Source organism: Lissotriton vulgaris, chromosome 5 (assembly GCF_964263255.1).
Source record: "Lissotriton vulgaris chromosome 5, aLisVul1.2, whole genome shotgun sequence".
Lineage (NCBI taxonomy): Eukaryota > Metazoa > Chordata > Amphibia > Caudata > Salamandridae > Lissotriton > Lissotriton vulgaris.
In genome coordinates, this window is record NC_141693.1 from 360010820 (window position 1) to 360299177 (window position 288358).

A 288358-nucleotide genomic window follows, 5' to 3' on the forward strand; every position below is an offset into this window, starting at 1 on the left:
TTTTTTATGTTCAATACACTGAGTCATAGTTGTTGCTTATTTATCTTATACAACTGACAACAATTGGCAAAGGCTATAGCCCTGACTTGCTGTAGGTGCAATGTTACTAGCTCTGTTACCGCCATCTTGTCCATTCCCTCGTCCTTTCCTCTTTTCCCTCGTTTCCCCCTTGACGATCCTTAAATGTTTCTTCCTTTTTCTGATTTGCTTTTTCTCCATACCCTTGTATCCCTCCCACCCTCCCTTGGTGTTGTGACTTCGTCCCCCTCCGACCCCTCTTAATGGAACTCTGCTCTCCTGGTTTTTTGGGTCTTGACCTGAGAAAATCTACTATTTGTATATCTTTGTATATAGAGATAACTCTAATCACTAGTATGTGCAGTAGACCTTTGTACTCTCTACCATGCCTATGTGACTCTTAGAGTATATTCATTCGTATCCCTTCCCTATGTATATAGAGATAACTCTAATCACTAGTTTATGCAGTAGACCTTTGTACTCTCTACCATGCCTATGTGACTCTTAGAGTATATTCATTCGTATCCCTTCCCTATGTATATAGATATAACTCTAATCACTAGTTTATGCAGTAGACCTTTGTACTCTCTACTATTCCTATGTGACTCTTAGAGTATATCCACTTGTATCCCTTCCCTATGTATATAGAGATAACTCTAATCACTAGTTTATTCAGTAGACCTGAGTACTATTTACCATTCCTATGTGACTCTTAGAGTATATCCATTCTTATCCCTTCCCTATGTATATGGAGATAACTCTAATCACTAGTATATGCAGTAGACCTTTATACTATCTACCATTCCTATGTGACTCTTAGAGTATATCCAGTCATATCCCTTCCCTATATATATAGAGATAACTCTAATTACTAGTATATGCAGTAGACCATTGTACTCTCTACCATTCCTATGTGACTCTTAGAGTATATTCATTCGTATCCCTTCCCTATGTATATAGAGATAACTCTAATCACTAGTTTATGCAGTAGACCTTTATACTATCTACCATTCCTATGTGACTCTTAGAGTATATCCAGTCATATCCCTTCCCTATATATATAGAGATAACTCTAATTACTAGTATATGCTGTAGGCCATTGTACTCTATAGCATTCCTATGTGACTCTTAGAGTATATCCATTTGTATCCCTTCCTTGAATGCTTCTCCTTGTGTGACTATAAATAGTACATTTGCAAACAAAATTCTGTTTGTATATTTATGTAACGCACGTAATCCTGAGTCCTTATGTATCGCAACTGGTTCTTATGTAAAGCGCTCTGACACCTTCGGGTAATGTTCGCGCTATATAAAATCACATTAAATAAAAATAAATAAATAAATAAAAATCTGTATAAAATGGCAGACGCACCTATATAGCAGTCTGGAGGCACAATATGCTAAGCACAGATTTTTAGCTTGCGTGTTTTAAGTCACGCCCTTAATTACTATGGCCACACCCCTTTGAGAGCCTCCCTATCTTTTTCATTCCACTCAAACCAAACACCCTGCATATAGGTTGCACCTTGTCACGCTTGCATCACTACACGTCAGTTTTCCTTCTTTCGATTATACATCATGCAAAACAAAGCAAAACATACCACTCTGTGTTTTTTTAATGCAAATACCCGCAGTAGAATCCGAGTCAAGTGTGCCTGTTGGACAAATATTTGTACGGCTCTCTCTTTGCCCGCAGGATGTCCGCTTGCATATTTATTGTCAGTCTGCTTCTGTTTTGCCCAGAACATCTGGCGACTGATTGCCAAAATGGGAGTCCCGCCAGTGAATTTCAGACTCCGGGCGATTACATAATTGGTGGGGCCTTCCCAATCCACAGTGGGGTGGCAGTCACGAAATCCAAACCGGAGGTCGACGTGTGCCAGAGGTAAGTGTGTTGGATTTAAAGTTTATGTGACTATTTTAATATACAGATTAGACGAGTTTTACATAACAAATAATCTATATCTTTTCCTGTTTCACATTTTCAATTATTTGTTGATTTTAGCATTTTATTTAGTTTCTGCAAAGCAATATTGACAGACTTACAGGTAAATGGGGGTCTTTCCTAGAAAAAGTAGCCTGAATGACTGCCCCAATCATAACTTTTCTTAAGAAACGTCCCAGCTTCTGAATAGGCCTGCCCACCACTTCTGGAACAATAAATGTTAAAATTAAAGCATTTTCATTCTGAACAGGTACACTTATTTAGATGTCTCTATAATATTCCAATAGGAAACATCTGTGAAGTTCCTACAGAACCTCAGAATGAAACTCAGCACCTTTAGAGGCATTACATGCTTAAAGCCGGACCCTACTTTACTCAGTCAAATATTAGGCGTTGTCCTTTGCGAAACAAACATTATGAATATGAAATATGTGTGCCTCTGTTCTGGGTCGTGCACTCTTTCCCAGTTGGATTAAAAGTTTTCGGTAATGAGATGCAACTGCCAAAAAAGCAGAGACAGTAATTGTCACAAATACACAAAAAAATTAAAGAGGAGAATTAACAGGACGGTTTGAAAGAAAAACATGATTAAACCTTTGGAATACGCTATTGTTTTTAATTTATATTGCATTGAACATATTGTTTAGAAGATTCGAATTTCAGTTTTTTTTCCAGCCAGCACATTCTTGGTCCAATTCCTGGCCTGGTGGTTTTTTAAGGCTGTTGGTTGTAACTCAGAGACAAGAACATAGTTGCATGTACTGTTAAAAAATAATGCTGAATAGATCTGAGCTGTGAGTGAACATACAGTGGATCACAGCACACGTTACAAGTAATACTACAGTAGTACTTCTTACTTACTACAAAATGCAGTTCACAAACCTACGAGTGGAAAATTCCACTTCTGTCTTTTTTATTGGGAGATCCTCACACATATAAGTTTACAACTAAGTAGTCAATGTGGAAGTGGCCAGGGGAAGTGGATGGAATATAGGGATTACATACTACTAAATGGGAGTTTAGGGAGGAGTAATGAGTAAGTTAGGGAGGGCTAAGGAAGGGTCAGACACCCGCCCACAAAATGATAAGCCTATTGCTCTTCTTAAACAGCCCTTTTAAAGTTATAACAGTGAAATATGTCCCAATAAAGTGCAGACAGGGAGTAAGTCAGGCACCACACTCAGCCAACCACTGGTACTGCAACACCCTCCATAGAAAATAATAGAACTCCATTAGAAAAATGTTAAAATAAATACCTTTATTTTGACTTAGAAAAAAAAAAATATATATATATATATTATATATATATATATATATATATATATATATATATATATATATATATATATATATATATATCCAAACACAAAGTTACTCCTACTGGACCTCTCAGGACCCATGAAGAGTGGCGCCCGTGCCCCGGAGGTGATAACCGACTATTAAGTATTCCAAAGTTCAAGTAAACCAGCGTGCTCTCACGAAAAAGGACAACAAAGATCCAAGGAACTGTCAAGGATGTTTAATCACAACGCGTTTCACCACACGGAATGGCTTGGTCACGTGACCAAGCCACTCCGTGTGGTGAAACGCGTTGTGATTAAACATCCTTGACAGTTCCTTGGATCTTTGTTATCCTTTTTCCTGAGAGCACGCTGGATTACTTGAACTTTGGAATGTATATATATATATATGCCAAACGAACTCCCAATTCCACCGCTAAAAAACGGCATCAAATCAGGACGCGGATCACACGGCAAGTTCGTATCAAAGTGCTTTATTTATCCCTTTTAGGCAAACATGACACGTTTCGTCCGGTAACCCCCGGACTTGATCACATGACATGTTGTGACCACCAAAGTGCATAAATACTGTTTCTCAAGAACATCAGCTCCTCCCCTTCCTTTGATGGGCATAGAAAAAACAGACTTTTCGTTAATTTAGTATATATGTGTATGTGTCTCAAATGGATAAAAGCAAATACATTATCTTACAAAATGTAATCTTTAAAAATGACATCATTTGCTTTAAAGAGACTTATAGTATGAAATTAATAATGGGCAAGTGGCCATATTAGCTGAGATGTTTAAATACATTTTTTGAAACCATAAGTTCAACAAATAATGGGCAAGTGCCCTAATTATACACATTATACATTATCACAATAGAGGTATATTATACATAGTCTGTTTCTTAGCCCTATCCATTAGGTAGCTGTACATAAGGAACAGTTGTTTCTTTTGATCTGTATTATACAAAAAAACGTGTTTGTGAAAATTAAAATTAAAATTGATGCTCACAGACAATAGGCATATTTAATTCATCTCACTTCTTCATTTCACATGGCAATGTAAACTAGTGCATATATACATCCATATAAATCCACTAAGCTTCCTACATATGTCATTGTATGAGTGCTAGAATGCAAGACTAGTGCAAAACAAAAATGTTATGATAATCATCTCACAAAATTGAAAATGGGTATGAGTCACATTTATATTCCCCACATATGTGCAAATAGCAAAGAACTGTAAACATTCCACCCAAAGACACCAGATAAAAACCAGTAATATATATATATATATATATATATATATATATATATATATATATATATATATATATATATATATATACATATATATATATATATATATTTATATATATATATATATATATATATATATATATATATATTTCAGCACTCCGTCATTCATCAGCATACACGCTTAGACGGAATATATATATATATATATAAAAAGAACATTTATGATACAATGTTGTACTAACTTATTTAAATTACAAATAAATGTAACATTCACTTTTTTTAAATTAGTTACATTTATTTTATTTTATTCTGTATATAATGTTTTGTAATTTTTGCAGCATAATAAATGAATATAAACATTTTACTTAGGTGCAATTTTTTAAAGAAAACAAAATATATTTTTTTCTTTACTTTGATATGTAAATGAATAAATATTGGATTCAAAATTAAGTTAATAGGGGGCGTAGCCTGTTTTATTATTGTTCTACATTAAAAAACACATTTACATTAATATTTAGCAAAACATATTATTACAATTTTTTTTTAAGTGTAATAAACATTTCTCCTATATTTTACCAGAGGGACATCTCTGACCTGGTGTGGGAGAACTCTGCCCATGTGTGAAATGTTATAATTTTAACTTTACACCTGTAAATTTAGCTCCATCCCCGGTTTCAGGGTATGGAGACATGTAAGTATACGATATGTAGTAAATGTATACCCGTAAATGGCGAATAGCTAAAAGTAGAACATTTATTAAGTATAAGAGTAAATATACACGTGTAGATTTATTCAAGTATAAAATTACCTTTGTGAATAGGCCCCAATAAGTTCTTCAGAAGATTGTTTTGACTTTGTTTTAGAAGTGACAAAATCAGGTGCCAAGGGGTATTTATAACTTGCACGCATGAGTCCCTCTGCCTCACTCACCCCAATATCCCGGGTCTTTGCGGATTTGTGTTTTTTAGACTATTGTTTATCAATATAGAATTTACCAATGATACTTTCAAAAGATGCAACCTCGATACATACAAAAAAGTCATCTGTTTGTAGAATGATTTTCTTTTCTGTAGGTAAAAAATGTCACAGACAGGTAGTGACAGCAAAAGGTGACAGTGTTCATAGACAATTTAGTGACTGAAAAGCCTGCTAAGGGTTTATTGTAGGAATTATGATTGTTAGCATTGTAGTTATGTATTGCATGCATTCAACAGAGTAATGGAAGAACTCTGTGTACAAGCCTATTTTTGTCCCCTAATTTTGTAGAATTGGTTCCTTTGATGTCCATGGGTATCACCTATTTCAAGCAATGAGGTTTGCCATTGAAGAAGTGAACAACTCTAGTGCCCTGCTCCCTGATGTCACCTTGGGCTATGAGATATTTGACACCTGTTCAGAGTCAGCAAGTGTGTTTGCAGCATTGAATATCCTTACTGAATGCACAAGGCCTTATGTGAAAATACAGAACAGCTACGTCAAATACCGACCCAAGGTCATGGCACTGATTGGTCCAGATAGCAGCACTCTCACTTCCACCACATCAAGCATCCTCAGCAACTTTCTAATGCCACAGGTGAGTGTTTGTGTGAATGGGAATACACCAGCCTGCCATACTACACAACTGCTAGTAAGTCTCACACCCTTAACACAGATTCAATTGCTGCTCTGATTACATTTGAAATATGTATTTATCTGAGTTTGTTTTATGGGTCCTCAGATTACCAAAGACACCTGTTTAATTACACAACAAAAATACAATGCAAACCATCATGCTGTGTCACAGGAATGTATATTTTTCACAGTAGGAGTTTCTGCTGAGGTGTCTTTTACAACCACACTGAGTTCTTAAATGAAGAATTAGAGTTCCTAGGAAAGCCTGTGGTCAATAAGGTTGGGAATAAAATGTTTTTGCTCATTCAGCCATAATTAACTAAGTTGTATTGGGTAGATTCTGACCTTCTATGACTTAGATTGAAGATATTCCACATATATTGTCACAAATATTAAGGTTCATGACAAGGGACTAGTGTCTACTTTGCAATATACTAGGTTGTTAGTATGTGGACTAAAGGGCAGAATTAATGGACTGCAGCTTGACATACATGTTACAGCATCAGATTCTGCACACCCTCATTCCCACAGAATATAAAAAAGCACCTGTGCCCCAAGTAGAATTTAAGTGTGCTATGCGTTCCCTAGATGTCTAGTATATATATGTTCTGCCTGGACTCTCCCATTAGCTTATCCAACCCTATTACCTGAAGATGATCTACTCAAAGCTCTGTCACCGTATGGAAGAAAACAAATAGCATTTGCACAATGTGTGTCGAGGCCTTGTGTGTGGTGTTAAAGGTGCCGTGATAATGTTCGTACTAAGTGGAATCTGTAAGCAATGTAGTTTCAGAGAAACTAATCCTGCATTGTCACACATGCAAATGTGTGTCAAAAGTCATCGCGTGAAAGAGAAGGCAACTTAGGAAACGTGTATATTGTAACAATTGCAGCGTTTCTCCCTAAGCCACACTAAGACACATGACAAGGGGGAGCAGTTAGGGGACACTATGAAGAGGTGAGATGTATTACTACAGACCTTACTGAAGGGCCTAATCTTGTTGACACAGCATTTGTAGGTCTGGCATAGAGATATACAACAAAAAAACAACATCTAGCCACTGCACTACTCTGCACCCCAAATGACACATTGAGTCACAAAAAAATATAATACCCAAGAAAGAAATAACTGAAACAGACAGGCTCACCCAAAAGATATTGGCACTATGAAGTTTCAAATTGTGCCTTCCATGGGTACTGCACAACTGTTTGCTTAACGACTGCTCCATGACTGTGACACCTGGTATTTCCACAGGCTTCTCAATTACTGTGGTACTTGACATGAGGCCAAATAACCCAGAGGTAACGATTTAACTCATTCTCAAGGAGGTTCAGGAGTGGGTGACTATTTGGGTCAGGTTGCATGTTGCTTTAACTGTGGAGGCAGCAATTTTCTATGGTGGGGACCATCTAGGGACTAGCCCATTTGTTTAGATTCTGGATGGTAAGTCTACAGGGATTTTGGTTCTTACATTAAAAAAACATATGGCACTGATAAACATCACTTCATTGTGTGAGGAGTTTGATGTCAGACAAATGTTGCTTAAGTAATGATGTTGTATTAAAAAAACAGAGGCTATGTGATAAAAAAGTGTAAGAAAATTTTTATATTCTAGAAATAGTTGTAGAATTTAGGTTATATCATTTTGCATTCAAGTCTGACACAAGATTTGCAGTTTTGGGCAGTTAGCACATATTGTTTGGGTGAGTGAAGATTTAGGGCCTCATTACAAATAAAGGTGCTATTAATTGCACCTGGTACATAACGATACCCTGGGGAATGTTATTTACCGGTTACGATAAAAAGCAACAAGTACGAGTTATTGGGGAATAACATGCAGGTTTTGGTGTATAACACACCAAAATTCGCTTGGTACAGTAAATACCAAACATATATACTCTGTTAAATTCTGGAAGGTTTCAACTTCCAAAATTAAACAAATAAAAAACAAACTCATAATTCCATCCCATACATAAACAGTGGTTAACTAAAAGGATGGAATTAACCACCCCATTTGTAAACAGGGCTTTAGCTTCTTTTTTGAGTTCAAAAATAAGTTTATTGAAAGGAATACAAGGTAATAATACAAAATAGGAACATAATATTATGAGGAAAAACAATAAGGGGAGGCGAAGGAAACGGGAAACACATGATGATTAAGTGAGAAAAAGAAAGAAAAACAATGCAATTTGAAATGAGCAATTCAAAATATAATGAATTAATCATGGGTAACAAAGGGTAAAAAAAATAAATAAATAAAGGCGTAATTAATATGCAATAGAAACAAGTGCAAGTAGAGGCATGCAATGAAACAGTTTAGCTGAACATGAGGAAGTGAAAAGGGTATCAAGGGGGTTTAGGAACCTCCTGCTGAGCAGGTCGGAGACGAAAGGAGCGGGTTGTACAATTATCTAAATACAACGTAATAGGAAGCCATAGCTCAGCACGTTTAGCTGCCAACTGTGCAGGAAAAACAAAAGCATTATCAAGTCTATGGTTGTGACAAACATTATACCACCAAGCTTTGAAAGTGATACTGGACGTAGACTTCCAGTTGATAGTAATTTGTTGAAATGCAACCGCCAATAATAAGTCAACAATGCGAAAATTGAGATCATTCTGGTCCCAACAAGGGGAGAGACTTCCCAGAAAGATTCGAGCATGGGAAAATGGAATACCAGTGGAAAAAATTACATTAATTTGAGCCCAAACTTGTAACCAGAAGGCATGTACCTCCTTGCAAAGGAGCAGCATGTGAAACAGAGTAGCATTAGGGGAAGAACATGACCAACATGTATCTGGTGTGCCAGGGAAGCGTTTGTGAAGGGTGGAAGGAGTATGTAGCAAGCGATTATAAATAAAAAATATAGATTGCGTTAGAGAAGCAGCTCTAGAAGTTTTACGAATCTTCATCCAAATCTTATCCCAAAAAGAAGTTGGCCAGGACAAGGAAAGATCACTCTCCCATTGCTCCTCCACTTTGCTTTTGAGTCTGGGAAGAGTGTGTGTATGAAAGTGTTTATATATGACAGAAGCTTTTGGAAGTGTTAGTAAAGTAGAATGAAGTTGAGTAATAGGATCAGGGGAAGAAGTAGAGGGGTGTGATTCGGGAAGTTTATTATAGACCTCCATAACTGATGCTTTGAGGAGGAGATATTGGGGAGCAGAAGAGAGGGGTAAGTCAAAGGTGGAGCGAAGAGTGTGAAAAGGCAAGAAAGTGGACTGTGAAAACAATTGTGAGATCCAGATCAAACCTTTGGCTCTCCAAGATTTGCAAAGAATAGGCTTACCTCGGAGTAGAAGGTATTTATTGTGCCAAATAGTGGAGGAGAGGAAATCAGTAACACAAACAGGAGGAGGATGATGAGAGGATAGGAGGAGTTTGAGAGTAAATTTATGTATAGGAGCAAGAATTGAGGAGGGTTTGCGGGAAAAGGAGATACATTCAGCAAAAGAGAAAGGTGAGAGAAAAAGACGCTCCACCTTAGTCCACAAAGGGCAAGGAGAATGAGGATCCTGTAGCCAGAAGGAGGATTGACGTAGCAAAAAAGCTCTATGGTAGGCCAGGAAATTCGGGAAGTTAACCCCACCTTCGGAAGCAGGGCGAGTGAGTCTGGCAAGGGACATTCTGGGTTTATTCTTGTGCCATAAAAAGGAAGATAAAACTGAATTTATTTTTTTTATAAACTTAGCTGGAATAGCGACGGGAATATTGGAGAGAGTATAGAGAACAACAGGGGAGAGCATCATTTTGATAGTATCTAAGCAACCCCACCAAGACAGGTAAAGAGGGTGCCACTTGGCCGTAAGGTCAGATAGTTTCTGGATGCACTTAGTTAGGCAAAGGGAAACAGTGTCAGGGATGGAGGGGGTAATATGTAATCCTAAATATTTAATATGAGAGGAACTCCAGGTGAAATTGGAGGCGTTGAAGTCACTTTTAAAAGTGAACTTTGTCAGAGGCAGAATTTCGCATTTATCATGGTTAAGTTTATAACCAGAAATCGGGGAATAATGCTGTACTTCTGCTAAAAAAGCGGGGATGGAAACAGTGGGGTTCGAGATAAAAAGTAAAATGTCGTCTGCATACGCAGCGAGTTTTATGGAAAGATCTTTAGTCTGAAAGCCATGAATATCAGGATTTTGATGTAGTCTGGACAAAAAGGGTTCTAGGGCCAGATTGAATAAAAAAGGTGAAAGAGGGCATCCTTGACGAACACCTCTACCAAGATCAAATTAAGGAGAAAGTTGGCCATTAGCAAAAACTGCAGCTCGTGGATGAGAGTATAATAACGAAATTAGGGAAATAAATTTAGGACCAAACCCAAACCAATTAAGAGTGTGGAAGAGGTAAGACTATTCTACCCTGTCAAACGCTTTTTCAGCGTCTAAGGCTATAGCTGCGAGGGGGTATTGGAGATGTGAAGATTTTGTTAAGATATTAAATAAGAGTCTTGTGTTATCAGTGATGTAACGTCCTTTAACAAAGCCTGATTGTTCATCACCTAGAAGGTCAGGAAGTAAATGATCTAATCTAATTGCTATGATTTAGCAAAAATGTTGTAATCAATATTAACAAGGGAGATGGGTCTGCAGTTTTTACAATACTGGACATCTTTCCCGGGTTTAGAAATTAAACAAATGTGTGCATCCAAGAAAGTGCCAGAGGAAGAACCTAATTCAGCAAAAGAGTGAAGAAGGGAATGGAGTTTTGGAATTAGTAATTTTGAAAAGTGGAGATAAAACTCAACAGTAAAACCGTCAGGGCCGGGAGCGTTGTTGAGTTTTAAACGTTGAAGGGCAGCAAGCAATTCTTTTTGTGAAACGTCAGATTCTAAGGAAGAAAGATCAAGAGGGAAAGAAGTAGGGGTTTGAATGGTAGAGAAAAAGTGAGCAAGAGATTGAGGAGAGGATTGGGTGTCTGAAGTGTATAGGGTCTCATAGAAATGAGAGAAAGTAGCAAGAATGTCAGCATCCTTATGTTGTAAGCGTGCAGCATCATCGTAAATCGATTCAATATTTACTTTATTATGCTTGACCTTTAAGTAGTTAGCAAGAATCTTCCCAGCTTTGTTCCTACCACCATAAAATTTGGCACTAGATTTAAGCAAATATAAAGAAGCATCTTCAGTAGATTTTTCATTAAATTTGATTTTGGCAGCGACCAGAGATGTCAAACTATCCGATGAATGTGAAGTGAAATAGGCGTGTTCCAATCTCTTAATGTCATGGAGGAGGTTTTTGGTAAATTGGCGAGCAGTTTTTCGTTTTTTAGCGACAAAATTAATAAGGAAGTTGCGCGCAGCTGCTTTAAAAGTATCCCAGAGAGTGTGTTTTGAAATAGGCGGGATATCATTAAAAAAGAAAAATTCATCAAAAAAGGTAGAAAAGGAATTGGAAAATTTGGGATCTAGAAGGAGGGCATTGTTAAAACGCCACCGTTTAGGACCATCAATTTTGGGTAGAACCTCAAGACTGACCACTACAGGGGCATGGTCAGAAAGCAAAAGCGGACCAATTTCTGCCGCCTGGAGCGTTTGAGTAAGTGCGTGGGATACAAAAATATAATCAAGACGTGATTGGGAACGGTGATGGGGTGAGTAAAAAGTAAACTCTTGCAAAGTCGGGTTACATAAACGCCAGAAATCAACAAGCTTATGCTGCGAAATGGCTTGAGCAAAGAGTTTGTGCGGTTTTGTGGGAATATAAGTGACATCAGACCTCCTGTCCAGAAAAGGATCAAGAGGGTGATTACAGTCTCCCGCAAGGATGAAATTGTCATCCATGAATTGGGTAATGCGGGGAGAAAATTCAGCCCAAAAAAGAGGTTCACCGTTTGTGGGGCCATAAACATTAAGGAGGGAGATTGGAACACCTCTAAGCGATAGTTTGACATAGGGCTTTAGCTTCTAATCGTCTTTTATTCTTATGTGTGAGGTGAATATGCGATGTTACATCGCATGCAGTACAAAGCATGCGATTACAACGCGGTCGTTACAACGGCTGTGTTGTTACAACGCATATCATTACATCACAAGTCATTTCTACGACTTGCTGTAGCAGGTGTGCTGGACTTAGGAATAGTATAATTTACTATTCCAACCCCAGCCTGCACAACAGTAGGGAAGGTGTTGGAATAGTAAATTATACTATACCTTAGTTTAGATTCCCCCCTACAACAAGTCGTATAAACATCTTACGTTGTAATGGTTAGCGTTGTAACAACATGGTTGTTGTAACAACTGCGTTGTAATCGCATGCGTTGTACTGCATGCGATGTAAACACTGCTTCCCGGTTGAGGTGTGAGGTAATGCAAGCATGTGAGTAGAGTTTGAGTGCTGCAGATAGTATGTACGCGTTTGTTTGTGTGTATTCTGTTCTCCTGTGTTGTAAATTACCTAGATGTGTATGCTGACTCCACTCTGTGTATATTTGTGATTGTGCATGTGATTAAGCATGAGCGAAGAGAACAGCCCATGTGTCTGGGTTGGCTGCTGGAGAGGGAGTCTTTACATATGTTAGAGTAAAAGATTTTGTTGCATATATACTGTTGCATTGTTTTATGTGCATGACTGTATAAGTCCCTATGCTGAAGGAGGTTGATTGTGGTTGTGGGCCCTGCACATGTCGCAAAGAGACAAAGATTCTGTGACACTGTGGTAATGGTATTGGTGCATGCAGTATTGCTCGGATTACTTACCAGGAATCTTTTTTACTCCAAGTGATAGTCTTCCTTGTAAAAGTCTTTACTAATGAGGCTCTAGCCTGCAATGTAGACCATCTCAGAAATTATTCTGCAAATCCTTATAAAACATGAGGGCTGAAATCACACCCCTATTAACTATTAACATAAAAGAAGGACTAACCCTTCCCACAGCCTGTTTATTACAAGCAGAAAACAATATAGGCAAATAGACCGTATAAGGAAATGGGAGGGTGGGTGGGAATGTAGGAATATGATGAGTAATAGTACAACTCGGATTAATGAAGATCACCATTAAGTAATCCAAGCATGTCTTCCTCATCCCAGTTCTTACAGGGATATCCAAGCTATCCTCCCTTATACTGTCTTATAAGAAAAGAACTAGAGGCTTAAAAAATGCAACACACAGTGTCTTTATTTTGATACAATCTTAATCCAGTACTGCTGAAAGAACCCCTGAACCAAATGCAGTAGACTGTAACCTGCCAAATGTGAGACAAATGTATTTTGGGAAGGCCCAAGTAGTCGCATTGCAAATGTCATTGAGTGAAACACCCTTATACATTGCCCAGGAAGCAGACTTAGCTCCTGTTGACTTTCTCTTTACTGAATCTAAGGCGGAGGAATCACATAAATCATAAGCAGTCAAAACACTTTGCTTAACCCACCTACTCATTATAAAATAATTTTGGTGAAGCTCCCTGTTGTAAATTCCAAAGGTTATAAATAGGAACTGGACATTTTTGTGCTCTGCTGAACGAACCTTATAGATAGATAATGCTCTATGGAGGTCTAGTAAATCAGAGAAGCATCTTTACTCGAAGAAGGCTAGGGAAAAAATCAGACAAAACAACTCTTCCTTTAAATTAAAAGAAGTAGACAGTTTTGGAAGAAAAGCTGGATGAGTTCTCAGTACTAATTTGTCTTGAAAGAACGTAAAGTATTGTTCTTCCACCAGCAAAGCCCTAATCTCCCCAAGTCTTCTAACAGACCTAATGGCAACTAGAGAAAACATTTTGATCGTTAACAATGTCAATGACACAGATTCCAGAGGTTCAAGTGGGGGACCTTGTAGAACTTTAAGGACTAACTGAAAGTCCTAGCTGGGAATGGGAGAGTGGCTCACAGGCATCCTACTTGAAAAGTTCTTGAGCAGTCTAACAATTTGGTTTCCAACCTCAAAAACTTCAGAATCCCTGAAAGCCCTAATAGCTGCCCATTGACTGCGCAGGATGGAAACAGCTAGACCTGGTAAAAACCCATCTCTTAAAAGTTCCAGGGTAAGTGCAGTAGAAAAGGTGGCAAACCATAACACCATACTTCAAACTTTTTCAAAACTCCTTGAGTATTTTTTAAGAGTGGAAGGCCATCAGGACTGCTGAATCATAGAGACCACCGCCTCAGGACACCCTTGGTTAGTTAGTCTTCAACTATCAAGCTCCAAACTACTGGTTTTGTATGGTCTAATTTCTAACGATAATGACAGTAGTGAGAATGTGCTGGCTAAAGCACATCCGCATCCTGTGTCATATAACGTGTATATTCTAACTCTAGAGAGGATATGTTGGCTAAAGCACAATATCGTCCTCCTTTCATAAAAAAGTAATGTCACGCCAACCACTGCATTCTACCCAATAAACCAGAACAGAGAGTATACACAGACTAAAGCACAGCTGTGCCTCTCATAGAACCAAGGAGAATAGGCTACATAAAACCAGTGTGCATAAATAAATATTAAAGACTATACGCTGGGAAAAACGCAGCAATACTCTAAATTATCAAAATACACCGTAAAGGAGGATGTACTGGTAAGGGCACAGCTACACCCGATAAAATAAATTACTTGAAGATGCACCGGTAACAATCCCAAACGCGTCTCCGCTTGCTGTTGCCTGTGTGAAAGGCAGAATTGCTCCCAGAACTAAAAACATCAGTATTAACAGTATAAAAACAATAAATAAAAGTTAACTTACCTTTAGGATGGTCTCACCAGAGACAAGAGAAAACATGGTGGGGAGGGGTTACTCCCTCTTTGATATTTACAGATAATGGAGGTGGGGTGTCAGCCCTCAAGTTTTAGTAGGATTTGTGGAATACAATTTGGGATGGTCTATGTTGGAAGTGGAGCAGCACAATTTAGCCTTACATGTCATAGAAATACAATTGTGTACTCGTAACTGACATTATATTCACTGTATACCGTAACTTACTTAACATGAGTGAAGCATTTAAACGTATTGATGAAATTTAAGTTAGCTGTCAAGGGAAGCAAGGGTCAATTACAACTACAAGCTTGGGAAGACCTGACAGAGGCATTGGTATTAAAGGACTCTACTGCTTTTCGGAGAGTCATAAATAAGGCCTGTTTTCATGATGCTAACAACCCCGGGCTGAGCAATAACATTCTGCAGGCGCAATGGCATGATCACTTTCAAGGGCTTTATAATTATCACCCAAGTACAGACCAGACACAGGAGCAGAACGTTGAGCAGAACATACCCCCACCTATAATTTCATTGGGCGAGGTAAAAATAGGTATTGAGGGTTTAACCAGGAACAAAGCCCCAGGCCTAGATGGGATCCCACCCGACCTTTATACAGTCAATATGGATTTATGGGCGGCCATCCTGACTAGGGTCATAAATGCAGCCGTGGACACAGTAATGCCAGCATCTTGGTCCACAGCTACGATTGTCCCCATCTTAAAAAAAGGTAACAAGGACTGTCCACAATGTTATTGTCCGATCTCTCTTATTGATGTGTCAGCAAAGGTTTTAGGGTGGGGGGTTTTAAGCCAGTTGACAGATTGGGCTGAGGAGCATCAAGTCATAACTGATGTCCAATTTGGTTTCAGGCCAGGGAAATCTACCACCAATCAATGCCTCAACCTATATCTCATTTCAGCCAAATACACAGTGGTCAATCCAGGGATGATGTATCTGGCATTTATGGATCTGACTGCGGCCTTTGACAGAGTAAATCGTGGGAAACTTTGGGCAATTATGGGCGGGCTCGGGGTGGACCCAGGGCTCATTAACATCTTAACGTCCCTACATCTGAATACTATGGCTGCGGTCAGATATAGCCAAGATGGAAAAATTACAGAAACATTTATGTGTTCCAGCGGGGTCAGACAGGGTTGTATATTAGCTCCCTTTTTGTTCACGCTATATATAAATGGTCTTGACTGCGCACTAAGTACCTTACAGGCAGACACCCCCGGGATAGGTACACATAGGATTCCTGTTCTGCTCTACGCAGACGATGCGTACTCCTCACTCGCACCCCTAGAGGTCTGCAGCTCCTAATAGATGGTTTTGTGTCATTTATGGAGAATCTGGACATGTCCCCCAATCTTGCAAAAGAAGCCAGGTAAATCCTATAACTACACAATTGGATCTCCTTGTCTAGGAAAGGTACAGTCCTTTTCATATGTGGGGTTTTTATTTGATGGCAGATTACATTTTGAAAATGTATTAAAAAAGAAATGACGAGCTATGAACAGATGTACAGGATCAATAATGAATTCTGCACATAGGTTAGGACGCTGGTCCCCAGAGCAGATTCTGAGATTATATAGCTCCATGTGCTCTGCTAAAGTGCTATATGGAAGTGAGGTGTGGGGATTTACTGAGGCTATCAAACTGCAAATCGAAGAGAACATGTATTTAAGGTACCTGAGTCCCGCAGAGCACACCAGCCCATATTATCCATATAGAATTGGGTGTTGGAAACATCACGGATAGGATGGCAGTCAAACCCCTAGTTTGTTGGGTAAAGATTTGGGCTAATGAGGAGGCGGCTTTAAGCAGGAAGGTTATAGAAGACTGTCTTTCCAGTGACCATGGGTTAAAAATCACCTGGCTAAAATATGTGAAGGAGTCCTTTGAGAAAATGGGATGTGCCGATTTATTCACTAATCCTTCTAAAATGAGCACGCAGGACAAGCCCTTGGTCAAGGATTGGTTCCTCAAGTATGCTTCGGTGAGAGAACATCTAGCAGTTAAGTCTACTGAGGGCATTGAACTATACCTCTCTTGTTTAAGCAGTGCCCATGATAGATTCCTGATGACACGGTTCAAGCTAAACCTTTTGCATCATGTACTGGTAGAGCCGGCAGGGTTTCCATTGTCAATAGAAATGAAGGGGCCCTGTGGCTGCGACCACAGGTCTCCACAGGACACCCTTCATTTCGTCCTATTATGCCCATTCTATTCACACCCCAGAAGTCTTTTTCTGAAGGGTATTTTAGAGAAAGCCAGATTTAGACACGTGTGTGTGGCCTTGTAATTTTTAAAATTGGCCCCAGATGTTTTTACAATTTTTTGTATCACTAACCTTTTAAGGGCTGTATATAAATTAAGGATCACAAGGGGCAGCGGAAGTCCATTGATTTCCTGCTTGCCATTCATGTATACTGTTTTTTAAAATGTTTTTGCTTTTTATTTGTAACTTTTTAATCATGGTGTGTTACAGGCCCAAACCAAGCTTGAAGATGAATTAGAGGGGTGAGGGATAGGTCTTATGTGATGTGTAAACTCCTTACTTACTGGTTGAAGTTGTATTATGTAGAACCCAGATTAATGAACTGTTTTTAAAGTCTGTACCTGTAACCTTTTTCCTTTTGATATATTGTATCTTTTATGGTATTTCTTTTTGCCAAATAAAGATTGTATTATTATTATTATTATTATTAATATTAATAATAATAATAATGTATTCACTGTAGAGACTAGAGATTTGTGTGCGTGTGCACTGTTGTTCAGTTTAAACAGGAAAGCATGTATTCTTTATTCACATTTTACACTTACACTTCAAGTCATGTATAAACATGCACTCTTTTACTCATGTTTTACATTTATTTTTCAAGATGCATGTGCATATGTATAACCATATATTCTAAATGTAGATTAAAATGCTTAACTAAAATTAGCTTAACTACAGGCCTCAATTGAAACGCATTTTGCTTTGTCAGCATTTTTTTTCTTTTTCTTGCAGGTTTATTTTCTGGCTTTTGTTAGCTAGAGAAAATGTATTGTATGTATTAGACTGCCAATAGAGAAGGAAAAACTTGGCAGCGAAGGTGGAGAAATAACAGTTGAAAGAGGCCTTTTGTTCATCATGTACCAGGATGGCAAGATGTTCAAGGTTCAGAACCACAGTCTCAGTTGGATGTGTTGGGAAATAAAAGTAATGTTGCAGAAGCACGAAAGTTGTGACTTGGTTGTGTGAAGGAGATAAGGATGTTTCTGAATCTCATGTTACCTTTACATTGGTGTTCACACAGAGTCACCACAAATTCCCTTTAGACTTTGAGAGATGCAGACCTTTCTGCTTTCCTATTCTTGCAAATGTGAAGCTTTATGCTAAACACCTATTCCTTTTTCTAAGGCTTCTACTGAGGTCTGAATATGCAGATACCTTCAATGCGACTGATCTAGAGATCCTTGATAGATGACCCTATATTTGATTTATCTTTAGATGAGAGAGGGAAGTTTCTTTAAGGAACACTTGTTTGTTTTAATCTGTGTCTATAAAATTGTGAGTATCGCAATTTGATATGTCTTTCTGTTGTGCCTCAACATCCTGAGATATTTCAGCTTACCTATTGTACTCTTGCTTTATTGGGCTTACTTTTAGGCATATGTACTGGACTGGTTGGTAATCTGAAATAAAACCCTCTAACTATATTGCTATGATTCCTGGTCCTTAGTGTGGAGTCACATCAGCTCAAGTTAAAATGTATTGATGTTTTTTCCCTTTCCCTTTCAATGCTTCACGTCAGCTGACAAGGTCCATGTGGCCAATAGGGAAACATCTTTGACAACTTGACTAAGAGATTACTTTGTAAAGCCCAGTGCTTCATCAGAAGCTAGACCCTCATTAGTAAGGACTGGCACAAGGAAGAGAGAGGAGGAACTAAAGTGTGCAAGAGAGTATAGATTGTTCAAGCATCTGTGAGAGAGTGTGTCAGAACTCTGCATTAGCGTGCAGAAAGTTATACTTTACATTTTTAAGAAACATTCTTTTTATTAACATTTTGAAATTGGAGAAGAAAAAGTCTGGTACATGCAGATTGCATTGTAATAAACTATACAGAGGAGTAGTAATTCAGTACATTGGATTTTAGCATAGAGTTCCCAGGGATAAAGAATGAGATCAGCCAGTGAAGCTTTCATGAATAGTGTAGTGTTTTTTTTTTGGAGTTGTATGCCTAGTTCTTTTTTTCGTATGTCTATGCTATGTGTTTTAGCACTGTTTGTCATTGTTTCCTTTTGTGACAAATGAGATGCATTTTGACTATGACCTATAGTACAATCTAATGGATAAATTCCCATCCCTGTACAAATTAGTTTGCACAGGGTTCAAAATTCTGAAATATGAAACAATTCCCTCACTCCGATATCTTCCCCTGACAGATGAAACTTGTAGTAGGGTATCATCGGTACAGGCATGAAAAGAGGGAGAGCTCTAAGCACTCGTTGGTTTAATTATTGATTCAACATGTTATGCCCCTTTTTCAAGTGAAGAACTACATAGGATTTATTTGCTAAACCTGGTAAATACCTAACCTGAGGTAATGATACTTACAGGATGCAGTAAATGCCCCATCCACTTCTGAGCCACTAGAAATCGAAGCCTTCGTATACCTTTGTCTGAGGACTCCTTTTTTCGTTGTGTGGAGCATATGTTGTAAGTGTTCTATGCATAGTAGTGTCTCTAGTTTGGCAGCCATGGTTTGCGTAAAATATAAAGAAAATAGAAATAGTTTACAGTTAGGTGTGATGCTCTTATTGATGGTTCATAAGATAAATATCAACTTGGGATTTAATCATTTTCTAGCAGATGTTTTAACTTGCGTGTGTTGTTGACTTCTCCAGATTGGTTATGAATCGACAAGCGTCAAATTAGCGCTAAAGAATTTCTATCCATCTTTTCTCCGAACCATCCCAAGCGATGATCTCCAAGTGAGCGTGCTGCTGCACCTACTCATCAAGTTTAACTGGACCTGGATTGCAGTTGTTGCAAGTGACAATGATTACGGTCGGCAGGGCTTACAGAGCTTATATGGCCAGGCTGTCAATCGCAGCGTCTGTGTGGCTTACCAAGGGGTCATTCCTGAAAATGTCAACGTCAATGGATCAGCTGTGCAACATATGCTTAGACAAATTAACCAGACCCGGGTTCAGGTTGTAGTGGTCTACTCTACCAAGCGGCTCGCCAGAGGATTCTTTCGGGTAGCCATTTGGGAAAATATCACAGACAAAGTGTGGCTAGCCACAGAAGACTGGTCAGGATCAAGCCTAATCACTGACATCCCAAATATTCAAAGCATCGGCTCTGTGATAGGGGTGTCTGTGAAGGAGAGTGTGAATCTCCCGCTGAAGGAGTTTGAGGCTTCCTATGTAAACTCTGCAAAGGCACAAAACGCACCACTTGGTGGGGGCTGCAACCAGGTCTGTGAGGAATGCCAGAGGTTCACTACAGAGACTATCCCCAAACCCAGTGTGTCCGATTTCCGTGCTGCCTTCAACGTTTACTCCGCAGTCTATGCTGTGGCCCATGGCCTCCACAACCTGCTGAACTGTAGCACAGGAAACTGCAGTAAGGACACCGTTTATCCCTGGCAGGTGAGCAGAATCTCCAGACTATCTATTTAACTATTTTACCAGGATAATTCAATTAAATTTGATAGTGGCATAGAATTTACAAAATGAGTAATACTATTTCACTTTATAGCAGTGATTTCGAAAATTAACCTACAGTTCAATTAAAACAACAATGACACTAGGAAATGCCTATTATTTATTTTCTGAATTATGCAAATAGAAAGTAGCTGTACATAGATGCAAGAGTACCTGAATATGCAATATTTTCTTGCATTATAACTGTCAATGTGTGCTTTTTTATAAGGATTTACATGGTTAATGTCATTTGTGTTTTAAATTGACTGTGTTTTTTAAGGTATTCTTTTTGTCTGATGTGAGGTTTCAAGTTAGCTTTGTTGTAGACCCCATAGGCAGAGGTCCAGATCACTCACCAATTTACTTTGAGCACATTTTCACGCCATAGATAGTTGAGTACCATTCATACATAGTTATGTTAAATACATGACCTAAAATCACTTTACCTCTAGTTTCAAGTTGTATGTGGTACATGTCATGTACGGTGGTATCTTTTTTTAAATGACAAAACTACATTCTGATGAAGTATCTTTCAGCTTGCCCTAAGGGTAACCATCTTGGTATATATCCCAAGTGTAGACTTATGTTCCACTTCTCTACATTTTCTAAATTTAGTTTGATATTTTAGGTATCGTCACTGGTGGCACAGGGCCTAGCATACTATTGATTCCCAGTTAGGTAGCCAAGGCTTAAGGCATACTTTGATAGAACAGAAAATCTTTACTTTTGGATATGGCTATAGATATGGAACCCATATAGAGAATCTGAGTCAATAATCACACAATAAGATCAATGTCCAGTCAGAAGTATACACAAAACAGGCCTTTATTTGCATATAGGTTAGGTAAGGCAGTTAATACAAGGCACCAACCTCCATACACTAACAATAGAAGGCCCTTGCAAGTCCTGGGGATGAGATCTTACACAAAGTGCTATAATATATTTATTTATCATTATTTTTTGCATTTTTATATACTGCAGCAGACCGAACAGGTATCAGTGTGCTTTACACCTAACTTACAAATCGATATAAGCTCTCCTACAAAGAACATGAACCTAAATATTAATGCAACATTAAACTAGGAATGGCAAAGACTAAATTTGAAAATATTAGTGTTAGAAGATGAACATTCAGTAGATTGTAATGATGCATCAATAAAGACCATAAGAAGAAGTGCAAGTTGTAAGATACTATATGTAAACATGAATGATGGAAGAGGGTGTGAGATATGGTATGATAAATAGAACTGTAGGAACAGAAGTAGCAAAAAGAGGAATAACTTTAGGAAAGATTAAGTGGGAAAGATTCAGAATATATTTATATTTGTAGTTTACAGAATAAAAACATATATAATGTTAAGTTGTGTAATTGTGCTCATGCTAGAAGAGACTAAAATTTCATCAACAAATTGGCTACAGACAATCTTATACCAGTGTAGGAGATAAAGGCACCTAAGCAGATTTACATTTTCTCAAGGGCCATGCAGGAACTTATTATCAGATATGTTTATTTGGGAGGTCCTACCTTGTGTTTTGAAAGGTTCGCCCAGCTTGTCTACCCAGCTATTTAATCTTGAAAGACTTGGGCTACATATCGCCAATGAATAGAAGATATATCCATTTCATGTTGAGGCAGATAGATTTACAAGGAAGATATATTTTTGTTTGAAATTATTTTATTTTAATTCTAGTTGTTCTTCCTCACACATGAAAATAACAGCAGGATATGTCATTGAATTATTTGGAACAAGAGTTAAGATTGTTTTAGTTTATACATATTTCACCCGTTGCGCCATTGTGAGATGAGGGCTTTCTCAAGGCTGAAAACAGAAACATGGTGTGTACTTTAGGAGAAACTGTCCTACTCAAAATATATTGAAACTCACTTTTTATGTTTGGTATAAGTGCATTAAGTGAAGAAACATTGATTGATGTTGCTGGGAGCAAGTGTTGGTATCTGGTAGACGTGTGATAGTTACACATGTATGGAAAGTTGGGCTGTGCAGCTCAGGCATATCTTGTTTATGTCATTCACTTTTCAAGTTTTACTAATGTTTTCATTAAAGCTTTAATAACATTTTTACAATAAAGATAAGTAAGGTTTTTAGACTCTCTAAAGAATGCAAAAATCCTAAGCAATTTATAGCATATGTTATGACTCCGATTTTGACATATGCGGTGACATATCCGTTTGTGTAAGGATAGGTATTCAGACATTTTCAGTCATTAAGGCACCACAGTGTTTCTCGTTTGTAAATTTTCGCAAGGTCAAAATTACCAGCTGGGAGAATGCAGTTAAGTTCTGCAAGTAATTCCTCATTTTTAAGAAATAATTTACCTCACCCTGTAAATACAGCTTCCCGGAGTATCAGAATATTCTGGGTGTGGAAAATAATTCCCCCTATCTTCCCAACACAAAATCACAGACTCCAAGAAAATGGTGTATTCAAGACCCTTAAAGAACTGGTAATAGGATTTATTGCAGATAGCAACCCACTAATTTCAGCAAGCTTGGATGCAGGAAGAAAGCCACGATGCAGTGTGAGTTACTGAAATCTGCAATAGAAATTGAAATATTGACCTATTTTTTTCTTTTTTAGCTTTTGGAAAAAATTAAAAAAGTCTCCTTTACAGTGCACAACCAGTCAATATCATTTGATGAGAAAGGAGAACCACTTACCGGCTATGATATTGTTATGTGGAACTTGATTGAGAAGAATGTGTCTGTTTGTGTGATCGGATCCTATAGTCAACGTACATCAACATTATCTATCAACATAGATGAGCTGAAATGGCATACAAAGGACAACACGGTAAACTCATATCTGTGAAATAATTTTTAGAACTGTTGATGAAATTGCATCAGTTATGAAAGCTAAAAGAAACTGGAGGCAAAATCAGATATCCAAATCAGTTTGCACTAGGGATTCTTGAGATATTCGTTCCCACTTTTCCATTTATCCCCTTGACTGTGCAATGAATTAATCCATCTTAAACGAAATTTTATTACTGATGAATTTAAAAATTACAGTTTGTTCATTGTGCTAATAGGCTTTCCCAGACTAAAAAGCTTTGTTCTTTTTTACCAACCTTCTTCATAGGGCAACAATCAGTGGAGTCTCTTCCACTATGGCGTAGGAGCATCACCCGCACCACCAAAAGCCTAAAATCTTGCAAAATAAAATGATAAAAACACAGGTTTATTGCCGATTTATTTTTCAAGTTCTAGTCTGGGGGCAGGGCCATCATGGGGCAGTCAGGAGAGGAAGGGGTGGGCACTGCTATCAGTGCACATGTCGGTATGGGAGGCCATCTCAGGCCGGCTAAACTGACATGGACACTGAGCTGTTCTCAACTCAGCAGCGTTGCTGTGTTAGAGACAGCAAAGCACAGGCTCCCAGTCTCTCTGGGAGCACAAATTCACAGCACTCAGGCCAATCCTGATGCTACTTTCAAACATGAGAGCAGCATCAGGATTGGTTGCAGGAAGCCTGTGCTGCAGTGAGGACTCGGAGAAGAAGAGCGGCGGGCCTGCGTCAGGTACGTTTTTTTCCCCTTTCTTTGTTTTTTCCCATACCCCCACCCCCGTCACGCCCTTCCTCCCGCACAGCAGTGACTACTGACAACAATAAAATCATCCTGTGCATATCCAGATCTTACAGCATGGAAACTGACAAACCCTTGAAATGCTTTTTCCTGTTCTCAACAGTACATTGATTAATGATCCTCTTGGGATCATGCGCCAAGTAGCATGAGTCTACTAGTTATGGTGCAGTATTACCTCTATTCTAAATGACAATTTATCATGAAGCGCATAATACTACATAGATTGAAGGACTTGGTGAACACAAGTAATATCCTTTCAAACACTCAGGATGGTTATAAAAAGGGGATGGGCACTGTTGATCAATGCCTGTACCTGAGCTCCTGATAGGAAATTATACTTTGGCAAAAAAGGGCTCAATCTTCCTCTCATTAATGGACTTTGACTGCATTTTTGGTATTATGAAAGAGCTGGGCATAGACATTAGACAATTGTACAATAATTCTATTACCTGCTTTCGATTTGGTAGAAATGGCGAATGCACCGATAGCTTCAACATTAAAAGAGGGGTTAGACAGGGGTGCATATTAGCTACCTTTCTATTCTCCCTGTGTACAAATCAAGTGGGGACAGCCTTTAATGATAAACGAGAGGGACACTGCATATGTTGGTTCCAGCCCTCTCCCCGTTCTACTCTACGCCGATAAAGCATTGTTTGATTGCTAGATGGGAGAGAGGGCTGCAAGAGCTTATTGATGATTACATATCATTTATGCATGACAGGGACCTGAAAGTCAAGGAGTCAAAAACATGTATTACGTCCCGTGGGGCCCAGTGAGGAAAAACCTGCCTTTTATCATTAATAAGTTTAAAATAAGTGAGGTTCCATCATTCTCCAACCTGGGAGTTCTTTTTGTTAGCAACTATACATGGAAATTAATGTTATCAAGTAGGATATCACTGCTGGAGAAATCCGTTAATGGCCTACATAGATTTTCTAAACAACTTGGAGCCAAACCTGTGAAAGAACAGTTGATTGTTCATGCCGGCAGATGTGTGGCAATGACAACTTATGCCACTGGCATCTTGGGCATGGTGAATTCAGAAGGTGCCCAGTGGGTGGAAAAAGTATTTTTGAAAAACGTATAAGCCGTCCCACCCAGCTGCTCCAACTATGTGGTTGATTATGATTGCGGTGATTCCGCATCCTCCAGGCCGGTGGAAGCCACCGCCGGCCCGAAGGATGCGGAGACCGCGGCGGACCTTCAAAACACCCACCGCCAGATTATGATGGCGGTGGGATCAGCGGCGGACGGCAGGTCCGTCCGCCGCTGATCCGCGGGGTGTTGGCTGCAATTTGGTCCAGCTAAATTACAATGGGTTTGAAAACATGCTTTTCCGTGGCGGATTTACCGCTGTGGAAAAGCATGTGGACAATAGCTTCTGGGGGGCCCTTGTGGGCCCCCAGGGTGTCGTGGGTGGGGGGTGCACATGGGGGGTACCTATAGTACCCCCCAGCATTTGCATGTACAAAGCGACAGGCAGCGCACGGTGCCTGCCGTTTTGTGCAGGCAAATGGAAAGCATGCATATTTAACCTTGCGGCGGGTGCTGCTTAAAGCAGCACCCGCCGCGATGGCAAATATGCAGGATGTGACCGCCAGGGTGGCGGTCACATCCTAATTCGCACGGAGGGACCGCCGCTGCCCCTGAGGACGGTCCCTCCACCTCGAGGGTGGCGGACGGACGCTGGTCCGTCCGCCATCTCAATAGGCCCCATGATTGGATGTGCCAAATATTAGGGATAAGATTAAGCTGCCCCCGCCTTTTACTCTGGCATTTGATTTGGTTACTTGATGAAACGGTTTGAAATTCATTGATTTTAAAGGACTGCATGAACTTAGACCATGCTCTAGAGATCCCATGGTAAGCATATGTTAAACCTGATTGTGAAGAAATCGGACTACTTGATCTCTTTACAGACTCAGAAACTTGCTGGGATTATGACAAACGTTGGTTGAAACAATTGTATCTGCAGAAGGCCTAGAGAAACAGATGAGACGAGGAGAGAATTAAACCAACTGTTTAATGCTTATAAATTGGTCTCAATTCAGGAGGGACCACAATTTTAACAGTCTTTAGTTTAAAATGAACAACACTGGTTTGTTTTAGTCAGATTTCGTTTTAATTTGCTGCCATTATTGGTGGTTTACCCTGACAATTGTTATACACTGGTGGCTCTCCCCTCCCCCCCAGCCCATGCAATGGTGTGTCCCCCCAATCAAATTTACATATTCTGTTTCTCCAAAGTCGTGCGCTGTTTAGTTTGTAGCAAACATTCTCTAGGCGTATATTTAGCGCGCTTGAGAGAGTGTTTAAGAAGCTTACGTGGATAACCACGATCTTGCATATCACTGCAAAACGCTTGGCCATGCCGCTCATATTCTTGCATTTCAGAGCAGTTTCGTCTTATTCCTAATAATTGCCCATAGGGTAGATTAGCTTTTAGACTACGGGGGTGTGCACTCCTGTGGTGTAAAATCGTGTTTCTGTCGGTGTCTTTTTTGAACAATGATGTGACCAACCGTCCGTCCACACACCTTATTTCAATATCCAAAAAGGTCATTCGACTAGGGCTATTTTCGATCGAGAATTTTATGTCTCTATGCCGCGTATTTAGCCATCCGTGAAAGGCCATTAGGTCAGTCTGGTTCTCCTGCCACAGGAGCCAGACATCGTCTATGTACCTGTACCACTGTAGTATTTGGTGTTTAAATGGGTTGTTCATGTCCACGAACCTTTCTTCATACTGCGCCATGAAGAGCACCGCCATTTCTGGGGCATAAGGACATCCCATGGCGGTGCCCTTCACTTGCATGTAGAACTGGCCGTTGAAGGTGAAATAGTTTCTCTTCAGTGCTATTGCTGCCAATTCTAAAATGAAGGCAGTCGGAACCCGATGTGGTCTTTCTCTCATGTCCAGATATAGCTGCATGACCTCTAAGGCTTCTTCCTGGAGGATTTGGGTATATAAGGACGTAACGTCCATTGTAACCATGATTTGCGATTGTGATCAAAGCTGGTACCTTCAACTTTATTTAAAAAATCGGTTGTATCACGCAGATAAGATTTGACCTGACACAGGATCGGCTTTAGAAAGAAATCAACATATTGCGCAATCGGCTCTAGACAGGAATCGCAGCCCGACACGATGGGACGTCCGGGGGGCTCAGTCAGACTCTTATGTATCTTCGGAAGAAGATAGAGGACAGGAATCCTAGGGCACTTCTTTGAGAGATAATCATACTCTTTGTTGCCCAGGAAACCACTTTCTTTGCCGGAGTCCAAGACTCTCGCAATTTGTCCCTGAATATCTTTTGTGGGGTCCTCTGTTAGTGCACGGTACCAGATGGTATTGTTAACTTGCTTCTCACCCTCAGTCAGGTACATAGGACGGGGCCAAATGACTATTGCCCCGCCCTTGTCCGCCGGTTTAATCACTATTGAGGTGTCATTCTTAAGCGAACCAATTATGTCTCTCTGGTGTTTACTCATATTTTGTTTGGTAAAGCTCTTAGTTTTCTCCATCTTGGTAATGGAGGATAGTAATACCTGTTCGAAGGCTTGGACCTGTTTTGGAATATTGGTGTACGGAACAAAAGTGGATTTGTTCCTCAAACCAGTTGTTTCTACACTTGGACTTAATGGAACATTGGCAAAAAAAGCCTTCAATCTAAACTTACGGCAAAACTCTATTGCCTCCATTTTCAATTTGGTGAAATCAGTATTCCTACTGGGTACAAATTTGAGGCCAAGGTTAAGTACTGTTTCCTCCTCCATAATCAAGACTCTAGATGACAAGTTGACTACAGTTGTGCAGTTACCTATGACTTGTAGTTGCTGCTCCGGGTTCGCATTTCCCATGGTATCTTGTATCTGGGTTTGGTTTGTTTGCCCTTGTCTAAAAAAGACACTCCCTTCTTTTGATTTCTATTATCAGACCCCGTTGAATCAGAGGAAGAAGTACTTGAGAAGGCACTGAATCTATTTCTGGATCTACCCTGATAGGTTGATAAGGCCTGGCGAGAGTCTGATTGTGAGTAATAGTCCTCTCGTAGAAACGGGTATACTTGTTCTATTTTAAATGCCTCGACGTCGCGCTTGTATCTGTTGTTTTTGTCAATTATAGTGTTGTCCCTAAAAGTCTGGATATCTTTTTCTATTTTATCCAGAATGGACTTAGCATCGGTGACCACCTGGCTGGTCTCAATGGTCTTGGTCAATTCCACTATTTCTTGCGCTTCCTTATTGCATAGGCGTTGTGCCGTCTCAATGGTATGGACCATAAGGTCCGGGCTACATTTGGTATTGATGTAGCTGAATCCTTTTTTATACTCGGTATCTTCTGTAAAAATGACCGGTACGTTTTTCTCCTGAAGGCCCCAAGGGATAGTGCCACCCTTGAGGTGCCTCAGGAGAAAATAGCCGTGTAGTTCTGTTCTCACGTGTTTTTTACGTAGTCGAAACAGCTTATCAGATTCGTTCTGCTCTTTTGCGCTAGTACTCAAAGCTACTGAGGAAAAAGGAGATGAAGCTATCAGATTTTGGATATGCGTCTCAGTGAAAGACAAAGTGTGTTTTTCTGCCATTATAAGGAGAGACAGAGGTCCCTCCAATCAAATGAATGTATAATGTTAGGAGGACTGTATTGAGTCCAAAAGACCCTCGCGGGTGTGCACCCGCTCTATTTATTGGGAACAAAAGGGGGTTGGGTCCTTTACGTGGTGAGGGCTAGACCCTATATCAATAGTAGACAACACACAGTGCCCAAACCACAATTACTCAAAACATTTTTTGATAAAGGGTAAGAAACCAATTTATTGTCACTTCCCTAGACAACTATTATTTTGTGTCAATCATTTTATATTTTTTGTATTTTCTAAAAAATTCATAGCAGAAGAAAAGACATTACATTCAGATATTTATAAGACTAAAGAAACTTGCTACAAACATTAAAGGCAAACATTATTTACATATTAGAAACCATTATCACACATTAGAAAATGTTCTCGCATCAAACATTAGACAAAACAATTCTTACACAAATGATAAAGCAAATTTTATCACAAACAACAAATATTGCAAACAATCAATGAGAGAAACTAAGGGTTGGGAAGAAAAAGTATAAGTCGGTCAATGACTTGTATATATTTAAATACTGGACCAGCCGGTCCTAGTATTTGTTAGACAGTGGTAATTTATATCTCCCAACCAGCACTGCCGACGCGTTTCAAGACCAGGCATAAAGTTGCTGGTCTATCATCATATCTTGTATCTGTAAGATACAAAAACATTATTTAGCTTTAAGCGAGCGTGTGGGCTCCTTTTTAACATCAAGTAGCTATAGAAACGTTCTGTGCTGCATACCAAGTTTGTTAACAAACGGAGTTTCAGAAAGGGTCTTGTAGAGGTCCTTTTGGAAAAAATGCCGTGGCCAACCTGGGATGCCTGAAAAGATTTTATGAATATTTTATGAATGTTTTTAAAGGTTGCATTTATTGGTCGATTCATTACACTAATGACGAAAGCTAGTTGAAAAGGTGAAAGCGTACCTTATTCTTTAAGTGTAGCCATGTCATGGCGGGATCAGTTTGAAGCGGCTTAACCATCGAAATCGGTTCTAAGATGCAAAGGAAATGGGCATGAAAGAGCTTAGCGGCGTGCAAACAATGTGTGACACTTACCGAAAAAAAAAAAACTGGGCAATACAGATTGCCTACCTTATGGCGTTTTCTTTTCTGGTCCGTCCGCCATCCTAATAGACCCCATGATTGGATGTGCCAAATATTAGGGATAGGATTAAGCTGCCCCCTCCTTTTACTCTGGCATTTAATTTGGTTACGTGATGAAATGGTTTGAAATACATTGATTTTAAAGGACTGCATGAACTTAGACCATGCTCTAGAGATCCCATGGTTAGCATATGTTAAATCTGATTGTGAAGAAATCGGACTACTTGATCTCTTTACAGACTCAGAAACTTGCTGGGATTATGACAAACGTTGGTTGAAACAATTGTATCTGCAGAAGGTCTAGAGAAACAGATGGAAAGAGGAGAGAATTAAACCAACAGTTTTCTGCTTATAAATTGGTCTCAATTCAGGAGGGACCACAATTTTAAAAGTCTTTAGTTCAAAATGAACAACACTGGATTGTTTTAGTCAGATTTCGTTTTAATTTGCTGCCATTATTGGTGGTTTACCCTGACAATTGTTATACACTGGTGGCTCTCCCCTCCCCCCCAGCCCATGCAATGGTGTGTCCCCCCAATCAAATTTACATTTTCTGTTTTTCTCTGCGTTTTATGATATACTTAGAAGAAATCTTGTACTCCCCTCCCCATTTTTGAAGGCCTTAAACTTAGACAGTACAGACTGGCAGTGTTGTTTCTACAACAATTGCATAACCCTCAAGTATATAGTACAATGGTTTCTTTTTTATGGCAGATTTTAAAAATTCAGAATTGTGCTACGATATTTTGATGTATTATTCTGAAATGTCTTTTCAATCGTATCCTCCTTTTAAGTATTTTTTAGCTATAAGGATAACATTTTTTAATGATGGGTCGTATGATTTGCTGCTATATTTATGTATGTCCTTTTTAGGTCGAGGACTCCGTTGCACTGCTGTAAGCAGTGAGGGCGGAGCTCCGAAGATTTAATGTTTTTTAGTAAGGGGGCTTGTACCCACCCCTCTTCTCCATTGGCTGGCTTCCTAAACGGAGGCCAGCCATTGGAGGAGAGGGGCGTCACTCGGTTCAAGCCCCGTCTTTTTCAGATTCGGGGGCGTTTTTCTAAGCTTCTTTCTATTTACTTTTCCTCCTCTTCCCATTGGCTGGAATTTTACCTTCCAGCCAATGGGAAGAGGAGAGAACGTAAACACGCCCCTCAATCGGAAAAATGACCATGCTTTCTCCGAGGCATTTCTGCCTCGCCTCGGAGAAAGATGGTGGTGCTTCAGCGATGATTCTAGCTTTCAAGGTGTTTTAAGTTCTAACACTTTATAAAATGCTTTGCTTTAACCCCACCTCCTTTGAGTGCATGCGAGCCCTAGAGTCTGTCTGTACAAGAGGCGTAAGAGAGCCCCCCCTTCCGCCTCTCACTGGACCACAAGTGTAAAAGTCGAACGCGCGTGCTTTCTATTGAACGAGCCAGATCTGGGTGGAGGCAGGGAAGTGGTGAGGCGCGCGCCCCTCGGATGTACCAAATGGTGTATGAGTAGATTTTTTTTTTTTAACCGCGCGGCCGCCATTTTTTTTTTACTGTGGTAACAGTAGCAGTTGGAGGTGAACGGACTCCTCTGTCAGTGCGGGAAGCAGACTCGCCGACTCACAGTTAAGGAACTCTCGGCAAGCGCCTTGCAAGCCAGCTACTGCATCGGCCTTTCGGGCTCCTTATCCGTGCTCGGAGGATGGGGGACCGCACCCGCCTTGGCTGAGGAGGCCTCTTCGTTCCCTGTCAGTAGAATGTTAATGTTAAATGTTAAATGTGAAAAGATTTCTAAAGCGCATGGCTGCCCACAAGCGTCCCAGCGCTGACAGAAGAACAGGCGAGAACAGGAGAGGGAGGTTACGGGAACAGCCAAGTCTTTAGAAGTTTACAGAATGGCAGGAGGTTGGGTTGGGCACGGCGGTCAAGAGGGAGTGAGTTCCACAGTTTAGAAGCGTTATATGAAAAACGCCGGCCTCCGGAGCGCGACCTCTTGATCCTGGGTGGCAAGGTTAGGTGGATATTAGAAGATCGGAGGGTTCTGGAGGTGGTATAAGGAACGATGAGGTCTTTAAGGATAGGGGGAGCTTTCCTGTGGAGAATTTTGTGGGTTAGACAGAGGGCCTTAAACTGCACTCTTTCCAAGACAGGCGACCAATGCAATGCTCTGATGGCCGGTTTGGCCGAGCAGCGATTCTTGGTGTCAGTAAGAATCCGGGCGGCTTTGTTGTCACTTTCTTCGGCGCGCCAAGATGCAGGGCGTTTCCGTAGTCCAGTCTGGACAGAATAAGGCCCTGGATAAGGAGCTTTCTTGACTGAAAGGGGAGCAACGGGAGAATCTTACGGGCGGTGCGCAAGAGACCATAGCAGACTCCAGCCGTTTTCCTTGCTTGGGTGTTCATGGTGTTCATGGTGAGGTTTTGGTCTAGTCAAATCCCGAGGCTTTTGATGTCGGTTTTGGCGGTTGGGGGTTGGAAGCAGGCCCTTGCACGGGGGCCACAAGGATTCCGGGCGGAAGTGAGACTGATTGCCCATCACCAGTATCTCCGTTTTATCACTGTTGAGTTTCAAGTGGGACCTGTCCATCCAGCTGACTATATCTCTCAGACAGGATTAAAGATCGATGGTAGGATTTTCCTGCTGACTGAGAGAAACCACCAGCTGGGTGTCATCCGCATATGTCAGAAGTTTAATTCCGTATGAGGGTTCCAATCTTTTCGAGAGGAGACTTGTATACGTTGAAGAGCGTAGGGCTCAACGAAGAGCCCTGCAGCACTCCGCAGCGTATGGGGTTCTCTTTGGAGATGTAGTTACCCTCCGCCACCTGGAAGGAGCGACAGTGAAGAAAAGATTTTAACAAAGACAGGGCGGGCCCTGAAACACCAAGGTATCTGAGCCTCTGAGCCAAGATGTGGTGGTTGACGGTGTCGAAGGCCGCATTTAGATCCAGGAGGATCACTGCCACTGATCCTCCTGCATCGATGATCTTCCTGGCCTCTTCGACAACCACCACCATCGCTGTTTCAGTACCCTGGCCCGGGCGAAAACCTGTCTGTGAAGGTTTAAGCAGTTCATTGTATTCCAGGTAATTGGACAGCTGGCCGTTAATAAATTTTTTAGCCATCTTGCTGATGCATGGAAGGAGAGAGATCGGCCTGAAGTTAGTTAGGTTTAGGGGGTCCAGGTTAGGTTTTTGAGTAAGGCCCTGCCCACCGCCTTCTTCCAGCTAGGGGGTACCGTTCCGTCTGCTAGTGAGGCAATGATCAAATTCACCATCGGAGCAAGGATGGTGGGTGCTACCTGTTTTAAGGTTCTAACTGGGGCTGGGTCACGCGGGGAGCCACTCTTGAGTGATTGGAGGATGGGAGATAGGATGTCCTCACTGATAGGGGTGAACATGTCTAGTCCTGTATTAAGGTTCTGGGCCTGAATCGGACACAAATGTGAAGGGTCCGCGGAGGTGAGAGGGGGGAGTTGGTGGAGGATGTTTTGGATCTTTGGATTAAAGTAGGTGGCTAACTCGTTGCAATGATTGTCCGAGAGATCACTCGTGCATATAGGCTCCGAGGTTTTTAAAAGTTTTTTTACAATTTGAAAGGTTTCTCTAGACGAGCAGGATGCAGTACTAATTTTTTCATTGAAGAAGGCTGTTTGCGCGGCTTTTAGAGCTTTTTTAAAATTGAGGATAGACAGTTTATAATCCCTCTTGCTGTTAGGGTCAAAGTCTATCCTCCACACTCTTTCAGCCCTCTTACAGAGTTTTTTCAGGAGGCGGACCTTGTGGGTAAACCATGGGGAGGTGAGTTTTTTAGGAGGTTTCAGATACGTTTTTTTGGGGAGGACGGTGTTGAGGGAATTTTCAATCCAAGAAGAAAACTCGGCATCCACTGTTGCGGGGTCAGTTTCATAGTTAGGTCTAGAGAGCTCCAGGACCTGCTTCCATTTGTCAATATCCAGTTTGGCCCAGGGACGAGAGAGTCTACCAGGAGCTTGGCTGGGAGGTGGAGTGGTCGAGATCCACCAGCTAAAGGGGATAAGCAGGTGGTCGGACCAAAGCAATGGAATAGGTGCTCTCACTTTGAAGTCAGGGATGTTGCAGAAGATGGGATCAAGCAAGTGCCCGAGAGAATGCGTGGGTTGGTCGTTCTGTAGGTGGAGTTGATGGGATGCCAGGTCTAGAAGCAGTTCTGAGGCGGTGTTGTCATTACTATTATCAAAGTGGATATTAAGGTCCCATAAGAGTAAAAAATTGGGCAGGGGGCTGGCCATGGCCATGGAGGTTTCCAGGAGGGAGCTACAAAACTGTCCCAAAGCCCCTGGGGGGCGATAAATACGGACTCCCGAGAGGGAGTTACGTGGGGACATTTGAATGGTGAAGTGCACATTTTCACAGTCCGAGAGGGGGCTGTCGTAAAATCTACACGAAATATGGTCTCTGTAAATAATAGCTATCCCTCCTCCCCTTCCCTTGACTCGATCCAGGTGTTGCATAAGGAAGCCATGAGGCAGCGCTTGTACAATGTCTGAGTCAGAATCTGGAGCGAGACATGTTTCAGTGATAAACAGAATCTCCAGTTGATGCTCTTCTAGAAGCATATGGATTTCTTGGGCATGTTTAGGCAGGGATTTGCAGTTTATCAGGGCCATGTTGAATCACGCGCGAGTCCCTGGCCCGCGGTGACATCTCCTCCGCAGCCCTAGGGCCCACCTCCTCCAAGCCATATCCTTGGCCCGCTTCGACTCGTTGGACCGCTCGAGCTGGCGTCTCCCACTATATCATCAACTCGCTGCTCCATTCGAGGCGCTTTAAGATCGGCGACCAGGAGTTCGACAATCTGCCGGCGCTGCTCGAGTTCTACAAGATCCTCTACCTGGACACCACCACGCTGACCGAGCCGGCCGCCAGGTAACACCTGGACTGGGATGCGGTGTGGGCAGGTAGTTTTTGGGTGCTGGAAAGGACTGACATGGTGGCGGGGTCCGCATCAGGGCAGTCAGTCTTCATCGTAATGGTATTCAAATAGCACGTACTACCCCCCCACAGGCGTTATCAGATGACCCCTTGTCACCAACAACACAGTGTTTAACCCCTGAGCGTTGGTTCGTTTGGGTCAGTAGAATGGGCCCAGGGCTGCTGCAAGGCAGTCCAGGACCGGAGCTGTGTTCTCGGTGGCTGTCATCTGGTAGCCTTAGGTAAAAGGTCAGTGTAAGCGTGGGGTGGGAGCGGACCGGAATAACAGGCGTGGAGGCCGTATATAGTGGGCTATCTCGTAGCCGGTATTTATTATAGTACAGTGTTCAAAGGGTGAGGTACAAGGGAGAAGAGGGTTCTGAATGGCTGCGGGTTCCGACTCCGAGGTGATGGGTCTTCCAATGGGGGATGTTCGTGGGTCGTGAGCTGGGTTTGGCTGGTCCGTTGAGGTAGCAGTCGGTTCAGCGGCGGGACGGTGGTTCCTCGGAGGTGTGTAAAGGAGAGAGAGAGAAAAGTGGCCGTTAGTTCTTCTGGTCAGAACCAATGTTATGACCTTTGCCTTCACCGGGCGTGTGGGGAGTAAAGCGAGCGTGAGGTAGGGAGGGGAGAGGTACGAGAGGGGAAGAAGCAGCACGGGTAGGGAGGAGGGTGACTCAGTGCCGGGATGTGCGGGTTACTTTATATACAATCGTGATAGTGACACACACACAACTATATACACTATTTCACAGTGCGAGATGTATGGTGAGAGGAGAAGCTACTATACAGGTATTATATTTACAGGCTATACTATTTACACACACAGGGAACTGGTACTCACTTGGCCCGCCGCAACTCTGTCCTCGAGTTGCGGCCGCTCTCCAGCTTCCTCCTCTGGACTCCACCAGTCCTCCGTCCAGACCTCGTCTCCTGCTTCTGGGTCCTCTCTCTACTCTCCCGGGGTTCGTCGCACGCCGTCTCCTGCCACGAGTCTTCCTGCTTGAACGCCCTGTTGTCCGCTCTTCCGGCTTTTCTGTGATCCGCCTCTGGACAGGGGGAGGGACTTCCGGGGTCACGGGGAAGCACTTCCGGTTGTTTCCGCATCGGGACTGGTTCCTGTAGGGAAGAAGAAAGGGGTGGAGTCCTGGTTGTTATGGACGCCCGTGAAACAGGGGACTGCTGCCGGGCCGGGAGGGGAGGCTTGCCAGCGGCGAGGTAGGGATCGTGGTCCCATCACAGTCAGTTTAAGAGGTCTGTGGGGGTGTAATTTAACTGTTTAGCGCTTTTAGGTAAGGGAGAGGTCTAGAGTACAGAACGAGAAGGAGCATGACACTCTAATAGTTTGAAGCGGCTTTTCTCTTAGCCTTTTGAGCTTGTAAAGAACCAGCCAGGTGATAACCGGGAAATGGGAAGGGAATTGCTGTTTGGTAAAAACAGAACATCCAGGCGAAGGATGGTGTATGCTAGGAGAGCGAGTCTCCTTTACCATGGTGCCATCAGATAGCATGGCCTTCGCAAGGTGGATCTCACACCCTCCATTGCTTCGGTTAGAGGATTCGCAGGAGAACTTGGATTTACAAGTTCGGGGCAGCCTTGGAAATCGATCTCTTTTCAAGAGGTGCGCATTTGTTCATAATTTGCTGTATACGCAACGCTTGGAAGATATTGCCATAGACTGAACAGTGGCAATAGTCTCAGAAGGCAAGCAGCACTATCCCATGCGAGATACTTTGAGTCAGGTGATAAGCCACGTTTTACTGATCCGTAGTAGACCTGAAGGGTGTGTAGGCAGTCTCCCGAGCGCAGGGACATGTCTTTCTGTCAAGAGCTCAGAGCCAGCCAGAGGAATAGCTTTGTCTCTGTTTTTTTAAATAATTTAAACAGCACTCGACCAACCATACAGAACTGTTCTTACATAAACTAGTCACTGGAAGAGATGGATGAAGGCGAGCCACCAGTGTAGTGGGCAGGGGGCGTCTATCTGACCTGGGGGCTAGCTGCACATGGATGATTCTAGGTTTCAAGGTGCTTTAAGTTCTAACACTTCTAAAATGGACGGTGCCTACTAGCTGGCATTCGCTTTCGAACCATTCACTGATGCAAACTTTAAGATGAGAACCTTTTTAGGTCGAGGACCGTAGACTGCTCTTGCGCTGTCCGAATCCCTTTTTTGAGACTTGCGAATTTTTCAGATTCATTAATGTTGCTGCCGCTGCCATAAATTTGATGGTGCAAGCTGTCAGATGCACAGTCACCTCTCAACTCCTCTAGCGCTATTTCACAGGTTCGCACATTTAAAATCTGCCGGCAAATTGGCCGCAACCATAGTATTCTCAGCAGCATCAATCAGTTCCTTGTAGAGGCAGAGTACATGGATCAATGATTCTTCTGCCGTTCTGCGTGTGTGTGGGGCTCTGTGTGTGTGTGGGGCTCTGTGTGTGTGGGGCGCTCTGTGTGTGTGTGGGGCACTCTGTGTGTGTGTGTGGGGCACTCTGTGTGTGTGTGTGGGGCGCTCTGTGTGTGTGTGGGGCGCTCTGTGTGTGAGGGGCTCTCTGTGTGTGTGGGGCTCTGTGTGTTTGGGGGGCACTCTGTGTGTGTGTGGGGCTCTCTGTGTGTGTGGGGGGCTCTGTGTGTGTGTGTGTGTGGCTCTGTGTGTGTGTGTGGCTCTGTGTGTGTGGGGGGCTCTGTGTGTGTGTGGGGCTCTGTGTGTGTGTGTGGCGCTCTGTGTGTGTGGGAGGGGCTCTGTGTGTGTGTGGGGCTCTGTGTGTGTGTGTGTGGGGGGCTCTGTGTGTGTGTGGGGGGCTCTGTATGTGTGTGCGGGTCTCAATGTGTGGAGGGCTATGTGTGTGTGTGTGTGGGGGGCTATGTGTGTGTGGGGCTCTGTGTGTGTGGGGGGCTCTGTGTGTGTGTGTGTGGGGCTCTGTGTGTGGGGCTCTGTGTGTGTGGGGGTGTGTGTGTGGGGCTGTGTGTGTTTGTGTGTGTCTCTGTGTGTGTGTAGCTCTGTGTGTGTGTGTCTGTGGCTCTGTGTGGGTGGCTCTGTATGTGTGTGTGGGTGGCTTTGGGTGTGTGGCTCTGTGTGGGTGTAAATGCAATAGGTCATGCATTTGCGAGCGATTAAGCTATTGGCATTGTAAATGACAATGCCATTTATTTAACGATTAAGCTATTGGCAATGTAAATGAAAATGCCATTTATTTAGGATTAAAAAAAAATAGTCATGAGCAATGCCAATAGCTCTACCTTCAATAATTCCGAGACCATTGCATTGTAAATGCTTGTTTATGTTACTGATGAGTATCGAATAAAGCTTTCCGACTGACTGCCATTTTAGAAAGATAATGTAATTGCAGAAAAGGATATCAATATTGTTTTCTCCGAATGTGGAGTAGAGCAAGAAGTTCTCCAGTGGATCTTATAGAAAGTCTCCCTTTCCCTCTGTATTTTCTTCATAAATTTAGATTGAAGTTAGTCAAAGACATTCAGTACCACTTTTCAGTTTGTCGGACTATTTTCTCATTGTTTTATAGCAAATTTTATAGCACATCAAGTGCAACTACGAGATTATACCGCCACTCAGTCCCAGGCACTTACTGTTTTTGTGAGCCTGACAAGCTGGAGCGGCAGCAACAGGCAGGCCCCGTCACACTCCGCAGCCCGGCTGCAGGTCTCCATGGCAGTGCAAACTTCATGAGACAGTGTTGGAACTACTTAAATGAATGCAGGATTTAACAGAAAATATATACTTCCTTAAACAAGAACACAGGTAGCCATTGGACAGAATGTATCCGGCTGCACAACAACAAGCAACAACTGTCGCTACTCTTGAGATATGCAATGGAAAAAAAAATACCAGATAACGTCAGATATATTAGTGGTAGCAATGAAATCTAGGGGAAACATGTTTGTATACTTTAAATTACGCAGTGTTCCTGCGTGTAATGCGTTGAAAGTCATGCTCCATTTGCATGACATTCGTGCAGAAACTACAGTGTCTTCGGTGCTCCTGAAAACACATTTTACTCATTGAATAAGTTCCCTTGAGCTACCTCTGCAAAGACACTAGGATGTCAACCACAATTTGAAACTAGGTCTTCAAAGCAGGATGTAGTGCCTGGAAGTGAGTCAACTGATCTATGTATCAGGGCTTTTACATAAGCTTGCAAGTGCAACACTGCTATACAGACCTACTCACTGTACTGGGACGCTGTGGTGTGGGCACTGTTTCAGCCTGTAGCTTGGTGATTAGTGGTGCTGTTACAAATGAAAAGACAATGAAGTGACAGTTCGCTTTCGCTAACTCCAAGTGCTGAGCAAGAAAGAGTTCTCTTACAGCTGCAAGAGTAGTGTTTCTCATCAAATTGCACTGACAGGTAGGCCTGACAGTACATCGCTGCGGGTGAGATGCACATTGTGTTAGTGTTTAAACCAAATCTTGCATGACACCTGAAAATTGCTAGTAATTTGACAGGTGTGCATTGTTTAACATATATTGCCTGATTTGGTGCTAAATTGAAGTGAATACCTTTTTGTCTTTTCACTGGGTTTTTCAGTAGGAGAAAGACACAGCTGATCTACATTTTCTCCTTTTTAGGTTTCGCCTGGGGCACGGAGCTCCTAGCTCCGCCCCCAGGAGAAATCTTTTGTTTTGCAGTATGGGGGACTTGAATCCGCCCCTTCTTCCATTGGCTAGCTCCATAAATAGAGGCTAGCCATTGGAAGATGGATCTGTCCGTCAAGGCCGGACCAGATTCGTGGGCGTTCCTGCATTTTTTTCCCTCTCCACCCTTTTCGCATCGTCATCAAGGCCGTGGGCGGGGTTTATTTTTTTTTAGTCTGTTTCGTTTGGTCATTGTGCGGCCGACCTCCTCCAGAGGAAGTCCAGGTCCAGGTGAATGCTGGCCGTTCCCGCCCCCCTCCTGCTGTCCATGTGCCTCCCCGCCCCCTCCCGCTGTCTGTGTGCCTCCCCGCCACCTCCCGCTGTCCGTATGCTTTCCCGCCCCCCCCTCCCGCTGTCCGTGTCCTCTCCCGCCCCCCCTCCCGCTGTCTGTGTCCTCGTAGGTGCTTGTTAAGATTTATCATACGTTTAAATGTTCATTTACATAATCATTCTTTCAATGGCTCAACCTATGTTTTGGTTTCCCACCTCAAGTGTCTCATGGCTGTCCCGGACGTCTTTATGAGTGACAGTTGCCCTGGCCTATGAGCGCACTGAAAATCTCTGCGCACACTAATCATAGAAAGGGAAGTGGCTGCTGGACGGGACTTGCGTGCGTCAGGCTAGGTGAGGGCAGTTCCTGCTGGAAGGCTTGCTCTGCTCCCACGGTGCTTTACCCGGGACTTGCACCGCACTTAGGGCTTCTGGCAGTGCGGGAGCAGCGGCGGACATGACACAGGCCGGGTCCGAGCTGCTGCCCGACGGCTTCGAAGATGAGATAGATTCCGTAATCCCATGGTCTCATGTGCCCGCCCAAGGGTCTGCTGCTCTCAGGCTCTTCGGTGACGCTGTGAACGACCGGCTGGACTTCAAGCTGGCGGCTGCTGTGCTATCCCCGGGAGGATGTGGGGGCTCCGGGAGTGACGAGGAAGAAGTGTCTGAGGTGAGCAACCCCTTGATATGCCTGGGCCAGAGGCGGTCTCTCTTTCGGGCCTGCCCCCCCGACACCGGGCACTGCCCCCTGCATTAGTTACCACCCACCCCTCACTCCAAGGGCAGCCATGACCTGTTTACAGCATTGAGCACACAGTCCTAATCCCTTCAATAACATTGAGTACATCATCTCCTTAGGCCACTGCCACCATACACTGTGTTGTGACCCTCACATCTGTCACACCAGTTACAGTTGTGACCCTTCCCAAAATCACCGCTCACTCCCCACTGGCACCCACTTCCACCAGGACCCCCTCAGGATTCAGCAGTCATCCACCTGGGCACGATTGCAGTGACTGCAGCCAGGCACGATTTGCAGCTCTACACCTCTTACTCAATATTGCGTAAAGCCACACACCCCTAATTTAACTCTGGGCACAGCTATCCTTATCACAGTTGCACAGCATGTAGCCACAATACTCCGACATAACATTGCTCTTTTCTGCACGCACGTTAATTACTCATGTCATACCAGATACAACTACAGGTACAACTGTGGCCGTTGATCTCGCATACAACAGAGCACTGACCTCTGACACCGTGTGTGGTTCTTTCTCACCTTAAAACTGACACTCGAATGTCACCACACAGCAGTAAAAGCATCTGTGCAGAGCTACTCCCCAGTCTCTCTACCCTTATTTGGTACAGTTCTAATCACTCCGTCTACTTCACCTGGCACAGCTCGTTGACATAGGGTATGGAACTTGTTCCTGCTAAATCAGGCACAACTGTGACCCTTTATTCAGTCCTCCAAACCATTCAGGTATTGGTTTCTGGCACAGGAATGAGCTTTACCCACTGGATTTGCCCAGGACAACAACCCTCTTTTAATTGTTAATCATTTTCTTTTCTTAAGAAGTCTCTTTATCCCGACACTGCTTCAGAATGCCGATTGCAAAAAGGGAGGTGGGTGGAAGTCAGGTGAAGCTGTTGGCTTTTATTCTCTGCACCTAGCACCCACTCCAATGTGGTGCTCATCATGCTTTGTACTGTGTTATTTAGGTCTGATTTGCAAGTAGAGGACCCGCATGGCTGATTTCTTTTTTATGCATTTTGAGTTTTGATTGTGTGCTTGAAGGCTTGATCCCAAGCACCCTAACACATTGTGATTCGGTTTCTTAGTGGCTTTCACTGTGCAAAAACTGTACATAGCTGAAGAATAAAGACACTGAACAAGGATGCAGCATCAGCTGTTGGCAATGTAAATAACAATGCCATTTATTTATAAGTAAAAAATAAAAAAAAAATGTCATGAGCAATGCCAATAGCTCTAACTTTTCCAAAGGCGAAACCATTGCATTGTAAATGCTTGTTTCCTTTAGCAGTGAGTTGATGTGCTACTTTGCGCCAGTGGGCGGCTGTCTGTGTTTCCAACCAAGGTGTTACCGATTCTATTTGTGAGCCTTTGGCATGTAGACAGCTGCGGTCCATGCAGGTAAGAGTGGTGGGCAGCCTCACTGGCGTACCAAAAAGTAAGGGGGCCTCCCTGAACGGTACTTAGGAGGACCCCCTCCGGGCTCAATCAAGAGCTCTCCCGGCCAGAGTTCAGTGCCGAGTGAGCCCCTTGGAGCTAGGGGCCCCCCGCACCGCGTGGGCTGTGGGGGCCTGTGTTACGCCCCTGGGCTGCCTGGGGGCGGAAAATGTGAGGGACGATGTGAGGTAAATAAAATTTTTTATTTAATTTTCCCTCCTCCCTTGAAATCCCCACCACTCGTCCCCACCGCGCCGCCGCTGTTACCTGCACGGACTGTGGCTGAATGCAAATGCCCCTGCCCTGTCAGCGAGCTGCTGATTGCTCTTTCAGAGTGCGAGGCCCAGCAGGGAGAGTCTCCCCCTGTACGTCTCACAGCTGTGCCTCAGCGTTTTCACACTACCCCTGACACAGTAAGTTCAGGCTAAGATTAGCTGCGGCCCTGCCATCGAACCTGGCTCAGTATTAACTTTCGAGGCTAGATCCCCCTATAGTCAACCCTGCCTCACAGCCTGTTAAACTTGCATTGGAGCAGAATTCGAAAATCACAACTTTCCCATGAAAATAATGTGATTTTCCCACATACATAATTAAGCAGTCTCGGCATGTGCGCTGGGGCGGTGTCAGGGCCTTCAAGGTCACAGGGCTGGGCACTCGTCACTTACTCTGACGTTTCGGGTCACCGAGTTTTTATCACCCTAATTGGATGGCACTGCAGCAAAGAAACATCGGCTCTCCGAGCCGGTGACCTCGAGGATGAGGGCTTCCCGGAGAGGCCGAAACTCCAGACTTTACATAAACAGTGACCAGTGACTCGCGAGAGACGCACTAGAGGGCTCTGGTCATGAGGCAGGGTGCTCCCATCACTACCTGCATCTCCAAAAGACGCTACTATTCTGCTGGGTACCTGTGGTGAGTTAATTGACCTTCGTGTAGTATGAGGGGAGGAGCGCTAACATGATGTTATGATTTGCATCAGTGTGACCAGAGAGCCTGGAGTCTAACCATGCAACAGGTGCAGCTGCCAAACAGGTCTGGCCATTAGATGCATTTGTAGCGGCATGATGTGGGACCTACAGCATCTGACCCTCTCACATCCCCCAGGGCCAGCCCACCGGAGGAGAAACGGGCCCGCCGCGGTCCACAGGGTGGCCGTAGAATGAGACGAAGGGACTCGTCAATCTGGGAGTCCACAAGAAGTGATCCATATTTTGCTTACGTTTCCACACAGAACACTGAGCCGTACACCCCTCTACATCGATGACACTGCCCTTAGAGCAATGTTAGCGCTACAGAGAATTACACTATATCGAGTAAGGTAATAGGTTTTAATACATTTAGAAGGTGCTTACATTTATCTACGGTGTACAGGCAATTCAATAGTGCTACGTATGTAACTAAATTTACTTTAATTAAAAACATTTAGAGGTGATTGGAAAATGCTTTTTTTAACTGTACATAATGATATGGATTTTAAATTAACTAAAACATAGGGGTTCATTAATTATGTGCATTTAATTTCAACTAATTAAAAGGTTTGGGCTATCATTATAATTTAGAGATTAAATAAAGTTCCTAATTTAATTACATTTAATACAATTCATTTATTTGTATTTAATTTCATTGAAATGAAATAGATTAAGGATTAGGGTCGAGGCTAAACGTATATATATATGTGTATATATACATATATATATATATATATATATATATATATATATATATATATATATATATATATATATATATATATATATATATATATATATATATATATGGCAGCAGTAAATCGTCACACCTCCGACTTCCAGAAAGACGACAGAGGACCCAAAATTAGAAGTGCTGAATATTTATTGTGCAAGACCCCGCACCTCCACCATGACGCGTTTCGAGCCTCAACGGCCCTTGATCACATGACAATATATATATACACACACACACATATATATGACTATATCTATATATATATCCCATCGCAAGGGAAAAGCGTGTTCACCTTACCCGGTCCTCTTGATGGCGGTGTTCCGTGGCAGGGTAGTGACCCCCTATCTCTCAGTCCAAAATGCTGTTCCACTTTCCCAAACAGCATGCCTCAGACCCAATCTTTATGCAAGCGGTTGTTTTATTCCTCAGGCACATATATATATATATATATATATATATATTCATCAGTGATGTCACTGCCCATGTCATGAATGATGTAATATGTGACATCATGTGACAACATCAGCAGTGGATTGCGGGTGCGCGAGTTATAGTTAGTACAACTAATGATAACGTGGGAATTTCAATGGTTTCGTACGAGTGAAATGTCCAACTAACTATAACACCCCTAAAACCTATGGTTTTTTCAGTGAATTTCTAAGGTTTTTAAATGGTAATTCCTAACTATAACATGTCTGAAACCTATGGTTTTTTCAGTGAATTTCAAAGGTTTTTTAAATGCTAATTCCTAACTATAACATGTCTGAAACCTATGGTTTTTTCAGTGAATTTCAAAGGTTTAGTAAATGACAATTTTTAAATGTATTTATTGTTATTGAAATTTTTTTATACTGATTTTCTACATTTTTTTGAACAACTTATTTTTAGATATTTTATTTTTTAAATTACATTATACACTACATTACAAAATATACTTTCTCAGAATTAATTACTTTAGTTTAAATACTTTGCAAATAGGCAATAGACTTCTAAGTGCAGTAGTTACAGTTCTTGTAATGCGCAACACAATTTCAGACACAATGCAACATTGAAGTCAATGTTAATTTCTAGTTAAATGCAATTAGTTACTTCTTGGGTTACTTTTCTAACCACAGGACTGGAACCTAGATTCAGTCCTGGGACATCTCCTGTAAACAGTTGAGTAAAACCGTTTGGTTACAGTAGCGATTTTTAAGGAATATTATTGTATTTTAAAAGTTGACATTTTCACATAGAATCACCAATGTTATCCTATGGGAGGAAATTCACTTAGCAGGTAAGTAGTGTTAGCGTTACTTTTTCTTACTCAGTGGTGGCTGCTGGATCCAGCACGGCTGCATCTCCTGTAAACAGTTGAAAGAATGCGTTTAAGTCATACAGGCAATTTTTAAGGAACAATTTTAGTTAGTGAAAATATACACTTAAAAACTTTTCTGGTGAAAACCAGACAATGGATTCCTATGGAAGGAAATACAAGTTACTGGTAAGTACGGTTAGAATTACTTTTCAGGATCAGTACTGGGCTCAAAGAAGCAGCACTGATGTCACTCCTGATAACATGTGAGTAAATCAGAATTCGTAGTTCTGCTGATTTTATAGGAATTTTATATAGTTCAAAAACTCCACACTGAAACCACTCAATGTTAGCCTATGGAAGGAAATTCAAGTTACTGGTAAGTATGGTTAGAATTACTTTTCAGGATCAGTACTGGGCTCAAAGATGCAGCACTGAGGTTTCTCCTGATAACAGGTGAGTAAATCGGAATTTGTTGTTCGGCTGATTTTAGGTGAATATTTTACAGTTCCAAAACTCCACACTTAGAAGAATTTCCAAGTGAAACCACTCAATGTTACCCTATGGAAGAAAATTCACTTAGCAGGTAAGTAGTGCTATCGTTACTTTTTCTTACTCAGTGGTGGATCTTGGATCCACCACTGGTGCATCTCCTGTAAACAGTTGAAAGAATGCGTTTAAGTCATACAAGTGATTTTTTTAGGAATATTTGTAGTTTGTGAAAATTGACACTTAGAAACTTTTCTTGTGAAAACCAGACAATGGATTCCTATGGAAGGAAATACAAGTTACTGTTAAGTATGGTTAGAATTTATTTAAAAATGAAGAGCAAGATCATGAAACTGTTAGAACAATGGACATTACTCCCTCTCTCGATTGTGGCTAGAGTCTCAATGCTTACAATTTCTGTACTACCTCTGCTAATTTTTCTATTTTCTAATGTTCCGATTAAAATAAATCAGTCATATTTTAATGAAATGGATACTATATTCAGGGAATTCATTTGGGGTAGGAAAGCTCCGAGGGTAAAATTAAATGTGGTTCAACTGTCCGTAGGGCAAAGGGGCTTAGCGCTACCTCAATTGAGGACATACTATGAAGCTGCCTTATTGGATTTAGTATCTGGCTTGATAGGATTTAATTGTATTAACGACAGCTTTTTTATAGACAAAATTACACATGAAATTGGATCTCTAACCCAAGTGTTTTTAAAACTTCTAAACTCCCTAAAAAGACACGTTATAAGACTTTAAAAGATTATACTTTTAGACTCCAATCCTTTTTTAAGAAGATGGGCTCATCTGGTCCCCAGTATATCAAATTAAGAGAGTGTATAAGTCTCGGCCTCCAGTTACAATCCAGGCATATAAGCCTTTGGGAAGGCTGTGGATTTTTCGAGTTGAGGCATTTCATAATCCAAAATAGGCCAATTTCTTGGCAAGAAATAATAGCAAGGGCGGAAGGCCATCGAAAGCCGACTTTTCTCGAATATCTACACGTTGTCCATTTGATAACAAATACCAGTGGTATTTTGGACACCCCTAATCATCTCATGATATCTCTTTATGGGGCCAATATTAAAGGGTTTGAGGAACTGGTATAAGTTGTTACATAAGGAGGGACAGGCTTCTGTGATAGAGACTCATTTAGACAAAATAACTCGGGAGACCGCGTGTAGGCTGAATATGAAGAAGTAGGAATCTATATGCCTTTTAGGAAGTTAATCCTTGCGTGCCGCAAATTTTAAAAGGATGGCCTTCCTGTCGCTGTGGCTATCTTATCTAACTCCGGCCGCTCTAAACAAAAGATTTCCAGGCGTAGAAAATAGGTGCTTTCGCTAGCAATTAGATGAGGAATGCGGGTGGCACCATATTTTTTTTGCATGTTCAGGACTTAGGTCATTCTGGGAAGAGGTTTTTTCGGATACCGGGCAAGCATTTGGCAAGAGCATCCCGCTTGAGGCCAAAGCTGTACTGTACGGTACCAGTCAAGATGAAAAGATACTATCCGGGCCCGAAAAGGCCTTCCTATTTATTTCATGTATGGTCGCTTGATCCCTGATTTTACAGAACTGGAAATCCAGGGAAATGCCTTCTCGTCTGCAGTGGTTTAATAAAATGAAAATAACCCAAAATTCGAAGAAGCTTACGCTAGGAGGGTTGGAGCCATTAAGAAATTCAAGCAGAATTGGAAGTTTTTTAACGAATTGGAGGAGTTTAAAGGGAGATCATTGTACGAGGGACGGCTAATCAATGTAGCAGCCTTTTGGTAAATTGCACTAGCACTTTATTCTTATTGCACTTTAGCGACACTAACACTTCTTCTTGCACTTTATAGAATGCACCCTGCACTTTGATCAAGGGTGAAAGATATCGTTACTACCACAAAATAGAAACATATTGTATCAATGTGGGGTTCAGGCGATAAGATGGCACTAGAACTTTATTTGTAGGCAAAGCAGAATAGTTGGGAATGCTCTTTTTGCTAGTGCGTCTCAGGACAAAGTTGCATTTATCTTTTGAAAGAAAACATTATTAGCTGCTTTAGTTTTAGCCCCCTTTTTTGTTTCATAATTTTATCTGGCTGTCAATCTAATTCTTTGTAACTGGTTTTAAGGTAAATATTTGTGAAAATGTTTTGAAGTACATCATGTATTTTTATGAACCTAATGCTTTGCTCAATAGAAATTTATAAAAAAAGGAAGGTTAGAATTACTTTTCAGGGTAAGTGCTGGGTGATGGATTAAACCCAGATCTTTTGACTGGGTGTGAGTGTTTGATTGATTCCGATGCTCCGTCCATCACCACCCCCTTTTGTACCGCTTTTGGCCGCCATAAGTGTGGCAAGGTATGCTCAGACGTGAGTCCCTTGCTCACTTTGCCACTGGATTCAAGCAAGCCGGGCTGAAGACGGCTGGAATGTCAGAAACCGGTCCTCGGAAGCTTGTTTCCAGTCCAGGGAAGACATGGCTTGGCAGTTCGGGCTGGACTGTTCCCATGAGGCACAGGGTCAGACTGATTTGCATATAGCCAAGTCTGAACTGGGATGACAGAGTGGGCTAAAGAACGTTGATGGATTAAACCCAGATATTTTGACTGGGTGTGAGTGTTTGATTGCTTCAGATGCTCCGTCCATCACCACCCCCTTTTGTACTGCTTTTGGCCGCCATAAGTGTGGCAGGGTATGCTCAGACGTGAGTCCCTTGCTCACTTTGCCACTGGATTCAAGCAAGCCGGGCTGAAGACGGCTGGAATGCCAGAAACCGGTCCTCGGAAGCTTGTTTCCGGTCCAGGGAAGACATGGTTTGGCAGTTCGGGCTGGACTGTTCCTATGAGGCACTGGGTCAGACTGATTTGCATATAGCCATGTCTGAACTGGGGTGGCAGAGTGGGCTAAAGAACGGTGATGGATTAAACCCAGATCTTTTGACTGGGTGTGAGTGTTTGATTGCTTCAGATGCTCCGTCCATCATCACCCCCTTTTGTACCGCTTTTGGCCGCCATAAGTGTGGCAGGGTATGCTCAGACGTGAGTCCCTTGCTCACTTTGCCACTGGATTCAAGCAAGCCGGGCTGAAGACGGCTGGAATGCCAGAAACCAGTCCTCGGAAGCTTGTTTCCGGTCCAGGGAAGACATGGCTTGGCAGTTCGGGCTGGACTGTTCCCATGACGCACAGGGTCAGACTGATTTGCATATAGCCATGTCTGAACTGGGGTGGCAGAGTGGGCTAATGAACGGTGATGGATTAAACCCAGGTCTTTTGACTGGGTGTGAGTGTTTGATTGATTCAGATGCTCCGTCCATCACCACCCCCTTTTGTACCGCTTTTGGCCGCCATAAGTGTGGCAGGGTATGCTCAGACGTGAGTCCCTTGCTCACTTTGCCAATGGATTCAAGCAAGCCGGGCTGAATACGGCTGGAATTCCAGAAACCGGTCCTCGGAAGCTTGTTTCCGGTCCAAGGAAGACATGGCTTAGCAGTTCGGGCTGGACTGTTCCATGAGGCACAGGGTCAGACTGATTTTCATATAGCATTGTCTGAACTGGGGTGGCAGAGTGGGCTAAAGAACGTTGATGGATTAAACCCAGATATTTTGACTGGGTGTGAGTGTTTGATTGATTCAGATGCTCTGTCCATCACCACCCCCTTTTGTACCGCTTTTGGCCGCCATAAGTGTGGCAGGGTATGCTCAGACGTGAGTCCCTTGCTCACTTTGCCACTGGATTCAAGCAAGCCGGGCTGAATACGGCTGGAATTCCAGAAACCGGTCCTCGGAAGCTTGTTTCCGGTCCAGGGAAGACATGGCTTGGCAGTTCGGGCTGGACTGTTCCCATGAGGCACAGGGTCAGACTGATTTGCATATAGCCATGTCTGAACTGGGGTGGCAGAGTGGGCTAAAGAACGGTGATGGATTAAACCCAGATCTTTTGACTGGGTGTGAGTGTTTGATTGATTCAGATGCTCCGTCCATCACCACCCCCTTTTGTACCGCTTTTGGCCGCCATAAGTGTGGCAGGGTATGCTCAGACGTGAGTCCCTTGCTCATTTTGCCACTGAATTCAAACATGCCGGGCTGAAGACGGCTGGAATGCCAGAAACCGGTTCTCGGAAGCTTGTTTCCGGTCCAGGGAAGACATGGCTTGGCAGTTCGGGCTGGACTGTTCCCATGAGGCACAGGGTCAGACTGATTTGCATATAGCCATGTCTGAACTGGGGTGGCAGAGTGGGCTAAAGAACGGTGATGGATTAAATGCAGATCTTTTGACTGGGTGTGAGTGTTTGATTGATTCAGATGCTCCGTCCATCACCACCCCCTTTTCTACCGCTTTTGGCCGCCATAAGTTTGGCAGGGTATGCTCAGACGTGAGTCCCTTGCTCACTTTGCCACTGGATTCAAGCAAGCCGGGCTGAAGACGACTGGAATGCCAGAAACCGGTCCTCGGAAGCTTGTTTCCGGTCCAGGGAAGACATGGCTTGGCAGTTTGGGCTGGACTGTTCCCGTGAGGCACAGGGTCAGACTGATTTGCATATAGCCATGTCTGAACTGGGGTGGCAGAGTGGGCTAAAGAACGGTGATGGATTAAACCCAGACCTTTTGACTGGGTGTCAGTGTTTGATTGATTCAGATGCTCCGTCCATCACCACCCCCTTTTGTACCACTTTTGGCCGCCATAAGTGTGGCAGGGTATGCTCAGACGTGAGTCCCTTGCTCACTTTGCCACTGGATTCAAGCAAGCCGGGCTGAAGACTCCTGAGGCGAAAAGCCGGGAGTTTCAACTTTTAACCTTTTTAGCGTGTTATACTGTGTTTATAACCTGTACTGTGTGATTTTAATACCTGTACCTTGTGCTTTACCAAACTCGCACTCTGGCACTTTAAGGGGACGTGCAGCAGACCTAGCGCTGTCACGTGACACCCTCTACCGGCTCCATTCGCCACTGGCCACGCCCACTTTTGGCCACGCCCCCTTCCCGCCCTAAACGGTCCACTATTTGAAATGTGCATTTCCAGAACGCGCAGCGGACGGGCGCAGTGGGCGCGCCGTCAGCGCGCCGAAGGCGCGCCAAAGGCAAGCCCGTCTGGGCCCGTCCGGCCCTGGACCGGGCCCAGGGCCAGTCCCCCTGCCTCTCCTACTAGCCCCGTCCGCACATATTGGACTAATACCCAACTTCATCTACTAAATACGCGCCCTTGCTTGACCAGCACCCGCTGCATTCTTACCCACCTGGAGGCCGCTCATTACCATTGCCCGCAATGCAATTTCACTCTCCCGCCCTGCCAACCTCGGCTCGCTCCACATCCCCCGCTACAGCTACCCTCCTCTAATCAGCGCACCCTGAAAGCTGGTTTGGTCAATTGCCGTTCTCTTCCCCGGCATGCCAATGACATCTGGATGTCCATCTCTTCTGACGAATGGGATATTCTTTTTCTCACCGAGTCTTGGATCACAGACTCCTCCTCTCCAGATATCTATCTGGCTATTCCCCCAGGATATGATATAAAATGCTTGAACCGGGCTGGTGGTAAGTCTGGAGGCGGTCTAGCCGTCATTTTTAAATCCCTCTTCCAGTTGACTCTTACCAAACTCACTAACATTGGTTTAATTGAAGCCATGTACTTCTCCCTCTCTGACCCTGCAGCAGTTATCCTGGCTGGCACACTAGTCTATAATCCCCCCCCCGTCACCTCCCCCTCTCTCACTGCCCTCGCCCATCAACTGGCTGACCTATCTCTCAAACACCGACATTTCATTGTCCTGGGCGATTTTAACCTCCACATTGACAATCCGCTCTGTACGAAGGCAGCCAACTTTTTGGAAACTATGGATAGCCTCAATCTCAAGCAATTAGTCGCAGGTCCCACCCATGCGGCTGGTCACACCCTGGACCTCATATTCGCCAACTTCCCAAATATCACTGTCCTCCCACCCCTTCCTCTTACCTGGACTGATCATTACCTCATCCCCTTTTCTCTTGCCCTGAAACATAAATCTGCCCCAATGGCCCCAAGGAAGGAGTTGGGAAGAAAGTGGCACAAGGTTACATGTGCTACCTTGGACCCGATATTCCATTTTCAGTCGGAGTACCTCTCCCCGGACATTGATGAAAACGTCTCTAGGCTGAATATTTCCCTCATTGATGCGATTGATTCTATCACCCCCCCGAAAATCATCACCTCCACTAGGTCGCGACCCTCTGCTCCCTGGTTCTCCACCTCCCTCCGTGAGGAGAAAAGCAGTTGTAAGGCTCTTGAACGCAAGTGGAGATCAAATTACAACCTCGAAGCCAAACTCCTATATAGAACTGCCCTGAAAAACTTCCGTAAACACAAAAAAAGCGCGATGAAAGACCACTTTGCCCTTCAAATTAATAAAGCTAAAAACTCCTCTAAAACCCTCTTTAGCATTGTTAAAGATTTTATTAACCCCCCGGCCAGGGCTCCTCAGAATATCGTGAGTCAGGCTCTTTGTGAGGGACTCTCAGACTACTTTCTCGATAAGATTAACAAGCTTTGTGTCTCCTTCCCCACAGGGCCAGCCACCTTGCCGTTTCCCACCAGTTCCCCAGAATCACCATCCTTTCTTTCATTTAACAAACTTAACCAGGACGAGGCTATCAGACTACTCATCCACTGCAAATCCGGCGCCCCCACCGATCCTATCCCCGCTAAAATCATGGGAGAACTGGCGCCTTCACTTGCCCGCCCCTTCCTCTCCATCTGGAACGCTTCCCTTCACCATGGCTTCTTCCCTACCACCTGGAAGGAGGCCCTAGTGATCCCCATTCTAAAAAAAGCGGACGCTGATCCTACTGTTTTTTCTAACTATCGTCCCATTTCCCTTCTCCCTAAACCCGCCAAAGTCCTAGAAAAAGCCGTGCAGCTGCAACTCACGGAATACCTTGAAAATCATTCTCTGCTGCATGAATCACAGTCCGGATTCAGAGCCGGATTCAGCACTGAGACAGCCCTGCTGGAAGTATCCGAAACAATCCGAGAATGCGTGGACAGGGGCGAGGAGGCCATGCTGGTCCTCCTCGACCTGTCCGCGGCTTTCGATACGGTCTCTCACCCCATCCTCCTTGACCGACTTAAGCAGATAGGCATTGGTGGCACTGCCTTCAGCTGGATTGAGTCTTTTCTCTCGTCTAGAAGCCAGAGGGTACTGCTGCGTCCCTTCAAATCAGAGAAAAAACCTCTGTCATGCGGGGTTCCACAGGGCTCCGCTCTCAGCCCCCTGTTCTTCAACGTCTACCTTGCCCCCTTGGCCGACGTTGTGGAGGCCTACGGAGTCAGGGTGGTCTCCTACGCTGACGACACACAGTTGGTGTTCTCCTTCAGGGACCACTCGGACTCCGCATTCATTAACTTTCGCCAATGCCTCAACAACATCAGCGTCTGGATGACCGTGAATCACCTCAGATTGAATGCAGACAAAACTGAGGTTCTGTTTTTTAATCAGAGAACTTCCATCCCCTCCTCTTGGTGGTGGCCCACGGCGCTTGATCCCGCCCCGTCCCCCGTTCACTCGGCGCGGAATCTAGGCTTCCAGTTTGACGACTCCCTGTCATGCAAAACCCAGGTCAATAAAGTCACCTCTGCCTGCTTCCTGAAGCTGCGCATGATCAGAAAGATCCTCCCCTATCTCCCCTTGGATTCCCGCCGCACAGTCACCCAAGCCCTCATCACATCCCACTTGGACTATGCCAATAGCCTCTATGCTGGGGCCCCCCAGTACCTGATAGGCCGGCTGCAGATCGTCCAGAATGCTGCAGCCAGACTGATCGGTAACATCCCGTACCGCCAATCTGTGTCTGCTTACCGGAGGGAGCTCCACTGGCTTCCAGTGGCTAGCCGCATTCAGTTCAAGGTCCTCACCCTCACCTATCGAGCCGTCAACGACTGTGGACCTAACTATCTGAAAAAACGGGTTTCGATATCCCGCTCCACCAGATCCTTGAGATCCAATGATCTCCGCCTCCTGATCCAGCCTCGTTTTAGATTATCTAGAACTGGTGGCAGAGGGTTCAGTGTCATCGCTGCCAAATTGTGGAACTCCCTTCCTATTGAGCTTAGATTCTGTCCTTCTGAATCCATCTTCCGAGCCAAACTCAAAACCTGGCTCTTCTCCCGACCTTAATCACTACACTGTCTTCCCTGCTTTCCTCCCCCTTTCTCCTTGGTGACTTAGGATTTTAGCGCCGGGACACCCCTTCGGGGGTAGCTGTGCGCTCTATAAACTCCATAAAATAAATAAATAAATAAAAGACGGCTGGAATGCCAGAAACCGGTCCTCGGAAGCTTGTTTCCGGTCCAGGGAAGACATGGTTTGGCAGTTCGGGCTGGACTGTTCCCATGAGGCACAGGGTCAGACTGATTTGCATATAGCCATGTCTGAACTGGGGTGGCAGAGTGGGCTAAAGAACGGTGATGGATTAAACCCAGATCTTTTGACTGGGTTTGAGTGTTTGATTGATTCAGATGCGCCGTCCATCACCACCCCCTTTTGTACCGCTTTTGGCCGCCATAAGTGTGGTAGGGTATGCTCAGACGTGAGTCCCTTGCTCACTTTGCCACTGGATTCAAGCAACCCGGGCTGAAGACTGCTGGATTGCCAGAAACCGGTCCTCGGAAGCTTGTTTCCGGTCCAAGGAAGACATGGCTTAGCAGTTCGGGCTGGACTGTTCCATGAGGCACAGGGTCAGACTGATTTTCATATAGCATTGTCTGAACTGGGGTGGCAGAGTGGGCTAAAGAACGTTGATGGATTAAACCCAGATATTTTGACTGGGTGTGAGTGTTTGATTGATTCAGATGCTCTGTCCATCACCACCCCCTTTTGTACTGCTTTTGGCCGCCATAAGTGTGGCAGGGTATGCTCAGACGTGAGTCCCTTGCTCACTTTGCCACTGGATTCAAGCAAGCCGGGCTGAAGACGGCTGGAATTCCAGAAACCGGTCCTCGGAAGCTTGTTTCCGGTCCAGGGAAGACATGGCTTGGCAGTTCGGGCTGGACTGTTCCCATGAGGCACAGGGTCAGACTGATTTGCATATAGCCATGTCTGAACTGGGGTGGCAGAGTGGGCTAAAGAACGGTGATGGATTAAATGCAGATCTTTTGACTGGATGTGAGTGTTTGATTGATTCAGATGCTCCGTCAATCACCACCCCCTTTTGTACAGCTTTTGGCCGCCATATGTGTGGCAGGGTATGCTCAGACGTGAGTCCCTTGCTCACTTTTCCACTGGATTCAAGCAAGCCGGGCTGAAGACGGCTGGAATGCCAGAAACTGGTCCTCGGAAGCTTGTTTCCGGTCCCGGGAAGACATGGCTTGGCAGTTCGGGCTGGGCTGTTCCCATGAGGCGCAGGGTCAGACTGATTTGCATATAGCCATGTCTGAACTGGGGTGGCAGAGTGGGCTAAAGAACGGTGATGGATTAAACCCAGATCTTTTGACTGGGTGTGAGTGTTTGATTGATTCAGATGCTCCGTCCATCACCATCCCCTTTTGTACCGCTTTTGCCCGCCATAAGTGTGGCAGGGTATGCTCAGACGTGAGTCCCTTGCTCACTTTGCCACTGGATTCAAGCAAGCCGGGCTGAAGACGGCTGGAATGCAAGAAACCGGTCCTCGGAAGCTTGTTTCCGGTCCAGGGAAGACACATGGCTTGGCAGTTCGGGCTGGACTGTTCCCATGAGGCACAGGGTCAGACTGATTTGCATATAGCCATGTCTGAACTGGGGTGGCAGAGTGGGCTAAAGAACGGTGATGGATTAAACCCAGATCTTTTGACTGGGTGTGAGTGTTTGATTGATTCAGATGCTCCGTCCATCACCACCCCCTTTTGTACCGCTTTTGGCCGCCATAAGTGTGGCAGGGTATGCTCAGACGTGAGTCCCTTGCTCATTTTGCCACTGAATTCAAACATGCCGGGCTGAAGACGGCTGGAATGCCAGAAACCGGTTCTCGGAAGCTTGTTTCCGGTCCAGGGAAGACATGGCTTGGCAGTTCGGGCTGGACTGTTCCCATGAGGCACAGGGTCAGACTGATTTGCATATAGCCATGTCTGAACTGGGGTGGCAGAGTGGGCTAAAGAACGGTGATGGATTAAATGCAGATCTTTTGACTGGGTGTGAGTGTTTGATTGATTCAGATGCTCCGTCCATCACCACCCCCTTTTCTACCGCTTTTGGCCGCCATAAGTTTGGCAGTGTATGCTCAGACGTGAGTCCCTTGCTCACTTTGCCACTGGATTCAAGCAAGCCGGGCTGAAGACGGCTGGAATGCCAGAAACCGGTCCTCGGAAGCTTGTTTCCGGTCCAGGGAAGACATGGCTTGGCAGTTTGGGCTGGACTGTTCCCGTGAGGCACAGGGTCAGACTGATTTGCATATAGCCATGTCTGAACTGGGGTGGCAGAGTGGGCTAAAGAACGGTGATGGATTAAACCCAGACCTTTTGACTGGGTGTGAGTGTTTGATTGATTCAGATGCTCCGTCCATCACCACCCCCTTTTGTACCACTTTTGGCCGCCATAAGTGTGGCAGGGTATGCTCAGACGTGAGTCCCTTGCTCACTTTGCCACTGGATTCAAGCAAGCCGGGCTGAAGACGGCTGGAATGCCAGAAACCGGTCCTCGGAAGCTTGTTTCCGGTCCAGGGAAGACATGGTTTGGCAGTTCGGGCTGGACTGTTCCCATGAGGCACAGGGTCAGACTGATTTGCATATAGCCATGTCTGAACTGGGGTGGCAGAGTGGGCTAAAGAACGGTGATGGATTAAACCCAGATCTTTTGACTGGGTTTGAGTGTTTGATTGATTCAGATGCGCCGTCCATCACCACCCCCTTTTGTACCGCTTTTGGCCGCCATAAGTGTGGCAGGGTATGCTCAGACGTGAGTCCCTTTCTCATTTTGCCACTGGATTCAAGCAAGCCGGGCTGAAGACGGCTGGAATGCCAGAAACCGGTCCTCGGAAGCTTGTTTCCGGTCCAGGGAAGACATGGTTTGGCAGTTCGGGCTGGACTGTTCCCATGAGGCACAGGGTCAGACTGATTTGCATATAGCCATGTCTGAACTGGGGTGGCAGAGTGGGCTAAAGAACGGTGATGGATTAAACCCAGATCTTTTGACTGGGTTTGAGTGTTTGATTGATTCAGATGCGCCGTCCATCACCACCCCCTTTTGTACCGCTTTTGGCCGCCATAAGTGTGGCAGGGTATGCTCAGACGTGAGTCCCTTTCTCATTTTGCCACTGGATTCAAGCAACCCGGGCTGAAGACGGCTGGAATGCCAGAAACCGGTCCTCGGAAGCTTGTTTCAGAGATAAAAGAAGCAGCACTGAGGTCACTCCTGATAACACTGGAGTAAATCGAAATTCGTAGTTCGGCTTATTTTAGAGGAATATTTGTACGTTTCAAAAATCAACACTTAGAAACTTTTCTGCTGAAAACCACACAATGGATTCCTATGGAAGGAAATACAAGTTACTGTAAGTACGCTTAGATTTACTTTTCAGGGTCAGTGCTGGGCTAAAATATGCCGCACTAAGTTCTCCCCTGATAACAGGTGAGTAAATCGGAATTCGTAGTTCGGCTGATTTTACAGGAATATTTGTACAATGGTGAAGGAAGGGGGCGGGGCCTGAGGTGATATGCGTGCGAACACGTGTTTTAAGTTGCAGGATTAAGTGCCCTTTAAACCTGAGGTCCCCTGGGGGTCAACTAGCCCACCAGATACCTCTAGTATGCGCCAGGGGGCTGCGTTGCAGAGAGGTGTTCGGAGGCCATGCCCCTTTTTACAACACTATGCAACGCTCCGATTCCCCGGGGCCACTTCCACATATGTTGTCGTGCTCTTGGGGGTGGCCAATAGATAGCGCAGGAAACGATTCTCGACGCGTTGGATAGTTTCCACCTGCTCTATCCCCCAGAGCCCAGCCCCATATGTCGCTGTGGAAATGCATTTAGCCTTGAAGATCCGGAGCAGTTCTTTAACTGGCCTCCCCCCTAGTCTTTTGGCAAAGTTCATCAGGGCTCCGGTAGCCTTTGTAAAAGCTAGCGTCTGTGCAACCACAACATGTTTCCAGGAGCCCTTCCTCTCAAAATGGACTCCAAGGTAGCAAAATCTGACAGTATGTTCAACCCCTCTGCCATCCAGGGTTATTGGACAAGGTGTTCTTCGGTCCGCACGACATTGTGTAAGTTTAGGAAACATTCACGTGGAGACCTCTAGTTTTCATGTACTCTGAGAATTTAGACACCACCTTTTGTAGGCCCATCCTTGTTTGTGACATAATCGCCGCATCATCTGCGTAGAGCAGTATAGGGATGGGTGTTCGTTTGCTGTAGTAGACTTCACTCAAGATTGATCCGACTTTATTTATATAGAGCGTAAAGAGCAGAGGTGCAAGAATACACCCCTGTCTTACTCCTCTGTGAATCCAGAACATGTCGGAGCACTCACCCTTTCTGCCAAATCTGACACAAGCACCAGCCCCATGATACAGATCCTTGATAAAAATGAGTATTTTATTGTCCAGGCCAATGTCCGTTAATATTTGCCAGAGCGTTCCATGGTCGACACAGTCGAATGTGGAACTTAGGTCCACATATGTTATGTACAGATTTCTTTTTTTTGCTTGGATATATTTGGCCGTAATAATGGCTAAATTAAGTCCCTGCTCAATCGTCCGTTTACCTGACCTAAAACCATACTGGACGTCGGAAATGATTTCCCGTTCCTCCAGCCAATCCTGCATGTGGTTAAGAATGATCCTGCCTGCGATCTTCATTAAGCCATCAAGAAGCAAAATTGACCGATAGCAGGCAGGGTTATTCCTAGCGCCCTTTTTATAGATCAGAACTACTATGGCTTCTGACCAGGTAGAGAAAAACCCAATGTTATTTGAGGAGTTAAGCACATGGGTCAAAAGAGGTGCCCAAAGTTCTGGAACACTTTTGAAGACATCCACAGGGACGCAGTCCGGCCCTGGGGCCTTTCCTGCCTGGCTTTCTCTGATTGCCTTAAGCACCTCATCCAGATGAAACTGTATGCCCAGTGGGAAAGAGGTGTTGTCGGTATTTATTTATTTATTTGTTTATTTTACCATTTGTAAAGCGCGCTGTTACCGCACAGTGTCCTGGCGCTGAAATGATATGATATCTCCCCTCAGATGTTCATCGGTTTCTAGAGGCCAAAGAGCCATGTTTTAATATTTTTCCTAAAGGCCATCAGATTAGTACTTTGTTTCAAAGCCAATGGCTGTGTATTCCAAACGGTGGAGGCTCCTGAGATAAAGCTACGGCCTCCCACCGTGCTTTCCTGATCCGAAGAGTCTTAACCAGCCCTTGGTTGGCCGACCTTAACTGTCTGGCTGGCGTATACAGTTGAAAGTGTTGTTGAAGAAAGGAGGGACCTAATCCATTCACTGCCTTGTATACCATGCATAATGATTTAAACATTATCCGCATCCATGAGCTCATCGCTGTCATGCAGTCCTGGAACCTATCCGCTGTTCCTTCTTCTCTCCCCGGCAGCAGAGTTACCACAATCTGTGTATCATCTGGATAAGATGTTAATTCAAATCCAAATGACTGAATCACCGGGGCGAGGGAAGAGACATAAATGTTAAAAAGGGTGGGGCTAAGGGAGGAGCCCTGTGGGACCCCCCCTGGGAGTTTGAAAGGTCTAGATTCAAACTCTCCCAGGGCCACCACCTGGACCCTATCGCAAGAAAGGATTTCAATATGCTCAGGGCTGTCCCCTGAATTCCGCAGCCTTCTAAATGATCCACCAAGATACTATGGTGGACCGTGTCGAAGGCCGCGGAAAGATCGAGGAGTACCAAAGCTGCTCGTCCTCCTACATCCAGCGCTTTCCTAATCTCCTCCGTAGACTTAATCAGGGCAGTCTCGGTGCTGTGGCCTTCCCTAAATCCATGTTGGGCTATATCCAGGCACTGAGAGGACCTGAGAAAAGGCACAAAGCTGTGCATTCATGACTTTCTCGATCAGTTTCGCTGGCAGTGGTAGCCTAGCTATGGGCCGGTGGCTATTGGGATCTGAAATGTCGAGCGCCGGTTTTTTAAGCAATGGGGCAATCAACACTTGTTTCCAACATGTTGGATATTCTCCAATGTCAAGCATCTGATTAAATAGATCTGCAAGGGTGCGTGATATGGGGATGGCTGCCAACTGTGCCACTGCGGCTGGACAGGGGTCTTGAGGCAAGCCAGATTTAGTTGCCTGAAGCAGTTTTTTTATTTCTTCGCAGTTCACCGGACAAAACGCCGAGAATTTCGCCTTGTGTGGATTGGCCAGAGTGGTCCTGTGTGTCCCTTCACGAAGAGTCAACCCCACTTGGTGTTCCAATTCCGAGAAAATCAGTTCCACTTTATTTAAAAAGAATTTGGCGAGAGTCTCGCAAAGTTCCAAACTTGGAGGAATAGTTACTGACTTGGGAGTGACCAAACTGGTGACGGTGTCAAAGAGGGTATCTAGCAAGAATGCCCCATGATTTTCAGAACACACTCTAGAGGATTCAGCTCCGTTGTAGAGGCCTTCAAAGTGTTTAACCCAACTTTGTGCTGTGATCGCTTGATCTATTTTGGGACCCTGATGGTTTTGGAGGAACGGGGCATTAACGGCCTTCCAGAAGGCAATATTGTCTTTCCGGTCTGCTGCTGCGCATAGATCAGACCACGCCTGAGTTTTTAACTCCCTTTTTCTATTTTTTAGGGCTCTCTGATAGGCACGTCTAGCTAGCTGGATCTCTTCTTTAGACTTTGGGCAGGAATGGAGGGCTTTTTTCAGGGAGACAAGTGCCTTGGTGCAAGTCCCACTGAACCATCCATGATGTCCCTTAGGTTGTTTACGAGAACTTTAGTCAGTAGGAGTTTTATGTCTGCACAGATTTTTTTGAATGAGCCGACTATGCTGTGAGCATCGGCTTCTACTGTAAGACAGGTTTTAAACTCTTCCTGGGCGTTCTTAACAAGCTTTTGTATGAAGTTTGTGGGTTCAACTGACCCTATAGTCTTAAATAAGTGTGCAATAACACTCGTATCAGGCATATTAAAGATACAAACCACCATTTCTGAAAAATGAATGTGGCAGTTTGTACGTATGGCTGCCTGTATCTCAGTCGAGGTCCTTGCAATTTGAAGATCAAAGGTCTCTCGAGTAGAGGTTAAGGGTACAGTTTTGCTGTAAAAGCATGGCTTTCAGTCTGCTCAACGTATCAAATGGCATAAAAGAAACATTCAACGAAGGCCATTACGGCGCATCCCTGACTGTACTTGTTGGAGGAAACAACACTTGCATACAGCAAGTAACCCAGGAATTCACAGTGATCAGATAGGCAATGCCCGGGAGCATCCCACAGCAACCTTGATCGTTCAGCATCAAGTAACTCACATTCGAGAGCAGCTTGAATACCAGTTTAATCACAGCAGCCGGAGTCCATTTTATGTCGCAGGACAAGTTTGCTACTGACCAATTACAAGCTCCGTGCAATGAAATGTCCTGGCACATGAGAAAAACGCTCAAACGTTCTTGCAGTTTGTACCACTTAGAAACACTTCTTGATCCCCACTCCAGCATAAAAATCTATATGGTAAATCCCAGGATTCCTTAAAGTAATCCTTACCCATTTTTTCATATTTTTCCCACCTGCCTCCGTTCAAGGCAATGTTGAAACTGAAAAGTAGTGACCGCACAGCTATGTGGCCATGGATAAGCCACTCAGTAGACGAAGCTTCTGCTACTGTAAATGTTAGGCGGTCTAGTTTTTCAATACGCAGCATTGTATATTTAGCTCCCCTTTGTGCCATTTCAACCTGTTAATCTGTTAGATTATTTTCAGAAAACAGAGACGTACTGTTTATAAAACGCCAAGGCACATAGCCTGCATGCAAAGATTGCAACGTCCAGGTCAATAACATGATAGTACGTAAATGAGATTGCCGGTGTTGTAATATGGCCAAATCTTGTTCTAGGATGTCTATCGCAGAAGACACAATGTTGCCCAAAGAATATATCCTGGAGGTCAAAGTTGTTAGCCCATTGTCCACTACAGCTAACGATCTTTCTAAATTAATATGGTCTATTTCCCATATTCTCTCTGTGGCCTCTTGGTGGGATATTTTCCAGATTTCATTATAGGCAGCATAAATGCCAGCGTATATTTATTTATTTATTTGAATTTATAATGCGCAACAGCTACCCACAGTGGGTTTCCCGGCGAAGGGAGAGACTGAAGAAGAAAGGACAACATGGCAGAACCATGGAACAGAAGCAGCAGTTTATATATTTATTAAAAAAGCATAGTTTTCAAGTTTTTTTCGGAAACATAATAGATTGGTTTCAGATTTCAGAGCAATTGGAAGCGCGTTCCAATATTTGGGACCTAGATGGCAGAAGGCTCGACCCCCCATCCTTGCAAGTTTGAATCTTGGGACAACAAAGTCGCAATTTGCGGAGGATCTTGATGTGTGACTAGGCTTGTACGGTTGAACAATATGAAACGTTTCTGACGTGGGTTCCTGGGACCTTGTTAAAAATCCCTAAGATCCATGTCTTGTGAGAGTAAGGATAAATGTTGTTTCATTTCAGTGAGTGTTGAGGTTTCTAGTCAACCAAGGCACAACTTCCCAACACTGTAGGATGTCACTACCCCTGGGTGTTCTCTTTGTACATAACGTGGGTCTGGCCTATGGATACTAAACCCTTCGGTGGTATCCCAGAATCTTTTCTGACAACCGGTCGTGTCTAAGGGCCAAACCAACCATTCTTTCCAATTAGCGTCTGATCTATTGTATTGTAAAATGTCATCTATTGTTACCCCTTCTTGTGAAGTCGAATTTTGCCACCCTCCCATCTGTGAGGGTGTTGGAAATCTAGATTTGTTCAGGTTCTTGATCTTGGCTAATCCAAGACAGGATGTCTGTTGCTCAGTTTCGTTTAGAAATATCATCTGCTGTGGAATGAGACATTCTCTAAATAATGCTTCTGTTCCCTGGACTTGCCAGTCTCTAGAACCCCAGACTGATTTTAAGTCTATTGTGTCCTTCCATAGGCCAAAACCCTGTTCATATAATTGGGCAATAAATGAAGCAGAGTAAATCTGTTTGGTGTTTGTCAACATAATTTTCAGTGCCGATGTCGGTGTAACCTTATAATACTATGAGGTCGGGTCACAGGTGTTAAATCATGAAAAATATTAACAACATGTTATGAACAGTTTCAGAGTCCCAATCATCAGAAAATGTACTGGAGGTAATGATATCACTTATTGAAACTTTAAATATATGAGAAATTTTTAAAAGTTCAGTTGTACCGAATATTTTGAAATCAACCTTGTCCCAAACTGTACCATCTGGTACAGGAACTGCTGTGAGTTTCACTGATGCCAAGTCTCTTTGTTCACGATGAGACGATTGATGTGGTTTTAAAATCAGCTTAACTTTCTGGGCTGTTGAGCTTTGCTGAAGGTATTGTCCATTAATAAGCATGCCAAAAGTTATAACTCTCTCTCTCCTCGCAGCCATCGCACGCCAACACAACCTCAACATCATCTCCTACGCCGACGACACCCAGCTGATCCTCTCCCTCACCAACGACCCCGCCACCGCCAGAGCCAACCTACATGAAGGGATGACAGACGTAGCCAAGTGGATGATGAACAGCCGCCTGAAACTGAACTCAGACAAGACGGAAGTCCTCATCCTGGGATCTTCACCCTCCGCCTGGGACGACTCCTGGTGGCCCCCCGCCCTGGGCAGCGCACCCAAACCAACAGACCACGCACGCAACCTGGGCTTCATCCTGGACTCCTCCCTCTCCATGACCAGACAAGTCGACGCCGTCTCCTCGTCGTGCTTCAACATCCTGCGCATGCTACGTAAGATCTTCCGGTGGATCCCCATTGAGACCAGGAAGACAGTCATCCAGGCCCTCTTCACCAGCCGTCTGGACTACGGCAACTCCCTCTACGCCGGTACCACTGCCAAACTCCAGAAGAGACTCCAGCGGGTTCAGAACGCCTCAGCACGACTCATCCTGAACATCCCCCGTCGCAGCCACATCTCCGGGCACCTGAGAGAACTGCACTGACTCCCGGTCAACAAGAGAATCACCTTCCGCCTCCTCACCCACACACACAAAGCCCTACACAACCAAGGCCCAGGATACCTCAACAGCCGCCTCAACTTCTACGCTCCCACACGCCAGCTTCGATCGACCGGCCACGCCCTCGCCACCGTCTCCCGCATCCAAAGAGCCACAACAGGAGGAAGGTCCTTCTCCTACCTGGCCGCCAAGACTTGGAACTCCCTCTCGACTCACCTCCGCCTGACCCAGGACCACCTTGCCTTCAGGAAGCAGCTCAAGACCTGGCTGTTCGAGCAGTAGCGGACCCCCCCTCCCCTAGCGCCTTGATTCAATGCTTTGATTGATTGATTGATTACTAAACCTAACCATAAAAGAAAAAATAGTATCCCAATAATTACCCAGAGTTCTAACCAAGGCAATACCAGGTAAGTCTTTTTGAGAAAGTTCAGAAAGTCTTTAACTTGCTGCTTGAGTGACTTTAGGACTGACGTCTTTTCAGGTTCACTTGGATCCAAAGAAAACATATCAAGGTTCATGAAGTAGCCAGAAGCAGTTCAATCAACTGTTGGGTTTGCATCAGGATTTGTTAAAATTGTATTTTGCTCTTGTGAGGCATGTTGATATAGACGTCTGTATTTGGTCTAATTGCAACCTGGTTATTATTTTGCTTTTGATTTTGAAGATGAACTTCGGGTTCAAGTGGAACGAGTTCCATAGCATTGTTGCATAGTCCTTCATTCCGCACAGGAGGCTCTTCAGACGTGATGAGTCTTTCTGTTTGCACTTCTTTGATTGTAGCGAGAGGATGGCATCTGCTGCTGTGGAGTCCACGAGGCCTACTGTTTATTGGCCACATAGTGTAGTTTGATTAAGTCAATTGAGACAAATCTTGTCTCCTTTTTTCCCTCAAGAGGCGGCAAGAGCATAATTCTTGTTTCTTGTACTGCTAGGACCGGTACAGGCTTTCTGTAGGATGGCCCGAATTCTTTCTTGTCTGCTCTTTTCTCTCTGACCAGATCCCTGACTGTTGGGATCCAGACAGGTCTTGCCGTACCTGCCTTGACTTCCCCAGTGGTGGTCTGTTTTGTGTGGACGTTACTCTGTCTTGTCCTGGATTCATTTAGATCCTGTAAAACAGCCAAACGATCATGGATATCAAATGGTTTCCAATCCGCCACTGCACCTTCACATTCAAGATCAGGTACCCACATTCTCGTCCAAAATATGACCTCATACGGAGTGACTCCCCCTAGAGAACTTCTTGGCTGGTTGTTGAGGGCTCTCTGTACCCCATACAAGTGATTGACCCAACTACCACCCTTGCCTAATACCCTAGCTGTTAAAGATTGCTTTAATTCCCTGTTTTTCCTTTCCAAAACCAAATTTCCCTCAGGATGGTATGGAGAGGAGTACCGCAATACTACGCTAATACTTTCCATGACCATGGTCTCTTTGTAAGCCTGAGAGCTAAACGCCGGGCCACGGTCAGAATGAAACGTGCCAACTGCATAGGTCCCTCTAAAGACTCGCAAATCTTTGATACAGTTCGAGCATCAGCCGAGCGCTGTAGCCAAACCCATAGGAATCTTGAGCATAAATCTACTGCCACCAAGATATACTTGTAAGCCCCATCAGATTGTAAGGGACCGCAGTGATCCAGATATTACACAAGCGAGAGGTTTGTCTGATTTTAATAATGGTGTCTGTGCTGGGCGTGTAATGGTGGAGTCTTTCATCTGTTGGCAGATGCCCCATTTCAAGACCATGGGGCATATTTACAATAACTGACGCATCCCTGCAAATCAGCAGGGATGCGCCAGTTATTGTGCGCCACAGCTCCGCCATCATGGATGCGCCTCATTTACAATGCGGCCCACCATGGGTCAAAAACGGCACAGATGCGTGACGCATCTGTGCAATAAAAGTGACGCATTGCTGGAGTTGCGTCGCAAGCGCGACACAGCTCCAGCAATGCTCTGGTGGCCCTATCTAGTTAATGCTGCATCAATCCTTACGCCTGCTTTAGGCAGGCGCAGGGTTTTGACGCAGCATGGGCCTAAAAGAGACTGAGTGAAATCTTGTAGATTTCACTCAGCCACTTTTAGGAGGCGTTCCTGCACTGGAACGCCCCCCCCCCACCCTGCAAAGGAAAGCCTACATGTGGCGCAGGGCATCACAACGTGACGCATCTCCCAGATGCGTCGCATTGTAAGTAACCCAGCACCATGGAGCAGGATTTGCGCTGCTGCTGCGCCACAAAAGTGACGCAACGGCGGCGTAAATGAGGTGCAAGGGGCTTGTAAATCTGCCCCGTAGTCTTTAGTCTGTTTTGTTAGTCCCGGCCACCAATAGCTCTGTTTCAATAAAGAAATAGTCGCTGTAACGACTGTGTGCGCAGAACCCAAACCCTCATGTGCTGCTAGTATTAAACCTTGCCTACAATCCATATTTGGTATTACTCTATTCCCCACTCCAGGAATCTGAGCATATGGAATGCTTTTTGCATCTAACTTGTAGGAGTATTTGTGCGGACATTTTTTAGGTACTGCTGAGCTGCCCTTGCGTGAAGCAATGACAGCCACCATTATTTCGCCATCTATCCTCCTTTTAGAATAAGTGATTGCAGCTACGGAAGCCGTGCGTACAGCCCCCTTCACGGCTTCATCAGTCAATGAATTCCCTTCAACATGAGCACCATCACGTTGATGACTCAATGTGTGTATCACGTTAGCCCTTGGGAGTTCGTTTTTCAACTCCACTACCTGTTCCCATAGCATTTTATGCTTACTTGTGCCACCTTTTGCATCTTTGAACCCGTTTAGTTCCCAATGTTGTAAGTACTCATTGTACGACTGTACACAGGAAAAGGAATCACACACAATTAGTGTGGGGAATTCGTGATCCGCATTTACAAGTGCCAGTATCAGTGCTTTTAGTTCTGCCAACTGAGCTGTGCAGACTCATAGAGATTACGTTTTAGTGCAACTCGGATGGAACTTTCCATCCTGCATGTGACCTTTAACGATAGCATATGCTACACTGTATTGTTGCTTACTCCCTATGGCCGGTTGAGCAGATCCGTCCGTGTAAATAATATATTCATACTGATCTAGAGGCAAGAGTTCATTTGGTAGAGGATATTCTTGTTCGTATTGCAGAATGCTTGTGTTTTTAGCCTCTGATCAAACCTATAGTCAACATCAGTTGCAGTAAGAGAATTAGCCCATTGTATCCATCTTGGATGTAAGGCTTTTGAATTTGGAATGCCAGCCTTCGTAACAGCCTCTAAGGCTGGTACCGGGGTGTCGGTGATTATGCGCTTCCCCTGAGCCAGTGCTCTTTCTCTTGCTACTCTTAAATCAAAAAGGGGAATCAGGCCAACTTATTTTGAAAACCTGCTGTTTATTCAAATAGATAATTGAACCAATATTCATATATTTGCTTGGTTCGGGCTAAATTACTTTGCCATTATTCAAAACAGTTTACAAACACAATTTAATTGATTGCAAGCACGCATGTGCAAAAAATAATACCTACTACATTAGAATTTATATGACATAAGTGAAGAAATCATAAGTTACACGAAAGAGGAACAAACAATCAATAACATGCACATTTTTCAATGTTTTTGGAGATTGGAGCTGTGCACACTTTTCTAAAATGTTAGCTGCCAGGCTTTTCCCTTCACTTGAAAGCTCATGTTCTAAAAATAGTACACTGAGGTGGGCAATTTTTGATTTAATTAAGTTAAGTTTGTAACCCTCAGAGGCGAATCCCCTAATAATGGTGCTCACCCTGGTCAAGTACCTCTTTAAGTCATCGTCCTTTAGATAAATATCATCCACGTAGGACAATGCTTTATCATCAACATTTTGGAGTAACTCAGATACCTTTGCTGAAAATACGCCATGGCTGTTCTCATACTGCGGGGACCCCAACGCTGAGAATTACCAGCTTTCAGGTGCTATATTTTGGCAGAAAAATCCATTTGAGATATCAAGTGTTGTCTTGCATGTTCTCCACGCAATGTTATTTATTAATGTGGCACTGTGTTCGTTTTGGACAGCAAATGTCTTTGTGCATGTGTTTAAATGTTTGTAATCTAAAACTAGATGATAATAATTATCTGGTTTTGATTTGGGAAACAAAGGATTGTTCATTGGTGAGATGCAATTTCCAATCACCCCTTGGTATTCAAGTTGATCAAAGATCTCCCTGACCTGTTTTTTATCTTCTTGCTTTATAGGGTATTCCCTCTGAGCATTTGGTGAAACTTTTAACGGGATCATATGGTGGGATGACTCCTCATCCCACCCTGTATGATTATTATACAATGCTGGAGCTAGGGCTATTGCCCACTCCGATGCATATGCATGTTTAAGGTGTATGAGAATGAGGTCGGAGAATGCTGGAAAAATTATATCTTCCCTCCTGGGGCACTCCATAACGAATGCTGGCGGCCAATCTTGGTCTGCTAATAGGATGTCATACCCAGATGACACGTTTTCCCAAAAGAGACCTTTAACTTTCCTGGGCTTGTCCCCCTCCATTTGGAGTGTTATCTCGTGTATCTTATGTGGGACGCTCACCCTTGTGTCTGGTGTTTCCACTGTGATGTAATCATTCAAGTCCGCTGTCACCAGAAATTCCTTCAGGTTCTGGTGAGCTATTGTTACTTCTGCCGCACTGTCTAGCATCATCAGAGCCCATACCCCGTTCAGAAGCTGCGTCCTCGGAATTCTGGGGATTTCTGATCTTCAGACCTGCAACTTTCTTTTTTTTTAAACTGAGGTTTTGATTTTGGTTTGTCTTCTCTTTTGGAAGTATAGTCTTGAGCGTGCTGCTTGTCTATGGACTTCGTATGCTCTTCTTTGTGTTCTGATCGTCTTTCTCTCTCTGAGGTTTTCGTCTAGCCCTGAAAGGAACTAAAGGAACGTGTATGCGTATCCTGATACCTGTCATGTTTACTAATATTATCCATAGTCCTAAAGTTGTACCTCTTTTCAGAGTGCTCCTCTGGAGGAGATCTACCTCGGGTTTGAGATCTCTTTTCTGTAAAATTAATGGTGAGCGGCAAACTCCGCTCCACCAGTGGAGTTTACGGAGTTTTGACACTCCGCTAATCCGTTTTAACACGGAGTTCTGCAAACTCTACTATTCGCCGGCGGAGTGAAGTTTACCCGGTGTGCGCTGCACTGCTTTCACACCTAGATAGACTATATTGTTGTCTATCTACCTCATATGCGTCTCGAACTCTGGTCAAATACTAGCATAATAGAAACTGAGCTCCAACTCACTGCAGTGCAGAGGCTGAGCTGCTCACATTTCTGCAGAGGTGATGCAGTCTCAATTTTCTTTTTTCCTGCTGCTATGGTTTAACGGTTTTCTCTTGTCAGTGAGGCAGCATGCGAGGCGTGACACAACCTTATTAACTGTAGATTACCTCATTCTCACTTCGGAGGCTAATGCATGCACATGCATGATAAAAACTGCCCTCCCCATGCCCACTGGCTGCCATGAATATTTTGTCCTGTCTCCTACTGTAGCAGGTGAGAAAATGCTTTGTTTTTACTCACCCTCCGCCTCCTGTCTGCCCACCAGTGGCATCAAGCTTGAAGCTCAATCTTCTTCATGGTTCTCCAAAAGTAGTGGTGTTGTGTTGTATATGGCTGAGACTCCATGAGCGCAAGAGGGGCGAGAGTCCTCAGTGCCCCCGAGGTGGAAGAGTGATCATTAAAGAAGAAATAGAACGAGCACAACACAACAAAAGGCATGGCATGCTCACGTACCAGTCAAGGAGAGGAAACCTTTGCATGATGGTCTAGGCATACACGCTGCCTGGGACAGCAACGCCGAAAACTGGAACCTACATCCGTAGGAAAAAGTCGGCTGAAGAAGTAAGTAAGTGCTGCATTCTCTAGTATGGCCAAACTGAAGACCACACACAGACCTTTGCCTTGCTGGCTGCTGTGGACGAGGGTGAGTTGAGTTGTCGCCAGGGTTCAGGGGAGACCAGCTCATTAGATGTGTATATATGTAGCATTATTTTTAATTAGCGCGTAGTGTGACCTGGTAAATCTCAATCTATAAGGGGTTTGCTTTTGTTTTGTGGCGCTTTGAAAGGACCTGAATAAAAAATGAATTGGCCTTTGGAAGGTTTGTAATGACTTAGTCGTATTAATTTATGTCGTATTATGTTTTGATAATTACCCTGTACCGGCAGACTGTCTGTGCTAGGAAAGGAAACATCATCCATTGTATATACTTGCCTGAATATGCACGTGATACGTGTGTGAGTTCGTGGTGCGTCCGATGTCACTGCACAGGCTGATTGGTGTGAAATACCAAGTTGATGTCGGTGCTGGCTGTGTGTATATTTTTTATTTCTTCTGAAAGTTTCTGGCAGCAAGTTTCTGATCTTACTTTGGCACTAAACTGTTCTGATGAAATTAATTCTGGTGCTTAATGGCAATGTGTACAGGTGTGTCTAGTAATACTCCGCTAGCTTGCAGAACTTCACAACATTTTGCGGAGTTTTTCTGTAACTCAACGGAATTCCGCAGAGTGGAACTCAATGAACTCCGCCTCCTCATGTAAAATGTTGTTGTTTTTTACTATCCCACTTCTTTTTAGAAGAAGCCAGTGTCTGCTTAGAAGTGTTCTTTTCAGGACTGCCCATCAGTTGGGGTTTTAAAGCTTTCCCCCCCCCCCCCCAACTGTCTCTGCCTAATTCTGCATATACAGTTTCAATTATTTTAGGCAGTTTGTGTTGTTGATCCAGTGGACCGAACTCCCTTAGGCATTGGCGGATTGCCAATGAAGCTCCTTCCCCTTTAATATTAGCTAGTATTATGGCTCCGTACTCGTTTTGTATTTGTCTTAATACCACCGCTAATAAAGAAATACCATGTGTCCAGGTATATATGGCACAAAGACTGTACCCCAAGAGGTGCAATCCTCTAATTGTGGTGTTATCCCGATGGGCAAGCAGATTGTTAGCATTCTGTGTTTTTCAAACGTGGTAGTATTTGGGAATACTACCTTGAGCTGGACTATTTTCTGAGCTACCCAGAATGATATTTGTTCACGTTTCGTGGGTTTTTTCCCCAATACCACATGTAATGTTTGTGGAGTTATTTTAGTTGCTGTACCCTGTGATTGAGTTCCATTTTTTGCAACTGTTGTTGGTTGGACTGTGAATGTCCGCATGACGAATTGCATCAGATTCCGGTAGATTCTGATTAAATGTGTTGTATGAGTAAGTCGTATCAATGTCAGAATATGGCTTCTAATATTGGCCATGTTGCCCCGTCTCCTCCAAGTGGGCCTAATCTAACTCTATGTCTTATGTGGGGTAGGGCGCCTTTAAACCAGTAAAAATGTTCCTGGTATGTGAGTGGAACTTCTATGTCCTCGCAAAGACCATATTCCACTGGTCCATCTCTCTCTGTGTAAGAGTAAAATGTGTGTGTTCTAGCATCTGCTTCTGGGAATGTAACCCACAAATTGAATACCTCTGTTTTGTGTGCCTCAATCACGAAAGCTACTAAGCCAGCCCTAGACGATAAACCATATTCTGGTAGTTTCAGGGTGACAGTATGTCTGAATGTAGGTGGAATGAGAATTCCATCTACCTCTTCTTCTCCTGAGAGGTGCAAATCCACTACCAGGTTGTTTTCGCCCTCTGTCATTTTGAAACAAAGAAGTTTGTTCAAGGGAACTAAGATAAGGTATTAGTATACAATTTTTAGGAGCACTGTGTCCTTAAAGCTTTATTAACCAGCAGCTGATAAATAGGATATTTTTTCTACTCAGCTGTGGCGGAGTTTGTGCCCACACCCTCCTGACGTCTCTGGTGTTTTGTGAGTAGGGGTTTTTTGAGAAATAGCATGACTGAACTACTCATAATCTACTGTAAAATAAGTACCTAACCAACATCAGTGGCACCATTCCGTGTAGTTCCTATAGTACCCATGCAGGACCTGCACGTTTGGATAACATAAACTGTGGGATTGGTGGCAGACTGGTTCTATGCTCCCCCACAAAAAATGTTAGCCTGTTTGCATTAGCTAGCTCACAGTGCCACTAATGTCTCCTCTTATCAGGGAGAGAATAGTTTCTGGCAACCTCAGAATATGACAACCTGATCCCTCAGGATAGTGGAAACAATGTTCTACTTTTCGCTCAGTCACTCTTGCTCATTTAGTTTATCTCAGAGATACACAGAATAAACAGTCTGGGCGTTTCAATAAGGATTTATTGAACAGTTGTTATTGTTGTGGAGCTGCAACAACCATTAGACAGTAGTAGAGATATACAATTAGCAGTACAGTGAATGTAAAAGGATAGTACAGTTCTACCATCTTGCAATAAGCATAAATGAATACATGAATATAAAATGCATGATAAAAGTGCTTGTACTCCTACAATGCTTATCTAGATGTACCTAAGTGTACCTACCATCTGAGTAGGTGTAAAGCCAACAGTCTCTCTAGGATTTAGTCAAACCCCATCACCTGAAGTTTGAGAATGTAGGAGCCCTTCTTGGTCTCTAGTTGGACACCCCATGATGAATGTTCAGACCGCTGTCAGCTGGAGCGTCTGCATGCAGAAGCCTCAGGTTCTCTGGTCAGTGTGTCGGCCTGGAAGTCTGGGTTCCCTCTGACCAACACTAGCAAGAGGTGCTATATTTATACAGAAAATATTTAGGGTTCCTTTGTCCCTTGTTGCTTGTTTCAACCATTGTTGGATTTGAGGATGACGTATAGGATGAACCATGTAAGTAGATATGGGGAAGAAGATGGTGTAGGCTCAGCCTGGTTTTTAAGAACCTTTATGAATATTCTTTCATACTGTGTGAGTCTATTGATGGAGTTATAGGACTCTACTGTTTAGGAGAACCCCTCCTTCTGCACCCACGACTAGAACTAGGTAACGGTTCAATCCTAAAAGGCACGTTACAGTGTAGTGTACGGGAGGTATTGTAGGTGAAGGAGTATTTTATTTATTTATTTATTGGAAAAGTTTTGTATAGCGCGGACATGACCCCGGAGGATATCAGAGCGCTTTACATAGTTATAAGTAGACAAAGGAAAAAAGGTAGGTGAGAGAAAACATGGAAACAGTGAGGCAGTAGACAAAAGGGAGCTGGCGAAAAGAAGGGCAATATACATCAAGAACAAGCCATACACAATCAGTCACTTAGAGGCAATAAGAGCAAAGCATCAAGTACAGGGCATAGATCATTAGAACAGTTTGTTCAAAAGAAGAGTTTTGACTTCCCTTTTGAAGGCAAGAGTAGAAGGAATGAGTCTTGTATCCACTGGAAGGGAGTTCCAGATTCTCGGGGCGATGCCAGAGAATGTATGATTGTAAGTTTTAAGCTTCTTAAATTTCTTGGGCTTGAGCAGCAGTGTGCCGGTGCTTCTTGTTGACCTAGAGCCACCAGAAAGTTCCAGTTTGTTTGACAGGTAGATTGGGGTGTTGAAGTGTAGTGCTCTATGGGTCATACATTCTATCTTGAATTGTATTCTAGCTTCAAAGGGAGGCCAGTTGAGCAATTTAAGGTCCGGTGAAATGTGATTAGACTTCTTGGAGCCTGTGATGAGTCTAGTGGCAGCATTTAGAGATGCTCTGATAGGTGCTAAACTGAGCTTAGGCAGACCGTAAAGAGTTGCACTGCCGTATTCTAGTCTGGAAATGACAAGTGCTTGCACCGCCGATTTAAAGTCATCTTCGGGAAGGTAGGGTTTGAATTTGATGAGGATGCAGAGTCGAAAGTTCTCTCCTTTGGAAGCTAATCTGATCTGATCTTGCATGTTTAAGTTTTTGTCTAGCACAACTCCCAGTGATTTAGTGTGCGGTGTGCAGTTGAGGGCGGTGAGGTTACAGAGAAATTTCAAAACAGTGGGGTGCAATGAGGAGGAATTCAGTCTTGAGGGCATTTAATTTGAGATGGCTGGAGGTAAGCCAGTTAAGGGTTTTGAGAAGGGTTCCGTTAAGAGATTTGATGTCTTCAGGGGAAAAGATTTTCATATAGTGTTGGGTGTCGTCCGCATAAATGTGATATTGGATGTTGGTGTCTTTAAGAATTACAGTCAGTGGTTCAAGGAAGAGGTTGAAGAGAGTGGGGGAGAGTGAGGAGCCTTGGGGAACGCCCAGTGTGCAGGGACTCGGGTTAGAGAGAGACTGGTTGGATTTGACTCTTTGTGTTCGGTTATTGAGGAAAGAGGCAAACCATTTAAGGACCGTGCCAGAGAGCCCCATTCTGCGTTCCAAAAGGAAGAGTAGATAGTCAGGTTTAGCAGTGTCAAAAGCCGAAGAGAGATCGAGAAGGATTAAAAGGCAGGTTTTATTTTGGTCAAGTAAAGTGAGAGCGTCATCGACAATGTGAGTGATGGCCGTTTCAGTGCTGTGCCCAGTGCGAAAACCCGATTGGAATTGGTCGAGAAGCTGAAAATGCTTAATGTGTTTGCAAAGTTGTTCGTGAATGCATTTCTCCAGAAGTTTTGCCAGGGTCGGTATGTTTGTGATTGGGCGGTAGTTGTTCAGGTCAAGAGGGTCAGCCGCGTTTTTTTTTTTAGAATTGGAAGCACTAGGCCTGCCTTCAGGGAGACCGGGATCTCACCTTGAAGAAGTGAGGCGTTGATGATTTTTGACCAGAGTGGTGCTAGTGAAGCTATCATTTCTTTAAAGAAGTTAGGGGGGAGAGGGTCATTGAAGTGATTTGAGGGTTTAAGGGTAGAGAGAATATTGAGGATAGTAATGTCATTGAGGGGAGTGAAATGGCTCCAAGAGGCATTGGTTTTGAGTGAGAGACCTAGGGGCGAAGGTAGGGATGTGGAGACAGATGCATCAGGAGAGGGCAAGAGGGTGAGAGCAGCAGACCTTAGGTCTGATTCTATTCTATACATCTTTTCGAGGAAGAATTCAGCTACTGCATCGCAGTTTGGCTGTGGTCGAGTGGACGAGTGGTGTGCTGAGATTGGGTAGAGGTGTTGTTGGATTGTGATTTAATAATCTCAAAAAGTCGTTTCAGGCGATTTCTGGCTAGGTCAAGTTGGTGCTTGAAGAAATTGGCTTTCATCGTTTTAATGAGTTTGTTGTATTTGCTTCTTTGGGATCTAAGAGTTTTAAGAAGATCCGTGGAGGGAGAGGCTCTCCACTTGCGTTCAGCTAGTCTAAGAATACGTCTGTCCTCATTAAGTCTGTCATTGAACCACAGTTTGGAGTCTTTTATGGGAATTCTTTTTAGTTGAAGAGGGGTTTATGTTAATAAATTATGAAATTCACTGAAAAAACCAAAGGTCAGAAGGACGTTATAGTTGGGTTGACATTTTACCCACACAAAACCAAATAAATTCAGCAGTTATAGTCATACTTACAGTTATAGCTTTCTGAAAAAACAATAACTTGTGCCATTAAGTAACTTTAGGGTAATGTCATAGTTTCTTAATATATGTATACCTATTACTATACCAGCTATAACTTACAACTCACTTCTTTCTGATATTTTTAAAAGAAAAGGGTTATTACTAAAAAAAAGAATGTACATAATCTTGATGAATATAGCCTTATTGGATGGGGTAGGGGTTTTCAATTGAGGAAGGACTTTGAGGCTGGCAGAGAAGACACATATTAAACATTCCTTTCTTCCCATTTTGTTTAGGTTCCTATGTCTATGTGCTCCAAAGAATGTGATGCAGGTCATAAAAGAGTATCAACTGGAGTCCACCTTTGCTGCTTTAACTGCATGGCGTGCCCAAAAATGACCTTCCTCAACTCAAGCGGTAAAGTATAAGAGCAAGTACTCATGTCCAGAATACTTGTCTTTATCACATTGTTTTTTTAACTCCTTTGGGCTTTTAGCCAAAGAACTAGGCAGCAATAGTTTGTCTCCTTTTGTCACATCAGAGTGAAAGCTATCAAAGAACATCTCTAAATATTTCTTTATTTCCTAATTTTTTAGTTCCTCCACCGGTATGTATATATATATATATATATATATATATAAGTCTCCAACTTGAAAAACGGCAGCGCCTCTGCCCGTTTTTCCAGCGCGCAAACAGCAATTATCGTCTGGAGTCAGGCTTGTGAAATAGCTTCTTTTATTTTGCCATTAAAGTGCAGGGTGCAGAAATCATCATACAGACGCGTTTCGGGCGCGGACGCCCTTGCTCACTGTCAGCGAGAAAATGGACATGGTAACCATTAAATAACAAACACTAATGGTCAAAAAGCGCGCCAGTGCACTCACAGAAGTTAACATGAACAGAGGACTAGTCGATTGAAACCGGATGATAGGTAACTACCATAGCGGCCATTGGTAAGTGGTGAAACATACATTGTCCATTCATATATGTGCAAATACAATAACAATACTAAAGTTCTTCACCCATGTTGAGCCCCCCCGGGCTCTTACTGTTCAGCCGAACAATATATTTGGATTCCAAGCGTCTAAGTTGTTTTTCATAGTCTCCCCCTCTCTTAGAAGTTCTCACTGCATCAATCACATAGTACTTGAGATGTGATAAATTTCTATTGTGATGTGAGTGGAAGTGCCGAGCAACAGGGTAACTTTGGTCATTATTTGTTATTGCTCTTAGGTGTTGTAGAATGCGTTGGTGCACAGGTAATTTTGTGCTCCCAACGTACCGTAAATCACACGTGCAACTGAGAACATACACTGCCAGCTCAGTTCTGCAAGTGAAATGTGCCCTGATGTTAATGGGTTTTGGATCAAAGGGGGTGACATATGATCTTGTGTTGATACCAAAATTACAAGCGCGGCAAGATATGCACTTGTAAAAGCCCTTACGTGGTGAAAGCCAATCATCGTGTTTTGGCATCTCAGGACTGCTTAAAACCAACTCATTCCGCATGCTGAAAGTACGCCTATATGTGACAGTTGGTTTGGGGGGTAAGATTTCTTTTAGTACTGGATCTGTGAGGACAACTGGCCATTGTTTCCTAATAAGGCTGGAGATTTGGCGGGCCTGACGGCTGTATCCTGTTATTAGCCTGATACTAGTATTGGTTTCTTCCTTCTTATTAGTGTCTGTTTGTGATTTCACTTGGGGAGAAGCATTGAGCAGCTCTGATCGGTTATGTTTGTTGGCTCTAGTCATAGCTGAATCTAACATGCTCTTGCTGTAACCTCTAGCTTCTAGTCTTAGTTTGGCCTCAGATTGGTTTTTGTCCCTGAGCTCTGCCGTACTGCAGGCTCGATGTATTCTGAGGAACTCTCCATAGGGAATGGCCCTAATGGTGTGATTGGGGTGGAAACTTGCCGCGTGTAAGATGGAGTTACCGGCTGTTTCTTTTCTAAATAGACTGGTTTTTATCTTATTGTCTATAATTTCCACCATCACATCGAGGAAACTAATTTTCGTGGCATTTATGTCTGATGTAAACACAAGGTTACAGTCATTGTCATTGATTGCATGTACAAAATTCTGAGCTTCTTCTCTGTTTCCCCTCCAGATCACGAAAACATCATCTATATATCTCATATACATGACTATATTCCTTGACCATGCATCAGAGTGCTTTACCCTGAGGACATGCTCCTCCCACCAGCCAACGTGGAGCCCCGCGTAGCTGGGAGAGAAGCATGCCCCCATGGCCACCCCCCTGAGTTGCTTGTAAACCCGATTATCAAAGAGGAATACATTATTGTACAGGCAACGTTCAATCATGGTCAGAAGCATGGCATTATGTCTGTATAATTCTATTGGTCTCTTGTCCAAATAGAATTTCACTGCTTTAAGTCCGTCAGTGTGAGAGATACTTGTGTATAGTGTAGATATATCCATGGTCATGAGTAACAGGTCAGCCGACCAGTCGTAATTTTCAAGTACTCTCAGGAATTCAGTAGAGTCACGTATGTATGAGGGTAATGAAGTGACGAAATCCTGCAAATAGAAATCAATGAATTTTGATGTATTTTCAAAGAGGCTGTTAATCGCAGAAACGATGGGTCTCCCTGGAGTTGGTGTAATGCCTTTATGTACTTTTGGGATGAAGTAAATGTTTGGTAAAATTGGGAAATCTTTCTGTAAAAATTTCGCTTCATCCTTGGTAAGCAGGCCCTCATGTCTCCACTCATTCAGTTCTTTATGGTATAGTTGTTGTATCACCTTGGTAGCTTTGAGATCAATAGTAATATAACAAGAAGTGTCATTAAGATGTCTGTATGCCTCTTCCATATATTGTTTCTTTCCCCAAAGGACCACATTGCCCCCTTTGTCTGATTGATTAATAATCACAGTCTCATTCGTTCTGAGTTTCTTCATGAGATTATTATAGGGGCGCATTCTGATATTCATAGATCTTTGTGTTTTTCTTACCTTGGTCTGCAGTTGTTTCAGGCCACTGGTAATCAACTCTGCATAAGTATCTATTGAGTCCTTGGGCATGTTGGGAATAAATGTTGATGGCAACCTAAATGCACTTGTCGGCGCTGATCCCAAATTTATATCCTCCTCTATGGCAACCTCTTGGGTGTTAAGTTCCAAAGAGTCTCCACGACGTAGGTGATGCATCGTTTTTAGCAAACTTGAGTCTTTTGCTTGCAAGCCACTTTTTTTTGGTGGTAAAATGTCTGTGGTCTTTTTCTTGGAGGCTAAGCTGGTTTTGATGGCATAATATTTTTTCAATTTTATTTTTCTAATGAACTTAAAGACGTCCACCCTCGTGCTGCAGTAATCAAAATTGCTTTCAGGGCAATATGAGAGGCCAAGAGTCAACAGCTGTTTTTCAGCCTCATTTAGCTCGATTTCTGTCAGGTTAATGATGGTTTTGTCATTCATTGTTTTTTGTTCACCCATGTTTTCTTTTTTTGTGGCCGTCCTCTTCCTTTTGGCGCATTTTCTGCGCTCGCGCCTCCTTGAGTTCCTGAGGAATTGCCTTGTTGGTTCGTGTTCCTGGACCTCAAGGTACCTTTTCTCTGTATCCTCATATATTCCAGTTCTTCCTGTAGAGTTAGTTGGCCCATATCCCCTTCCTTTGAACCGGAGGAACCACCATCTGAGTCCTCGCTAGTGGGTACTAGACTCTCATTTGATTCTGATGCATTGGACTCACTCCGCAGTGAAGATGAGGCTTGTGCTTGTGCTGGTGCAGGTCCCTGTTTGAAAGGTATTTTATTTAACACACGTTGTTTTCGCAGATGATCATATTTTCTTGCGAAAGTGTAAATCTGCCCCAACTTATAGTCCTGCTCATCGCGGGCAAATTTATATACCTTTCTCTGCTTGATGGTATTTTCATGTTTTGACAAACGCTCCTTAATTTCTTTTTTGGTTTGTTCAATTAGTGCTTTGTCCTTCACATACAGCTCTTTGTCCAGTTCCTCATTGATGCGGGTAATCTCCACTAGATCCTTATCACGATCTATTTTTGCGTACTTAACTAGGAGGCAGAGCAGTCTCATGGAAGCCTCCAAATTACTCTCTGCCCAATCCTTTAATAATAGTGGGTTTGGATTTTCAAAGCTGGGCACCAGCATAATTCTTAAACCACGAGGCACTCTTCCTACCTCGTGGTACTTCTCCAAAGATCGTATTTCCCACCATTTTGTTCGTTCGCTTTTCATATGTTTCTCCAGTTCTTTAAGCAATCTCTTAACATCTGCCTCATTGTCCACAGCCGTGGTTTTAGTTTTTGTAGCGTTCCCATTTGGTCCTATTTTAGGCAGGTTTAAAAACAGCTGGTCGAACGCCTCTTCCCGTTCTCGCTCTTCTGACATCTCTGCACCCCAATACGTTATGCACTATTGTTAAGTTATAAACTGAGGGGAAAGTGGAAATGAAAAACACCGCCCCCGAATGCTGACTCGTAGGACACCTTTCTAACCTGTGCGGTGATTTTACAGAAGCCTTCCGTCTCGAAATTACCAGGTCTTTTCTGCTTACGTGTTCCGTCCGCCGACAGTCACTGTTGCAGTTTGCCTCCCTCGGTAATCGGAAACTTTGCTCCACCTTGTTTCACTCGCTCAGGGGGCCGACAGTCCTTTACTTTCTTCAAGTAGAATTCACTCGATGGGTCCGTTAATGTTGTCAGCCGGCTTCGTATGAAAGGGGTCTGCGCAGCAGGAGCCGACCGTCTCCTGTGTAATATAAGTTTCCAACTTGAAAAACGGCAGCGCCTCTGCCCGTTTTTCCAGTGCGCAAACAGCAATTATCGTCTGGAGTCAGGCTTGTGAAATAGCTTCTTTTATTTTGCCATTAAAGTGCAGGGTGCAGAAATCATCATACAGACGCGTTTCGGGCGCCGACGCCCTTGCTCACTGTCAGCGAGAAGATGGACATGGTAACCATTAAATAACAAACACTAATGGTCAAAAAGCGCGCCAGTGCACTCACAGAAGTTAACATGAACAGAAGACTAGTCGATTGAAACCGGATGATAGATAACTACCATAGCGGCCATTGGTAAGTGGTGAAACATACATTGTCCATTCATATATGTGCAAATACAATAACAATACTAATGGTGATCACATTAGTGCAAATAGCATTATATTTAACCGATATTAATGTACACATAAGACACATGTGCAAATACGCAAGTTGATGTGCAAATAGGCAATTTTTTAAAATGTCACGTGCAAATACGTAATGCCTAAAAAGACATGATTTATATGTTTAAATACATTTCAAGTAAAAGTGCAAAGTGCTATGTAAACTTTATATATATATTTTTTTTTTTCACTGAAAAAACCATAGGTTTCACACCAGTTATAGTTAGGAATTAGCATTTAAAAAACCTATTAAATTCACTGAAAAAACCATAGGTTTTTGGCCCCCACATCAAACCTAGGGGATAAGGGGCGGTCTACTCAGCCCACTAATGGTCATTTCCCCCTTTGTTTTTGCCTCCTCTTGTGTCTCGATCTTACCGAGACACAAGATGGCGGCCGCTCCGGACTGTTTTGAATGTTTACAGACACCCGAGAGCCAATCAGCTTTCCGCGCGCAAGTCGCGTAGCGCACCCAAAGCGCTCCCGGGTGCGCGTACCGGAGCGCGGCCAGAGATATATATATTTTTTTAACCTAAATTACTCAAAATCCACTGGAGCACATATCTTGAGACATAGCAAAGGCACATTGGGCTACCAGTCCCTACAATTTTGCCAAGTTTGGTGCAAATCCATTCAGCCGTTCGGGCTAAAAGTGAGGTCGACCGCCCTATGGAAATTAACATGGGGAAAACACGTTTTGGGACCCCCCTTTTATCTTGGCCCCCGCTTGACGAATCCCCCCCAAACTTTCAGGGAAGGACGGAAGCGCCGCGAGACAACCTTGAGGAAACTTTCAGGCAGATTCCTCAACCGGCGCCAAAGTTATTCCCAATAGAATGTTGAGATTTTGCATTGAAAAAAATCCTAACTATAACTACCTACTGGCGACTGCCAGTAGGTAATATATATATATATATATATATATATATATATATATATATAGGCATTTGCTATATACAATATATTTGGGGCCTCAATCGAAGTGTTTTAGTGTGATAATACTGTCATACAGTCATCAGTAAGTAGTAAATACTAATACCATATAGCATAGTATTTATTGGTTGTACCATTACCACCTCATTCTGAGTTCTACATTCAGGAATGTCTGCTAGCGCTGTAATATCACAAGATGTTCCCTATTCTGAGGTGCAAACCTGGTAATGTGCCTTATTTTCCTGCTCAAATTCCACCAGGTTTAACCATTTGAAAAATTGGGTGTTTAATTAACTGATCAAATTATAACCCTGCTCTCAGTGGGGCTGCAGACGAGTAGCTACCGGCCAGCGATGACCCCCCCCCCCGCAGCCTCCAGCACCGTGGACCGTCCAGCTCCTCCTGTCCTGCCTGGATCACGCTGGTAGGACTGGGGACGATGTCGCCAGGCGCCCCCCAGCTCTCCGATGGACTCTCGCGGTAGCTCTCGCTGGCTGGAGCTCGGGGCCCCGGACACAAATGAAAGTCGACCCCCAGATGCTATATCTTGTCTCCGGGTGGCCTCCCACATACCAGTGCCTCCGCAGCTGAGATTGGTACTCGCCTGTGCAGGACAAGAGATGGCTAAATAAGAAACATCACCCTCAGTACTGTTAGCCCTATTATTGCCTGGACCCAAAATGGCGGCGCCTCGCTACTACGAGGATCTCAGTTTCCCCTAAATACTATGGCACTCGTTCTGGACCATAGGTGGGTGAAGGGAAATCTTTTTTTATTAATAGGAATACTGGTGACTGTCAAATTTTGCGGCTTATATGAATCCAGGCCGATGGCTACCTGACCCTAAGATGGCGTCTCTACGTGGACACAGAAACTGCATACCATCGCCTGACCTTAAATGTGGCATACTATTCCAACGTGACCACCCCACTCCAGCTAGCTTCTGAAATTACCACAGTATTTAACAGCCTCTCATGCCCAGTAAACAGCTGAGGTCATGAACAGACCCCCAAGCCTCACAAACCCATCTCCCTAGTGCCTCTGCTGTGCTGCCCTGAAAAGGACCCCAGCAACCTCTGTGCTCCCGTGAGCTCTGACGCTTACCTGCCTTGTCCGCCCTGTCATCACCCAGGTCCAAGGCCTCGCGACTACACTAGTCTCTCAGCTCGCCACTGCAGCCCTACCCTTGCACATGGCCTCCTCCGATCAGCACTAGCAAGCACGGACCCGGTCCTTCGACCAGACAGCGGCTCAACTGCTAACTGACTTGTGTCGCTGCCCCAGTACCCTAGCCAGAATGGCTAGGCCCACCCTAAGTGCTACCGGGGAAATCCCTCTTACTCTGGTTTACCCCCCAAACTCTCCAAAGCCACTGCAAAAACCTTCAAGCACTCCACCCTGAAGAGTCACCCTGAGACATTGATTTCTGACCTACGTTATAGCACGGATAAGGGCACAGTCATCAATGACCTAATCTTCTACTCCAAAAGGACCCCCCTACTGACACCTCCTCAACATACTTGCAACCAGGAACATCCCACACGGCACTAATCTTACAATAGCACCCTTCGCAACCCTGCGAGCTGACCTCACAATCACTCTCTATAAAAGCGGCACTGACCTGATCCAAGCCTCATCCAGAAACCTCAACAAATTTGCAAGCATTTTTACCAACCTCGGTAACCATGTACCCGACACTAACAGGGTAACTAACACTTCCCCTGCCACCCCTCGGACCAGCCTGCCTATCACCCCTAACCACCCGTTAACCACCCCCCCTAGGGTTTCCATTACCGGTCATCCTACCGGCAGTGGGAGTACCTGCAGGGCGGTGATGTGGGGAGGGGGAGGGGCAGGGTGGGGGGTAGTAACGTATGGATTACGGAGTTTTACAGGTAAGTAAATATTTAAATAAATAAAATGAATTTCGTTCCGCACACTGCATCGCATTTGGGGATGCAGTGCACTCAACGAAATTCATTTTATTTATTTAAATGTTTACTTACCTGAGAAGCTCCGTATTCCATACATTACTACCCCCCACCCTGCCCCTCCCCACGTCACCGCCCTGCAGGTACTCCCACTGCTGGCCGCGGCTGATCCTATCCCCTCTCACCTGGCACCTGACCATACCAGGAGAATAAACCCTGCACATCTGATCTCCACCCTGCCAGCTCCCCACTCTGTGAGTATCTTACGCCTTCAAACACATGCAACACAGATCCAACCTGCCTGCTGAGCTCCAAACCTCCTCCCGAAGAGTCTCCACCATTGAAATTCCCAACATAGCTAACTTATCTCCTAGCCTTATCAATAGAGTCGTCTCCAGACCTTTGGTCTACCCTCCGCCAGCCCCGCACGCTAACCATGAGACTGGTCTGTCGCCAGATTCCCACGATATAGAACGATCGACCCCTTCTACCCGGTCTCCTATTCATACCGACACAAGGGCCCCAGAAATACTGCCCCCCACCGCCTTCTCCTTGCAGGGAGCCTGATAGCACTGCCCCAGAGATACTGCCCCCTGCCCGCCTACACCCCCCTCCTATAGGGATTTTGAAACCCTGCATTCCAGAGCTGCCAAGCTTACCTACAATATCCATATCTCCATACTAGACCTAATGAACCTCCTGCACCTCGCTGAACTCTCCCTCGCCAACCTCAAAACCCAGTGGACCTCCTCCCCCCTAAACACCACCGAGACCCCCAAGCACCCTCTACCGTTACCTTTGAGACATCGTCGCACTCGCAAGCAACCATGCCACTTCTCGGAGGAAGAAACCCTAGCTCTCGCCCTCTCCTACAACTCTACACATGCCACCCCTAGTTCACTAGACCTCACTGAAGAGGAAATCCTTGCCATCCTCAGCGACTACAACTCTGCCCCAATTACCCTTTGCCCGCTAGACACCAGAACCACACATGCCATCCACACAGTCTCTATTAACACCAACAGACCGGCTACATTCCGCAACAGAAGTGTGGTCAAGAGCAACCTAGCGCCGGTACACTTGTCCACCCTAACTCCTGACACTCCCCCTGATTCCTCTCTGTCTGGCCTTTTAATCAACTGCCGATCGGCGTTTAAGCACGCCATTGATATTGCTGCACTCATCATGAACAAAAACCTTGACTTAGCTATTCTAACAGAATCATGGCTCAATGTCTCTTCATCTCCATGCCTGGACCTCTTATTCCCTCCCGGTTACAACATTGCTAGACTGGACAGGTAATCTAACAAGAAAGGAGGAGGCTTCGCCTGCATCTACAGATCCAACCTCAGTGCCACAGAACTCCTGGCGGATTCTACAGACTCTTCTGAATACCTTGCACTCTCCATCTGTAGCAACCCCACTCTTGTATGCAAGCTACACATCATCTATCATCCCCCTGGCACGAACTACCCCTTCACTATCGAGCTCATGGAACTTATCACTTCTAAGTCCTCCTCGAATTCTAAAGATATCTTCCTGGGTGATTTCAACCTGCACTGGAATGACTCCAAGGATCCTCATGTCAACGCCATCAAAGACCTCCTGTCCGATCAAGCCCTGACCAAGCCTGTTCACTCCCAACACACTCGAAAGGGGCCACCCTCAACTAGATCATCTCTAAGGAAACAACAGTCAAGCTTATCTCTATAGACTGGTCTGACCACCATGCCATCACATTCCTACTACCTGGCACCCACAAGATAAGGGCGCCACAACCAGTGATTCCTAAACGCTGGATTAGAAACACTAGAAACCTAGACCACAATGAACTGAAGGCTCGCAGCACATCTGACCTCCCCCCCCTCCCATTTCTCAACTGTCAATGACCTCAATAATCATTACTCTGCAACTATCTTGAACATCATGGATGAATTAGCCCCACTAAAGCTAAAAAGAACCCAATCAAAAGATAAGAACCCCTGGTTCACTGGACCCCTTAACGATGAGAGGAGATGCCTTCGGCAATCCGAAAGACTCTGGAGACAGCACCCCTCTGCCGCACATCTTAAGCTTCTCCGCCAGGCCAGAAATGCCTACAACAAAAACATCCTTAACTCAAAAAAAGAATTTTTCAGATCCGAACTAGAAAACGCCCAGAACAGACCTCGCAAGCTCTTTCATCTGGTCCAACACCAATCCAACAAACTGGTCAAAACCTCAAAAGAAACACCAAAGTCCTTAATATCATCAGAGGAATTCTCCTCCTTTTTCGCTGACAAAGTCACAGCCTTAGAAAATTAACTTAGTGCCGCCACATACTCTCTATCCCTCCCAGGCATGCACCTTTCTCCTGAGATGCCCCCACAGACTTCACCTAAGAACCAAGCACTTTGGACTGACTTCAACCTCTACGACGTAGACTCTGTATCTAAAATCCTATCGTCCCTAAAACCGAATAACCACTTCAATGACCCGCTCCCCTCCAACTGCCTAGCGGCCGTCGCCCAATCCATTTTCCCTAGCTGGACTGCAATAATTAACGCCTCACTCCAGCAGGGCTCCATTCCTGACTCTCTGAAAGCCGGGCAAGTCCTCCCCATTTTGAAAAAGCCACCGCTGGACCCAGCCATTCCAGACAATTCCAGACCTATCTTCAACATCCCCCTCTTAGCCAAAGTGTTGGAGAAGTTTGTACAACAGCAACTAAGTCAACACATCAACAACTTCCACCTTCTCGATAACTTCCAATCTGGATTCAGACCTGGGCACAGAAACTGAAACGACCATGCTTCACATCGTTGACGACGCCCTCCTAGCTTTAGACCAAGGGAAAACATGCTGTTTAGTCCTCCTAGATCTTTTATTGGCCTTCGACACTGTCAACCACGAAAAACTAATCGAACGCCTTAAACTCAGGATGGGCTAGAATGCCACTGTTCTAAAATGGTTTAGATCCTTCCTCCAAAACTGATCGCAATGATTCCTAATCAACGGCAACCTCTCTGCTCCCTTTCCGGTCAAAGTCAGAGTCCCCAAAGGATCAACCCTGTCCCCTACCTTCTTCAACCTCTACCTCAAATCACTTACCGAAGTATTACGCTCAGCAAATATCTCCTACCATATGTATGCTGGCGACACCCAGCTCTACATTAAAGCCTCCTCTCTCGAGGATATTCTCTCCCTGAATGAGGCCCTGAAATCAACTTTTCATTGGCTCACCTCCAACCAACTCAAGCTCAATGCCAAGAAAACAGAATTTCTCTTCATTTCCCCTCCAAAAACCAATCCCGAGATGCAGATAAGGATCAAGGCTATCACAGCCCTAGATTGCCCACCGACCATCGTTGACTCAGCAAAATCTCTGGGAATAACCCTTGACTGCAAGTTGAACATGCAGGACCACATCAACTTGATGGCCAAATCAGCCAGATTCCACCTGAGCTACCTCTGGAAGCTGAAACCCTTCCTTGACACTACTGACCTAAAAAGTGCAGTCCAAGCGCTATAATCTCTAGACTGGAATATGGATATTCCAGCCTCTCTGGTTTACCCAAGGTCTCCCTGGCACCCTTGAGAGCCTGTCTTAATGCTGCCGCCAGACTTCTTACAAGCTCTAAAAAAATTGACCATATAACCCCACACCTGAAAGAAATTAACTGGCTTCCCCTCGAGGCCAGAATACAACTCAAACTGGCCTGCATTACCAACAAGGCCTTATACTCAAACTCCCCTGCTTATCTTGCACAGAAACTGGTGGTATCTGGCGGAATCAGAAACTCCCGGTCCGCCAGAGACCTCTTACTCCAACCTGCACGTTTCCGGAAAAAAAACATTTAACCGGGCTTTCTCTGGATCCGCCCCAAGAATATGGAGCTCTCTCCCGCCAGCCATCGGAAGAATCCCCTCTTTGGCACGTTTCAAAAAGGAGGTCAAAACCTTCCTTATGGGTAAATTCTTCTCGTAAATGCTGCCTCCTACCAACACATAGACTTTGACTAACTACTGACTAGCGACTCCCTTCGGATTACCACGCTACCCCGTCAGGAAATCTGGAGCCCTATCTGGAGCTATTTAAATGTAAACTGTATATACTTAATGTGTTTTGTTGCCTAATGTGATCACATGTAAAGCGCTCTGATACCCTAACGGGTCAAGTTCGCGCTCTATAAAACAATAAACAAACAAACAAAGCTTTGCCTTCTAAACGTACATTTAAAACAGAGAATCCTATACAACCTCCTTTATCAATGGGCACATTATTTCTGGTAGGGAAAGTTTAAATACAAAGATAGGAGGAAGACCCAGTTTGAAAATTCAAAAAGAAAATCTTCATACATTGAGATCCAATAACTTTATCAAACTGTCTTGAGGTTTCACACTTCTTCAAACTCCTGCTAATTTAACTTTTTTATTTTTCAACATTTTGCTAAAATCTGTGTGGTGTCTCACCGTTTAATTTATTCAATCCAAGACCAAGATTTTTCGTATAAGTCTGGTCTGTTTTAAATGTTAAATATTGCATGCCATGTATCTGCAGCAAGTCTGTCTCGTAATGTCTCCTTTATACTTTGATAATGCGGGACATTTACTGGAGCTGTGTACTTTCAAGGTGACTCCCACCATCTTCAGTCTTAACCAGAGTATTTGCATTGAAGCGCTGTGTCAACTGTACATATACTGCACAGCCTTGCCGCCAGTTAATTTAGGATTAACAACTGAGGAAGATGGAAGACGCAACAATCCCAATAAGAATTTTTCTTGTGGTTATTTTTCTTGTAAGCCTTCATTAAAGCAACTTCTCTTTGGACTTCGATAGTCATGATTAAAGGCATTTATAGTTGTGGCAGTAGACATACCATGTATCTGTATGTCAGAGATTAGGCTATCAAGAAATCATACACTATATGTTGATAGTTTTTTAAATAAAATCCAATGTAATACTGTGTAGATTCTAAGTATGATGCAAGCCTATAAAATCCTATGATGCCATTATTTTGATATTTCTTAGAGTTATCTTAACCTATCTTTAATGAGACTTAAATTTGAGACTTCGTAAAAGTTTCGGACCAAAATGCATCTTGTCTAATCCAGCATTTTAATGTCTTAAGGGCTAGATTAGAATACGACTCAACTGATGCAGACCTACCCACTTACATTATCCGAACCATTTCAGCTTTGGGAGTGAGTGAGTGGTAATACGATGAGGAGAGATACATCTATATTTTAGAGCATCCTGTGTTGGAATGGAATGTCAGCTGCAAATACTTCTCCACTTGAACATGTAACTGTTCCCTTTGTTGAGTTTGACAGTGATTTTTTAAAGAGTATGTAGAATTCCCAGTATTAATGATTCACATAAAGTAGGCTAGAGGAGGTTTAAAGAACAGCAAGGGTTTGTGCCTCTGATTCATATAGCCAAACACAAAATGAACCCTTGGGTCTATATAATGTAAGCCTAGTCGGAGAAAACACACCTACCTAGAAGGCATCCTTTTAAAGTATGATTTCCCTCACCCCCCAGAGGTGGCATGCTTAATCAATGGGGATTCTCTTCATATCATGATGCCTACTCATGATATGGGCTACAACCCCCCTCACTGAGAGGGAGGAGCTCAGTGATGTTTTAGTGCTAAATGGAGGTACATACTAAATACCCAATGAAAGAGCTGGGGGATGCAGTGCAATGTGGAAAATAGTGATTAAAACTAACTGTAGGGTTCACTGCATACCTTTATTCAGGTGACCGACCCTGGGCTAGGATTAAAAACAGTAAGGCACAGCAGAATAAATTAAACCCACTCATGTGTCACAAAAGTCAACGTTTTAGCCAAAGACCCCCAAGGTATAGCAGCTTTCTTCAGGACCCAATGGTGCTACTGCTAAAAAGTGCTCAAAAACAAAAACATTTACTCAAATATACAAAACCAGAGATCCCTTGGAATGTTCAGGGGTGATAGAGAACCTGGCAGAACACCCAAACGTTGGGTGTGACACCTCAATTTCCTTGGCATGGGGCAGAGGGGTCTCTTTCCGATTAACCGAGTGCTGGCATTCTGCTCACCACTCCAAGGAGAGGAGGAGTCTTTGGCTGAAACATGTTGATCTTTGTTACACATGAGTGGGTTTCATTTTTTCTGCTGTGCCTTACTGTTTTTAATCCTAGCCATCATGATACGAGGAGGTTCCCAATGATGAAGCATACCCCCTATGGTGGGTGATGGAAACGGTCCTTTAAAAGGATGCCTTCAAGTTAGGTGTGTTTTCTTCAGCTAGGCTTACATTAGATAGATCCAAGGGTTCATTCTGTGTTTGGAAATTCCCAGCATTGCCATTTCTTTCTTGACATTGTGAGATCTGCAAAATTGAAGGAGGGGTGAAGCCTTTGTATCCTTTACAGAGAAAAACTGAGGAGTCATCCTTTGATCAACGGTGGGGCCAGCAAGATGTAAATGTAGCTTGTCTGTATTGAATTGAGCCGCATTGATAGATTAGCTATTTTCCTAGTTGTATTCTTCAAAGACTGAGTTACTTCTTTCCACAAATCTTTGAAATGCTGGTCATTTTTCAAGGTGGATATGGAGATGTTCTATCCAATCGCTAACTCACTTTTCCTTGTAAAAAGCATATATATATATATAGGTATATATATATTTTTTGTACCTTAGATGTGAGAACTGGTTTTAACACTTATTTATAAATGTGGTGTCTTTTTCTATAACTTTTAAATGATGATCTATTTATACTGGTATTAATAGGTTTTATGTATGAATTTATTCAGACCAACTATAAGGAAACAAATTTAGATTTCCTTTGTGTCTAGATCAACATACATGTACCATTTACACAGAATTTTATCATCATAAGCTCTCAGCACTTTGTTTCCCTTTTCCTCATAATCAATTTTCCCTCCATTTGCACTTATGCACTTTATTAATCTCCATGAATTGCAGATTGCGATTCAACAACACTGTTAATATTTGCACTTTCACCACTAGTCCCGTCCCCCATTCTATTAAAGGTCGCAATATTTTGTACAATTTGTTAAATGTGCCCCGCACAAATGAAATAATTGCGATTAATTTAATTGTTCTATACAAATTGCATAATTTTGTACTTTTTGTTATTTTGCACAGGCCTTTTGCTAGCATTTGCACAGGGATTTATCCCATAATACTCTTATTACCATTACGCAACTTTGCACATGTGTCATTGCTTATATAGCCGTCTGCTATAATTTGCACAGGGATTTATCCCAAACCATTTAGAAAAGCGGAAAAAAATCTGTTTATTATGGATGGATGTTCATTGCGCAATTTTGCTTATGCCTGTTTTTTGGGATTTATCCAGTAATATCTAAATATTATTACAATTATTATGCACAAGAAAATAATTGAACAATTAACAATAGAATAGAATTTATAATTATGATTTTGACATCGTGTTATATATAAACTTTTTGTTTATGTCTATGATCATGTGATCTGAGAGAGAAAGGGCGGGGAGGCGGGCTTGCACTGCATTATAAAAAAGAAAAAATAACGTTGAATCGATGCATGTGAACAAGGGCTTTGCAACTCCGAAACGCGTCTTGCCCTCGCTATCTTCAACCCTTGGATAAATAAAATCATCTGTGTATCCAGTCCGTGGTCCGTCTCCTCATTGCCTGGAGGGTTCTGATCCTTGCTAGAACCAGTAGTGGCTGTTTTTTGGAGTTTGCGCAGATATATATATATATATATATATATATATATATATATATATATATGTATATATGTATATAGATATATATATATTCACTGAAAAAACCATAGGTTTCACACCAGTTTTAGTTAGCTGGAAATTTTACTGGCATAAAACCATTGAAATTCCACGTTATAGTAAGTTGGACTCACTATAACTTGCACGCCAGCAATGCGCTGCTGATGACGTCACATATTACATCACTCATGACATGGTCAGTGACATCACTGATGACATCACTGATGACACCATCCAGTGAATGTGTGTCTTTCTGTAATATCAATATGTTTTATATATGTATTTGTAAAGGTCGATGGATGAATAAATGTTTAAATAAGTGTTTTAATGAATGTTTTAAAAAAAAAATGATTGGTTAACTGGCTTATTAATGTATCTTAGTGAATACATATATTAGCGAGTAACTTTTAAATATTGAAATGTATGTATCAGTGTTTCACTTTGTGTATAAGTGGCTTTATGGGTTGGTGACTGACTCACTGTTTGTATGTGTTTTGAAGACAGCATATGTACAGGACTGTATGGATGGATGAGTGTGTATATGTGTGTGTTAGTGAGTAAACAACTGTCTCACTATTGTCTTTATCAGTAACGACATGTTTTAATCTAGTATATGTGAGTATTGATATATATAAGTGAGTATATGTGATACTGAGAGATTGTAAGAGTTCCTGTTTAAATAAGTATGTGTTTCTATAAGTGATTGTTTAAGAGAGTAAGTATGTGTAAGTTTCCTTAGAAGTAAAGTGGTAGTGTGTGTATAGCTGTATATGCAAATAAATGGATGTTCAATAGTTTATTTGCATGTGTGAATATGTGTGTGAGTAACTTTTGGATGACGGTCGGTGTGTAACAGGATGTATAGGTCTATCACTACATATGATGAGTGAATATATGTATAAGTGACTATATTGAACTGTTAGTGAATGAGTGGATGTGTATTAGATGGTGGTATTACTGAATTGGCTGTTGTAACTGGTATGGGCATCTCCACTTTTTTGAAAATGTTAGTTACTATTTTTGAATATGTATTTCAAGGGTTACTTTACAGTGAAAGGAGGTCTGTCACTCTGTCACAAGGATGGTGTCATCAGTGATGTCATGAGTGATGTCACTGACCATGTCATGACTGATGTAATATGTGACGTCATCAGCAGTGCATTGCAGGCGCACAAGTTATAGTGAGTCCAACTAACTATAACATGGAATTTCAATGGTTTTATGTCAGTAAAATTTCCAGCTAACTAAAACTGGTGTAAAACGTATGGTTTTTTTCAGTGAATTTCATAGGTTTTTTAAATGCTAATCCCTAACTATAACTGGTGTGAAACCTATGGTTTTTTCAGTGAATTTAATAGGTTTTTTAAATGCTAATTCCTAACTACAACTGGTGTGAAACCTATGTTTTTTCAGTGAATTTCATAGGTTTTTTAAAAGCTAATTCCTAACAATAACTGGTGTGAAACCTATGATTTTTTCAGTGAATATATATATATATATATATATATATATATATATATATATATATATATATATATATATATATATATATATATATATATATATATATATATATATATATATATATATATATATAATCATTTCTATGGCACAATGAGACCCCTCACTTTGTTCCTTTTCAAATTAAATGTATTAAGTGTTACAACTTTATTCCAATCGAGATGACTTCAGGTGTGCCATACTTTTGTCATAAGTAAGACTGTTAGCGTTCTAGTTGTTCTTTAGAACACTCTGGGACATTCTGTCATTGGGCTATAGTTGGGCTACATCTGGCTGATATTTCGGCTACATTTGGGCTCTTTTGTCTCTGGTGGCCATCCTGGGAGATTGCATATCAGAATGTTTTTAATGAAATATAAGAGGATTTGAGAAGTCACTCAAAATGTGCCCTAATTTTTCTTACTTCAGCACTAATCATAATTTCTATAACAAAATGAACCCCCTCCTTTTGTTCCTTTGCAAATTAAATGTTTTAAGTGTTAACACTTTATTCCAATCAAGATGACTTCAGGTGTGCCATACTTTTGTCATAAGTAAGACTGTTAGCGATCTAGTCGTTCTTTAGAACACTCTGGGACATTCTGTCATTAGGCTATAGTTGGGCTACATCTGGCTGATATTTGGGCTACATTTGTTTTTTTTTGTCTCTGGTGGCCATCTTTGGGCTACATTGGGCTACATTGGGCTACATTTGGGCTCTAACATATATATAGCCCAATGTAGCCCAATATATATTTTTTCAATGTTAATTTTCGTAAAAACCACTGGAGCACATATCTTGAGACATAGCAAAGGCACATCAGGCTACCAGTCCCTACAATTTTGCCAAGTTTGGTGCAAATCCATTCAGCCGTTCGGGCTAAAAGTGAGTTTGACCGCCCTATGGAAATGAACATGGGGAAAACACGTTTTGGGACCCCCCTTTTATCTCGGCTCCCGCTTGACGAATCCCCCCCAAACTTTCAGGGAAGGACCGGAGCGGAGCGGGCCACCTACTTTGAGAAATTCGCGAAGATTCGTCCACCGGCGCCAAAGTTATTCCCAATAGAATGTTGCGGATTTCCTATGGAAAGTAGATCCTAACTATAACTACCTACTGGCGACCGCCAGTAGGTAATATATATATTCCGCTCCTTCCCTGAAAGTTTGGGGGTGATTCGTCAAGTGGGGGCCGAGAAAAAAGGGGGGTCCCAAAAGGTGTTTCCCCATGCAATTTTCCATAGGGACCTTTAGCCAGGGCTACAGCCCGAGCGGCTGAACAGAATTACACCAAATTTGGCAGAGAGGTAGAGTTTGGTTCGCAGATTGTGCTTTTTGTTAAATGGTGTAAATCCGTTCGGAAGTTCCTGAGAAAATTAAAAGTAAAATCATAGCAATATCTAGAGACGAAATAAAGCACGCGTACGGAAATCCGTACAATCACGAGCACGAGCTGCATGCTGATTGGATGTCAACTGTCTGTCAACACTCCAAACCAGGAAGTGTTGGCAGCCATCTTGTGCCTCAGTAGCACTGAGTCACAAGAAAACAGTAAAACAAAGTTGAAAAATAAGGAAAGGGGGTAGGGTAGAAACATGTTGACCCTCTAGGCCTGCTCAGGGGGTCTCACATGGATGTTTAGGTGCAAATTTTATTTTTATTTTTAAATAAAAAAACGCGTTGTACGCGTATTGTACTCGTACGCGGTGGAAAAGGAAAAAAAACTAGAAGTTCGTTTTATTCCGAATTAGCTCCCGGGGGGGGGGGGGGCAAATCCTGGGGCAATTTTTTTTATAATGGGGGGCTTGGAAGTGTCCAACAGGAAGAAAAGAATGAAAAAAAAAGTAATGTCGAGGACAGTGATGCTCCTGCTTCCTGTGTTTTATCAGGTCAATAGACTATTTCCCATAACACAAAAGTTTATTGCAATAAATGTATAGAATTTTAACTTGAGCAAAATCAGGATGAATTTGTGTGCGCGGATTGTTTGCTGGAAATGCTGGGGCAGCAGTTGATGTACTTGGTGCAGTAGCAGGTGGGTTGTCCTTCAACCTCTGTGTTGCAGCTCAAGCAAAGTTGTTGAGGTGTACGTTCTTTACGTGTTGCTCCATATTTGCTGTGCTAAAGGAGTATTTTTTATATGGATCACCCCTTGAAAGAGTTTGGAAAATTTTACAGGGTACTTTTGGAGCATTAACCTTTTTTTGCCCTTCTGGAAAAGAAAAAAACTGCCAAATTAGATCTTCTTTCCTCTTCTTTGGAGTTTCTTTAGAAATGAAATATTCTTTTGAAGAATGGCTGGAAGATGAGTCCATTGCTGTTAATATGGTAAACTTCGTTCTATTTGACAAGATTCTCAGAAGAGATTTTTCTTTTTAGAAAGTCAAAGTAGAATTTTTCAAAATGGGACGAAAGTTTCAACAGTTGTAACAGGAAGTGTTATGAACCAATGAAATTTCTTCTTAGGATACGAGTACGCATGACTTTTCACCGCGATTGGTGTAATTGCTTTTAAAAGTAATGTAGGATTATTGGAACTTAAAACATTTTTTTATAATTATCCTAGATAATGTGTTCTGTTAGTATGTTCAATAAATACATAAATATATATTTTTAAACAATTAAAAACATTTGCGCCTTTGCGTATGGGGCAACGTACATGACGTCACACGGAAGCTTTCATGCGACGTGTAACGTGAAAGCGTATTCGTAGCGTATGCTGAGAATGATTAGAAGTACAAACTATGGTGCGATCACTCTCTCACTGTCAAATCAGAGCACAGGGCGCGCTATGAGAATGGTTATAAGTGGTCACTCATTGGAAATCCGATTCAGCTGTGTGGCTTACCCACTGTTTAAGTTTGAGGTTTGCATGTAATACTATGCTATGGGCAGATATGGGTGTTTAGGCAGCGCTTCTCTCCATGAAGCTTGGTTATTATCATTTACATATAGGTGTCTGAGGGAGGAAAAAGAAGTCTATGTGAATGGCGAGGATTGCACAATAGCACCACATCACTCCTTAATTTGTAGACACATACAATTGCATGGCTCTTGTAATCAAGATGCGCCTAATTTGGTGTGAGTTTTGAAAGGCACTGCGACACCTGCTATCATACCATCGGTCAGTTTACTGGAAACGTGAGTTATTTAGTTTGAAATAATGCAGATTGTTGTGCAATGTTACCAGGCATCAGTTACGTGATTACGGTAACTGAGCGTGTGGTTTGCTAAAAAAAAGTTGTGTTTACTCCTCTGCATGGGAAACTGGATGTTTCCATCTGGCCGTCGATTCCGACCTTGAAAGAAGAGTCAACCAAGTGAGCCGTATAAGAGAGAAATTGTCTCAAAAAGAGGTCGCTCTTACATCTGCTAGAGAAACATTTGTCCTTCATGTAGTAAACACCCACACAGAAGTGTATGATTTATTAAATATAGATGTGCCTTTGTATTTTGGGGAGTTAATTCAGAGTATCTTTAATGCGTCCTTGACTACGGGGTTACCTTATTTTTTTAAAGTTAGAAGCAGAGGTCTTGTGACTTCTTTTCAAACTATATTTGGTCTTTTCGGCATTTTTTCATTCGATTTTTTCCAGCATCTTTGGTGGATTCCCCTTAATAGTCGCATTAGTTGCTGGTGTGCTTCTATTAATTTGTTTACTTAAATATGGATGCACATCCTGCAATACACGACAATATTTCTCGGCTGTTGCTGCTCCGCAACCGAATGCTTAGCAACCTGTCTTCGATTGCCTGAGCTGCGATTTCGACTGGGCCCTGGATTTGTGTCTCTGCAGTACGGTGTTTCCCAACGCGGATTATGACCAGCTGATGAGCCCCTTAGTGGTTCATGACTTGCTCTGCTCTGGCGGTAGGATTAGGGCCTTAGCAGCGATACATGGAATAATGGGACGTTGGAATGTTTTTGCAGCGGCGCATGACTTCTTGGCACGCAGTTACATTGAAGATGACCCAAGTTTTCCTCCGATGGTGATAGAGGCTCCGGTCGTTGAGGAACATGTATGTTCATTCCCACTATTGAATTGGATGGCTGAAATGTTTTCAGATGAGAACAATGACTTCCTCTTGGAGGCTGTTGCTCCATACTGTGCTTATATGCTGTTGGATTAAGACTCTCTGATTTTTCTACCTATTCTTTATTATTTAGTTACTGTTTTCTATCAAACAGCGAATAATTTTGTATGCAAATTTGAACTTGACTCGGCTTTTCAGGCTTGGACTCTGCGTTCCTAGTTCGCCCACGTTTATATCACGTGGTTCTATCGAGGGAGGGTGTCGTGGGCTGAGCCTTGCACTCACACCGTGTTAAGTTAGCGTAGGTTCATTAGAAGCTTAAACGCCATTTTTGCTTTCCTGCTCTGCTTTGCACAAGACACGCAATTTTGATATTGTTTAGAGAAGGCTGAGTATTTTGTTTCACATGAGAATAATTTGTTATGCTACATTTCTAGACTGCCTCGCTAGTTTAGTATGTATAGTGAGAGCATGGAACATCAAGGCTATCTTGGATTCTGTGTCTGTTATTCAGAATGATCCTCGCACGTTCGACCTATAACACATATGCAGGTGTGGCCATGTCTGATACTGGCGCGTTTAATAATGCATTGTGGAGGCATAACTAGACACAGTTGGAGAACATTAGTATCCTGACAGTTTGTGCAGAACTCAATGTGATCCGCTACTGCTGAGTACGAGAGGTATGGGACCGTCCATATAATCCTATGAGACCTTCTGTAGTTATAAACTAACCTGGTAGGTAGGGAGGGTGAAATGTAGGTATATTTTAAACCTGTTTCTCGTTAGCAATATAAGATGCTTTCTCACTTTGTATTTTATGGAGTAGTAACAATGCTGACAACCTTGTTTCTGATAATATGTTTGGTTGTATTATCTAAGGTACTGTGCATGAGATTACGGCGTTAGAAATAAACATTTCAAACTTGCACGTGTCTTTACTCCTTGTTTTGGACTGGTGTAAGACTATAACGAAAGAGTGCTCTTTTTATCTACCTTACTTGAGGTAATCTAAGTCGCATGTTCTGGGTTGACAAGTCACAGGTATTTTTGCTATAGGACGAAGAACCAATGATGAGTCACTGATTGCTGGTCTGGTAGGGGTTTGGGTACTAAGGTGGGTTTTGGTACACCATACTTCATTGAGGTCCTAAGTCTTTATGCACAGTTCTGTGTAGGAGCAGAATTCCTGCAACAGTAGTTACAACAAAAAGGCTTGATAAAGGGCCTTGAGTTTGAATCAGAATATGAAATTGAAGAATAATTGATAACCCCAGCCAAGAAAGGGAGCAAGTGTGCAAATTTACAATGTCTTCGGCTGGGGTTCTTGTTACAATAAAAATGTTCGATAAAGGCCTGCACTTTGAATAGGTATATGAAATAGAAGAATAGTTGATAATCACAGCTAATGTATGCAGCAAGTAGTTGTGTGTATGTGTGGATGATGTGTTGATTGAGTGGAAGATGAAAAAGGTAAAAAATAAGAAAGGTTGGAGACACGCTACTGCCTTGTCACGCTAGACAACTACACACTGCCTTGTCAGTGAAGAGAATCTTTGGATTTCCAGTGCATTGCACAGATAGGGTGTTGAATTCCGCAGTGGGAGCAAGAGAAACGAGTAGCACATCTAAGGAAGCAAGCTAGTGCATAAAGTACACATAGTGTGCGGTAGTAAGGACGGAAGAAAGGACGGAAGTGTGGAAATTACCCACTGCTATTGATGGGTAGTAGTTACGAAGAAGGCTGAATAAATGGCTTTGACTTTGAATTTGAATTAAAGAAGAATAATTGATAAGCCCAGCCAAGAAAGGCAGTAAGTAGCTGTGTGTATTTGTGGACGATGTGTTGATTGAGCGGAAAATGAATAAGGTGAAAAATAAGAGAGGCTGCAGAGATGCAAACTTTCTATTTCTTAGTAAGGAAAGTGGGTGTTTAGTTTTCCAGTGCGTATATATATATATATATATATATATATATATATATATATATATATATATATATATATATATATATATATATATATATATATTCACTGAAAAAAACATAGGTTTCACACCAGTTATAGTTAGGAATTAGCATTTAAAAAACCTATTAAATTCACTGAAAAAACCATAGGTTTCACACCAGTTAGAAATACTCATTTGGCAATAACACCATGATTCGCCACATTCAGCGCAGGCATCCCAACAACTATGCTGCTGCAGAGGTCCGAGAACTGGCCACAAACCCTCCCGAATCTTCACCCAGCACCTCCAAAAGAAAGCAACCCACTCCATCAGGACCAGAGACAAGGGAGATGGACCCAAACATACAACCCCAGTTTGGGCAATACAAGATCACTTGTATATTTTGTGGTAAGACCATCACCTATGGTGAGCAAAGCATAAAGCTCATCAACCGTGCTGGTGACAACCACAATTGCCCCAAAAAACAATCATTTTTTCCTGATTTTTTTTGCTCCAGTTGAGCCGTTTACAATTCCCTGTTTTTTGTTTCTCCCCATAAAATTAACAAAAAAATATAAAATTGTTCATAAAAGCCAAAAAGTACAAAATGTTCAAAAAAACATTAAAAAAAATATAAAACAACAAAAAGAAGAAAAAAACCAGTTCTTTTTAGAACTACCTTAAATTTATAAAAAAGGCTAAATTTTTTTAAAACTCTGTCATTCTTTTTCCCCCATGGTACGCTCCCCGGTACGCGTACCGGGCGCTCCCCCGCGCAAATCTCAAAAAAAAACCTAGGGGGTCAGGGGGGTCTACTCTGCCCCCTTTTGGTCATTTCCCCCTTTGTTTTTGCTACCTCTTGTGTCTCGATCCTACCGAGACACAAGATGGTGGCCACTCCGGACTGTTTGGAATGTTGACAGACACCCGAGAGCCAATCAGGTTTCCGCGCGCGAACTCGCGTAGCGCGCTGGTTCGCGCCCCGGTGCGTGTACGGGGGCGCGCTTATAGATATATATATATTTTTTGAACCTAAATTACTCAAAATCCACTGGAGCACATATCTTGAGACATAGCAAAGGCACATCGGGCTACCAGTCCCTACAATTTTGCCAAGTTTGGTGGAAATCCATTCGGCCGTTCGGGCTAAAAGTGAGGTCGACCGCCCTATGGAAATTAACATGGGGAAAACACGTTTTGGGACCCCCTTTTTTCTTGGCCCCTGCTTGACGAATCCCCCCGAATCCCCCCCAAACCGCGAGGCAAATTTGAGGAAATTTTCAGGCAGATTCCTCAACCGGCGCCAATGTTATTCACAATAGAATGTTGCGATTTCCCTATTCAAAATAATCCTAACTATAACTACCTACTGGCGACCGCCAGTAGGTAATATATATATATATATATACATATATGTATATATATTCACTGAACAAACTTAGGTTTTAGGTATCTTATAGTTAGGGATTATCATTTAAAAAACCTTAGAAATTATTGAAAAAACCATAGGTTTCACACGTTATAGTTAGGAATTAGCATTTAAAAAACCTTTGAAATTCTCTGAAAAAACCATAGGTTTCAGGCACGTTGTAGTTAGGAATTATCATTAAAAAAACCTTAGAAATTCACTGACTAAACCATAGGCTTCACACATGTTATAGTTAGCTGGGCATTTCACACATACAAAACCTTTGAAATTCCCCTGTTATAGTTAGTTCAGCTAACTATAACTCGTGCGCCCGCAATGCACTGCTGATGACGTCACATATTACATCACTCATGACATGGTCAGTGACATCACTCATGACATCACTGATGACATCTCAAATGACATCACTGATGACATCACTCATGACATCATCCAGTGAATGTGTATCTAAAAATTACAACATTTCCATGGACATTGCATGGGGAAAAATTGTTTTGTGACACCCCTTTTACTCGTCCCCTCTTGACGAATCACCCAGAACCTTTCCATGCAGAAGTAGGCAAAGTAGGCCCCTTTTTTGGAAAATTTTGTGAGGATTCGTTTAACGGCGCAAAAGTCATTAGCAAAACAAAAAAACTTTGTCTATGGGAAAAGTTGGTCCTAACTATAACTACCTGCTGACTATCATCAGTAGGTAATATATATATATATATATATATATTACCTACTGGCTATCGCCAGTAGGTATATATAGTTAGAATTTTTTCCCTATGGGACTTTTGAAAATTCTATGTCTAATAACTTTGGCGTTTGTGGACGGAATCGGCACATTTTGTTTCTGAGCAGCCCCTGAAAATTTGGTGGGGTTTCGTCAAGGGGGGGCTGAGAAAAAAGGGGGGTCCCAAAACGCGTTTTTTGCATTGAGTTTTCCATAGGGCGGTTGGACTCACTTTTAGCTCGAACGGCTGAATGGATTTGCACGAAACTTGGCAAAATTGTAGGGACTGTTAGCCCGATGTGCCTTTGCTAGGTCTCAATATATGTGCTCCAGTAGTTTTTGAGAAATTAACGTTCAAACCAAGATATATATCTGTAACAGCGCTCTGGGCAGCGATCCGGTCCGCTTACTTTTCGCTTATCGGAACTTTGCGCGCAGAAAGCTGATTGGCTCTCCGGTGTCTGTCAACATTCTAAACAGTCCGGAGCGGACGCCATCTTGTCTCTCGGTAGGATCGAGAGAGAAGAAGAGGTGGAAAACGAAGGGGGAATTTAATGAAAGGGGGCAAGGTATCCCCCTCTTGACCCCCTAGGAATGTTGTTGGGGTTATTAAAGGGTCCCGTGGGGAAAATAAAAAAAAAATGATTTTTCACGGTAGAAGCGCGGCCGCGAACTGGTAGCGAAACGGGAATTCGCCATTTTGTGCTTCGTAAATTAAATTACTAGTTATAAGTGGGTGCGGGAGACGTATCCTAATCCCCTATGTTTCCTGAGGGTGGGTGAGGAGGCTGATATATGTTGATACATCTCTTCCAGCGGCTGTGCGTGAGCTTTTTTTTTTTTTTGCTGCGTGACAGTCCGGAGCGGCCGCCATCTTGTCTCTCGGTAGGATCGAGAGAGAAGAAAAGGTGAAAAACTAAGGGGGAATTTAATGAAAGGGGGCAAGGTATCCCCCTCTTGACCCCCTAGGAATGTTGTTGGGGTTATTAAAGGGTCCCGTGGGGAAAAAAAAAAAAAATGATTTTTCACGGTAGAAGCGCTTCACGGGCCGCGAACTGGGCCGCAAACTGGTAGCGAAACGGGAATTCGCCATTTTGTGCTTCGTTAATTAAAGTACTAGGTATAAGGGGGTGCGGGAGACATATCCTAATCCCCTATGTTTCCTGAGGGTGGCTGAGGAGGCTGATATATGTTGATACATCTCTTCCAGCGGCTGCGCCATCTTGCCTTTTTTCGAATGCCACAATTTTGTCGTGCACGGCAGCCATTTTAGATGCCAGGCTGGTTCCAGGCTATCACCTAACCCTGCGGATGTAGTTTATGGCCCCAGCTGTAGAGAATTCAGACATGCCAATCCTCCTGATTCAGGCGTGTGAGTACTGATTTCAGTGCTAGTCTCCCGCCTCCCGATTTCTGCAAGCAAAAACCCGGGGGCATATTACGAACAACTAGCGATAATTTTTGTCTCTAACTTGTTTAGAGACAAAAATTATCGCCGCACATCGGCGATTTTTATCGCAGATAAACCTTGCTATTATCGCAGAAAAGTCAGCGATATTCATGTATTATCGACCTAATGCTCTTAGCCATGTTATCCACCTCCCATTGGATAACATGGCTAAGAACTGCTCAGGGCAGGTGTTAGATTTTGGAGATATTCGCGCTTAGCGCGAATATCTCCAAAAGTTGGTAATAGAAGGTAGCGATGTTAGGGACTGTTTCCAGTCGCTAACATCTTGGCACGCCACTTTGCATGTCATTAGTGATAAGTATCACTGACATGCAAAGCGGGGCCCAAGATGGTCGCTATCTCCTTTTAGCTGTCACTAACTGGTGTTAGCGACAGCTTGATAATAGGGAAATAATTTTATCTCCGCTTTCATGGTTTTTAAAGCCAAAAAAGCGGAGATAAACCCCCTTGATAATATGCCCCACGATTCCTTGGGGGTTTCAGCTGACAGGGCTTGGTATTGTGTTACATGGTAATTTTTCCAGGAAACGTCAGAGGGTCGATGCAGGGGTTCTAGAAGAGGTGATAAACCATTTAAGCCTCATGAACAAGCGCATGGTCTTTTAAAGATTTGTGAAGTACTCGGGGCGGCGGTGTGTGTGTGCCCTCTTTCAGGAGCGGGCGGGGGGGCACTGCCAGCAACTTGCCAGGTCAGGTAGTGTTCAACACGTGCATCACCCTTTCTCTGCCTGCTATTGCGCTCCATGCTTCGGAAAGGTAAGAAAAAGAACGTGCATTTGAGTTTGAAATGTCCGATCCTGCAGCAGCACACTTCCAAAGCCCACACATGACAATAACCCGATTCAAGGCCCCATTCACCCGTTTTAAAAAAAATAGATAACACTCCAACAAAGTAAGGTTATAAAACTTTATTAACTACTAACTTTAACAAACGGAACAAAAACTAAAAACATTTAAACATTTCTCAACACAAAAAGCAACAATGGTTAGAAGCTGTCTTTTGTGCGAATAGTCCCAAGGCAGCACAACGTGCAGAGTTCTGGACGGCACCCAGGTGATGTCGCCTGGGTGCCGCACTGGTTTAGGGATCCTACAATGCTGCTCCGAAAATTGTCGTGGGGCGTCCCGGGTGGGGCGGGGGGAGGCCTCGTCAGTAGCGGTCTGTTGTGCGAATAGTCCCAAGGCAGCACAACGTGCAGAGTTCTGGACGGCACCCAGGTGATGTCGCCTGGGTGCCGCACTGGTTTAGGGATCCTACAATGCAGCACAGAAAAACAGCGTGGGGCGTCCCGGGTGGTGCGGGGGGAGGCCTCGTCAGTAGCGGTCTGTGTCCAGTGTCACATGGCTGACACAACATGTACGACAGGCACCCAGGTGATGTCCAGTAAACTGCCGCACTGGTTTTGGTATCCTACAATGCTGCTCCGAAAATTGGCGTGCGGCGGCCCGGGGGGGGGGCGTGGGGGAGCCGGCGTGAACGGGCCTCCCCAGGTGGCGGCCATCTAGCTGAGTTGCGCTCGCTCTTGCGGCCACAGCGTCTCGCTCACCATGTTGTTGAGTTGCTCCCACTCTTGCAGTGCAGCGATAGGCGGCTGCCACATGGCTCTTAAAATGGCGGACAGCTCCTCGGTTTTAGGCCTGGTCCACTGAAATGGTCCTGGGACACTTTGGAACTCGGACGCTTGCCTGCTAGGGCTTGGGTTCCATTCTCGAAAAGCGTCCCCTCAGCCGTGAAGATTGTATAAAAGTCTTGGGGGCCCCCGACTCCCGCAGGCTTCCGGTGGGGACCGGCTGCCATGATTGCTCGCGGAATGACCACGACGGAGCCACGAGATGGTGGTGCTCTCATGCTGACGCCAGCTTCAGTCTGAATGATCCAGAAACAAGGTGGGGCTTTCATCGTTTGGGAAAAAAAAATGTTCTAAACCAATGAAAAGTGTTATTTTTAGGTCATATGACCAAGCCTTCCATCTTTAGGAAACCAAAAGTAAAATGAACCAATGAAAAGTTTTATAAACAAGTCACATGACCTGTTATGCGACATAGGGCTACAAAAAGCGTAGAAAATCCGTTGGCACGTGAGGCGGCGTCAGTAGCGGACCGATGTGCGAATAGGCCGAAGGCAGCACAACGCGCCGAGATCTGGATGGCACCGAGGTGGTGTCCAGCAAATTGCCGCACTGGTGTGGCCATCCTACAATGCTGCGCCGAAAGACGGCGTGTCCAGCTGAGTTGCGGTCACTGTTGCGGTACAGTGACTCGAACGCGCCGAGATCCGGATGGCACCGAGGTGGTGTCCAGCAAATTGCCGCACTGGTGTGGCCATCCTACAATGCTGCGCCGAAAGACGGCGTGTCCAGCTGAGTTGCGGTCACTCTTGCGGTACAGTGACTCGAACGCGCCGAGATCCGGATGGCGCCGAGGTGGTGTCCAGCAAATTGCCGTACTGGTGTGGCCATCCTACAATGCTGCGCCGAAAGACGGCGTGTTCAGCTGAGTTCCGGTCACTCTTCCGGCACAGTGACTCGAACGCGCTGAGATCCGGATGGCACCGAGGTGGTGTCCAGCAAGTGGCTGCACTGGTGTGGCCATCCTACAATGCTGCGCCGAAAGTCGGCGTGGGGTGCCCCGTTGGCTTATGAGGTGATGTCAGTAGTGGACTGATGTGTGAATAGGTCGGAACCAGCACAAGGCGCCAAGATCCGAATGGCAAGTCCTGGATGTTGAGTGCCTCAGTTGAGATTTCTGAGCAGTGCTTGTAGGACTGTCTGAAGCTTATTTGCACCTGTTGCAGCTTCACTAGGTCCGGCAGAACTTTTTGCCTTTTCCTTTCTGCTTCTTTTCCTACAATGCGTTTCATCTGAAGACACGACCAGGTCCCTGAATGTGTGCAGGGGGACGCTATTGATTGAATGAACGCGCCGAGATCTGGATGGCACCGAGGTGGTGTCCAGCAAATTGCTGCACTGGTGTGGCCATCCTACAATGCTGCGCCGAAAGTCGGCGTGGGGTGCCCCGTTGGTTTATGAGGTGATGTCAGTAGTGGACCGATGTGTGAATAGGTCGGAACCAGCACAAGGCGCCCTGCACTGTTGAGCCTTTTTCAATGTCTGTTTTTTGTTGTTTCCCCTCCATCAAAAACAAAACAAAAATACAAGGCGCCAAGATCCGAATGGCAAGTCCTGGATGTTGAGTGCCTCAGTTGAGAGTTCTGAGCAGTGCTTGTAAGACTGTCTGAAGCTTATTTGCACCTGCTGCAGCTTCACTAGGTCCGGCGGAACTTTTTTCCTTTTCCTTTCTGCTTCTTTTCCTACAATGCGTTTCATCTGAAGACACGACCAGGTCCCTGAATGTGTGCAGGGGGACGCTATTGATTGAATGAAAATGGCGGCTTGACACAAAGCTGACTCAAGCGTTACTGTTGGTGCTATACAGACAAAAATTGGTTTTCAGTTTGTACATTCTTCAGGTTTTTTTTTTCCATCCAAGTCTGATTGAGAGTTTGTAGAAAAATGGCTTCAGATTTTCCACATACTACTCTTCAACATTCTTCCTAAATGTAACAATGTGAAACTCACTAGGAGAACGGCTGTTTCTGTTTCCTTTCAAAATGCTGCCACCAATATTTTCTGAATGGAAGACACCATCTTGTAGCATAAAGGGCCGAAAGGGGTTCTGGTCTGGCCGATGGTTGGTGGAGACATTTTGACTATATCTTGGACCTGCCCGGCCTCGCCCAAAATGGCGCCGGTATAAATGGGACTCGTAACTCTTTGCCCGCAAATGTATATCTAGAAAATGTTATTGTAAGTGGCCCTGTCGTATTTTAATTACAAAATGTACGTCCACCGATTCCGCAACTGTTAGACACCTTTGTTCTTGTCACCTAATGGCCCGCTCGTTACGTTCTTCTACAGTGTAAATGTCTCCTCATCATATACGATTTCAGTTTGCTCCGTGGCCGGCCCACGTGGTTATAGGCCCGTATTTGTATACTGACATTTTCACAATAAAGGTTTTTAAAACAAAACACGGTAGTAGTATTTTCATTTGTAAAGTTTTTACTTTTAGTGACTGTTTTCGAATCAGTAAAAGGCAAGTGAAATAAAGCAGTCCAATTACATGACGGATAAAAGGTATAATATGTAGGAACGCAGTAAAGATAAATGGTGAAGGGCAGTTGTGTTTTTCATGTCTGCAACATAAAGTGATCGATAAGAATCTGATAATCAGGCGTATCGGCGACTAAGACAGCAGGCCGAATCTCTTTTACTCAACGGCTCCGTCATGGAAGGAAGAAACGCCCTCTTTCTCGAAAAAGGAATATATTTTACTTGCAAGACAGTTGTAAATTTTCCGGGAAAGTACATTAGCCTGGAATATTATAACATATGTTTGAAAAAAAAATATTGTTCGAAAATAATAAAAAGCGTAATTTTTAGGTCATATGACCAAGCTTTTCATCATTAAATTAACAAAAGTAAAATGAACCAATGAAAAGTTTTATTAACAAGTCACATGACCTGTTATGCTTACGTTACGCGCTGCGCGCCGCGCCTCGGATCACTTCCGGGTGCGCTAACGCGGCGTGTCATAAAACGCATTACGCGACAACGTAGGTCAAGAATATAGTCTAAATGTCTCCACCAACCAGCGTTCAGAACACAACCCCTTTCAGCAGTCCAAAAAGTTCTGTTAAATGACAACAGAGGGGACAGGCAACAAGAACCATCAGTCAAAGAGGGGAGGGCAAGTTCTTCTCTTCCGGGTCATGTTGGGGCGCTACCGGAACTGATCGAATTGGTAGTCTACAGTGTTTCTGGATGTTTCAGACTAAAGCTGGCGTCAGCATGAGACCACTACCATCTCGTAGCTCCGTCGTGGCCATTCCACGAGCAATCATGGCAGCCGCTCCCCACCAGAAGCCTGCGGGAGTCGGAGGCCCCCAAGACTTTTGTAGAATCTTCACGGCTGAGGGGACGCTTTTCGAGAATGGGACCCAAGCCCTAGCAGACAAGCGTCCGAGTTCCAAGGTGTCCCAGGGCCATTTTAGTGGACCAGGCCCAAAACCGAAGAGCCGGCCGCCATTTTGAGAGTCCTGTGGCAGCCGCCTATCGCTGCACCGCAAGAGCGGGCGCATCTCAACTACATGGTGAGCGAGACGCTGTAGTCGCAAGAGCGGGCGGAAAACAGCTGAATGGCGGAAGAGGCACAGTGTAGCAAAAGCGGGCGGAATGGCAACTAAAACGATAAAGGGGCGCCCCACTACAGCTTGTCTTCAGGTCAAACGGATTGTGGGACAAGGTCCAGAATTGAAGAGTCATCAAAAGGCAAAAAGTTCCGCCGGACCCCGGGAGCCGGCCGCCTATGTCGGGGGCGATCTCAGGTTACACCAGTGCTATAAGACTTGGGGAGGGTGTCAGAGCCAAGCGTCTTCTCCGAGTCCATGGCCATCACACCGCCCCTCAGGGGCCTCCGTCAAGCTGTTTAGGAAGGTAACATATCACATTGTTTTCTAATGCAGTCAGGTCCACAAACGACACTCACTTACTTTGAGAATAGTGAAGCTGCAGTAGGTGGAAATAAGCTTCAGACAGTGTTACAAGCACTGCTCAGAACTCTTAACTATGGCACCCAACATCCAGAACTTATGCTATTTGAGAATGGTAGTGACATCGAAGCATCTCAGGGACCAAAACCATTAACGTACTTTCACGTATGAAAATCTTACTTGGGGAGGGGGCAGGAGCGAAGCGCCCCCTCCCAGTCAGCGCCACCACACCGTATGTTGAAAATCTGAAGCCATCGTTCTACAAAGTCAACCAAACTTGGATTGAAAAATCTAGAAAAATGTACAAACTGAAAACCAGTTTTGGTCTGCATAGCATCAGTAACAACGTTTGAGTCAGCTTTGTGTCAAGCCGCCATTTTGATTCAACAAAGCACAGGCATTGAAAAAGGCTGAAATTCAGAACTCTAAACTATGGCACCCAACATCCAGGAGCTTGCTATCCGGATCTTGGAGCCTTGTGCTGTTTTCGATCTATTCACACATCGGTCCACTACTGACATCATCTTATAGACCAACGTTATGTAAATAGTTTTTTAATAAAATGTTTTACCCTGTTTCTTTGCTGGTGTGTTGTCTATATTTTTAATATTTGCATAGGGTTTGTCGTTATTTTGTGCGGGATGGGTGATGGAGCCGAGCTGTCTTGCAGCCCTCATGGTGTGGAGCTCAGTTCATCTCACTATTTTCGTATTTCTCAAGAAGGGTTGTTCCTAATATTTCTATTTTAGCGAGGTCAAAAAGAGATCCAATTAGTGGCCTACTGATTTTGTTCGATTACTTTTATTTTTTTACACGATTTTTCACTATCTGCAAAGACTAAACAGAGTATTGCGACTTTGTGCTTGTTTGTAAATAGAGAATGATCCAAAGAGAACCAATTCTAAAACAGTAAATGCTTGGACAACAATCAATCAAATGGAGAGACAAGGAGGCACGACGGATTACAACGGGGGTAAAGGCCTGCGTTAACTACCCTTCAGTATCTGCAAAGAGAGAGTACTACTAAGGCAAAAGAGGGGGGGGGGGCAGCGTTCAAAGCACATCAGCGTGCATAAATACGAAAATGTTTTTATCTATCACGTACTTGACATTTTAAAGCTTTTCATATTTGCTATTAAAAAACCAATGAAATTCACAGAAAAAACCATAGGTTATAGTGGATATATAGTTAGGAATTTGCATTTACAAAACCTTGAAAATTCAATGAAAAAACCATAGGTTATAGGCCATATATAGTTAGGAATTAGCATTTACAAAACCTTATTTTACTCGCATAAAACCATTGAAATTCCATATATAGTTAGCTAACTATAAGCGCTAACTATATATCGCGCACCCGCAATCCACTGCTGATGATGTCACATATTACATCATTCATGACATGGTCAGTGACATCACTGATGACATCACTGATGACATCTCAAATGACATCACTGATGACAACTCAAATGATATCAATGATGACATCTCAAATGACATCACTGATGACATCACTGATGACAACTCAAATGACATCACTGATGACATCTCATTTGTCATCACTGATCACATCACTCATGTGATAATACAATGAACCTCTTCAGACTCTAATATAACCTTACATACACTCAGTATAAACAGACACTCACAGACTGTCACTCATCCATGGAGTTACTCACACACCTAGTCAGTCATGCAAAGAATCAATCACACCTCCATTTCCTCAACTATACAGTTATACACATCTTACTTATTCAAACATATAATAACACATATTTACTCTCTTATATAATCCCTGATACAAGCTCACAGTGATCGATACAGCCACTCACACATTCACTGGCTCTTATGTTCAGTTATTTATATATCTCAACTCTCACATGTATTGTGTTTTACATACGTACTTACTTGCACATGTAGCAATGAGAAATCCATTCACTCACCAACACACCCATGCACAGTCAACCGCCCATATAGCTGTTTCCACATGCACTCTTGAACTCATACTCCTAGTGAATCAACTGCTTACACATCTATGCACAGAGTCACGCACCTCCCAGCCACCCACACACACACTCAGCCTCCCATTCAAATACTTGGGCAACCAATCAATAACCCATATGGCCACTCTTATAGCTACTGATCAACACATGCAGCAGCTTACACAACAACAAACATACTGATGCACGAATTAAGACAGTTTAGTCACTAACCCATGTACTCAGTGAGACACATTTAATCACTCACTACTCACTCACGTTTAATAACCCTACCTCAAGGTTGTGCAGGTTGCTAGTTCCTGGTTTCGTTTGCGGGGTGGAGCGGCTGGCTGGGGGCTGTTTGAAGTCGCGGGTCCCCAGCGCAGCGGGCGCCATCTTGGTTTGGGCTTCCCTCTGCATCAAGCTCCCCTGATACTCCTCCCTCGTCCCGCCCCTATTTAGGAGCGTGTTTCACCTCTCTGCTGGTGTTTGGCGGGCAGCCCGGTGGCAGTGGGCTTGTTCTGCCGACATTAGAGAGCTGAGAGTGAGAGAGAGCCTCTTGTGACATTTGTGGTATCTCGCCCCGCTGACTACGAGCGGTGGCGTCTTTTTTAGCACACTGCTTTTAATACTGTTTAATAACCCTACCTCAAAGTTGTGCAGGTTACTAATTCCTGATTTCATTTGCAGAGTGGAGCGGCTGGCTGGGGGCTGTTTGAAATCGCGGGTCCCCAGCGCAGCGGGCGCCATCTTAGTTTGGGCTTCCCTCTGCATCAAGCTCCCCTGATACTCCTCCCTCGTCCCGCCCCTATTTAGGAGCGTGTTTCACCTCTCTGCTGGTGTTTGGCGGGCAGCCCGGTGGCAGTGGGCTTGTTCTGCCGACATTAGAGAGCTGAGAGTGAGAGAGAGCCTCTTGTGACATTTGTGGTATCTCGCCCCGCTGACTACGAGCGGTGGCGTCTTTTTTAGCACACTGCTTTTAATACTGTTTAATAACCCTACCTTAAAGTTGTGCAGGTTACTAATTCCTGATTTCATTTGCAGAGTGGAGCGGCTGGCTGGGGGCTGTTTGATATCGCGGGTCCCCAGCGCAGCGGGCGCCATCTTAGTTTGGGCTTCCCTCTGCATCAAGCTCCCCTGATACTCCTCCCTCGTCCCGCCCCTATTTAGGAGCGTGTTTCACCTCTCTGCTGGTGTTTGGCGGGCAGCCCGGTGGCAGTGGGCTTGTTCTGCCGACATTAGAGAGCTGAGAGTGAGAGAGAGCCTCTTGTGACATTTGTGGTATCTCGCCCCGCTGACTACGAGCGGTGGCGTCTTTTTTAGCACACTGCTTTTAATACTGTTTAATAACCCTACCTCAAAGTTGTGCAGGTTACTAATTCCTGATTTCATTTGCAGAGTGGAGCGGCTGGCTGGGGGCTGTTTGAAATCGCGGGTCCCCAGCGCAGCGGGCGCCATCTTAGTTTGGGCTTCCCTCTGCATCAAGCTCCCCTGATACTCCTCCCTCGTCCCGCCCCTATTTAAACGGCCACTATGTGTCAGCGCAGCGGACGAGCGCAGCGGGCGCGACGTAGGCGCGCCGGAGTTGCGCCTGAGTTAAGCCCGTCTGCGCCCGTCCGCGGCAGGCCGGGGCACGGGGCACCTCACTTTGTTCCTAGCCTTATTCTTCCCCGTTCACTTATCATCTCCCTTCATAGTTCTGCTCTCCCCCCCCCCGAGCCTTCCGTCAAACACGCTGTTTGCGGTTTGTCTGCTCCTAGGACTATATTCCCTGAGATCATTCTTTCATCTCCTATCCATACACCCCCGGACTCTTCCGCCAAATCCTCTCCTCCCATCCCGGGACTAGGACCCAACCCTTCTTTATCTGTGATGTACCTTAACACCCGGTCTCTGGTCGGCCACCAAGCTGACATCTTTTATCTTTTAGGATCGGAACAGCCTGATATCCTATTCCTGACCGAGACCTGGCTCACAGATGATTCCACTCCTGATATCCTGGTGGCTATTCCCCCCGGATATTACATTCTACAAGCTAACCGCCCCTCTGGTAAAGTGGGCGGTGGGGTTGCAGCCATCATTAGGCACCCAATCCGGTTTTCCATGGTGCCTACTATTAGTATTTCCATGGTTGACTGTCTGGCACTCAGGTTGGAGCAACCCGGCTCATCTCTAGTATGTGTCCTAGTCTACCGCCCTCCCCAATCCATGCCAAATTTCTCCGTCCAGTTCGGCGAGCTTATCTCGCAGCTGACCATTAATAACACCAATGTTTTGGTCCTGGGCGACTTTAATTATTGGCCATCCGACCCTCACGAAACCTCTGATTCCCTCGCCTTTTCTGAGCTTATGCTGGGTTTTAATTGCACCCAGCATATACACACACCCACGCACACCAAAGGTCATATCCTGGATCAGGTATGGACCTCTTCTCTAGATATCTCCATCCCCCTTGTTCTTCCCTGTCTTTGGTCGGATCATTCACTCATCACCTTTTCCCTTGCTAAGCCTGCTCCGGTTAGTGTTGCCCGAGATTCCAACTTTCTGGCACGCAATTGGAACAAGGCTGACATCAACAAATTCACCTCCCTCCTGAGTTCATCTGCTCGCTCTACTATGGAACCCTTTATCTCTATTGACTCTCAGTCCGACAATCTTGTCCACTGGCTGGTCTCCGCCGCTGACTCGGTGGCACCTTTAAAACCTGTTAAAACGCGGCGAAATCATGACGCACATAGGTGGTTCACCGAGGAACTTAAGGCACTGAAACTTAGTCTTCGTCAGGCCGAAAGACGCTGGCGTCGAGACTATTCTTCACAGACTAAAACGGTCTTCTCCTCTCAGCTGAGAGAATACAAGTCTGCCATAGCCAGGGCTAAATCTTGTTATTTCTCCAATAAGATCTTGAATTCCATCAACAAGTCCAAAGACATCTTTTCTATTGTTGAGGAATTATCGAATCCGGCGAGAGTCACCATCGCTCCTCTCCCTTCCCAGCTATTGTGTGATTCTCTGAATCAATTCTTTGTGGACAAAATTGTCAAAATTAAAACCAGCATTTCTGTCCACGTCTCTTCAGTTTCCCCTCCTCCCATTCCTTTCCTTCCCCATTGCACTGACACCCTCACCCAGCTCCCACTTATTTCTGAAGACAAATTCCTTTCCCTTCTGTTTAAAGTCTCCTCCGGATCTCCTAGCGATTGTTGCCCCCCGTCGGCCCTACGAGAAGCCTTCACTTCATGCCCGGACCCCCCTTTAGCTCTTCTAAATAACTCCTTGACTACGGGGGTGGTCCCAGGATCCTTTAAACGGGCAGAAGTGGTCGCTATGTTGAAAAAACCCACGGCTGACCAGTCCAACATGAGCAACTATCGCCCAATTTCTCTCCTCCCCTTCCTCAGTAAGGTTTTGGAGTCTCACGTTACCCAAACCCTTACCTCTTTTGTGGAAGACTCCTGTGTTTTGGACCCCCAGCAGGCTGGATTTAGACCAGCACATTCCACAGAAGCAGTCATCCTCTCTGTGATGGACGAACTTCGCAGGGGCGCCGACACTAACATCTGTCAGGCCCTGGTCCTTTTGGATCTGTCAGCCGCCTTTGACACGGTCGACCATGACATCCTGGTCGACCGTGTCAGAGAGGCTGGCATCCAGGGCACTGCCCTGGACTGGGTGCGCTCTTTCCTGACCCACCGCCACCAGGCCGTCAGGCTGTCTCAGTTCTCCGCCTCTCAAGTCGAGCTGACCTGTGGTGTCCCTCAGGGCTCTTCCCTTTCCCCTCTTCTTTTTAATTTATATTTGGCCCCGTTAATCCGTTCCCTTCACCGTTTCAATGTCTCCGCATTTAACTATGCGGATGACATTCAATTGGTCTTCACCATTGACTCCGGGTCCGAATCCATCTCTACCTTTCAAAATACCCTTTGTTTCATCAGTGATTGGATGGGCACAAACCACCTGAAACTTAACCCCGACAAGACTGAGCTGGTGCTTGTCGGGGGACCCTCCAATCCCTGGCATCCCTCTTTCTGGCCGACCAGCTTGGGTACCCCGCCTTGTCCTGTCAATTCAGCAAAAAGTCTGGGTGTTGTCATCAGCAACGATCTATCGATGACACCCCAGATTAGTGCCGTAGTCTCCTCTAGTCATTTTCAGCTCAGGAAGATACGCAAGATCTCTCGCCTACTTACCACCGAGGCCCTCACTTTGGCCTTACTTGCGTTAGTCATGTCTAGGCTTGACTACGCGAACGTATTATATGTAGGCATCCCTGTTTACCAACTTAGGAGACTCCAGCTGATTCAAAACCAGGCCGCCCGTCTGATTTATCATCAGCCGAGAGATCAACATGTCCAACCGCTTTTAAAGGATCTCCACTGGCTCCCGGTCTCTGCTCGTTGCAAATTCAAGCTGGGTTGTATCATCTTCAAATCCCTCTCTGGTCAGGGCCCCGTTTTCCTTTCTTCTCTGCTTCATCCCTATGTCCCCTCCCGCACCCTCCGGTCCTCCCATATGGCCCTTTTATCTGTTCCCAGATTCAAGCGGAAGAAACACGGTGGCCTTAGGTTTTCCTTCCTAGCCCCGTCCTTTTGGAATTCTTTACCTCTTCCGCTCAGGCTATCCTCCCCCTATCCCAGTTTCAGATCCTCCCTCAAAACTCACCTCTTCACTGAAGCCTACAATTAAATTCTTATTTATTGTTATGTTAGCCCTGTCTCTCTCTGCTCTCTCCAAACAGCGCCAAGGAACCTAATGGTGTTAGTGCGCTCTACAAATTAATTTAACATAACATAACATCACTCATACAGTCAGTCATGCACCTACTAAATTCTTCATCCAGACACTTATACATCCACTCATTCTTCAATATGTGAAACATATTTAAACTTTACAGACACATACAATCACTGGATGTTGTGATCAGTGATGTCATCAGTGATGTCATTTGAGATGTCATCAGTGATGTCATCAGTGATGTCACTGACCATGTCATGAATGATGTAATATGTGACATCATCAGCAGTGGATTGCGGGTGCGCGATATATAGTTAGCGCTTATAGTTAGCTAACTATATATGGAATTTCAATGGTTTTATGCGAGTAAAATAAGGTTTTGTAAATGCTAATTCCTAACTATATATGGCCTATAACCTATGGTTTTTTCATTGAATTTTCAAGGTTTTGTAAATGCAAATTCCTAACTATATATCCACTATAACCTATGGTTTTTTCTGTGAATATATATATATATATATATATATATATATATATATATATATATATATATATATATATATATATATAGCTCACCGCTGCCTTCCCACCACTGTCCATAATCGATCCTATCTCCTCAGTGGCTACTACCAAGGCCGATTCTGTACTATGGTTTGTTCTGAAACCATGTTGACCACCATCAAGGATCTCGTTTTTGTTTACGTATTCTGACAGGATCAAAAAGGAAAGGAAATGACAATGGAATTAGACTGTTAGCACATACCAAATTATTCAGGAAGAAGTCAAAATATACATGTCGGTTAGGCGTGCCCAATGGAACAGGGGACACTATGTCACCAACATAGTGTTGCATGTGTGAACTAGCCACACATAACAGTCTGCACAGAGTTTGTTCAGAGCCCCACCACTATACATCAATTCCAAGGTCCATAATCTTCATGATTCCTTATCAGTTGTGCCCAGCAGTATACAAAAAAAAGTATACAGAGAAAGGCAATTTCCAAATTCTTTAATCGATTACAGTTCAGGTTGAGCACACAGCCGACGTGTTTCGGGGAATGATGACTTTTTCAAGGCTGTAGAAGTTAAAATAAAAAAGCCAATAAGCAACAACCACAAGACAACTATAAAGACAAAAAAGAAAACAGAGAAAACACAAATAACACAAATACGTAACAGAAGAATAAACTTAATTTAACAATATTAAGCACATGTCTACTTAGTTGTTAGAGACATGCCAAGCACTTCTCACATATAATAGGCCTCTTCTGCTTGTAATTATCAAAAATATTTGGATATCGTAGAAGAAACATACATGTGCCCTTTAACGTGGGAAAGTTAATAAAAAACATGCAAAGCCAGTAAAGAGATGGAAGTACCAAATACTTATCAAAAAAAAAGTTTAAGACCCACCACAAAAATTCACCACAGGGTGACACCCCTCAGATATAGATGTTATGTGACTGATATACAAACAAAGGTGGGATATATAGAAGCAAATCAAAAATCAAGAAAGAACAAGATTATACATATATTAGCTACCTAAACAATAGGATAATCGATAGAATATGTAGCACCATATGTTGGTATATTTCTCGTCCAAGTTAGTCAGATTCAATCCAGCACGACACATTTGTGTCGAACCTAGAAACACAGTAACTGGAATCAAACATGTGTATTCATAATTCTAGTAAGTCTACCTGGCCACAAAAAAGAGATAAGGTTGCCCCATAATCATAGAAACAATACAATTATAAGTATCAAGAGAATATACACTAATAGTGTTCGAGTCACCAAATGAAATACAAGAACAAAATGTGTCCTGGCTAATGTTGTTGATCATTCTATAGAGTATGTATTCATAAGAGTGTATCAGGCTCATAATGTATTCGAGGGGTTCTCCTAAGAACCCCAGACAGAAATCCAACCTGAAAAATAATGAAACAAACATGTCCTACAGGATAAAGACATTATTTAATAAATAAATTATTGGCAAAAAGCACTCATTCATGCGAAATGCAATTAAGACATAAGCTGCAAGAGAAAGTACCCCATAGATACCAAACGCTCTGAAACAATATGCAAGAGAGGGGAGATTCCTACCTTCGTTTAGGATCCAAACTCCCCGTATCACGGAGCAGTGTAAGCATGCAGGCCTGGACCTTGATAAGCCACTAGCCCTATACAAAAATGTTAAACACTAGTGTAAATAAACAGGCAGAATCATGTACACACCCATAAAGATATATAGGGAAAGAGGCTTCATAAACGGTAAAAATCAAGGAAATAATCCCCATATGTTTGAATTAGTTAAAAGTGTAGTCCATCATTGGAAATTGAGGGACACCTTATTATGTAGCATGCCATGGTTGAAAACTGTACCCAGGCATATTCATTAATGTAAAAAAGCTCCACACTATTTAACAGTGAATTGTATACTTTATATGTCGCATAGATATCCAAAGCGCTGAATTCACAGTATCCTTAACCAGAGTCCTGACTCTATATTATTCGACAAGTTTAAAATTCATTAAACAAAACATCAACACTTAAGAGAAAGGAAAGGAGACATTGTGTAAAGACACCAATACGGACGCCAAATAAGTATATACTATACAAATTCATTGAAAGCTGTAAGTAACAATCCGGGGAATTTGACCTGTCACCCAGGACCATATGTATATTTGTGAGCGTAAAAAGGACACCTGGTAGCCAAACTAGAAATTCAACATTCAAGGACACGAGTGTAACGGCATCTGATAACATGGTGTTATGTTATGTTAATAAACTTTTAAAGCACACTTCTGCCCAAAGTGTCCTGGCGCTTTGCTGTGCCTAACTGTTATCAAAAAATAAAATGTCTATTCGCAAAACAGACAAGTTTTCAGCTCCCTCCTAAAGGAGAGGAGCTCAGTGTTATTCCTGGTATGTAGTGGTAGGTTTTGTTTAGCAGCACAAGTAATGAAACTTCTGCCACCCCAATTGGCTTTTTTTATTCGGGGTGCTATTGCTTTGCCTCCGCGTATCGCAGTATTCTCCTGGGGACATAACATTGAAGGCGTTTCCTCAGATATTCAGGACCTCTGCCTGTCAGAGACTTAAAAACCATGCAAAGTGCTTTGAATTGTGCACGCTGTTTCACTGGGAGCCAATGGAGCTGCCAAAGTTCCTTCCTAACAGAGATTAACCTAGGTGTGCCCTGTGCCGGTTAACAACCTGGCTGCCGCATTTTTCACCAGCTAGCGTCTGTTTAGATGTTTCTTGTGAATATTCATATACAGACTATTACAATAGTCCAGCCCAGACAATATGAGCGCTGTGACTGCCGTCCTAAAACTATCCTCAGGTAGAAAGAATTTTATTTTCGTCAAGACTCTGAGGAGATAAAAGCTTGTTGAAACAACTCCACAAACCTGTTCCCCAAAAGTATGTTTATTGTCTATGATCACCCCTAAGTTCTTGACTTTCCTAGTAGGGGCCGGTGGTATTCCCATTTCTTCAAGCCTCCAGTCAGGGTTCCAGATGTTAGGGTTGTTGACGAAAATGATGACCTCCGTCTTGCCTGCGTTTAGTTTCAGGCAGTTTGAGGACATCCAGCCGGCAATAGGTTTCATGCATTCACCGCATTTTAGGCCAGTTTCCAGTTCCTTGTCTCACTATAGGGACAACACAATTTGTGTGTCGTCCGCATAAGAAGTTAACTGGAGACCAGATGATCTTATCAGTGATGCCAGCAGGCCCACATAGATATTAAAAAGCGTGGGACTAAGGGAGGAGCCCTGCAGGACTCGCAAGGAAAGGATAGCGGCTTTGCCCTATGTCTACCCAAGTCCACCATCTGAATTCTATCAGCCAGGAAAGATTTCAAAAGGCTCTAGCCTTTGCCTGAACCCCTGCAGCCAATAAGCGGTCCATCAGAATTTCATGATGGACCGTGTGAAAGGCCGCAGACAAAACCAGCATAATCAAAATTGCTGCACCACCTTGGTCCATCACCTCTAAAACCTCCTCCATAGCTTTGATCAAGGCAAGCTCTGGGCTATGTTCAGCACGAAAGCTGCATCTATTATCAAAGCAAGTATCTTTAGAAATGTTCCTACCTTAGTTCAGAGAGATTTCCAAAACACCAGAAAGACCGTCCAGCTCAACACATGTATGTTTCTGGAGACGACCAATTGGAATGCGTCTAATTTGAAAGCAAGCCCGCACATGTGTGCAGCCATAGAAAGAGAGAGCGGACTCCCTCTAAACACACGAATAGGAAATTCCGAGTGTCGCGCCATATTGGAACAGTGAAAGTTGGTTAAAACCTACCCATATGTCGAAGTCCCAAAGGGTATCTTTAAAAAGTACACTCTATGATATTTTGTTTGTTAGTAAAAAACAACGAGAAGAGAAGAAAAGGAAGAATAAAGAGCGAAAGATTCCTGCAACAATATCTTTCTGATGTTAGAAAACATTAGTTAGTAGAAGTGACAAAGTATAGGAGACAACATACTAAACTCATTGATTTCCAATTACATAGCTTGGCCACAATGCAGCATATTAGTCCTGATATAAACAGAGCCAAAATTGTATTCATCAGTTTTTGTTTTTGGTATATGGCATGTATAATTTACACTTAGCACGTGCATAACGGATCTAACAGCAGAACGCGGATAAGTATTCTGAATAGCTATTGGGAAAGGGGTGGATCCATAGTTGCAACGACTCCATGTCACCAAAGCCCATATGAACAAGGTAGGAGCTGCATATATTGATACCAAGTTTTGCACAGACAACACACTGGAGAGATTATATGTGGCACATGGAGCATCACCTCAGCTTGTTATTTACATCAAAGGTTCATTGTTATGGTGATGTTCCATTGTTCCCTCCCATTTGTGAGATAATACTAACAATAGTCAGTCTTTCAAGAATACATGTATTTCTCTATCTAAGTTAACCCCCATTCTACTGCTCTAAGTTGAATGATCCGTTTGGCCTCCAATTATCCGAGTTGTTCGTTTCTATCTCCTCCCCTCGGATGATTGGGTATGTGGGCTAGGCTCTGAAACCCCACCAGTGGCAACTCTGCCGAACCATGGTTCTTATTAAAATGTACTGCTAGTGGGTAATTTCTGTCTGCCTTTGGAATTGCCTGGAAATTATCCTGCAGTCTCTCTTTCAAAGGGCGTATTGTGCTGCCAATATAGATTTTCTTGCAGACACAAACGATACAGTACACACAAATTTTGAATTGCAGTTGATGAAGGTATTGATAGTATGTGTCTGCAGTGTATTGTAAATAAATGTCTTGATTCTAGTTGAGATGTGTTTCAAGAATTTTCACCTGCATTGGCAGGCAAAAATCTAATTGTCATTTTTTTCCTTGAAGGGGTTAAGAGATAGTTTGTTTAACAGAGGAGGTATGGAAGCATTTTTACATTCAGTAGGGGAGTGTTCTGAAGTGATGATGCTGTTCAGTAGGATAGTGAGAAGGACTGCTACCATCTCAACTATATCATGTAGGGTTCTTGGGGGTAAGGGGTCCAAGGGAGCTCCTGATTTGGTGTGTACAGCAAGCTCAAGTAGCACTTTGTTAGTAAGAAGGGGGAACTCACCGAACTAAGGCCAAGGCTTAGAGATTCATCTCTTAAAGCACAAAAGTTTGTATTGAAACCCGAGTCAAATTCTCCATACACTGCTTCAACTTTATTCATTAAAAAGCTGGCAAAATTGTAACACAAAGATTGTCTAGGAGTCACTACACTGGTTGAGTTAAGGCTGGAAAGCATTTTTACTATTTTAAAAAATTCTCTTGCATAGTTTTTTGCTAAAGAATTTTTTTCTGTGAAATACTGTGATTTCTTTGTGATAATCTTGAATATATTATTTATGTTTAATTCTTTCAGTTGGATTATAGTTTATTTTCCAAATCCTCTCCTGTATACAGTATTTTATGAATGACTGCCCTAAGATTCTGGGAGAACCAGGGAGACATTGGCTTGGTTCTATGACTTTTTTAAGTTTGAGAGGGGCCGGCTCTGAGACTGTTGCAATGGTCCAATTACCATATTTACAGGGACATCTTAAGGAGTTTGGGGGCCTGGGCCAAACTTATTTCAGGGGCCCCTGTTTAGAACAGCTTTGATTTTATTATCTAATTTCAGCTTTTTCATGCTCTTTTTGGCCAGGTAAACGACATTGCACAGGCACACTGTCAAAATTCAAAATGTGTTTTCCATCTAACATTCAGAGATAGCAATATGTGTTATATGTATTGTAACATAGCAGAAGTTCACTAATATTATTGCAAATAATCTCAGCAACCAACTGCTATTTCTCAAATGTGAGGTCCTGTTTGGATCTAAAGGGAACTTTTCTGTGGATGTTGCATGGTGTTAAAAAACAAACAACGTGAATCTGCAAAATATATGTAATAGACTCCCACACATCCATTGTATTAAAAGTGAATTAAAGGAGAATGGTATTTAAAACAATCCATGTTTAAGAATCATTCATAGTTATCAGGGCAGGACTGTGTTTAGAAAAGAGACAATCTATCCAGTGGCCCCCTGAAAGGCTGGGGCCATGGGCCAGAGCGCACTTTGCCCATGCCGTAAAACGTCTCTGCATACTTGGCCATATCTACATTTAGATCATTCAACAGAGTGGGGCTGAGTAGCTGTCAAAATATTTGTAAGTTCCATTTACACCCATATTATTATGGCCTGTGATATTCTGTTGGGTAATGAGTTTGAGGCCAAGATGTTTAGGCTGCAGTCAACAGCTTTATGGTAGTGTGGCTTCTAGCTGCAAATCTGGGTGGCTTGAAAAAACATACCTGCTAAGACATGGCCCGCCTAATGTGTGGCAACATTCACCAGTTGCTTAAGATTGGCACAGCTTGGATTATTGAAGTTGTTCTGTTTCTTTGTTTGTCTGAGAGAGAGGATTGAAAGGAGAGGCCAGCCCATCTACACACCCTACTAAACACACTCGTCATCTGAGAGACAGGTCCCAAAGGAGAGGCAGGCTCATCCAAACACCCTACTAAACACACCCGTCATTTGAGAGAGAGGTCTCAAAGGAGAGGTCAGTCTCTCCCCATACACCCCACTACTCACACCCATCATCTGAGAGAGAGGTCTCAAAGGAGAAGCCAGTCCATCTACTACGCACACCATGTGAGAGAGCTGTCTTGAAGGAAACACCAGTTCATACACACACTTGTCATTTGAGAGAGAGATCTGAAAGGGGAAGCCAGTCCCTCCCGCTCACTAATGCGGACACCTGTGATTTGAGAGAGAGGTCTCAAAGGAGAGTCCGGTCGGTCCCCATACAAACTACTACGCACACCCATCATCTGACAGAGTGGTGTGAAAGGATTGGTCTGTCATCTACACACCTTGCTACGCACCTCCATCATCTGAGAGAGATGTCTCAAAGGAGTGGCTAGTCATCTGCACTCAGGATATATTCTCCAGTCATTCTACCATACATACACTTAAAAAATAATTTGTTTTCTTTACAAAAAAACTAGCAATTCCCTGAAAAAATCAATGTTATAGTTAAGTGCAATAAAATGATTTGTTTATGTGTTTTAAAAAAACCTTGAAATTCACTGAAAAAAACAAAGGTTAAAGTACCGTTATAGTTAGGTGAATTTTTCAGTGACAACATGTAATGTTTTGAACTAAAAAAAGCACAGAAATTCACCAATTACAATTAGTATCTCTAACTATAAGTTGTGTCCTGCCATGCACTGCTTATACCATCACATATGACACCTCTCATGACATGTTCTATGACATCTCTGATGACATCACAAATGGCTTCATTGACTTGTATCATTGGTTTGTGAGGTGCGTGCATTATGGATAGAAATTCACACTATGTATGCCTTTTTTTCCTTTCCAGATTTATATTCCTGTAAACCCTGTGAACGCGATCAGTGGTCACCGCCCAGGAGTAATGCCTGCTTTAACAGAACCGTGGAATACCTCTTCTGGTCAGATCCTATCTCTATGATCCTCCTGGCAGCCATCACCATCCAGCTCTTGATTACCATCACCATAGCTGTGGTCTTTTTGCAGAATTTGGACACACCAGTGGTTAAATCCGCTGGTGGCATCCGGTGCTTGCTCATGCTTGCCTCCCTGGCATGCGCCTGCTGTTCCCTGTACCTCTACTTTGGAGTACCCACCCTGAAGACTTGTCTCCTACGTCAGCCGCTCTTTGCCATCAGTTTCACCGTCTGCTTGTCGTGCATCGTCGTCCGATCCTTCCAGATAGTCTGCATTTTCAAGTTGGCTTCCAAAGCTCCCAGGTTGCATGACTTTTGGGTCAAAAAGAATGGGCCAAACATTTTCATAGTGGTCAGCTCAGCTATACAGGTTTTGATCACCATCATGTGGATCTGCTTCACCCCTCCTCAGCCGGTGGCCGAGTACAATAAGTTTGAAGAACAGATTATTCTTGAATGTTCCGAGAGCAGCTCCATAGGCTCCCTGTTGGAGATTGTGTACATCGGCCTACTCAGCATGGTCGGCTTCATCTTTTGCTACATGGGGAAAGACTTGCCGGCCAACTACAACGAGGCGAAATGCATAACCTTCAGCCTCCTGGTGTACTTCCTTGCATGGATCTCCTTCTTCACAACCTATTTAGCTTACAAGGGGAAGTACATAACGGCTGTCAATGTCCTCGCCATCCTGTGCAGTCTGTGTGGTATCTTGAGCGGCTACTTCCTCCCCAAATGTTATGTCATTCTCTTTAGGCGTGAGCTGAACACCACCGAGCACTTCCAGTCATCTATCCAGAACTACACCAAGAAGCGCAGCTCTGACTGAGACTGGAAGCCTGGAGAACAAAAAGGAAAAAGATCTACCGGCCAGTCTAGTCAAATTTTCGCTTAAAAATATGTCCCTTCACTTATGTCTTTTCTCCTTTAATCTTGTTTTCAGAGACATGTTTTGCTGTTAAGGTTATTAGAAGTTCTCCTGCCAGTCAACGACCAGCGAAAGCCCACTTCAACTTTCAGCACCATTCGAAGCCGGACCCTCCATCCTGTGACAATTAAGTGGATGCTACAAATATTTAGGTTTTGTACTGGTCTTTTGAAGTTGGTGTCCCTAAAATCCTACCGAGTGCAGCTTAATTTATTTAGCGGCCTTCTACTTAAATCTTATTTATTGCCTTTGCTAACTGTTGCAGTTTTTCTGGTAGAAATGTTAACTTCCGCAAATAGGTAAATGAATATACACCAATTAATACAAATAAGTTGTTGTTATTGTGTGATAATTTCTTGTTTTTGGAATTATTATTTCAATTCCACCCACTATGCTGTGAAAACAGGCACATATCAAATCAAGCATATGCGAAACCAATAGGTCTGTGGATGGCTGACTGTCTTTTGATTTTTGTCAATGTTTATTTTGATTTGTCATAGATTTTGTAAAACTTTATTACTGGGTTAGTTGCTGAGCCATTGCCAATGTAAAATAATAATATTCTGGAGAAGAACTAATGCCTAGATGCATCAAGGGTTTTTGCATTCGCAAACGGTGCGAATCGCAAAATTCGGCCGTTTGCGAATGCAAATCCCATTTTTGGGATGCATCAAGCATTTTGGTTTTTTCGCAATTTTAGAAATCGCAATTTCATTGCGATTTCTAAAATTGCGATTGCATTTAAGAAATCGCAATTTTGTGATTTCTTAAATGCAATGCATGATTACTTTAGAATTGCGAATTCACAATTTGGTAGGGGTAAATTAGCATGAAGTTGAACTTCATGCTAATTTACAGAACACTTTCAAACATGCACTAGTTGCATATTTGAAAGTTTTAATTTACACACACACATGTCCTTGGGTCATGTGTGTGTGTACATTGCACTTACAGTTCAATTTCAGGGGTGCAGGGAGGGGTTCTTTGAACCCCCCCTGCACCCTTGAAATTGCATTCACATTTTGCGAATCGCAATTTGAAATTCGCAAAATGTGAATGCCTTCCCATTGATTCCTATGGGCCTTTTTACCCATAGGAATCAATGGGAAGGGTTTCCCTTAATTGCGATTCGCAAATTGTGAATCGCAATTTAGGAAAATTACTGAATCGCAAAATAATTTGCGATTTTTTGATACATAGCATTTTGCGATTTCTTAATTGCGATTCCTTAATTTTCGCAATTAAGAAATCGCAAAATGTTACAATGATGCATCTAGGGGTAAGCACTCAAACACTCTCAATAAATCGATTGGCTCGCCTCTTATTGAATAATAACTGTTTATCTGAAAGTTCAGCAGTTATTAACATTATTTCTATATGTGATAGTTTCATGTCCGGAGTCAAACTTGTTCTAAAGTTGAGTATACCACCATGACACAACAGCCGAAATCATTCGGGTCAGTTCTCTGTAGGCTTTCTCGAGGCTAATATGAGGTATAACAAAAGTCCCCTGAACATTATTTATACCTTGTTTATACATTTTTTAAACATGCCTTAATGACATTCAACAATTAACACTCCAGGTGAGACATGAGGTAGCTGAAATTAAGAAAAAGTGTACCCATGGTGTGTATGCCGATACCTCGTGTGGGTATGGAGTGCCCAGCAGGGGCCCTGCACAATAATAGGGAACAAGAGCAGCGAATATCTTTTTTTGTGAGGACGCCATACATAGTGCCAATATCGGCAACACTCCCCAGCCCTCCCACAGCAATACTTCAGAGAAATAATCAGACACAACACCAACTGGCCCTCACCAACCGGTGTTTGTCGATTTGGGGGAGGGTATAGCCCCTGCCACCAGCGGACCGCCAGTCCACCCCTTACTCACGCCCCTCCCAGCTCAGGGGGGGTAGAGAGTTGCAGGCAACCCCCGGTTGCTCAGGCCCACAACCGCCCAAAGGACTAACAGGCGCCCTTGCTCCTGCAGGGTTTAACGTGAGGACCTCCCTTGGGATTTTTGGCTTTCGCACCCGTCCTGTGCTCCTGCAGAGGGTAACTTTACAGCCTCTGGATCGCCCTGTAACTCCACCTGCAACACAAAATAATAAGTTAGTGAAACACACCCCCACCTGCCTGTACGCCGGGTACGCGGTGGGGAGGGAAACAGCGTCAGGGCAGCAAGAGAAATAGGGTGCTCAGTGTGAGGGAGAGGTATAAGTACCTCTCCCCCCACCCTCTCCTGTCCGGGAGTGACGTCGGCCTAGGGGACCCTCGAGGATCCCAAACACTGGGAGGCTGACTCGTCGTGTGCCGTCCTGTGGCCATAAGTGGGGCTGCCCTCTTAGGAGGACCCCCTGCGTGGGGCCGGGTCAGCCCTGTATAGTGCCAATATTGGCAACACTCCCCATCCCTCCCACAGCAATACTTCAGAGAAATAATCAGACACAACACATTTTTAGTGGAGAAAATTGCTGCAGGTTTATTTGCATAACAAATATGCCAACATGGTGGGTTATCTTACAGACGATCCCAGGGCAGGCAGCCCCTCGCCACCTGCCCACCTGATGAGCCACCCTACCCGGTGGCCCTCGCCAACTGGTGTTTGTCGATTTGGGGGAGGGTATAGCGCCTCCCACCGGCAGACCAGCAGTCTACCCCTTACTCACGCCCCTCTCACTTCAGGGGGGGCGGAGCATTGCAGGCACCTTCTCCAGGGTCCAACGTGAGGACCTCCCTGGGGATTTTTGGCTTTCGCACCCTTACTGTCCTCCTGCAGAGTGTACCCCTTACTGTACCTTACAGCCTCTGGATCGCCCTGTAACTCCGCCACAGCACTGGTTGTGGCCACCGTCACCCTAGGACCCCCCACCATGATAGACCTAGTTACCTAGAGCACACAGAGGAGTACAAAGTTCCCAAAAAAAGACCTAGTTACCTACCCACTGCTGATTCCAAGGCCTCACCCAGATCAAGCAAGGATAGGTCCATTCCCCCTTTGGACAGGTGTATCCCTTCTAATTCTAAACACCATGTGGACTTGGTGTGCAGTAACCCATATAAGATCAAACCAAACCCCTGTTCTCAGTGACCACTATATTTCACCGGTCCCCAGTTTGATGCTCAACTCACACATCTGTGTATAGCGCTTGTTGAGGCGTGTCCATCAAAATGAGCCAGTCACCACACTAGGCGACGCCTTGCCCCCCCAAACTTCTGCTAGTATTCTTGGGAAATGTTTTATAATACTTTGTATCGCCTTCGTGCTTTAACTCAGAGTTTCCCTAATCTTTTGACCATAGCACACTTGTTGGATGACAACTCCTACAACCTGCATGGCTGCCAGTTATAGGGCGGGCGAATTCACATATGTTTATTGTTACTCGACTCCATTCTACTCGATTTATCGACTTCAGAAGGATGAAATGCTGAGTGGACCTACCAGGATCTCAACCTGTGACCAGGAGGTCGAACACAAGTCCTGTCAGTTCTGCCGCTCAACAGGCCTGTGAACATGAAACCCAGGGCCGACTTCTGACCTCTTCCCTGACTTGGACATGCCTGCGCTACAAACCCAGATCTAAAAGGCCTGCCAACCACCTGACCATAAAGTGCAGTCCAATGGTTACTGACAACTCCCAAGGAAAATGTGCATAACTGACACAACTGGTAGCATGCAAACCCTATGCTCAGGGGACATGGAGAAGACGTATTAGTAATGTACCTGCACCCTCTTAACTATGGCTTCAAAAATGTAGTCTGGTAGTTGTCCGTATAGTGCTCCATCCCCTCCCATTCAGCACTATAGGGCAAACTGCACCCTCATGGGAAAGGCAACTCCCGCCCCAGCTGACAGAAAGTGCCTATTTGCGTGTAGACCAAACCTATGTCTTTTCCTGTTCCGTTTATGGCCACAAAGTATGATGACATTGCCCACCCCAATCCCGGGCAAAATAAATGAAAGCTTTACTGCTACCAATGTGACAATTGCTGGTGTTAATGATGGTCCAATATAGCACCGATGCTGTACTATAGCCTTAGATAGACCCAACAGGGGGTGTTCCTGTGAAATGATGTAGGTACCACCACCGCCTCACCCCACATGTGACTCAGCCTAGGTTTACTTTGCCATGACCCCTCCTACGTCCTTAGAGATCCCAATAAACAACCTGCAGTGGCCAGGTGGCAGGCACCCCTATGGGACCTGCCAGACCTATTAACTCACCAATCTTTGCTGCCTGGCAGCACTCCCTGCTGCAGGTGTCTAGTTGCAAACCCTACTCGCCCCTCTTGGCTGTAAAGATTGACATTGCTTTAGATGCGTGGTTACATCTCACCAGGGACGGTAGAACGTATAACCTGTGTCCTGAATGTCCAATATATGTGATGTTGTGCAGGAGTAGAGGATTCCGAACATAATAGTAACTGTGCATAAGGTGTGTGCTAGTATTCAAAACTGTGACATACACATTATGCACGGCATGTGCTAGTTATTCCAAAATGAGACCTATACATTATGCACGGTGTTTAGCAGCACAACTTGGCCCAGCTCATCAACTTTAAAAACCTAGGAAGCAAACCTCTGCTGGTCACCCCCAGATCCTTGCCGTGCACGCCTTAACCCACGGAGCTCTCTTCTTACCGGAGCATTTGTCCACACACAACTGACACCTCTGCATTTCTCTTCCAGAGGACGATCTAGTGGTTCATGTTTGCTGGCTTACTGCTAAGTGTCCCATATCTCTGCACTGCTATATCCTAACAGCTTATCTACTTTCTCTGACCGCAAGTTAAAGGATAGTGTAATCAGCAGACCCAATGTAAACAAAATTGCAAGCCGAACTTGTCAGGAGACATTCAACCTTTATCCTTGAAGCGCCGCAAATTTGGCAATCGAAATTACAGAACTCACAAGCCTCTATATAACTCTAACTCGAAGTGTGACACATGAGGCTTTCCAGCCCCCCAAGACTAACAGGATGGCTTGGGCAGAAGGCAATAGTCCACAATGACTTGACTTACTCAGTGCCTTTTGTAATAGTCCTCTCTCCAAGCCAAACAGTGCCACCTATTGGCAGACAGTCAGAGGTGCCGGTAGTGAAAATTAACTGACGGGGCCTATTGCACCAGAAAACCACCCAGTCAGAGTTAAGGTGAACTTGCTGCTGAAGATCACAGTGGTGCGCCAATGCAGCACTTACGGAAGTCCTGACTTTAATTTCTCACCTTGTGGGTTAAAACAAGGTACAAAATTGACAAGTGCGTACCCCCTGAGTAACTAGAAGAGTGGAAAAGGTAGCCCCTATTAAATGGTTGCCCCTGAGTAAAACCCCCTGTGCCCCATGCTTCTTGGTCATGAGGGCAAGAGAAGCTTCCTTGTGTGCGGGGCTTGCTAAATACCTTCCTGCAAGCAAAATTCTTGATGCCTTAACAAAACCAACCAAAGGATGCATGCACCTGTCGCCCATCACCTCTGTATGCTGTGCACAAACTCCCAGAGATCTCAGGCATGTCCCATGCAAGATAAAAAGGACACAAGATCATTGCACTCTACCATTGCCACAAGGTAAGCACTCAACTGCCAGCATCATCAGGAACGAAAGGTGAACCCTAACAGCAGTGCCAGCAATAACACTGGTGGCGCCCTGTGTGACAAAGTTTTTGGGCATGTTCCCCCCATCCATGACCAACTGCACAACGAATTCTCTGCACTACCAAATACCCCTTATGTCACCATAACCACTCACTCAGGTGCATCTAATTAGTTTACAGTGTCACTCATAAAAGTGAAGGGCGCCGGAACACTTTACATTACACACACATATTACTTAACCATGCGTGTAAATCAAAGTATAGGAATCGTTACATCAGACAGAGAGTGGAATTTATATGTCATCCCTTCTGGCAGGCAGTAAAGTTCAGGGGGGAATTGGTTTGGAGAAACACCAACTCCGACTTTAAAACGTAAGACCATGGTAATGAATTATCTTTAATAATTGGAATTTATTTCTACCCCAATCAACTTTAATTAAATTTAATCTTGTCTACTCTACTACAAAGACAACCGCTACAGCACCCGGAGGCTGGGCGAGGAAATTGAATACCTTAGACAGATCGGAATTCCTACAGACACTCGCTAACACCATCCCACCCCCCCACCCTGACATTAACTTATATGAATCCAACCTCTCTGGCTGGCTGCAAGCAGCGAGTAATACACACAGCGGCGTCACTAGGGTTGGTGTCACCCAGTGCGAGTAACTCATGGTGTCACCCCCTCATGACTTACCCCATGGACCTCCTCTGTGACAGAGCCCAGGCCGATTCGTCCGGCACGCCTTCCCGGTGGACATCCTGCTACTACGTCCTCCTTCCTGTTGTCCTCCTCGGCTCTCCTGCTTTCACCTCCGTGCATCCGAGTTCCGCTCCACAGTCCCGGGCCATCGGAATATAAAGTCCTTCCTTACACCGGCAACAGAGGAAGAGACCAGGAAGCAGGTCTCCTTAGTGCCCCCGGGGCTCCGCCACAAGCCCCCAAGGCCTTTTCTTTACAGTACAACCCTACCAGGCATGGCTGATGGGGCAGTGCTGCTAGCGCAAAAGGTGGGGAAAACTACATTTTGCAGTGTAAAGAATTCTATGGAAACAGACGGTTCCTTCCTCAGTGTCCGGCTAAAGCCCAGCATGACAGAACAGCTTTGCTCCGCTGATGTAAAATGCCGGCTCAGTTGCTCGTAACTTTAGTTTACAAGGACCGCCCGTGAAGGCAACCTGCTGTCCAGTATTGATTTTTTAACGGTGAATAACAGGTCTCCGTATTGTCACTACTTTCGGGTGACCGGGTCGACAGAGAGCCAGTTATATGTCTAAACATTTTCTAGGAGTGTGTGGGGCTCGTAATGTGAAGAGTGATCTAGGATTTAAGTATCCCTTTCACCTCAGCCAACCGAAGTGCTGATGGGCTGCAGAGTCCACTCTTAACAGTGATTCCGGGGAGGGGGGCGGCATGGTTGTTAAACTGCAGGGCGCGTTTCACTACTTGAGTTTACCGTGTCTCTCCAATCCGTGATGGTTTACTGATGCCTCGTTGAGTCTTTCACGCAGTTGTCACAGCTGAGCAAAGGCGTGTTGCCCTCTCCCTGTCACCCCTTCCTCCAGCTTACAACTGCAGACCATTGTAGGGTCCAGCAAAGAGAATGCGCCCTCTGCGTCCATCTCATGCAAAGAACAGTCAGGTTGTGCGCATGCAGCTGAGAAACTAACCACAGTGACCTAATGAACCATAAATCGAGTTTATTGCCAAAAAAGGTCTTTGACGGTGACGCCTCGTATACAATAGGGTAAACACATGCACTGAGAAGCTGGTTTCTAAATGTGACTCATCAACAGAATCTAGCAGAGAAAGGTCAGGAACCATGTGAAGATACATTTTTTCTACCTCCCAGTTCACTTCCTGATCCAGGATGTAAAAGCATTTGTGGGGTTTGGAATCACACTCCGAAATGATTCAGTCTGGGCATACGTGAACATTCTATGCATTTATGTGGAACACCAAGAACAGATTGCACATGGCTGAACAATCACTCCCTCCCTCCTTCCCTCATGAGTCAATTTCTCCTAAGCCCTCCATGAGCCCACCTGGAGTAGGTCTGTGCTTTAAGCCCTATGCTGTAAAAGTGACCCGTGTGGCCGGAAGTGCATAAGGCTGCTGCCGTATGTTTTTTTATTTGAGCAGAACACGCTTTTTCAGCTCCATGCATGGCCAAGGTTTTACATTGCTTATGTGTGTGACATAATCATAATTTCAGGGTAATTGAGTGACATTTCAACGGACTATAAGTGACACTATCGCTACTCTGTCACCACTGACTAGAGTGCGACTTCAACTATGCCGCTTGGCGCAGGGCCCCTGAAAAGTACTGTGTATTGCGCAAAGAAGACACTAGACTGTGTGTGAACGTCCGGGCACTGGCAGGCAGCTTATTATGATGACTAAGCTAAAACCGCTACTATTATAAACCTTTACCAATCAAATTTAGCAGACACTGGGCGAGATTATAGTATTAAGTAATGAAAGGTTCTGGTCATAAAATTCCACCGGAGCGCGAGTGAGGAAGTCTTCTGAAAGGACGGCAGCGCCCATTTAATGGCAGAGGCGCGAGGCTGCAAAGTTTGGCCAGCAGCCAACACAGCATAACCAGATTGGTGTCACCCCCACGTGCTGGTGTCACCCGGTGCGGGCCGCACCCCCCGCACCCCGCTAGTGACGCCACTGAATACACACGCCCCTTACAAGAAAGTCAAATTGGCTCGGCATGCAGACGCCCAAAGATGGTTCTCGTCAGAGTTGAAAGTAAAGAAATTGGCCTTACGTCAACTGGAGCGACAATGGCGTCGTAGCTACTCCCCGGATCTAAATATTAGATTCACAACTGCCAGGAAAGAATATATGAAGGCCATCCTTTCCACCAAAGCAGCTCATTTCTCCTCCCGCATCCTCAACTCGACGAATAGATCAAAGGACATTTTCTCCATATTCAATGAGTTAACTAACTTAGACAGTGTCCGCCCCAGCTTGACCCCGACCCAGACTCTCTGTGACTCACTTAATGATTATTTCATCGAGAAAATTGTGAATATTAAAGCTAGTATCCCACAATCCCTTAACCCTACCATTCCTGTAACGGCCACTGCCAACAACACTGGCATACTTAGCAGGTTTCCTCCTATTACCTCAGAGCAATTTCAGGAGCTTCTAGTAAGAGTCAAATCTGGCGCCCCTTCGGACAGGTGCCCTCCCTATATTCTGAAAGACTGTTTTTCTGTCCTCCCTGATACTGCCTGTATCCTCTTGAATGATTCCCTAACATCGGGACAAGTGCCACTAGCATTCAAGGAAGCAATGGTAGTACCACTTCTAAAGAAACCCGGGGCTGATCCAACATGCAATGCAAATTACCGTCCTATTTCCTTGCTTCCTTTTCTAGCTAAGGTGATGGAGGCACATGTAGCTAGACACCTGTCCAATTTCTTGGAGCAATCAAACTACCTCGTGCCTCATCAGGCAGGGTTTCGCGCCGCCCACTCAACGGGGGCGGTGGTAATCACGGTCCTAGATACTCTCCGTGACTGTGCAGACAAACGCTCCCCCCAGGCCCTGGTGCTTCTGGACCTTTCGGCCGTGTTTGACACGGTCGAGCACACCATCTTGATCGACCGTGTAATCCAGGCCGGGGTCCAGGGTACAGCGATCAGCTGGTTGAAGTCCTTCCTGGAGAATCGATCTCAGGCAGTTCGTCTTGGAGACTTGACTGGTCCTAAACAGCCTATCACTTGCGGTGTCCCACAGGGCTCCTCCCTGTCGCCTCATTTATTCAATCTCTACATTTTTCCCTAAACAGGCCCTCAGAGACAGACAAGTGACGGTTTTTAATAATGCAGGTGACCTGCAATTGCTCTTCACAATAGACAACTCTGAAATCTCTATCTCCAATTTTCAGTCGACTATGAGGTACATCCAAGTCTGGATGGACCAAAATCATCTGAAACTTAATCCAGGAACAACTGAGCTGGTACTCACAGGAGACAGCGTCAAACACTGGGGCCCGCACTATTGGCTGCCAGACATGGGCTCATCTCCGACCCCCTCCTCTTCTGCAAAAACACTTGGAGTCACCTTGAATAGTGATCTCTCACTGAAAACACAAGTGGGCCAGGTGGTCTCCAAGTGTTTTTTCCAACTTAGGAAAATTAGGAAGATTCAGCGCCTCCTTACTCCTGAGGCCATTACCCAGGTTGTGATCGCCACGGTGCTGTACCACCTGGATTATGCGAATTCTATCTATCTCGGCATACCTCTCTACCTGCTGAAACGACTTCAGATGGTGCAAAATTATGCAGCCAGACTGATTCTGAGTCAACCTAGATGGCAACCGGCCACCCCACTGCTTATGAAACTTCACTGGCTCCCCATGGCCCAGTGCTGCGCCTTCAAAACAGGCTGCACGATTTTCAAATCTCTACATTGTAAAAGCCCCAAATTCCTCGACAAACTCATAACGAGGCATGTCCCTTCCCGCAACCTGCGCTCAGCCCATCTTGGCCTCCTATAGACACCTTCCTTCAAACGCAAGCGTACTGGTGGCTGCAGACTTGCGACACTGGCCCCTCGCCTGTGGAACTCCTTTCCTCTTGAGATCTGGATTTGCCCGGACCTCATGACATTTAGAAGAGCACTTAGGACCTGGCTCTATAAACAAGCATATCACTAACTTCTGCCCGCATTTAAAACCTCCAGCCCTGCCTCTGTCTTTCGATAGCGTCAAGAAACCAATCGGTGTTAGTGCGCTTAATAAATCTTTTTTAACATAACATCAACAGTTTTTTCAACATTAGGATTCTGCAAGTCTGGGGGAAAACTCAATACGCTCTAATCTATACTTTTCTGCATTTCAGTTCTTTAATGACAGTAAACAGCTCACTGGTTTTTAGGGCTCGTCCTTTCCTATTCCGCAGGAATAGGAAACAAGCCCTAATGCAGTCAAACCATTTCTTAAGGCCAAGGGCTCTCAGAGGATTTTGGGAAGTGCACGCCGCCTCGTGCACGAGCTTGCCTGAGCCTTCTGCCTATCAGCCTGCCAGTTCTCCTCCCCTAATTATTCACTTCACGAGCTTGCCTAAACCTTACCCCTGCCACAGGCCGTGCCTCCCTTCAGCATTTCTCCATGGCCGCAAGGCTACATCAAAGGCTTCTGCTGCCCCTCGATTAATTGGATTCACACTAATCTGTGAACAGATGCGTTCGTTTTCACCCCTTTGATTCACTGCTTGAGTGCATTCAGTTTTGAAAATGTCCCTTTTGTTCACGTAAGCCCCGCGCTTTTTGTACTCTTGTTTCATAGCGCTACTAAAATCATGATAATGTATCCGTCAAGCTAGGTTTTGCTCACGTGTTCAAGCAAACACTTTGGAAGTCGCAAAGTCTCGATCAGAAGTCCCATTTAAAAAAATTAGAAACTGTGTTTTTGTAGATCTCAAGCAGCTCTCCGAGGCCGGGGTAGTAATCCGCCGGAGTGTCCTGCCCTGACAGAGCTGACGCTTTTGTGTGACAGCGTCAATCAGTCAACTTTATTGCCAATCATTGCTCGCACTGTGTGACTTGTGGGGTGCAGCTTGGAGGGATTCTAAACCCCCAGCATGCAATGTGCGTTAGGTTAGAAAGCTAGAACTGAATGAGTGGGCCACACACACCCCGCATTCACCAGCGGCTAGATTAGGCTGTCATCTGTTGCCTGCACGTTGCACTGAGTTAGCATCCTACAACAGGTACGTTAACACGCTAAATTATAACGTAGGGATGGTAACGGGTGACTTGCAGGCGTCACTCCGATATCTGCAGCAGGGACTTTGACCGAGTGACCTATCCTCACGGTTATCCGTCTCACCTGTCTGGTAGGGAGCCTTGATGAAGGGCCAACTAACTCTACCCACCCCTGTGGCCACGATTCTCCTCTTTGGCTTTGGGTGGCATAAGTGCCAACGGATCATCTACTACAGAATAGATGTCTCGTTTCATACCATGCTTCTTCAGTGAAAAAATACAGCTATTGAGTATGTCTGCTAGTTCGACATACGCCTCGGTGACTGTTGAAACGTTGAAAAGTGCTCCAATGCCCCCGGGCCATGCTTGTTAAACTAAGAATATTTGCACTAACCCCGCTCCCCAAACTCCCCCCACTCGCGCCCCGTAACTTTTTAGCTGATTGTTGTAGCCTGCTGTGAGGCACTAAAGCTCCCGTCCACAGCCTAAGACTTGCTAATTGCGCTGCTCATCTCCTGAGGCTTGGGATGGGCGGAGATGCTCCATGCTGTGCCTCCTCTGCCGACCCATTGTCATTCTGCCCATGACTCTGTGACCTGCTGAGAGTCACACTCGGCACTGTAGCGACCTTTCAGGTAGGAAAGTTGGCCCAGGTATGTGGGCCCATCCTCTAGAACCGGGCTTGGATCCAGGGGGGGGGGCAAGCAACCCCTCTTGCCCCCCCCCCTGCGGACGCCCATGCCCCCACCCCATCCAGCCCATCGCTTCTTGTTCTATTTGTTAGTGATATGTTCTGGCTTTATTGTGAAGCGCTTTGATACCTAAGGGCCATTTCAGTGCTACATAATATAAATACGCCTCATTAACCTTTCAACACACACAGAACACGGTTGCAGAATGCATTTGTCACACAAAAACTAAGCACATGTGTTGTAGGGACTAGCCACTATCATTGTCTTGGTGCCAGAGGCTTTCTCTTCTAGGAGGCTTGATTTTAACACTTCCAGAATGACTGAATTTCCCGTTCTCGAGGCTGCTCCTTCTCTTTCTAACCAACGGCTAATAAGGTAACTCAGCACCTCCTTCTACAGCCACCAGTCTATCAGTCACTATGAGTAAACATTTCCATTAGCTCTCCCTGATTTCTGTTTTCCTGTCATGTTTTTCGAGTCGGAAGTAAAACAGAGGCAATAGGATTTATAGATTTCCAAAAGAAGTAAGTACGGGAAGTAAGTCCTGCGCCTGGGAAGCTTGCAATGAATTTTTCAAGTGCTCGCTTGCATAGCAAATGTCTTCTTTTAGAACGTATATTTTGTTTGCGTTGATGGGGACTCTTTTGCTTAAAGAAAGACATGTATACCACCGGCTGATGTGGAGAAGTGTGGCTCACTGATTAGAGCGGCAGACCCAGATGCAGAGGTCTGGCCCGGGACCAGGGTTCAATTCCCGACGCGGCAGGGTCCTGAACCCAAAAATGTCCACGGACGCGATAATTCTCGCCTCGGTGCCTATTCTAATCATGGGGTCCCACGCTGCAACGCTGGGCAATAGCTGCTTAATCTCCACTACGGCGGCCCACCTGCTGCGGGATGCCTGGCTTTCACCTTGGGGATGCCCAGTAGGGGTTATCTCACAGGGAAAAGCCAGGACGGGTTCCCAAGGCAAGCGCCTTGATGCCTTCGGGCGCTATATAAGTCGTAATACATTACATTCACATGTGAGGATCGAACGTATGCTGGAAGAGTAGTCCCTTAGGAGCGGACATGCCAGCTGCACTTCCAACACCTAAGAATCTCTATGTTTCGACCTCTTTGGGACATCTAAACAAGGCAGAAGTGAAGCTCGACAAAGCAAACACTAAAAGGTACGGCCTTTTCTTTTTTACTCTAACGTTTGTTTAGCCGTTGTCTAACATTAAATCACCTATTTATTCTGTAATGGTTTGTGAATACGCGTGTAAGTGAATAACAGATGGCTTGTTTCCTTTTGTAACGTATCGTTTGCTACCTCTGTTTTTTTCCCGTGGCCGCCTCAGTTTAATTTTCTTTCGTGCTATCTCACAAGCGCGGCCGCTCACTTTTATTTTCTTCCCGCAGAATTGATCTGTGCATAGAAAAGTAGGGCTGGTGCTGCTTTGAGCAAAGTGGTACAGGAGGTGGGGTGGGCAATCCCAGTTAAAGTCAGCATGCCAACCTAGTACCAACACAGCTAATGGCAAGGCAATCAAGAAGATAAGGGCCCGCTTCCCAGCGTCATGCAGTGTCCATGGGTACAGCAGCACAAGCAGCCCCAACAGCACCTACTTCAGGCCCCTCGGGCAGTTTGTACTAGAGGGTAGAAGCACAGCGCTTCCAAATGCTCCACACTTGGCTCCCAACACAGACCCACATCGCACCACCCCGCAGCTTCACGGGGGCTGCCAGGGGTGCCACAGCACCACAGGGCATCACAGTCCATGGCCCACTAGAGCACCACTCTGCAGTTTGCAGTCGGGAATCGGCTCCACCTCCTCACCTCTCAGCACCGAATGTCAGCAGCTTAGCGCCAGCAGCCTTGCCTCTCGGGCCATAGCCTAACTCCCAGCCATTGTAGATGGGGCCCCCAGACCTGCCACAATGCTGTTCGCAGTGGTGCCTTCTCCTTCAGGCACAGCAGGGCAGTCAGGAAGCATGGGAAGGGACTCTGCGGGCACACAGCAGGGCTCATGTAGAATAATCACCGGATAAACGGGGCAAATAGCATAGCTCACTTAGAGCACTCCCGCCATGATGGCTGCTCAAGCCACGACCCCCAACCTCCCTCATATTAAATTGTATTCATGTGTAGTGTTATTTAACCGATGTATAATTATAAAGGACCCCCTGATTACATAACGTTTGTGATTCCTAGGTCAGGGATAGATAAACAATTGACAAAAAACAACCTAGGCAATCATAACTGGAATTTCATATTCCTAAGGGAGTGTTTCAAAAAACAAGAGAGCTACCAAAGAATTCCGATTCCAATATTTAATAACACATATATTTAAAATGAGTATACATAAATATACATAAAAGAAATTTGTAACTAAATCAATTAATCGCCATACATAAAGAACTAAATATAATACACATTACACAAAAGATCATAAAAAGAATTCATATAAAAAGTGGCACAATAATTCTCGACGCGCGTTTCGGCGACCAGCGCCTTCTTCTGGAGGAGCCACGTGTTTTCTATAAATAAATTTAATAAAAAAATTATACAAAATTAACATAATTACATGCATAAAATACTCATTTAAACAGTTCACACACATTTATCAAGAGTAACTAGTACTGTTTAAAAAGACTTATATAAAAAAAGGTAGCTTCGTATGAATCCCTTATTTTCAAAAACAGTAGTTTGCTATGTAACGTTTTGCTTCAATTCCTTGTGCATCATCGAATAGAGACAATAGTATAGATGGAGGGTTGTAGTTTAGGGGGCTTCTATGCAAGGAGGTTGGGTCAGTTCCAATATGGAATAAATTAGGCTTTGTTTTGTCTGTTAGAACTCACAAGTCAGGATAGTAGGGGAAAGGGGAAAAAAGGGAAGAAAAATGAAAAAAGGGGGGGCGGTGGGGGAGGGGGAGGTGACCAGCTTTTGAGTGATGTCACTGACCATGTCATGAGTGATGTAATATGTGACGTCATCAGCAGTGCATTGCAGGCGCGCAAGTTATAGTGAGTCTAATTAACTATAACGTGGGAATTTCAATGGTTTTATGTCAGTAAAATTTCCAGCTAACTATAACTGGTGTGAAACCTATGTTTTTTTCAGTGAATTTAATAGGTTTTTTAAATGCTAATTCCTAACTATAACTGGTGTGAAACCTATGGTTTTTTCAGTGAATTTCATAGGTTTTTTAAATGCTAATTCCTAACTATATAAGGCCTGAAACCTATGTTTTTTTCAGTGAATTTCAAAGGTTTTTTTAAATGCTAATTCCTAACTATATAAGATCTGAAAGCCCACCAGGAATCTCCAGTATGCGCCAGGGGACTGCATTGCAGAGAGGTGTAATGAAGCCACGCCCCTTTTTACACCTCTCTGCAACGCAGCCCCCGTGCATGTTTGAAGAGGAGGAACTAATTCCCCTTGCATACTGGGGGCCCCTGGGGGCCAACTAGCCCACCTGGAACCTCCAGTATGCGCCAGGGGGCTGCATTGCAGAGGTGTAATGAGGCTATGCCCCTTGTTACACCTCTCTGCAACGCAGCCCCCTGCCGCGTTTGCAGAGGGGGAACTAATTCCCATTGCATACTGGGGGTCCCTGGGGGCCAAATATCCCTCCAGGAGCCTCCAGTATGCGCCAGGGGGCTGCATTGTAGAGAGATGTAATGAGGCCACACCCTTTTTTACACCTCTCTGCAACGCAGCCCCCGTGCATGTTTGAAGAGGGGGAACTAATTCCCCTTGCATACTAGGGGTCCCTGGGGGCCAACTAGCCCGCCTGGAACCTCCAGTAGGCGCCAGGGGGCTGCATTGCACAGAGGTGTAATGAGGCTATGCCCCTTTTTACACCTCTCTGCAACGCAGGCCACTGGCGCGTTTGCAGAGGGGGGACTAATTCCCCTTGCATACTGGGGGTCCCTGGGTCATATCTGCCCAAACACCGATATCCCGAACGATTGAAAATGACTTTTCTTGAGAAACATTTGGATTTGGATTATCATGTCCTATACTTTGGAATTTTTGAAAGACTGACTTTGAGGATGCTATAAATTACTCAAGTCTGCCCGAATTGTGTGGGTAAAATTGATACCTAGTCATACAGATGCATGTTATTTACATGAAAGTTTAAAAAAAACGAATAAAAGCAAAGCTAAAAAGCCACCTCATTACAAACAGAATGGCATTAACTTAAAGGAGGGCGAGATCTATTGCATTTTCAATGCTTGTTCACTTTGGTTCCATCAAGAAGGCATTCAGATGTGTCACACATTTGCCATAAATTCTGAATGTTAGCACTCTAGTTGCTCATTAGATCACTGTAGTAAAGCTACTGCTCACCAGGGAAGTCTGCTGCTGGTATTCAAAGTGCATGTTTCAATCTGCATGTCAGAATTTGTTTAATGAAATAAAAGAGGATTTGAGAAGTCACTCAAAATTATCCCTAATTTTTCTTTCTGAAGCACTAATCATACTTTCTATGGCAAAAGTGGAGTGGTGTGGCTCACTGGTTAGAGGCGGCAGACCCGAGAGCAGAGAAAGGCCTGGGACCAGGGTTCGATTCCTGACGCGGCAGGGTCTTGGACCAGGATCAGCGGACTTGATAATTCTCGCCTTGGTGCCTACTCTAATCAAGGATCACACTCGGCAACTCTGGGCATTAAGCTTGCCTCATCTCCACAACGGCCCCTCACAAACGCCGGGGATGCCTGGTTTCACCTTGGAGACTTCCAGGAGGGACTATCTCACAGGGAAAGCCAGGACGGGTTCCCCAGCGGTCTATAGCGCTACGAGGCCTGCGGTGCGGGTAGCAGTGCGCTTTACAAGACACACAATTAATTAATTAAAATGAACCCCCTGATTTTGTTCCTTTTTAAATTAAATGTTTTCAGACTTACCACTTCATTCCAATCAAGATGGCTTCTGGTGTGCCATACTTTTGTCATAAGTAAGACTGTTAGCGCTCTAGTTGTTTTTTAGAACACTCTGGGACATTCTGTCATTGAGCTATACTTGGGCTACATCTGGGTGATATTTGGGCTACATTTAGGCTCTTTTGTCTCTGGTGGCCATCTTGGGAGACTGTATGTCCGATTTTGTTTTATGAAATTGAAGAGGATTTGAGAAGTCACTCAAAAGGTGCCCTAATTTTTCTTTCTCAGCACTAATCATACTTTCTATGGCAAAATATACCGCCTCATTTTGTTCCTTTTTAAATTAAATGTTTTAAGAGTTACCACTTTATTCCAATCAAGATGGCTTCAGGTGTGCCATACCTTTGTAATAAGTAGGACTGTTAGCGCTCTAGTTGTTCTTTAGAACACTCTGGGACATTCTGTCATTGGGCTATACTTGGGCTACATCTGGGTGATATTTGAGCTACATTTAGGCTCTTTTGTCTCTGGTGGCCATCTTGGGAGACTGTATGTCAGATTTTTTTTATGAAATTGAAGAGGATTTGAGAAGTCACTCAAAATGTGCCCTAATTTTTCTTTCTGCAGCACTAATCATACTTTCTATGGCAAAATATACCCCCTCATTTTGTTCCTTTTTAAATTAAATGTTTTAAGAGTTACCACTTTATTCCAATCAAGATGGCTTCAGGTGTGCCATACCTTTGTAATAAGTAGGACTGTTAGCGCTCTAGTTGTTCTTTAGAACACTCTGGGACATTCTGTCATTGGGCTATACTTGGGCTACATCTGGGTGATATTTGGGCTACATTTGGGCTCTTTTGTCTCTGGTGGCCATCTTGGGAGACTGCATGTCCGAATTTTTTAATGAAATAGAAGAGGATTTGAGAAGTCACTCAAAATGTGCCCTAATTTTTCTTTCTGCAGCACTAATAATACTTTCTATGGCATAATATACCCCCTCATTTTGTTCCTTTTTAAATTAAATGTTTTAAGAGTTACCACTTTATTCCCATCACGATGGCTTCAGGTGTGCTATACCTTTGTAATAAGTTGGACTGTTAGCGCTCTAGTTGTTCTTTAGAACACTCTAGGAGGTTGCAGTAGAACACAAAGGAATCAACTGACAGTCTCTGTCCTTGTTGGATGTACATGTTTTACTGAGAATGTCAGACTTCATTCTCACATGACTGAGAAAGATAATGTGAATTTACAGAAAATATGCTTTCAGTTTAGCTTATAGATCCCCCTCCAAACCACTGTGGGAAAATCATGAGATATTAGTTTTCTTTCAAACATGATTCATGATATCACAGCAGAAGGCTTTTTCACATGGTAAAATCACCTTAGAACACACCACAATTCCTAAAATGAGTCCATCAACAAATGATTTATAATGTAACTAAAGTCCTTATGGTCCGGGATGCCTGCCACCCCTTCCACCACCAATCCCAATGGTTAGAGACAGACACAGTTTGAACTTTTGGAAGGCAGGGTGGTCTCGCGACCCCCCCGGACGTATTTATTAAAATATGAAACAAAATTTAAAACTTTAAATTAAAACGTTTCATGTATCATGTACAAAATTCAACTTTCATTACATTTGATGAAGACAGGTATCCAGGCTAACCTTAACAAATCTCTAATACAAAGATTTTCCTAACCGAATCTAACATCCTGACATAATGCATAGCATACGAATTTTGTACATCCTATCGTTAGGGGCCAACGGCAAGGTCTTAACCAGTGTCAGATCCCTATCACCAAATTGCAGCCCTCACGTGTGAGTGGTGCATGCGCAGAGGACTTTACCCTCGTAGCCAACTGTAACTTCCCTTGTCGTGGGGGCCCCCTTTCACTCGGCGCCATCTTAAGATCGTCCGAGTTCCCGTGTGGGGTATCCGTAAGAAGGACAGCATGGACTCCCCCCCTTTCCCCGCACTCTCTTCCGCCGGAGCGGATATCCGGCCCCCGGGAAATTCGTGGGAGGGGCATATAGCCACCTCCCCCCTGGGAGGGGCCTATGGCCGCCTCCCCCTGAGCGATCCCATCCGTAATGGGTGCCGCCCCCCGTCGGAGGGGCCAATGGCCGCCTCCCCCCGGGCGCTCCCATCCGTAATGGGTGGCGCCCCCCCTAGGGACCTTGAAATCACTGCTCACCGATCATGACCTTACCACCCGACCGAAGACTAAATAAATACGACAGTTAGTTACCTACTAGGGGGGAAAAACCTATGCTTAATCTTAAATTACAGCTAGGTATATCCAATGAACTATAAACATTGCTACAAAGGAGAAAAGGTCCTATAGCAGAGAACGTTCTTTATTACATACATTCCATTACATTTCTACAAAGGAGAAAAGGCCTATAGGCAAGTATTCAGTTGTATGCATACTCTTGGCATCGATTTAAGATGAGAGCAACGATTCCAACAAGACGCTTCTTTATTACAATCCAATTGCGACTTAGAACTTTGTTTACTCCCAAACTTCTGCAACAGGGGCTGGTGGGTGGGTCAAAAAACTGCAGCTTGTTCCCTTGAGGGCTCACGAGCGACGAGTGGTGCAGCCTTCAGAGCGCAGGAACAAGAGGACGTTGCCTGGATTCCCACGCCTTTTATCTTGCAGCGGGAAGGCGGGGCAGCGTCCCCATCCCGCCCAGTGGTGCACGGACTTCCGGGCGGGTGTTAGAACAACCCTTTTAGGTGGCGGGGTCGTGCTCCAACCACGCCGCTATGGGCATACCGGCCGGGACACGCCCCCCGCTCGCAAAGGTTTTCCGGGGGATCGGGGCACCCAGCCATACGTTCGGGGTGACCGAGTGGTCTCCCCTTTCCATATGGTCCGGGATGCCCGCCACCCCTTCCACCACCAATCCAAATGGTAGGAGACAGACACAGTTTGAACTTTTGGAAACTTTAAATTAAAACGTTTCATGTATCATGTACAAAATTCAACTTTCATTACATTTGATGAAGACAGGTATCCAGGCTAACCTTAACAAATCTCTAATACAAAGATTTTCCTAACCGAATCTAACATCATGACATAATGCATAGCGTACGAATTTTGTACATCCTATCGTTAGGGGCCAACAGCAAGGTCTTAACCGGTGTCAGATCCCTATCACCAAATTGCCGCCCTCACGTGTGAGTGGCGCATGCGCAGAGGACTTTACCCTCGTAGCCAACTGTAACTTCCCTTGTCGTGGGGGCCCCCTTTCACTCGGCGCCATTTTAAGATCGTCCGAGTTCCCGTGTGGGGTATCCATAAGAAGGACAACGTGGACTCCCCCCCTTTCTCCACACTCTCTTCCAACGGAGCGGATATCCGGCCCCCGGGAAATTTGTGGGAAGGGCATATAGCCACCTCCCCCCTGGGAGGGGCCTATGGCTGCCTCCCCCTGGGCGATCCCATCCGTAATGGGTACCGCCCCCCCGTGGGAGGGGCCAATGGCCGCCTCCCCCCGGGCACTCCCATCCATAATGGCTGGCGCCCCCCCTAGCAGGGCCGGACTGAGACCAGCATCCGGCCCTGGCAGGTTGCTTCTCCACCGGCCCTGGTAATGGGAGGGGAGGGGGTTGTTACCCGCAAAGCACTGCTACCGCTTTTCTTACAGAGGGCCGATTTTGCAGCGCTGCTACAAAATCGGCACTCTGTAAGAAAAGCGGCCCCCTGCGGCCACAAAACCGGCCCCCACCCCTCCAGCCCACCGGGGAAATGCCCGGTGCCCGCAAATGCCAGTCCGGCCCTGCCCCCTAGGGACCTTGAAATCACTGCTCACCGATCATGACCTTACCGCCACAGGCCAGATAGTTGACCGACTATCTGGCCCCCCCACACCTCCTATAGGTCATGTCTCCTCAATCCCACTAGCCAAGATATCATGTCTCCTATCAATAAGTCATTCCCCACCCTAGACAAGTGTACCACATCATCTGAATAACAGTGATCCCCCCAGATGCACCCATGAGGTATGCTTTGAAGATGAGCAGAGCGAAACAATTTCTCCATTTTATTGTTGACCCTCTTTACCGAATGGTTCAACGCTGTTAAGGACAATCCACCCCTCCATACCTTCCTCGGAATCATGTGTGACCAAGCTATTGTACACCCAGGGAGCGTCTTTGCTAACCAACTAACTGCAGAAAGTATGTGCTCGATTAAAGTTCGTCTGCCCAACTTTACCAAGTCATTGCCCCCAATGTGCACTATGACTACAGATGGCGGTGACCTGTGCCGCCCTAACAATTCTTCCACAAAACTTTGCAATCGGTCAATACAGAGGCCGCCCTTCCCATGGAAGGACACCCTGAAACCATATTCCTCAGATGTGTGGATCGCATCACCTGTCTTGAATATGTCCGCGGCACGCCTCACGTATGAGTGGCCCACGACCCAGACCACTCTTCTTTCATTCCTCGTTCCTGAAGTGGTGGTTAGCTGACACTGGGCCGGTCCCAATTTCCGCCCTGCGTCACAGGCTCGTGAAACTGTAATCCAAACAAAAGACAACAAGCGTGAGTGCACTTCTTCAGTAAATTACCACATGTGCAGCCGCACGTACCGTTTGAAACAATTCGAAGACCAGCGGCCTAATTGTTTAACATTGTCTGCCTGCAGGCCCCCAGCCGTTGCTTCTGTAGCGGCCCCTATCCTGAATGAATGAGTCCCAAAATCACTTGGGTTCAAGCCCGCAGCTGCAATCGTGATTGCCAGCACCCTCTGGAACTGAAACTTTGTTAACAGGGTGCCGTCAGCATGTTGCAGCAAGGCCCCCCCCCCCCCCCCCCCCACGTCGTCAACCTTTGTTCTAGGTAGGTCTCAACATGCCTTACTGGACAACAGGGACTACTTGGAGCGCGCTGCAACACAATGCTATTCCCCTGGCCCTCCTGGTCTGTCTTTTACCTGGCTATCGTGATCTGCAGGGAATCCCCCCTCACTTGCATGTGGTCCCTGTGCAGACCCCCTTCAGTATCCCTTTTGTTGGCAGCCACCAGTTCGCTTACCCGCAGGGCCCCATAGAACGCCAATGCAAATGCTGCCCGGAATAGGACGACCTCACTAGGTGAGGAGCATGTCTCCTCCAGTTTAGCTAACAAGGAGGTCAATCTGTCAAATCCTATCGGGTGCCTGGTATCCTTTTTGCGACCCTCTAAGCGCCTCCAGCCGCGCAGCGCCTTTCTGACTATAAAGGAGTCCGTCGGGTCCCTGATCCCTTGGAGCTGAGCCATAAACGATATGGCGGCCTTATACCGACTGGCGGTTGCCACCGACCGGCCCTCTTCATGAAGTGCCACTAAAAATTGGGTAAAGGACCCCTCCTGACCCCATCTATGCTCCCATGCAGGGCCCAAAAAGGTGCAGTACGAGCTGAACGCCCCTTCTTAAGCTTTCCTTGTCCTGGGCACTAAACTGGCTGCCACGAGGTTTTGTAGTCCGGGGCGCCGATTTGCCATAATGCTCCGGGAAATGGCGCTGCCACTAGCTCCGCTGAGGGTAAACAATCCCTGAAAGCCTGCATTTTGAAACGAGAGAGCGCATCAGCTGCATTATTCAGTACTCCGGGCACATGTTTTGCCCTGAATTGTACATTTAGTCTCAAGCATTTCAACACAATTTCTTTCAACAATCGCAATATCCACTTGCAGCGTGCTGCCTGCTGGTTAATGCATTCAACCACAGTCATGTTATCAGACCAAAATACTACCAAGCGGTTTCGGAACTCTTCTGGCCAGGCCGACAGCGCTACCCAGATGGGGAATAGCTCTAGAAAACCAATGTTGGCCGTCAAACCACTTGTTTCCCACCATGCTGGCCATTTCTGGGCCGACCAACGGTTACCAAGGATCGCGCCAAACCCCACACTGCCCGCAGAGTCAGTCCATAAACCTAATTCTGCTGACGAGGCCGGGGATTTTCTCCAGACTACTCGGCTGTTGAAATCCGCCAAGAATGCCATCCAAATGAGCATGTCCTGGCGAACCTCTGCCGACAGTCTCGCGCGATGGTGCCCTTCCTTGAGGCCGACCATGGCCTGGGCAATGGATCGTGAGAAAGGGCGAGCCATCGGCATAACCCTCAATGCAAAGTTAAGCTGACCCACTGTTTGCTGTAATTGGTGCAGTGTGACTTTGTCGTTCCGAAGACATTGCAACAAGGAGGCCCTGAATTTGGCGATCTTCTCCGCCGGCAAGCGGAAGCAACCCTCCACGGAGTCTAGTTCGATACCCAGGAACTCCAGAGAGGTCGTTGGACCCACCGTCTTACCTGGCGCCAACGGTACCCCGAAACCCCGCATGAGCACGCAGAAATCCTGCAATGCCCGTGCACAGTCCCGAGAGCCCGCTGGGCCGAGAAACAGGAAATCATCGAGATAATGCATCACATGTTGGTGCCCTGAGGCCTTCGAGAATACCCACTCCAAAAATGAGCTAAACATTTCAAAATAGGCACACAAAATTGAACAACCCATCGGTGTGCACATATCCATGTAGTACTTCCCCTGAAATGCAAAACCCAACAAGTGCTGATCCTGGGGATGTACCGGAAGCAACCTAAATGCAGATTCAATATCCGATTTTGCTAACAATGCACCGGGGCCTAGGCGATTCAACATTACCACTGCGTCATCGAATGATGCATACCTCACACTGCAAATATCTGCATCGATCGCCTCATTAACGGAAGCCCCCCTTGGTGCAGATAAATTATGAATGAGCCTGAATTCTCCTGGCTCCTTCTTGGGAACTACCCCTAATGGGGAACACACAAAATTGGCCGTTGGTGGTTCACCGAACGGTCCTGCAACCCGCCCCAAGCGAACCTCTTTCGTGATTTTTGTGGCGGCCACTGCCGGGTTGTGCTTAACAGACAGTTGGTTTTTGCATGAGGGGGCCCCCCGAAAATTACCTGCCGGAATCCTGAAGCCATACGAGAAGCCATCTCGCAGGATCCCAGCGGACACATGATCAGGGTATTTGTTCAGCCAGGGAGTCAAAGCCAGAATATCCACGGGCGATTGCCTGGACCTCCGAGGCACCGTGTCAATCCTGCTTGGTACCCCCTTTTCCTCCAGTATTATTGCCTCTGGATCGGCAGCTCGTTTCGGGGTGGGAGGTGTTGCCACAACCTGCGCAGGCGTGCCTGAACCTGCATGTTCCCTGCGGCCTGCTACACGTTCCTTTGTTAAAACCCCAACATACTCCTCGCTTATTCCCATTCCCGCCCGATCTAGACGGAGTATCTCCCCCGTAGGTTGGTCGAAAGGGCTGTGGATGTTTCTGCTGAAAGGCCCTGGAGCCGTTTGCACTCAACCCTGATCCACCCGCCGCGCCCGGCAGGAACTGCGCATGCCAAGATACAGTATCCAAACAATCCCAAGTCAGTGTTTCGTTAAACTCTTTTGCTTTTCTAAATGCCATGTCATACCCTTTCCATTCTTCTCCTCCATATTTCTCATGGAAGCCCGTGATCCTGCTCTGGTAGCAAGCAAGGTCTCCCAACAGTTCTGGTGTTCGTTCACCCACAATCGCTGCAAAAACAGAGAAAGCCCTGATCCAGTTCATCATGGACTCTTCCACCCTGAATTCAGCCATCTTTGCCCTTCATACACTGGGGTGCCGTAAATCCTTCTGAGTTTTGGCATATTCTAACTCACGATTGTCAGTCAACAATGAAAACATATTGATATATTTGTTTCCCCACACCATTTCCTTCGTTGCCATAGGAACATGTTGTGCCAAGCTTTCCCGCCTTGAGGGTACAGCGCCCTCCCCCATTATTGGGAGCGATCTCTTACCGGCTTCTGATGTACCTCCGGTCGTGTCCGTCGATTTATTCCGATTTTCGACCGCGGCCGGGGTCACCACCTGCGGAGAAATAGAAGGCACATTCGCTGCCCCAGCGCCCCTTGTCTGCCTGAGCTGCTCAATAATCTGCCTAGCTTCTTCGGCTGGGTTTTCCACAGCCGCGGATCCCCCCGCTCCCTTCTTCAACTAAGGTAACACAGCCGCCAACTGAATCGCTAGTTCGGGAGGCATTTGGTCGTTATCCAGCGGTGTGATAACCACAGGGATTGGCAATCCCCCATCTGGTGTGGGTACCGGGCTGGACGCTGGTGCTACTGGGACCAGCGGGACCTCCATCGGGACTGGGGCCTTGCTACGACCCGCTTTCCCCTTCCTCTTTTTCCCCTTATCCCCCCCTGGGGTAATGTTTGGCAAAGCAGGCCCCACGATCCTCTTAGGTCACCATGAGGGCCCTTCTTGGGCCTCCACCTGTTTCCGGAGGGCCGCTAAGCCGCGACCCAGCTGGTCTACTTTACCGAACTTTCTGTCCATCGCCGACACTTGGTTCACCAGTGTGCGCAGCATACGTTCCATCTCGGAGCTCTTTCCACTCTTCTTACCAGGCATATCTGCGTTCTGTTTCACCTGTGCCTGTTCTCCAGTAGTGACTCGGACTCCAGCTACGCCTTGACGACTGAAACTGAAAAAACAACGATTATACGTTCAAAAAACTGCAGCTTGTTCCCTTGAGGGCTCACGAGCGACGAGTGGTGCAGCCTTCAGAGCGCAGGAGCAAGAAGACGCTTGCCTGGATTCCCGCGCCTTTTATCTTGCAGCGGGAAGGCGGGGCAGCGTCCCCATCCCGCCCAGAGGTGCACGTACTTCCGGGCGGGTGTTAGGACAACCCTTTTAGGCAGCGGGGGCGTGCTCCACCACGCCGCTATGGGCATACCGGCCGGGACACGCCCCCCGCCCGCAAAGGTTTCCCGGGGGATCGGGGCACCCAGCCATACGTTCGGGGTGACCGAGTGGTCTCCCTTTTCCAAAAACCCTCTATTAACTACAATGCTTTTTAATGAGGTGCTATCATGTATATTGGTCCCAAGATTGCTGCCAACACTTCTCGGATGAAGTGCTGACAGCCAATCAGATCAGATGTGTGGTTAGGCTCCGCCCAGATATATATATTTTTCTGAACCTAAATTACTCAAAATCCACTGGAGCACATATCTTGAGACATAGCAAAGGTACATCGGGCTACCAGTCCCTACAATTTTGACAAGTTTTGTGGAAATCCATTCAGCCGTTCGGGCTAAAAGTGAGTCCAACCGCCCTATGGAAATTAACATGGGGAAAACACGTTTTGGGACCCCCCTTTTATCTCGGCCCCCGCTTGACGAATCCCCCCCAAACTTTTAGGGAAGGAGCGCAGCGCAGCAAGGCAAATTTAAGGAAAATTACAGGCAGATTCCTCAACCGGGGGCGCTAGAGGGCGCACTGCGGGATGGCTGACATGTGAGTCAGCTCCGCCGGACGGGTGCGGGAAAAGCGATCCTTTACCCCCAAACCTGCTCAAACAAGGGCAACAAACGAAAATATGGACATCGGAAGGTGTAGGCAGTAAACTGCGGGAACTCCAGCTCTGCAGCAGCGATCCCGGAGGATAAAATTGGCGGAAACACAGGTGGAGGCGAGCGGCGATCCAAAATGGCGGCGCGCGATATCCAGAGCTGCAGGTCTCACAGGAGATGACCACCCACATATGCATCAAGGATTGCGGGACTACTACCCCAAGACAGCGGAGCCACATCGCCGACAAGGTCAGCGGGCAGGGCACTACAAAAACATATGACTGAGAAAGGGGTTGCGTTCCAAGCCTAGCAAGATGGCGGCGGCGGTGGAACGCACGGACATCGGAGCCGAGCAAGGTACTGCCGACACCCCGATTTCACGAGGCTGCTTCTAGGCGAAAGGCAGAGGTGCGCGGGCGGGAGCAGAAGCTGGGTAACAGCAGCGGAGCGTGCAGAAAGACTGGTGGAGGGTTTGAATGCAAAGCGCTCCACACGGGACGAAATTGCACGCCATTACGGGACAGGCACCACAACACCTGGGTTGTGGAAGACACGCACAACCTAAAACGGCCATAAAACGTAAACGTGGGCAATGGTACTAATTATGCTGACACGGCAGGGGGCATGAAAGACAGCGTAAAGGAGCACAAACCAACAAACGCGCACTCCCTATAACACGGACAGCTTAAAGCCGGACTGCATTTCTCCAAGCTGCGCTTAATAGCTAAACACTACTGGGAGCTAACGGTCCCAGGTTCGTGTCTGACCGCGTCCTGCTGTTGAGCGCCACTAAGTGTCTGGCATGGCATGAGAGAAAGGGAATGGGACAACACTGCGCAAAATGACAGAATACCCGAGAAGTGTCTGACTAAGTACTGGGCAGAAATGTGGGAGAGTGGATGGTCCAATGAATAGACCTACTTCACAGTGGGCGACAGGAACACTTCAGCGTCGTAAGCGGACCACTGCAGGGACCACGGCTACAGCAAGCCCAGGAACACAACGAAGTAGCCCTTCGTCGAATCCCAGCGTGATGGGGAAACCCGACAAACAACAGACTAAACTGCCCTTCGAAACCAGGAAGCAAGCAAAACATATCGTGACCGATTCGGAGGTGGAAGGAGAGCAAGATTTGGTCGACAGCGCCAACATGGAGTCCGTACTACGGGCCATCCAACAAAGCTTGCAGGAGATGAGCAATAAAATGGATTATGTCATGCTACGAGTGGACACTATGACAGCGAAACTAGAAAACCACGAAGAGCGGTTGGTGGAGGCTGAACAAAGGATCTCTACAGTTGAGGATGAGTCCAGAAGCACAACAAAAGCATGCGGGAGCATTGAAAAGACTCTGGAAAACCTAAGAGCGAAGGTGGAGGACCAAGAAGCGAGGTCTCGCCGAAATAACGTCCGTATTTCGGGTCTGCCGGAAACAACAAACACAGGCAAGATGGAGACCTATGTGGAGGCAATGCTGAAGGACATATTTGATGCAGGGAGCTTCTCTGAGGTTTTCCTTGTTGAACGTGCACACCGCTCGCTGGCACCCATCCCGAAACCGGGTGCCACACCTCGAATGATTATTGCCCGCATGCTAAACTATAGAGACAGGGACACAATCCTCAAACTCGCTAGGGAGAAAGGCACAGTCACGTATCAAGGCAACACCCTGGAGTTTTATCCAGACCACACCATGGCGGCGCAAATGGCGCGAAAAGAATTTGCCACAGTAAAAAAGAAACTCCGGGAGATGGGAGTTGAATATGCGATGCTATATCCTGCAAAACTAAAAATCACTAATGGGGGCAAACCTGTGATTCTCCCGACGGTACAGGCTGCACAGGAATACATCAAGAAACTTGGCAAGTGCCGCAGAGAACGGGAAAGAGAAGACAAGATGAGTGATAACGACTGAGGAACTGAACGGCAGAGTCACACAAGGCTAGCTAGATCTACAGGAGCCTAGTGGCGTCTGCTACTGCACCCCCCCCATTTTTTTACAGAGAGTCGGTGACAGCACAACGGGAAGCAGATGTCTGCGGGAGATATCGCAGGCAGTATACAGAAGACTGGGCTACACTGCGGGCCAAGAGCGACTATCCGACGGAGACACAATGAGTGTGAACATTGGTATTGAACAGTGAGTACACTAGCACTCATCAGAGCTGGGCAAATGTGGATGACACAAGGGGAGGGTTACTCAGGGTGCAGATGCAGCGAACTAATGGAGCTGAGCCTCTTCATTCCTGAACTGAGATGGAGAATGCATGGGTGGGCCCACATGGGAGAGCCGTTGCACACTACATACAATTGTCCTAAACATAGATAAGATGTTGATATGAGAGGGGTTCTGCTGACATGCATAGGACATGATGGGAAGGGGAGGGAAAGGAATTGACAACTACAAAGATGACCTGAGCACCCGTCCACATCCACCATGTGGATGGAGACGTGTGCACCTGGCGACACCCCCAGGCGGGTGTACCCCAATTCAAGTTATGGTATTGGTTTGATGTTACTAAGGGGATGGCTTTGGCAAAGTTTGGGCGCTGAAGTGGGAGGAGGGGGGGAAGGGATGTTGGGAAATGTTCAAGTAATCGCACTGTGTCTAAGAGGCATTGCGACCTCTTTCATTGCCTGTAATGATATTGTTCTGATTACACTCATTACCAGAGAATTTGTGCACACACGTGAACTCGGGCGGAAACCCTGCGAGCAGGCTGCAGTAGAGGGCCCAAGCACAGACGATCAACAACCAGGTATAGCGTAATGTCACGTACTGATACACTAAACATCATCACATGGAACATAAGGGGCCTAGGCAATCCAAAGAAGATAAGGCAAATGTTTTTGTTCTTTGACAGATCAAACATAGATGTTGCCTTTCTACAAGAAACACATCTGGCACCAAATGGCACGTCAACGCTGGGAACTAGGTGGGCAGAGTCAATCACTAGCTCAAACTACTCAACATACTCCAGAGGGGTTAGCATACTGATAAAGAGAGGGACACACTTCCAGATTTCGGACACACATAAAGATACAGAGGGTAGATACGTCGTGGTGGTGGGTAAGGTGAGGCAGCAGCAGGTTGCTTTAGTAAACGTGTATGGCCCTAATATAGACGACTCCACCTTCTATGAGACTTTATGGCACACACTCGCAGATCTACAGGCTGAGAATATAATATGGGGTGGAGATTTTAACGTCACGTTGAAGGATGGGCTCGACAAAACACTACACACACTAGAACCATATGTAAAAGCGAGGGCGATGCTACTTGATGCGATGAATAACTTACACCTGAGTGACATGTGGAGGATATTACACCCGGGGGAACAAATAGCGACGCACATTAATGCGGCACACGGCAGCTGGTCCAGGCTGGACTTCTGGCTAGGCACGCAGGATATACTATCGTGGGTTGTAAATGTCAGGCACCTCCCCAGGACACTTTCGGATCATAGCCCCATGCTATTAAAGATGCGCATCCCACACTATGTATCGCCACCGTTCATGTGGCGGTTTAATGCACAAGCCGTACGAGATCCATTGTATGTTGACACCATCCTGAAAGCGATCACAGATTATTTTGAGCTAAATTCCCCCACGACGGAAGACCCGTGCCTACTATGGGAAGCTTTTAAAGCCACAATAAGGGGAGTTTGCATAAGCACGACCTCAGGCATATTAAAAGACATACGCCAACAATTGAAGACACGGGAGGAGGCAATACAAGAGCTGGAAAAGCGATACACACATACTGGGGACACCGCCCTATTGGGCGACATAAGGACACTACTGACAGAACATCACAAATTTACAGAGGACGAGCTAAAATATATTTTCAAACGGACAACTGCAAGGAAGTATGGAGAGGGAGGCAGACCGGGCAGGGCCCTGGCTGAAAAGATATGTACAGGCAGAGCACCCCAACACATCACAGCAATTAAAACTAAGGCGGGCACACTCACACATGACATCAAGAACATAATGGGAGAGTTCATGGGCACATATGGGGCGTTATAAGAGGCAAGACCGTTAATACCGCAAGAAGAAATGTTGGCCTACATGGCGGATGTTGACATGGCGTGGTTGGCTGACGGACATAGGGAATACCTCGCTCGTCCCATTACAGTCCAAGAAGTAGTCGACACCATTAGACGGCTACCGAACGGAAAAGCTCCGGGACCAGACGGTTTCGTGATCGAATTTTATAAAACGTTCGCGGACATACTTGCTCCACATCTGGTAAAGCTATATGAATCGGCTCACGAAGCACAAACATTACCGTCCTCGATGAGAGAAGCGCTGATAATTGCATTATTAAAACCAGGCAAGGATGAGGTACAATGTGATTCCTATCGCCCTCTCTCGCTTATAAATGTAGACACTAAAATAATAGCGAGCATATTAGCTGACAGACTGAAACCTCTCATGCCGCTGGTGATTAGACCTGACCAATCTGGGTTTATATCGGAAAGATCAACCACACATAACACCCGCACATTGTTTGCCCTGGCGCACTATCTGGCACCTGAAATAAAGGCGTGGCAGTTTTACTAGACGCGGCCAAGGCGTTTGATACGATTGACTGGCCCTTTCTACACGCAGTACTCATACGAATGGGTTTTCCACCTCTGTTTATTGGGTGGATAACAATGCTATACACGAACTTAACTGCACGCATTAGGATAAATAAGCACCTCTCGGACCCAATAGCAATTAGTCGTGGTACCAGGCAAGGGTTTCCACTATCACCTATTCTGTTTGCCCTCATACTTGAACCATTGGCTTGTAAGATCAGACAACACCACCACTACTCAGCCATACAACTCCCAACACGACCCATACACATATCATTATACGCTGACGATATGGTGCTGTATGTTAAAAACCCAGAACAACATCTTAACCCGCTGTTGCGAGAGTATATTAAATTCGGCCAGTACTCAGGGCTGCAGATCAATTGGACCAAGTCCCTTATTCTGTCCTTAACAGATGGTACCCATCCAACTGCACTGGACTATCCTCTGGAATGGCAAGACGAGCCGACCAGGTATTTGGGGATATGGTTCCACAGGGACCCGGAATTGGTTATCCGTACTAACTATGGGAGAGCTATATCGTCACTAGAAGACAAGATCAAGAGATGGGTTAGGCTGCCGCTGTCCCTGGCAGATAGACTCGCCATTGTGAAAATGGTAATGCTCCCTAAGTTCCTGTACTTATTCAACAACATTCCTATCAGGCCCCCGGCAGAGGTGTTCCGTAACATCAAATCCCTTATACTGACCCTAATCTGGGCTGGGAAACAAGCCAGGTTAGATTTACAAACAATGACACTACCGTACGCTAGGGGTGGCTTCAAGGTCCCAGATATCTACCTCTATTATCTCTGCGCCCAGGCGCAATTTGCGCATTACTGGTACCACGAAATACCTTTCCTAACGCATGTAGCGGTGGAACAGGGAGACGCGGATCCAATCCAGCTGACGAGTATATTGCCGCATAAAAGACCCAGATTACATGACCATGACATCAACCCGGTCAATACCACAAACGAAGCATGGAGACTATTGGGCAAGGTAGCACAAAGCATGCCACTCTACGCACCTGCACTCCCACTGGCACACCATCCGGCCATATCAGTTACACAGGAGCAAGTTGGAATGGAATTACTGAAACACGCTGGCATAGACAGACTGGGCGATTTATACAGGGATGGAAAATTCCTAACGCTTGACAAACTAGATTATATCAGTAATCCAACACTGCTGTTTAGTTTCAACTACTATAGATTACAAAGGGCGATGAGAGAATATTTCCCTACATTCCCAGATGAACCACAGACGCTCGCCCCTCTGCAACTGGTACTCACCACACCCTCGACCTCTCATTTAGTATCTAGATTATACAATAGCGCGCAAACAAACATTGGGGGAACACTTAAAGGGCAAGGCAAAAATGGAGCCAGGCATTAGATGATACACTCACGGAAGAGGAATGGGAGACCTCCTGCCTACTGACAGGTATGCTGACGCCTAATGGCAATCTAAGAATCATCCACTATAAATATCTTCATCAAATGTATCACACGCCACACAGATTGCACAGGTATGGATTAAGGGACAACTCCAACTGCATAAGATGTGGACAAGATAACGCAGACTTTATGCATTTAGCGTGGCGCTGTGGCCCGGTGACACAATACTGGGAACAAGTGATACAAGCTGTTAACGACATACTGGGGGCAACTTTGCAATGTACGGCTAAAATATGTTTGCTAGGTATAGTGCCGCAGAGTCGTAAACTATGTGTAATAGCCCTATTAATGGCAAAAAGAAGAGTATCTTTACATTGGAGCAGTAAGATGAAGCCCAAGGTGAAAAACTGGTTAGAGGACTTGACGTACTGTTGTGACACACTTGTCACCTACGAAGAAGAGCTGCCAGCAGGTTCAGGCCCCAGAGACTATTGGGCTCCCTTTAGACAGTACTCGTTAACAATTGCAGCAGACCGAGATGCTTCTGAAGAGCTGAGTTAAATCTAGCCACATGACAATGAGTATGGTTATTTGAAGTGTAATGGAGGGGGAAGAATGCTGTGACACAGTGCTTTAAGTTTTAGGGGTTTTCTTAAATTTTTTCTCTAGTTTACTGAGGTTACATATAAAATATACAAAAAGTAAGAACGAAAACGTAACTGGTCAAGATTGCAGCATTGTCTAGTTTCACGCATGTTAGAAATTTCACGAAAACGCCGCCGGACCCACAGTTGTCGGCTGATGGGCCGTGTATGAACAGCGACACGCTCAATGCTTCAAAAAAATGTGTAGCCAGCCTCATAAGGTTGTAGGCGACGAAAATGTACTTTAACTCTGTGACAATGAGAAATAAATGTCTTACACCAAAAAAAAAAAAAAAAAAAGATTCCTCAACCGGCGCCAAAGTTATTCCCAATAGAATGTTGCGGATTTCCTATAGAAAACAATCCTAACTATAACTACCTACTGGCGACCGCCAGTAGGTAATATATATATATATATATAAATATATATATATATATATATATATATATATATATATATATATATATATATATATATATATATATATATATATATATATATATATATATATATATATATATATATATATAAAAAGCGGCGCTTTGAAACCTGGGGCCCACTGGAGGGCTACAAAGAATAAATGAACATTAAATTGGGCAGTTTGAATTGGTTGACAAACGGACTACACCGAAGTGGAAAAATTAAGACTACGACTCCCGGCATGCTGTTCACTGGAGGGCACGTGCCTGAAGGGCATTAAATGTGGCAGTCTATTCACGTTTGCTTCAACTTGCCCCGCCCCATGATTAAGGTGCAGGAGCACCGAAACGCGTAGGGAGACAGAAATTTACTGGGCTACAAATGCCGCTTTTGCACAATAAAGGTTCTGTTGAACGGCCTCTCGTGGAGTGCATCTCTGAAGCTTGGAGGCTTTTTTGGAGGATATATATATATATATATATATATATATATATATATTTATATTTATATATATATATATCGTTACACGTTCCCAAGATTTGGTTCCAGGAAAGAAAAACGGCCAGCACTCCAATGTTGTAATCTCTTAAGTTATTTTATTTCCAAACCCCCCAGCACCCCCGACAGACGCGTTTCGCACAAGGCTTCGTCAGTGTCGTCAGTGTCCAAACATTTTCGCCATTTTAAACAGTCCGCCCTTTTTGGAGTCATAGACATCAACGATGGTACAGAATCAATTTTGTGGCGGCCATCTTGTAGTGTGTATATACAAGGTTCCTACCACTGTTTAAATATGGCGATAAATAAAAGTGCTCAGTGCAAAAAATATAAAACAAAGTTTGACATTTGACAAAATATGTTATATGACCGACACATATTTACAGTAATTACAATTTCGATACCAGGAAGTGTACTTTACATATTTACAGGCGTCTCAGGTGTTATGAGGGGGTGTATCCCCTAATGTGTTCAGGGCATTATATTATGCAAGTTACATGTATGCATATGGTAAGTTGTTCAACCCAATGCACCTCACCTTTAGCCGTCTCTGAGGTTGTGTAGGGGTGTATCCCCTGGTATGTACATGGCTCTATTGTGTGCAAATCATGAAAGTGTACAAGTTGCTGATTGTACAACCCTATGCCCGCTATATACAAATCTACATGATGTATTTACATGTCATGGGAACAATTCTCAGCTGGGCTGATTGATAGACATTAGGCCCTGTATGGGCTTATGATTGTGCCACAATTTGCCAACATAGTTTACTGGTATCATTGTTGTTCTTTACAATCTTATCACCATTGCATATATGAAGGGAATACGTATTTCATAGGCCAACAGTCAGTTACTATTTACATTTGGACAGGAAGTAATCATGTTGTTATCACAGATTGATTATTTCCTTGCAGATCATGAATTTATTATAGGTGCACCCACATTTCAGCATCGTTGTTCAGACCCCATGGTGTCATCGTTTTAAGGTCCAGAATGTAACGTGATTCCAGTATACGTAGGGATCTTTCTCTATTCCCCCCTCGTTCTGTCTTTGGAACCTGATCAATACAATAGTACATGAGTAAATCCCTATTGCTATGATGTTGTTCAGCAAAATGACGGGCTATCGGATAGGTTTTATCGTTGTTCACGATAGCCCTCATATGTTCTAAGATCCTCATTTTTGCTTGTTTTATGATGCTTCCTATGTAACGTTTGTTACATGGGCAGACCAAACAGTAGACTGTAAAATCAGAGTTGCAGTTTAGATTTTTCGTGATCTTTCTACTGGGTCTGTCCTCACCTGATCTGCACGGATACTCCTTGACCTTCTTACTGAATTTACAAGCCTTGCAACGTAAGCAAGGAAAAAAGCCAACTATCTTATTTGTCATCTGATTGGCTTTAATAGGGGAATAATGGCTGTGGACAAGATGGTCCGAAAGAGACTGGCATCTCCTATATGTTACCATAGGTCTATCTGGTAACGATTTCTTCAAGATAGTATCAGTCTGTAATATATGCCAGTTTCTTTTAAATGATTGGACCAGTTCTCCCGATTTATTATTGAATGTCGTAATCATTCTGACCTGATCACTCTCTTTCCTTGACTCTTTCACTAACAGAAGATCCCTTCTGTCAACAGTATCCGCCTTAGTATTGGCTTGTTCCAAGATGTTCCGGGAATAGCCCCTCGCTTGGAACCTGTCGCTAGCTTCTTCCTGAGCTTTCTTAAAATCCTCAGTTCCAGAGCAGTTTCTTTTGAGTCTAAGGTATTCACCATACGGTACATTCCTTATCAGACTTCTAGGATGGTGGCTGGCGGCGTGTAATACGACGTTGCCAGCCGTTGGCTTTCTATAAAGTCTGGTGTGGAGATGGTCACTGTCCACAAAGACCTCTAGGTCAAGGTAACATACACTCTGATCACTTATGGTGCTGGTGAACTTGAGATTCAGTTCGTTATCATTTAGAGCCAAGACATACTCCTCAGCCGAGGCCCTGTCTCCTCTCCAAATGATAAACAGGTCATCAATGTACCTGGTCCACATCAATATTCTTTCGTTCCATCTTTCATTCCTGCCTCCCCATGCCTCGTGCTTCTCCCACCAGCCGACGAAGAGATTCGCGTAGCTGGGGGAGAAGCACGAACCCATTGAGGTCCCTCTGATCTGCTTGTAAAGTTGGCCTGCAAAAAGGAAGTAATTATTAAACAGACAAAATCTCATCATGCTTAGAATCATCTTGCTGTGTGCTCGGTATTTCGGCTGTTTTTGCTCCAAAAACCATTTCGTGGCACCCAGTCCCTGCTCATGATCTATGCATGTGTATAGATTAACGACATCCATAGTTATTAATAGCATGTCTTTGTCCCAGGAAATATTGTCCATGATGCGAAGAAAGTCCTGTGTATCTCTTACATAAGAGGGCAGGTCCTTAACAATGGGTGCTAAAAAAATGTCTATGAAGCGTGATGTATTTTCCAGGAGACTTCCGATTGCCGAAACAATCGGCCTCCCTGGTGGTCGTTTGGCATTTTTATGGATTTTAGGCAAATGATAGAAGGTGGGCAGCATGGGGTAATCACATTGTAAGAAGACAAATTCATCTTGGCTAATCATGCCCTCTTCTTTCCATTGTTTTAATAGATTCTCATATACAATGGTGCTCTTAACATATTCTTCTCTTTTAACCGTGATGTAGCATTCTTTGTCACTCAACTGTCTGAGTGCCTCCTGTTCGTACAGTTCCTTGCAGAAGATGACGATGTTCCGCCCTTATCTGAGGGCTTAATCTCAATTGTCTTGTCATCTCTCAAGGATTTTATTGCAGCCCATTCCTTCCTGGAGATATTAGAGGACTTCATATCCATTTTTTTATTTGCCATTTTCTCCAAGTCTGTTATAACTGCTTCATTAAACACGTCGATCGCATCATGGGGTGTATTTGGTAGTTTTCTTGATTTAAGTTTTAGGTTGCTCGGATCTCTGGCTTGTTCTAAAGAGAGTTCAGTCTCTTGGTCTAAGTTTTGTAAATCTTGTGTTGGTGTGATCAAGATTTCCAAGAGATCATCTTCAACAGTCGCAGCAGCAATTTCTGAGTTATTCAAAGCTGCTTTTTCTGGGATTTGCATGAATATTTTTTTGAACTTCAACTTTCTGATGTATTTGAACAAGTCGATTTTGGCATCCACTAAGTTAAACTCACTCGTCGGGCAGAAACTTAGACCTTTTTTCAGGACGTTGATCTCATCAATAGTTAAAATCCTTTTAGAGAGATTGATGACATTGTTGTCTTCTCTGGTGATTACTTTTTTCTGCGATTGGAGGCACTGCGTGTCACCATTGGGGTGGTATTGTTCTGTGAACCTCCTCTATATATATATATATATATATATATATATATATATATATATATATATATATATATATATATATATATATATATATATATATATATATATATATATATATATGGAATTGTCACAACTGTTTAGCCAACTGGGGCATCACCTGCACAACCACTAGAAAGTGAAATCTGGAACATTACATTAGCCCACTGGGGCGAGACTCAATCATGATTGTTTACATTGTTTTTGGTTATGTATTCAGTAATTAATATGGTACGTCACCATTACTCCAAGATGGCGGCCAAAACGGGTCCAAAAGCTCGCAAACATGAGCCGACCCTCGAGTTTGATTTCACGAGAAAGTGACTTATGATTGGCCCATTGGGGCTAGATTTATTATTAATTTTGTATTATACTTTATTTGTACAAATGCAGTATCATGACAATATATGTTCATTGAAAAGTACCACTCAAATATGGCGGCCGAAATCGGCCGAGTGGATCTATTGTAGTCCCTCTTCTATGCACTTTGTTTTCACTATGTAAATAGCACTATGAAATGAACACAGTAACCGTGACCAAGCCTTAGTGGCGAAACGCGTCGGTAGGGAGCTGCTGATTTTGTGCCTTAAATAAATACATCTTGAAGCATCCAAAGGCAGCCTGTGCCGTTCTTCTGAGTGGGGGAATTCTGTTCATAAAATTAAGGGTGTCCGGCACCCACACAGGCTCGCCGTGCTACGAGACGAGGAATAGCCGGGAGTGGTTGTTGGAATATATATATATATATATATATATACATATATATATATATATATATATATATATATATATATATATATATATATATATATATATATATATATATATACATACACCTTCCGAGGGGTATTTCAGAGTTCATAAACATCCCTGATAATCACAACAGTAACACTGTTTCTTATGTAGCAGTCAAGTTATAGTGCCCCCATTAGTTGTTATCTACCTGTTTTATTCTCTTGCCAAGTTTATTAAACTTTTCCAGAAGGCGACTATTCAATTAGTTCACCCCGTCTACTGTCACTCTAGCTTTAATGCAGTTAATCACTTTTAGGATTTTTTAAAAATTGAAGTGCATTCATGCTATCATGCAAATATCCTCTAAGGTGGAAATTGTGATATGTGCAAATACGTTAATGTGAATAAGTTAACCATCATTAGGGAGTCAACAATGCAGTTCTATGGACCAGTCTTTTGTCTTGTATATATGATTTACTATATGCTTTTTTGTGCAAACCACAAAATTTTCTTTTTGTCCTCCTTGTATTTTTCTTCTCCTTCCTTTGCTTTTTTTATTTGCTTTACTTCTAATTTGGTCTATCTGTCATTTTCATGATTTTCTTTACGTTATTAAATTATCAATTATTGTTTATTTGATTTGATTGAATGGTATTTATGTTTATTAGTTTCTTTGCTTTAAAAAGCATATAGAAAATCATATATACAAGTCAATAGACTGGTCAATAGAACTGCATTGTTGCCTCCCTAAAGATTTGCACCTTAAAGCATATTTGCACAATAGCATGATTGCACTTTAATTACACCTTCTCACAAAACCACACAGCACTCACACAGCCACTCACACAACCACTTACACACACACAACCTCTCACACACACTCCCACCTATGCAGCCACACACACACCCACAAAACCACTCACACACCTAAACAGCCACTCACACAACCATTTACACACACACTCACAGACCCACAAAGCCCCTCATATACCTACTCACACACCTACTCACACAGCCACTTCCCCTGAGGTTCTGTAAAATCTGCGTTGTCCTGTTATGTTATGGTTCCGTCACGATTTTGGTGATGTTGTACCGTATTTAGCAAGTACGGCCAATATGGAGTGAATTCGTCATGTTAACTAGCGAGTTCATTACGTATTCAGAGACTTTGTCTCGAATATAGGTTCCATTTTGTTCGTGCTTCCATTTTGCCCCCAGCCAACTTCAAAACGGAAAGCAGGGGATCGCGGAACTGACACCACCCACTGGAGGGTAACTAAAATGAAGCTGACTACAGGTTCCACAATGCCGTATCCAGTAAGTCACACCCACTGAAGGGTTAAATTACCGAAGCTCGAATAACGGCAAACACGTCTGGTTCCTGTGAGCAGACTGGAATGATGAAAAGCTCATCCTTCTTTGAAAAAGGCCGAAGTCAGGCCGAAATGCATTAGAATTGTTGGGACGACTTTTAAGAAAATAAAGAACGTCTGTCACCGCAAGGTGTGCGGCTCATTCTTTCCGGCTTGGGAAGGTGAAGAAATGTATTTCTGGCTTGGTTCAGCCACGGAGCAACGCACAGCTTACAAGGCGCCATTACTACCCACAAAAGGACCACAGGGAAGCAGGTGAAAAACCATAGGGTAGTGGCAGCCGCCTGGGACCAGCCTCAGGTAAAGCCGACAGCCAACTTCAAAACGGAAAGCAGGGGATCGCGGACTGACACCACCCACTGGAGGGTAACTAAAATGAAGCTGACTACAGGTTCCACAATGCCGTATCCAGTAAGTCACACCCACTGAAGGGTTAAATTCCGAAGCTCGAATAACGGCAAACCCTTATGGTTCCTGTGAGCAGACTGCAATGATGAAAAGCTCGTCTTTCTTTGAAAAAGGCCGAAGTCAGGCCGAAATGCATTAGAATTGTTGGGACGACTTTTATGAAAATAAAGAACGTTTGTCACCGCGAGCTGTGCGGCTCATTCTTTCCGGATTGGGAAGGTGAAGAAATGTATTTCTGGCTTGGTTCAGCCACGGAGCAACGCACAGCTTACCAAGGCGCCATTACTACCCACAAAAGGACCACAGGGAAGCAGGTGAAAAACCATAGGGTAGCGGCAGCCGCCTGGGACCAGCCTCAGGTAAAGCCCCCAGCCAACTTCAAAACGGAAAGCAGGGGATCGCGGAACTGACACCACCCACTGGAGGGTAACTAAAATGAAGCTGACTACAGGTTCCACAATGCCGTATCCAGTAAGTCACACCCACTGAAGGGTTAAATTACCAAAGCTCGAATAACGGCAAACACTTCTGGTTCCTGTGAGCAGACTGCAATGATGAAAAGCTCGTCTTTCTTTAAAAAAGGCCGAAGTCAGGCCGAAATGCATTAGAATTGTTGGAACGACTTTTAAGAAAATAAAGAACGTTTGTCACTGCGAGGTGTGCGGCTCATTCTTTCCGGCTTGGGAAGGTGAAGAAATGTATTTCTGGCTTGGTTCAGCCACGGAGCAACGCACAGCTTTCAAAGGCGCCATTACTACACACAAAAGGACCACAGGGAAGCAGGTGAAAAACCATAGGGTAGCGGCAGCCGCCTGGGACCAGCCTCAGGTAAAGCCCCCAGCCAACTTCAAAACGGAAAGCAGGGGATCACGGAACTGACACCACCCACTGGACGGTAACTAAAATGAAGCTGACTACAGGTTCCACAATGCCGTATCCAGTAAGTCACACCCACTGAAGGGTTAAATTACCGAAGCTCGAATAACGGCAAACACTTCTGGTACCTGTGAGCAGACTGCAATGATGAAAAGCTCGTCTTTCTTTGAAAAAGGCCGAAGTCAGGCCGAAATGCATTAGAATTGTTCGGACGACTTTTAAGAAAATAAAGAACGTTAGTCACCGTGAGGTGTGCGGCTCATTCTTTTCGGCTTGGGAAGGTGAAGAAATGTATTTCTGGCTTGGTTCAACCACGGAGCAACGCACAGCTTACAAAGGCGTCATTACTACCCACAAAAGGACCACAGGGAAGCAGGTGAAAAACCATAGGGTAGCGGCAGCCGCCTGGGACCAGCCTCAGGTAAAGCCCCCAGCCAACTTCAAAACAGAAAGCAGGGGATCGCGGAACTGACACCACCCACTGGAGGGTAACTAAAATGAAGCTGACTACAGGTTCCACAATGCCGTATCCAGTAAGTCACACCCACTGAAGGGTTAAATTACCAAAGCTCGAATAACGGCAAACACTTCTGGTTCCTGTGAGCAGACTGCAATGATGAAAAGCTCGTCTTTCTTTGAAAAAGGCCGAAGTTAGGCCGAAATGCATTAGAATTGTTGGGACGACTTTTAAGAAAATAAAGAACGTTTGTCACCGCGAGGTGTGCGGCTCATTCTTTCCGGCTTGGAAAGGTGAAGAAATGTTTTTCTGGCTTGGTTCAGCCACGGAGCAACGCACAGCTTACAAAGGCGCCATTACTACCCTCAAAAGGACTACAGGGAAGCAGGTGAAAAACCATAGGGTAGCGGCAGCCACCTGGGACCAGCCTCAGGTAAAGCCCCAGCTAACTTCAAAACGGAAAGTAGGGGATCGCGGAACTGACACCACCCACTGGAGGGTAACTAAAATGAAGCTGACTACAGGTTCCACAATGCCGTATCCAGTGAGTCACACCCACTGAAGGGTTAAATTACCGAAGCTCGAATAACGGCAAACACTTCTGGTTCCTGTGAGCAGACTGCAATGATGAAAAGCTCATCTTTCTTTGAAAAAGGCCGAAGTCAGGCCGAAATGCATTAGAATTGTTGGGACGACTTTTAAGAAAATAAAGAACGTTTGTCACCGCGAGGTGAGCGGCTCATTCTTTCCGGCTTGGGAAGGTGAAGAAATGTATTTCTGGCTTGGTTCAGCCAGGGAGCAACGCACAGCTTACAAGGCGCCATTACTACCCACAAAAGGACCACAGGGAAGCAGGTGAAAAACCATAGGGTAGCGGCAGCCACCTGGGACCAGCCTCAGGTAAAGCCCCCAGCCAACTTCAAAACGGAAAGCAGGGGATCGCGGAACTGACACCACCCACTGGAGGATAACTAAAGGAGGGTAACTAAAATGAAGCTGACTACAGGTTCCACAATGCTGTATCCAGTAAGTCACACCCACTGAAGCTTAAATTACCGAAGCTCGAATAACGGCAAACACTTCTGGTTCCTGTGAGCAGACTGCAATGATGAAAAGCTCGTCTTTCTTTGAAAAAGGCCGAAGTCAGGCCGAAATGCATTAGAATTGTTGGGACAACTTTTAAGAAAATAAATAACGTTTGTCACCGCGAGGTGTGCGGCTCATTCTTTCCGGCTTGGGAAGGTGAAGAAATGTATTTCTGGCTTGGTTCAGCCACGGAGCAACGCACAGCTTACAAAGGCGCTATTACTACCCACAAAAGGACCACAGGGAATCAGGTGAAAAACCATAGGGTAGCGGCAGCTGCCTGGGACGATCCTCAGGTAAAGCCCCCAGCCAACTTCAAAACGGAAAGCAGGGGATCGCGGAACTGACACCACTCACTGGAGGGTAACTAAAATGAAGCTGACTACAGGTTCCACAATGCCGTATCCAGTAAGTCACACCCACTGAAGGGTTAAATTACCGAAGCTCGAATAACGGCAAACACTTCTGGTTCCTGAGAGCAGACTGCAATGATGAAAAGCTCGTCTTTCTTTGAAAAAGGCCGAAGTCAGGCCGAAATGCATTAGAACTGTTGGGACAACTTTTAAGAAAATAAAGAACGTTTGTCACCGCGAGGTGTGCGGCTTATTCTTTCCGGCTTGGGAAGGTGAAGAAATGTATTTCTGGCTTGGTTCAGCCACGGAGCAACGCACAGCTTACAAAGGCGCCATTACTACCCACAAAAGGACCACAGGGAAGCAGGTGAAAAACCATAGGGTAGCTGCAGCTGCCTGGGACGAGCCTCAGGTAAAGCCCCCAGCCAACTTCAAAACGGAAAGCAGGGGATCGCGGAACTGACACCACCCACTGGAGGGTAACTAAAATGAAGCTGACTACAGGTTCCACAATGCCGTATCCAGTAAGTCACACCCACTGAAGGGTTAATTTACCGAAGCTCGAATAACGGCAAACACTTCTGGTTCCTGTGAGCAGACTGCAATGATGAAAAGCTCGTCTTTCTTTGAAAAAGGCCGAAGTTAGGCCGAAATGCATTAGAATTGTCGGGACGACTTTTAAGAAAATAAAGAACGTTTGTCACCGCGAGGTGTGCGGCTCATTCTTTCCGACTTGGAAAGGTGAAGAAATGTTTTTCTGGCTTGGTTCAGCCACGGAGCAACGCACAGCTTACAAAGGCGCCATTACTACCCTCAAAAGGACTACAGGGAAGCAGGTGAAAAACCATAGGGTAGCGACAGCCGCCTGGGACCAGCCTCAGGTAAAGCCCCAGCCAACTTCAAAACGGAAAGCAGGGGATCACGGAACTGACACCACCCACTGGAGGGTAACTAAAATGAAGCTGACTACAGGTTCCACAATGCCGTATCCAGTAAGTCACACCCACTGAAGGGTTAAATTACCGAAGCTCGAATAACGGCAAACACTTCTGGTTCCTGTGAGCAGACTGCAATGATGAAAAGCTCATCTTTCTTTGAAAAAGGCCGAAGTCAGGCCGAAATGCATTAGAATTGTTGGGACGACTTTTAAGAAAATAAAGAACGTTTGTCACCGCGAGGTGTGCGGCTCATTCTTTCCGGCTTGGGAAGGTGAAGAAATGTATTTCTGGCTTGGTTCAGCCAGGGAGCAACGCATAGCTTACAAGGCGCCATTACTACCCACAAAAGGACCACAGGGAAGCAGGTGAAAAACCATAGGGTAGCGGCAGCCACCTGGGTCAGCCTCAGGTAAAGCCCCCAGCCAACTTCAAAACGGAAAGCAGGGGATCGCGGAACTGACACCACCCACTGGAGGGTAACTAAAATGAAGCTGACTACAGGTTCCACAATGCTGTATCCAGTAAGTCACACCCACTGAAGGGTTAAATTACCGAAGCTCGAATAACGGCAAACACTTCTGGTTCCTGTGAGCAGACTGCAATGATGAAAAGCTCATCTTCCTTTGAAAAAGGCCGAAGTCAGGCCGAAATGCATTAGAATTGTTGGGACAACTTTTAAGAAAATAAAGAACGTTTGTCACCGCGAGGTGTGCGGCTCATTCTTTCCGGCTTGGAAAGGTGAAGAAATGTATTTCTGGCTTGGTTCAGCCACGGAGCAACGCACAGCTTACAAAGGCGCTATTACTACCCACAAAAGGACCACAGGGAAGCAGGTGAAAAACCATAGGGTAGCGGCAGCTGCCTGGGACGATCCTCAGGTAAAGCCCCCAGCCAACTTCAAAACAGAAAGCAGGGGATCGCGGAACTGACACCACCCACTGGAGGGTAACTAAAATGAAGCTGACTACAGGTTCCACAATGCCGTATCCAGTAAGTCACACCCACTGAAGGGTTAAATTACCGAAGCTCGAATAACGGCAAACACTTCTGGTTCCTGTGAGCAGACTGCAATGATGAAAAGCTCATCTTTCTTTGAAAAAGGCCGAAGTCAGGCCGAAATGCATTAGAATTGTTGGGACGACTTTTAAGAAAATAAAGAACGTTTGTCACCGCGAGGTGTGCGGCTCATTCTTTCCGGCTTGGGAAGGTGAAGAAATGTATTTCTGGCTTGGTTCAGCTTGGGAGCAACGCACAGCTTACAAGGCGCCATTACTACCCACAAAAGGACCACAGGGAAGCAGGTGAAAAACCATAGGGTAGCGGCAGCCATCCGGGACCAGCCTCAGGTAAAGCCCCCAGCTAACTTCAAAACGGAAAGCAGGGGATCGCGGAACTGACACCACTCACTGGAGGGTAACTAAAATGAAGCTGACTACAGGTTCCACAATGGCGTATCCAGTAAGTCACACCCACTGAAGGGTTAAATTACCGAAGCTCGAATAACGGCAAACACTTCTGGTTCCTGAGAGCAGACTGCAATGATGAAAAGCTCGTCTTTCTTTGAAAAAGGCCGAAGTCAGGCCGAAATGCATTAGAATTGTTGGGACGACTTTTAAGAAAATAAAGAACGTTAGTCACCGTGAGGTGTGCGGCTCATTCTTTTCGGCTTGGGAAGGTGAAGAAATGTATTTCTGGCTTGGTTCAACCACGGAGCAACGCACAGCTTACAAAGGCGTCATTACTACCCACAAAAGGACCACAGGGAAGCAGGTGAAAAACCATAGGGTAGCGGCAGCCGCCTGGGACCAGCCTCAGGTAAAGCCCCCAGCCAACTTCAAAACAGAAAGCAGGGGATCGCGGAACTGACACCACCCACTGGAGGGTAACTAAAATGAAGCTGACTACAGGTTCCACAATGCCGTATCCAGTAAGTCACACCCACTGAAGGCTTAAATTACCGAAGCTCGAATAACGGCAAACAATTCTGGTTCCTGTGAGCAGACTGCAATGATGAAAAGCTCGTCTTTCTTTGAAAAAGGCCGAAGTCAGGCCGAAATGCATTAGAATTGTTAGGACGACTTTTAAGAAAATAAAGAGCGTTAGTCACTGCGAGGTGTGCGGCTCATTCTTTCCGGCTTGGGAAGGTGAAGAAATATAAATATATACATACACCTTTAGAGGGGGAATTTCGGAATTCATAAACATCCCTGATAATCACAACAGTATCACTGTTTCTTATGTAGCAGTCAAGTTATAGTCCCCCCATTAGTTGTTATCTACCTGTTTTATTCTCTTGCCAAGTTTATTAAACTTTTCCAGAAGGCGACTATTCAATTAGTTCACCCCGTCTACTGTCACTCTAGCTTTAATGCAGTTAAACCCTTTAGGATTTTTTAAAAATTGAAGTGCATTCATGCTATCATGCAAATATCCTCTAAGGTGGAAATTGTGATATGTGCAAATACGTTAATGTGAATAAGTTAACCATCATTAGGGAGGCAACAATGCAGTTCTATGGACCAGTCTTTTGTCTTGTATATATGATTTACTATATGCTTTTTTGTGCAAACCACATAATTTTCTTTTTGTCCTCCTTGTATTTTTCTTCTCCTTCCTTTGCTTTTTTTATTTGCTTTACTTCTAATTTGGTCCATCTGTCATTTTCATGATTTTCTTTACGTTATTAAATTATCAATTATTGTTTATTTGATTTGATTGAATGGTATTTATGTTTATTAGTTTCTTTGCTTTAAAAAGCATATAGAAAATCATATATACAAGTCAATAGACTGGTCAATAGAACTGCATTGTTGCCTCCCTAAAGATTTGCACCTTAAAGCATATTTGCACAATAGCATGATTGCACTTTAATTACACCTTCTCACAAAACCACACAGCACTCACACAGCCACTCACACAACCACTTACACACACACACAACCTCTCACACACACTCCCATCTATGCAGCCACACACACACCCACAAAACCACTCACACACCTAAACAGCCACTCACACAACCATTTACACACACACTCACAGACCCACAAAGCCCCTCATATACCTACTCACACACCTACTCACACAGCCACTTCCCCTGAGGTTCTGTAAAATCTGCGTTGTCCTGTTATGTTATGGTTCCGTCATGATTTTGGTGATGTTGTACCGTATTTAGCAAGTACGGCTAATATGGAGTGAATTCGTCATGTTAACTAGCGAGTTTATTACGTATTCAGAGACTTTGTCTCGAATATGGGTTCCATTTTGTTCGTGCCTCCATTTTGCCCCCAGCCAACTTCAAAACGGAAAGTAGGGGATCGCGGAACTGACACCACCCACTGGAGGGTAACTAAAATGAAGCTGACTACAGGTTCCACAATGCCGTATCCAGTAAGTCACACCCACTGAAGGGTTAAATTACCGAAGCTCGAATAACGGCAAACACTTCTGGTTCCTGTGAGCAGACTGCAATGATGAAAAGCTCATCTTTCTTTGAAAAAGGCCGAAGGAAGGCCGAAATGCATTAGAATTGTTGGGACGACTTTTAAGAAAATAAAGAATGTTTGTCACCGCGAGGTGTGCGGCTCATTCTTTCCGGCTTGGGAAGGTGAAGAAATGTATTTCTGGCTTGGTTCAGCCACGAAGCAACGCACAGCTTACAAGGCGCCATTACTACCCACAAAAGGACCACAGGGAAGCAGGTGAAAAACCATAGGGTAGCGCCAGCCGCCTGGGACCAGCCTCAGGTAAAGCCCCCAGCCAACTTCAAAACGGAAAGCAGGGGATCGCGGAACTGACACCACCCACTGGAGGGGAACTAAAATGAAGCTGACTACAGGTTCCACAATGCCGTATCCAGTAAGTCACACCCACTGAAGGGTTAAATTACCAAAGCTCGAATAACGGCAAACACTTCTGGTTCCTGTGAGCAGACTGCAATGATGAAAAGCTCGTCTTTCTTTGAAAAAGGCCGAAGTCAGGCCGAAATGCATTAGAACTGTTGGGACAACTTTTAAGAAAATAAAGAACGTTTGTCACCGCGAGGTGTGCGGCTTATTCTTTCCGGCTTGGGAAGGTGAAGAAATGTATTTCTGGCTTGGTTCAGCCACGGAGCAATGCACAGCTTACAAAGGCGCCATTACTACCCACAAAAGGACCACAGGGAAGCAGGTGAAAAACCATAGGGTAGCTGCAGCTGCCTGGGACGAGCCTCAGGTAAAGCCCCCAGCCAACTTCAAAACGGAAAGCAGGGGATAGCGGAACTGACACCACCCACTGGAGGGCAACTAAAATGAAGCTGACTACAGGTTCCACAATGCCGTATCCAGTAAGTCACACCCACTGAAGGGTTAAATTACCAAAGCTCGAATAACGGCAAACACTTCTGGTTCCTGTGAGCAGACTGCAATGATGAAAAGCTCGTCTTTCTTTGAAAAAGGCCGAAGTTAGGCCGAAATGCATTAGAATTGTTGGGACGACTTTTAAGAAAATAAAGAACGTTTGTCACCGCGAGGTGTGCGGCTCATTCTTTCCGGCTTGGAAAGGTGAAGAAATGTTTTTCTGGCTTGGTTCAGCCACGGAGCAACGCACAGCTTACAAAGGCGCCATTACTACCCTCAAAAGGACTACAGGGAAGCAGGTGAAAAACCATAGGGTAGCGGCAGCCGCCTGGGACCAGCCTCAGGTAAAGCCCCAGCTAACTTCAAAACGGAAAGTAGGGGATCGCGGAACTGACACCACCCACTGGAGGGTAACTAAAATGAAGCTGACTACAGGTTCCACAATGCCGTATCCAGTGAGTCACACCCACTGAAGGGTTAAATTACCGAAGCTCGAATAACGGCAAACACTTCTGGTTCCTGTGAGCAGACTGCAATGATGAAAAGCTCGTCTTTCTTTGAAAAAGGCCGAAGTCACGCCGAAATGCATTAGAATTGTTGAGACGACTTTTAAGAAAATAAAGAACGTTTCTCACCGCGAGGTGTGCGGCTCATTCTTTCCGGCTTGGGAAGGTGAAGAAATGTTTTTCTGGCTTGGTTCAGCCACGGAGCAACGCACAGCTTACAAAGGCGCCATTACTACCCACAAAAGGACCACAGGGAAGCAGGTGAAAAACCATAGGGTAGCGGCGGCTGCCTGGGACCAGCCTCAGGTAAAGCCCCCAGGCAACTTCAAAACGGAAAGCAGGGGATCACGGAACTGACACCACCCACTGGAGGGTAACTAAAATGAAGCTGACTACAGGTTCCACAATGCCGTATCCAGTAAGTCACACCCACTGAAGGGTTAAATTACCGAAGCTCGAATAACGGCAAACACTTCTGGTTCCTGTGAGCAGACTGCAATGCTGAAAAGCTCATCTTTCTTTGAAAAAGGCCGAAGTCAGGCCGAAATACATTAGAATTGTTGGGACGACTTTTAAGAAAATAAAGAACGTTTGTCACCGCGAGGTGTGCCGTTCATTCTTTCTGGCTTGGGAAGGTGAAGAAATGTATTTCTGGCTTGGTTCAGCCAGGGAGCAACGCACAGCTTACAAGGCGCCATTACTACCCACAAAAGGACCACAGGGAAGCAGGTGAAAAACCATAGGGTAGCGGCAGCCACCTGGGACCAGCCTCAGGTAAAGCCCCCAGCCAACTTCAAAACGGAAAGCAGGGGATCGCGGAACTGACACCACCCACTGGAGGGTAACTAAAATGAAGCTGACTACAGGTTCCACAATGCTGTATCCAGTAAGTCACACCCACTGAAGCTTAAATTACCGAAGCTCGAATAACGGCAAACACTTCTGGTTCCTGTGAGCAGACTGCAATGATGAAAAGCTCGTCTTTCTTTGAAAAAGGCCGAAGTCAGGCCGAAATGCATTAGAATTGTTGGGACAACTTTCAAGAAAATTAAGAACGTTTGTCACCGCGAGGTGTGCGGCTCATTCTTTCCGGCTTGGGAAGGTGAAGAAATGTATTTCTGGCTTGGTTCAGCCACGGAGCAACGCACAGCTTACAAAGGCGCTATTACTACCCACAAAAGGACCACAGGGAAGCAGGTGAAAAACCATAGGGTAGCGGCAGCTGCCTGGGACGATCCTCAGGTAAAGCCCCCAGCCAACTTCAAAACGGAAAGCAGGGGATCGCGGAACTGACACCACTCACTGGAGGGTAACTAAAATGAAGCTGACTACAGGTTCCACAATGCCGTATCCAGTAAGTCACACCCACTGAAGGGTTAAATTACCGAAGCTCGAATAACGGCAAACACTTCTGGTTCCTGAGAGCAGACTGCAATGATGAAAAGCTCGTCTTTCTTTGAAAAAGGCCGAAGTCAGGCCGAAATGCATTAAAATTGTTGGGACGACTTTTAAGAAAATAAAGAACGTTTGTTACCGCGAGGTGTGCGGCTCATTCTTTCCGGCTTGGGAAGGTGAAGAAATGTATTTCTGGCTTGGTTCAGCCACGGAGCAACGCACAGCTTACCAAGGCGCCATTACTACCCACAAAAGGACCACAGGGAAGCAGGTGAAAAACCATAGGGTAGCGGCAGCCGCCTGGGACCAGCCTCAGGTAAAGCCCCCAGCCAACTTCAAAACGGAAAGCAGGGGATCGCGGAACTGACACCACCCACTGGAGGGTAACTAAAATGAAGCTGACTACAGGTTCCACAGTGCCATATCCAGTAAGTCACACCAACTGAAGGGTTAAATTACAGAAGCTCGAATAACGGCAAACACTTCTGGTTCCTGTGAGCAGACTTCAATGATGAAAAGCTCGTCTTTCTTTGAAAAAGGCCGAAGTAAGGCCGAAATGCATTAGAATTGTTGGGACAACTTTTAAGAAAATAATGAGCGCTTGTCATCGCGAGGTGTGCAGCTCATTCTTTCCGGCTTGGGAAGGTGAAGAAATGTATTTCTGGCTTGGTTCAGCCACGGAGCAACGCACAGCTTACAAAGGCGCTATTACTACCGACAAAAGGACCACAGGGAAGCAGGTGAAAAACCATAGGGTAGCGGCAGCTGCCTGGGACGATCTCAGGTAAAGCCCCCAGCCAACTTCAAAACGGAAAGCAGGGGATCGCTGAACTGACACCACCCACTGGAGGGTAACTAAAATGAAGCTGACTACAGGTTCCACAATGCCGTATCCAGTAAGTCACACCCACTGAAGGGTTAAATTACCGAAGCTCGAATAACGGCAAACACTTCTGGTTCCTGTGAGCAGACTGCAATGATGAAAAGCTCCTCTTTCTTTGAAAAAGGCCGAAGTCAGGCCGAAATGCATTAGAATTGTTGGGACGACTTTTAAGAAAATAAAGAACGTTTGTCACCGCGGGGTGTGCGGCTCATTTTTTCCAGCTTGGGAAGGTGAAGAAATGTATTTCTGGCTTGGTTCAGCCACGGAGCAACGCACAGCTTTCAAAGGCGCCATTACTACCCACAAAAGGACCACAGGGAAGCAGGTGAAAAACCATTGGGTAGCGGCAGCCGCCTGCGACCAGCCTCAGGTAAAGCCCCCAGCCAACTTCAAAACGGAAAGCAGGGGATCGCGGAACTGACACCACCCACTGGAGGGTAACTAAAATGAAGCTGACTACAGGTTCCATAATGCCGTATCCAGTAAGTCACACCCACTGAAGGGTTAAATTACCGAAGCTCGAATAACGGCAAACACTTCTGGTTCCTGTGAGCAGACTGCAATGATGAAAAGCTCGTCTTTCTTTGAAAAAGGCCGAAGTCAGGCCGAAATGCATTAGAATTGTTGGGACGACTTTTAAGAAAATAAAGAACGTTTGTCACCGCGAGGTGTGCGGCTCATTCTTTCCGACTTGGATAGGTGAAGAAATGTTTTTCTGGCTTGGTTCAGCCACGGAGCAACGCACAGCTTACAAAGGCGCCATTACTACCCTCAAAAGGACTACAGGGAAGCAGGTGAAAAACCATAGGGTAGCGACAGCCGCCTGGGACCAGCCTCAGGTAAAGCCCCCAGCCAACTTCAAAACGGAAAGCAGGGGATCGCGGAACTGACACCACCCACTGGAGGGTAACTAAAATGAAGCTGACTACAGGTTCGACAATGCCGTATCCAGTAAGTCACACCCACTGAAGGGTTAAATTACCGAAGCTCGAATAACGGCAAACACTTCTGGTTCCTGTGAGCAGACTGCAATGATGAAAAGCTCGTCTTTCTTTGAAAAAGGCCGAAGTCCGGCCGAAATGCATTAGAATTGTTGGGACGACTTTTAAGAAAATAAAGAACGTTTGTCACCGCGAGGTGTGCGGCTCATTCTTTCCGGCTTGGGAAGGTGAAGAAATGTTTTTCTGGCTTGGTTCAGCCACGGAGCAACACAGCTTACAAAGGCGCCATTACTACCCACAAAAGGACCACAGGGAAGCAGGTGAAAAACCATAGGGTAGCGGCAGCCGCCTGGGACCAGCCTCAGGTAAAGCCCCCAGGCAACTTCAAAACGGAAAGCAGGGGATCACGGAACTGACACCACCCACTGGAGGGTAACTAAAATGAAGCTGACTACAGGTTCCACAATGCCGTATCCAGTAAGTCACACCCACTGAAGGGTTAAATTACCGAAGCTCGAATAACGGCAAACACTTCTGGTTCCTGTGAGCAGACTGCAATGATGAAAAGCTCATCTTTCTTTGAAAAAGGCCGAAGTCAGGCCGAAATGCATTAGAATTGTTGGGACGACTTTTAAGAAAATAAAGAACGTTTGTCACCGCGAGGTGTGCGGCTCATTCTTTCCGGCTTGGGAAGGTGAAGAAATGTATTTCTGGCTTGGTTCAGCCAGGGAGCAACGCACAGCTTACAAGGCGCCATTACTACCCACAAAAGGACCACAGGGAAGCAGGTGAAAAACCATAGGGTAGCGGCAGCCACCTGGGACCAGCCTCAGGTAAAGCCCCCAGCCAACTTCAAAACGGAAAGCAGGGGATCGCGGAACTGACACCACCCACTGGAGGGTAACTAAAATGAAGCTGACTACAGGTTCCACAATGCTGTATCCAGTAAGTCACACCCACTGAAGGGTTAAATTATCGAAGCTCGAATAACGGCAAACACTTCTGGTTCCTGTGAGCAGACTGCAATGATGAAAAGCTCATCTTTCTTTGAAAAAGGCCGAAGTCAGGCCGAAATGCATTAGAATTGTTGGGACAACTTTTAAGAAAATAAAGAACGTTTGTCACCGCGAGGTGTGCGGCTCATTCTTTCCGGCTTGGGAAGGTGAGGAAATGTATTTCTGGCTTGGTTCAGCCACGGAGCAACGCACAGCTTACAAAGGCGCTATTACTACCCACAAAAGGACCACAGGGAAGCAGGTGAAAAACCATAGGGTAGCGGCAGCTGCCTGGGACGATCCTCAGGTAAAGCCCCCAGCCAACTTCAAAACGGAAAGCAGGGGATCGCGGAACTGACACCACTCACTGGAGGGTAACTAAAATGAAGCTGACTACAGGTTCCATAATGCCGTATCCAGTAAGTCACACCCACTGAAGGGTTAAATTACCGAAGCTCGAATAACGGCAAACACTTCTGGTTCCTGTGAGCAGACTGCAATGATGAAAAGCTCGTCTTTCTTTGAAAAAGGCCGAAGTCAGGCCGAAATGCATTAGAATTGTTGGGACGACTTTTAAGAAAATAAAGAACGTTTGTCACCGCGAGGTGTGCGGCTCATTCTTTCCGACTTGGATAGGTGAAGAAATGTTTTTCTGGCTTGGTTCAGCCACGGAGCAACGCACAGCTTACAAAGGCGCCATTACTACCCTCAAAAGGACTACAGGGAAGCAGGTGAAAAACCATAGGGTAGCGACAGCCGCCTGGGACCAGCCTCAGGTAAAGCCCCCAGCCAACTTCAAAACGGAAAGCAGGGGATCGCGGAACTGACACCACCCACTGGAGGGTAACTAAAATGAAGCTGACTACAGGTTCGACAATGCCGTATCCAGTAAGTCACACCCACTGAAGGGTTAAATTACCGAAGCTCGAATAACGGCAAACACTTCTGGTTCCTGTGAGCAGACTGCAATGATGAAAAGCTCGTCTTTCTTTGAAAAAGGCCGAAGTCCGGCCGAAATGCATTAGAATTGTTGGGACGACTTTTAAGAAAATAAAGAACGTTTGTCACCGCGAGGTGTGCGGCTCATTCTTTCCGGCTTGGGAAGGTGAAGAAATGTTTTTCTGGCTTGGTTCAGCCACGGAGCAACACAGCTTACAAAGGCGCCATTACTACCCACAAAAGGACCACAGGGAAGCAGGTGAAAAACCATAGGGTAGCGGCAGCCGCCTGGGACCAGCCTCAGGTAAAGCCCCCAGGCAACTTCAAAACGGAAAGCAGGGGATCACGGAACTGACACCACCCACTGGAGGGTAACTAAAATGAAGCTGACTACAGGTTCCACAATGCCGTATCCAGTAAGTCACACCCACTGAAGGGTTAAATTACCGAAGCTCGAATAACGGCAAACACTTCTGGTTCCTGTGAGCAGACTGCAATGATGAAAAGCTCATCTTTCTTTGAAAAAGGCCGAAGTCAGGCCGAAATGCATTAGAATTGTTGGGACGACTTTTAAGAAAATAAAGAACGTTTGTCACCGCGAGGTGTGCGGCTCATTCTTTCCGGCTTGGGAAGGTGAAGAAATGTATTTCTGGCTTGGTTCAGCCAGGGAGCAACGCACAGCTTACAAGGCGCCATTACTACCCACAAAAGGACCACAGGGAAGCAGGTGAAAAACCATAGGGTAGCGGCAGCCACCTGGGACCAGCCTCAGGTAAAGCCCCCAGCCAACTTCAAAACGGAAAGCAGGGGATCGCGGAACTGACACCACCCACTGGAGGGTAACTAAAATGAAGCTGACTACAGGTTCCACAATGCTGTATCCAGTAAGTCACACCCACTGAAGGGTTAAATTATCGAAGCTCGAATAACGGCAAACACTTCTGGTTCCTGTGAGCAGACTGCAATGATGAAAAGCTCATCTTTCTTTGAAAAAGGCCGAAGTCAGGCCGAAATGCATTAGAATTGTTGGGACAACTTTTAAGAAAATAAAGAACGTTTGTCACCGCGAGGTGTGCGGCTCATTCTTTCCGGCTTGGGAAGGTGAGGAAATGTATTTCTGGCTTGGTTCAGCCACGGAGCAACGCACAGCTTACAAAGGCGCTATTACTACCCACAAAAGGACCACAGGGAAGCAGGTGAAAAACCATAGGGTAGCGGCAGCTGCCTGGGACGATCCTCAGGTAAAGCCCCCAGCCAACTTCAAAACGGAAAGCAGGGGATCGCGGAACTGACACCACTCACTGGAGGGTAACTAAAATGAAGCTGACTACAGGTTCCACAATGCCGTATCCAGTAAGTCACACCCACTGAAGGGTTAAATTACCGAAGCTCGAATAACGGCAAACACTTCTGGTTCCTGAGAGCAGACTGCAATGATGAAAAGCTCGTCTTTCTTTGAAAAAGGCCGAAGTCAGGCCGAAATGCATTAGAATTGTTGGGACGACTTTTAAGAAAATAAAGAACGTTAGTCACCGTGAGGTGTGCGGCTCATTCTTTTCGGCTTGGGAAGGTGAAGAAATGTATTTCTGGCTTGGTTCAACCACGGAGCAACGCACAGCTTACAAAGGCGTCATTACTACCCACAAAAGGACCACAGGGAAGCAGGTGAAAAACCATAAGGTAGCGGCAGCCGCCTGGGACCAGCCTCAGGTAAAGCCCCCAGCCAACTTCAAAACAGAAAGCAGGGGATCGCGGAACTGACACCACCCACTGGAGGGTAACTAAAATGAAGTTGACTACAGGTTCCACAATGCCGTGTCCAGTAAGTCACACCCACTGAAGGGTTAAATTACCGAAGCTCGAATAACGGCAAACACTTCTGGTTCCTGTGAGCAGACTGCAATGATGAAAAGCTCGTCTTTCTTTGAAAAAGGCCGAAGTCAGGCCGAAATGCATTAGAATTGTTGGGACGACTTTTAAGAAAATAAAGAACGTTTGTCACCGCGAGGTGTGCGGCTCATTTTTTCCGGCTTGGGAAGGTGAAGACATGTTTTTCTGGCTTGGTTCAGCCACGTAGCAACGCACAGCTTACAAAGGCGCCATTACTACCCACAAAAGGACCACAGGGAAGCAGGTGAAAAAAGCATAGGGTAGGCGGCAGCCGCCTGGGACCAGCCTCAGGTAAAGCCCCCAGCCAACTTCAAAACGGAAAGCAGGGGATCGCGGAACTGACGCCACCCACTGGAGGGTAACTAAAATGAAGCTGACTACAGGTTCCACAATGCCGTATCCAGTAAGTCACACCCACTGAAGGGTTAAATTAACGAAGCTCGAATAACGGCAAACACTTCTGGTTGCTGTGAGCAGACTGCAATGATGAAAAGCTCGTCTTTCTTTGAAAAAGGCCGAAGTCAGGCCGAAATGCATTAGAATTGTTGGGACGACTTTTAAGAAAATAAAGAGCGTTTGCCACCGCGAGGTGTGCGGCTCATTCTTTCCGGCTTGGGAAGGTGAAGAAATGTATTTCTGGCTTGGTTCAGCCACGGAGCAACGCACAGCTTACAAAGGCGCCATTACAATCCCACAAAAGGACCACAGGGAAGCAGGTGAAAAACCATAGGGTAGCGGCAGCCGCCTGGGACCAGCCTCAGGTAAAGCCCCCAGCCAACTTCAAAACGGAAAGCAGGGGATCGCGGAACTGACACCACCCACTGGAGGGTAACTAAAATGAAGCTGACTACAGGTTCCACAATGCCGTATCCAGTAAGTCACACCCACTGAAGGGTTAAATTACCGAAGCTCGAATAACGGCAAACACTTCTGGTTCCTGTGAGCAGACTGCAATGATGAAAAGCTCGTCTTTCTTTGAAAAAGGCCGAAGTCAGGCCGAAATGCATTAGAATTGTTGGGACGACTTTTAAGAAAATAAAGAACGTTTGTCACCGCGAGGTGTGCGGCTCAATCTTTCCGGCTTGGGAAGGTGAAGAAATGTATTTCTGGCTTGGTTCAGCCACGGAGCAACGCACAGCTTACAAAGGTGCCATTACAATCCCACTAAAGGACCACAGGGAAGCAGGTGAAAAACCAGAGGGTAGCGGCAGCCGCCTGGGACCAGCCTCAGGTAAAGCCCCCAGCCAACTTCAAAACGGAAAGCAGGGGATCGCGGAACTGACACCACCCACTGGAGGGTAACTAAAATGAAGCTGACTACAGGTTCCACAATGCCGTATCCAGTAAGTCACACCCACTGAAGGGTTAAATTAACGAAGCTCGAATAACGGCAAACACTTCTGGTTCCTGTGAACAGACTGCAATGATGAAAAGCTCGTCTTTCTTTGAAAAAGGCCGAAGTCAGGCCGAAATGCATTAGAATTGTTGGGACGACTTTTAAGAAAATAAAGAACGTTTGTCACCGCGAGGTGTGCGGCTCATTCTTTCCGGCTTGGGAAGGTGAAGAAATGTATTTCTGGCTTGGTTCAGCCACGGAGCAACGCACAGCTTACAAAGGCGCCGTTACTACCCACAAAAGGACCACAGGGAAGCAGGTGAAAAACCATAGGGTAGCGGCAGCCGCCTGGGACCAGCCTCAGGTAAAGCCCCCAGCCAACTTCAAAACGGAAAGCAGGGGATCGTGGAACTGACACCACCCACTGGAGGGTAACTAAAATGAAGCTGACTACAGGTTCCACAATGCCGTATCCAGTAAGTCACACCCACTGAAGGGTTAAATTACCGAAGCTCGAATAACGGCAAACAATTCTGGTTCCTGTGAGCAGACTGCAATGATGAAAAGCTCGTCTTTCTTTGAAAAAGGCCGAAGTCAGGTCGAAATGCATTAGAATTGTTGGGACGACTTTTAAGAAAATAAAGAACGTTAGTCACCGCGAGGTGTGCGGCTCATTCTTTCCGGATTGGGAAGGTGAAGAAATATATATATATACATACACCTTTAGAGGGGGAATTTCAGAATTCATAAACATCCCTGATAATCACAACAGTATCACTGTTTCTTATGTAGCAGTCAAGTTATAGTCCCCCCATTAGTTGTTATCTACCTGTTTTATTCTCTTGCCAAGTTTATTAAACTTTTCCAGAAGTCGACTATTGAATTAGTTCACCCCGTCTACTGTCACTCTAGCTTTAATGCAGTTAATCACTTTTAGGATTTTTTCAAAAATTAAAGTGCATTCATGCTATCATGCAAATATCCTCTAAGGTGGAAATTGTGATATGTGCAAATACGTTAATGTGAATAAGTTAACCATCACTAGGGAGGCAACAATGCAGTTTTATGGACCAGTCTTTTGTCTTGTATATATGATTTACTATATGCTTTTTTGTGCAAACCACATAATTATTTTTTGTCCTCCTTGTATTTTTCTTCTCCTTCCTTTGCTTTTTTTATTTGCTTTACTTCTAATTTGGTCCATCTGTCATTTTCATGATTTTCTTTACGTTATTAAATTATCAATTATTGTTTATTTGATTTGATTGAATGGTATTTATGTTTATTAGTTTCTTTGCTTTAAAAAGCATATAGAAAATCATATATACAAGTCAATAGACTGGTCAATAGAACTGCATTGTTGCCTCCCTAAAGATTTGCACCTTAAAGCATATTTGCACAATAGCATGATTGCACTTTAATTACACCTTCTCACAAAACCACACAGCACTCACACAGCCACTCACACAACCACTTACACACACACACAACCTCTCACACACACTCCCACCTATGCAGCCACACACACACCCACAAAACCACTCACACACCTAAACAGCCACTCACACAACCATTTACACACACACTCACGGACCCACAAAGCCCCTCATATACCTACTCACACACCTACTCACACAGCCACTTCCCCTGAGGTTCTGTAAAATCTGCGTTGTCCTGCTATGTTATGGTTCCGTCACGATTTTGGTGATGTTGTACCGTATTTAGCAAGTACGGCTAATATGGAGTGAATTCGTCATGTTAACTAGCGAGTTCATTACGTATTCAGAGACTTTGTCTCGAATATAGGTTCCATTTTGTTCGTGCCTCCATTTTGGTGTTGCCATCACGTAGGCCCATGGAGGTAACTAGACGAACGAAGTTGCATGGGCTTCGTTGTTCATGCACTTATTAACTAAGCCTTTTCTTGACTCTAAGGTGCATTGTAAGGAACTGACCTCTTTATCTGAAGCTGACCCTTTGTGAGGCCAATTTCCTTAGTTGATCCTTGTCTGACATTGCAAGTCAAAGTTCAGGACATCGTTGACTTTTAGCTTTTCTACACATGCCTTATCTTGCTCGTTATCTATCATTGTTTCCTATTTATGTTCCTTCGATATATGCATTGTGCTTTCAATTATGAGTTTGTCCGGCTTTTGGTAATTGAATTTGGGACATCCTAATAATTAACTTGTGGGTTGGTACAATGTAAAGTGAGCCTTTATGGAATGTGATAATGTATAGAACGTTTTTCTATTGGTCAGAATTTGCTGCAGTGGGTGTCCATTTGTAATGTGAATATTGTGTATAAATACTGAAGTCTTGCTCTACAAAATTGAGCAGTATCTTGAGTTGTACACCGTGTTGTGTTGCTGGGATTACTGCTACTAGCTGCAGATAATAAATTTGATCTCTGACGCCACCTAGAAGTATTCCGTGTCTCTGTTTGCCCAAAACAGGAGAACCCAAAGACTTTGGGCATGTCCCTGGCACCGCTGGGTTCTAAAAACCCAGTTCTACAGTTGGCGCCCAACGGTGGGGCGATTTCAGCGGTACCGGCCCAAGCCCGAGGATTGTGAGGAGCCACGTGAGGAAATTCTGGAGGAAGGCCACCACTTCATCGACCCCTGCATGTCGACGTGGACCAAAAGTCTTTGCTGCGAGGCTTCCCGCTTTCCGACGGCTACGAAGGACTGCTGCCCTGACTGTCGCCCTGTCTTGGACCCTCGATAGAAGCTTTGTAGAGCGAGACGATAGACAGTCTTCTGGTGGCGTGACAGATATTTTGGTTAAGTATAAGTGGGTCACTCCCATGACTTTGTTTGGTTCTTTGTTTGGTTCTTTGTTTTGGTTCTTGGTTTGGTTCTTGGTTTGGTTTGATTCGGCTACTGCTTTAATCGAAGCCGAGGGGCTCGTATATTTGCGAGAGTATCGATAGTTGATAACCCCTTGAAGTTTGAAGCTAGATTAGAGAGCTATAAGATGCCTGGTCTTAGCAAAATTAGGAAATGGTTTAGTTGTGGTTGCAACAAGGATTCCCGATTGGAGGACTCACGTCCGATACCTCCGGTTGGAACTCCACCTTATGAGCTGTATTCAAAACACGGAGTGGGTCCTATCACCTATAATGAGGTATGGATCCGCCATACTAGGAAAGATGGTGCCTTACGATGGTCCCAACATGGTAGTTTCGAATCTAGAAGTTGTGCTGTTCAAGAAGAAAGCCAGACCGGCAATGTTTGACTCTTTCCGCCTTTGGTGAAAGGAAGCCAAACAGAGAGAAATTAAGCAAGCAAAAAGAGATAGGAAAGATAAGAATATGTCAGTATTACAAGCTGTTAGGCAGTTTAAGGAAGATGGAGAAGAACGTGTGAGTGAAGTCTTAGATAGACAGCGTTGCATGGCTATCGATAAATGTTATCCGGCCTTGCCGCCTTTCCTTCCAAAAGTGAATGAAGACCCTGAAAAAGATCCTTTGATCTCTCATTTACTGAGATTGCCACCCCCCTATGTGCAGGGTGCTACTGCACCTCCATTACCCCCAGTTGTTCCAACCTTTGTTGTTCAACCTCCTGCTGTTGTTCAGGCAACCAGTGCTCCACAGATGGTTTTGCCTCCTCCTGCGCAACCCATTCTAGGGTCGCCAGCTTTGCTACCAGCTTTGCCTCAAACTCCTTTGCCTTCTGCGTCTTCGACTTCTACTGTTCTTGTCCCTACACCTTCTTTGCCTCAGAATACTTATTCTCCTGTTCTTATGTCTACTTCTTCCCCTTCTGCTCGAAAACGAATGACTGAGACTGTTGTTAATCTGTTGTCACCATTGTTTGGGTCACTGAATATGACCCCTGTTTCGGAACGTAAGAAGAGTCGTAATCAGCTTCCTAGTTTTGAAGAACGGACAGTGTTAGATTTGTTGGCTCGTAGGTGGATTTTAAATGCTCCGAGGTATGATTTGCCAGCAGTTATGGATGTTTTCTTTCAGTGGGAACTGCCTAAGCAAAGGTATATTTTTGATGTAATGTGTACTGTTCTGCGTCAGGAATGGGAAGATAATGAGTTGGGTCCGATTCCGCAGGATGTGCTCTATGTTCAGTCAGAGTTTGCTAAAGGGATGATAGTGGAATCTGATGTTACAGATGCCGTTGAAACGATACTTGCTTTCAGATCTAGGCTTTCGCCTCAGACATTGTATGAACCCGATTCCTCTGTTAGGAGGAAAGTGAAACAGTACCCTATGAGAGAAATTCCTCCTGTATGGAAAGAAGCAGTTCAGGCTAATGTAAATCAGGGTATTGCTGCCGCTCCGGCTCATTTTCAGCGAGTATGGGTACATGTCCCTTGGAAGAGAGCAGAGGTCTTGGCTCTTAAGCAGACCTTACCTGACCCTTGTAAGAATCCTGCTGGTTATTACAAGGAGTTGTCCCAGACAGTTGACACGTGTATAATGAATTTAGCTGACATCGATATGTTGATGGGTAATGTAGTCCCCAACCTTTGTGGGCGAAGATTCGTCATGAGAATCATGCTGCTGAATTAGGTGATACCTGGGCGAATATTGTTGCTGCAGATGGTGGACAGGAGGGAGGTGCTAAACCTGAACCTTTAGTTTCAGAATTACCAGGTAGAATTATTAATTTGATGAAAACGATGATGCCCGCTTTACGAGTGAATTGGGACAAGTTAGCAGCATGTAAGCAGAAGAAAGACGAGAGTGTATCTGACTTCTTCACTAGGTTTGAAGAGACGTTTATTGATCATAGTGGTCAGGATATGAGCACAGAAGGTGGTCAAAGGTTGTTTGTGGATAAATTTGTCTTTAATTTGCTTCCTGAACTTTCTAATAAATTAAAGGACTCTGAGAGTTCATGGGCTGTTTCTTCGTCAGCCCAGATATTGGCTACTGCACAATATTACGAGAATAGGGATAAAGATGAGAAGGATAAAGTAGAGAAGAAAACGAAAGAGTTAAAGACGAAAGTTCTTTTGCAGCAAGCTTATCCGCCTCGTCAGAATCAGCCTCAGTTTCAGCAGCCTCCACAATTTCAGAGATTGTTACAGAAGCCTGAGCCCTATGCTCCGCGATTCTTTCCTGGCCCTAATCAGTGTGCTTATTGCAGAGAGGAAGGTCACTATAAGAATAGTTGCCCGGCTTTGTTACAGCGTGCAAATGGTGTATCTGGTCAGAGAGGTTGTGGTAGTTTTCAGCAGGCACCTAGGGGTAGGGGACGTGGTGTGATCCCCCAGAATGAGCGTTCCTCTTCCCTACAGAATTCTACAAATTATTTTGACAGACAGAATGTTCCGAGTGGTCAGTCTGCCCAGTATTATGTTGAGGATTACTATGTCGAAGGTGAGAGTTCTGGTTATAATGATCACGAGGACAGCCAAGGACAAAGTGAGGGAGTAGTGTCAGTTCCAGTAGACCAGAGTGGACCTTATGTTGAAGTGAGTACATCAGGTGTGGTAGAACCTTTTCTTTTGGATACTGGTGCAATGAAGAGTTCTATTATGCACTCTAAACTTCCTGGGGCACCTTTGTCTGGCTTGATCAATGTTTCAGTAGGATTTTCAGGTGCCCCAGTTTGTAATCCGGTTTCTAGTCCTTTGTCCCTTTCCATTGGCCCTTGTGAATTGGAAGCTCCGCTTATTCTAACGACTGGTTGTGGTAAGAATCTGTTGGGTTTGGACTTGCTGAAAAGATTGTATGCGACCTTGCATTGTTCTCCTTCAGGAGTACAACTTACCCTTGGTAAGAAAGTGATTTCTCCAATGTATTTGTCTAAAGATTGTTTGCCACTGGAATTGCGTTCGCTTCCTGATACACTTTGGGCCACAGTTCCAAATGATGTTGGTCTTTTGCAGATTCCTCCGTATGTTGTTACCCTTAAATCAAATGCTAGGCTGCCTCGTATTCCACAATACAGGATTTCGAGCGATGGTGAGAGAGCTCTTTTAGCGATTGTCTATGATCTGGTTGAGACGGGTGTAGTTGAGGAAACGAGAGGTAATGTGTGTAACAGTCCTTTTTTGCCTGTCCTTAAACGTACTGATGCTTCTCAGCCACCTGTGTACCGGTTTGTGATTGACCTTCGAGAGGTCAACAAGATTGCCGTGCCACAGTTTCCTGTGGTACCTGATATCACTGCTTTGTTAACTCTGATTCCTGCTTCGGCAGCTTGGTTTTCTGTCATCGGTTTGAAGAATGCTTTCTTCAGTATTCCTATTGCTGAGGAGAGCAGGGATATTTTTGGCTTCTCATTAGGAGGCCGAAGCTTCCGGTTTAAGAGAGCTCCCCAAGGTTATAGTCAAGCGTTGAAAACTCAGCTTGATGGTTTTGTGTTACCTGTAGGTGCTACTCTTATTCAGTACGGCGATGATTTGTTGATTACTGTTGATAATGAAAAGATTTGTAAAGAGGCTACTCTTTCTTTGTTGCGGTATTTGTCTGACCTTCATCATAAAGTGTCACCTTCAAAGTTGCAATATTGCCGCCAAGAAGTGACCTACTTAGGTCATCTCTTGTCAAAGGAGGGAAGGAGATTGACCCCAGAACGAATTCAAATGATTGCGCAAATGAGTGTGCCATCCACACAGAGAGAAGTGCGTGCCTTTTTAGGTATTACATCGTATTGTAGACAGTGGAATCCTAATTTTTCACTGTTGGCGAAACCTCTGTTAGCATTGACTCTGAAAGATACTCCGCATCCGCTTCCTTGGTCTGACGAATGTCAGAAAAGTTTTTCTGAACTACGCGATTCATTGTGTTCGGCTCCTGTGTAGGGTACTCCATACTATAGTAAGCCTTTCACGTTGTACGTGCACGAGAGAGAAGGTTGTGCGTTGTCAGTGTTGACACAACCATTTGGTAATAAGCAGTGTCCATGTGCGTATTTTTGAGCAACGTTAGACCCAGTTGCTAAGGTGTTGCCGAGTTGTTTGAGAGCTACAGCTGCAGCGGCTGTTTCTATCCGACAGTCTGCTGGTTTGGTATTGGATAATACGTTAATTGTGATGGTCCCACATGCAGTGGATACCTTATTAAACAGGACTAAGACACAGCACCTTACTAGTGCACGTCTGTCAGGTTACGAGTTGACATTGTTGGCTAGTCATGTTCACATTAGAAGATGTAATGTGCTGAATCCAGCTACATTGCTACCGATGTCTACAGAGACGGATCCTCAGGAACAGCATGATTGTTTTCTTTGTACAGAGGAAGAAACGAAAGCTAGAGTTGACCTAAGGGATACTCCCCTTACGGATGTTGATGGTACGCTGTGGGTAGATGGTTCGTGTTTTAAGCTTCCGAATGGTGAGACGACTGCAGCGTATGCTATTACAACCTTACATAAGGTTGTTGAGACAGCACGCATAGCACAGAATTCTGCGCGAGCAGCAGAGTTGATTGCACTGACTAGAGCGTGCGTATTTTCAGAGGGAAAGCGAGTGAATGTTTACACCGATAGCCAGTATGCGTTTGGTGTTGCCCATAGTTTTGGGCGTTTGTGAAGAGAGCATGGGTTCCTTACTTCCCACAGAACGAAAATTCAGCATGAACAGTTGGTGAATTAACTTTTGGAATCTCTCACTCTCCCAAAGCAGATTGCAATTGTGAAGTGTAGTGCGCATACGAAGGTTGTGGACAATGTTGGTCGAGGGAATGCGTTTGTGGATGAAGTTGCGAAGGAAACGGCAAAAGACATGATGAGCCGTATGTATGTTGCAGGCCCAGCTAATTGGGTTATGGCTGGTGGAATGTGTGAAGACACAATAGAAAGTGTGAAAATGATTCAGGCTGAAGCGACTGAGAAGGAAGTAAGTAAGTACGTGGAGAGAGACTACGGGTATGATGGATCCTATAGGTTGATGGGTTGAGTTGTCAGAACACCAGCGATGGTTGTTGCCAGACGCGTATGTGCTCCCAGTGGTTACAATGGCTCATGGAATGGCTCACATCAGTTCAAAGGGAATATGCAAGTTGTTGGCTCCAGTTTGGCAGAATGCTGGAATTCCGAAATGTGCAGAGAACGTGGTGAAACATTGTATGATTTGTCTGAAGTATAATCCTGGCAAGGGAACTCAAACTCCAGCTGGTCATTTTGCTCCTCCAACGTATCCGTTTGAAGTGATACAGTTAGACTACATTCACATGGAGAGATGCAATAATTTGAAGTATGTCCTTGTGGTTGTTTGCGCCTTTTCCAGGTGGATAGAGGCTTACCCCCTAAAGGATAATACTGCCTTGTCTACAGCCAAGGTTTTGCTCAAAGAGTACTTCCCTAGGTATGGTTTGCCGAGAATTGTATGGTCGGACAATGGGAGTGAATTTGTGGGTCAAATCATGAGGAAAGTGTGTTCTGGTTTGGGAATAAATCAGAAGTTCCATGCAGCGAATCACCCCCAGTCTGCTGGACTTGTTGAATGTTACAATGGTACCTTGAAGCTGAAATTAGCTAAGGTACAAGCGAGCACTGGTCTTACATGGCCGGATGCCTTGCCATTGGCTCTTTTGTCAACGAGGACGAAAGTACATTCTCGTATGGGACTTAGCTCATATGAAATTGTGTTTGGTCATCCGGCCAATGTTTGGGGTGTGCCTCGTCCTAAAGAATACAGCAGTATTGAGTACCCTATGTTGGTGGATTACTTACATGACTTGACTGCTAAATTACGTGTTCTCCACCAACAGGTCTATGACAGTTTGCAGACAGCTACTACAGATCCAGGACATTCAATCCTACCTGGTCACTATGTCCTGGTCAAGAACTTCCAGCGTACCAAGAATTTGGAACCCAGATGGACTGGTCCTTACTTAGTCCTTTTGGTTACTAGAACCGCTGTTAGAGTAGTGGGAAAAAAGAACAGGGTGCATGCCACCCACTGTAAAAAAAGTTCATTTGCCTTTACCGTATGATCAGTGGGTGAGGGATGGTCTAGCTGACAGAGATTGTGAGAGTCCCCACATTTGTGCCCTTTAGTGATGCTCATTTGACATGGACGCAGTCAGAACGCGAGGATGATGATGTTCTGCAAGCTGCTGTGCCTCCTCATCTAAAGATTGACACCACCAATCCGTACCTGATAAAGAACGTTACGATTTGAGGCCAAGAAAGCCTGTTGCTATGGACAAATAAAACCGATTTTTTTTATATAGTGAATTACACCTTGTCAGATCAAGAGACTATTTTACTTTTTACTTTTTCGAGTCACCATCCTGACTCAGCTGCAGGGTCGCGGTACAGCCTTAAGGGGTGAGTCACGTATTGACACAAGGTCTGTGGTTCAGGGTCGTTAGTGCAATCTTGGCGCACACTTAAGTGAAGAAGGTAATAGCGTGAGCAGCACGTTAGAGGATGGAGTCTTTTGGGTCTGATAACAGTGTTGAGAAAAAGGGTTTCAAAATGAAAATGTATATATTGGTCCGTAGCAAATGTTTTTTAATAATGTGTTTTCTTATGCTTGTGAATATTACGTTAGCTTGTGTGGGTTGGATTTTCTATATCACACAATTGCCGCTTACATCTATCTCCCAACCTACTCTTTCTTTTTCTACTGTTTCTCTACATGAGTTTCATACGTTACCTGAACATGAGCAGACACGAAGATCAGAATTTCTGAACAATTCGTTTATACAGATGTTGCATCAGCATCAGCTAGTCATAAATACCACGAATTGTTGGGTGTGTGGTCTTATGCCACATACTACAGATAAGGGAATGCCATATTTGGTTTTGCCTTTTTCGCCTAATGGGTCAGTTTGGGCACTCCAATCAATGTTTATCTATGCGAATGAAGCCTCTTCTGTACGTTCTGTCAAAGACAATGCGAGTAATAATGCCTTGATACGGGGAATAGTTGATATGATTAGAGATATCGATGCATATAACGCTATCCCTAAAGATGAGGTACGAGCATATGTCGGTTGGAATGAGACGACATATAGTGTTAGCTTGACAGAGAAAGAAAGACAGCTAAGGTCTCCTCCTATTTGGATTGTACCCCACCGAGGTCATCTTTGTTTGCAAGGTAATGGTCAGAATCCGAGAGCTCAGCTTGGTAAGTGTGTGTGTGTTCACACATACGTTTATACGTCCCAGAAATCTCCTCCATTCATGCTAGCTAAAGGCACGTATTTTGTTTGTCACGACAGAGCCTACACATGGTTGCCATCTGGTTTTTCTGGCACATGTTATGTGGCATTTCTGCTTCCCCCTACATACACGGCTGTTTTCGATTACCATAAGACAAGATATGGTAGAGGTGTTATCGATGCGAAAGATACTGTCGCACAAGAAGCTGGAGACTTCTTTAAGGGTTTCCTGCCCTTTTGGGGTCCTATGGCTAATAGTAGGAATATTCGTCAGCTTATGAGAGTCGTTGAGGCCACTAATAATGAGACTGCAGGTGCCCTTAGCAATATTACAGCTGAGCTTCAAGCGAATCGCCTTATGACATTACAGAATCGCTTTGTTTTCGATATTATACTTGCAGAAAGAGGTGGGGTATGCAAATTGATCGGATCTAGTTGCTGCGTTTTCATACAAGATAATGCCCCGACAGTGTACCAAGCCATCCAAAAGTTGCGTAAGTCTGCTGAATCTATACATGTAGATGAAGGTAACTGGTCATTGATGGGATGGTTATGGGAATTGCTGTCCAAACAGGGATGGAAGGTTCTGATGTTCCTTGGTATGACGTTAGCTATCCTTTTCGCGTGTTGCCTATGCATCCAGTGTGGTCCCACCATTTGTAGTCTTTGTGCTACAATCTGTGTGAGAAGACCCGTCCCGAGAGAAGTGAAGGCTAATAAGATGATGTTACAGCAACACCTTGATGATCTCATGAGAGCTAGATATAGACCTGGATTCAGATTGACTTGATTTTAGGTTCTTGCCTACGTAATGGCAAAAGGAGGGTCTGAGGTTCTGTAAAATCTGCCTTGTCCTGTTATGTTATGGTTCAGTCACTATTTTGGTGATGTTGTACCGTATTTAGCAAGTACGGCTAATATGGAGTGAATTTGTCATGTTAACTAGCGAGTTCATTACGTATTCAGAGACTTTGTCTCGAATATGGGTTCCATTTTGTTCGTGCCTCCATTTTGGTGTTGCCATCACGTAGGCCCATGGAGGTAACTAGGCGAACGAAGTTGCATCGGCTTCGTTGTTCATGCACTTATTAACTAAGCCTTTTCTTGACTCTAAGGTGCATTGTAAGGAACTGACCTCTTTATCTGAAACTGACCCTTTGTCAGGCCAATTTCCTTAGTTGATCCTTGTCTGAGATTGCAAGTCAAAGTTCAGGACATCGTTGACTTTTAGCTTTTCTACACATGCCTTATCTTGCTCGTTTTCTATCATTGTTTCCTTTTTAGCGGATTTCGCGGATTCACAATCCGCGAATTTACGGATTTGCGTATTCGCGGATCCGCAAAATCCGCGAATTTGCGGATTTGCCTGATTTTTTTTTAAATGGGGGGTCTTCTGTGCGAGTTCAAGTTTCTCTTGAGTGTATAAATGGTCAGAGACCGATCAGAGCAGCAGATGAAGAGAAAGATGCTCCTGATCACAGGAACAGCACGAGGATTGCGCTCATGAAAGTCAAGGATATAAAGGCCTCTATCCAGCATCACAGCTGATTTTCGACGGTAGATTTGGGAAGAAGGCACACCTGCCCAGCCTCGACGACGCTCACGATTGTTTTTGGGCTGATGAATGAGTCACTGAATTTGAGCTTCAACTAGTTCCAGCGGCCATGTGTGTGTTACTATGCAATCGCACCGATGTGCGCAGTGGTCCCTTGAGTGAGCTGTCCATCCATCATCCTGTAACTATTTTAGGATGGCGCCGGCAAGCTGCCAGCGCCATCCTAAAATAGTTACTAAATTAGCTTCATCAGGAAGCACTAATAGATAAAATAAAGCAGGTGCTCGAGCACCTGCTTTATTTTATCTATTAGTGCTTCCTGTTGAAGCTAACTGAAGCTAACTTAGTAACTATTTTAGGATGGCGCTGGCAGCTTGCCGGCGCCATCCTAAAATAGTGACAATTTCAAGCCTGAAGGCTTGAACTTTTGCCCCCCGGATCCGCCGCTCGCGGATTCGCGGATTTTCGGTAAATTTGCTGGAGTTTTTCGCAGATTGCGGATTTACCGAAAATCCGCGAAATCCGTGAGCGGAACGGATTTTGCGCTCAAGCTTAGTTCCTTCGTTATATGCATTGTGCTTTCAATTATGAGTTTTTCCGGCTTTTGGTAATTGAATTTGGGACATCCTAATAATTAACTTGTGGGTTGGTACAATGTAAAGTGAGCCTTTTTGGAATGTGATAATGTATAGAAACGTTTTTCTATTGGTCAGAATTTGCTGCAGTGGGTGTCCATTTGTAATGTGAATATTGTGCATAAATACTGAAGTCTTGCTCTACAAAATTGAGCAGTATCTTGAGTTGTACACCGTGTTGTGTAGCTGGGATTACTGCTACTAGCTGCAGCTAATAAATTTGATCTCTGATGCCACCTAGAAGTATTCCGTGTCTCTGTTTGCCAAGACAGGAGAACCCGAAGACTTTGGGCGTGTCCCTGGCGCCGCTGGGTTCTAAAAACCCGGTTCTTCACCCCACCCACTCACAGACCCACACCACCAGTCACACACACTCACATACTCACCACATCACATAGCCATTTACACACCCACATAACCCCTCACACACTCAGGTTGCAGGGATGTTGTAGTTAGGAAATAGCATAAAAACGTAGAAATTCACTGAAAAAAACAAAGTTTACAGGGACATTACAGTTAGGAAATATTTTTTTTTTAAAACCTTAGAAATTCATGGAGAAAATCAAAGGTTACTGGGACATTGTAGTTAGGTTCAGACACAAAACCATAAATATTCAGTAGTTATAAATATAGTTATCACTTCTCACCACAGATACTGAGCTCACAAACCCTGTGGCACCCCTTTGGTGATTGAGATGGAGTGCGACTTAAACGATCCCAGCATGATCGTTTGGGTGCCGCTGACTGAAACGTCTGCAAGTCATAGCAAGGCATATCCCCCAACACCGATCGCATGCAGTCTGTGCAGCAGTATGTCATGGGAAATGATGATGAAGACCTCTGACAAGTCTAACAGCACTAGGATGGCAGGAGTGCTTGAATTTAAAGACAGGTGGATGGTGTTGGTAACTGCCACCAGTGCTGTCTCTGTGCTGTAGTCTGATCTGAATCCCAGTTGAGAGAAGTCTAGAATCTTAAATCCCTCTAAGAATGCCATCAGCTGTCTGTTGACTAAGCTTTCCAAAATTTTTGCCAACAATAGGAGAGTTTGGCTTTTTTTTTTATCGGAGAGACCAAAGTGGAAATTTGGCACTATCCGGGGATAAATTAAACCATGAGAGGATAGTTGGTGCAACTGTGGATGCGAGATTAGTTGTGATCCTAGGTGGACAGATGTTCGCAGGTGAACTAGATTTAGCTCTTGCCAAAAGCCCCATGATTTGGTCTAGTGTACAGGGCTCAAACCTGTCTAGGAGAGGGGAGGGATCAGATGGGAGAGCCATCAGAACAGCTAGATTCCTCTGACACTGGTTAATAGGGAATTTCTGGTAGATGACTTTGATGTTTTTCTTGAAAAGAACTCGACCAAGGAATCACATAATTGCTGTGAGGCAGAAATTACTCTAGAGCAAGAGTGTCAACACTTTGTAGAGCTCTTTGGATGAGATGCCAGCATTCTCAATTTTACTAGAGATGTAGCTTCTCCTGGTTTTCCTAGTGTGGATGTGATACCTTGCCAATGCTACTTTATAAGCTGCTCTGTCTTTCTGTGTTTTGGAGTGCCGCCATTGTCGTTCCAGCCTTTTGCAGGTCACTTTCATCAAACTAAAGTCCATAGAGACCCAAGGGGCCTCAGACCTGGAAGAGACAGATCGGGTTTGTTTAAGCGGTGCCATTTTGTTGAATGATACCATGAGAGCATGATGGTAGTTGGTGAGTGCAGGGTTAATATCCGAGCACTGGGTGCCTGCTACCAATCCAAAGTTATCCCTTATTAACTGTAATAAGGTAACCATGTGCAAGTCAATCGGAGAGACAGGCCTTGCAACAACATTAGGGGTTTTTCACTGCCAGGACACTTAATACTTTACCACACATGTCCTACTTTTTAAATACAATGCACCTTGACCTATGAGCCTTTAACCCCTTCGCTGCTCATGACGAGCTCAGCTCGTCATGCAGTACACTGGTCGTGTGCTTATGACGAGCTGAGCTCGTCATGAAATAATGTATTTCAAGGCTCTCCAGCACAGGAGGGGAATTGCCTTAGTAGTCATGTGGTTAAAGCCTACCTTAGAGGTGACTTATAAGTATTAAAAAAGGAATGTTTGAGCCCATCTAAGGCTTAGTTTTCCACATCTAAAGTCAGGGGGGGGGGGCGTGGCCAAGATGGCGGGGTGAGCGGACGCTTCCTCCCGTAGCTCCTCCGGCCCGGCTCAGCTCGAGCCCCGATTTCAGCGCTTCTCTCCCCCAGCGGCTGCTTTGCGGGTGAGAGGAATGTGTCGGAGTTCCTGGCGCACCTATTGATACTACTTTGACTCCTATCGCCCCGGGGGAAGTACCCCGAAAGCTTGCTTAAAGTTCGGAGCACGGAGGAGAGCCTGGGAGGCGGAGCATATTGCAGTGCTGTCCAGGCGCCTCGGCTGGGCCTGGTGCTGAAAGCTGGTGATCCCGAGTGTTCGGTCCCGACGTGCTCCGGAGAATAACAGCACTCCCCGGCCGAAGCCTACGCGACCGGTATCACCGACGCGCAACAGGCCCTGGACCTTAGCTGGCACTTTGGCCCCTCGCTACCGACAACGGTGCATGGCACGGCGTGGGCCCCGGACCTGGCGGAGAGGGACGGAGGCATCTAAACGGCAGCCGACCTGGGCGAACCCACTGGCGGAACTGTGAGACATTGGCTGTGGACTTTCCTTGCTTATTGTGCCCCTGCGGTCGCCGACGGTCTCGCCAGCACCGGCCGCTCTGTTGGGCCCCGCCCTGCCGCCATCTTCTCCCTGAGGAGCTGGACCTGGCGACCTCCACCCGTGCCTTTGGAGGGCAGGTACTCACTTTCGCGTTGGCTCATGTCCTGATCGCCCAAGGGGTGCGCTTCTGAAAGGCCCTGACTTTGGCCCCCCTGATTGCCACCTTGGTCGGTACGATTGTCTCGCCCCGGCCAGAGCCGCCATTTTGTCGCTTGTGACGCAGCACCCTTGTCCTCGGCGGGGTCTCACATCTGGTGCCCGCAGGCGACTGAACGCATCTACAGCGGCCGGCCCTGAACCTTGCCCATTGCAGTGGCTACGATGACTGGGAGAGGAGGCTCGAGAAGGGGCGATCGTACTCTGCCGGACATGCTCAGCAGGGCCCAGCAGCTAAGGGACAGGACGCAGTCGTCGCCAGGGTCCTCCCGGGCCTCGGCAGACGCAACCGGCGGCGAACCACCGGTCACGAGGTCCTTTATGGAGGACTTATTTAGCTCCCTCAAGGACGACTTCCAAACGCTAAAGAAGGAGGTGGCCAGCGAGGTGCGAGAAGTGCGCAAGGAGGTGGAGGGCCTTGGTGAGCGTGTTGACACGGTGGAAACGGCGGGCCAGTGCCGTGACGAGGAGATAGTCCATCTCCAGCAGGACGTTCTCCGTCTCCGAGAGCAGTGTGTCGAGCTCCAGGCCCACTCTGAAGACCTCGAGAACAGGTCCAGACGGAACAACATCCGGGTGCGGGGTGTCCCATCAGCGGACGAGGGGACGGACCTGGTGGCCTATCTACAGGACTTGTTCCGGGAGATTCTGGGAGAGGACGCAGAATTCCCGATCCGCATAGACAGAGCTCACAGAGTGGGCCGACAGCGCCAGTCTTCAGCACCCCCACCGGACATCCTGGCGTTCCTGCCTGATTTCCCCTTGAAGGAGCGCATCATGGCGGAGGCCCGCAGGAAGCAGCCTTTCACTTTCAGAGAGCGGCCTGTGGCGCTCTATCAGGACCTGTCCGCCATCACGCTGCAGAAGCGCAGGTCCTTCCGGATTGCTACAGACTTTCTGCGGGAGCACGAGACGCCCTACTCCTGGGGTCACCCCTTCCGCCTCATCTTTCGATGGAACGGAGTACTACACCAGCTGCGCTCCCTCCAGGACATCTTTGGGGTGTTGGGACTCACAGCCACGGAGGAGGACGGAGTGACGCCCACGTGGAGGCGCTCGGAGAGACGGAATCGGAGGAGATCGACGAGGAGAAGATCGTCAGCGACTGTGAGTCGCCCTGATTCCCCTACCATCAGGGCAGATATGGAGGAAGCCCTGAGAACGGCGGCCAGGAACTTGCCTGCCTCCGACAGCGTGGCCTTGACGGCCTGATTTCACTCCGGGGGGAGAGATGCTTAGCTTCTACGATGCTGGGTTGGGGCTGGGGGTTGGGAGGGAACGGTTGGAGGTGAGTGGCTGAACGTCCACTTGATTGTTTTCTACAGACTTGCCCGTCTGGGCTGGACTGAGACAATGGGGTGTTTTTATTTGTTCGTGGTTTTGGCTAGTTGCCATGGGTTGGTTTTGGGAGGGTGTAAGAGTTGTTTTGTTGTTGGTGGGGTCCTGTCTGATAATGCCCAAACACACGTGAGGCCGGTCCTGGCCTTCCCTGCGCTCCTGCCCCGCGCGCCCCCTCCACTGATCCCTCGCTTGCTGCATAGCGCTTCGATCCCCTGGGAGCGATGCCGTCCTTGAAGGTGGTGACCCTTAATGTTAAGGGTCTGAACAACCCTGTGAAGCGTAGGGCGATCCTTTCCCTGCTAGAGGGGACGCAAGCGGACATTTGCCTTTTGCAGGAAACTCATTTACTTTCCAAAGATTGTCACAGGCTGCGCTCCGCCAAGTTCCCCACCCAATTCTTCTCTTCGGCGGCGACCAAGACTGCGGGTGTAGCCATTCTTTTAGCCAGCTCCTTCAGGGGCGAGGTATTGTACAAATATGCCGAGCAGAAGGGGAGGCTCTTAGTGTATCGCATGCGGCTTGGGGGTATCGCCTTCACGGTTGGCTCCGTTTATAGCCCGAATGACCACCAGGATCGTTTCCTGGAATCAGTATTGGTGGACGTCACTGCCTCGCCCGATCGCCATGTTGTCTTGGGGGGAGACCTAAATATGGTCTTCGACTCAGCTATGGATAGGTCTGCCCAACGCTTCCCGCAGACAGGGGAGCTTTCCCGAGCGGTGCAGGACCGGATTGCAGAGATGGATCTGCATGACCTCTGGCGCACTATGCACCCCACCGATCGGGACTATTCATACTTCTCCCATGCGCACCGCACTTATTCGCGGTTGGACTATCTCTTGGTGAGCGGACCGCTTCGCTCGGCCGCCACGGCAGCAGACATCGGGGTTTTGTCCCTGTCCGATCATGCACCAGTGTCCGGAGTCTTTGCTTGGCCGGCAGCCCCCCCCTCCAGAGGGATGTGGCGGCTTCGGGATACTCTTCTGCATAAGAAGTCGGTGGTGAAGCGAGTGGGGGAGGTCATTCAGGAGTATCTGGTCCACAATAGCAACTCCGACACGTCTCTAGCGACGCAGTGGGCAGCCTTGAAGGCGGTCCTCAGGGGGGAATTTATCTCCATTTCTTCGGCGGAGAACAGAGAGCGGCAAAGTAAGAGGGACGAACTGACGGCGCAAGTCAGGGAACTTGAGCAGGTTCACCGCCGAACGGGAGCTCCTCGAGTTTGGAGGCAGCTGAAAGCGGCGAGGAAACTCCTCTCTGCGCTAGATCTAGATCGGGCGGAATACGCAGCGTTGCGTCTGAAGCATGCCTTTTATACGAGCGGGGACAGATGCGGTAAGCTCCTGGCCCATCGGCTCAGAGCTGCGAAGCAACGCAATGTGGTGAAGGAGCTAGTGGGTGCAGATGGGGTTCCGGTTACCGGTGACGCGGACGTGGCGGATTCCTTCCGCAGCTTTTACGAGGCGCTATACGCCGCGGAACCCTCCCCACCGGGAGAAGCTGAGGCCTATCTGGAGTCTATGACCCTCCCGGCTCTGGAGCCCGCCCAGGCGGACCACCTAGAGAGGGACATCCATGTGGAGGAAGTCATCTCCGCTATTGCACGATTGAAGCACGGTAAGGCCCCAGGCCCGGATGGCTACACGGCCTTGTTCTACAAGACCTTCTGCTCCACTGTGGCGCCTATCCTGGCTCGCCTGTTCAACTCCTTCTCTGAGCCGGGGGCTATCCCGCCGGACCTCCTTTCCGCGACGGTGTCGGTTATTCCGAAGCCCGGGAAGGATCGGACTCTGTGCGGTTCATATCGGCCTATCTCGCTTCTGAATGTGGACCTTAAGCTCTACACGGGGATCCTGGCGGCCGAACTTGGCCTGCACCTACCGGGCCTGGTGGAGGCGGACCAGGCTGGGTTTGTGCCCGGTAGGCAGACAGTCGACAACACCAAGAGGGTGACGCACGTGTTAGAAAAGGCCTCACGCGTCCCGGGGGAACGGATGTTACTGTCGGTCGATGCGGAGAAGGCCTTTGATAGGGTTCATTGGCCGTACCTTGAGCTGGTTCTCGGGAAACTGGGGATCGGCGAGAAGTTCCGCACCATGGTCTTCAATTGTTATAAGAGACCGTCAGCATCGGTGCGAGTCAACGGACACAGCTCTAGTAGTTTTGCCATTGAGCGTGGTACGAGACAGGGCTGCCCCCTCTCACCGCTCTTGTTCGCCCTCTATATGGAGCCGTTCGCCCAGAGGATCCGCGACAACCCGGACGCTATTGGGGTTAAGATGGGTCAGTACATCCATACTGTCAGCCTATATGCGGACGATGTCCTGCTGACTCTGGATGACCCCAGGCGGTCGCTCCCTGCTTGTGTCCAGGAACTGAACGCCTTTGCACGCGTGGCCGGCTTTAAAATGAACATGTCCAAATCGGCTGCCCTGGATGTGTCGGTCTCTGCGGACACCAGGCGAGACCTCCAGCGTCTTTTCCCTATGCAGTGGTCCTCTTCCACGGTGCCGTACCTGGGGATCCTGCTTGCACCTTCGCTGCCTGAAATGGTCAAAGCCAACTATTCTTCCCTTAGCAGGAAGATTAAGGAGGAACTCGGCCGATGGGGCAAGGGCCTGCTCTCGTGGCTGGGCCGTATCGCAGCGGTGAAGATGACGGTACTGCCTCAGATCTTGTATCTTTTCCGCGCTCTACCTCTCCAGCCCCCTGTGGGTTGGATACAGCAAGCGCAGGCTGACATCTCCCGTTTCGTGTGGCAGGGCCGCAAGCCTCGGATGAAGCGGGTTCTTTCCACGCTTGCCCCGGAGGCGGGGGGTCTCGGTGTTCCGGACCTCCGGAAGTATTTTCAAGCGGCGCAACTCCGGTATTTGGTGGAATGGAGCAGGTGGGAGTCGGACAAGCACTGGCTCTTTCAAGACCAGGCGGTTGCAGGCCGCACCCTTCAAGAGGTTCCGTTCCTGCGGCGCGCACATCGCCCGGCTGATCTCTACGCCTCCTTTGTCACCCAGGTCCCACTGCGAGTGTGGGACGCGGTTTGTGAGCTCCGCGAACTCACCACTTTCCCATCACCGTTTACACCCATAGTTGGTAACCCAGACTTTACTCCGGGCCTAGAACCGGGAGCTTTTTCTCACTGGGTGAGTGCGGGTTGCAGGGTGCTCTTTCAGATTTACGGGCCAGAGGGCGTGCTCCCTTTCCAACAACTCCGACGGGACTTTGGTCTGACGGAGGTGGACAGACTGCGTTATATGCAGGTCCGTCACTGGGCTCTCCAGCCCCAAGTGCGCGACGTCGCAGCCCGTCAAATCACACCTTACGAGCGGTGGCTGGTGACTCGGACCTCGGATGCCAAGCTTATCACCGATCTGTATAAATTTCTCCAACCCCCGCCGTTTCATTACCACAACCCGGGGAGGGAGCGTTGGCACAGGGAACTGGGCAGAAGCCTGAGCCACAAGGAGTGGGACAAGATCGCATATCGGGCGAGGCACTCTGCGTATCACACTGGGCTGACGGAGACCTTCACCAAGGTGTCCACCTACTGGTATTACACCCCGGAGAGGCTCTACGAGATGCACAAACTCACCGACAAGGGTTGCTGGCGAGGCTGCGGACAGGAGGGTACTCTATCGCACATTCTCTGGGGGTGCCCGGTGCTGTCTGCTTATTGGAAGGAGGTCTTAGATGAGGTGGACAGGCACTTTGAGGTGGAGCTCCCGCGCTTCCCAGCATACGTCCTGCTAGGCCTTCCCAATGACTTGATGTACCCGCTGAAGTCCCGCAGGGGTAGGCAGATTGCTATTGCGCTAGGCTCAGCGGTTCAAAATATCCTTGTACACTGGCGCACCCCCACTGCCCCCTCGATCACTGGCTGGTTACATAGACTCTGGCAAGTACTGGGTATGGAGAAGATGTCGCTCACTGTGGCTGGAAATGTAGACCAGTTCGAGGAGCTCTGGCACCCTTTCTTGGCACTGCTATCCACGGAATTTCGCGAGCTCACATGTCCGAGGTACCTGCGCCTGCTTAGGCTGACGCCGCCGGGGGCTCCAGCGGATTAAGAGGGACGGGATCAGGGGGACTGGGGGGTGGGGGTAGGCGGCTTGGGGTGAATGTTTCTACAACGGGCTATTGGACGGGGATGTTGGGGTATTGTTTTCTTCTTTTTTCTTTTCTGGGGACGGGGGGCTTAGAGGGACTGTGTTGTTTTCGCTGTGAGCGGGACGCTACTCATGCTTAGCTTTGATTGGGAGGTTGGGGACTTTTGGAGGGTATTTCGCACTACCTTATTGCCTTGTACCATATGCCTCTTTTCCCCTCCGGGACTACCGACCTCCCCACTTTCCGCCAGAATTGCTGCAACATGTCTCTTTTTGCACTGTATGTAAACTTGACCTCCTACTTCCCTTCCCCATGTTTTTTATGTTTTAATAAAATGCTTTAAACCTAAATTCAGGGGGAGCGGTAAACTCCATACTGCTGGTGAAGTTCACCAAGTTTTGCTAACTCCACCCTCTGCTTGGAGCGCGGAGTTCAGCAAAAAACTCCACCCCACCTTGGAGTAGACTTTTAATGCCTGACTCACTGCTCATGCCATCATAGAACAACAGGTGAGAAGGTGCACATTTGTCATGCTAGATTTACTAGGATTTACCAAACCAATTCATCTTGCAATGACTTCTAACTCCGCTTCTATGTGCTACTGCCGAAGGGGATCAAAATGCCTTCAGGTTTGGGCAGCTTCTAGTCATGAGGGAAACCTGCCCGAAGCACCTATAGTGGCTACTGCTTGAGAGGCATAGGTTCTGACCGAGACAGGGTGTGGTGACTGAGAGAACGAAAATGTAATGATGCATCGGTTCTGGTGGCAGCTACTTCGTACTGTCCTTGCAGGAGGTGTACAGGTAACTGCGAAGGGTGAGGGTTCGCCCAAGTGTGAATACGCACTGCAGTCCCTTGGCTGATACATACAGAAAGGCTCCTGCTCAAAGATGGCAATTGTAAAGGGCGGGCCATAGGCCCTCATACTGGAGAATGACTCAGACACAGGACACACTGCTTACTCGGTGCAACTGGCCCAGAGCACGTGGGCTCGGCCTCTTTTATTAGTACTGTGTCACATGACCAGTGACATCAGTGGTGGGTGGGTGTTCAGTGTAGTTACAGGCTCAGCACTAGAATGCTGACTTATGCTGGGCATTACATCAATGACGTTTGTAGTCAAACAATCAATTGGGCACAAACGTCCTTGTCTCTTTTTTATGTCCGCGGATTGGACTTGTGGTGACAAAAACGTTGGTTGAGCTGGAATTAATTCCATTTAAAGATGGGCCTCATGACAGTCTTTGTCTGTAGTGTGCACACACGCTTTACTTGTCCAGATTCACTTCCCCTGAGGAGGCCTGGCAGTGTTAGCTGTGGATTCACTTGACCTGGGGAAGCTGCAACCTAAGGGATCATACCAGCAAGCTGAGGAAGGCGAGACTATGGTAAAGTTGTTCAGTGGTAAAAACATGGGCGGTCTGCAAAGGAGAGCAGTGTAAAGAAAGTACAGGGATGTCGGCAGCTGAGTATGATGGCCTTTGAATTGAGTAGAGGGACAGCGGGCCAAAGCTAAGGCAATGCTTTGGTATATAAACATTATGTGGTGTATTGTAGATAGAGGGACAGAGGTCTGCTAGATCTGCGCCTGTGGCTCATTGTCCGTTGTGCGCGAACTGAGGCAAATGCTTTGAGAAACATGGAGACTGCCTAACCATCGTGCTAACCATTGAGTCGATGCTTCCCGTTGGGGAGCGTCCTTTCCTGCAGACATATACAAGCACTAGCTCCCTGTACATGGTGCTGCTGTTGCTGAACCGCTTGCCTGTGCTTTCGAATTGACACAGCCTTTCCTAGTCTCTGGTGCTGAAACGAGGGACAATGCTTCAAGAGGGGGCACGTGAGATCCTCGCCCAGGGGGCTGAAAAAAAGTGAAAAACAGCTTCAGGGTAATAGCGCCGGGAAACCTCCGGGTAGATGTGCGCTCAACAAATGCAATTATAATAATAATAATAATAATAATAATAATGTGTGTCCTATCCCAAAGAGCACTATGCCAGCATGTTTCATAAGGAAACAAATAAACCCTATTGAGGACTAGTCAGAGGAAGAACATAAAAAGTGAAGTAAACACATGCTTACCTGGCAAAGTAAACTAAACATGCACTATTTCGAGGAAGATACGCAATTCTGCAGTACTGTAACAGTGTTCAAACTGAGTTCTGATGCTGCTGTGTCATCGCCTGAAACCTCATTCCCATTGGTCTAAACTTGTTCAGAGCTAGGGGATTGGATGTAATAGTCTGCATCTGTTTGGAGTTAACCAGTCACCATAGAAAGGCGACCTTACTCCTACCTGTGTCAACCAGTTGATGGAACAAAAACAGTTATCATAATCGGAGGATTAAGCCGAGAAAGAGTGACAATAAGATGCTGGTGACTGCTTTTATGAATGAATTTGATTGTTTTAGCCTATCTATACCACAGTGACTACTTTTGTAATTTTTTTATAATAACTGCTGTATTCATATTATTGTAATGGTTGTTCAAACCAACATACCTCTTCCTCCATTTTAGCAAAATCCAGGATTGCCTGGGATGGTATGGGAAGATTGGAAGGAGACTTTCGAAACAGGGGTGAGGTTTTTGTAGCTAAAAGGAAATTAGCTATTTTGAAGCACAATTTATGTTTAGAGGGCAGGAAGGTTTTCAAACTTTGCCTGTACAAGGAGACAGGCAAGATGAGGAAAATTAGGCAAATGAAAAGCCAGATAAGGATGAGTATACGAGAGTGATGAGGGCCCTAGAAGAATATTTTCGTAAGAAAACAAGTAGAGTCATTGAGAAACACAAATATTTCTCTTGAACGCAATTGCCTGGCGAATCAATTGAACAATATGTGTCAGTCCTACGAACAATAGCTGCTTCATGTAAAATCAAAGACTTACTTGAGGAACTAGTTAGAGATCAAGGGCCATATGTAGGTAATCTCTATTTACCGATTCTTAAATACCGAATTTTACCGATTCGGTATTTGAGATTCGGTAAATAGTATGTAGGTAAAAATTCAGAAAATTTTACAGATTCTGTAATATTCGGTATTACCGAATCAGTATTTACGTATTCAGTAATTCCCATTCATTCCTATGAGCCACATGGCACTGGAAAAAAGCAAAAAATTGCTTTTTCAAAGGTATTCGGTATTTACCACCAACTTACAGTTGGTGGTAAATAATGAATCCTTAAGGCTAAAATACACTCACTTGAGTGCTACCTACATAGGTTTTAAGGAATCAGTAATTTACAGAGTCCTTAAAATAAGGAATCAGTATTTTACTGATTCCTTAAAATAACAAATTGGTAAATTACAGATTCCTTATTTGCAGCCTCCTACATTTCAAATCCCTAAATACCGGTACGTATCTAAATATTAAGGAATTGAATCAAGATCAGCAGAAGAGTGGATCAGAGGGGTCTGCGAGTAAAATGGAGAAAAAACAGAAACACTAAAAATGAAAAAACAATTGAATGGCATATGGAGTCCAATATGAAACAATGTTTCAGGTGTGGTAGCTCCAGACATTTGGCAGAATCGAATGCTTCCATGGCTATCAAAACCAAATGTTTCAAGTGCAAAAGAGTTGGGCATTTCTCAAGGGTGTGCAAAGATAAGGAAATGGTGACGAAGAAAACTGGTGTGTGTTTGGTGAGGGAGTGAAGGTCAAGAGATGAATACTCAAATTCTGACATGGATGAAGTAGAAGTGGAGGTGCTAATAGTATGTGATGTAGAAAAAGAAGGTGGTAATTCTAGCCTGAAGGTAAATCATCCACCAAAGTGTGAAATTGAAGCAAATAGTGTAAAAATATACATGTGGACTGATTTGCGATCACCATACACCTTAGTCGACAAAGCTGTGTAGAAAAGCATCATGGGGTCTGAGTTGATTTCCACAAATGTAGGATCAGAGAGATATAGTGGGGTCAAATTAACAATGTTGGGGATATTTTAATACAGAATTGTAATATAAAGGATGGAGTGTATTTTGCTGAGTGAATGTTGTGGAAGGAGGAAAAACCCTATTAGGGTGGAGAGAATAAAAATAATTTGGGATATTAGTCCCCAATCACCCGGACCAAGTTCTATTGAATGCACAAAGGGGAGTAGAAGTGTGGAGTTGCCAGTTCCCCAATCTTTTTCAAGAGAAACTAGGATGTCTAAGAAAGTTTGAACACTGTACCACCGTAAAGCAAAATGCAGTACCTAGACTTCACAAAGTCTTAAATGTCCCTTTGGCCTTGCATTGAAAATTAAAAGCAGAGTTAGACCATTTGTGTAGTGCTGGGGTCATTGAACACATTGAAGCTTCATTGTGGCTTAGCCCTATTGTTCTTGGCAAGAAGTTTAATGGCAAAATTAGGATGTGCATTGACTGGATGGACCTAAAATATTATATATGGGTGGATTGCCATCTGCACTCTCACATCAATGAAATGCTGATGAGTGTGAGAGAGGCAAAATGTTATACCACACTAGACTTATCGAGCGCATACCAAGCTACGTCTGCATTCTGTTTCCAAGCACATGACATCATTTATTACACCTGAACGGGCATATTAATTTGTGTGCATGCTTTTTGGATTGTCATCAGCATCCGTTGTTTTCCAGAGGGTCATGCAGAATGTATTGAGTGGGTTGTCCAATGTCTTATTTTTTCAAGACAACATATTAGTGCAGGGAAGTGACAAGAGTCAGCATGATGCCAGATTAAATGATGTGCTAAAAAGGTTGGAACAAGCAGGGCTAACTATTGCACTGGAAAATGTTAAATTTGAAGCTGATGAAATAGACTACTTAGGGCACACACTGCCATGTGAAGGTATAAAGCCTAAGGTGAAATTGGTTGAGGCAATAGAGAAGGCCCCTTCCCTGCCAGACAAGCTACGATTTGAGGTCCTTCCTGGAATCATCAGAATATTATTTCAAGTTTCTTAAAAACATTGCGGAAAAACTACGTGCACTATGATAATTATTTAAAAAAGTGGTGCAGTGTCAATGGACCACTGAATGCAGGCAAGCTTTTGAGGTTGTAAAACAATCCATTAGTGAAGCATTAATGTTTAACCTTTCGATCCCAACAACAAAGCTATTGCGATCAGTGACCCAAATAAGGTGAGGTGCTCATGCACAGGGGAGTTAAGAGCTGTAGCATTTCCATCCCGCACATTAAAGGGGGCTAAGTCCACCTACTTCACAATTGAGAAAGAGTTCCTGGCATGTTGGTGGGGTGTACAACATTTCCGCACATATATTTGGGGAAATCAGTTTGAACTGGGTATCAACCACAAACCTTAAATAGACTTGTTTTCCACAAAATGTGCTGGCAGGGCTACACCTTGTACAACCAAATGGCTGTATAGGTTGCAAGAATCTATATTTTCAATGAGTTACATACCTGGTAGCAGGAGCATAAGTACTGATTGCCTGTCAAGGTTACTATTTGATAAGAGTGAGAGCATTGAAGATGAAGAGTGGGGGGTGTCAGAAGTTAACAAGGCTTGAAGGGTACCATTTGGGAAGATGAATGGAAACATAAGTTGGGAGAAGACCAAAGAATGAAGCTTATGCTGCAGAAATTACTGAGCAATTCTGGAGAAAGTGAGGACGAAAAGAAAAATAAAGGTGATTACCCTGTATGGAGTGATCTCTCTCTGCTAGATGGTGTTGTTAGGAGAAGAGACAGGGTAGTTGTTCCAGAGAGTTCACAACACAGATTTTCAGAACTTCTACGCAAAGATCATGGGGAATATCTGCCATGAAAAGCAAAGCTTGGATTTACTTTTTGTGGCCAGGAATGGATCAGGATGTTGATAAATAATTTGGAAGGGATGGTTTGCCATGAAAATGCAATGACAAGTCTCACACAGTCACTGAGACTCCCATTGCTACCACCACTTTTTCTAAATGTATGTGGGAAAAGGTAACTATTGAAATTTTTGGACCATTTGATTGTTTGCGGCAGGAAAGCAGGTATGCTACCATGTTGATAGATTACCTCTCCAAATGGCCAGAAGTAGTGGTGTTTATGAGAGAAATCAAATCCAGCCATGTAATCTCAGGAGGTAGAGTTGTCTTGAGACATTGGTATCAGACAATGGTCCACAATTTATATCAGCAGAACTCTACAAGCTCCTAATGACGGAGGCTATTAAGCATTATAGCACTGCTGTGTATCATTCTATGGAAAAACAGTTTAGTGGAAATGTTTAGCTGTGTTTTGAGTGGGTGTGTTTAGCTGGCCATGTGTGGGGGTTGGTAGTGGAAATGTGAAATCAAAAACGTAGTGGAACTACAGAACCACACCACACTTAGTCACAGGGGAAACTCAATTTTTTATATCAATTGGAAAACTAGCATGTTCTAATACTGTTCCTGCATGAATGGAGAGAAAATTTAGGGACAAAATAGATCAGTAATTGTTGAAAAAGAAGGTTTATGATTATCAATATCAGTATGCACAAAGACCTAATGAAAGGATAATAAGGACATGTGACTTCAAGAAGGTAGAATGGGCATTGGGCAAGGGTGTACATGGACGTTCATAAGAAGGATTATTCCAAATGGTCACACCCTAAAGTAATCAATGATAAGAAGGGAAACAAAGTATTGCTGGAGGGAAAATGGTGGAATATGAGGAAATTGTTTAAGTGCCAACCCGATGTGTGGAATGGAAATGATCAATACAAAATTGGGAAGGTTGATAAGGAGAGTGAGAGTAGGAATGCTCCAAGTAATAATGTTTACCAATGGTTGATAAAGCCTCCGAAGCATCTGGAAGATTATGTATGTACTTGAGAGTAAAAATATGAAAATATTTTGTTATCTTTGTTTCCATCTCCAAAGATTAAATATAATGATATTTCATGCATTTACCAAAATTAAGAATGTAATGTGTCCTGATTATAGTACATATTGAGTTTTAAGTTAAAAATGTTTCCTTTTCATCAAATGTTGTATAACTATTTATTTTTTTCCTGACAAGTGAGATATGTTGTAATGAGCATGATTTTCATTGATGTCACTTGGAGACTGTTGTCAGGTAACATATTGATAAAACCATTGACTATTCCAGAATGTGGGGATCAAAGCAGTTGGTCTTGCCAGGGGGTTCAATCTAGCTTAGTTCACTTCATAAAGCTCTTTTTTCGTCACATGTGAAGCATCTGTCTTAAGAAAAAAAGTAAAGAGGATACTTCGCTGTTTTAAAAAGAATGACACCGCTTGAAAATTAGTTGAGCAAAAAAATCCTTAGGAAGCCATTGTCAGAGCTTTGCCGCTCAAGAGAAAGACTTCTGTGACCCATCACAGAAAGAGCCCAAAAAGGAGGGAAGAAACAGTAGTACGTTCATTAAAATGGGACTTCCTTTCATTAAAAAAGAACAACAATGTACCAGCAGATTATATCTTTATTACGTTTCCAAACAAATATTGAGTGGAAGCTCCAAGGCTCAAAAAGGACCCTGAAAAGGCAGCCATATTGGAAATGTAAATTCAGTAAGTTTTATTGCTAGAGCGATCATGTTAGAATCTAAGACACATATCAAACATTAAGCCTACACAGCAACATAATTAAATGAATATTCTAAAATAGAAATTTCTTTTTCTTAAATTCTGCCTTATAGTTATATTTTAACTCCTTTCCATTTGTTACTCAGATATACATTTTTCTTGTTTCAAAGAACTTGTGATCAATTCCTAAAGTTGTGTTGTTGTAAAAACATGAAGGTTTGAGTTCATATTTAGTGGTTTCCATGCAGACACAGGAATTGCACTATTGGTAGTTAAGGTACAAAATACATTGCACAGCTTATTTCACCCAGTATACCAATACAAATGGTGATCAGCCCACAGGGGTACAACTGCTACCAACCCCCCTGAAATGCTTATATCATCAACATCAAGTAAGAGGCACTTACATACAGTCCTAATATTTATTTTGTGTTATAAACAACCTCATGGAGTCCATTATGTTTTATCCTTCCAGCAGGAATATTGGAGCAATAATGTGGAATTCATTATTTCCAGGGATCATTCAAAGAAAAATGGTGTCATCTGTATGTGTAGAAAAGTATCTATATTGAAAATTCCTGTGTCTTTCCTAATACACATTGATACGCCAGTCCAGCCAATGTGTTTCATCCTATACTAGAACTTCATCAGAGACCATGTTAACTGCAGTCAATCATCAATTACCAAAAAGCCATTGTGCAACATAGTCTGTATCACTCATATCTTTAACTTTTGAATCACAAACAACATATGGAGCACCTCAAGTAACTAGAGTGCATGGCAAGCAGGTGGCATGAAAGACTGCTTCATACACATAATTTACGCCTGTGTATTCTAGGAAATTATGTTTTATTATACTGATGGTAATGCTGAAATTTCTGAGGAAAGCGTATAAGTCTCTTGGGTGTAACCTCTGTGAGTAAAGTCTTAAGGGCCTCATCATTACTGGATTAAGAGATGTAACGGTTGCCAGATTCCTTGTGTCTGTATGCTAAAGACCCTCATTTGGTAATGCAGAAATATTTGATGTGAAATCAGGACTCTTATATGATACCCCTCCACACACGCTTAAGCCTGAATGGGAGTGAAGCTCCGTGGCAAAGCAAGCAGATGCACATCAATGCAATGGCATGGTATCTCACCCAACAAGAAGAACCCAGATTGAGTCCAAAAACAGGATCACATGTGCAAATCAGGATCCTTCTCACCATTTTGTAACTAATGAATGATATTCCTTTTGGTCTAGAGAATATTTAATCTGGAAAAATGAGAAACCCTGAAAAAACACTATCCTCCATTTTAGTGCCTTGCATTCCATTGTAGTCATTAACCTCCAGCCACACCTGCTGGCCTTTCTCCAGAGCCAGGAGAATGCCACCAGAAGTGACCTGAGTCTTGCTTGACATATGTTCACAGAAGTTGGCCTTCTTCACTTTGTCCAGGTACATGATTACACAGAGATTGTAGGTCTGTGATGCATGGTAGGTAAAATAATACAGTCCAGGGATCCTGCAAGTAAAAGCCCCTGTGGTTGTGTCATAGTCATTCATCTTGTTGCTGATCACCTTTGTGAAGAGCACTCGGGAGTTCTTGGACGGGTATTCGGTTGTGAATCTGGCAACAGTGAACGCTGACTGGTGCAGATGCTTGTGACTTCCAGATATGCCTACTTCTCCTTTCGGGCCTGGGCTCCCTTTGTCTCCTCCTGGCCCAGGTGGTCCTAAGGGCCCATTTTTTCCAGATGGGCCTTTTGTGCCCTTGCCTCCTTTCTCACCCTTTGTGCCTTGGCTTTCATAACCAGCTGGGATGCCTATTGGATTCAAAGCAGAAAGAGAAAATATCATTATTTGTCACAGTGCAAAGGTAAGGTGGACTGCAATAATAGCTTATAGGTTCCTCAGTACAAAAAAGTAAGAGTCATTTTAACATTTAGCTGGTGATATCAGGCCCACACTTAATTCCTGAAATTAAGTGAATTAAGAAGGCAACATTTTGAGTCTGTCATTCTCTCAATCTCTCAATGCCCAATCCCCTCACTCTCTAAGTGTCTAATTTTAGTTATAATCTCTCATCCTCTCAAACTCCCTTTCTCTCAATCACTCATCCTCGCAATGTTTCATCTCTCATTTTTTATTTCTCATCCTTTCACTCTCACATGTCTAATTTGTCATCTCAAATCTCTAATTTCTAACCTCTCCTCCTCTCAATCATGAATCCTATCAATCTCTCATTCTATCAATCGCTCATCCTGCCAGTCTCTCATTCTTGCAATATCTAATTCCCTCAATCTCTCAACTCTAATTTCCCATCCTTTCATTTTCTCCTGCTCTCCATATCTCATCTCATCTGTAATTGCCTAGCCCCTAAATATATCACCTTCTTGTCTCACATATTTTCTGTGATCGGTAATCTCCCATGCAATCAATCTCATATCTCATATCTCAAGTTTCTTATCCTCTCAATTTCTCTAATTCTGTAATTCTCTCAACTCTAATCTCTCATCCCCTCTAACTCTCAACTTCACAGCCTTTCTCCCTTCATCTCAAATTCTTCATTTCTGATATAGCCTCTCTAACGTCTCATTATCTTGTCATCTCAATATGTCATCCTTTATCACGTATCTCTCAATCCTTCATGTCTAATCTCACATCCTCTTGGTGACTTATCCTCTCAACCCCTATTCTCTAATTTCTCATCTATAGTCTCTGATATCTCAACCTTTCAATCTCTCACCTCTCATCTCTACTTGCTCATGTTAGCAATGTCTCCTTCTCTCATCACTCATTCTCTAATTTCTCAGCCTTTCGGTCTCTTCCTATCAATTTCTCCTCTACTTAGTATCTAAACTCTCCTCTCTAATCTCTCTAACCTCATGCATTGGGTTGTCACCTTTGATTCCTTTGATAGCAAAGCTAAATTCTGATCTATTCAACATTTTTCAAAATAATTGAGTTTCTTTTACTTTTCTTTATTGTTCATTTACTGTAAGGTCTAACCCTACAGCATCTCATTACTTGTTGGCCAAATGTATCCATTTTAACATAGGGCTATACGGTTAACATGTCTGTCTGAAGGAGTGAGTGGAAGAGAAAGGAATTGCAGCCTAAGTTCCAATACCTGGGGCATAGTACAGCCCTGCCTCACCCTTGATCCATCCTGGTGTTGTATCCATTTGTCTCCCTTTTAAGACCCTCTCTCTCAAGAGAGCCAGTGGAGCAAAATCAGGATTTTAACAGCATAAAAATTGAGATATTTAAAAATATATTTTAGCCATCAAATTCTGAAAATAAGTAGATCATTAAACCTGCAGGCACAGAATAAGTGAGGACAAGGATTTGTAACTGGGTTTACATACATTTGGTGGTTAAGGAGTGTTACGAAGGGGTATCTCCGCGCTTGCCTTGGGAACCCGTCCTGGCTTTTCCCTGTGAGATAGCCCCTACAGGGCATCCCCAAGGTGAAAGCCAGGCATCCCGCCGCAGGGGGGCCGTTGTGGAGATTAAGCAAGCTTAATGCCCAGAGTTGCAGAGTGTGAACCCATGATTAGGTCAGGCACCGAAGCGAGAATTATCGAGTCCATGGACATTTGAGCTCAAGACCCTGCCGCGTCGGGAATTGAACCCTGGTCCCGGGTCTGACCTCTGCTTCAGGGTCTGCCTGCTCTAACCAGTGAGCCACACTTCTCCACGCTTCTCCATTGCTTTGGCATGTTCATTGCATTAGGGAAACAGTAATAGATTAGTGACAGAAAGGGCTCAATGGTGACCCTTAAATTGCCAAATGTGCGATGACGAAGGACTAAGGCATGACTGAATTGTGAATGGACTTGGGGGAGGGTATATCTCAGATTAGTGATAGTCTTGCACTCCCCTCCCTTTTTCTTGGGCAACTGATGCCAAGGAGAAGCATGTGAGTCCTCCCATTCCCCGTCTTCCCCACCCATTCACAGATCTGCCCCTTTGGATCACTGAAAGTGATAGTTAGTTAGGAAGGACCAGAGATACAGGGAGGAATGCCAATAGCCTAGAGGAGAGAAGGTGTCCCCACCTTCACCATCTCTACTGCAATGGGTTGAAGATTGTAATTTCAATTGTAATTATATAGTGCTTTCTACCTCTGAAGATGCGTTGAAACACTTTACACCAGGCAACACACTGTCCCAGAACCCAAGTTTAGTGGTTAGTCCAGGACTATTAGTACTGTTGGCTACCGGAATTCATCTTTTGTGCTCAATTAAACCATTACATGCATTTACTCAGTTTATTTGTGATAGATTACATTAAGATGGGCTAGGAATGAGCAGGAATTCCTCCCAGAGGACCAACGCTGGGGATGAAAAGTCATTTGCAACGTACCTCTCCTGCCTGTGCCCGAACAGGTAACCTGCTGTCTACTGTGGTTTACTTCACCCCTAAGGTCAGACAATTCACCAATAGGTTCTCCCAGTCGATAGGAAAGACTGTAGCAGGCAACTTGGGTGGATCCAGACCACATTCGGCATGCCCGGCACCTAATCAGGCCCTATGCTTGGAGGCTAAATTTCATGAGATATATTTTGCTTTCCCCTTTCTGGGAGACCGAGGAAATAGCTCAAGCTTTGAGATAAAACTGCGAATCTCTATGTACCCACCCCAGGAAGAGGAAGTCTGCTGGACCCAGCCCTCGTGCTAGGGGTGTGGGGTACACCTTTTCATCAACAATCTTTCGTGTCTAATTGAATGTTTCCTTCTGGTGCTGGACATATAAATGGCATGGTAAGTACCACTCACTTTACACCCCTTTTGGAAAAGGAAAGAATGCTCTCCATTGCTTTGTAGATTAACAAACAGACAGGAAACCCAAGAATCAATAGGGACCCAGGATAATGTATAGTTAAAGGAACAAGGGTCCCTAAGCTGTTAGATAAGAATTAATACTCTGGGAGAAAAAGATAATGCCCTGGATGTATCCAATCGAAACAAAAGATAGTATTTTATTATAGAATGACAATGAAATAATGAAGAATACCCCCGCCGTGGTAATCCTAAACAAGGGGGGAATAGCGTTTACAATGCAACTTTTACCACGCACTACCTTTACCATGCAACTTTTACAACACAAGTCGTTTACAACGACTTGCGCTGGGGGCGCTGTAGGATAGGGAATGGTTTAATTTACTATCCAAAACCTTCCCTACTATCCACGGGGACTGGAGTTGGAATAGTAAATTAAACTATTCACTATCCAGCGCCCCCCAACGCAAGTCGTTGTAACGACTTGCGTTGTAAAAGTTGCGTAGTGAAGGCATGCGTTGTAAAAGCATGCGTAGTAACGACATACATCCCTAAACAAGTATTAAAACCACGGAGAAAACAGGCAAGGAACATAGAGTGACCAACAGTCATGTACACAATTAGGGTCACTTATTTTTAGAACAGAACACTACTGCCCCCATAAATCCTATGTACAAATTCAAGCGGGTTAGAGTGATTGAGGTCAACGACTTTTCAATCACTTTAAAATACAGGATCATCTTCAGGACAGCAGTTAGTTAGTTTTGCCTGAATACATAAATCAATAATAGATGAAAAATCTGAATAATTTACACCTGTAGAGGCAAAGAAATGAGAAGAAAAAGAGTTAAGGATAAATCAAGGTCTTAGATGATATACATAATAAATGCTGGGGCATGCAAGAGAGGATCTTGCAAGAGTAGTGGATGCATCGGAGGCACAAAAACATGCTGGATGGGACTATGAGGTGAAAACTATGGGGCATATTATCAAGGGGGTTTATCTCCGCTTTTTTGGCTTTAAAAGCCAAGAAAGCGGAGATAAAATTATCTCCCTATTACCTAGCTGCCGCTAACACCAGTTAGTGACAGCTAGTAGGAGATAGCGACCATCTTGGGCCCCACTTTGCATGTCAGTGATATTTATCACTAATGAGATGCAAAGTGGGCGTGCCAAGATGTTAGAGACTGAAAACAGTCGCTAACATCGCTATCTCCTATTACCAACTTTTGGAGATATTCGCGCTAAGCGGGAATATCTCCAAAAGGTAACACCTGCCTTGAGCAGTTCTTAGCCATGTTATCCAATGGGAGGTGGATAACATGGCTAAGAGCATTAGCTCGCTAATGCATGAATATCGCTGACTTTTCAGCGATATTCATGCTTTGCAGCGATTTTTACCGCATTTGCGTTAAACCTTGGTAATACCAAGGTTTATTTGCAGTAAAAATCGCCGCAGCGCTGCGGTAAATTTTTGTCTCTAACCAAGCAATAGCGATAATTATCGCTATTGCTTGGTAATATGCCCCTATAACGTATAACACTGTCTGGCAGAAACTCTTTTTCTTCTCCTTTCCTTACCTCTACAGGGGTTAATTATCGGCTTGCTTTCTTGTTTTCATGCTTAGAAAAGTGCAACATCCATAATAATAGCATCAGTTCTCTTCTCCATTGTATGCATCATCTCAGTCGCAGCCGGTGCAGGTAAGAGCGGGGTTGGTGGGACCACGAAATAGGGAAAAAATATGAAACAAATTAAATAAAACCACTTACCTTGCGCTCGCCGCATCACCAAGTTGAACTAAACAGACCCCAAGATGGCTTCTTGGAGACCCTAAAAAATCGGGTATGGCGGCAGGTTTACTCCGTGCCTTCAACTGGGGCATGGATGTGAAACTGTTGTATCACCAGTGCACACCTGGCATTGCACTGCAAGCACAGCTGGGAGCTGGAGTTGTGAGGCACAACAGAATCCATTGAAATCGGCCAGGGAATAGTGCATGGTATCTAGGAAAGGGTTCCTGATCTATGGATTATGCTTAGACTCACAGGAGCCCATAGAGGTTGTGATGCAGAGAACAAGAGTGTGATCATACAAGGAGGGGGAGCTGAAAGGCACAAGTACATCCATTTTGGGGATGTTTAACTTTGCAATCATGGCACTGCTGCTCTCTAGAATGGGATAAGGGGAGAGCTGCATTCTGGAACTTTCATAGAAAAAAAGGTTAATGCCTTAACATTTACCCGCTTGGATGATTCGTAGAGTGTCTCATTCCAAGACATAGAAATACCCAAAGAATGAGCTAGACCTACAACTATGGGAGACTCTCACAGGTGAAGCAGCCCAGAAATGACATTGTGAAACATCATCATAACACTGACCTGGGAGATGCCCCAGCATGCAGTCCCCTGAGCAGGGAGCATCACACAGGCATGAGCAAGGTACATCCTGGCAATAATATGCTGGGGGAAGCTTGCAGAGCCCCAGTTCATTGAGGCATACTATTCAAACGGAAGATAGCCAAAAGATGTGGATTCAGTATCTTCGGCCGAAGCTCATAGATTGAATAACCACTTGATATGTCCCTTGGGATGATGAGGTCGGTATTTGAGGATTCTGGCAATGGATCCCTCCCGAGTCCTAACCCTACACAACATCCTTTTCCCTCATTTAACCCTATAATACTTTTTTTACCTACTTCACCTCCTTTATTCTTTGCTATCCCCATCCTGCTATCACACCTCAGGTTCCTTTGGCATTCCCCCGAACCCCCCTGTCTTGGCCGGTATATACAAGTCTACACATTTCTTGACACGGGACCCCCACCTCAGGGTCTTCTCCTACTCTCTTTTCCCCAAGCAATCTTCCTTCCTACATAGCTATGCACCAACACCTACCATTTTACTCATCCTGTCCTCTTTTAATGTGTGGCACCTTGCTCAACACCTGATTTTGCAGCAGCATCCAGAACTGGTTTCCAAGCACCATCTCTTCTTCAGGTGAAAGAGAGCCCATATAAGCTGGGTATGCAGAATCCTACTGACATCCTCCGATACAGATGAATTCCATTAGAGGACTTCACGTGGAGTCTTTATATGTAAACTTGTATTGATAACTTGAGTTCTCTCTTAGTGCGGGTCACTTTGCAGCCATTTGTCTTGACACCAAAATGTGCTTGTCTTATAGCATAACATTAATAACAATAACAAAAAAAATGAATCATCAAAGCTAGGATCCAAGAAGTGTCTTAAAGCCTGTTGATAAAAGAACGCAATCACAAATACTTTTCCATACGTATAATGCAGGGATGTGCAAAATGTGAGTAATTTGCTTTCACATATTTAAGTGAGATAGCTCAAAAAACAGAACTGCGGCAAAGAACAGCCACTGGCTGTTGCCACACTATAATTCAGCGCTCCGTCCATCATCTTCTTGTGTTTGCTTTGTTCACCCTATGTTGGCAGGGTATTGCCAGACGTGTGTCCCTTGCTCACTTTGGTACTGGGTTCAAGCTAGCCTGGCTGAGGAAGGGTGTTACCCAGAAACCGGTCCCAGGATGCTTGTTTCCAGTTCAGTGAAGCCTTGGCTTGGCAGTTCAGGCTGGACTGTTCCCATGAGGCGCAGGGTCAAGGCTGATTTGCATATAGCTGGGTCTGAACTGAGGTGGTGAAGTGAGCAAAAGAATGATGATGGATTCAACCCAGATCTGTGTCTGGGGGTGAGTGTATGAAAGGTTTCAGCGCTCCGCACATCATCTCCTTGTGTTTGCTTCACACGGCGTGATAGTATCATTTCTGGAATTTTACGTGGCTAGTGCAACTCAAGATTTCAGAAATTACCTGAATTTTGGTGGCGTAATTTAAACTTCGCCCAGACTTTCGTGCACTATCTATCTAATGATCCAATCATGCTAAGTTGAATATGTTTATACCATTTTGTTTTAAAAGGTGCATATGTATTTTGAGTTAACAGGATACAGTAATTATGAGAGAAAACATGAAAAGACGGATTTAGGTAGAACCTGAAGAACTATAGCACAGAGTAAAGCAAAACAGTTTTTAACTATTCAGGCACCCAGCTGCAAAAAATTGTCAGCTGTATAGCCTCTGTTTTAATATCTGATTATATGGAACTTTTTCAAAACGTTCACCTTTATGGGTCCTGAACACTCTTCCTTCGTTTTGAAGTATGCTCACCTCGTTCACCCTTGCCACCTTTCAGTCCATCGCGGCCATCTTTGCCTGGGATGCCTGGAATTCCTGGTAAACCGGCAGTACCGTAGCTGCATGGGCACACATCTGTTTCCATCAAGGCCACTGGAAGCAAGCTGAGCAGTGCCAGGCTTAAGGCCAAGAGCTTCGGAAAATATGTTACCATCTTTCTCTAGGTAGAAGAACACAACAAAAATAAGGGTGAGACTAGCACAGGAATGTGTTTTGGTAAGAGGGCTTTAAAGGTATACGATGTGTCATGAGGAGGAATAAAGGCAAAATAAAGAGTGCTAGGTACCAATAGCAAAGACAAATGTGAGCATTCAACAAAGCACCAAGAATAGTGCAGCTGGGTTTGTGCTATGACAATTGCTCTGTGCGCCCCACAGCAAGTAAAATAACTTTGCAATGGAGAAAGGAGGCATCATTGACAAACACATCCCTATCACTACTTCTTCCTATGGGAGATCAAAATTAAATCTACAAGGTAAAGGAAATTAATAATAGCTAAATGAAATCCATTTGATTGTGATATTTTGTACGTGCGCATGGTGGTATTTTGCGCCCCGTGCATGTGAACCTCTCTTTTTTAATATTTGTGTAGAAAAGTAACAATATTGTCATTATTATTTTACTTCATGTAAAGCAGTTTAGAATTTCTGTGTGGCTCTTTACATTATTTATGTATGTATGAATGTATGTTATATTTCTATAGCACCAACCAAGCCATAAGGCAGGGAAGTGCTATACAGGCTCAAATACACGCATAAAGTCAACAAGTGATAGGAAAGGTGTCTGGTCGGTGGATGGTTTAGCAAGTGTGATGCATTGGCCTTTAAAGCGGTGTGTTTTCGACTTTTCCCTAAATTGGAGCAGGGTTTCAGAATGGCTGACGGCTATGGGAATTGTGTTCCAGATCCAGTGTCTATGGATGGAAAAGGCATGTGGCTGTTTATCTCTGTTCTTTCTCTGGGCAAGTCTTTGCCTTTCTTTTTCTGTGAGTTTTTTGTAACCTTTTTTTTTTGGGGGGGGGGGTTGCTCCTTGTCACTTCCCTTTGCCTACCTCTCTTTTATCTGTCTCTGTCAATCTCGTTTGCCATTTCTCACCTTATGGATCCATTTTCACTCATTTGTCTTTCTACATAGCACCTTCTCACTTTCTGCACATTTTCACCCTTTCTCTTTCTGTTGCGCTCTTTTACCCTTTACATTTTGGAGATTATTTGTGTTATCCGCATCTCTTTCCTCAATTTTCTTGTTGTGGAACTTTATTACTCCCATTCCCTTTCTGCCACCGTTTTGTACCTTTTCTCTTCAAACTCGTTTCTTTTCTATTTTCTATGTTTGTGGCAGTTTCTTTTTATCTTTCATGTTCTGTCGGTCTCATATCATTTCTTTTCCAGATGATCTCCATGCCCTTTCACTTTCCCTGCATTTCTCCTTAAGCATTTCCCTTTCTGCAGGCACCTTTCAGTATTTGTCTTTTGGGATTTCTCTTTTCTCTTAATTAGGGCATCTCATCCCACCCCACGTCCCTTTATCGACCCATCTAATCCAGCTAAACACACCAATATCAAAGGCCTGTTCCATGTTTAAGCTGTTGTTATCCAACTTTCTAATTTCATGGAGGAAAATAACTTGATGTCAGACCAACTATTTGGTTTCAGACCCAACAGAAGCCATTATATCCATTTGGGATGACCTAAAACACACACAGATGAGAAAAAGAGTGGCTGCCATTTTGCTTCTGAACATTTGACACTGTCCACCACCACATGCTGCTACAAAGACTAAAACCTCAAAATATGTAAAAGTGCTCAAAAAATGGCTGATTCTTACCTCAGAGGCAGCCATTGCCTTCCACACCTATTACCTTTCACATCAGCTCATCACACTCAGCACTGTGACATCCCTCATTTTTTATTACTCAATAACTACTTAACTCCCTTACCATACCTGTTTAGATCATTCACCCTCCCCAATTACAACTATGCAGATAACATTCTGATCATACTAATTGAGGATGGGCCAGGAAGACCTCTACAATTCAAAACTTGACAACAGCCATTGTTCCATTAAATGTTCGGAAGATGAGTAACCACCTAAAGCTTAACACTGCAAAGGCAGACATCATGACCTATGGACATTGGCAAAAATACACACCTACCGCCATATGGCCCAAGGAACTTTAGGCCCCTCCAACAACACCCAGAGAAGTAATAAGCCGAGAGGGACCCCGGATCCAGACCTATCTTTGAGACCACATGTTATTAATGTCACAACGAGCACCTTCTGCACAATAAAAACACGGGATTACATATTCCCATCCACTGAAAAGCTACCATCTATCTTCACATGTGTAATCTCCAAGCTTGACCATGCCAACAGCCTATTCCTTGGTGCCCCCAGTTTTATCATACACAATATGTAATAAATCCAAAGTGCTTTCGCAAGACACATTTTGCACCTACACCCAAGAGAACGCATGACTCCAGTCTTGCAATCACTCCACTAGCAACCTATAGTTAAAAGAACAATGTTTTAAGGCAGTCTGCATTGGCCACAAAGACTCTCAATGAAAAGTACCAGTATACCTCCAAATTAACTTCAAGTTATGCAAACATTCCAGGTGTGCACCACGGATCATAATATCACCTTTCTATCACAAATCCATTTGAGGCACCACTTCCTCAGGACAAGCAGTCAAACTCTGGAACACACTACCAACAATATTGGAAGCAATCAAGAGGGAATGCACTTCAGAAGAAATATGAAATCATGGCTAATTCCAAGGCAATGAAATCATCGCACAACCCTGTGAATGAACCAGAAACAATAATTGCACCATAGTGATTGCACATTCAAGTGCATTCTACACTCTACAGATAAGGAACAGAGCAACCAGAGCACAGCTTTCTATGTCCAGGTAAGGTATGAGGGACTGACCTATGTCTAGCCTGGATGTTCCACAGTAATGTCAATCCATATATAACCCTCCTGACCTGCACCTATACTAATACCATAGCACTCAGTGGTCGGGCATACGACTGTAGTATAAACAGGCTGCATAATCAGGGGCGGCCTTTGGCATGTGCAAGCTGTGCACCTGCACAGGGCCACCAAACCCCAGGGGCCACCACACCAATATATATCCTTAATATAATAATCCTCTGAGGATGGATACATATTTGCGTAGCGGCCCCTGGCAGGGATTTGGCGGCCTCTGGCTCTGTTCCACTTCCAAACACCCTGACCCCCCCTCTTCACTGGCCTCCGCGCCTGCGTTCCTCCTGGTTCCTGATTGGCTTCTTTTTTTCCCTACCCACTGCTGGCCGACGGGTACCTTCCTGAGCTCCGGGGGGCTCCGCCCCACCTGGAACCCCTCTTCTGGGGCCCCCTACCTACGCTCCCTGCTCAGGGCCACCATGAGCCTAGAGCCGCCCCATGCATAATTATTCTGGTATTCTGCTTGAACCTCTTACACTACACTTACACAAAAAGGTATGACATTATTCATGTCCAGCACCCAGTACTGTACCAGTTCACAACGACAAATCACTCACCAGGTACCGAACAGCTGTGGAGTAACTGAAGGCATCTGCCACATACTGCTGGCTAATGGAGGGCTCTCGTGTAGTCCAACACTGCATCCAGCTACATACCATGTGCACCTCTTGAAATGTCACAATGACAATCAATTACGGGGTGATAGTAACAACGTCCATCCCTGCATTCACACACGCACAAAAATCTGGGCACATTTACACGCAAATTGTCTTTCTGCCTCACTCACACTCACACTTTCCTTACCTCACTCTTAGGGGTGGGTCCTGCTGCTTTAGGGCCTACAGGTGCAAGACTAAAGAAGGTGCTCCCACAGCAGTGCTTATTTTGAGCCGGTGGTTTCTGGTGTTCAGCACTGGCACTCAATTGTCAACACCAGCACTTATGACATTCTGCCACATTCCGGTGCTTTTGAGGTTAGCACAATAACAGTTTTTTATACAATTCAATATACCTTAAAATGACTAATACCTGTCAGCCAAACCGTTCTTATAGCTTTGGGGGCCTGGAATAGTTTCATTTGCCACACTTGTAGGTGTGTGCTGGCAGTAGTTATGTGTGTGGTGTCATTGGCATTGCTGGCAGGGGCAATGGGTGGTGCAAGCTGCAGAGACCTGTTGGCGAGGACACTACGGATCTTATTTTTTGTACAAATTAAGTACTGTCCCACAGATAGTGTAGCGGTACGTGTCCCGGGTCAACCCGAAGTTTTTCAAAACGTGTGGGTGTAACTGGTAGGCAGTGGTGCCTACAGCATACACACATGGGTATCCATGCATACATAAGCAAACACGTGGACGACAAAATTGCAAAGTGGGTAAAAGCGTAAAAAAAGCAACACGATAAAATATTTTTTACGAATGCGATGTTTCAGTATGTCACAATCAAACAATAGCTTTGCACACTTCGATATAATCGGACTTTCTGAAAATATCTTTTACTGATTTAGGGCATCTAAAGCTGCAGCTCTGTCAACACCCCCGTCATCTTCTTGATCACTCACGAAAAATATAACGTTGACATTTTTTTAATGTTCACTCATCTCCTTTCATTTCTTTCGCGCAAAATCAAACCCTCGCTGTGCAGCTTGTTGTCCAAAAGAGGTTTTTAATTATCCTACGCCTTCCAAGATATAAACCCAGCCCAGCATACGTGTGCAAAGCAAATCCTCCCAAGGTGAGATTTTGAACATAAATACTGCAGCATGGACATAAAGTGTTGCACATGGATTTGGAACCGGGGGCGTCGTGGAAGCAAAGGCAATTTTGTTAATAACACCACCCAACCGAGAGAGTGAAAAGTGCAAGAAAACAACAAAAAGAACACATGTGGGAGCCAGAGGGGGTTTTCACGTTTCCATGCACGGTCGGCCTTTTATATACACATTTGAAAGAACAGGTATGCTCTGTTGCCACTCGTAATTTTTCTCCTAAATGTCACCCTAAAAACAAAACTGCAATAACGTATTCCCTACTAAAAACACTGATGTACATACTACAAGTACAATGAAGCCCTGTGACTAACGTAAGAACGGCCATATATACTATGCATGTAGGTGATGGGGAAACTACTTCTGGAGATCAACTCTCCCCATGATGCTTCTGGGGTGCACACTCTCAGAGCTCACTATTTGACAAGTAGGGTATTGGTGCAGAGATTAGTAGGGTTCCATGCCCCAGCGGTTCAGACATGATTGGAGGAAACAGAAGATGCTCTTTGACAACTGCACAAATGTGCATTGCTACTTGGGTGGTTCCTAAATATCGAGAGCAGAATATGGCTATGCCTTAATATTGTAGCCAATATATCAACAGTTAAGTAGGTATAGGTTACAGATATTTACCGTGTTGATATGTATCTTCAAGGTACGTAGATGTGGAGTTAAGATTAGTAAATCTATGCTTCCTTATATGCACTTACCTTTCAATATTTTGGTTCTTGATTGTTGGGCTATGATATTAAGGTATCAATTTATTTCTGTACTGGATATTATAGACAACAACCATTGCTACCAGGGAGTGCTGATTCCAAACCCAATACCGTGCCCACACACAAGATTCTGTTCCCTGTGGCAAGTCACAAAAAAAGGAGTCCTCTACTCACCTCTAGTCTTGTGGTGCTCAAGCCGACGTTTCTGTCTGCAACACTCTGTACCGCCAATGCCTGTTTGGGGACACAGAATATTTTAAACTGGACGATCAACCAGTATATGAGGTCTTGATCAGTTCAGATTTGCAACTTACGGTTATGGTTGCACCTCAGATGATGCTATTTGGCGATGTAGGAAAGGAGAACCGCCTTACTCTTATTTGCTTCAGTCTGAAGTTGGGGGTATCCATGAGTAGCTGAAAGGCGCTGTGAACCTCCAGCAGATGAGGAAATGCAGGACCATCACCCGCCCTGCAGTCTCTCTGCCATCAGCGATTCTGTCTTCCTGGGACTCCGGCCAAGTTTCAGATCCTTCTTCATGGAGATTTCCCCAGATCATGTCCTTCTGGGCTGCTGAGTAAGACATAACACAGCCCAGCACAAAGACAGCACTTCTCCTTCCCTCCCCTGGCCTTTCTTGCTTCTTCATTTACACACTAAACAGCAACACTTATTTTGAGACAATGTTAAAACAGACACAGAGGGTGTGCTTACTCCATGGTAAGGTGAACCTCACAAAGCGACCAAGGTGTGTTGTAAAGCTAGTAGTGGAGAAGAAAGCGAGGGAGATGTCTGCCCTCAGTACTGATGCAACCAGTGCTGTGTTCCGATAGAATGGAGGGTGATATCTGGTGAAGAATTTGGTCATACATAATAATAAACTGAATTCTAGGTGTTTGGCAGCAATAACAAAATTCCCAAACCTCCTAACCCATGAAAACCAGGTGCTGTGTTCTGTAACAATTGTGCTCTGGAGGGAAGAGACATTTTTCCAGCTGTTAAATGATCCCTTGCTAATGGTTGTATTGCTAAGAGAGCTTCAATGAAACTGGACATTTCAACCATAAGAAATCTTAAGGCAGATTTACAAAGTAGCCACACAACTCAGTGCAGCAACCAAAGTTGCAGCTTTGCATTGCATGACTGGGTGACTACAGGTCAGCACCATATCTTCTAGGATATTGCACCCCTCTCTCTTCCCTAGTGCTGATGCACAATCAGGCTGCCGAACACCACGCATACACCTGTGTGCCATAGTGCAAGGATATGTTTGTGATGTCTAGCATAGGCTTTCTATTGGAAGGGTCTCTTTTCAGCGCAAAATACTATGTTTAGACAAACTTTAAAACTTTTCCCATTTTAGATGTGTGCTGTATAGAGCAGGACATACACAAATTCAGGAATGTTTGGAGAAATAAGAACATAGGCCCTCATGAACGAATTGCTTTAACAGTCACATACCCTCAGATTAGGTCAATCAGAGGGTTTGTGACCGCAGAAGCACTTTTAAAACTGTACTAAACCCATTTAATGAATCTGAAAATGTTTACCAAAACGCCAAAGACAGAGATTGGCGCAAAAGACCGAAACGTTTCCAGCTTATTGGCTCCTAGCTGGCCACGACCAACACTTAAGACATCTTATTTCCAAATATAAAGGGATTTCGGAGGAAATGAAGAATAACAAAGTATGTAGACACTGAGGTGGATTTATATGGCACCAGCCTACCTACAAAGCAAAGGAGCAGACTGAATGAATACAAATCATCAACAGATGGTAGCAATGATGCCGGTGCATATACCACTAAAATGTTCAAAGGACTCATTATGTGTCTTGAATGTTAATAATTAAGTTGTTATGCATAGCTCTCACTGAGCAACACTAGCATGGACACCAGATTTTAAATCTGTTAATTCACTACTATGGCGTAGCAATAATGGTTAAGCAAAGCTATTACTCACTGTTGCCACTTTGACAGAGTCTCCTGGTGCAGAACTCACATCAGGATGGGAGAGGAGGAGGAAGGAAGGCACAGGGGTGGGGGGTGGAAGACTGGAGGCAAGTATTATTTGAGACAGTGAGGTGAGGCAATGTTATGCCTGTCTCCCCCATTACTCCTGTGTTCCTGCATAGTACCTGAAAGCATGGGAGATGATATAACATAATATAACATAAAATGAAATGGGGAACTGTGAATAATGGATGTTTTTCACCAGGGTTGCTTTTGTTGTCTATTTGATGTCACTCAGAACCCCTTGGTGAAAGACATACCCTTTACTCATTATTACCAATCTATAATTCTATATGATTTATAACTTCAGACAAGAGTCCCTCATCATCTGTTGACATTATCTTCCGGTCTGATGTGTGCTAATAAAATGAATGAATTCTGACCACATTGTCATTCTTGCAACAGCTCTCTTTTGAGTGTGTGATACTGTTTTAGGGTTTTTGGCAAATATGTTGTTTCATTCCATTGTCATTAATATGTGTTTAACTTAATGACTGCTTTTCTTATCAAATAGTTCTAGATTTGTTGACCAGGCTCTTGATTGAAGAGCTATATGAGGTTAAAACCTGTCAATATTGCCTTCTGTAGATGCCATATAGTGAAGTGAAGTGCTAGTGGCTGAACTTCCCTCAGTCACTCAATTGTCTTCTCCAGCCTCATCACTGAGATCAGTGTTTCTTTGCTCCCTATGGACTAATGAGACATATTTCTACTAATTTTTTCCAAGTTCAATCAACTTTTAGTTTTCGGTATACTTTACTATATAAACCCCTCCATCCACCCTCCTAGTTGTAGAGTTGCTCTATGGCAGTGATACTCAAAGTACGGCCCGGGGGGCGCTTGCGGCCCTCTTGACCTTTACCTGCAGCCCCCCTGGTGAACAGCACAAGCTGCTGTTTAGTTGCTGAGCAATAATATTCAGAAAAAATGTTAAATAAACGGGCAAGCATTTATTAACCTGCAAATAAATGCTTGCCCACTTATTTAAAATGTTTTTACACAATCCCTGACCCACCCGATCCCGTACCGCCACCCTGCTGGCATCAGTGCGGCCATCAGTCACAGCACAGACTGTACTTTGTGGCCCCTGGGCAAATGTTTGTGAGTACCCATGCTCTAAAATAAAGCATAGGGGAAAGTGAAAAGGTGTACTGAACATGAAAAAAATTGTAAAAACTTTTTCATGTTAAATAATAATGTGAATTAAATTGCTATACTTATTTGAAATATAGAACAATAGAAAAAGTGTTTGTAAATTAAAATATGTTAAATGCAAATTAAATTAAAATTATGTAGCTCAAGTGTAAATTAAAAAATAAATACCCACCTAAAGTAAAAATATGTTTTTTAAATGATGTCGTAACAATTATTAATGGTGATCACAAAATGAAAGGCTATTTAATTATATTTTATTATAATGTATTCTTACATAAATTTTTTAGTTGAAAAAGGTGTTAAAGTATTTTGTAATTGAATTATAAATGTGCTACTTTTAGTTTAAATCATATTTATTTATATTTTCACATTTTTTTTAAAGAATAATTTAATTTGCCATAATTTCCTATTGGATTTTATTTTAAATTCCTACCTCTATTACTTTCTATAGGAGGGTGCTGCAGTACCAGTAGTTGGCCATGTGTGCAGCTGGACTTGCTTCAGCTCTGAGCCGGTGTAATTTAGTGCTGTTTTGGATCCCTTTTTGGATGCAGTAACTTTAAAAATTCAGTTTGCTTTTAGAAATGGATTTACTCTTTTGTGGATGGGTGCATGTCCCTCCCTAAGCCCCTCCCTAGCCCTCATACGTACTACATAGTAGGTGATGTTTAGGGTGGAGTAAGGAGGGGTTAAAAGAAGGTTAGGGAGGGGGTTTTCAGAGGGACAAGCACCCACCCGCAATAGAGTAAGTCCATTCCCATTCACAACAAGCATTTGCAATGCAATAGGTCTCGCAGTTGTGAGAGTTTGAGCTATTGGCATTGTAAATGGCAATGCCTTTTATTTACATGTTAGTTTTTAAAACATAAATAAAAGGCATTGTCATTTACAATGCCAATAGCTTAATCTCTCGCAAATGCGAGACCTATTTCATTGCAAATGCTTGTTAAACAAGCATTGGCAATGCAAACGGCTTTAATGTGGGAACGCATCGAAATATAGGCATACACTGTGTATGATACACAAATGCAGTTTGCATTCATCAGCACATTAAAGTCAGGTCTGTTGAGTTTGCCAATGCTTGTTTACACTTAGAATAAGCTGCTCATGGCACCTGGTAAAATGGAAGATGCTTCTAATGGTGTTCCGCATCGGGGTTTTGACCCAGGCCAGGACCCCCCCACAGAATCTTCGAACACCCAACCTTCAAAATATACACTGGAGAGAAACAGTCAACACTACACCTGCACTTTAAAGTCTTCAACGCTAAGGCTGCTTTACCTCGCGCCTTCCTACGTCATTTCCGTTGCATGCCTCTGTCGTGGTGCATAACAGCACAGGAGTGACTGCAAGGACAAACAGTAAAGAAACAGAAGCAGGCGGTGCAAATTGTTTTTGCTATTTTAAATGCCGCGTACACAATCTCAGCCTTCTGAATATTTGACGCGTGACTAACCTATTACTGCCTGTGCATATATATGATAATTTAATGCGGAAGCAAACAAACGTAACGCAAATAATTCTTGGACGAGTCATGTTGTTTCAAGAGATGATTCTGCGCTCCGCCGCCATCTGCCAGAGCAGAGCCCGACTGCAGGGAGGAGATAGCAGTGTATCAAAGCCGAGACTGTACGACTTTCAGGGATTAAACGTAAACACGCGCAGCCCAAACTGAAACAACCCGAAAGAAAACATCCGATGCGGCAATTCCCAAGCAGAGCCTGGCTCCCTCGGGTTTCCGTTTAAAGACAGCAGTGAGGAAAAGAAGAAAAAACAAGGAATATCCAATTATGGCAATTTCTTCACGTAATCTGTGCCTTCTCGTACGATGAGAGCGTATGTCCAGTGAAGGCTTTATTCAATTTGTTCGTTTAAAAACGATTATATTCCAATTAATTTAAAGCGAGCCAAGATTACAACTCCTGCAATGGAGTCAGCCAGTGAAGATTAATATTTTTGCCTTTGAGAAGAAAAATAATGAAACGCCGCAGCCCGGCTTCAACAGGAAGCCAGGCAATCTGTGTTGGGACGGGGGCGGGGCCAGAGAAATACAGGAAGCAGACGGGAGTCTACCCCGCGCTCCAGTGCCCGCCGGAAGATTTGCGTGACTGCGTCTCAGCGCGGCACCCGCCTGTTGCCCAGAATGACCGGATGGCTGCCGAGGGACACGAACAAAGAACCTGGTGAGTGGGGCGGCGGGGGTCTTGGTGCGCATGCGTGTATGCGACGGCGGGGGTGTGTTCTCTGTATGTATGGGTGCGTGCGTGCTTGTGTGTGTGTCTCTGTGTATGCGTGTGTGTATGCAGTGTGTTTGTGTGCGACGGCGGGGATGTGTTCTCTGTATGTATGGGTGCGTGCATGGGCGCTTGTGTGTCTCTGTGAATGCGCATGCATGTGTGGTGCTTGCGAGGCAGGAGATGGGCACAGCGCCGTGAAGGGAGGGGGAGGGGGGGAGCGTGTGTGTATGCAGTGTGTGTATGCAGTGTGTGTGTGTCTGCGCGCGTGTGTGTATGCGACGGCGGGGGTGGGTTCTCTGTATGTATGGGTGCGTGCATGGGCGCCTGTGTGTCTCTGTGTATGCGCATGCGTGTGTGGTGCTGTGCGCGGCCCCGAGGAGGAATCTGAGACAGCGACGCTCGTGCGTGAGCTCCGTCTCAGATTCCTTCTAACACGCCAACAACAGTTGTCTTCGCAGACAAAGCAGGCTCCGCCTGCTTTTAGGTCTGCTCGCCCTAAAAAAACCTTGAGGCCACCTAGATTTGTTGATAAACCTTTTTGTCCTCCACTGACCTTTATGTTCACAGTTGTAACTTAATAGTTACCTTTCAGGCTTTCAGTTTCTTCTCGCCGGGGCATGGGTGAAGAACTTAAAAAGCTATGGAGTATTTGGTGTTCTTTGCCGTCCTCACAGTATCCACTGCGCAGATGATATCTTCCTGCTCTTGTTGAGAAAACAATTATGTTCCTGCTTTTCAGATGAGTTAAAAATGTCTCTAGAGAGTAAAGCAGTAGTGAATCTCAGTAGTACCTATTCTGCACTCTGTTTCTTTAACTTTTTTTAATTTTACACATTTAATTGTTTTATCATTTGTGCAAATGGATACTTCACTTTTTGTAATTAAACAATGTCGCTTGGAGTGGGGGAGTTGCTTCTAACGAATTATTTTGGTTATCCCATGATACGCCATGCCTTTTAAAAAATAACCCCCTGATATTTTACCTTTAACGTCAGCTTGCACAACACTACCTCAGTCTGCCCCACTCTGTAGAGCAGGTGATTCCTGGGCACCTCTTTGTGCTCATTTCCCATTGGAAGAATGCACTTCCAGAAGTGGACTGGAATACATAACTACACCACTTTTGTGCAGGCAGTTGTTTTAAACAATCTCATCTTCTATATGTGGCATTGCCAGCCATTTTTTTTTTATGGGGGGGGGGCTCAGAGTGGCATGCATGCCCTGAGCTATCACTACCCTTCTGTGTCGCCCTATGGTTACTAAGCTGGATGAAGTATGTTGTGGAAAGCCTCTCTCTCTTCCACATCCTGAGTGTTCTGCAAAGGGTGCTGCCTGCTCTCTTGCTGTCCAGTGCACTGCACACACTCCATCCTATACCAGTGAATGTGTTTGCAGATCTACCTGTCTGACAACACCACGTGCTCTTAGGAAAATAAAGTGCTGGATCACCATTTTAGGCAGAGGCTGCCTGGCATCATTGACAATATTCGTGTTTGATAAGGGGTTTTTCATGGCAGACATTTTGATGTTAGCCAGCCCTCCCTCTGAAAGGATTCCTGTGTATGGCGTTAGGCGATCTGACGGTGGTCACCCAGGCTAGATGCAGTGTTTGTGCACTAATCATAGAAGAAGCACATGGGCTAGGGTGTTCACTTACTTGATGGACACAGGCCGACGTCTTGAACCGGTATAGACGGAGTGAAGTTTCACCATGAAAATGCCTTTATTTAGAGGAATTGACCCCAGCACATGCAAGCATAAAAGACAGAGCAGGTATCAAGTGTAAGCTGAGGGCTTTAGATTTTTTTTGCAGCTTCTGGCTGACCAATCAATGTGCAGCTGCCTGCTGGAGGGTGTTAAGAGAACCACAAACGCTGCCACGACTGAGACCCGAAGCCAGCCGACATGCTCTCTCCCAGTAAGGAGCTGTTTACTGCTTTTTGCTGTGAATCCATCAATTGTTGTTTTTGCATTTGTCACCCCGAGTGGGATGGGTATGCTCAGACGTGAGTCCCATGCTCTCCACACCACTGGAGTAAAGCTATCCGGGCTGAAGACGGCTGATAGCCAGAAACCGGTCCTAGGATGCTTGATTCCGGTCCAGGAAAGACATGGCTTGGCAGTTCGGGCTGGACTGTTCCCATGAGGCACAGGGTCAGAGCTGATTTGCATATGGCCATGTCTGAACTGGGGTGGTCTGGAGTGCAAAAAAAACGATGGATTTAGGCCCAGATCTCTGTACAGGGGTGAATATATGACATTGTTCTGCATTCTGTCCATCAATTGTTGTTTTTGCGTGAATCCATGCGTGCCATTGCTTTAAGAGGAGAAACTGTGGATTGATATGGTGTAGCACAAAATCATGCTAGGGGGATCAGAGATGCCCCAACCACTGCAATGTCCCTGATTGAGATCCACTTGAGCCTTATCTCTGGAAACAGACCTTCCATGAGGCTTCTGTTACAGTTAATTACATCCTCCAGTGTATCTATGCTTATCGACATTCCTGTGTCAAACAATTCTGTACCTTCAGCGAACTACACTCATAACTTATGACCTACACAAAACTACTACCATGATGGTAGGTTCTGGCTCAGCACAGTCAGCTCAGAAAGATGGCCGCTGAAAATCAACCAGAGTAAGTGCTTTCGCCAAGTAAGAGCAGTAGGCAGCCATTCCTAGCGAGATGTAAAATATCACTAAAAGCATAAAGGAGTCACAAATGCCCAGCAGCCAACAATGACAATCAAGAATATTAAAATCAGAATAGCAAACCATGATAAGCATATTCAAGACAATAAAAAGAGGATCCGTGTAGAGAATGATGACTGCTTCACAGCTACATAGGAGCTGGTTATTGTCATTTGCAAAATACAGAGCGTGACCGAGAAAACAGAACAAGGTATCGTAATGTGGCTATGCTAATGACAACACAAAACTGACCAAGACAGGCATACATTTCTGCAACAACGCTTCATCAAGGTTCTCCATAGTAAAATGGATTTGAGGCTGGTAGTTTAAAGAGCACACAGTGACCTGATATTGGTAAATGGCCTACAAGCATCACATTTTAACTACTTAACATGAATCAAAAACAGACCATATTTTGGCCATATCTGGCTGGGTATGTCAGGAGAAGGGGCCAAACAGTGGGATGCTTCAGCAATTATTCAACAGTAAGGGTTCATATTTTGGAGAACTGCCTGTTGTATAAAGTATGAAAACAACATCTTTTATTCATTAGAAGAACATATTTCCATTTATATCATGAACAACAATGATTATTCAAATCAAATCAAAACAACTTTATTCGGTTTTTCATAGAAATACCATAAAAGTTCATATCATACATTTTATACACTTTGCTCAAGTTAAAAAAGGGAAGAAAAAAAAATAATTAAAACTTAAAATACAGTAGTGTCCTACGCTGACGACACCCAACTTCTTTACCCTTTCCATTCCTTCAACTCCAATGTTATGGATAACTTCGCGGAAGGCATGAGGGCCATCTCCAACTGGATGGCCGCCAACCGCCTCCAGTGCAACGTTGGAAAAACGGAGCTAATGCTTTTTGGAAAAGCGTCCTTACTGTGGTCCCCTGACTGGTGGCCCTTAGACCTGGGAACAGTACCCACCCCAAAACTAACAGTAAAAAATCTGGGGGTGAAGCTGGATCAAAATCTCACCTTGAAGGAACATGTAAACGCAGTCGCTGGCTCATGCTTTCACACTATTGGTCTGTTAAGAAGAGTCTTCCCTTACCTTTCAGACAACTACAGAAAGACCCTAGTGCAGACTATGGTGATAAGTAAAATTGACCACTGCAACGGACTCCTTATACAAGCCAACGAGAGCGCTATTAATCGCCTCCAGGTAGTCCAAAATACAGCAGCAAGACTGGTCTTGAATGCCCCCCCCAGAACCCCCTCTAAACCCCTGCTGCGAGAACTGCATTGGTTGCCAATACGACAACGCACCAAGTTCAAGATCTGTTGCATTGTTCACAAATGCCTGTTCGGGAAAGGCCCCAACTATCTGTCCCAAAAGCTACCCTTCTATAAACCTGACAGAGCCTTACGGTCAAGCAACCAACTGCTACTCAAAACTCCACTTGTAAAAAAAACCAGACAAGGTGGCAGAGCCTTCTCCCTGGTAGGGCCCAAGCTCTGGAATAACCTTCCAATTGGCCTAAGACAAACCCTTAACCATTCCTCTTTTAGGAAGAAACTAAAAACCGTCTTATTCCAGGAAGAATAAACAATCCATCAGCAGTCCACAACCTCAACTTCCGGTTTACAGCAGCCTTACCATCCTGCGAGCAAAGCGCGGAGATACCTCGTAAGGGGTCTATTCTTGCGCTACACAAGAATATAAAATAAATAAATAAATAAATAGTCTCTATACAATAAAAAGACAATATTCAATAGAAAGTCTCAATTCATAAAAATCTCAATTCATAAAAATGTGACCATTTCATGCAGTTTTCACAATATCCTGGTCGTACCTCGATTTAAGCAAATAGATGAATTTATCTTTTTCAAAGATTTACGTGATGGCGTATACAAAATTTAAGAAAGCGTGCCATCGCTTTTGCTATCTTTTCATCTTCGAGATACTGAAGCGCCAAATATGCTGGACGGCATTGGCGCAAGCCCCAGAATTTCAATATGGGCAGTAACCAGCGCTTTCGTGGTTCCATATAAAATTTACAGAATAGGACTGTATGGATGGTCGATTGTGATGAAACATAGTCGCACGGACAGGGGGTTGATTTTGATGACCAATCATTTTGCATGGGAAAAGAGACCATTAAATGAAAGATGTTCAGTCTAAAATGTGTCATCAATGACTTTTCAAATTGGGTCAATCTGTATGTCAAATAAGGTTCAATGGAGAACACAGTCTGAACTAGTAGGCCCTGTTGAACAGATGGTTTCTGTATCTCTTTTAGCAGGCGTATCTGACGCAAATGGGCCAGACATACTCTTTTTAACTCCGCCTTAGAGATCTCAGTTAGCTTTGATGGTTGTACAAAGAACTTTTCGTACCCTAAATCTGTTAATAGAGCTTTAACGTATGTTAGCCATTTGATCTTTCCACAATGATCAAGTTTCAGAATATCTTGTATAATTGATCTTGTTAGATGACATTGTTCAGTTACCCATATTCGATGCCACAACATTACTGGATGGGTTTTTATAATGTCTGATATGCAGTCTATGCCCAACTCTAGATGACAGGCATATGTGGAAGAACTTTTCGGTACACCTAATAAGTACCTTACAAAAGAGTTTTCTATTTTTTGCAATTCATCCACATTTACAAGGCCCCATATCCCCACCCCATACGTGGCAGTACTAACACATTTAGCATTATATATCTTTAATAGTTCCACCGGTGGTCTCTGATCCAATCTTTGTGAAAATGATTTTAGCGCTGTTGTAGCTTTTAGGAAGGCCAATTTCCTTGCATTAATTGCCGCCTTCCACCTAAATTTTTCATCTATTACAATCCCCAAATATGGATATGTTACAGTTCCGTCCAGTGCCTCTCCTTTTACATACAGTTTTCTAGTCTTTACAGTGCTTTTCCCTGCGTGCATAGTAAATGTTTTTTTAACATTCAGGGTCAGGTTTAGACTCAGCATAAAGGCACAGTATCTATCTAGTGTTCGCTGCAACTCAACAGGAGTTCTTGCTAGTATAACCGCGTCGTCGGCATATAACAAGGCTGGTTTCTGCCGACGACCAATTGAGGGGAGATCTTTACTTCCTTCTAACATTGCGGCCTCTAGTCCATTTGTGTACAGGGTGAATAAAAAAGGGGCCAGCACACAACCCTGTCTGACCCCCTTTTCCACCCTAAAACTGTCAGTGAGTTCCCCTTTGGTTCCAAATCTCACTCTTCCTGTTGTTCCGGTGTACAGTTGCCAAATGAAATCTACAATCGGGGGGTCAACACCCATGGATAAAATGATTTTCCACAGCCTCGAATGTACTACACAGTCGAACACTGCAGATAAATCAACGTACACCATGTGCAGTGTAGAACCCTTGGCCTCCACATATTTTCCTGCCAGTAAGGACAGGTTTAATGCTTGGTCTACTGTACCTAGCCCCTCCCGGAACCCGTATTGTATTTCAGAAAGGATGTTCTGACTCGTTGTCCAATCCTGGAGTCGGTCGAGAAGAATACGACCTACCATCTTCCCGAGCGAGTCCAGGAACGAGATAGGTCTATAACAAGATGGGCTATTTCGATCCCCTTTTTTAAATATGGGGACCAGTATGGACGTTTTCCAAGATTCTATTAAGCCCACTTTCATAGTAGCATTTAGGACGTTAGTCAGTAGCGGGGACCAGAGATCTGCTTCGTATTTAAAAAGGTCCACTGGAACCCCATCAGGGCCTGGGGCTTTACCTAATTTCGAGGTTTGCAACGCTTTTTGTACCTCGCCATGTGAGAACTGCAGGGTTATCGGATAGGTAACTTGGGTCAAAGGATCTATATGATCCATTTCTCAAATATTCCCTTTGCTAAAAACTTTAGAAAAATAGCTCACCCATTTATGGTCACTAATTGCAACATCAATGGATGGTAGTTCATCTCTACCTGTTAAAAAGGGGGATCTAATTACTTGCCAAAAAGTTGTACTATCTTTTAATTCCGTACTTTTATTCAAGTGCTCCCACAAGTCAGCTTTTAACTCCTGTTTTCTAATTTTTAAAACTGAAGCGTATTCTTTTCTTAGTCTACTAACTTCTCCTCTATCCCTCTTTTCTCTGCTTAAAGCTTCCTTTAGCTTTGAGTATGCTTTTTTACAAGCCGGGCTAAACCAGCCTTTTTTCACCTGGCTTTTTTGTTTGTGCACCCTAGTGAGTTCTCTCTTGATGTTTTGTGCAATAGTGTTGAAGCTAATCAAAATGTCTTTAGAATTTGTCCTATAGTCAAGACAGTTATGTGTGCCTGACTTTGCCTATTTTCTCAGTTTCAGCTACCTTATCAATGTTTCCCCATTTTAGTGTATCGCCGTTCAGAGATCCTACTTCAAGCTCTTGTTGTTCTAAGATATTCATAATGGCGTGTTTTTTTTGTGAGATTTTGGTTCACATAAGGGGATAGTATTTGGAAAATGGTCGCTTAGTGGGTTTTTAATTACCTCAAATAATTCAATTTTCGATCCTTTACAAGATGAAATTAATACATAATCTATCAAGCTCATTAAGCCCCCGCCATTAAATGTTGGCATAAAGGCTACTGGGGAGGTCTTTAACTCATTGGCGAAACCTAATTCCAATTCTATCAAAATTTTGTTCAATTTTTCACCTTCAGTCGAGTGAGAGAAGTGTGTTATAGCGTTACCATCCTCATCAATGATACCGCACTTATCAGTATCGTTATTTCTGCATAAATGAAGGTTGAAATCTCCACCCCATACAATTGTACATGACTTCTTGATATGATGTGTTTGCAGGTCTTGAAGGGCAATGGAGATCTCTGAGAAAAGGTTAATCAGGTCAACTGTATTTAGAATATTATAAAAATGTACTATTGCATATATCTCTTGTTTGGCGCACTGTAGGACTATTAGCTGATAGTTTTGTTCTAGTTTTAAAGGAAGGGTGTCCTCACTATGTAGAGTGTTTGATATATACTAAGCATGGGCGAATTTTGCGAATCTCGCGTTCGCGAATTTTGCGGATTTGCGAACTCGCAATCCGCAAAATCCGCGAATTCTTGCGAATTTGCAGATTTTTTTTTTGTGTTCGTGCGGGTTTCTGCCAGTTCGCGAGGGTTTTGTACAATTTCGCAAACGCGAACTTACCTGTCGGGTCGCAAGTTTTGCGAACTTGTTGTTTCTACGTGTCCAGCCTGTTTGGGACACTCTTCTTCATCACTGCCACTCTCTGTCACCACTGCCACTCTCTGACTACTCATGCCACCCTCTGGCCCACCCATGCCACCCTCTGTTTCATCACAGCACCCTCTGGTGTACATTATTGTGGCAAAGCAAAGCACACCTTCCCTGCCTCAAGTGACCTGAATTAATTTGGGGCTGATTAATGTGTCACAGAATATTTTTTTAGCTGGCACCTGCTTCCTTAGTGCTTCCTGATTAGTGATCTTTTGCACTTGCTAAGTGCTTTCATTGTTGCAAAATTAGTTACAACACCTGCCCTGCCCCAACTGACAATAATGAATTAGGGGCTGATTAATGTGTCACTGGATTTGAACTTCCAGCCTGGCTCCTGCTTGTCTGCCTTAGCTGTAATTCAGGGCCTTTGTGTAACTATTCTGAGGGTCAGAGCAGGGTCACATAATAGTTGCAAGTAGGCAACTGAACTCTGGAGGGGCCCCTCAGGAAGCACTACAGGAAATGGCTACTAATGATGAGCTTGAACTTTTGAACCTGGTAAGTAGTTTCAGTTTTGCTAAGATCGTATTTCTGCAATTTAGCGCTTATTCGCGGGGCACGAAGTTGAACTGGGAAGCCGCGAACTCACGCGAACAGTGCGAGCAAGCCATAAAATCTGCTGCTCGCGGATTTGCGGATTTTGCGGGAAATTCGCGAATCTCGCAGATTGCGAATTTACCGAAAATCCGCAAAATCCGCGAGCGGAACGGATTTTCCGCCCATACTTAATATATACGTGGTTAAACCACCACTACATCTTCCAGAAGAAGATTTTTTGCTGCGGAAAAAAAGGTCTTATAACCCAGTATGTGTATTGGGTTTATAGCCCAGGTTTCCTGGAGGCAAATGATGTTACTCGAGTTAACCTGCATCAGGAAGTTAGGGTTTGTCTGTTTAGAAGACAGGCCAGCAATGTTCCAAAACGTAAAATATATTTGGGAGCTAGTTAAGTTAGAAGGAATTACTATGTCTATTAGGTTATCCGTTGTCCCGAGATTAGGAGGGATTGGTGATGAAATTACCAAATCATCAGACCAATGTTGTAGGGAAGCTATAGACGTATGTGTACCAGAAGTAGGTGTAATATCTTTTTCCGGTATCTCAAAAATTTGCTTTGTTAATGGTTCTCCCGTTTTTAATTTATGTACATTTACCCCGTTGGGCCTGGCATTATGCAGTCAATCGTTAAAGTCAAGACCAGACAGTGCATCAAATCTATTATGAGTTGGAATACTATAAAGATTAGCTGGTGCCGCAGCCACCTGGTGCCATCAAATATCTCTGTGCTCATAGTGTGGAATAGAGGACAGGTAAGGATGGGTTGGTGGATGTGAATGGATTTGGCTTTGATGCCATTGTAGTGGGCCGTTCGGATAAATAAATTTAGAATTCTGGTGAGAGAAGGAAGTGTTAATCTCAGAAGCCAGATATTGATCGTGAAAAGGAGTGGTCGGATTGGTTACCATAGTTGGATGAGTTGTAATCAAGTGTCTATAAAAATAGCCCAGTGGGAGAAGAGTGGTATTAAATTCCCACGTGGAGGGCGGAGGGGCCTTAGCCAATGTCTTTTCGGCCCATTGAGGGTTCTTGAAATTGATGGTTATACAGTCCCCCTCAAATTTTTTCCGCAGTGGACCTATCCAGCCTACTCTTTGAGTGTGGATAATCTCTCCTGAACATCCCATTGGGAAATTGCAATTGGCAGTTAGCCAATGTAAGGTCTTGTTTCTTAATGAGGAGGAGGTTTCATCTTGATCAAATCTAAGTTTCGGAACATTTACCAGAACCAGCATATAAGCCCCGCACTCGGGGGGCAGGGTAATACGTGAAGGAAGCTGCCTTGAATTATAAGGCTGTTCATGGGAGACCCGGGACCTTGAAAAAGCTGGCATTGTCTCATCGGGTTGTTTAGTTGTCTTTCTTCCACTTTGAGATGTTATATGAGTATTTCCTGCCTGCGTGTTTATAACATGAATATTTGTGTCGACACTAGGAGTCGAATTAGTAGTTGGTACAGATTTATTAATGGTGATTTCCTTACTTGTAGAGATAGTGGGTTTTGGTTTTGCCACGATGTCTGGGACTGTAATGGCTTTTGGTTGAGAGGGTGTAGATTTACTAGTAGCTATCTTCACTCCTGCAGTAGTTTTTGGAGCTACAGTAAGAGCTTTTTTATTATAGATTGTTAGTTCTTCTAGTTGTTTTTCTATGCGGGCAAGACGTGATTCGATTGGTGAGATGAAAATACTTAAAAGGTCGCCAAATCTTTCAACTAATTGGTCATTAACTATAGTTGTATCGAACTTGTCCTTATGCACATGGGAGGTCTCCTGATTGTGTTTGCTTATTGTCTCTATGGGGTAATTTATTCCATTAGCATATAGATGTTTAGTGGTGCCTTTTTTATGCTTTCCTTTTGGTGCATTGCTTTTTGGTACATTACTTTTTTTAGCGGCAGATAGAACAGGTTGAATCAACTGTTTGGTTTGCTTTCGAATAGCGCCCTCCTGCCTAACTCTTGTATCTATGTCATTATTGTCCTCCATTAACTCTGGTGTGGACTCTATGTTAAGGTCCAGTGTCCTTTCTAATTCGCTGCTCAGATCGGAATCAATTAAGGGATTAGATGCCGATAGGTTGACCTCGCTAGGTAAAGTATGGAGGTCAACTCGAGTTTCGCGAGTGCAACTTGTGTGTAAATTTTTTGTGCTGACTGGGGTTTTTGCTAGTTGGATGCTCCCTAAAGAGGAGCGTTTAGCAATTTCGAGGTCGCGTGATACCCTTCGTTCAAGGAGTGAAATACTAAGATCGATTGCATCATTTGTCCTTGTAATGAAGCTATCTATTGGCCCGATCATAGATGTCCCTCCCGCAGCTGTCTTACTTCTACTTCCTCTGGTAGACATGTTAAGATAAATATTGTTGAATCAGACAAATGTTACACTAACGCAGTGACCATGCATCAATCTTTTACAGTTCTAATAATATTCCTTATACAAATAGTTAATTATAATAATGGTGATGTCTTGGACCGTACTTAGTGTAGTGCACAGGATGTTAGAGGGGTGCACCCAACCTGACCTCTTCGTCCTCTGAGGACCTCAGAGGGCCCGTCCTTTGCCCGGGCTTCGCCCAGCGTCCCGCTCGCGAGACGGGGTTGACGTTTGTTTTAAGCGCCTCCTGAGCGCAAATCGGTCTCAGAATGTCGCTAGGGTTGATGGGGGTTGTAGTCCTCTGCCCGGCCCACTCTCCGCTCAGCGGCCAAGCTCCACGATGGAGTCAGGAGCGAGGCGGCGGGAGGCGGGCAGGCAGAACCCCGTGGAACGGTCTCCCCAAACAGCGAGTAAACACAGGTAGGACTTGTGGCAGCAATTCAACAATTTGGCAAAAGAGCCCCCACTCGACCAGGGTGACGTTTGTTTTAAGCGCCTCCTGGCGCGCAAATCGGTCTCAGAATGCCGCTAGGGTTGATGGGGGTTGTAGTCCTCTGCCCCGCCCACTCTCCGCTCGGCGGCCAAGTTCCACGATGGAGTCAGGAGCGAGGCGGCGGGAGGCGGGCAGGCAGAACCCCATGGCACGGTTTCCCCAAACAGCGAGTAAACACAGGTAGGACTTGTGGCAGCAATTCAACAATTTGGCAAAAGAGCCCCCACTCGACCAGGGTGACGTTTGTTTTAAGCGTCTCCTGGCGCGCAAATCGGTCTTAGAATGCCGCTAGGGTTGATGGGGGTTGTAGTCCTCTGCCCCGCCCACTCTCCGCTCGGCGGCCAAGTTCCACGATGGAGTCAGGAGCGAGGCGGCGGGAGGCGGGCAGGCAGAACCCCGTGGAACGGTCTCCCCAAACAGCGAGTAAACACAGGTAGGACTTGTGGCAGCAATTCAACAATTTGGCAAAAGAGCCCCCACTCGACCAGGGTGACGTTTGTTTTAAGCGCCTCCTGGCGCGCAAATCGGTCTCAGAATGCCGCTAGGGTTGATGGGGGTTGTAGTCCTCTGCCCCGCCCACTCTCCGCTCGGCGGCCAAGTTCCACGATGGAGTCAGGAGCGAGGCGGCGGGAGGCGGGCAGGCAGAACCCCATGGCACGGTTTCCCCAAACAGCGAGTAAACACAGCTAGGACTTGTGGCAGCAATTCAACAATTTGGCAAAAGAGCCCCCACTCTACCGGGATGACGTTTGTTTTAAGCGCCTCCTGGCGCGCAAATCGGTCTCAGAATGCCGCTAGGGTTGATGGGGGTTGTAGTCTTCTGCCCCGCCCACTCTCCGCTCGGCGGCCAAGTTCCACGATGGAGTCAGGAGCGAGGCGGCGGGAGGCGGGCAGGCAGAACCCCGTGGCACGGTCTCCCCAAACAGCGAGTAAACACAGGTAGGACTTGTGGCAGCAATTCAACAATTTGGCAAAAGAGGCCCCACTCGACTAGGGTGACGTTTGTTTTAAGCGTCTCCTGGCGCGCAAATCGGTCTTAGAATGCCGCTAGGGTTGATGGGGGTTGTAGTCCTCTGCCCCGCCCACTCTCCGCTCGGCGGCCAAGTTCCACGATGGAGTCAGGAGCGAGGCGGCTGGAGGCGGGCAGGCAGAACCCCGTGGCACGGTCTCCCCAAACAGCGAGTAAACACAGGTAGGACTTGTGGCAGCAATTCAACAATTTGGCAAAAGAGCCCCATGATTATTATTTTAAGGGACTATATCATATATTCAGCACTATTGTATGCCTCTGCACCCTGGTCAAGCTCAACAGCAAAGGGAATCACTCGCTATGCAGGCATAAGCTTGGGTTCCACTTGAGTGGATTATAATGCTTTGTAGCCCTTCCTAACGTTGATCTGTAACTTGCAGTTCATCACAAGAAGAGAGTAGAAACTAATAAATATTGCAATAATCATTTACCATGACACAGCTGTGGCATGGGGACCAAAGCGTGCCTAGAACAGTGACAGAGAGAAAGAAAACTGACTAAATTGTAAAGAAAAAATGGAACGAGGGAGCACGAAGGATAGAAAATAAGATGGATAGATAAAAGAAAGCAGTAGGGAAAGAAAGCAGAAGAAGAATGGAAATAAGGAAAGAAATCGGTGAAGCTAGAAAAAAGGAAGGACGGAAGAATGTAGGATGGAAAGAAGTTTAGCAAGAAAAAAGATGGACAGAAGAAAGAAATCAAAATGAAAAATGGAAAGAGGGAGAGCAAGAAATAGAGCTGGACAATAGAATAAAATATTGGAAAGAAGAAATGACAATGGAAGGGTGATGGAAAGAAAGAAGTGATAGAATTGGATGAAATACAGAAAAAAGGGTGGAATGAAGGGGAGATGGAAGGAAAAGAGGATGATAAAGAAAGACACAAGAGCCCCGTATCCTACGTTTGGAGACACAGTCGTGGGAGTGAGGACGGGAGCCCTGATCAGCGGCAAAGGAGTAACGTCGTGAGGTGAGAGCGCCCGTTGCTGGTGTCCGCTCCAGATTTGCTTGCTGCCCCGGAGAAGCCGGCCTCCGGGGTTTGCATCCTGATCTGTGGCTTGCGAGGGGTGATGGAGGAGACAGAAGACTCGCCACCGCTGCACGCCGTAATGGCGGCTATTAGAGCGCTCCACTCACAGTTCACCGTCAACTACCAGGCACTGTCGGTAACAATAGACGATCTTTGCCGGAGACCGGACAGCGGTTTTTTGCCATCATTGCAGCCAGTGTTGGCGCCAACGGAACGTTGTCTATCCGACTTCGAGGTCCCCGTGCAGACGCCGGATCCCTTTGGCGCTGCGGATTCCTATACTATGGATCGAGCGCCCATGAACATTGTCTGCATTCCCTGCTTGAACCCTATCTCGCCGAATTTCACTATGGACAACCTTGACTGCCTTAACAAGATCACCTGTGACTATTGGAGAGTTTTATCATTCTGCCACGCTTTTTCTCGCTTGCTTTGTGTGGATCGTGAACTCCTATCCTTCACTTGGCTTGTTCGTACTGACTTGAATTTTCATGCAAGCATTATCGCTCTCACTGTTGCTGTGGCCTGGGTTATAAGTGCTCCAGTGAACATTCGTACTGGCCAGGGTTAACTTGTGGGGCTTTTCAGGATACGGGACAACAATTTACTCTGCTGTTGGGATTGTGACCTGTTAACTGCGGGAGTCGGGTGGTATGTTTGGTGCTTCCCCGGATTGACAGTGTATTTCGCTGCATTTATTTTGAACTTGCTTCCGGGGGGGTCACATCTGGTGGGGGGTAGGAGAGTCCGGGAGTGTGTTTATCTGTTTCTCCTCCTCCGCTACTTTCTTCTTTTAGGGATGCTTCGGGGCGACAGGCACGCTGCTAGTGGGTTAGGCCGTAGCCATTGCAGGGTTGCAGGGTGGTGGGGGGGTTTGTTATTTTGCCTTTGTTTTGTTCTATGGCCCCCTTTTTCTTCTCTCTCTTCTCTCTTTCGGGTTTTCCTCTGGGCGACAGGCGCGCTGCTAGGGGGGTAGGCCGTAGCCATTGCGGGGCAGCAGGGTGGGGGGTGTGAGGGGGGTTTGTTATTTTGCCTTTGTTGTGTTCTATGGCCCCTTTTCTTTTTCTTTCTTGCAGGGTCCGGTGGCGATAACTTTTGGTTTCATCCTGAAGTAGATGAGTGGGCGGGGTCTGGGGTGGGTGGCTGCGATGATAGATAGGTAGCTTTGTTCTTTACTCCTAGTGTACTAATTGGCGCTTGCATTTATATTGTTGATCTATTTTGACTCACGATTGCTTTTAACACCTACCCGCATTTTTGTACCTCCGAGTGTGTAGCTCCGGATATCCTGTATTTTCTTCTTTATCTTATTCTTGGGGGGTTGGGGGGGGGGGGGGGGGGGGGTAAATATAAAATGAAACATTCATATCCTTGATTCGAAATGTTTCCGATACTCCGTATATCCTTTACCGCTGCCGGACCCATAGGTTGTCGGCTGAATAGCTGTGTTATTGGCATTACTGATCCGTGTTGCATACCTATGGTACCGGCCCCTGCTGTTGCAGGGCTACTTTTGTATCTTGTGTTGAACGATATAATAAAGTTTTTCAAAAAAAAAAAAAAAAGAAAGACAAGAAAATAATCAAAGAATAGGAAGCAGGATGGAAGATAGAAGGAAAGAAAATGAAATGGAAATATAAAAAATGACAGATATATAGAAAACAAAGAGAGATGGAACAAAAGAAGGATTTACAGACGTAAAGAAAGTTGGAGAGTTGAAAGAAGTAAGGAAAGACTAATAGAAATTATGAAAGAAAGATGGATAGAATGAAGGGCACTACGAAAGAAGAACAAAAGGCAAGAAAGAAGACGGAAAGAAGAAAAAAAGTGATCGACAGAAACTGTTCGACCTGTCAGACTTTGAGCAGTATTCTCCTAAACATTTTGCCCTACTCCTCCATATATTTCATAACTCGGTTTTGTTGGCCTTAATTCTCTGCGTACTGCCCCCCTGGTAACTAGTGTTAAAGTGTGTGTGCTCACTCCTTAAAACATGGCAACATTTGCTTATCCTCAATTGGCATATGTAATTTACTTATAAGTGCCTAGTAAAGAGGTACTGCATGTACTCAGGGCCTGTAAATTAAATGCTACTAGTGGGCCTGCAGCACTTGTTGTGCAACCCACTTAATTAGCCTTGCAAACCTGTCTTAGGTCTGCCACTGCAGCCTGTGTATGCAGTTTTCAACTGCCATTTTGACCAGGCAAAATCAACCTATTGCCAGGCCTAAACCTTCCTTTTTAATACATATAAGTCAGATCTATGGTAGGCCATAAACAGCCCACATGGCAGGGTGCAATATATTTAAAAATTAGGACGTATACTTGTTCTCATAGTGATAAACTCCTAAATCATTTTTCACTCTTGCAAGGCCTACCTCTCCCATAGGATAACATTGAGTTTACTCTACTACATTTAATAAGTAAGTAAGTAAGTAATAAACTTGTAGAACGCATAAATGCCAACGCATCTTGGCACTGTTTGTAGCAGGTCGGCTGCAAACGGTTTCATTCCTGTACAGGGAAAAGCCAGATTTAAGCATTTTACTGAACCAGGGTTTGGACGTCTGAAACCTAATACTGTCTGATAGATCATTCAAGAGCTTCGATGCTTGGTATGAGAGGCTTCTACCGTTACATCTGGCCTTAGGGATTTTGGGGACCTGAAGTAATCCTTTATTGGCAGATCTAAGATTCCGATTTGGTAAATACCACTGAAAAAGTTTCTGTAGGTCCCCGGACCCTCCACCATACAGAGCTTTATACACCAGGGATAGAGCCTAAAACTTAGTGTGCTGCCATATGGGGGGGGAGGGGGATGAAGGGAGGGCGAGAGGGGGGATGGCTTGTGGGGAAGGGGATAGGCGGGAGGGTGGGGTCGGGGTAATGGGCCCACTGGTTTGGAGGTAGACCGTTATTGTGTCCGTCAGCGACTGAATTGCTATGATTTTCTATAGTGTAAGCACTACCGCACTTTCACTGCTCAATGATGTGTCTTATGATGGAACTGTTTTATTTCAATAAAAAGATTTTTTCTTTTTTTTTAACTTAGTGCGCTGCTTGATCGGTAGCCAAAGAAGCTCCCTAATGCTACTTGAGATTTGATGGTATTTTGGGATATTGAGCAGCACACGAGCTGCTGCATTTTGCAGAGATGGAAGTTTTAGCAGTTGGCATTAGTCTGCGTCCTGAAAGAGTGCATTACCAATAGTCGATACGGGAAAGGACTAATGCGACTATCACTAATTTTCTGAGGTCTAAAGGGATAAAAGGTAGGACTCCACGCAGGATTTTCATCAGAAAGAAGAAGGATGAAGTCACCTGATTGATCAGTCCGGCAAAGTTTAGTTGGCTATCAAACAGGAATCCTAGGTTCCTAACCTTTACCGAAGGGTTTAGAGAGTGACCTGCTTCTGCCGTCCACCAAGATTGATCCCAAATTTGCGGCCCTGTACCGATCTCCATGACCTCTGTTTTGTCTGTGTTTAATTTGAGATATCTCTGATGCAGCCACCCCATGATTTGCTTCAAACAACTGAAATCTCCCTGTCACGGTTTCGGTATTTGAGGAAATGGAGGTGACGATATGCCTATCATTGGCGTATGTTACCAACGAGAACCTGTGAGCCCTTGTTAACTTAGCCAAAGGCATAACATACATGGTAAATGGAGTTGCTGACAAGGATGAGCCCTGCAGAACTCCACAGGGGTGTTACGATGTTTCCTACCTACGCCGAACGTTGCCAGGTTCAAATCATGTTCTCATTGAAAACAATGGACTACAGCTCCCAACATGCCCAGTAACACTTCCAGGGCAGCGGTTGCAGCAGGAGAACGTAATCCCGGAAGGGGCGGGCATTTAAACAGTGCCGGTTCAGAGAGAAGCTGCAGATTATTCCTACTGCGAGCGTGAAGTTGGAGATTTGGAAGCAGAGTGTTCTCTCCCTTTCTTTGGTCTGATAAAAGTGCTATGGCACCTGTTCTGATTACTTATAGAAATTTCTTGCTGTTGGTCTTATTATCACGGATACACTGCAACTTCTGGTGGAGGGTTTCAGAGCTTCTCTCCTCCCACCCAGTCAGTGGAGGTTGCTGAGCTTGGGTAATTGCCTTGTGCAGTCTGGTGATCCCAACCGTGAGGGAAATGGCTAAGTTACTGGCACTTGAGTTTTACGACACTGACGAAGCCGTGTTTAGAAAAGGCCTGGTTTATTTTGTTCCTTTGATGCATGCCGAAGCCGGGTTAAGATTGAGTTAAATACATGTTTCACTTAACATAGCCATGAATGATACGGCAGGAATCATTACTGGAGTCACTATTGTTCAAAGAAGATAACCATTGCATATTCTTTTGGAGTTTTTGACATATGCTTATTTAGTTTTACTGTGATATCGTTTACCTACTTGAGGAATGCCAATGAATCCAAGGAATTATGGATATGGTCTGCTATAAATGCTAATCATGCAATGAATCATTCCTGTTTATTATGTACACCTTATTATCACAGGGGTCTATAAGGGATTGGCGAAGCCACCCACTTTGATGTTAAAAAAGGCACATTTAATGGTATGTATGAAAGGAAGTGGCCGCCTTGTTATTGTCTGATACTAGTATGGGTGAACTTTTACCTAGCGTTTCTATAAGATAGTCTTTCTTGTTTTTTCCACAACCTCATTTTGGCGGGGGCAATTTCTTTGCCTGCAAGCAGTCGTTATCCAAAGAGGCTAGTTTAAAATTGATGGCCATGTGGTCTGTCCAGGTAAGGAGTAATACTTTATCCACTGTGATATTGGAATTGTTTGTAAACATACCATCAAGGGTGTGAAGGGCCTTACCCTATTCTATCCACACTAGTCAGTGCATATCCTGTAGGTACCACAATGACCCAGTCGGACTCAGACATTTCGTTGGCTCAAGTTTCTGTTAAAAAGACCGAATCCGGGTTTGATATTTGCAACAGAGATTCAAATTTGTACTTGTGCTGAATCATTGATCTAGTGTTAAGCAGTATAGCATTAAACATATTAGCAACAGATACACTGTGGTTAATGTTCCCTCTTGGGGTATTATTAAGCCTGGGCGTAGTTCGTGGTGCTACGCGGAGCACCACGAGCAGCGGAGTGCATTAGATAAATGCTGTTTGCGGTGATTTTCAGTGGCAGGTGCTTGTCTGCACTGTGCAATCATCGCAAACGACATCATGCACATCGTAAGCGGGTGCTGCATTGTTTCTGCCGCTCAAGTAGATTTTTACTCGAGCAGTAGCTTTCTCAACACGAACGGACAGTTTCTCAACACGAGCGGTCATGAGCATACATCTTCCTCGGTCGCGCTCGCCAACTTGACATTGACGAATGCGAGCAAGGAAAAAGCTCCGCTCCGCAACGTGAAACACAGTTTCTAGGAACTCCGCAAACTCCGCGTGCGGAGCAGAGTTCGCCGTCCAGACTTAGGTATTATGTGGAGAACCGGGGGCCGAGGTAACCCTGCTACAGTCTGTAGCTAGGTCTGGTGAGTTGTTGTTCTTACTAAAAGAACTTTTGGAAACTGTGCTTGAGGGTTGGTTCAAAATCTAAGTAAAAAATTACATGCAGTACAGTGAAATTAAAGATAGTCCCTTCTCCCATCCCAAATATTAGTATTACAGCACTTACCCTTATTTAGTGCCATTAGCTGCGCCCTAGCGTAAATCTGGCAGCAAAAACAGGCAGGGGTCCTGGTGCAAGGCGCATTTTGGGTACTGGCGGATGCATACAGGTTTGCATTTGGCACGCCTGCAGCGTGCTGGCGGTGCGTCCGTTGAGCAAGTGTGTCAGCATCCTGGTTTTATTCCCTTCGAACGCCCTAACCTTGCTGTGAGTGGGCCCTCTCTTGCATACGGGCACCGCAGGTCGTCGGGGAAACTCCGCGGAGGCAGTCTGGAAGACTGAACCACCTTCAGTTAAGTGCAAATTGCAGTGTCACAGGTAGAAAAGATTCAAACATTAAAAATGCTTTAATTTCAACAGATTAGTATGTGCTTTCCCCGGTTCCTCGTTAAAAATACTTTCCAGAACAACAAATAAACAGCAGTGTTAAAATCACGCTCCCAAGCTGCGCGATCATGTCAGCATACTGGCTCTATCCCCTTCGAGCTAGAACAACTAGCACACCAACCTTGTTGTGGGTGAGCCTGCTCTTACATACGGGCACCGCAGGTCATCGGGGAAACTCCGCAGAGGCAGTCTGGGAGCCTGAACCACCATCAGTTACGGTATCACAGGTAAAAAAAGATTCAAACGTTAAAAATGCTTTCATTTCAACAGATTAGTATGTGCTTTCTCTGGTCCCTCGTTAAAAATGCTTTCCAGGGGGGGCGTGGCTAGCAGCCGATGATGGCGGCAGCAACCTAGAGAGGCTCCCGTAGCGCGGCGGCTCCCCACATCAATCCGCATGCCTATCCGCTCAACAATCAACCCAGAAGGGGTGTCCTGGGTCCGGTGACCGAACGACGGCTGCAGGAGAAATCTGGGAGCGTTTACGCCCCGGGAAGAGGGAGAAGGACCTACTTCGGCTAATCTTGGCAGTGCGGCCTGGTGGCACGAGTGCAGCCGCGGTAGTCGAGCTGAGTTCTATCCGGGCGGAAGTGGATCTTCATCTGCGCGGCCGAACGGAAGTGCCCGCTGCGACCACGGATCGACACCAGCGGACCCTTGGACTGGCGGGTCCCTCTTGGTCACTCAACTTCTAGCCCTACTTCTCCGGCATCGTGGCGGAGCAGTGAATAGTGGCGGCGAACTGACACAACTGAAGTTCGAAAGACACTGCGTAGTCGCCGCCATCTTGCATTTCGTCTGCCAGTGTTGATGCGGACCCGCTGCCGAAGGGTCCAAGACGCCATTAGTGACTTGTAAACTGTGCCTGGCGTGTCTGTTCGCCAAGACGCCTTGGCGCCATTGGTCAGAGGCGGCCTGCTTACCCTTCTACCGAAAGTGCCCCGACGTCGAGCCACGATGGCGGGGAAGGGACCCCGACAAACCGCCGCGCAGGCGGAGCTCGACAAATTCGCCTACGACAAACAGACACTTTCCCAGTCGGAGCAGCGCAAATCTCTGGGCAAGGGTGCGGATAGTGATGGGGCTAAGAAGGCTACCCTGGATGATGTCCTTCACGCCCTGGCACAGGTTCAGGCAACGGTGGGCGCGACTGCTACCGAGGTGACCCTGATACGAGCGGACCTCCAGAAGATGAGCGAAAGAGTTAAACAGGTGGAGGTGGTAGCCAAATCGCTGGTGGAAGATGTCTCGGACCTACAGGTAGCGATGGAAAAGTTGCAGGCTGACAATAAACTCCTGAAAGACAAACTGGATGATCACGAGGGGCGCTCCAGGCGGAACAACGTCCGCATTTTGGGGGTCCCGGAATCTGAAACTAAAGGGGCCATGGACTTGTACGTGGAGGATTTGATTAAAAATCAGCTAGCCCCCAAGGGGCTCTCCAACTTCTTCACAGTAGAACGAGCCCATAGGGTACCCGGTGGAATACCTAAGCCGGGGGCTCTCCCACGTCCGATCCTGGCGAGACTTTTCAACTTCAGGGATCGGGACACGATCCTACAAGCGGCCAGGGTGGCACCACCTATCCAGATCCAAAACTCGCGCATTTCCTTTTTTCCGGATTACACAGCGGAGGCCACGAGAAGGAGGAGAACTTTTCTGGAGGTGAAGAAAACACTCCGCGAACAGGAATTGGCGTACTCCATGCTGTACCCGGCCCGGCTACGAGTGGTGGCCGATAAGAAGGTCTGGTTTTTTGACTCTCCTGAGGCGGCAAGAGACTGGCTGGAGGGATGGCGCACAGTGGATCGCACATCTGGCCGACAACGCAACAGGCCCCAGAACGACAGCCGGCCCGGCTCACAGACATCGGCTAGAAGGAGCGCGAGTGCATCGCCAACGCAAGACTTATTCGGGGCTGCCGGGGGCAGCTGAGATTCACAGGCCGCGAAATGTCTAGACTTCGACTTCCTCACGCACTGGTTGCTCAATCACGTCCTTATTGGACGCCGGCCTGGACATCCCGAGGGCAGCAAGGGGGCCGCCTGCTTTGGGGGACACTCTCCCCCGACGCGCAAGTACTCTGTTTGTGGGATGGATTAAGCGCTCTGCTAAGTTGGGGTGGCGGGCAGTTGTAGGTCCGTTAAGCAGGGAGGCAGGGTGGGAAGGGGTGGGGAGGGGTTGGTTCTTTTTCTTTTTCATGGGAAATCCACTAAGTCGATCAAGAACTGAAAAGTGTGTTACTACTAGAATTGTGTTATTGCAGGTGCGATTGATTCCTTATGGATGTTTTGTGTGTTGTGTGATTGAAGATGGCGGATGAACGACTTAATGCCGCAGGGCTGGATGGGGCGCGGACTAGTGGCTCCGCCCTCTGAATATTTTCTTGGACCGTGCGGGGCCTGGGGGACAAGGTGAAACGTGGCCTAGTTCTGTCTGAACTGAAGCGCCATAAACCAGACATAGCACTCTTGCAGGAGACTCTTTTGGTGGGAGGGGCTACCAAGGCCTTAGACAGGAGAGGGTATAGGATGATTATACATTCAGAATTTTCCTCTGGTTCACGGGGCACGGGTGTCCTGATTAAAAAATCCTCACACTTCATCACACTGAGTACTAAAGCCGATAATCAAGGATGTTTTGCGGCGGTAGTGGGGCAGTGGGACGGTCGTCCGTTGACAGTGGTCTCGGTGTATGTTCCGCCGTCCCTGCATTCAGTGATGCTCCCAGCCCTGAGTGACTTCTTGTTATCTCTCCCGGACAGTGATGTGATCTTGGGGGGGGACTTTAATGCAGCTGCGGACCCGCAGCTTGACAGGTTTCCGATGACTGCTTTGCCGGGGGGACCCTCCCGGTTTCAGTGGTTCCTAGAGGCAATGGGACTAATAGATATCTGGCGTCATGTTCACCCTCTGGTCAGACAATACACGTTCCACTCCACAGTCCACAACAGTCTCTCCCACATTGATTATTTCTTGGCGTTGGGGGAGGGTGTACAGCGCGTAGACACAGTAGACATACACCCCGAGGCATTTCACATCACTCCCCGTTAACTCTCACCATTTCCACCCGGACAAAGTCACGTCGCCGCGTATACCCTATTCAGGCCTCTTACCTTAAAGTCCCGAAAATCAAGAGGGCTCTCCAACAGGCCACGGAGCAATACTTTGTTGAGAACGAATCGACTGTGGCATCCGCCGAGGTTCTCTGGGAGGCCTATAAAACAGTGTTGAGGGGACAGGCTATAAGCTCCATATCGGCGCATAGGAAGGAACAGGCAGCTGAGCAATCTACACTCGAGCTCCAACTGCGCGCAGCCACAACCGCGCACGAAGCTGACCTCACAGAGGACACGGCACACAACCTTACACTCCATCAGCGACTATACACGGACCACGCTCGCCTCGCAGTGCAGGGACATATCACTGAGGTACAGAATCGAGTGTATGATGTGGGTGACAAGGCGGGAAAGATGTTAGCCTGGCTTGATAAGAGAGGGGGTAGCTCCAAGGGGATCCAGCAGGTGAAGGATGGGAACGGTACGATGCTGACTGACCCCGAACAAGTAGTGGAAGCACTGGCGGCCCACTTCGAAAAGGTGTATACTCCCGAAAGGGAGGTGACTGCGATTATGTCCCAGTGTGCGCTGAGCGACATAGATGTCCCGACATTGCAACCGGAGGCTATGGCCGACCTAGATGCGGCATTAACCACCGACGAACTACGGATAGCCATAGGGGCGCTCAAACCCGGTAAAGCACTCGGCCCGAACGGCATTCTGGTCGAATGGTACCAGGCGCGCTCTGAGGACCTTTGTCCTTATCTACTTAAAATGTATGATGAATGCCGCGAGAGGGGGCAGCTCCCACTGGACCAGCGCACGGCCGCGATCGTGGCTATACCGAAGCCCGGCAAGCCTCAGGAGGAATGCTCATCCTACCGCCCCATCTCCCTGCTGAACGCAGAAAGTAAAATCTTGGCGAAGCTCCTGGCTAACCGACTGCTGGCTCACCTGCCTGATCTTATTCACCCAGATCAGTCGGGGTTCATGCCCCACAGAAACACTGCGCTCAATCTCCGTAGGGTTCATGGGGTGTTGGCGAGGGCAGACCAACTTAGTGATAGTGCAGTTACATTGGCCCTGGACGCGAAGATGGCTTTCGACTTGGTGGAGTGGGTCTACCTTTTCGAAGTACTGTCTCACATGGGCTTTGGCCCGAACTTCATATCCTGGATAAAACTACTCTACGCGGCACCAGTGGCACACGTAGTTGCAAATGGCCACATTTCACGCACGTTTCCACTTGGGAGGGGCACCCGGCAGGGTTGCCCTCTGTCTCCCCTGCTCTTCGCACTCACCCTGGAACCTCTGGCTAACCGCATAAGACAGACTCCCTTGCTCAAGGGAATTCAATGGAAGGAGGGATGGGAAGACCGCTTGTCCCTCTATGCGGACGACATGCTTGTGTATCTGACCGATCCCGAGCGTGGAGTCCCGGCCCTTCTGCACTTGTGCGACGAGCACGGCAAAGTCTCTGGCTACACCATAAATTGGAGCAAGTCAGAGATGTACGTGTTGGCGGGTCAAACCCCGACACTCGGGCCAGACTGCCCTCTGAGACTGGCTGGTTCCTCCTTTAAATATTTGGGCATCCACGTCACGGCGGACCCACTTGAATACAGGAGACTGAACTTGATGCCTCGGCTGGAGCGCCTCAAGCAGGACGCCACCTTCTGGGCAGGGTTGCCATTAACAATGCTGGGGAAAGCAGCGCTGTACAAAATGAAATCACTGCCCCGCTTTCTGTACATCCTAGATAACACACCATTCCCGGTGGCAGCGGGATATTTCAGGAAGGTCGCGGCGGTAGTCTCCGGACTGTTGTGGGGCAATCGGCCGGCGCGCATAGCTCAAGCTAAACTCTGCAGAGGCTGGTATGATGGAGGCATTGCACTTCCGAACTTGCATTTGTACTACTGGGCAGCACAACTTAGGCCTATTAATCAGTGGCTGCACGCCCCACAGTCTGACCCAGCATTCCAAGCAGACAGGGCGCAGTTGGGCATCAATAACATACTTGCCCCACTTTATGATCGGAGAAAGTTGAGACGGCTCATAGGACCCACCAAACTCACGGTGGCAACCTGGCACGCGACGACAGCTGCGCTAGGATGGAAGGGGAAGATCACCAAACTCACCCCGCTCTGGGACGCACGCGCCTTGGGCACCTTGAGGACTAGCAAGGGGTTTTCCCTCTGGGACTCCATCGGCATCTCCACAGTGGGGGACATGTGGGAGCGGGGGGATGTGATTTCATTCACCCGCCTGAGAGAAATATATGATCTGGGGCCGCACGAATCGTACCGATACGTGCAGATCCGCCATGCACTGCTCTCGGCCATCCCCTCCGGATCGACTCTCCCTGAGTCTTCCCCGCTGGAGGATCGCCTCCTGACCGACTTCATGGTGGAGAGAGCAACTTCCTTGACGTACCGTAAGCTCCTCAACAATTCGCCAGATCCTCTGGCTCCCCTCAAGGAAAGGTGGGAACAGGAGGTAGGCGCCCTGGATGAGTACGAGTGGAATGAGGCTCTGGCTTCTCCGAAAGAGGTGGGCATATCGGCTAGGATGAGGCTAGTCCAACTAAAGGTCCTTCACAGGGTGTACTATACGAGGACACTGCTACACCGCATCCACAGAACACCACACCCATTTTGCTTGCGTGGCTGCGGGGAAGAGGGCACCTTCTTTCACACGTTTTGGGATTGCCCTCGCATACAAAATTACTGGCGACAAATACTGCGTACTGTATCCCAGGTGCTAGAGATCTTGGTTCTCCCGGAGCCAAGGCGGTGTCTCCTCAATGTATCGGAACCGACAGATCTGTCCCGGCATGGTCGACTCTGGGTGACACTGGGAATGATGGTAGCGAAGCGGGACATTACGCAGCGTTGGGGGGCGGCAGTCCTTCCAACAACGTCACAATGGTGCATGAATATGGATAGAACAATGATAACTGAAAGGGCGGTGTACTTGAGTCGGGCTTGTCCAGGCAAATGGAATAAGGTGTGGTCCCCATGGAATGTGTACCGAGGTGACATTTGCGATCCACTGCCAGAAGACGATCCACTGGACTCAGATGACGAGGGGGGGGAGGAGTGAGGGGGAGCGGTTGAGGTAAAGGGTCCTTTCGGGAGGGAAGTGGGGGGGTGACAGTTTCTATACATTCCACATTAGATCCTAGACAACACACGGCACCATATCCTATCCTGGGGACTCTTCTTACAGCTATCCTGCAATGTTATTTATCAATGATCGCATTGTGATTTCCCGCTGTTCTTTTGTTCCCTTTTTTATTTTTCATCAAAAAACAAAAAAACGAAAACCTCGTTTAATTTGTATGAAACGTGTACTAGAGACCTTCATTTATTTATGTGGCGAGCCTTCTTATACAGTGGCTTCTTTATCATGTGGACCCTATTTCTGCAAGGCTGTCATTGCTATCTCTTTTATTTAGCGGCCGGCCCCTCTGGGTTGTAGGCGACTTGCTGTGTAACTGTAAGAAGGTACAATAAAGGTTTTTAAAAAAAAAAAAAATGCTTTCCAGAACAACAAATTAACAGCAATGTTAAAATCATGCTCCCAAGCTGCGCAGTCACATCATCATACTGGTTGTATCCCCTTCCAGCTAGAACAACTACCACAATGACCTTGCTGTGGTCGAGCCCGCTCTGACATACGGGCACCGCAGTTTGTCAGGGAAACACTGCAGAGGCAGTCTGGAAGACTGAACCACCTTCAGGATAACTTCCAAATGGGAACAGGTAAACAGTTCATGTTCCGTGTCTTTAGAATTGTAATGAAAAATCCTCTTTTATGGTAAAGTCAGATTGTAAATTAAAATGTTGACTTTCCATGCAAGGATATTGCTTCACCCAACACAGGTGCTGAGTGACACGCATCCTCGCCCGGACCTTGCAACACCTCTGGTCTGTGACACATCCTCGACACAGGATTCCTTAGAGCTCTGCTAAGTTGGGGTGGCGGGCAGTTGTAGGTCCGTTAAGCAGGGAGGCAGGGTGGGAAGGGGTGGGGGGGGGGGGGGGGGGGATTTGGTTCTTTTTCTTTTTCATGGGAAATCCACTAAGTCGATCAAGAACTGAAAAGTGTGTTACTACTAGAATTGTGTTATTGCAGGTGCGATTGATTCCTTATGGACGTTTTGTGTGTTGTGTGATTGAAGATGGCGGATGAACGACTTAATGCCGCAGGGCTGGATGGGGCGCGGACTAGTGGCCCCGCCCTCCGAATATTTTCTTGGAACGTGCGGGGCCTGGGGGACAAGGTGAAACGTGGCCTAGTTCTGTCTGAACTGAAGCGCCATAAACCAGACATAGCACTCTTGCAGGAGAGTCTTTTAGTGGGAGGGGCTACCAAGGCCTTAGACAGGAGAGGGTATAGGATGATTATACATTCAGAATTTTCCTCTGGTTCACGGGGCACGGGTGTCCTGATTAAAAAATCCTCACACTTCATCACACTGAGTACTAAAGCCGATAATCAAGGATGTTTTGCGGCGGTAGTGGGGCAGTGGGACGGTCGTCCGTTGACAGTGGTCTCGGTGTATGTTCCGCCGTCCCTGCATTCAGTGATGCTCCCAGCCCTGGGTGACTTCTTGTTATCTCTCCCGGACAGTGATGTGATCTTGGGGGGGGACTTTAATGCAGCTGCGGACCCGCAGCTTGACAGGTTTCCGATGACTGCTTTGCCGGGGGGACCCTCCCGGTTTCAGTGGTTCCTAGAGGCAATGGGACTAATAGATATCTGGTGTCATGTTCACCCTCTGGTCAGACAATACACGTTCCACTCCACAGTCCACAACAGTCTCTCCCGCATTGATTATTTCTTGGCGTTGGGGGAGGGTGTACAGCGCGTAGGCACAGTAGACATACACCCCCGAGGCATTTCAGATCACTCTCCGTTAACTCTCACCATTTCCACCCGGACAAAGTCACGTCGCCACGTATACCCTATTCAGGCCTCTTACCTTAAAGTCCCGAAAATCAAGAGGGCTCTCCAACAGGCCACGGAGCAATACTTTGTTGAGAACGAATCGACTGTGGCATCCGCCGAGGTTCTCTGGGAGGCCTATAGAACAGTGTTGAGGGGACAGGCTATAAGCTCCATATCGGCGCATAGGAAGGAACAGGCAGCTGAGCAATCTACACTCGAGCTCCAACTGCGAGCAGCCACAACCGCGCACGAAGCTGACCCCACAGAGGACACGGCACACAACCTTACACTCCATCAGCGACTATACACGGACCACGCTCGCCTCGCAGTGCAGGGACATATCACTGAGGTACAGAATCGAGTGTATGATGTGGGTGACAAGGCGGGAAAGATGTTAGCCTGGCTTGATAAGAGAGGGGGTAGCTCCAAGGGGATCCAGCAGGTGAAGGATGGGAACGGTACGATGCTGACTGACCCCGAACAAGTAGTGGAAGCACTGGCGGCCCACTTCGAAAAGGTGTATACTCCCGAAAGGGAGGTGACTGCGATTATGGCCCAGTGTGCGCTGAGCGACATAGATGTCCCGACATTGCAACCGGAGGCTATGGCCGACCTAGATGCGGCATTAACCACCGACGAACTACGGATAGCCATAGGGGCGCTCAAACCCGGTAAAGCACTCGGCCCGAACGGCATTCCGGTCGAATGGTACCAGGCGCGCTCTGAGGACCTTTGTCCTTATCTACCTAAAATGTATGACGAATGCCGCGAGAGGGGGCAGCTCCCACTGGACCAGCGCACGGCCGCGATCGTGGCTATACCGAAGCCCGGCAAGCCTCAGGAGGAATGCTCATCCTACCGCCCCATCTCCCTGCTGAACGCAGAAAGTAAAATCTTGGCGAAGCTCCTGGCTAACCGACTGCTGGCTCACCTGCCTGATCTTATCCACACAGATCAGTCGGGGTTCATGCCCCACAGAAACACTGCGCTCAATCTCCGTAGGGTTCATGGGGTGTTGGCGAGGGCAGACCAACTTAGTGATAGTGCAGTTATATTGGCCCTGGACGCGAAGATGGCTTTCGACTTGGTGGAGTGGGTCTACCTTTTCGAAGTACTGTCTCACATTGGCTTTGGCCCTAACTTCATATCCTGGATAAAACTACTCTACGCGGCACCAGTGGCACACGTAGTTGCAAATGGCCACATTTCACGCACGTTTCCACTTGGGAGGGGCACCCGCAAGGGTTGCCCTCTGTCTCCCCTGCTCTTCGCACTCACCCTGGAACCTCTGGCTAACCACATAAGACAGACTCCCTTGCTCAAGGGAATTCAATGGAAGGAGGGATGGGAAGACCGCTTGTCCCTCTATGCGGACGACATGCTTGTGTATCTGACGGATCCCGAGCGTGGAGTCCCGGCCCTTCTGCACTTGTGCGACGAGCACGGCAAAGTCTCTGGCTACACCATAAATTGGAGCAAGTCAGAGATGTACGTGTTGGCGGGTCAAACCCCGACACTCGGGCCAGACTGCCCTCTGAGACTGGCTGGTTCCTCCTTTAAATATTTGGGCATCCACGTCACGGCGGACCCACTTGAATACAGGAGACTGAACTTGATGCCTCCGCTGGAGCGCCTCAAGCAGGACGCCACCTTCTGGGCAGGGTTGCCATTAACAATGCTGGGGAAAGCAGCGCTGTACAAAATGAAATCACTGCCCCGCTTTCTGTACATCCTAGATAACACACCATTCCCGGTGGCAGCGGGATATTTCAGGAAGGTCGCGGCGGTAGTCTCCGGACTGTTGTGGGGCAATCGGCCGGCGCGCATAGCTCAAGCTAAACTCTACAGAGGCTGGTATGATGGAGGCATTGCACTTCCGAACTTGCATTTGTACTACTGGGCAGCACAACTTAGGCCTATTAATCAGTGGCTGCATGCCCCACAGTCTGACCCAGCATTCCAAGCAGACAGGGCGCAGTTGGGCATCAATAACATACTTGCCCCACTTTATGATCGGAGAAAGTTGAGACGGCTCATAGGACCCACCAAACTCACGGTGGAAACCTGGCACGCGACGACAGCTGCGCTAGGATGGAAGGGGAAGATCACCAAACTCACCCCGCTCTGGGACGCACGCGCCTTGGGCACCTTGAGGACTAGCAAGGGGTTTTCCCTCTGGGACTCCATCGGCATCTCCACAGTGGGGGACATGTGGGAGCGGGGGGATGTGATTTCATTCACCCGCCTGAGAGAAATATATGATCTGGGGCCGCACGAATCGTACCGATACGTGCAGATCCGCCATGCACTGCTCTCGGCCATCCCCTCCGGATCGACTCTCCCTGAGTCTTCCCTGCTGGAGGATCGCCTCCTGACCGACTTCATGGTGGAGAGAGCAACTTCCTAGACGTACCGTAAGCTCCTCAACAATTCGCCAGATCCTCTGGCTCCCCTCAAGGAAAGGTGGGAACAGGAGGTAGGCGCCCTGGATGAGTACGAGTGGAATGAGGCTCTGGCTTCTCCGAAAGAGGTGGGCATATCGGCTAGGATGAGGCTAGTCCAACTAAAGGTCCTTCACAGGGTGTACTATACGAGGACACTGCTACACCGCATCCACAGAACACCACACCCATTTTGCTTGCGTGGCTGCGGGGAAGAGGGCACCTTCTTTCACACGTTTTGGGATTGCCCTCGCATACAAAATTACTGGCGACAAATACTGCGTACTGTATCCCAGGTGCTAGAGATCTCGGTTCTCCCGGAGCCAAGGCGGTGTCTCCTCAATGTATTGGAACAGACAGATCTGTCCCGGCATGGTCGACTCTGGGTGACACTGGGAATTATGGTAGCGAAGCGGGACATTGCGCAGCGTTGGGGGGCGGCAGTCCTTCCAACAACGTCACAATGGTGCATGAATATGGATAGAACAATGATAACTGAAAGGGCGGTGTACTTGAGTCGGGCTTGTCCAGGCAAATGGAATAAGGTGTGGTCCCCATGGAATGCGTACCGAGGTGACATTTGCGATCCACTGCCAGAAGACGATCCACTGGACTCAGATGACGAGGGGGGGGGGAGGAGTGAGGGGGAGCGGTTGAGGTAAAGGGTCCTTTCGGGAGGGAAGTGGGGGGTTGACAGTTTCTATACATTCCACATTAGATCCTAGACAACACACGGCACCATATCCTATCCTGGGGACTCTTCTTACAGCTATCCTGCAATGTTATTTATCAATGATCGCATTGTGATTTCCCGTTGTTCTTTTGTTCCCTTTTTTATTTTTCATCAAAAAACAAAAAAACGAAAACCTCATTTAATTTGTATGAAACGTGTACTAGAGACCTTCATTTATTTATGTGGCGAGCCTTCTTATACAGTGGCTTCTTTATCATGTGGACCCTATTTCTGCAAGGCTGTCATTGCTATCTCTTTTATTTAGCGGCCGGCCCCTCGGGGTTGTAGGCGACTTGCTGTGTAACTGTAAGAAGGTACAATAAAGGTTTTTTAAAAAAAAAAAATGCTTTCCAGAACAACAAATTAACAGCAGTGTTAAAATCATGCTCCCAAGCTGCGCGGTCACATCATCATACTGGTTGTATCCCCTTCCAGCTAGAACAACTACCACGATGACCTTGCTGTGGTCGAGCCCGCTCTTACATACGGGCACCGCAGTTTGTCAGGGAAACACTGCAGAGGCAGTCTGGAAGACTGAACCACCTTCAGGATAACTTCCAAATGGGAACAGGTAAACAGTTCATGTTCCGTGTCTTTAGAATTGTAATGAAAAATCCTCTTTTATGGTAAAGTCAGATTGTAAATTAAAATGTTGACTTTCCATGCAAGGATATTGCTTCACCCAACACAGGTGCTGAGTGACACGCATCCTCGCCCGGACCTTGCAACGCCTCTGGTCTGTGACACATCCTCGACACAGGATTCCTTAGAGCTCTCCAGGATCGCAGGACAGGCCCATAGGAGGTGAAGGAGCTCCCAGGTGGGTTTCAAGATCCCTAGAAACTCCTTAAGGATGCTCCATATAAACTGCCTCAATCCCCACTTTGAAAGGTTTTAAGTCACCATGCTCCTTGTGACAGATGAGAAGTTGGAGGAGGAGAGCAAACCTCAACCTGAACTCCTGTCTGCCACGGAGCATGATGGGTTAGTAGAGGGTGTTAACCTCTCACCTATTCTGACCCCAAATCAGCAGAGTGACTGTAGTCAGTTGTTAGGGTTGTTTTCCTCAGTGTTCTCCCTCACCCCTGGGCTTAGACATTTGTGTACCCATGGCGGATATACTGGGGAAAGTATGCCCATCAAAAACAGAATGTACAGGCTGTCAGATATGGTGACGGCTAGTATTATGGAGCAGGTATCGAAGATGCTGGTTTTAGGAACAATTGAGCCATCCAACCATCCCTAGTACAGCCCTGTGGTGCTGGTACCCAATATTGCCCCACTGGGCACCACTGTAGAACTCAGGTTCTGTTTGGACTCCCAAGGACACAATTTCTTCACTAAGACTGGCACACACCCCAAACCTGAGCTGATGAGCTCATAGACAGGCTGTTTTTCAGTACTTTTGATCTCACATCAGGGTACTGGCAGATTGCTCTGGTTGAGGGGGGCAAAGGAGAGGCCTGCATTTTTGACCCCAGAGGGGCCACTTACAGTTTAGAAAGCCCTTTGACTAAAAGAATACCTCTGCCACCTTTCAGAGGATGTTCAAGAGGGTCCTAGTTGGGAAGGAAGCATTTTCTGCTGTCTACTTAGTCAACATCCAGTTGGTAAGAACACGAGGAGGTGCTTCAGGACTTGCAGCAGGTGGGATTGACTGTCAAGGCCAGTAAGTGCCAGATAGAGCAGGGTTCTATAGTGTATCTGCACCACATGAGACTATCCTGACCTGGCAAACCCCTAAAATACAGACAGAGGTGAGGGCCTTCCTGGTCCTCACAGGGTACTATAGAAGGTTTGTTAAGGGATAAGACACCATTGTTGCCTGCTCAATCGAGCTGACTTCTAAGAAGCAGCCCAGAGAAGTGATCTGGACAGAGGCCGGCCAGAATGCCTTTGAAACCCTGATGGAAGCCACATGCACAGCACCTGTACACAGGGCATGAGACTTCTCTAAAAAGTTTGTTGTGCTTCAGAGCATGGCATAGGAGCTGTGTTAGCACAGTTAAATGAGGAGGGCCAAGACCAACCCAGAGCCTTCCTTAGTAGGAGGATTCGTGCCAGAGAACAGAGGGAGAGTTGTATTGAAAGGGAGGCCTTTGCTTTGGCCATGGCACTGAATAAGCTGGGACCATACCTGTTTGGGATTCACTTCCGGAGTCAGACAGAACACAGGCTCCTCAGATGGCTCATGCAAATGAGGGGTGAACATCCCAAACTGTTGAGGTGGTCCATCTCCCTACAAGGAAATGGCTTTACTGTACAACACCTCCCTGGGTCAGACCATGCCAATGCTATTGTTCTATCCAGGTTCTTCACACTTAGTGATGAGAACGCCCAAGAGGTTGGGTAGTTCTCCCCACTTTCAGCTGGGAGTACACATGTTAGACCTGTCAGTCTTAGGGTGGTTTTCGACCAAACCTTTTGCCTTACCTTTCCATATTTTTCTGATTTTTCGTTTTGGTTGGCCTTAGGATTCTGTTGTACACTTTACCACTGCTAACTGGTGCTAAAGTCTGTGTGCTCACTCCTTAAAACATGGTAGCATTGGCTTATCCCCAATGGGCATATTTAATTTATTTAGACGTCCCTAGTAAAGTGGTACTACATGCACCCAGAGACTGTCAATTTGATGCTACTAGTGGGCCTACTGTACTTGCGTAGCCTTGCAATCGTAGCCCTGCAAACTTGTCTGAGGCCTGCCATTCAAGCCTGTTTCTTCCATTTTAAACTGTTATATCGACCTGGTAAAATCCACGTTTTCACAGGCCTAGACCATCCTTTTTACTCCATTTGAATCACCCTAGGGTAGGCCCTTAACTGTCCACAGGGCAGGATGCAACATATTTAAAAAGAAGGACATGTCCTGTTAAGTTTTACATGTCCTGACATTGAAAAACTCATAAATCCGATTTTCAATATTGCAAGGTCTACCTCTCCCATAGGATAATATTATGGTTACCTAATTCCATTTAATAAGGATAGCTTCTAAATAGGAACAGGCAAATGGTTCATATTCGGTGTCATTAGAATTGTGATGAAAAATCCTCTTTTATAGTAAAGTCAGATTGTAAATTAGAATTTTGAAAATGCAGTTTTTAGAAAGTTTTTTACACAACCAGAGTCCAGTTGTGTTAGTTAAGCCATCATCTTTGGAATAACTAGGTCAAGTAAGTCACTTTACCGGGCCCATGTATTTTTTCACAATTCTTTCATTGATATTTCAGAACATGTTATGAATTTTAGGCATATCATAAAAGGGCCACTCTTGGACTTTTTTCAAACACACAAATATACCCCACAGACTGTACAAAGCTATATAGCGCTACAACTGTAATTACATAAAATATAATAAACTGTGAGTGGTGCATCAATAACCAAAACATCAACTGAATGGTGCTTGTATTTCCAACAAACAATTTCCACATAAACCTTATTAATACTCTTAAAACCACTCAACTGATATTTTCGAAATCAGAGGTTGCAATCACTATTGTTCTCTGTGCTGTAAACTACTTGTTGATAATGTCACTTGGGGGGATTAAAAGTTATTTAATCGTAGTGGGATTTCAGTTCATAGTAATTGCCACCAGAACAGACGATAATCTTGGAAGGTACTCGCCAAGGGTTTCGGTCGGCACGTTTCAAACCACTAATTTTTTGGATTCTCCTCAGAACCCTGGCTGTTCGTGATCTGTGGAGGAATGATACATGAAGTGTATTAGCTGATGACTATCTGACTCTTAGTTGCTCAACTAGATATTCCCAGTGTGTAGACATAATTATGTACCCTATGTATCCTGAGACTGAACACTCTTATGGGCTTTTCCTTTGGCTTTTCTTTTCAATTCACCTTCATTCTGCTTCCAAAGAGAAGGTAATTATTTGTACTTGCTCGAAACTTTCAACATTTTGTGCCATGCGTTTGTGTTTATATGCTTCTGATGAGAGGGTAGTGTTCTTGGGATGAAAGGAAAAAAATACAACATTGATTTTAGCAGCAAAGCACAGATTTTATTTTCTCGATGGGGGGGGAGCACTGACACCGCTGCTCAGCTGTGACTTCAAGCTTCCTGTGACACATGAGCACATAGTGAAATGTATACTGTTTCAGTTCAAAGGTTAATACGTCACATACATAAAAATTATTGATGGAAACTTCCAGCAGAAGTCTTTGTTAACAAAGGCAATACTATTCTACAAAAATAGCTAATCATGTGATTATGAAAGTCTGCACCTGGGGTCTGAAACTAGCTTGGCGTCATTGGCTTGCCTGGGTATGAAGTGTGAGATACCACTCCTACATGTCTGGGCTTATGTTAAGCCTAACATCCAGGCCGCCTTGCACGTCTAGTCTACTCTTATCAACATATTTTATTAAACATGTGTTCCCTACAAAGCTGGTCTGTGGCTTTCACGGCTATGGTTTCTGCCTAAATGTATTTCTCTAGTCTATAAAAACATGCATTTATTTTCTCCCTTCTAATGTTAACCCTATTTGAACTGTTTTTCACTCTGCTATTGTAGCAAGGCTAGGTCTGTACTTGTTTCTTAATACATACATTTGTACACATTTTCAATCAATCAATCAGTCATAGTATTTGTAAAGCACACTACTTACCCGTGAGGGTCTCAAGGCATTGGGGGTGGGCGGTGCTGCTACTGCTCTAAGAGCCAGGTCTTGAGGAGTCTTCTGAAGGTCAGCAGGTCTTGGGTCTGCCGAAGGTAGGTGGGGAGGGTGTTCCAGGTCTTGGCGGCAATGTGGGAGAAAGATCTACCTCCGGAGGTTGATCTTTGGATGCGGGGACTGTGGGAAGGGCGAAGTCGGCGGAGCGGAGCTGGCGGGTGGGGGTGTAGAAGCTGAGTCGTCTGTTGAGGTACGCTGGTCCGGTGTTGTGGAGTGCTTTGTGTGCGTGGGTGAGGAGTTTGAAGGTTACCCTCTTGTTGACGGAGAGCCAGTGCAGGTCTCTCAGGTGGGGTTTGATGTGGCTGAGGTGGGGGATGTCGAGGATCAGGGGTGCGGAGGCGTTCTGGATGTGTTGTAGCCATCTCAGGAGTTTGGCCGAGGCTCCTGCGTAGAGTGCGTTTCCATAGTCCAACCTGCTGCTGACGAGGGCTTGGTTGACCGTTCTTCTCGTTGCGGTGAGGATCCACTTGTAGATCTTGCAGAGCATGCGGAGGGTGTTGAAGCAGGAGGAGGAGAAGGCATTGACCTGCTTATTCATGGAGAGGGTGGAGTCGAGGATGACCCCAAGGTTGCGTGCGTGGTTCGTGGGTGTTGGAGCTGTTCCCAGTGCGGTCGGCCACCAGGAGTCACCTCAAGCTGAAGAGGCTGATCCGAGGATGAGAACCTATGCCTTGTCAGTTTCAAACAGGTGTTCCTCATCCATTCGGGGCGGCCTTCATTCCTTTGTGTAGGTAGGTTTTGGCGATGTGGGGGTCTTTGGTGAGTGAGGGGATCAGCTGGGTGTCATCGGCGAAGGAGATAATGTTGAGCTCGTGCTGTCGGGCGAAGTGGACGGGGATTGCCATGTAGATGTTGAACAGCCTTTGGCTGAAGGATGAGCCCCGGGGTATGCCGCAGATGATCTTGGTGGCCTCGGAGAGGAAGGGGGAGGCAGACGCTCTGTGTTCTGTCAGAGAGGAAGGGGGTGGTCCAGTCAAGGGCCTTCTCTTGGATCCCGGTGTCATGGAGGCATGTTCATAGGGTGCGGTGGCAGCCCGTGTCGAAGGCGGCTGACAAGTCCAGGAGGATGAGGGCCGCTGTTTCTCCGTTGTCCATCAGGGTCCTGATGTCATCGGTGGCGGTGATGAGGACGGTTTTGTTGCTGTGGTTGCTGTGAAACCCAGACTGGGACAGGTCCGGGATGCTGTTCTCCTTGAGGTAGCGGGTCAGTTGTTTGTTGACGGTTTTCTCGATGACCTTCCCCAGGAACGGGAGCAGGGAGATGGGTCGGAGGTTCTTGAGGTCCTTGGGGTCCGCCTTGGGCTTCTTGAGTAAGGCGTTGATCTTGGCATGCTTCCAGCTATCCGGGAAGGTTGCTGTCTAGAAGGAGATGTTGATTATTGTCCGGAGATGGGGTGCAATGGTTGTGCTGGCTTTGGTGAAGATGTGATGTGGGCATGGGTCTCATGGTGATCCGGAGTGGATGGTGTTCATGATCTTGCAGGTTTCATCATCATTGATGTTGGTCCAGGAGAGCAGGCGGTTGGTGCTGGTGGTGGTCGAGGGAGTGAGGGTCTCTGTGGTTGTCGGGTTGGTTGTGGCGTTGAAGCTGTCGTGGAAGTTGGCAATCTTGCGGTGGAAGAAGGTGGCCAACGAGTCGCACAGGTCTTGCGAGGGAGGGCCTTTCTAATAAAAGTACTCTCCAGCCAATAGAGTGGAAGTTGGAATTGACCGTGGGGCTTGCAGTGTAAAGATGAAGTAGTAGAGGTGCTCTGCCAGCCCCTCTGGAGACCCAGCAAAAGAGACGCAACTCCTCCACGGTGTGGCTCATCTCCCACAGAACTGGTGCATTACCTTTGCTTCTACACGCATCAGTCTCGGAACTGACAAATTGCCTCTGCTGTGACACAAGGGTTTTCACATTAACTTCCCTGATGCAAGGATTTCGCACTGCCCATCGGAGAAGATGCATCTCCACGAAAGAACATCACCTCCCCCAACACAGCATATTGGTACAGCCGCTGCATGAAGCACCTTCACACAAGGATATGGCTGCACACTTTGCATAAATTTTGGAAAAGGTGATGGACAGAGTTTCTGAATGATGCAGAATACTCCTACCCAGTCAAGAGATCAGGGCTTGATCCATCACCGTTTTTTAGCTCACTGCACCATCCCAGCTCAGAACCTGGCTACATGCAAATTAGTCTGTTCCTGTCCCAGTGCATGATGGGAACAGGGCAGACCAAACTGCCAAGCCAATTCTTCACTAGAAAGGAGACAAGCTACCGGGGACCGGTTTCTGGCATTTCAGCCGTCATCGGCCCGGCTTGCTTGAATCCTGATGGAGCAATGAGCTAGGGACTCACGTCTGAGTATACCCTCCCACACTTAGTGTGGATAAAATCAATTTTGGAAAAGGTGATGGACAGAGTTTCTGAATGATGCAAAATACTCCTACCCAGTCAAGAGATCAGGGCTTGATCCATCACCGTTTTTTAGCTCACTGCACCATCCCAGCTCAGAACCTGGCTACATGCAAATTAGTCTGTTCCTGTCCCAGTGCATGATGGGAACAGGGCAGACCAAACTACCAAGCCAATTCTTCACCAGAAAGGAGACAAGCTACCGGGGACCGGTTTCTGGCATTTCAGCCGTCATCGGCCCGGCTTGCTTGAATCCTGATGGTGCAATGAGCTAGGGACTCACGTCTGAGTATACCCTCCCACACTTAGAATTGGCTTGGTAGTTTGGTTTGCCCTGTTCCCATCATGCACTGGGACAGGAACAGACTAATTTGCATATAGCCAGGTTCTGAGCTGGGATGGTGCAGTGAGCTAAAACACGGTGATGGATCAAGCCCCGATCTCTTGCCTGGGTAGGAGTATTCTGCATCATTCAGAAACTCTGTCCATCACCTTTTCCAAAATTGAATTTATCCACACTAAGTGTGGGAGGGTATACTCAGACGTGAGTCCCTTGCTCATTGCACCATCAGGATTCAAGCAAGCCGGGCTGACGACGGCTGAAATGCCAGAAACCGGTCCCCGGAAGCTTGTCTCCTTCCCAATATAAGAATTGGCTTGGTAGTTTGGTTTGCCCTGTTCCCATCATGCACTGGGACAGGAACAGACTAATTTGCATATAGCCAGGTTCTGAGCTGGGATGGTGCAGTGAGCTAAAAAACGGTGATGGATCAAGCCCTGATCTCTTGACTGGGTAGGAGTATTCTGCATCATTCAGAAACTCTGTCCATCACCTTTTCCAAAATTGAATTTATCCACACTAAGTGTGGGAGGGTATACTCAGACGTGAGTCCCTTGCTCATTGCACCATCAGGATTCAAGCAAGCCGGGCCGACGACGGCTGAAATGCCAGAAACCGGTCCCCGGAAGCTTGTCTCCTTCCCAGTATAAGAATTGGCTTGGTAGTTTGGTTTGCCCTGTTCCCATCATGCACTGGGACAGGAACAGACTAATTTGCATATAGCCAGGTTCTGAGCTGGGATGGTGCAGTGAGCTAAAAAACGGTGATGGATCAAGCCCTGATCTCTTGACTGGGTAGGAGTATTCTGCATTATTCAGAAACTCTGTCCATCACCTTTTCCAAAATTGAATTTATCCACACTAAGTGTGGGAGGGTATACTCAGACGTGAGTCCCTTGCTCATTGCACCATCAGGATTCAAGCAAGCCGGGCCGACGACGGCTGAAATGCCAGAAACCGGTCCCCGGAAGCTTGTCTCCTTCCCAGTATAAGAATTGGCTTGGTAATTTGGTTTGCCCTATTCCCATCATGCACTGGGACAGGAACAGACTAATTTGCATATAGCCAGGTTCTGAGCTGGGATGGTGCAGTGAGCTAAAAAACGGTGATGGATCAAGCCCTGATCTCTTGACTGGGTAGGAGTATTCTGCATCATTCAGAAACTCTGTCCATCACCTTTTCCAAAATTGAATTTATCCACACTAAGTGTGGGAGGGTATACTCAGACGTGAGTCCCTTGCTCATTGCACCATCAGGATTCAAGCAAGCCGGGCCGACGACGGCTGAAATGCCAGAAACCGGTCCCCGGAAGCTTGTCTCCTTCCCAGTATAAGAATTGGCTTGGTAGTTTGGTTTGCCCTGTTCCCATCATGCACTGGGACAGGAACAGACTAATTTGCATATAGCCAGGTTCTGAGCTGGGATGGTGCAGTGAGCTAAAAAACGGTGATGGATCAAGCCCTGATCTCTTGACTGGGTAGGAGTATTCTGCATCATTCAGAAACTCTGTCCATCACCTTTTCCAAAATTGAATTTATCCACACTAAGTGTGGGAGGGTATACTCAGACGTGAGTCCCTTGCTCATTGCACCATCAGGATTCAAGCAAGCCGGGCCGACGACGGCTGAAATGCCAGAAACTGGTCCCCGGAAGCTTGTCTCCTTCCCAGTATAAGAACTGGCTTGGTAGTTTGGTTTGCCCTGTTCCCATCATGCACTGGGACAGGAACAGACTAATTTGCATATAGCCAGGTTCTGAGCTGGGATGGTGCAGTGAGCTAAAAAACGGTGATGGATCAAGCCCTGATCTCTTGACTGGGTAGGAGTATTCTGCATCATTCAGAAACTCTGTCCATCACCTTTTCCAAAATTGCACACTTTGCATATCCACGGAACCACCGCTGCCTGATGCATCTCCTTGACCGGACATCACATCATCTCTCTTTGCGACGCATCCTCAACAAGGAACTCCTCATTTCTTCGCAACCAAGATTTATGGTACTCTTAGGTTTTTGGACCAAATATCAGTAACAAATATTGTGATACTAAAAATTAGTGTCAAGAATATCGGGATATCAAACATATGGTCAACAGGAATATTTAACGTAAACAAACATCGTTTTTAGTGTTGCTTTTAATATTGTTGTAAAAAATACTGATGTACAAATTGTAGAAATTTGTATTTTTAGTTGTATTATGCATATAAATGATTGTTTTTTTCATTTTTTATAGTAAAAGGATATTGGGATTTTAGGGGACAAGATTGTGGAGATGTTTTAAAAATGTATATTTTAAAATAAATCTCACATTAACAATTTTAAGATATGCAAATTCATAATTAAAAATTTTGATTTTTCTTTTATTTTAAGATTTAAAAAAGATTTGCATGTAATTTAAATGAAGCTACATATTAACTGTGTCAAATATGTACATTTGTAAAATAAATTACATAAAGGTAAAAATATATACCAAAACTATTAATAAAGTTAAATAAATAGAAAATGTTTAACATTTTGAATTTTAAATATTGTGTACAACAGATTCTTAAATTTGTAGAAATTTTTTAATATTTTAATTTTTTGGAGTTTTAAAATCACGATTCATTTTTTTTTCAATTTGATGTTTTTTTAATTATACATTTTCTTTTCTTTTATGGTTGTTATTTTGTATTGTAATTTTATTTGTCATTTTATAGTTTAAACTGTCATACCTCCACAGGGTGCTCCCAATTACCTGATCACCTCAATTCAATAATCACCGACTTGTGATCAATGAAATGTGAATCTGTGGTCCAGCTGCCCAGCTGCAGAGGTTCAGAAGCGCGCAATAAATCTTTAAACAAGGTCCACCAATGTTCACAAACTCGGGACGGGTGCTCCGCTCAAAAGAATGGGCTCATGTAACATTCTCAGAACTTTTCCAAAAGGAACACGCGGGCACTCACGAGGTCAAATGTTCCAATATTTATTCTCACAAGTAGACATATGAATTTCGGACTTCATTCCTGTCTCAAGGCCTAATGCCTGTCACATGAAGTGAATGCCTTTATGAGCACTACATTTGAACTTATCATGAAGCGCTCCCATTGGGTAGTGAAATGTGAACATAGTGAAAGGACTCCTGCCATTCAAATCACTGCAAATCAATCCATTTTATGGCCGCCTTCTTTGCATGTAAAAGTTTGCTATTTATCCAAATGGAAATGCCCACGTGTCCCCAGTACATGTTCTTCCATAATAATGCAATTAGCCTACAATAGGCACATTACGGTTAAACAAATAGGCATCTATTACTTAGTTGACATGCAGATGGCAAATACTTTGCACTCCTTGTGAGGAAGGATTTGAATGGCAGGAGTCTGCTCACTATGTTTTCATTTTACTATCCAATGGGAGAACTTTGTGATAAGATCAAACAGGCATGTATGCACACATGCTGTACACATGCCTTCAGTGCTGGAAAACTCATGTGCACTATCACCTACACGCCACGTAATGTGTAAGACCACACACACGGTATTTGACAGTGGCTACATTATGGCCACAGTAATTGTGAGGGCTTCGCCCATTGATTTGCCGGAACTGGCAGCTGTGTGAGTCACCATGGAGATGCATTGTGGGATTCACTGGCTGACTGTCACGTAGTCAAGCGAGCGTCTAGGTTTCCAGCCTTGGACCAAATGTCAACCATGCTTGAGAGACTGTGTCCACAACACACTGCATCAACTAGATACTGTGTTGCCCCAGCATTTGTCTGGGCTTCGCCAATTATAGGCCCCAAGTTCCTCTAACTTCACCACATTGATGCATTGTGGTACTTGTATGCAGGCTGTCTCATATTCGAGCTCACAATTATATGTTTCAACCATGGAACCCACATGTTATGTTACAATTATGCTTAACAGGATGTGTGAATAACACAAGCAACGCACTGTATTGTTTTCGTGATTCTCATTTGTATTTATTTATTTATTTATAAAGTTTTATATAGCGCGAACTTGATCCCGAAGGATATCAGAGCGCTTTACAATTTGAGGCAAAGTTAACAAATCAGAACATTAGTCTAACATTGGGAATCTAATGGGCATTGAATCAACTAGAACAAACAATATTGCATTACAAATGCTATAGGTGTCACAGTTGTGAAAGTTAAAACTATTGGCATTGTAAATGAAAAAGCTATTAATTTTGCAATTTTCAAAACCAACACATAAATAAAAAATCTTTGATTATCTGTCCCTAAATGTATCTCTTCAAATCTTCAACTAACTAACTAACTTCAATCAGCTAACTTTCCAGGTGGATACCTCAACCTCAACTGACATATCTTTTCAAGTTCAAAGAGGTGTCCTACTCTTTTATTATAATGTGCCATGTCACAGAGGACCTGAATGTTTGGGCCCAAAGTCCCTTCTTGCTGTTATGAAAAAGAAATAACTGGTGACTTGACTGCCTAACGCTCAGATGACTGAGAAACCCACAAACACCCTAGGTCATAGTCACAGTCGCTTTTTCAGTGATCCCTAAACTCCAAAAAAACACATTTTAGCTATCTCTTAATTAGATAAATTCCAGATAGACTTACATAAAAAAGGTAAGCTTTATAGGCAGAGACTTTGCTATTCTTCATTTTAGGAACTTGGGAAAAAAACAACTCGGACACAGTCGCACATCATAAAACCATAAATAACCAACCACTAGCAACTTCCACAGAAATCGTAGCCCACAAAAAATTTAAAACTCCTTTGGTTCTCATCCAAATGGCCTAACTCAAGGCTCATAGAACCATCATTGTTAACAGATAAGGAACTGACTATAACACAAATGAGCTCCTTCGGAGGCCTCCTAAGGCCTTGTAGACACAGTGGATCAAATCATCATTGGCATTGAATCAAAATGTATATTAGAGCGATAGGGTTGCTTCCACAAGGCCAACAAGGCACACTTTCATTCCCACACAGCCAACACAGCAAGTGTCCCGAAGACTTACTCACAATCTTCATCGAAACAGCAATGGCAAAATCCTTGCTGTTTGCTACTCTCACCCCACAACTATGTGCTAACAAAATGTCCTACTTCTATGTCATAATTTCATACTGAGGGAGAAATCATTGAACTTTTTTCTACCTCCAGTGAACCTGGAGGTGCAGCAGGATCAACCAGACATCTTTGGAGAGCACTCAGACTGCCGTTAGCTCTACAAGGCCATAACAAGATCAGAATAAATACTATACAACTGCCTCTAACAAACAGAACATGGCATGACATGAAACTGTAGGAGGGCGCAACATATTATCGTATTGTGACTCACTCAGTCCAAAAGCAAAACTAGGGGACAATGCAGTACTATCACATTACATTTATGACATATGTACTATACAACTATTTTGACAAATTAATATATGGAAGTACACAAATTTGACTCCGCTGAGAGGCCATTCTAATGGAATGGCAGCACCGTGTATATGGCTGTAACTTAAAGTAGCCTATGTACATGAAGATTGGATGTACTACCTTTGACTTCAGAACAAGTTTTGTTGACGTGGCAGAACTTAGACTTGCAAACCTGTAGTTGCGTTTATTTTATTTTTTTATTTTCAAAGTTTGATATAGCGCGAACAAGATCTTTGCAGATATCAGAGCGCTTTACAGAAAACAAGGGCTAGAGGACGAAACCCATGAGACTTCGGCACATTTTAACTTGCTGCATCTGAACTAATTACGACTCCCAGTCAAGTGGCTGATATCAGTCCTTTTGGACCCGAGAGTGAGAGACAGTCAATCAGGCCAGCCATGCTTGTAGTATGGGATGTTTATTTAATTTAATGCAATGTCATCTTTGAGCCTATTATGTTAAACATAGTCTGTTCACTATGGCTTTTAAAAAATGGTGATTGGTGGTGGTACATATTTTCTTAAGAAAATAGGCACTTTACTTGAGAAAGGCTTTAAAGCCGAAAAGCGTTGTCCTTGACATTGACATTGAGGTGTTAAAGAATTTCACATTGTGAGGAGTGCCCTGGATTTATTTTTGAAGTGTACTATACATATTGCGGGTTTTGCAATATATATTTATAGATTTTGTTTAGGTTTAAATGTATAAGTTAATGTCAATTATTTTGGAGATGTATTGTTAATATTTTAACTATATAATTTACTAGGGTGTATGATAGTCGATGTTGTATGAAGTGCTATTTTTCTTTCCAATATTCTGTTTGTGATATAGGTAAAAATCAATATTTGTAACAGCAATATTTGTGTTTTTGATGTTCAGTTTCCGATATTTTAGTGTTTTGTTATTGTATGCATCAATATTATGTCAGTGAGCCATACTCTTGTTCTGCGGGCTCGTGCTCCATTGCGGGCAGCCTGCAATTGTGACTTTGTCCCTGTCCAGTGCGACCAGATAACCATAGCTGGTGCTTTGAGCTTTTTGGGTGCTATTGCACTGAAATCTTTTAAATTTGCATATCTCCGGTTCTTCTGATTGGATTTTTCTTGCTTTGGTCTTTGTTTATTTAGTAAAATGTATTCTATTTTTCTAAATTGGTGTTGTGTTTACACTTTATTAATGTTTTAAGTGCTGCATAAATACTTTTTGTCATTGCCTCTAAGTTAAGCCTGACTGCTCTATTCCAAGCTACCAGAGGGTTGAGCCCAGGTTAATTTGGGGTTTGCTTTTGACTTCACCCTGACAAGGATTGTGGTTGCGGCTTGAGTAGGGTTTCAGCCTGCTCAACCAGTACCCTAATCTCTTTAAGAAGCCAAAATAGGTAAAGTCGTTTTGGGCCAAATTCCTTTAAAATAATACTATAAAATGCATTTCTTTAGGTTTTTGCATCATTTTGAACGAAGTTGCATAAGGGAGAACAGTTCTCTCTGTTTTGGAAGGGCGAGGGCTGCTCACGTTGTTTGGTCATTTAGTGTAATATGGCTAAAAGTGTGGGATATATTATTTTCATGACTACTCCCTTGGTCAAGCTGCCAGGGTTCATCTGTCAATTCGACCACAAAGTCATGGTGTTTCACTGTCCCTCCCAGCTGTTGAAGAAAAGATTCTATCCTTGTATTGCTGCACTGATAGTACTCTTTCCACACATGCCTGCTGTATTTAATTAGGCTGGCAGGATATCAAGCCCCTGGCTGCTCCACATATGTTGGCTGACCTCTACATTGAGCACCTCACTTTTGCTGTGCTCAACTCCTGGCTTCTCTTGTGTTAGCTCATTCTTGGAATTGTTCCTTTCATGATGAGAGACACATACCCACGGGGCATTTGTGCCATGATCTTCAATGTTGATGTTGTACTCTCCCAAAGCAGACAGGTGAATTCCTATAGAGAACTCTTATGATAAAGCTGAAAAGAGACTTGGGGCCATATCTATCAACATTCCGTTTTGCGATTCCTAAATAGCGATTTTTAAGGAATCTCTATTTAGATATCGCAAAATGGTATGTATGTAGAAAATCGCTTCTTTTTAGCGATTCCTTAAAATTCCATAATTGCGATTAGCAAATTGCTAATCGCAATTAAGGAATAATTTCCCATTAATTTCTATGGGCCAGGAGGCCCATAGGAATGAAGGGGAAATTGCGAATCGCAATTTGTTAATCGCAAATTGTGAATATTTTCAAGGGTGCAGGGGTCTCTCAAGAACACCCTGCTGCATCCCTGAAAATGACATGTGTGCGCATATGGCGCACATACATGCCCTAAGGGCATGTATGAGCGTCACATGGCACCTTTTGATTTTTTTTAAAAATGCTTTTTTAAAAGAATTCGCAACTTACCACCAACTAGAATTTGGTGGTAATTTGCGATTCCTTAATGGCATTTGGAATGTTTTTTTCCTTGATACATTGCTTTTAAGGAATCGCAAAATTTGCAATTCCTTAAATGCAATCGCAAAATGAGAAATGGCAAATTTAGCGATTCCTTATTTTGCAACAAAAATGTTTCATACATACCATTTAGCGAAAATGGGTTCGCAAATGCCGGAATTCTTTGAATTTCGGCGTTTGCGAACCCATTTTGCCTTGATACATATGGCCCTTGTTCTAATCTAAACCCATACTGTGGTGGTATTGAGAACATACTGATGGCCACTAGATAAGTAACATTTGCCACAACATTGTATGTTCTTTGCTAAGACCATGGGTTCACTTTTCTAGAAATATCATTCCATGATATACTTGAATTAAAAAATGCGAGGAAGGAAGGTTAAGGGGGAGGACGAGCCCATCCCTTTTACATGAACAATCGCAAAGGCCTCTGGGATCTAACTTAAAGGTTTGGATTTGCATGAGGGGGAGTGCAGTATGGTGGATATGAGGCTTTATGGATCAGTCTTGTTCTGTCAGGGCAGTTGTTTTACAACCATTTTATGTCTTACCCTTGAATATGCAGCGCGTGAGTCTAACGTTTTTTTAAAATTTGCCTCACTATGGCTCACCTCCCGGGAGATTGTCTGCTTTTGGAAGCTTTCAACAACTTGAGTTGGGGTCTGGGCATGACAGGAGAAGGTGAAAAGTGTACCTTTAAAGGTAGCATTTGTTCCGCTCATGCTTCCACCTGTGATAGCTGTTCCAGTTCCACTCTTCTGGAGTAAATATTAAGCAGGAGGCAAAATCCATCATTGAAAAGGCTGCTTGGGTTTCTGTTCATGTCATCGTGTGTATAAATTTGCCTGACCTTCCAGATTATGCTTTTTTGATGCAGGCAAACATAGCCCTACATTGTCATTATAGCCATCTTTGTGCCTGTAGGTAAACCCTATTGGAGAAATCCAAACACCATAGTGATCGATCACACATATAACAGGACACTTTAGGCACAACATCCTTTATACATCTAACACAGTGCCTCTGCGTCCAATAGTTGGCTATTGTGTAAATACAAACACCACTTACCACCAATGAACACTGTTTACCCAACATCTGGCTTAGGCTACTTCTAAACGCCAAAAAAAGACATGCCGCCTTCATAAATTATGCATATGTCATTGATAAATGCCCTCTGGCCGACTTCTGAGATGCCTAACCCACACTCACATCTCATTGACCATGAGACAGCCACTCAACCAAAGATGGACTAGAACACAACCTCCAGAGAAATTCTTCATATGATGGCTCAGACATCAGTCTGAGATGGAAACCCCGAATAGCAGACAGAGGCACTTGAAGACAATGGACAATGGCATGAGACCCTGCTATTGCCCCACTGTGTGCTATACAAAAGCCTTCAACTAAGCATAACATGTCTTAGATTTCTAGGCTCCATGTTCTCACTTGGATCCTCGTTATGAGTTTCATAGAATTTGTGGTGTGGATACAGGGAGCCAGATTCTCTAATTCTGGAAGATATAACCACACCAAATTCCGTCTAGTCAGCTACCCAGAACTGGGAATAACCACACAGACCCTGAAAATTGGGGTGTATTATATGATTTTCCTCGATTATGAGGGCAAATTCCCTAACATTTTCCACCTGTTCAGTGCAGGCCTGAAATGTCAGTGGGAGAGCCAGTGTGAGTCTGGGAGGAGACGTCAGGGCAGATTAGCGGCACTCCAGGTGGAGTGTTGTGTGTTCCTCCATTCCCTCTTCTGGGCGGAGGGAGGAGAATTCACTCAGCCCCAGGCCAATTGTTCTGGAGCTGTCCTTCTGGGGGCCTGAGGCCTTCTTGGAAGGTGCATTTTATATCCAACTGTTACGCTGCAGTAGTCATTAAGTTTGGTTGTGTGGAGGGAACGAGCACCAGAACCGGAAGGTTCACCCCTCCACTTCCGGTGTGCCACCCCCAGCAAGGTCAGCTCTCTAGCTTTCCGCATTCCCCACCGCTACATAAGACGATGCACTCAGTCAAGCGCAGCGGACGTGTGCAGCGGGCGAGCCGTCAGTGCGCCGGAGTCGCGCCAGAGTCATGCCCGTCTGCGCCCGTCCACGCCGAGACCGAGCCGCGGGCCAGTCCCCTGGAGCAACCCGTTCAATACCTGACATATAGCGGTATGCAACTACTGGCCCTCAGACCTTCCATGCACTGTTCACACATCCCACCCCATTTCATTCTTTCAGAGTCATTCTGTGGCCCTTTAATTTGTAAATTTTGTACACGTCTCCCACCTAATAAAGATCGTCATAGCTCACTGCAGGCGGCACTTATAAATGCTCGTTCTCTTCCAAAACACAAATTAGATATCCTTGAACTTATTACTGCACACTCCATTGATCTACTTTTTATCACAGAAACATGGGGAGACGCAGTGGCTGATCCGGATTTTACAGCTGCCCTGCCACCTGGTTTCTGTGTAAATCGATTAGACAGACCGATAAAAAGAGGAGGTGGTCTGGCTATTATCTGTAGAGATCATCTTAGCATTAATACAACCCCTCTTCTTAATATGAGTTGTGAGGCACTCTCTTTTACGATTACTCTTACTGCCAATCAATCATTCTCAGGGAATCTGGTATATCGTCCCCCAGGACCACGCACCAAATTCCTTGCTAACATTAATAACCTTCTAGAAAGTGTAGCAGGAACTCCTCATTTTACCATTCTTGGGGATTTTAATGTTCATTTAGAGGCTGATACTGATAACGACACTGTATCACTCCTCGAAGATATGACAGCTGCAGGACTTAACCAACTTGTCTCGGCACCTACTCATATCGCAGGGCACACCCTGGATGGGATATTTACAAACAATCTAGATATTTCCTACTCCTCACAATTGCCTCTCACCTGGACAGATCATTCAGCGGTATTTTTTGCCATTAGGCTCAACAATCCCACAGCTCCTCCAACGAAATCTGCGTTTCCAGTTACGTCCAGGAACTGGAAAAACATCAATATCCCTCATTTATCAGCCACTCTGGCCTCATCATTAGATACAACCGAAACAGACCCAGATATAGCTTCTAATAACTATCTTTCACAACTTAATAATGCTCTAGATGTTTTTGCACCATCAAAAGTTATGTTTCGAAATCGTACTTCGCCCTCAGCCCCCTGGTTTTCTGAAAACCTGCGCTTACAGAGACAATTTTGTAGGAACTTAGAGAGACACTGGCGTAGACATTATAACCTCACAGATAAACTCATATACAAAAGTGCTCTCTATAAATATAAGCAGCAGCTAGTCACAGAAAAAAGTAGCTATTATGTCACCCAGATTGAGTCAGCAGAAAATTCCATCAAAAAGCTCTTTTATGTAGTCAACCACCTGACTAATCCTCCTATTCCACCAGAGAAAACTTCCCAACAGCTGTGCAATTCGCTGGCGGACTACTTTACTGACAAAGTAACCTCCATATTCTCTGCTTTCTCTCCTCAAGCTATGTCTCCAGCTAAATCCCCAGTCCCCAATTATTTTCCTAATTCTCCGTCTTTTTCTTTTTTTCATTCAGTCACACTTGAACAAATTTCACATCTTGTTACCACTATTAAATCAGGCTCACCATTAGACCCTTGTCCTCCTTCTATTCTCAACCTCATTCCTGAGGCTATCTCACCTGCAATAGCCACCATTTGCAATAATATGTTTCAGGATGGTACCTACCCGTCGGTATGGAAAAAAGCGATCATCAGACCCCTTTTAAAAAAAAACTCCCTTGATCCTACAGACCCTGCTAGTTTCAGACCAATTGCATGTTTACCTTTTCCATCCAAAATTTTTGAAAGCCTTATGAATCAACAACTCTCCGATTTTGTTGATACTCATAACCTATTGGATGACACCCAATTCGGCTTTAGGAGTGCACATGGAACTGAAACAGCGCTTATCAAAGCTGCAGATGAAATTAGGTACACACTAGACAAGGGAGGAGAGGCAGTCATAGGGGTGAAATACAAAGCCAAGGCCTTGATTGCATCCTTTCTACATAACCGGTCTCAAATTGTTAAACTGGGTTCTTTTTATTCATCTCCTCTTTCCCTTCCCTGCGGTGTTCCACAGGGCTCCTCGCTAAGTCCGACTCTTTTTAACATCTATGTGTCGGACTTGGCGAGGGTGATAAAGGAACATGACATCAGCCTTACCACCTATGCTGATGATACCCAGTTAGTCCTTTCTATACACCGGGATGGAGACAGGGTGGCCGCCAACTTCCGGGAAGCAATGTTGTCCATCAGCTCATGGATGGCGGCCAACTGTCTCAAACTGAATTCCAGCAAGACCGAGATTATGTTGTTTGGCTAGTTAGAACCCTGCTGGTCCCCTCAGTGGTGGCCAAGTGAACTAGGTCCCCTGCCTATACCTGTCAAAAAAGTAAGAAACCTTGGAGTCATCTTTGATGATCGGCTTCTTTTTAACCATCATGTAAATAACGTTGTTTCCTCATCCTTTTTCACTTTGAGGAAAATTAAAAAAATTCTACCCTACATACCCATTTCGGCGGCAAAAACCCTTATCACCTACCTGGTATTTTCACGAACTGATTATTGTAATGCCCTTCTCCTTAATGCTCAGGCCAAAGTGCTTAATAAGCTGCAGTTGGTGCAGAACGCTGCGGCCAGGGTACTGCTCAATATTCTAAAACATCACTCCTTCTCCCAATTTATTCACAATCTGCACTGGCTTCCAGTGAGAAGTCGCACAAAGTTTAAGGCCCTATGTATAGCTTATAAAGCTATTAACACTATGGGACCTCAGTTCCTCACATCATCATTTAAACCTCCAGAGGCACCAAGAACTCTCCGTTCATCTTCAGCCCATCTTTTGAATGTCCCGCCCACAAGAAAGGTCAACTGGGGTGACAGACGATTCATAGTGGCTACTGCCAGACTGTGTAACTCACTCCCTCTGTGTATTAAGATCTGCCCCACGCTACTTAGTTTTTGGAAACAACTTAAAACCTGGTTGTTTACACAATAGATGCTTTAGTTTGTGCAGTTTCTGATCGCTACAGCGCCGAGACACCTCCGGGTATTTGCGCGCAAAACAAATTGCAAAAATAAATAAATAAAAATAAATAAATCTAACTCTTCCTTGAATAATTGGTCCAGGACCATTGTTTCTTTACAGTAACCGATACCCAAGTCCAGGGACCATTCAGGAATACCCCATTGTGTATAATGGCAGTAGTCAGGTAGGCTGGGCTGTGTTCCTGCCCTCAGCCTCTGCCCCAGGAGTCTTTCACTGGGTGCGCATCAATACCCAGTGGAACTGGATCAGAATCTGGTGTCTCTGGGCCTGAAAATTTGTCATCTGGAGTTGGCAGACTCTGGATTTTCAGACCAGGACAAACAAGGCCACAAGGAATTGCAAGTAGCGGAATTCCACCTGAAGTTATCACACTTGGTGAAATGTCTCCTCTAGTAATGAGGGCGTTAGAAGGGGGACACTCAGAAGTTTAATCTAGAATACATTCATACTTGAGCTTAAGTTCTCACCTTGGCTTGCTAAACTTGTGTTATTTGTGTTGGCATGAGTAGCTGAGGAGCAAAGAAGTGTGCTGATTTATGCAGCAGTGAGACTTTGTACCACATGTATGTCGGCAGCAAAAGTACCAAGCTGAAGGATGACTCCTCCGCAGCCCTGCACACCCCTCACATACCTTTGTGCAGGATACATTTACAGCGGGTGTACACCACCCACAGCAGTGACTCTGGGGTCGAGGTTTTTTATTCAGTACTTGTACCTGTCTAAGTCACAGTATGCTGGTTGTCAAGGTACTTCGATCTTCCCAAGTCCTGAAGAGGTCTGAAATAAAGTGGGACAGAAAGACGTCGATAGACAACACTTTATCGAGGAGTCGTCTAAATTCCAAAGGCTAAAAAATTACTTGAGTACATATTTATATAAAAAAATCAGGGCAAGATTGGCCACTAATGTGGTGCCTTTTAAGGACAATCTCTTATGTGGATTGCACATGAAATGAGGAGTGCAAACGCACCTAGTTAGTAGTTAAGGAAGACTGAAGAGAAGACAGATTGAGTTCAAGTTGTGGTTTTGTGTTGGGTTTCATGGTCATTGGGTTCCCCTTTCATTTTTTTCTTTTTCTTTTACTTTTAAAAAACACTCCAGCTACTTTACATGAGGAATGAGGAATACTACACCACAATGAAGTGAATAAATTGTTTGATATAAATCATACTAATTGTGGTGTCCGGAGACACGGGGGCAAGGGATGCCTAGGCTGCGAAGTGGGGCCTAACTATAACTGGACAAATGACGCAACACTAACTGACAGTTAGGGCCAAAGACCACGAGCGGTCTTCCGGCCGTTTATTTATACTCAGGGGCTACCCCGCCCCCGAGGCGTATGCGTGCGTGTGTGCGTACGTATGCGGGCCGGGTGGCTCCATTACTACATCCCTCCAAACTCACAGATCAATAGTCCCGGCCATGATATATTTTCGATCAGTTCATATTCCATGCATAGTCCTTCAATCGTTGGTTGGGGGTCGGATTGGGTCGCAGGTGATATCTTTGACTTTGACGACTTTCCAGACCTCCCGCCTCCGCTGGTTGTTCTGGGCGATGTTGATCATTGCTCGAGGAGTTTTCGGGGCTGATGTTGTCGTCCGGCTCGAGTCTCGGTGAAATCGGTCTTTCTTCTTCTCGTGGGGACGTGGGTGACTCCATGCGTGCTGACTCCTGGTCTCCGTCTTCCGTCTCCTCAGATGCAGAGCCAGCGTGTCCACCTTCGCGAGATACCCGCTTAAACCACGACACGTTGCGAGTCACAGCTCGGGTACCTCGGGATGCGGACACCATAGTCCCGTGCACATTCACGATCTCCCACACTTCCGGTTCAAAGGCTGGGTCGTATTTTGAATTTCGGTGCCTGTTCTTGAGGACCACTTTGTCACCAACTACTAATGACCTGGCTTGGGCTTTCCTGGCCTGACTGGCTTTGTCGTTTGTGCGCCTTCGTCGTACTTGGGTGGCTTCATGGTTTATTTCTGGGGGGCACCAGGCAGGTGTTGCAGGCACGCAGTCTCTGGGTACCTTCTTGAAGATCAGGTGTGCCGGAGCGCAGCGGGTAGTCGAGTGGGGTGTCTGTCGATATGCGCTGAGGAACTGTGACAGGCACTCTTCGGCGTCCTCCCTTCTTTCCACGCCGATTTGTAGCGCGCGGTTCAAGGTCCGCATAAATCTCTCGACTTCCCCGTTTGCTTGGGGCCATTGTGGAGTGATTTTTCTGTGGCGGATGCCCCGGGCGGCGAGGTATGCTTGGAAGTCTTTCCCCTGAAAAGGAGGGCCGTTGTCCGACCTCACTTCTTCTGGCAGGCCTACCATGGCGAACACTCTCTCCAGGGCCTTCTTGACATGGTGGAACGCTGTGGAGGGTACAATTTCCACTATAGGAAAACGGGAATATGAGTCAATCAAGACAAAGGTGTGCCGTCCGTCCGGGAACGATCCAAAGTCCATACTTATTTTTGACCATGGCTCTTTACAGGGATCTTCGGTGACCACCGGGTGGGGAGCAGGTTCCCGGCCTGTGATGGTGCACGAGTGGCAATTGCCTACCTCTTTTTCTACCGCTGCGTCCATGCCGGCGAACCACACCTTGTTGCGCAGGCGTCCTTTTGTCTTGGACACCCCTTGGTGGCCTTGGTGCGCGAGGCGCACGACTTCCCTCTGTAGCCTTGCAGGTACCACGATCGCTGTCCCTCGGAGGATCACACCATGGGGTCCGATGCTCAGCTCGCTCTGAGCCCTCCACAGTTGTTGTCTTGCCAGCTGTTCCTGGTGTGTGAGGGCGCTGACTCCATCCAGAAAATTTTTCCAGTTTCTTTTTGCCAGCGTTGCTTTTACTTTGATGAGGCACTCGTCTTCATCCGTGGCCTTCCCGATGTCTTCCAGCGTCAGGGCCACTGGGCAAGCGTCTTGAGAGATCATTCGGACATATTCCTCGACGTCGTCTTCATCGCTTGTAGTTTGGAGTGCATCTGAGGATCCGGGGTGTCTGGATAGGAAGTCCGCAGGATTGTCGGCTCCAGGCCGATAGATGACCTCGAAACGGTATGTTTGGAGTTGCACAGCCCATCTCTCAATCCTGGGTGGAGCGAGCCTGGCGGTTCCTGCAAACAGAGGCACAAGGGGCTTGTGGTCAGTCACTACTTTGAACTCATGTCCAAACAGGTAGAGGTGAAAATGCTGGCACGCCCATTTTATGGCCAGTGCTTCACGTTCAATTTGGGCATACCGCATCTCCGTCGCGGTCAGTGCTCGGCTAGCGTAGGCTGTCGGCACCCATTCATGGGCTTCTGTCTCCTGCATGAGGACGGCCCCCAACCCAACGGGACTCGCGTCCACAACGACTTCCGTGCGCCGGTGTGGCCTGAAGTATGCCATGACTTTGTCGTCGATTAGCGCAGTTTTGATTGCCGCGAAGGCTTCGTCTTCCTTGGCAGTCCACGCCCATGGTTGGCCCGATTTGGTGAGGGTGCGTAATGGCTCGGAGAGGGATGCCAATCCAGGGATGAAACGGCCACAGTACGTGGCCATCCCCAGGAAGCTTCTGACCTCAGTGGCTGACGTCGGTTTGGGAGCTGCCCGGATAGCGTCCGCTTTCTTCGGATCGACCTGAAGCCCCTCCCTGGAGAAGATATACCCGAAGAAGTCCACTGATTCCTTGTAAAAGGAACACTTTTCTCTATGGAGAGTGAGGCTGTGATCGGCAAGGCGTTGCAGCGTGGCTCGGAGGTGGACGTGGTGCTCTTCCAAGGTTTTTGAGAATACAAGGATGTCATCACTCAAGTTTATGACTCCTGTCAAACCTGAGAGGGTCTCCCTGATGGCGTTTTGGAAAACTTCAGCCGCCGATGACACCCCAAAACTCAGCCGCTTGTACCTCCGGAGTCCGACATGGGTGGAGAATGTCGTGATGTTGCGACTGTCCGGGTGAAGCTCAAGCTGGTGATATCCGGCGTTGAGGTCCAGTTTGGAGAACCAGCGAGCGCCGTTGAGGTCTGCCACGATGTCGTCCATAGTTGGTGTTAGATGCCTCTCCCTTTTTACTGCTCTGTTCGGAAGACGCATGTCCACACACAGGCGTATAGCGCCTGGCTGCTTCGGTTTAGGAGCATTAAAGAGGACAAGGGGGAACCCATTTAATCACTCGGGACCATGGGTAGCAAGTATTTATCAAAACAACAAAAGGTCCTGAGCAAACGAGAATAAAGAAAACTTGATATATATAGATCACAATGGAACTCTATATAGTCTTAAAATTCCATGACCAGCCGGCCAAGGAATATTTATTAATTCGATTGTTTTATAATGTCAAAGTTACGGCAATTAACCCAAACAGTAAGGGTTAAATTGGGGCACAGTCCTGTGCCATCCAAGAAAGGGGAGGGCAAGAGGGTAAAGGTAAGTGGGGAAAGTTATCAGGCAAACAAAGTGAGCTGACAGGTCACTGGCATTTAGTATACATTTAGCAGTGTATCCTGAAGTCATTCATACACACAATAGTATTATGTAGGTACATGTATGAATTACTTTAAGGTCGACGTTTCGATCCCTAGCTCAGATATAACGGGATCATCATCAGGACAAGAAATTGATATTGCCTGAACATAATTATTAATAACACCGAGTTGGAGACCCGGGAGGGTATTGGCTTCAGTTCAGAGGGCCCTCTTGGCGGGGTTGCGCGAGCCAACGTGATTCTTAATGGGTTCACTGTACTTCAAACTGAGGTTGGGTTGAAGTTCTGTAGAAGCGCTGGTTAAGGTTTAAAGGCAAGCCCCAATCTTCAGGGTTTGTTAATGAGGTTCCAAGTCTTGGGAATCCTCAATTTATGAGCGTCTATGCCTCTTCAGTTGTTTCAGGGGAAGTGGGTCGTCGCTGTCATAAGTGTATATCTTGGCGTTTGAAGGAGACAGCGGTGGGCACGGAGATAGTAGCTCATATTGCGTGCTGTCCATCACATTTACTGATGCCCCAGTATCAATTAGTGCTTGCACGGGTGAGCCAGCAATGGAGATCTCACACATCGGGGGTGGGCGTCTTCTAGAGCCTTCTCTTCCCACGAAGGAGACGAAGAAAACGTTGTCATCATCGTCATCGACACAGAATGCTGTTCTGGAGGCGTCGCTGCACGGGTCCTGGATCTTCTAAGGAGAGTTGTCGTACTGCCTGGGTTGGGCCTCTTCCACTCGAGCTAAAACGGCGGTTCCCGCTGCTGCGACACACCTTCGCAAAATGATTCGCTTTTCCGCAGTTGGAGCATACTTTTCCTCTCGCAAAACACCTTCCGCTTGCAGGGTGTTCCATGCCGCAGTTCCCACAGGGGTTCCGGGAACTGGCTTGTGAGGCTCCTCTCTGTGTTTGTGGCCGGCGCCTAATGGCGTCTACTTGTTCCTCCTTGATGTGAGTGGTCTTCGCGGGTGCACCGGGTCTGTCAAGAGCAGCTTGCATTTCGTCAGCTCTGGCGTTGGATAGCTCATGCGAGCGCGCAAGGACGAGCATCTCGTCGAGGGAGATACGTGGTTGCCTAAGAATGAGGCGTCTGAGTTGTACTGACCGGCACCCCTGGATTAGTTGTGCGCGAATCTCTAGGCGTTGGTCCGGAAGTTCGCAGGCAATAGCTAGTTTCCTTAACCGGGCATAGAAGGAGTCAATGGGTTCCGTCTCTCCCTGCCTGGCTTGGCGCAGCTTAAACCACTCATAGTCAGGGTTCACTCTGGGATCGAAGTAAAGGTTTAACGCCCGTACTGCGGCGTCGTAGTCTTGTTCTCCACCCCTATCAGGCAATGTCTCAAAGAGTTCATAAAGCTCATCACCACCATAACACATCAGCAAAGAGCGCTTAACTTTGCCATCGGTCTCACGGACGCCAATGAAATAGTGCTCCAACCTTCCAATCCACAGACGCCATCTTGCCGCAGCCGTGGGTAGATCCACCAGTTCGCTGAACGGAGGGAGCGGCGCTGCGAGGCCATGCCCGGGAGGGGCTGCAGCAACGGCTGCGGCGGCACCAGGAGCCGGACCTGGAACCACGAGAGGCTGCACCGTGGCTGGGGGACCAGTAGGAGCAGGTGGTTGGTTCTGTGCAGGTGTCGCGGCGGTGGCACCACCATCGGCTTGTTGTAGTTGGCTCATGGTTTTAGCAGTAGGAACACGTGAGAAAACACGATGTGAGAGGCTAAGGCAGGGCAGGCACAGTGAGGCGCAGGTCCCACGTGGCAGAAACGGCAGCGCCGGGTAATTAGGCTTTCAGTCCAGTTGAGGCGTGCAGAAAATATGCTCGAGTAGACTAGGACAGCCAAAGGTGCAGTGTTGGTGGATGAGGCAGTCGACGTGACCTGAAATGAGCCGATTTGCCGTCTGGTCAAGGGCCGAAAAATTCCTTCCAAAGTGAATCACAGCGTCCGCCCAATGCGTGAGGAAACGCAGGTCCTATTCGTTCCGGTCGGCAGCCTGAAGTACGAGCTGACAGGGCTTACGCGACCTGATGCAGTGCGCGCATGCGCGAGCCCACAGCTCCAAGCGCGGCCGCTGAGGTACGGGCGCGAGGGCCGAGGATTACACCCCGATGCGCCGGCGGCAGGCGAAGGAGCGCACACGATTGAAGGCGAACGTTGGCGTGAGCGCCGGTAAGCCGCTTAAGAGCGGGCAGGGTGGCGGGCGTCGGTTGAGGCCTCAAAAAGGCGCGAGCTCACCTGACGCACCACGGCCTGGTGCGCACTTCACACTCGACAGCACCACCGCGGGGCTCGGCCAAGCAGGGATGGCCGGCGCAGCTGCGTGGCGAGGCGCGGGTACTGTGACCGCCTCGTCGCCAGTGTGGTGTCCGGAGACACGGGGGCAAGGGATGCCTAGGCCGCGAAGTGGGGCCTAACTATAACTTGACAAATGACGCAACACTAACTGACAGTTAGGGCCAAAGACCACAAGCGGTCTTCCGGCCGTTTATTTATACTCAGGGGCTACCCCGCCCCCGAGGCGTATGCGTGCGTGTGTGCGTACGTATGCGGGCCGGGTGGCTCCATTACTACACTAATGTCCGTGTGAGAAATTAATGTGTCATTGTGGTATAAATAATTGTGTGATCCATCCTCAGTGGATGCCAGTTATTGTCTGAGAACTTGTCTTACTGAGCAATAATGCTATTATTTTTCTCTGCATTCTTGTTCATGTTCTTTAAATGTTTATATGATGAGTTCAAACGGTGTGTCATTCATGCTGGCCTTTCTAGGCACTGCAAGCATTGCTGGCATCTCCCCCTAAGCCGCTTAGGCCCCTTTGTGGGAACATGACTTGCTTTTGAAGAGATACCGCTGGGAATATTTTGTCAAATTAAAGACGATGCTGCACTTTCAAGGCAATGCTCCTCCTTGTGGACTTTGTGAACTGTTTATTTCCGTTGTTAATGCCTAGAGCCAATGAGTGCGGAGTCTATGGCCAAGTGGCAAATAGTGTGGTGCGCGGTCTAGCGAATAAATAAATAAATGTAACCAGCAGGAGGGTAGGGTGACTGGTGAGGAGACAGGTGGCAGTGAAGTGGAGAATTGGTTTTTTAACTAACAGGAAAAATATTACTGTATGGTAAATGGGCTTGATATTGTAACATTTACAGAGTGCTAAGTAAACCTTTGGTTTGTGGAAACTATTGTGAAAAAAATGTCCTCTCTACAGGGCACCTTACTTCCTTTTACTGGCTGTCGGTGCAGCTAGCTTTCAGCTGCCACCAAATATGTTCCTTTTCTCACCAACCACGCTCACTGGGAGGCCACTAACCATGCACCATTGTCTGATACGCTCAAACACCAACATGATCTGGCAGAGTGGCAGTGTGCCAACAAGCATCTTATTTCTTCTCAACCCATGCCATGTTAGTGGTCAGGCTGCAATGGGCTGAGACTGGAAGGTTTGCACTGGCTTGCACTCCCGCATGTTCCCTCTTTCTTCTTTATTCCTACAGCAGGACTTCAAGCCACACAAAGGGGCACATGTTCTATTTTTCAAGCAGCACAAGGCAGTAGCCAAATTTTCTGCACTGCATTGCATGAAAAAGAGTGAACAAGACACCCACAGCACCGTATCAACAAAGAGATGGCGCTGTTGCGGGTGCCACACAAACAAGTTTGCACCATAGTGGGATCCAGAGATAAAAGACTTGGAGGACGACGAATGGCCTGAGGCTCTACCATCCCCTAGGGAGGTGGCCATACGTTCACAATTTCAGCTAGTACAATTAAAACGCCTCTAGCGCCGCTTTCGACACGGTGCTACATGCCACGCTGCTGTCCCGGCTTTCTGATATTGGAGTAAAAGACTGTGCATTGGAGTGGATTAAATCTTTCCTCACCAATAGAACTTTCCAGCTTCATTGCCCGCCCTTTAAATCATCCTCTCGGGCCGTGAGCTATGGGGTTCCACAGGGCTCTAGTTTGAGCCCTACTTTGTTCAACATTTATATGGAACCCCTGGTGCAAATCATAGAGAACTCGGCGTTGGCATAGTTAGCTACGCCAATGATACTCAGCTCATGTTTAAGCTGACTCCGGATACTGACAAGTATGCCTCAAACTTCTCGGAGTGCATGACTGCTGTTGCCAGGTGGATGGACAGTAATTGCCTCCGGCTAAATGGAGACAAAACAGAGGTGTTAGTGATAGGGAACAAAACCTCCCTATGGTCCCAAGCGTGGTGGCCCACATCTCTTGGTGAATGCCCTCAACCTGTCGAGAAAGTCAAGAACCTCGGGATCATGATCGACTCGGATCTTTCAGGAAAATCCCAAGTTCACAAGACAATTGGCAAATGCATCGGAACATTAAGAATCCTTAGAAAAATCATTGACCTGATACCTATTAAAGCCAGGAAAACCATCGTGCATGCTCTTATAACGCCGCACCTGGACTACGGGAATGCCCTCCTTCTAGGCATCAACCAAAAACTTCTTCACCAGCTGCAATGTGTACAAAATGCAGCGGCCCGTTTGGTATTAGGCCTTCCGAAAAGAACCTCGGCCAAGACAGCACTATCCAAATTGCACTGGCTACCCGTAAGGGAAAGAATAAAATTCAAGAGCCTCTGCTATGTCCACAGGATAGCCCACAACAAGGGCCCCACCTATTTAAGAAGCCTCATGACCATTCATCGTCCAACTCGTCATCTGAGGTCCTCAGGAATGTCCCTTTTCAAACTACCCCGCGTTCACAAAGCAAAAATCGGTGGCCGCTCCTTTCGTCATCTAGGAGTGAAACTTTGGAACGCTCTTCCGATTCATTTAAGAATGGAACCCTCTGAAACTCTTTTCAGAGCTAACTTGAAAACCCACCTCTTCCCTCAATAATTCTGCCTCTCTCTTCCCCTTGACTTGATTCTCGGATGAGAGTTTTCAGCAATTAGCGCGGGGATACACAGTTGTGCAGCCATGCGCTTAATAAATGTTTTATTATTATTATTATTATTATCGCAGTTATTACACATGTACAACACTGTTTAAAATGCGTAAGGCAGAGAACGCAATGTGTCCTAAGAAATGTGGATGGGAGTGAGGTTCCGTGACAATTGTAAGTGGTGTTTTCGACTCGTTCGAATATGGACGAGTCTGGTATCTATGAACCGCAAATGACGAGTTTAGTGGGTGTACGCGTTTTCGCTATGCTGACCTAAACCGTTCTTCCGTTTCGTGGGTTTCTTCATCTGAACCCACGGGTTCCATTTTAGATACGGCATCTATTTTGTTTCTTGCCCTCAAGTAGCCAGCGA

General features: G+C 45.2%; 2 protein-coding genes across 2 annotated transcripts; one reads left to right on the forward strand and one right to left on the reverse strand.

Moving 5' to 3' along the window:
* The first annotated feature begins 5735 nt into the window (after positions 1-5735).
* On the forward strand, positions 5736-123242 carry TAS1R1 (taste 1 receptor member 1). The gene is made up of 5 exons (XM_086920071.1): positions 5736-6081; positions 19706-20455; positions 23110-23322; positions 75158-75278; positions 121903-123242. The coding sequence occupies exons 1-5, from the start codon at positions 5818-5820 to the stop codon at positions 122832-122834; spliced, it is 2280 nt and encodes a 759-aa protein (XP_086776197.1). The 5' UTR covers positions 5736-5817; the 3' UTR covers positions 122835-123242.
* Positions 123243-207630: 84388 nt separating this feature from the next.
* Positions 207631-222721, reverse strand: LOC147710900 (complement C1q subcomponent subunit C-like). Its single transcript, XM_086921677.1, has 4 exons — positions 222543-222721; positions 222403-222462; positions 216721-216907; positions 207631-209561 (listed from the first exon to the last, which is right to left on the reverse strand). Exons 3-4 carry the CDS (start codon positions 216899-216901, stop codon positions 209005-209007), a joined length of 738 nt encoding a protein of 245 aa, XP_086777803.1. The 5' UTR covers positions 216902-216907; positions 222403-222462; positions 222543-222721; the 3' UTR covers positions 207631-209004.
* Positions 222722-288358: the final 65637 nt, after the last annotated feature.

Excerpts from the sequence above, each read along its gene's own strand:
- LOC147710900 (XM_086921677.1), bottom strand. The coding sequence starts at position 216,901 with ATGGTAACATATTTTCCGAAGCTCTTGGCCTTAAGCCTGGCACTGCTC. Across the intron at positions 209,562-216,720 it reads AGGTGGCAAGGGTGAACGAG|GCATCCCAGCTGGTTATGAA; the intron begins GTGAGCATACTT and ends TGAATCCAATAG.
- TAS1R1 (XM_086920071.1), top strand. The coding sequence starts at position 5,818 with ATGAGGTTTGCCATTGAAGAAGTGAACAACTCTAGTGCCCTGCTCCCT. Across the intron at positions 6,082-19,705 it reads GCAACTTTCTAATGCCACAG|ATTGGTTATGAATCGACAAG; the intron begins GTGAGTGTTTGT and ends TGACTTCTCCAG. Across the intron at positions 23,323-75,157 it reads GGCATACAAAGGACAACACG|GTTCCTATGTCTATGTGCTC; the intron begins GTAAACTCATAT and ends CATTTTGTTTAG.